The sequence below is a fragment of the Lampris incognitus genome, chromosome 6, assembly GCF_029633865.1.
Source record: "Lampris incognitus isolate fLamInc1 chromosome 6, fLamInc1.hap2, whole genome shotgun sequence".
NCBI lineage: Eukaryota > Metazoa > Chordata > Actinopteri > Lampriformes > Lampridae > Lampris > Lampris incognitus.
This window is the reverse complement of record NC_079216.1, coordinates 19,844,929-20,133,286: the sequence shown is the minus strand read 5'-3', so window position 1 is coordinate 20,133,286 and position 288,358 is coordinate 19,844,929. Positions and strand designations below refer to the sequence as shown.

General features: G+C 45.2%; 4 protein-coding genes and 1 long non-coding RNA gene across 7 annotated transcripts in view; 3 read left to right on the top strand and 2 right to left on the bottom strand.

Moving 5' to 3' along the window:
• The first annotated feature begins 45,106 nt into the window (after window positions 1-45,106).
• Window positions 45,107-96,127, top strand: bbs2 (Bardet-Biedl syndrome 2). 2 transcript variants are annotated; one of them, XM_056281947.1, is made up of 19 exons: window positions 45,107-45,185; window positions 45,738-45,867; window positions 46,662-46,889; window positions 52,402-52,527; window positions 53,022-53,084; window positions 53,187-53,264; window positions 53,578-53,682; window positions 64,157-64,243; window positions 65,108-65,243; window positions 65,384-65,523; window positions 68,120-68,249; window positions 68,351-68,522; window positions 85,737-85,866; window positions 86,877-86,996; window positions 88,032-88,169; window positions 89,908-90,020; window positions 93,428-93,576; window positions 95,574-95,704; window positions 95,789-96,127. In XM_056281947.1, the coding sequence occupies exons 2-18, from the start codon at window positions 45,751-45,753 to the stop codon at window positions 95,678-95,680; spliced, it is 2,139 nt and encodes a 712-aa protein (XP_056137922.1). In that variant the 5' UTR covers window positions 45,107-45,185; window positions 45,738-45,750; the 3' UTR covers window positions 95,681-95,704; window positions 95,789-96,127. The 2 variants fall into 2 exon arrangements, with proteins under 2 accessions (XP_056137922.1, XP_056137921.1); XM_056281946.1 differs by having other exon boundaries at window positions 95,574-96,127.
• Window positions 96,128-108,516: 12,389 nt separating this feature from the next.
• cetp (cholesteryl ester transfer protein, plasma) lies at window positions 108,517-162,228 on the bottom strand. Its single transcript, XM_056282363.1, has 19 exons — window positions 162,137-162,228; window positions 161,807-162,040; window positions 154,505-154,656; window positions 153,979-154,093; window positions 153,759-153,890; window positions 152,739-152,809; window positions 146,468-146,555; window positions 146,242-146,311; window positions 143,419-143,479; window positions 138,247-138,338; window positions 137,746-137,845; window positions 135,963-136,042; window positions 132,103-132,153; window positions 131,671-131,823; window positions 130,562-130,629; window positions 126,126-126,168; window positions 123,002-123,071; window positions 108,901-108,986; window positions 108,517-108,733 (listed from the first exon to the last, which is right to left on the bottom strand). Exons 1-19 carry the CDS (start codon window positions 162,226-162,228, stop codon window positions 108,656-108,658), a joined length of 1,836 nt encoding a protein of 611 aa, XP_056138338.1. The 3' UTR covers window positions 108,517-108,655.
• A 62,091-nt stretch (window positions 162,229-224,319) lies between these two features.
• On the top strand, window positions 224,320-227,507 carry LOC130113740 (uncharacterized). The gene is made up of 3 exons (XR_008810352.1): window positions 224,320-224,332; window positions 225,099-225,193; window positions 227,400-227,507. It is a non-coding gene; the product is annotated as an uncharacterized LOC130113740 (long non-coding RNA).
• Window positions 227,508-251,768: 24,261 nt separating this feature from the next.
• Window positions 251,769-269,167, top strand: LOC130114365 (cadherin-related family member 5-like). Of its 2 annotated transcripts, XM_056282223.1 has the most exons (15): window positions 251,769-251,926; window positions 252,794-252,963; window positions 255,370-255,426; window positions 255,667-255,756; window positions 255,879-255,968; window positions 256,058-256,159; window positions 258,098-258,274; window positions 259,617-259,707; window positions 260,033-260,130; window positions 261,346-261,543; window positions 261,712-261,822; window positions 261,915-261,981; window positions 263,758-264,054; window positions 264,243-264,412; window positions 267,875-269,167. In XM_056282223.1, the coding sequence occupies exons 1-15, from the start codon at window positions 251,836-251,838 to the stop codon at window positions 268,424-268,426; spliced, it is 2,361 nt and encodes a 786-aa protein (XP_056138198.1). In that variant the 5' UTR covers window positions 251,769-251,835; the 3' UTR covers window positions 268,427-269,167. The 2 variants fall into 2 exon arrangements, with proteins under 2 accessions (XP_056138198.1, XP_056138199.1); XM_056282224.1 differs by lacking the exon at window positions 263,758-264,054.
• Window positions 269,168-279,011: 9,844 nt separating this feature from the next.
• LOC130114223 (cytosolic 5'-nucleotidase 1A) overlaps window positions 279,012-288,358 on the bottom strand; it is a 10,606-nt gene continuing 1,259 nt past the window's right edge. Inside the window, exons 2-6 of the mRNA XM_056282034.1 lie at window positions 287,971-288,090; window positions 285,185-285,314; window positions 284,363-284,485; window positions 283,739-283,851; window positions 279,012-280,764 (exon numbers count right to left, since the gene is read on the bottom strand). Coding sequence (XP_056138009.1) covers window positions 280,489-280,764; window positions 283,739-283,851; window positions 284,363-284,485; window positions 285,185-285,314; window positions 287,971-288,090 — 762 coding nt within the window. The 3' untranslated portion in view covers window positions 279,012-280,488. The remainder of the gene's footprint in view (window positions 280,765-283,738; window positions 283,852-284,362; window positions 284,486-285,184; window positions 285,315-287,970; window positions 288,091-288,358) is intronic.

The window sequence follows — 288,358 nt, the reverse complement described above, 5'->3', positions numbered from 1 at the left end:
ACCGGGGCGGTGGCGAGTGCTGCTTTAAGGTCTTGGAATGCTGTGTTCTGTGCAGGTCCCCACAGCCACTCTGTCGTTGCTTTTAAGCAGTCCATAAAGCGGCTGACCTACAGTGGACAGCTCTGGGACATATTTTGCCAAATAGTTCACCATCCCGAGGAACCTCTTGAGTTCCGTCACGTTCTGGGGCTGAGGAAAGTTCTCTATTCCGGCCACTTTGTCCGGGTCAGGTCTGATGCCTGCCTCGTCGATGACATGACCAAGGAAGCGGACTTGTTTCTGTTTGAACTTGCATTTCGCTTGGTTCAGTTTGAGACCTGCTGTTTCAATGACCCCCCAGCGCCTCTGCTAGGCGCCGGTCATGGATTTCCTCAGTCTCTCCATGTATAAGGATGTCATCCATGTACACCTCTGTGCCCTCTAGCCCGGTCAGAGTTTCCGCCATCTTTCTCTGGAAAATCTCTGGAGCACTCGTTATACCAAATGGAAGGCGGCAGAAAGCATACCTCCCAAATGGGGTGATGAAAGTGGTGAGCCCCCTGCTGTCTTCATGCAAGGGGATCTGGTAAAACCCACTTGCTGCATCCAACGTTGTGAAGAACTTTGACCCTGCGAGCCTTGGCATTATTTCCTCCATAGTGGGCAGCACGTATTTCTCACGTTTCACCGCTCGATTCAGCCTCCTGAGGTCAGCGCAGCAGCGAACCTCTTTCTTGTTCGGTTTCAGCACCGGCACCATAGCGGCGCACCATTCTGTGGGCTGAGTCACTTTTTCAATAATGCCCTCATTTTCCATGCGCTGCAGTTCTTTCTTAACCAGTGGTACAAGTGGCAGTGGTATCCGTCTGGCTGTATGCACCGCGTATGGCTGGGCACCCTCCACCAGAGCTATTTTCACTGGGTCTGTTTTCAGCAGTCCACTTGAACCGAAAACTCCACTGACCTCATTCATCCGCTTCACTAGACCCATCTCCACTGCCTCTGGACGACTCAGCAGACAGCTGCCTCTCCCCTTGATCACATACACTGGAAAGGAGTATTGTTTCTCCTTGTAGTTGGTTGTGGCTTGAAACTGTCCTATGCAGCTGATGTTTCCACCTGGGCTTATGAAGCATGTGTCAGGAGGTCCCAGTTTTATGTTTGGCTTCAGCTTTTTAAATGTCCCTTGGTTGATAACAGTAGCGTCAGCCCCCGTGTCAATTTTAAAGGTTATTGGTACATCACTTATTGTTAAACTAACAGTCCAATCTTCCTGACTGCTCTCTTTGCCAACTTCTCCCAGAAAGTACAGCTGTTTAACCTCTTCAGTGACTTCTCTCACCGCTTTAGAGTGACATACACGCTCCCAATGTCCCTTTTTATGACACTTGTTGCACTTACTGTTCGTTGCAGGACACTTCCGCTCATCGGTGTGCTGCGTCTTGCCGCACCTCCCGCATTCATCTACTTTTTGTTGCCGGACTGCCGCCACCATGACGCTGTCCGCCCTTTTTGTTTTGGCGTTCGTCCCGCCATCGGACAACATTGACGTTAGCCAGCTGGGCCTCTGGTTGGTTAGCTTGGAGGCTGAGCTGCTTTGTTATTGCCTCCGCCTGGCGCACTTGTTCAATGACTTTCACCAGAGTAAGGTCCGCTGTGAGCTGGAACTGACGGGAGAGCGCCTTGTCTTTTATGCCCACTACCAGACGATCTCTGATATGTTCATCCCTCTTGTCCCCAAACTCAGTGTTCAGACAGCTCATACAATGTCCGGATGTACATCTCCGCTGTCTCTCCTGGCTGCTGGCTACGTTGATAGAAGCACGCCCTCTCATGTATGATGTTACGGCGGGGAATAAAGTAGTCGTCGAACTTTTTCAGTACGATATCATAGTCCACTTTATCACCCTCCGCCGCGAAGTCAAACGAGCTGAATATCTTTTCAGCCTCGCTGCCCATTGCATAAATCAGCGAACTCACTTGAATCTCCCCGTCGTCTTTATCCAGCTTTGTCGCGAGCCTGAAGCGCGAAAACCGTTGTCTCCACTCCGGCCATTCAACGGGGCAGTCAAACTTGAATTCACTCGGCGGATTAAACTTCGGCATGACCGCTCGTGTTCAGATACACAGACTATTCTGACACCATGTAATGTCCGTAGACGCCTTGTCTTACTGACATAAGAATAATTCAAGAACGAGCCGACTTCGTAGGTTCTTAACTGTGTAGCTTTTACTAGCGTTCATCCGACATACAACCTTCATCACATGCGCGTCTCACTTCCTGTATACGTCACACGCACTGCACGTACATCCGTGAGTAGGTCAAGTTAAACACGTGACCTTTCATTCATTACATACTGTCTGACCGTGGTCCCCAGTTCACTTCTGATGTCTGGAAGGCTTTCTGCTCTGTCATCGGGGTTCCATCCTCGGGCCAGGCCGAGAGGGCCAACCAGGTATTGGAGACTGGTGTCTGCCAACCCGTCCTCAACTTCCCGGGGTAGAATATGCCCATAAAACCTTGCCATCCTCATCTACTGGGTTGTCCCCTTTACGGCTATCAGCCGCCCCTTTTTCTTTCTCTGGAGGAGGACGGTCCGTCGGTGCCGTAGGACCTGGCGGCGAGCCCGTGCTGCACTGCTCAGGGCCTCCGGCCGTTACCAGCGCTTGGCTGATCGTCATCGCACCCCTGCTCCGGACTACTCCCCCGGTGACCAGGTATGGCTCTCTACCAAGGACCTACCTTTTGAAATCGGACGCTAAGAAACTGTCCCCCAGGTATATTGGTCCCTCTTCCATTGTCAGTCATTAACCCCTCTGTGGTCCGTCTGAAGCCGCCCCCGCACTCTCCGGGTTCATCCTTCCATGTGTCCTGTCTCTACCAACCCTCTAGTTCCTCCGCCCCCCACCTCATCGTATGATCGACGATCATCCTGCTTACACTGTTCATCGTCTCCTGGACTCTCGTCGCCGCGGCCTGCAGTATCTCGTTGACTGGGAGGGATATGGCCCGGAGGAAAGGTGTTAAGTCCCTCATCGCCTTGTCCTGGATGAGACCCTCGTCCGGGACTTCCACAGGACGCACCCTGACAGACCTGGTGGGTCGCCCTGTGGTGCCCCTCGGAGGGGGGGGGGGTACTGTCACAACCCCTCTCCCTTGGCACCTGCTCACTCCTCCCCCTCCTTCAGTGGCACACCTGTCCATGGTTTCAATCAACACCTGCTGGCAATCACCTTTAAGAAGCCTCCACTGTGGACCAGTCTTCGCTGGAACGTTGCTATTCATGGTTTGTTGCCTAAAGGTTATTGTACCCCCCAGTCCTAGCCTGCATTCTCTGTTCATAGTTTTTGCATTTATTTTTTTTTTTGGCTCTTCAGGATTTCTCCCTGCCACTGAGCCAACTCCTGGGATCTGCCATTTCAATAAAGATTTTTTTTTCCTTGTTGTCCCGTCTGCTTTTGGGTTTTTCCAGATACGTGACAATATTAAGAACTATTTCCAAAGTCTGTACATGCTGCCATGGGAAAAACTCCTTACCTCGTGTGAATTTCTAAGTCAATGTGGGGGAGGGGGCTCCTTACTTGTAGGTATGAGCAGTCCTTGGCCAGTGGGGTGTGGAGGAAGAGAGACAGTTAATTGTTGAATTTACTAACGACTTAACTGTCGAAATGCTTTGCAATGTCTGTAACCTACTGCATTGAGCCTTTATTATGTAGGTTGATGGTAATACATTGACAGTTTTAAGGCAGAACTTAATACTGATCCACCTGTTAGTTTGAATTGCTTCATCGGTATTTGATTGGGTGAATGTGAGGCACACATTGTAAAAAAAAAAAAAAGTGCTTTGAGTGGTAGGTAGACTAGAAAAGCACTACAGTGGCTTGCAAAAGTATTCATACCCCTTGAACTTTTCCACATTTTGTCACGTTACGACCATAAGCATTTATTGGAATTTTGCAAAAGACCAACACTAAGTGGCACACAATTGTGAAGTACAAAGAAAATTATACATGATTTTAATTTTTTTTTTTTTACAAATAAAACAAAAGTGGTGTGCAAAAGTATTCAGCCCCCTTTTCTCTGAGTACAACCAGTTGCCTGATGATTGCTGAATGATCGAATGTTGACCTAATGCCTAAATAGACTCAACCTGTGTGTAATCTAATCTCAGTACGAATACAGCGGTTCTGTGACGGCCTCAGAGGTTTGTTAAAAGAATATTGGGGAGCAAACAGCATCATAAAGTCCAAGGAACACACCAGACAGGTCAGGGATAAAGTTGTGGAGAAGTTTAAAGCAGGGTTAAGCTATAAAAAGACTTCCCAAGCTTTGAACATCTCACGGAGCACTGTTCAATCCATCATCCGGAAATGGAAAGAGTATGGCACAACTGCAAACCTACCAAGACATGGCCGTCCACCTAAACTTATAGGCCGAACAAGGAGAGCACTGATCAGAGATGCAGCCAAGAGGCCCATGGTGACTCTGGACGAACTGCAGAGATCCACAGCTCAGGTGGGGGAATCTGTCCACGGGACAACTATTGGTCGTGCGCTGCACAAATCTGGCCTTTATGGAAGAGTGGCAAGAAGAAAGCCATTAAAAGAAAACCATAAGAAGTCCTGTTTGCCAGAAGCCATGTGGGGGACACAGCAACCATGTGGAAGAAGGTGCTCTGGTCAGATGAGACCAAAATTGAACTTTTTGGCCTAAATGCCAAACTCTGTGTGGCGGAAAACTAACATTGCACATCACTCTGAACACACCATCCCCACTGTCAAACATGGTGGTGGCAGCATCATGCTCTGGGGGTGCCTCTCTTCAGCAGGGACAGGGAAGATGGTCAGAGTTGATGGGAAGATGGATGGAGCCAAATACAGGGCAATCTTGGAAGAAAACCTGTTGGAGTCTGCAAAAGACTTGAGACTGGGGCGGAGGTTCACCTTCCAGCAGGACAACGACCCTAAACATAAAGCCAGGGCTACAATGGAATGGTTTAAAACAAAACATATTCATGTGTTAGAATGGCCCAGTCAAAGTCCAGACCTAAATCCAATTGAGAATCTGTGGCAAGATCTGAAAACTGCCGTTCACAAACACTCTCCAATCTGACTGAGCTTGAGCTATTTTGCAAAGAAGAATGGGCAAAAACTTCAGACTCTAGATGTGCAAAGCTGGTAGAGACATACCCCAAAAGACTTGCAGCTGTAATTGCAGCAAAAGGCGGTTCCACAAATTATTGACTCAGGGGGGCTGAATACTTTTGCACATCGCACTTTTCAGCTTTTTATTTGTAAAATTTTTTTAAAATCATGTATAATTTTCTTTGTACTTCATAATTGTGTGCCACTTTGTGTTGGTCTTTCACATAAAATTCCAATAAAATATATTTATGTTTGTGGTTGAAACTTGACAAAATGTGGAAAGGTTCAAGGGGTATGAATACTTTTGCAAGCCACTGTATATTAAATGCAGTCCATTTACCATTTTGAGCTAAATGCATGTTTATTTGAAACATGTCATGGAATGGGAGGGCAGAGTAGAAATGCACTACAAATATGAACATTACTGAATGATGATTTTTGAGACCCCATTGCACTGAAATAATGGTATATAACTCAGGAATGTGGACGTTTTGTTCCTGTGTTAAGCTCATTAAATAGGAATATTGGTATAATAAACTTTGATTACCGGTATATATTTTATTCCTTTCATTCAATTAGTAGCTATAATTGGTTAATTGAAGGATGGAGTTACAGTATCCGACTGATGGAATTACACGGTCACAATCTGGCCCTCTGATAGTGAGGATACAATTTTTGTGGCCCTCTGTCATCAAAGTTGCCCATCCCTGTTGATGCTAAGTCAGGAAAGATGCAGGTCAAATTATCAGCCAGTTTTAATTCCAAGTTATATTTCATCATTTATGTGAAGCCTGCAGATTGAACAAAAGAAGATTCAACATCATTACATGCATAAAAGTATTATCTACCAATCAATGCAGAACAACATGCTATTTCCTACAGTTGCAACAAATAGGCAGCCGTAAATTCTTGCAAAATGTTTAGCTAAGCGCCTTGAAGGGGTTCTCCCAGCCCTTATTTCACCCGATCAATCAGGATTTATTCAGGGTAGGCACTCCTTCGATAATACTCGTAGGCTTTTTGATATAACGTACACCCAGTCGAAATCTGTTTCCCCTGAAGTTGTAGTTGCCTTAGACGTGGAGAAGGCTTTTGATTGGGTGGAATGGGGTTTCCTTTTCGACGCACTTTCAAAATTCGGCTTTGGACCCAACTTTATTTCTTGGGTTAAATTATTATATAACGACCCCGTAGCATCGGTTCGAACTAATGAGGTACAATCAAGGTATTTCCCTTTGTATAGGGGAACAAGGCGGGGTTGTCCACTCCCCCCGTTGCTTTTTGATTTCGTGATCGAGCCACTTGTGGCTTCCTTATGACAGTGTGGCTCCTTTGAAGGGATAATTCGAGGTAGTGAGGTACACAAGGTGTCATTATATGCTGATGACCTTCTCTTATATATCACCAACCCTGCAACATCTCTTCCCTCTATCCTAGCTAAGCTGGAACAATTTGGGAATCTCTCCGGATACAAGTTGAACCTGCAAAAAAGTGAAGTTTTCCCTTTGAACCCTACGGCCCTTGGTATCCCTGCTTGTATGTTCCCCTTCAGGAGAGTGACCTCAAATTTCAAATATTCGGGGATTACGGTTCCTCACTCCTTTTAGCTTTTACACAAACTAAGCTTCTCCCCTTTAACTGACAAATGCAAAAAAGATATGGAGCGCTGGTGCACATTACCATTATCAATGGCTGGGTGCATCAGCTTGCTTAAAATGAATATTGTCCCTAAGTTCCTGTATCTTTTTCAGAACATTTCTATATTCATTTTGAAAAAACAGTTTAGCTTTCTTGATAGGATGTTTTCTAACTTTATCTGGGATGGAAGACAGCCCCGGATACATAAGGACTTCCTACAAAGTCCCAGAGCACTGGGAGGAATGGCTATGCCCAATCTTCTTTACTACTATTGGACTAGTAATATCCAGAAGGTTGTCATGTTCAAAGCAGCTCGCTTACACACCTGAGTGTGTGCTCAAGCGAGCTATTCATTCCCATTCATTCCTTAGTCACTTCCCCATTACCAATGGTAATTGGAACACCACACATAAATCCGGTTACAGCTCATACAATCAAAATATGAACTCAAGTTAGGAAAACATTTGGTCTGCAAAAAGCCTCCTTAATGACATCCATTATGTCAAACCACCTCTTTACCCACGCCAAGTTATATATGGCTTTTCGAGCACGGCATGGGAAGGGAATTCGATTTATAAAGGATTATATTTTGATGGGATATTTGCTTCATTTAATCAATTGGTAGAAAATTGTAACCTACCCCATTCCCACTTCTACCGCTATTTACAGATTAGGCATTTTGTTCAGAAGGGTTTCAATCCTTTCCTTGAGATACCTCTGACAACATCAATCGATACACTTTTAGCCACAGAGGCTACTGTCAAGGGTGCCATCACAAGGATCTATAATAAACTAGCCACCATAAATCCTCAGCCAATGGCTAGTCTTAGAAACCTCTGGGAGCAGGATCTCGGTACCCCTTCTCCCTGATGATCTTTGGGATGCAGTTTTGGATCAGGTACATTCTTCCTCTTCATGCAGTAGATTTGGACTTATTCGGTTTAAGATTGTTCACTGTGTCCACCTTACCAAAGCTAAATTGGCCAAAATCTACCCCAACATCGACCCCACTTGTGACAGATGTAAACATGCACCAGCTACCTTGTTGCATATGTTCTGGACATGCCCTGATCTAGATACATTTTAGTCGGCAGTATTTAAATCCTTAAGCGAAATTTTTAGTACAACTATTGATCCGCTTGCTTTAATTGCTATACTTGTTGTGAGACCAGAAGACTGTGACTGGCCATCTAACATGTATAAATTGGTGGCCTTTACTACATTACTAGTTCAGCACCTAATACTCTTAAATTGGAAGAGCTCAAGACCCCCATCCCATGTCAGATGGATCAGGGATATTATGTTTCATCTCAAGTTGGGAAAGATAAAATTTTCCTTAAGGGGTAACAGGGACAAGTTCAAGAAAGTCTGGATGCCTTCTCTGACTTACTTTGACACTTTAACCAGTATAACAGACTGGGATGCTTCTTGACTCGAGTCAGGAACGGCCCAACTAATATAGACTGTAAACCTAGAGTTTGGGTTTTTTTTGTGTGTTTGTTTGTGTGTATGTGTGTATAGATGAACCATGCTGTTTATTTATTTTTCTTGATTTTTTTGTCTTCGATTTAGTTGTATGTAATTTCATTATTTCTTTAATCTGTATTTCTCCTTGAGGATCTGGGAATGTCGGGGGGGGGGGCTAGGGGAGGTGATGGGTTTATTGTGTTAAATTATTCAATATGTGACTTGTACTAAAATTGTAAATGCCAATAAACAGACTTTTAAAAAAAAAATAGGCAGCTGTAACCAAAACATGACAGATCAATGTCTTAGAAGAATAGAGTTTTGTATTTTATGTTTTGCAATTTTATGGCTTTTAAGTGGACTCATATTTTTCCACTATATTTATTAACTGTATAATAAAACTATAACCCATTTATTATTAAACTGTATCTCAAAGACAAAACCAAATAAAAATAATAATAATGATAAGTGAATGGGACTGTAATCAAAACACTTTACAGAAAACAAAAATGTCCTCCTCTTCACCTTAATATACTGTTTTACTCTCTAAGATGATTGATGTTGAATTCTTGCTTTACTTCACTTTCTTGCATTAGATCAAAGAAAAAGTTGCCGACATTGAATCAACTCCACCTTTTGAGGGCTTAATATGGTATTCCACCTCCTCCCTTTTAATGTTCCCTCTCTCTCTCACACACACACACACACACACACACACACACACACACACACACACACGCAAAACTCTGTCTCAGAAATGGAACAACTAACCCATCTTGTGGTAAAATCACAGGACTGCACCATCTGACCACCTAATAAATCTGCAGTATGGACATGAAAAGCTAAGATGATGCAAGATTTCCTGCCACACATATCACCAAAAACTCATACTTAAATACTGAGCTTCACACAAAGGGGCATCAGAAAGACCCCATACAGACACACACACAGATTAACTTTCATTCTGTATATCCTGCATTAATCCTTAACTAGACATTTATTTGATGACTTTCTCTCTCAGCCTGTTTCTATTTCTTCCTCTATCTCTCACCTTGCCTCCTTTCTTTACCTTCACTATCCTATCCACTCTTATATGGTCCATTTTCTTTCTCTCTCATCATTCCTCTCTCCTTTATCTCATCCTCTTTCAACCCTTAATTGCCCACTCCATCAAGGCGATAGAGGTCTTCAGTTACATCTCTAGGTACTACTGTTACATCTCCTGATACTATTGTTACATCTCTAGATACTGCTGTAACATCTCTAGGTACTACTGTTACATCTCCTGATACTACTGTTACATTTCTAGATACTGCTGTAACATCTCTAGGTACTACTGTTATATCTCCTGATACTACTGTTACATTTCTAGATACTACTGTTACATTTCTAGATACTGCTGTTAAATCTCTCTACTACTGTTGCAAAATCAGCACTGGTAGTGGTCAGACACCAGACTGTAGATAGATAGATAGATAGATAGATAGATAGATAGATAGATAGATAGATAGATAGATAGATAGATAGATAGATAGATAGATAGATAGATAGATAGATAGATAGAATAGACCCCCAAAATACTCCACTATTTTACTGTCCATGCCTGCCAAATACATGGTGTGTGAACTGACACACAAATCCACGCATCCAATCATATGCGTACACCAACAAGATATTTATAGTTATCTGGCACCCACCTTTCTGTTGCCAGGATACCAGCTTGCTCAGAATTCTCAGGGAAGCAGTTTCTGCATCTTTTACAAAGATGATGATGTTCTTGAAGTCTCTCTTTCTCTCTTTGACACACACTCCACTGTGTTGTTCAGAGATGTTTTTTTTTTTTACATATGACTATGCATGTGCCCTTGTTTGGGAATCCATATGTGTGTATGCAAATATATTTGTGTGTGTGTGTGTGTGTGTGTGTGTGTGTGTGTGTGTGTGTGTGTGTGTGTGTGTGTGTGTGTCAAGATGAGCCTTGCACAGAGTAATGAAAAGAGAGGTTACAGTGATATTATCCAGTGCAATATGGGAAGGATGTGAAACTTTACCTTTAAAGTGCATATCATACACTAATAATCAACATTTTTAAATTTACATTTGCCACTCATCTTAGCAGCAAAGATAAAAGCAGACATGCATTGACTCGCGGCTAGATGACTCTCGCAAGTGTCACGACTGTGGCGAACACCAGCCCAACTTCAGCTCTACCTCGACAATCACAATCACCAACTCCAGTTCCAGCTCATAGTCCTGCCCACATCTTGTTTTGCTCATGCCAGCTTTGCACACTGCCCTGTTCATCACCACCTGTCCCTTATTTCATTGATCACCTCCCTGCAGTATTTATATCAGCCCTTTTCCCCACCTCATCTGCCACATTGTTCTCGCACTGTTCTTGCCATTCTGCCTGCCTTTTTATTGGAGCTGCATGTTTTTTTTTAGTTCTACCTTACCTTGTTTTTAGACCCTGCCTGCTCCCGACCAATTTTTGGACCTTAGCAGAGAGGGCCCAAGATATTCTAAAAAAATAATATTTAAAAAGTTCTAATTTTAACAATTCATAATTTGACAATCAACAGGTAAACGACATATTTGTGAGGACATAAACCCTTCAAACTCGCCTTTTCAGTTTGTGTTCGAATGTGAAGGGTTACGAAGTCCCTTTACTGCCTCTGTAGTTGCTGGGACGAAAACGTTCCCAGTCACCGGACTCAGACCCTGAGGTCCCCAGCACCTCCCAACGGGCACGGCGCGCCCTACGGCGCCACTGATGCCATCTGCTGGCAGACTGGCAGCACGGCTCTGCCTTTCCCCGGTCACTCATTCCCTCAGCTGTGCCCCATCTACAATCACTTCTACCCCTACAAGAACCTGACTTTCTCTCAAACTAATTGCCAGATCTTCCCATAGGATACCTCTGACCTGTTGCGCATAGCCGGCTCGCCTGCCTGCCTGCCAACCAACCTCCTCGGACTACCACTTAGACTTTAAACTCGGACCGCTCCTCGATTCCCCTTTTGCCCTCGGACTTGGTACTTTGGCTGGTACACGCACACTTACACAACGGCCCATTCACATTTTACACACACTTAGGATCATTTACACGAACATATAGCTAGACACATTACCGCCTGTCACTACACATAGCATATTCACACACCCCACAAACTACCTGAGCACCATACACATCCCGCATTTCTCTCCCCCCTATTGTCAATTTTCATTAAACGTTACTAAGAGTCCCCCGCCTCCCGTGTGGTCGTCTGGGTCATCCTGCACAACCCGTAACAACTTCCCTTTAAACTATCTTAATGCATGCTCAATAATACAGGTAAGAAAATCACATAAAGTTGAATCAGTTTATCTGGACACTATGTTCATTGAGGGAAACGTTTCACCACTCATCTGACCTCTTCAGTCTCAACTCACTGCAGGTATCCCCACCCTTATAAACAATACAGTGGCATAATGACCGAAAACGATGATTGGTTTCATATGCAAATTGCCATGACCATTAACTAGAGTTTCAAGGGCAAAGTGTACTATTCACATAAGATCTGGGAATGGTTGCAATCACAACATTCTAAGATGGCGATAATTTTGGTGTCAGTCATTTTCTAACAGTCATACTAACATATCCATCCATCCATTACCCAAACCGCTTAACCTGCTCTCAGGGTCGCAGGATCCCAGCAGTCACTCAATACGTTTACATGCACAGTTAAGTCGAGCTACGGTTATAGCTCGATTAGGCCATGTAACTAGACTACTGTCGTTGTCCCAGTGTACAAGAAACGGGGGAGAATCCGATTTATTGACGGAGTTATGTCCGACCCGGGTGCACGGTGGCACAGTGGTTAGCGCGGTCGCCTCACAGCAAGAAGGTCCTGGATTCGAGCCCCGTGGTAGTCCACCCGAGGGGGTCGTCCCGGGTCGTCCTCTGTGTGGAGTTTGCATGTTCTCTCCGTGTCTGCGTGGGTTTCCTCCCACAGTCCAAAGACATGTAAGTCAGGTGAATTGGCCGTACTAGTAAATTGTCCCTAGGTGTGTGTGTGTGTGCCTCAGCCCTCATCACAGGTGGCCTGTCCTGTCCAGGGTGTCTCCCCGCCGCTTTTTCTCCCCGCCCCGTCTGCCGCCCAATGAATAGGCCCCAGCGACCCTGAGAGCAGGATAAGCGGTTCAGATAATGGATGGATGGTATGTCTGACCCTGTACGGTAGATGGCGATATGCCCCCTTTCAGCTGGTTGCTATTTTTTCCCTCCCCAATTGTACATAGCCAATTATCCCACTCTCACCCACACCGGCCTTCCTACCCGCATATACGACCAGTTGTGTCTGCAGGGACGCCCGACCAAGCCAGAGGTAACGCAGGGATTTGAACCGGAGATCCCGTGTTGGTAGACAACGGAACAGACCGCTACGCTACCCGGACGCCCCGGCTGGTTGCTATCGGACCTTCTTCCGGTTGACCTATTGCGTCACATACCAAACAAGCGACAAACAAGTTAGCGTCTTTGCGGCGTCCGGGTCTATTCCGTTGCCTACCAACACGGGATCAAAGGGATCGAATCCCCGTGTTTCCTCCGGCTTGGTCGGGCGTCCCTACAGACACAACTGGCCGTGTCTGCGGGTGGGAAGTCGGATGTGGGTATTTGTACTGGTCGCTGCACTAGCACCCCCCGGATCGGCAGAGAGGGGATGGAGCAGCGTCCGGGACGGCTCAAAAAGAGCGGGGTAATAGGCCAGATACGATCGGGGAGAAAAAGAGGGAAAATGTAAAAAAAAAAGTTAGCATCTTAGCATTGTAGTAGGCCTGTTTGAGGCGTTTCCACCGAACACGGATTTGCTCGGAGGTTCTTTTAAATCCCGCTTCGTCCAACTTTTCCGCCACTTTCTTAAATAGTTCGCCATTCTGCTTTCTCCTTCCAGCCATGTACTTTAGGATAGTCAACTCCTTCAGCTGATGTAATCGGGTGAAATACTATGTTCACACTGAAATCGATTAGTTAGGACTGAATCAGTTTTCAATTGCTTACGTCTGAGGAGATGTGACTAGAGGGCGCGCTGGGGGCTCTCGTCAATAATACAGTTGATGAAGAGCCAGTAGCTGTCCTGTATTCATTTCTTCCCCGGTTCCAGGTAAGGGTGAAAAGTTTATATGATTACAGTTCATTATCAGTGTATAAATGGTTATGGACCACTATGGATTCATTAGCTTACCGCAAATAAGGATGTTTAATTTGGAACGGAGTCGAGCGCGTGCAGGGCTGGCTCGTTAGTGTAGGCTCGCTAGCATAGGGGTTAGCTAGCTGGCATGGCCGCGAGCCAAGGCGAGTTGAGTGTGTGACCAATGTGAAGCGGCGGTGATTGTTTGTTGGCTTTGGTATATTCTCAGAAGACGGTGTGTAGTTATTACTATGTCGAGGTGTGTTTTGTTGAGCACAGTGTTTGGAAGTGTATATTACTGGCACCGAGTGCATGATGTGTGCATGACATGAGCACGTGACCGTGGCTGCTGCTCGTGCAGAATACATGCTGAGTGCATGAGGTTGGCGCGTGATCGAGACATGCGCAGTGTGCGCCTTCGCTCCCGCCGCTTGTGCGCACGCGTGTGAATGTATGCTTATGTGCATGTCTGAATGTATGTGTTATATTTGCAGGCGCGGTAACTGAATAGTATTGTTTTAGGTTGGAATTTGTATTTTGGGTCATTAATACAGTTGATGAAGAGCCAGCAGCTGTCCTGTATTCATTTCTTCCCCTGTTCCAGGGGTATTACACTGACACAACATAGTGTCTCCTCGTCTGTCCAGAAATGCGTGGTTCTCGCTCTAGCACTCGCCATGTTGATACTGTTGGTACTACGCGCCTTTTTTTTTTTTTCCGACCTGCATTCCGGGAACTCTGCCTCTGATTGGCTAGTACTCGTTGCCTCCGTTGATTAGGTTGGTTAGGGTTAGGGTGGGGTTAGGGATAGGGTCAGCCAATCAGAGATAGAGTAGGGGCGGGTCTTCCCAGAATCCAGGTGGGAAAAAATAATAACGCGTACTACGCTGTTCGACTTCCGGGTGAAAGACCGCCGTGGGAACTATGGATCATGCGCAGAACGCCTAGGCCAGTTCGGGACCGATGGAAGCGTATACATGCCAGAGTAAATGGTATGATTCGGAATTCGATCCAGTTTCATCCCACCCCAAATAAATGTGTCATTCTCTCAGCGATTGCATCTCTTCATCCATCGCATTAACCCATTCTTTTGAGTTGATAAGGTTACAGCTTCCCTGAATGTTTGGGGTACATTGCACATTAGTCTGTAACAATAATGTTAGTCAGTATCTGATCATCACTCATCTCCAGATACTTATTCTCTTAATTAACCTGGCTTCTTCCTCACTCTAGAGGGATATCTCTTATTCTCTTATGCGCATGGTTGGTGTCACCTGTCTGTGCTTGGCTGTTCACCTCAGCCATAGTTGCTGGCACCTGGTCCTGAGTATGTCCTGGACTCACATCAGTACTTTGCCTGGTCTTGATAGCCCTGTTCTGCACCTCAACGTCATCATCTGCAGGTGTCATGTCTGTCTGTGTCTGCTGCTCTACATTTGTTTTGGTCACAAACTTCACCAGTCTGTGCTTCTGAACTTTCCCACTGTCAGGACAGTAAACCATATAGACTGGGCTATTTTTGTCGTATCCAATGTAACGTCTGTAGAAGTGTCTTCTCGACACAAAGAATACTTTCAAAATAGAATGAACCGACTCCGTGAACAAGTGTAACTTTTCCCACTGCTCAGCATCTTTTTATCCAGCACATTCCATTTCCATCTACCTCAACAACCAACAGACATGCGCACTTCACGTCATGGTAATAGACAGTACAACAGTGACACCTACTGTTCATATTACTTTCACCTATCACATCTCTCCCCCCATTAAGATGATTTCTCCAAACTAGAATAATAAAATTGTCTTTCTTGTACTGACACTTTAACAAAAATAGCAGACACCAGATATCTTTGTATCGCTCAGTTCACTGTCAAATTCACTCTATTTAACAAATTAACCCTCAACTGAACATTCTAAATAAACAACTGAACCATTTTCAAATTATTTCTACATTATACCTGTCCTACCGGCCCACCTTTCAAAAAATATAATCCCACAGTCCATAAGTCTACACCTCACAAATCCAGCCTTATAGCTGATTTACTCACTCTCCTTGAGTGAGTCCCCCGTGCAAGATTAACTGGTGTCCTTGGAGCTGGGGTTTCTCCATCCTCTTCCGGATCGACCCAGTCAGGACCCTTGCTGATGGATGTGGGTGTTTTGGGTGTGGCCAACAGATGACGCCGGTTCCTTCTGTATTTCTCACCTTGAGCTGTCTCCACTATGTAAGACCTGGGAGTGGAGCTGGGACTGTGGACGACAGCTGGCGTTGTCCATTGTTTTTGTCCGTCCAATTTTGTGAGCAGTGTCCCCTGGGCTCAGTGGGGGCAGAATCCTCGCTCGAATCCTGCAGTTGTAGTAATATGCCTGCTTCTGTTAAGCTGTGGCATCAGCCTTTTTAATTTCATCTTTGTCAGGCCAGTTTGGTTTCAGATTGTCCTGCAGAGTGGGTAAAGTGGTCCTGAGTTTCCTACCCATAAGCAATTCGGCTGGACTGGCTACGGTAGAGGCTGAAGGTGTGGCTCTGTACGTTAACAGAGCAAGGAGGGAGTCTTCCTGTCTTAGTATCCCTTTCGCTATCTGGACAGCCCTCTCTGCATGTCCATTGCTCTGAGGGTAGTGTGGGCTTGATGTTACATGGACAAAATCATAGTCCTCACTAAACTTCCTCATCTCTGCTGAAGCTAGTTGGGGCCCAGTATCGCTCACTAACACTTCAGGGATGCCATATCTTGCAGATGTAGCTCCAGCTTAGCCACTCCTTGACTGCTAGTAGTTGTTGGCAGATTTGGGATCTCCAGGTATCTAAAGTAATAGTCAGACACTATCAAGTAGTTTTGCTTTTTAAACTCACATAGGTCTATGGCAATTTTCTGCCATGGCCGAGATGGGAGCTCACTTGACATTAAAGGCTCCTTTCTGTGTGTGTTCTTGTTTTCTCTACAGAATGCACACTGCTGTACTTTTGTTTTGATGTGTTCTGACATTTTGGGCCACCAAACGGATTGGTTAGCTCTTTCTCTGCACTTAACTAGAGCCTGGTGCCCGTCATTGATTCTCTCTAAGATCCTCTCTCTCATAACTGCAGGGATGACAATGCGGCTCCCTCTAATGACTAAGCCCTCTAGCTCAGATAACTCCCCTCTCACCTGGTAAAAGTCTCTGACTGTCTCAGGCACCTTCTCTGCATATTCAGGCCATCTGTGCCTGATGAAGCCCAATACTGTCTGGAGTTGCAGATCCTCGTCTGTGTTTTCTTTTATTTCCTTCATTCTCTGGGGTGTGGCTGGCATCTGGCACACGACAGCATCAATATGTACTGCCACATCATCGTGGAAAGCTGCATCTCCTAAGCACTGCACCGGGCCTCTGGAGAGAGCGTCAGCCACTGCTAGTGTTTTGCCTGGTGCATATACAGCTATGCCATTGAAGTGCATTAACCTCATTAACAGCCTCTGGCATTTGATGGGAACATTGTCCACGTCTTTGCTGTTCATAAGAGGCACTAGAGGTTTATGATCAGTGACCAGCCTGAAGCTATCATGTCCGAACAGGTACTTCTCAAATCTTTCACAGGCCCACACGCTGGCCAAGCATTCCTTTTCGATCTGGGTGTACCTTGTCTCCACGTCGCTTAGCCGCCTCGGGCAGTAAGCCACGGGCTTCCAGTGGTCTCCATGCAACTAGAGCTGGTCGCCTCCCAGCCCATAGCTGCTGGCGTCTGCTGACACTACTGTTGGCTTGGTGATGTCATAAAAGGTGAGTATGGGGGCGGTGGCTAGTGCAGCTTTAAGTTCGTGAAACGCTGTATGCTGTGCGGGCCCCCACACCCACTCCGTCTTTCCTTTCAGCAGCTCATAAAGTGGCTGAACAACAGTGGATAGCTCCGGCACATACTTTGCCAGGTAATACACCATCCCCAGAAATCTCTTGAGTTCCGTTACATTTTGGGGCTGAGGAAAGTTCTCTACAGACCGCCCACTTCCACCGAGTTGACTGATCACTGCCAGCTGTTTTCAGCTTCTGCCTTCGTGAGCGGCGGCTTCGTGAGATCGACAACTTTTATTTTTCTTTTATTAGTTCTTTATATTCTGCCCTAACCTCCTCATTTTGATCCGATTTAGCTATTTTCTGTGCTTCGCTCACTTATCGCTAGATTATCTAGTTTCTTTCTTATACGAATCTTGTGTTTAGTAGGTAGCGTCTTGTTCCCAGTTTGTTACTAACTTTGAGCTTAGTCTAGCTTACCAGTTAGCTCTATTACATTCGCAGTTGAAGCAGCCTCGTTAAAACGATGGTTTGTGGTGACTGCTCCATAGTTACAGGTAGGTTGTCTCTACTAGAGAGACGTGTCTGTGAGTTAGAGCAGCTGCTTTCGGCTAGGGTTACGTTAGATGTGACGGGCACTCCAGATAGCCTTAGCCCCGGGCCTGACAGCAGACCTGCTACTGTTAGCACTAACTCAGCTTCGTCGGCAGATGCGGCGGAGTTTGTCTCTGTTTACCGACGTGGGAAGGCTCGAAAGAGCAAGCCATCGGTCGTGTGGCCTGGTCTGCAGTCACCTCTCCCGACTGCAAACAGGTTTTCACCACTCACCAGCCCTGTTGGTAGTCCTACCGGCCATCGTGCTTCTCCCACTTCTGTCGACAGAGTAAAGCAACGCACGTTAGTGATAGGAAATTCCATTACCCGCAATGTTAGATTAGCTTCGCCAGCCTTGGTTCACTGTTTACCCGGGGCCAGGGTCTCCGACATAGAGGATAATCTTAGGTTGCTGGCATCACGGAGGGAGAGTCAGGGAACCCAGGCACACAGCACCACTACTTTCAGCAACATTGTTATTCATGTCGGCACCAATAATGCAAGGATGAAGCAATCAGAGATCACAAAAGCCAGCCTAGTCAGAATGCTTGAGTTTGCCAGAAAGATGTGTCGGCATCGATTAATTGTCTCTGGTCTCTTACCTGTGAGGGGTAATGATGAGATGTACAGTAGGCTCACCTCAATGAACCGCTGGCTGGCGTGTTACTGTAATGAGCAGGGATTCGGCTTCGTTGATAACTGGCCTTTCTGGGGCCGCCCTTACCTGCTGAAAGCAGACGGCATTCACCCTACTGGGGATGGCGCCGCTCTTTTGTCTAGCAATATAGATAGCTGTTTAAGTTTAGTTTGACACTAGGGACTTATCATTCAGCAGGTTGCAGGTGATTAGAGAGCCTGCTAGGTTTAAATCTAGTGCGGATGTGGAGTCAAGTAGTTTAATCAATATTAGTCAGGGAATTTCTCATGGTGTAGATTATCAGCCTGATAGCTTGGTCTATAACATTGAGACTGTCTCCCTACCCTGCTGTATTGCTCCCAAGCTCTCCTCTCCTAAATTTGTGAATCACAATAATCTATTCATTATTCCTACCACTGGTAGTGGTGAGGTGTGTGACAAAGTACCTAATAATCTACAAAACCAAACAGCTAATGTTATCAAGAATGTGACCACATATCGTCCAAAGCGTTGGTGGCCAAAACTCTCAACAAGGTGTCTAATTCCAATTAATCTTTCACCTATTGGTAGCGCTAAAGCTCTGCCTACTACTGATCACTTCCACAAAACGCTTAAATTTGGTTTCATAAATATCAGCTCACCGTGTACCAAAGCCTTACTAATAAATGATCTGATTCTTGAACATAGTTTTGATATGATTGGGTTATGTGAAACATGGCTGAAACCAAATGTTTTCCTTCCCTTAAATGAAGCTTCCCCACCTGACTATACTTATGCCCGTGTAGCTCGGGCAAATAAACAAGGTGGGGGTGTTGCCTTAATAGTATATAAATCTATTTTCAATCTGACTTCTAGACTTGAATCTAAATTCCAGTCTTTTGAGTCTCTCATTCTTGGCCCATCCCCTCAGCCATGAATAGACTCGGCTCAGTCCAAATTGTGATACTCTATCGGCTTCCTGGCTGTTACTCGTTATTTCTTGAAGAATTTGGAGAATTTGTCTCAGGCCTTGTTACTCACTCTGATGAGATTCTAATCCTAGGTGATTTCAATATTCATTTGAATAAGGCTGCTAATCCTCTAAGTACAGCCTTTCTGGCACTAGTTGATACTTTTGGGTTCACTCAGTTTGTTCAAGAGTCAACTCGCTGCTGTCGTAACACCCTTGATTTGGTTTTATCTAAAGGAATAGCTGTTTCTGATCCGAATGTCTTACCAACCACATCTGCTGTGTCAGATAATTTTCTCATCAAATTTGAAGCATTATTGGCCTGTCCAGCACAGATGTAATTGCCACTCGCCATATTGGTCCCTCCACTGTAGCTGCATTTGGCCAGCAGCTGCCTGAAGTCTTGGCTCCTTTCACTGTGGTAAATGACTCTGTTGAAAATTTCACTAGTGACTTAAATGTGGCCCTATCTAGTCTCCTCGATATAGTTGTACCTCTCACTACCAGAGCTAGGCGACTAAAGAGGCCTACACCCTGGTTTAATGATGAGACACGTGCTCTTAAACGGACCTGCAGGAGACTGGAATGTAAATGGCGAAAATCAAAATTGGAAGTTTTTTTTACCTATCGTGGCACGAGTGTTTATTGAAATACAAGCGTGCATTATCCACTGCAAAAACATTGTATCTCTCTCACTTAATAAATATTAATAAACATAACCCCAGATTTCTCTTTGACACTGTAGCTAAACTTACTAAAAAGCAGTCGTCTATTAGCTGCTCACCATTCACAGCCCATGAATTTCTAGATTTTTTCTGCAATAAGGTTGATGAGATCTTAAACAAAATTAGTTCTTCAACTCCATCTACTCCTGCAGATCCTGTCTTACTAAATTCATATCTACACAATGAGTCACTGACAGTTCCAGTTATTACAGCTTTTGAGACTCTCTCTCTTGATACTTGGACTAAGTTCATGTCAGCTTCTAAACCAACTGCTTGTCTACTTGATCCCTTACCAGCAAAACTTTTTAAAGACCTCTGGCCTTTTCTTGGACCTACAATGCTAGACATTGTTAATTTATCTCTTACTACTGGCATTGTTCCCAGCAGTTTTAAGACAGCTGTGGTTAAACCTCTACTTAAAAAACCGCACCTTGATCCAGGGTCTCTTAATAACTATCGACCAGTCTCTAATCTTCCATTCTTCTCTAAAGTACTAGAGAGAGTTGTGTATCAACAACTTTTGACCCATATAAAAGAAAACCATCTATATGAACCTTTTCAGTCGGCTTTCAGGCCCTGTCACTCCACTGAAACCCCTCTGACCAGAGTGGTAAATGATCTTTTACTGGCTATCGACTCTGATTCCACTTCTGTGCTTCTACTACTGGACCTCAGTGCAGCCTTTGACACCAATGATCACTGTATACTTTTAGATAGATTACATTGTAATTTTGGTGTCTCTGGCTTAGCTCTCTCTTGGCTGAAGTCCTACTTATCTAGAAGAACACATTGTGTCTGCTATAATAATATTATATCAAAATTTTCTGACGTTAAATATGGTGTGCCTCAGGGCTCAGTCTTTGGCCCTCTACTTTTCTCTCTTTACATTACACCTCTTGGCCAAATTATACGCAGTTATGGAATAAATTTCCATTGCTATGCTGATGATACTCAGTTGTATGTGCCTATAAGTGCTGATGATCATACTCAAATCACTAACTTAGAGGCCTGCTTGGCTACTGGGAAAAACTGCAGTCACTTAACTTTCTGCTTTTAAATTCAGATAAAACCGAGATGCTAGTCATTTGCCCTGCTAGACACAGACACCAATTTGATCAAGTAACAATAACAACTGACAACGCTGTGGTTTCACAAAGTGTGGCAGCCAAAAATCTTGGTGTTACGTTTGATCCCAGCCTTTCCTTTGATAAGCACATTAAAGAAATCCCCAAGACTGCATTTTTTCACTTACGTAACATAGCTAAAATTCGGTCTTTTCTCTCCATGGCTGACGTTGAGATTCTAACACATGCATTTGATTCATCCAGACTTGATTACTGTAATGCTCTGTTCTCAGGTCTGCCACATTCTAGTACTAAAAGTCTTCAGATGGTTCAGAATGCTGCTGCTAGAATCCTAACTAAAACTAGGAAATTTGACCATATTACACCAATTCTTGCCTCCCTTCATTGGCTACCTATCCATGTTAGATCAGAATACAAGGTGCTTCTGCTGACTTATAAAATCCTAAATGGGCTTGCCCCATCCTACCTGTCTGATCTCCTTAAACCTTACATGCCATCTTGAGCTCTTCGTTCTCAAAAAACAGGGCTCCTGTGTGTGCCCAAAGTTAAAAAGAAGTCAGCTGGTGGCAGGGCCTTTTCCTATCGGGCTCCATTGTTGTGGAATAACCTGCCTGCTGCCATCAGACAATCAGAGTCTGTTGAGTCCTTTAAATCCAAACTTAAAACTCATCTTTTTGGCTTAGCTTACAATTAGTTGCCTTTAAGTTGAGTGCTTCACAACCTGTACTGGATGGCGGGTTGGTTTTCTGTCTCAATGAATTTACCAACCACTGTTCTGCCGACGAGATTGAGTATAGATTATGACTAATTGATGACTTAATTGATTATGGCTAATGACTATTGCAAACTGTTCTCTTCTCTAACATGTCTTTTCTCTCTCTCTGAATGATGTCTTCTCCTTTCCCTTTTTCTGTGTTTGAACGGTGTCATGTGAGTCTCTCTTGCGTGCATGTGCAGTCGGTTCTCCTCCCAGGTCTCCGTGGTGATGGTGGTCGCCATTTGGATACTGCCTGCCCTTCCTCTCCTCACATAAGTTTTTCTTTTTTTACATGATGATGCTGGTCGCGTGGCTTGGGTCCTGGACTGTTCCATTGGCATCACGGACACTGCTTGGCATCCTGTGCATCATGTTCTTCATAAATTTTATGTCCATTATAATTCTGTTATCCTCTTTCAATGTTGTATTATGTAAATTGCGTGAACACAACATCCATTGCATGCTGTCCGTCTTGGGAGAGAGATCCCTCCTCTGTTGCTCTCCCTGAGGTTTCTTCCTATTTTTTCTCCCTGTTAAAGGGGTTTTTTAGGGAGTTGTTCCTTATCCGATGAGAGGGTCTAAGGACAGGATGTCGTGTTGCTGTTAAGCCCACTGAAGCAAATTTGTGATATTGGGCTATACAAATAAAATTGATTTGATTTGATTCGATTGATTCCTGTCACTTTGTCTGGGTCAGGTCTGGTTCCTGTCTCATCAATGGCGTGACCGAAAAAGTGGACTTGTGTCTGTTTGAACTTGCATTTAGCCTTGTTCCACTTAAGTCCTGCTGCTTCGATGACTTTCAGTGCCTTGGCTAGGCGCTGGTCATGGATTTCCTCAGTTTACCCATGAATGAAGATATCGTCCATATACACTTCTGTGCCCTCAAATCCTGTCAAAATCTCTGCCATTTTCCTTTGGAAAATCTCGGGAGCGCTCATTATCCCAAGTGGGAGCTGGGAAAAGGCATACCTCCCAAAATGGGTTATGAAAGCAGTGAGCCTCTTGCTGTCCTCGTGCCGGGGGATCTGGTAGAACCCGCTCGCTGCATCCAATGATGTGAACCACTTTGACCCGGCGAGCCATGGCATTATTTCCTCCATAGTGGGCAGTATGTACTTTTCATGTTTCACTGCCCGGTTCAGCCTCCTGAGGTCTGCACAGCAGCAACCTCCCTCTTATTGGGTTTTAACACAGGCACCATAGCAGCGCACCATTCTGTTGGCTGGGTAACCTTTTCAATAATGCCTTCATTTTCCATAAGCTGCTGTTCTTTCTTAACCATTGGCACTAGAGACAAAGGTATTCGCCTGGCTGTATGTACTGCATATGGCTGCATTCTCCTGTAGGGCTATTTTCACCGGCTCGGTCTTCAGCAGTCCACTTGTTCCGAAAACGCCGCTGACTTCCTCCACCCTCTTCACTAGGCCCATCGCTACAGCCTCAGGGCGGCCTAGTAGGGCGTTGCTTTCTCCTCTTATGACATACACAGGAAAGGAATAGTTTCCCCTTGTAGCTGGTAGTGGCCTGAAACAGTGCTATGCAGCTGAGGTTTCCCCCTGGGCTTATGAAGTGTGTGTCAGGAGGTTGCAATCTTATTTTATTTTTCAGCATTTTGGAAGTCCCTTGGCTGATAACTGTAGCATCGGCTCCCGTGTCAATTTTGAAAGTTACTGGCATGCCACATATAGTCAAACTAACAGTCCAGTCATCTTGACTTTTCTTACTGCCCACTTCTCCTAGGAAGTATAGTTGTTTGACTTCTTCTGTAATTTCTCTTACAGCTTTTGAGTGGCATGCCCACTCCCAATGTCCCTTTTTATGACATTTATTGCACTTACTTTTCAATGCAGAGCACTTTCTCTCATCAGGGTGCTGAGGCTTGCTGCATCTACCACATTCCTCCATTTTGTGGGTTGCAGGGCTGCTGCTTCCATAACGCTGCCCGCCCTTTTTTTGATGGCCTTTCCGCCGTCGAACTACATTAACGTTAGCCAGTTGGGCCTCTGATTGGTTGGAGACTTAACCTGTAACCTCCTCCATCTGACGCACCTGTTCAATGACTTGTGTCAGCGTTAAGTCTGCCATGAGTTGGAACCGCCGTGAGAGCTCTTTGTCCTTTATGCTCACCACCAGGCGATCTCCGATGTGTTCATCTCTCTTGTCCCTGAACTCGCAGTGTTCAGCCAGCTCCTACAATGATGTATATCTCCGCCGTTTCCCCTGGCTGCTGGCTTCGTTGGTAAAAACATGCTCTTTCATGTATAATGTTACCGCGAGGAACGAAGTAGTCGTCAAACTTTTTCATAACGACGTCATAATCCTTCTGTTTCTCCACTGTTAAGCCGAAGGAACTCAATATATTTTCAGCCTCGCTTCCTATTGAATAAATCAGGACTCTTATCCAGCTTCGCAGCGAGCCTGAAGCGCGAAAATCTTTGTCTCCACTCCGGCCATTCTGCGGGGCAGTCAAACTTGAAATCACTCGGCGAGTTAAACTTCGGCATGGCTTCATGTTGCACTAAAATGCAGACTACTCTGACACAGTGTAATGTCTGTAGACATGTCTTCTCGACATAAAGAATACTTTCAGAATAGAATGAGCAGACTCTGCGAGTTCTTTTTAACACGTGTAACTTTAACTGCTGCTCGCCATGTTTTTATCCAGCACGATCCATTTCCGTCTACCGCAACAACTAACAGACATGCGCACTTCACGTGATGGTAATAGACAGTACAATAGTGACACCTACTGGTCATATTACTTTCACCTATCACACCCAACAAATATTCCTTCTCATGCCTTGAGTCCAGTTTTCTTTTATCCTGTTTATAGGCGTAACACACTGACCCAAACTTTTGCATCCTGGAAAGGTTAGGCCGTCTCCCTGTCAGCATGTCTGTTTTGTGCGATTGTTTAAAGCATCTGTTCCTCACTACAGCTGCTGTCTACACTGCATAGGTCCATAACCCTTTTGGCAGGTCGCTCTTTTAGCATACACCTAACAATGTCAAAGAGAGTGCACCAGTTTTGTTCAGCTGTACCATTCTGGTGTGGTGAGTATGGCGCTGAGATTTCATGTCTAATCCAATTTTTGCTGAGTAGTGCCTGGTAATTTTCCCCATAGACTCTGCAACACCCTGCGGCCCTGAGAGCAGGATAAGCAGTTCAGATAATGGATGGATGGATGGATGGATGGACTTTGCAACATTGTCCAGGCACGCGGGAAGATGTTTTATGTATGGGGGCTGCCAACTAACACGAAAAGTATTGTGGCGAGCCAGCATGGAAGAGTGAGTCGAGAGGCAGAGATCTCTTTTTAATTCACAACTCCCGTGCGTCCATCACAGGGCCAACACATTCACACCTAGGGACAATTTAGCATGGCCTATTCGCCTGACATACATGTCATTGGACTGTGGGAGGAAACCTACGCAGACACGGAGTAAACATGCATACTCCACACAGAGGACGACCTGGGATGACCCCCAAGGTTGGACAACCCCGGGGTTTGAACCCAGGACCTTCTTGCTGTGAGGTGACCGCGCTAACCACTGTTGGCAGATAGATATTACACACATATATTGCTGCTTATGGATACGAATATTTTGCTGCTCTTTCCACATCTGGTTTGCACTGTAACAGTTGACCCTGGCCTGCATCATAGAGCAGAGTGTAATATTTAAAAGGGTTGTCTCCTAACGGTCACTCTACAGTGTCTCAAATGAAGCAATGTCCACACATTAAATAACGTTTGGTGTTCTGTGTTTACTGTGGTCTACCACGCATACACAATCCCATCCGTCTCCTGCATTTCCTGAATCTCCAGGATAGGTCAGTGATGTCATCACTTAGCGTCGTGCTGGACTAGACCATTACTGGATCATACCATTATATCCTGACCGATGGATATTACAACCCCCTTCTTTAAAAAAAAATACTTGGTGGTATGCAAGTGCAGTAAGCTATAATGTCAACATAAATCTATCAATAACGAAATAGACATTTTCAATTATTGCACCAATGAAATAAATCTGGAAATGAATCTTCAGTGGCCCTGAGTAGCTCAATTAACATTCCGGAACATCATGAACAATAATACACATATTTCAATGCAACATCAATTCATATTTTCAACATTTTTTTAAACACAATATCAACCTTTCTGCTTTTTTAGGTTGATTTCAAATAGTCACAGGTCAAAGATAATTTTTGGCTTAACCACACGTCCTGTCCTGGTAGTGACGTGTTGAGGTGACACCGTTGGGGAACCTGACACACTTTGCTGTACAGTCTTAGACTCAGTGGTCTGGGGCTCCACCTGTTGGTCGTGTGTGTTAACTTCCTGACCTGCATCACATTCGCTGGTCTGTAGAAGGTGTCGTCGATTGCGTCGAAGCGCTTGACCTTCACCTGTGATGATGTTGTAAGATCTTTGGGTCTCAGCTGGTCCGACAACTGTAGCGGGTTTCCACGTTCCAGTTGGCTGTTGGACTCGGAATGTGGCTCCTGTCGGCAGTGCAGGTAGCATTTTTTGTATTTCTGTCATAATACTGTTTTTGTCGTTTTTGGCAAAGTTCTCTCCTGCCATGGACTGCGCTGCAACAAGCGAGTTCTGGTTGTAGCTGTTTTGCAGTGGTTGGAAGGACTGTGCATAAGGCTCTGCTCATTAACAGCTGTGCTGGGGGGTTGAGTCCATCCACTGGTGTGTTCCTGTATTCCAATAAGCTGAGGTACGGGTCTGACCTCTGTGTGTGTGTGCTTTGTCCATGAGGGCTTTGGCTGTTTGCACTGTCTTCTCAGCCAACCCGTTGCTCTGTGGGTACAGGGGGCTGCTTGTGATATGCTCAAAGTCCCATGCCTGTGCAAAACTCTTGAAATCCTGTGAGCTGTAGCAAGGACCATTATCACTCACTACAGACTGGGGTATTCCAAATCTTGCAAACATGGCCTTCAGCTTTTGGATGACAGTTGGGGAAGTGAGGTTTGCGATTTTCTCTACCTCAAAGTACCTGCTATAATAGTCAACTACAACTATATAGTCAGTGTTGTTCCATTTGAACAGGTTGGTGGCTATGACCTGCCAAGGTGGTTCAGGAATGGGGTGTGGCAGCATTGGCTCTTTGGGGACGGAGTGGCGTCGCTCTAGGCAAATGCTACAAGATCCAGCTAGTGTCTGTATTTGTTTACCCATCCCTGGACAGAACAGAATCTCTCTCGCACGCTGCTTACACTTCTCCATGCCGAGATGGCCTGTGTGTATGCGCGCAAGCATGTGTGCTCAGTGATTTTGGCACAATAATTTTTTTTCTCCTTTTAACAGAATGCCATCTGTCTCGGATATTTCATCCCTGTGATTCCAATATTCAGCGACAGCAGAACATTGTTTGACTGTCTCAGGCCACCCTGATTGGATAACCTGTCTCAAGGCTGAGAGTTGCTCATCCTTGGCTGTGGCAGACCTGATTTCTGCCATTTTCCGGTCACTCACCGGAGCACTGCTGATCACTGTGTGTATTTGGGAATCCATGCCTTCACTCAGGGAGTTGTCGCTGTACTCAATTGGCTTCCTAGCAGCGTGTCCACGACTGGTATTTGCTTGCTGGGCTTGTGAACAATGTTGCCGCTGTATCTTTGCAACTGTAGTATCATGCGCTGGAGCCGCGGTGGTGCAAATGCCAAGGGCTTTCGCATGATTGACTCAAGCGGCTTGTGATCTGACTCCACGGTCACCTGACGTCCATACAGGTATTGGTGGAATCGTTTGCATCCAAAGAGCACGGCGTACAGCTCCTTTTCGATCTGAGCATAGTTGACTTCCGTCTTTGATGCATATGCAATTGGTTTCTCATCTTGCAGCAGGACTGCTCCTAAACCACGTTTGGAGGCATCCACCTGCAGCTTCACATCCTTAGTGGGGTCAAAGTAGGCTAGTACGGGACCGGGCTCTTGTGTTAAGAGGCTTTTCATTTGCTGGAATGCAGCATCCTGGTTCGAGTCCCATACAAACTCACTGCTCTCTTTCAACAGTTCTTGGAGTGGGGCTGTTGCCTCCGAGAGTCTGGAGGCAAACTTGGACAGGTAAGTGATCATGCCCAATATTGTGTCTAGCTCCGCCTTGCTCTGTGGTGGGGGCATGTCTTTGATTGCTTTGCTCATCATCAAATTCAAAAGTGAACAACAAAAACAAACAAAATATTGCGATGGATGAGTAGCTATTATAGTTTAAATTTAAGTGATGGCTACCAATAGTCAGAGTAATGTTGTGGAGTTGTCCTGTGAAGTGAGTCACCTTGTAGGACAGCACAACAAAGAGCGATATGTGGAGAAGCTAGCGATAGCAGGTTTAGCTACCGACCCATACCTTCTTCTTACCCATGTGTTCACGGATCTAGCAAAATCGTCCAGTCTGCCCGAGTTCAATCCACACGATCTGTACCACTATGTTACCAATGGAGTGTCCCCATACACAGGTGCTGACCTAAAAGCATACAAAAGTCTGGATGCTTACCAGTTCTTTGTAGCTGGTTGGGTTACAGAATCGCGGTGTTACGCTCACAGCAGGGGGATGTACCTCATAATGGCAAAGGTAAGACATAGTTAGCCAGCTGTGTATGTTTTTAACCTGTTTCCCCTAGGATGCCGTCAAAACTCAAATCGACTGTAACCAAAAGCAGCTCATATTTTCCTTGCCATTTCGTAGTAGGTTACACAGTCTTGCCATCTAGCTAGCATTTGGGTCATTCCATAGACAGTGTTAAGTTTGAGTCCACAACATTCAAAGGGGACAAGGAGGCATAATAAAACTGTCAGTAATGTTTTCAGTGTCTGAAGCCACTGATTCAAGTGTACTGGTTAGCATGAAGCAAAATACAATTAAATAAATATACGATTTGTATATTTTTAGCTGTTTTTGTTAAATTACAATCATTTTCTCATGTCCACTCTGACCATTTCTCACATTCATGTAAGGTAACACTTAAAAATATCACATAAATCTCAGACTTTTATTGTTCTTATGAGCAAAAATACTTCCCTCTTCATATGAAATGTGTAAATTAAATTAAAAATGCATAATTGTTGGTTAAAATTAGGGGTGCAACGGTCCAGTTAGCCCCCGGTTCGGTTCGTACCTCGGTTTTGGGGTCACGGTTTCGGTTCGGTTCGGTTTCGAATTACATGTTGGTGAAATAAGTTCGGGAGGGAATAGCGTAGCGCGGATCGAGCGTATGCATTAGCTGACGAAAGCCCACATCTCCAACCGCCGAAAAGGGCTGCATGTCTTTAGCAATGAACACCCCCGGGGGCTGCACGGGTTATTGTTTTGTGTTTCTCTGAGTTGGCGCTATAGGTTTGTTGGAAAGCATCTCCGATAGACGGTTGTTTTGTTCACTGGTGCGGTTACCTGTGCGTCCGTCCTGCTTCCAGAGAGCGAGACATCTGGGTGGTGACGGCGGAGATGCTGGCTCATATTGGAAGTGTTTCCACTTGCGTAGTACGGGACATGGGTCAAGCAATGCTTGCAGCACACAGTGTTATTTCTGTCCACTGTTTTGTCTCCTTCATCGCTGTATTCAACAGCAAACCCGAAATGTCCGCAGATTTGTATGAAGACGGTGCTTCTTCAAACTTTTCTCTCTCTACTCCTCCACTCGCCATGCTTTTTTTCTGCTTCTGCGAGCTACCGCCGTCTTTTCAACTCGACTGTCGGCGCCAGTTACAAGGGGGGTGGGGGTGGGGGGGCTAACAGTGATTGGATATTTACTCGTGGGGCGGGGTTTTCTGCAGCAGGCTGTCTCAGCATGCCTGCACACAAGCACACAGTGAAAAATCCATTCTCCGGCAGTAAGAAACGCCTGTCAACTATTCACGCACATTTTAACTGCAAAACCGAAAACCCACGGTCCATAAGGGCGGATTGAACCGTACAGGGCGGACCGTACGGTTCGGTTTTAAACCGAAAACCGTTGCAAGCCTAGTTAATATATATATAATATTTGGGTATGATTAAAAACCTCAAACTTCCAAAGTCCAATCTTAACACTTTCCATGGAATGACCCGCCTGCACTATCTGTAATTTCAGGTCCATCATAGTCAGGCTCTGTCTGCGACCCAGCTGAAACCATGGGTGTCTGTGAAGAAGGATGGAACCGTTGTGTGCGGCCACTGCACATGTAAAGCAGGCCTTGGAGAGGTCTGCTCCCACATCACGGCTCTGCTGCATGCACTAGACTCTGCCGTGAAACACCTGGAAGACAGAAGCTGCACTGATGGGCCACGACAGTGGGGACAGCCTCCCTTGAAACCAGGCAAAGCACATAAAGAGCCTCACTGCATCATGCTCACTCTACTGAATATGCATTTGCTGACCTGCAAATTAAAATGTTATCATGATTTTTTTCTCTGATTTTTACATTTTATTTTGATAGAATACTGAAATCTGAGACCACACTTAATATTTAAAAATAACAACTCTGTCACATAAAATGCTATAATGACATAAATGTATAGAAGCCTGTAGGTGATGTGCTGCTCTGTAACAGCTGCTGTGAGCTTTTTTATCCTCACCTGAGATTCTGTCTTTCAGTTTGTGTATTTCATGACACAGCCACAGTGATGCTGAAACTGTCTCAAAAACTTTGTATTATATTTCATTCAACTCCTGAACTCATGTCTAGATATTTCACTATGCCATCAGAGCTCACCTGAGAGGCTGCAGCTCACCTGTCTGTGTCTCTGTGCTGCTCAGGCTGCTGCTGACAGGATTTTCAGAATAAAATGATGCCTGACAGTCAAACAAATCAGTTGGACAAGCTGTGACTAGTTTAGCTTATAAATAATATTCATGTCTTACTATAATACAAGTCGCAGCACATTAATATCACTTATACTATAATAACTCTGCTCTTGAGCCACTAATGGAAAAGGAAGGGTTGGCAGTAAATAATTCTCACACTAATTTCAAAGATTAATGTTTGGATTAATTACAGAACATTCTCAGTTAATCATATGTAAACTGTTACTGACACTTTGGTTCTTCTTTTAAAAGGATCAGATGTCTTCATTTGCTTTTGGGAGGAATTTTCAGTAACATTAAAGTTAACACCCCCCCCCCCCGGACAGGACGTGAAAAGAGGACATGTCCGGGGGAAAGTGGACGTTTGGTCTCCCATAACTCAACGTTAACCAGTCTTGAGAAGGGCTAGCCCTTCTCAAGACTGGTTATGCATTAGCTAAACAAACTCAAGCAGGGTTCGTTTACTAGTGTGGTGGACACGTATTGGGGACAGAATTCAACCCAGGAACTAAGGGTTAAGTCATGGTTGCCCTGGCAGGTTAACGCAGGGTTAAGTTATGGTTGTCCAGCCAGTTTTCTGATTATTCTTGCCACCTCCGCTCAGTCGAGCTTTGGTTTGGTTGCTCTCTGATTTACCGTGGATTAAAGAAAGTTGCCTACACGGCTAAAGTGTGAACCTACGGTCTTCTCCGTTCCTTCGGCTCTACACTGGTGACCCCGACGTCGGTTTTCGGATAAGTTTTCTGAAACCACACACATTATGGCTACGAACGCCGTTGCAATTAAACTGCCGGAGTTTTGGGAGTCTTCCGCGGCTACATGGTTCGCGCAGGCTGAGGCACAGTTCGCGCTCAGAGACATAACAGCAGACGAGACCAGGTACTACTACGTATTGGCAGCGCTGGGGTGCGCTACGGCTTCCAGGATAAGCGGTTTCATAACCAACCCACCGGCCGATGGTAAAGACGCCGCACTTAAACATCTCCTCCTTGAAACTTTTGAACTGTCAACAACGGAGAGAGCACGTCGCCTCTTCGCAATTCAGGGCTTGGGAGATGGCAAACCATCGGAGCTAATGAGCAGGATGTTAAACCTACTGGGTCAAGAAAAGCCATGTTTCCTGTTTATGGAGCTGTTTCTGCGCAACATGCCGCCCCACGTCCAGACTGCGCTCGCTAACTCCACCATCACTGATCCCCGTGAGCTGGCAAAGGAGGCTGACCGATTCTTCGTCGCTACACAACGTTCCTCCCATGCCGGGGTGCTGGCTCCTACCTTCACTGGCCCCCCGCCGACATCGCGGGCGTGGCCCGACGGTGGCGCCACAGCATCAGACCGCTACAAGCCCTCTGGACTCTGTATGTACCACGCTCGATTTGGTGCGAAAGCTAAACGGTGCCGTTCCCCCTGCAACTACAGGCCGACGGGAAACGAGAGGGCCAACACTCAGTAGTGGCCATGAGTGTTGGCGATACGAGCAGGCTACTCTTCATCCTCGACACCATCTCCGGTCGGCGATTTCTTTGTGACACGGGCGCACAGAGAAGCGTGCTCCCTGCTACTGACGTCGACATCATGGGCGGGGAGCGGGGCCCCCAGTTGGCGACGGCTGACGGCAGCCCTATCCACACCTACGGCGTGCGGTCTGTAGAACTGTGTTTTGGTGGACAACGTTTCACGTGGGAGTTCGTCATGGCCAATGTAACGCTTCCCCTCCTCGGAGCTGATTTTTTGTGCGCTTACGGTTTGCTAGTGGACATTCAGAACAGCCGTCTGGTCGATGCCTTAACCTTCTCCTCCTTCGCATGTACGCGGAGGGAAGCGGCCTATGCAGGTCTAGCCAACTCTCTCTCAGAGGCAGACAAGTTCACCCGCCTCCTCGCTGAGTTCCCTGACCTCACCCAGCCTACCTTCTCTGCACCCACCGCTAAGCATGGGGTGGAGCATCACATTGCTACGAAGGGGCCCCCGGTCTACGCCAGAGCCAGGCGTCTCGACCCCGCCAAACTCGCCATTGCCAAGTCTGAGTTCGAGCACCTGGAACGCATGGGGATCATCCGCCGCTCTGACAGCCCGTGGGCGTCCCCACTCCACATCGTCGCTAAGCCTGATGGAGGTTGGCGCCCATGCGGGGACTACCGCCGACTAAATGACGCCACCACGCCCGACCGCTATCCTGTCCCGCATATCCAGGACTTTTCTGCAAACCTGTCTGGCAAATGCGTCTTCTCAAAAGTCGACCTGGTCCGTGGTTATCATCAAGTTCCCGTGCACCCCTCAGACATCCCCAAGACAGCGGTGACTACCCCATTCGGCCTATTTGAATTCCTACGAATGCCATTTGGACTCAAAAACGCGGCCCAGTCCTTTCAGCGGCTGATGGATTCAGTGCTCCGTGGCCTTCCTTTCCTCTTCGTCTATTTGGACGACATACTCATCGCCAGCGCCTCCAAGGAAGAACACCTGTCCCATCTTCATGCCCTCTTCACACGCCTCAGCCAGCATGGGCTGATCGTCAACCCGGCGAAGTGCCGGTTCGGGCTGACAGCCATTGATTTCCTCGGGCATCGCATCACTGGGGACGGGGCAGTCCCCCTGCCCTCAAAGGTGGAAGCGGTGGCGGCCTTTCCGCGCCCCCAAACAGCTCGTGCGCTCAGGGAGTTCATTGGGATGGTGACATTCTACCACCGCTTCATTCCCCGAGCCGCCTTTATCATCCGGCCACTGTACGAGGCGCTGAAAGGCATGTCCCCCAACCAGGCGGTCGACTGGACAGCAGAGCGGGACCGTGCGTTCACCGAGACTAAAGCTGCGCTCTCCCAGGCTACCCTGCTAGCGCATCCTTCACCTACAGCGCCTATTTCCATAACCACAGATGCATCGGACTATGCTGTTGGTGCGGTTCACGAACAGTGGGTGGGGGGGGCTTGGCAGCCTTTGGCCTTTTTCAGTCGCCAGCTTACACCCCGAGAGCGCAAGTATAGTACTTTTGACAGGGAACTCCTCGGTCTCTGGCTCGCTGTCCGGCATTTCCGTTTCCTGCTAGAGGGCCGCGAGTTTACTGCGTACGTGGACCACAAGCCCCTCACGTTTGCCATGTCCAAGACGGCCGAGCCATGGTCCGCTCGCCAGCAGCGACAACTCTCCTACATTTCGGAATTCACTACCGACATCCAGCACGTCGCTGGTAAGTCTAACCAGGTAGCTGACTGCCTCTCTAGGGCAGTGATTGGAGCGGTCCACCTAGGCCTTGACTATGCACAGATGGCCGTTGACCAGGCCACGGACCCGAGCATCCTCCGTCTCCGGGCCTCCGACACGGGGCTCCGCCTGCAGGACGTTCCTTTCAGCGACACAGGTGCCACCCTCCTGTGTGACGTCTCCACAGGACAGCCCAGGCCCATCGTCCCGCACAGCTGGAGACGCCCCGTATTTGAAGCTGTGCACGGCCTCTCTCATCCAGGCGGTAAGCCATCCGTGCGCCTGACCTCTGCTAAGTTTGTGTGGGAGGGACTTAAGAGAGACGTGAAAGCGTGGGCCGACTCGTGTGTTGCCTGTCAGCGGGCTAAGATACACCGCCACATTAAGGCGCCCCTGGAACGCTTCGCAGTGCCGGAGAGACGATTTGACCATGTCCACGTCGACCTGGTTGGTCCCCTACCCCCCTCCCATGGGTTCACCTACCTCTTCACTGTGGTGGACAGGACTACGCGCTGGCCTGAAGCTGTTCCCCTGGCATCCACGACGTCTGCTGATGTGGCCCGGGCTTTTATTGGGTCGTGGGTCTCACGTTTCGGTACGCCTTCCGACCTTTCATCTGACCGCGGGCCACAGTTTACCTCAGAGCTATGGAGTGCTGTGGGTGAGGCTCTGGGCGTCAAGCTTCATCGCACTACCGCCTACCACCCTCAGGCGAACGGCCTATGTGAGCGCTTCCACCGGTCCATGAAGGCTGCGCTTCGGGCTACTCTCAAGGACTGCAACTGGGTCGACAAGCTCCCATGGGTCATGCTGGGCCTGCGGACCGCCCCGAAGGAAGACCTACAAGCCTCCTCTGCGGAGCTGGTGTACGGCACGCCGCTGCGAGTCCCAGGCGATTTCATGCCCAATGCAACGCGTCCCTGGTCAGCTGTGGACCAACGAGCCTCCTTGCTGGACGGGGTCAGAGCTTTCACACCCGTCCCTACCGCCCAACACGGCGCGCCGGTGTCCCAGGTGCCCCCAGGTCTGCAGTCAGCGGACTACGTGTTCATCCGTCACGACGCACACCGCCCCCCTCTGCAACCCCCTTATGACGGCCCCTTCCGCGTCCTGGAACGGGGAACTAAGCACCTGGTGGTGGATTTTGGGGGCACGGCCGAGCATGTTTCAGTGGACCGAGTTAAACCCGCACACCTGGACTTGACGCAGCCGTTGGAGTTAGCCCAACCTCCTCGTCGCGGTCGTCCCCCGGCTCCGCCTCCTCCCCCCGTGGAGGCCCGAGCTGCCTCTTCTGCTCCTCAGGCCGACCTCCACAGGCCCGCGTCAATGCCTCCCGGAGACACTCCGGCCCCTGTTATCCGGAGCCGCCGCGGACGGCCTGTCGTCCCCCCGCGCCTGCCTGACTTCGATTACTAGGGCGAATTCTGGGGGGGCTCATGTGGTGGACACGTATTGGGGACAGAATTCAACCCAGGAACTAAGGGTTAAGTCATGGTTGCCCTGGCAGGTTAACGCAGGGTTAAGTTATGGTTGTCCAGCCAGTTTTCTGGGGATTCTTGCCACCTCCGCTCAGTCGAGGTGTGGTTTGGTTGTCTCTCTGATTTACCGTGGATTAAAGAAAGTTGCCTACACGGCTAAAGTGTGAACCTACGGTCTTCTCCGTTCCTTCGGCTCTACACTGGTGACCCCGACGTCGGTTTTCGGATAAGTTTTCTGAAACCACACACATTATGGCTACGAACGCCGTTGCAATTAAACTGCCGGAGTTTTGGGAGTCTTCCGCGGCTACATGGTTCGCGCAGGCTGAGGCACAGTTCGCGCTCAGAGACATAACAGCAGACGAGACCAGGTACTACTACGTATTGGCAGCGCTGGGGTGCGCTACGGCTTCCAGGATAAGCGGTTTCATAACCAACCCACCGGCCGATGGTAAAGACGCCGCACTTAAACATCTCCTCCTTGAAACTTTTGAACTGTCAACAACGGAGAGAGCACGTCGCCTCTTCGCAATTCAGGGCTTGGGAGATGGCAAACCATCGGAGCTAATGAGCAGGATGTTAAACCTACTGGGTCAAGAAAAGCCATGTTTCCTGTTTATGGAGCTGTTTCTGCGCAACATGCCGCCCCACGTCCAGACTGCGCTCGCTAACTCCACCATCACTGATCCCCGTGAGCTGGCAAAGGAGGCTGACCGATTCTTCGTCGCTACACAACGTTCCTCCCATGCCGGGGTGCTGGCTCCTACCTTCACTGGCCCCCCGCCGACATCGCGGGCGTGGCCCGACGGTGGCGCCACAGCATCAGACCGCTACAAGCCCTCTGGACTCTGTATGTACCACGCTCGATTTGGTGCGAAAGCTAAACGGTGCCGTTCCCCCTGCAACTACAGGCCGACGGGAAACGAGAGGGCCAACACTCAGTAGTGGCCATGAGTGTTGGCGATACGAGCAGGCTACTCTTCATCCTCGACACCATCTCCGGTCGGCGATTTCTTTGTGACACGGGCGCACAGAGAAGCGTGCTCCCTGCTACTGACGTCGACATCATGGGCGGGGAGCGGGGCCCCCAGTTGGCGACGGCTGACGGCAGCCCTATCCACACCTACGGCGTGCGGTCTGTAGAACTGTGTTTTGGTGGACAACGTTTCACGTGGGAGTTCGTCATGGCCAATGTAACGCTTCCCCTCCTCGGAGCTGATTTTTTGTGCGCTTACGGTTTGCTAGTGGACATTCAGAACAGCCGTCTGGTCGATGCCTTAACCTTCTCCTCCTTCGCATGTACGCGGAGGGAAGCGGCCTATGCAGGTCTAGCCAACTCTCTCTCAGAGGCAGACAAGTTCACCCGCCTCCTCGCTGAGTTCCCTGACCTCACCCAGCCTACCTTCTCTGCACCCACCGCTAAGCATGGGGTGGAGCATCACATTGCTACGAAGGGGCCCCCGGTCTACGCCAGAGCCAGGCGTCTCGACCCCGCCAAACTCGCCATTGCCAAGTCTGAGTTCGAGCACCTGGAACGCATGGGGATCATCCGCCGCTCTGACAGCCCGTGGGCGTCCCCACTCCACATCGTCGCTAAGCCTGATGGAGGTTGGCGCCCATGCGGGGACTACCGCCGACTAAATGACGCCACCACGCCCGACCGCTATCCTGTCCCGCATATCCAGGACTTTTCTGCAAACCTGTCTGGCAAATGCGTCTTCTCAAAAGTCGACCTGGTCCGTGGTTATCATCAAGTTCCCGTGCACCCCTCAGACATCCCCAAGACAGCGGTGACTACCCCATTCGGCCTATTTGAATTCCTACGAATGCCATTTGGACTCAAAAACGCGGCCCAGTCCTTTCAGCGGCTGATGGATTCAGTGCTCCGTGGCCTTCCTTTCCTCTTCGTCTATTTGGACGACATACTCATCGCCAGCGCCTCCAAGGAAGAACACCTGTCCCATCTTCATGCCCTCTTCACACGCCTCAGCCAGCATGGGCTGATCGTCAACCCGGCGAAGTGCCGGTTCGGGCTGACAGCCATTGATTTCCTCGGGCATCGCATCACTGGGGACGGGGCAGTCCCCCTGCCCTCAAAGGTGGAAGCGGTGGCGGCCTTTCCGCGCCCCCAAACAGCTCGTGCGCTCAGGGAGTTCATTGGGATGGTGACATTCTACCACCGCTTCATTCCCCGAGCCGCCTTTATCATCCGGCCACTGTACGAGGCGCTGAAAGGCATGTCCCCCAACCAGGCGGTCGACTGGACAGCAGAGCGGGACCGTGCGTTCACCGAGACTAAAGCTGCGCTCTCCCAGGCTACCCTGCTAGCGCATCCTTCACCTACAGCGCCTATTTCCATAACCACAGATGCATCGGACTATGCTGTTGGTGCGGTTCACGAACAGTGGGTGGGGGGGGCTTGGCAGCCTTTGGCCTTTTTCAGTCGCCAGCTTACACCCCGAGAGCGCAAGTATAGTACTTTTGACAGGGAACTCCTCGGTCTCTGGCTCGCTGTCCGGCATTTCCGTTTCCTGCTAGAGGGCCGCGAGTTTACTGCGTACGTGGACCACAAGCCCCTCACGTTTGCCATGTCCAAGACGGCCGAGCCATGGTCCGCTCGCCAGCAGCGACAACTCTCCTACATTTCGGAATTCACTACCGACATCCAGCACGTCGCTGGTAAGTCTAACCAGGTAGCTGACTGCCTCTCTAGGGCAGTGATTGGAGCGGTCCACCTAGGCCTTGACTATGCACAGATGGCCGTTGACCAGGCCACGGACCCGAGCATCCTCCGTCTCCGGGCCTCCGACACGGGGCTCCGCCTGCAGGACGTTCCTTTCAGCGACACAGGTGCCACCCTCCTGTGTGACGTCTCCACAGGACAGCCCAGGCCCATCGTCCCGCACAGCTGGAGACGCCCCGTATTTGAAGCTGTGCACGGCCTCTCTCATCCAGGCGGTAAGCCATCCGTGCGCCTGACCTCTGCTAAGTTTGTGTGGGAGGGACTTAAGAGAGACGTGAAAGCGTGGGCCGACTCGTGTGTTGCCTGTCAGCGGGCTAAGATACACCGCCACATTAAGGCGCCCCTGGAACGCTTCGCAGTGCCGGAGAGACGATTTGACCATGTCCACGTCGACCTGGTTGGTCCCCTACCCCCCTCCCATGGGTTCACCTACCTCTTCACTGTGGTGGACAGGACTACGCGCTGGCCTGAAGCTGTTCCCCTGGCATCCACGACGTCTGCTGATGTGGCCCGGGCTTTTATTGGGTCGTGGGTCTCACGTTTCGGTACGCCTTCCGACCTTTCATCTGACCGCGGGCCACAGTTTACCTCAGAGCTATGGAGTGCTGTGGGTGAGGCTCTGGGCGTCAAGCTTCATCGCACTACCGCCTACCACCCTCAGGCGAACGGCCTATGTGAGCGCTTCCACCGGTCCATGAAGGCTGCGCTTCGGGCTACTCTCAAGGACTGCAACTGGGTCGACAAGCTCCCATGGGTCATGCTGGGCCTGCGGACCGCCCCGAAGGAAGACCTACAAGCCTCCTCTGCGGAGCTGGTGTACGGCACGCCGCTGCGAGTCCCAGGCGATTTCATGCCCAATGCAACGCGTCCCTGGTCAGCTGTGGACCAACGAGCCTCCTTGCTGGACGGGGTCAGAGCTTTCACACCCGTCCCTACCGCCCAACACGGCGCGCCGGTGTCCCAGGTGCCCCCAGGTCTGCAGTCAGCGGACTACGTGTTCATCCGTCACGACGCACACCGCCCCCCTCTGCAACCCCCTTATGACGGCCCCTTCCGCGTCCTGGAACGGGGAACTAAGCACCTGGTGGTGGATTTTGGGGGCACGGCCGAGCATGTTTCAGTGGACCGAGTTAAACCCGCACACCTGGACTTGACGCAGCCGTTGGAGTTAGCCCAACCTCCTCGTCGCGGTCGTCCCCCGGCTCCGCCTCCTCCCCCCGTGGAGGCCCGAGCTGCCTCTTCTGCTCCTCAGGCCGACCTCCACAGGCCCGCGTCAATGCCTCCCGGAGACACTCCGGCCCCTGTTATCCGGAGCCGCCGCGGACGGCCTGTCGTCCCCCCGCGCCTGCCTGACTTCGATTACTAGGGCGAATTCTGGGGGGGCTCATGTGGTGGACACGTATTGGGGACAGAATTCAACCCAGGAACTAAGGGTTAAGTCATGGTTGCCCTGGCAGGTTAACGCAGGGTTAAGTTATGGTTGTCCAGCCAGTTTTCTGGGGATTCTTGCCACCTCCGCTCAGTCGAGGTGTGGTTTGGTTGTCTCTCTGATTTACCGTGGATTAAAGAAAGTTGCCTACACGGCTAAAGTGTGAACCTACGGTCTTCTCCGTTCCTTCGGCTCTACACTGGTGACCCCGACGTCGGTTTTCGGATAAGTTTTCTGAAACCACACACATTATGGCTACGAACGCCGTTGCAATTAAACTGCCGGAGTTTTGGGAGTCTTCCGCGGCTACATGGTTCGCGCAGGCTGAGGCACAGTTCGCGCTCAGAGACATAACAGCAGACGAGACCAGGTACTACTACGTATTGGCAGCGCTGGGGTGCGCTACGGCTTCCAGGATAAGCGGTTTCATAACCAACCCACCGGCCGATGGTAAAGACGCCGCACTTAAACATCTCCTCCTTGAAACTTTTGAACTGTCAACAACGGAGAGAGCACGTCGCCTCTTCGCAATTCAGGGCTTGGGAGATGGCAAACCATCGGAGCTAATGAGCAGGATGTTAAACCTACTGGGTCAAGAAAAGCCATGTTTCCTGTTTATGGAGCTGTTTCTGCGCAACATGCCGCCCCACGTCCAGACTGCGCTCGCTAACTCCACCATCACTGATCCCCGTGAGCTGGCAAAGGAGGCTGACCGATTCTTCGTCGCTACACAACGTTCCTCCCATGCCGGGGTGCTGGCTCCTACCTTCACTGGCCCCCCGCCGACATCGCGGGCGTGGCCCGACGGTGGCGCCACAGCATCAGACCGCTACAAGCCCTCTGGACTCTGTATGTACCACGCTCGATTTGGTGCGAAAGCTAAACGGTGCCGTTCCCCCTGCAACTACAGGCCGACGGGAAACGAGAGGGCCAACACTCAGTAGTGGCCATGAGTGTTGGCGATACGAGCAGGCTACTCTTCATCCTCGACACCATCTCCGGTCGGCGATTTCTTTGTGACACGGGCGCACAGAGAAGCGTGCTCCCTGCTACTGACGTCGACATCATGGGCGGGGAGCGGGGCCCCCAGTTGGCGACGGCTGACGGCAGCCCTATCCACACCTACGGCGTGCGGTCTGTAGAACTGTGTTTTGGTGGACAACGTTTCACGTGGGAGTTCGTCATGGCCAATGTAACGCTTCCCCTCCTCGGAGCTGATTTTTTGTGCGCTTACGGTTTGCTAGTGGACATTCAGAACAGCCGTCTGGTCGATGCCTTAACCTTCTCCTCCTTCGCATGTACGCGGAGGGAAGCGGCCTATGCAGGTCTAGCCAACTCTCTCTCAGAGGCAGACAAGTTCACCCGCCTCCTCGCTGAGTTCCCTGACCTCACCCAGCCTACCTTCTCTGCACCCACCGCTAAGCATGGGGTGGAGCATCACATTGCTACGAAGGGGCCCCCGGTCTACGCCAGAGCCAGGCGTCTCGACCCCGCCAAACTCGCCATTGCCAAGTCTGAGTTCGAGCACCTGGAACGCATGGGGATCATCCGCCGCTCTGACAGCCCGTGGGCGTCCCCACTCCACATCGTCGCTAAGCCTGATGGAGGTTGGCGCCCATGCGGGGACTACCGCCGACTAAATGACGCCACCACGCCCGACCGCTATCCTGTCCCGCATATCCAGGACTTTTCTGCAAACCTGTCTGGCAAATGCGTCTTCTCAAAAGTCGACCTGGTCCGTGGTTATCATCAAGTTCCCGTGCACCCCTCAGACATCCCCAAGACAGCGGTGACTACCCCATTCGGCCTATTTGAATTCCTACGAATGCCATTTGGACTCAAAAACGCGGCCCAGTCCTTTCAGCGGCTGATGGATTCAGTGCTCCGTGGCCTTCCTTTCCTCTTCGTCTATTTGGACGACATACTCATCGCCAGCGCCTCCAAGGAAGAACACCTGTCCCATCTTCATGCCCTCTTCACACGCCTCAGCCAGCATGGGCTGATCGTCAACCCGGCGAAGTGCCGGTTCGGGCTGACAGCCATTGATTTCCTCGGGCATCGCATCACTGGGGACGGGGCAGTCCCCCTGCCCTCAAAGGTGGAAGCGGTGGCGGCCTTTCCGCGCCCCCAAACAGCTCGTGCGCTCAGGGAGTTCATTGGGATGGTGACATTCTACCACCGCTTCATTCCCCGAGCCGCCTTTATCATCCGGCCACTGTACGAGGCGCTGAAAGGCATGTCCCCCAACCAGGCGGTCGACTGGACAGCAGAGCGGGACCGTGCGTTCACCGAGACTAAAGCTGCGCTCTCCCAGGCTACCCTGCTAGCGCATCCTTCACCTACAGCGCCTATTTCCATAACCACAGATGCATCGGACTATGCTGTTGGTGCGGTTCACGAACAGTGGGTGGGGGGGGCTTGGCAGCCTTTGGCCTTTTTCAGTCGCCAGCTTACACCCCGAGAGCGCAAGTATAGTACTTTTGACAGGGAACTCCTCGGTCTCTGGCTCGCTGTCCGGCATTTCCGTTTCCTGCTAGAGGGCCGCGAGTTTACTGCGTACGTGGACCACAAGCCCCTCACGTTTGCCATGTCCAAGACGGCCGAGCCATGGTCCGCTCGCCAGCAGCGACAACTCTCCTACATTTCGGAATTCACTACCGACATCCAGCACGTCGCTGGTAAGTCTAACCAGGTAGCTGACTGCCTCTCTAGGGCAGTGATTGGAGCGGTCCACCTAGGCCTTGACTATGCACAGATGGCCGTTGACCAGGCCACGGACCCGAGCATCCTCCGTCTCCGGGCCTCCGACACGGGGCTCCGCCTGCAGGACGTTCCTTTCAGCGACACAGGTGCCACCCTCCTGTGTGACGTCTCCACAGGACAGCCCAGGCCCATCGTCCCGCACAGCTGGAGACGCCCCGTATTTGAAGCTGTGCACGGCCTCTCTCATCCAGGCGGTAAGCCATCCGTGCGCCTGACCTCTGCTAAGTTTGTGTGGGAGGGACTTAAGAGAGACGTGAAAGCGTGGGCCGACTCGTGTGTTGCCTGTCAGCGGGCTAAGATACACCGCCACATTAAGGCGCCCCTGGAACGCTTCGCAGTGCCGGAGAGACGATTTGACCATGTCCACGTCGACCTGGTTGGTCCCCTACCCCCCTCCCATGGGTTCACCTACCTCTTCACTGTGGTGGACAGGACTACGCGCTGGCCTGAAGCTGTTCCCCTGGCATCCACGACGTCTGCTGATGTGGCCCGGGCTTTTATTGGGTCGTGGGTCTCACGTTTCGGTACGCCTTCCGACCTTTCATCTGACCGCGGGCCACAGTTTACCTCAGAGCTATGGAGTGCTGTGGGTGAGGCTCTGGGCGTCAAGCTTCATCGCACTACCGCCTACCACCCTCAGGCGAACGGCCTATGTGAGCGCTTCCACCGGTCCATGAAGGCTGCGCTTCGGGCTACTCTCAAGGACTGCAACTGGGTCGACAAGCTCCCATGGGTCATGCTGGGCCTGCGGACCGCCCCGAAGGAAGACCTACAAGCCTCCTCTGCGGAGCTGGTGTACGGCACGCCGCTGCGAGTCCCAGGCGATTTCATGCCCAATGCAACGCGTCCCTGGTCAGCTGTGGACCAACGAGCCTCCTTGCTGGACGGGGTCAGAGCTTTCACACCCGTCCCTACCGCCCAACACGGCGCGCCGGTGTCCCAGGTGCCCCCAGGTCTGCAGTCAGCGGACTACGTGTTCATCCGTCACGACGCACACCGCCCCCCTCTGCAACCCCCTTATGACGGCCCCTTCCGCGTCCTGGAACGGGGAACTAAGCACCTGGTGGTGGATTTTGGGGGCACGGCCGAGCATGTTTCAGTGGACCGAGTTAAACCCGCACACCTGGACTTGACGCAGCCGTTGGAGTTAGCCCAACCTCCTCGTCGCGGTCGTCCCCCGGCTCCGCCTCCTCCCCCCGTGGAGGCCCGAGCTGCCTCTTCTGCTCCTCAGGCCGACCTCCACAGGCCCGCGTCAATGCCTCCCAGAGACACTCCGGCCCCTGTTATCCGGAGCCGCCGCGGACGGCCTGTTGTCCCCCCGCGCCTGCCTGACTTCGATTACTAGGGCGAATTCTGGGGGGGCTCATGTGGTGGACACGTATTGGGGACAGAATTCAACCCAGGAACTAAGGGTTAAGTCATGGTTGCCCTGGCAGGTTAACGCAGGGTTAAGTTATGGTTGTCCAGCCAGTTTTCTGATTATTCTTGCCACCTCCGCTCAGTCGAGCTTTGGTTTGGTTGCTCTCTGATTTACCGTGGATTAAAGAAAGTTGCCTACACGGCTAAAGTGTGAACCTACGGTCTTCTCCGTTCCTTCGGCTCTACACTAGTAACGATGCTAGCTAGTAGCTAGCCCTTCTCACGACTGGTTATGCATTAGCGTTTCGAGTTTGTTTTGACGTGACTCTAACTAACGTAGCTTAGGTTACATAACTTAGAAAACGTTATATATGAAACTTACCTCGTAAAAAATGCTCACTGAAGATCCAGGAGTATTTGGACGGCTGCCAGTCCTTACGATTGATAGCAGCTATCCAGCGCCGTCTTCTGTCGGCATCAAAAGGTACTCTGTAAAAGGCGAGATTGGGTTTACAGCCTTGCCTGTTGGCACACTGCACGGCACAGCAGGAAATCACCATCGTACCATAAAAGTAAAATAAAAACAAGCTTCAAACAACGAAATGTCGAACTATAGCTAACGTGCCTGCTTGTCTTAAATTTGACGTCCAAGTCTTCTGCCGTCCGTCATGGCGTTCATATTCCCCACGGCGAATGGATATTACACAGAGTAGGAGAGAAAACGGCTCTCCGTGTGGTTAGGGGCATGAGGGAGAGCGCACAGTTAAAGCACCCCAAACAAGAATCACTGACAAAACACTCAATACAGAGTGAGTCTTAGAAAAATGAGACATCCACAGTTAGAAACAGTTGAAAGGGGAGGGAGAGTTAACAGATAATTTGAATAGTTACAATTAAGTTCTCTTTCAAATCAAACATCCCAAGATATCAGGGAAAAGTATTGTTCTTGCAAATGCATTTATCGTCTTTTTTATTATTTTATTTTTTTACTCGAACGTAGCTTACTTAACCATGCCATGTGATATGCTACTTCAGTACACTTTAACAACAAATATTACTGGGACCACTACAGAAAACTGCAGATGATATTTAATATCCAGGAATTCACATTATAGACACTACCACCTTCCACACTGCGAACGCGAGTGCACACAAAAACAAAAAACAAAACAAAACAAAAGAACTGGGAAGGCGAGAAACGAGCGCAGTTCTGTCTCTGTTTATTTAACAGTGTGTGTGTGCTGGTCATTGCTGATTTGCTCTGTTCAGCACTGTTTTTGCGCGCGTGTTAAAGACGGTCTAACGCGCCATACAATCCTTTATTTTGAAAACGGCGGATCGGAAGTGATGACACTCTCAAGCGGATTGGTCACCGCTTTCCTCTGCTTGGCCGCTCCTACTACGTAGCTGCTGCTGCTGCTGCTCTGCCAGTCAGCTAATTTGTCTGATATCCGACCCGGACAGATCGCGTTGGCCTGAGGTGAAAAGAGGAGATCTGGTGAGGGAATCAGTGTGTATCCATCTGCGGTTAAACGATTAACTGACGTGCATTGTGTCATTTATTTTAGGTGGTAATAGATCCACCCCGTTTTACAAGTTATCAACATCCTCTAACTCAGCTGTAAAGCTACGTTCCTGTCAAAAATATTTGACTTTATCTTATCAGCAAAACATAGTAACCGAGCACTACTTTGCAGGCATGTCATGTCTTTATCATAGCTGTTTTTTTTTTATGAAACTGCAACTTCTAACGTTGTTAAAACGTGTTGAGAATAAATCACGGAGATTAGCCAGATGGAAAGCTCTGGGTTGTTGCTATCTGTTGCTAGGTTACAGAAATGGCAGCGGGTGCCGTGGGTAAAGCCTTTAATTACATTAGTGTGACAGTATTATTCCCAAATCCAGGGTTCAACTGTGGGTACTTCGGTAATTAGTTTCGTTTTGTGCGGTTTTTTGATAGACTATTCCGTATTTTAACTGATCTTAGTGACATACTTCGTCTTATGGTCTGCCTCTTTCCTTCTACATGTCCTTCGCTTTGTCTAAATAGGGATATAGACACAATGTTGGTCCCCATATTTACTCTGAAGCTGAACCACAAGATAAATCCTCGCATGGTGACCATTGGGAGGTTTGACGGAGTCCACCCATGTCTCACTGCGGCCACGCAAGCAGGAAAGGTTAGAGAGGATCTTGAAAATTATATTATTCCAGTTTGATGTTGTTGAATTCAGGCTTCAAACTGCAAGTAGGTAATATGACTGCATGCTAGTCGATTGCTTGATCTTCCAATGTGTTTTTCTACAACTTATATGTCCGTTATTGTTGGCACTGTTTTTTGTCATAACAATTTGGCATGTCCCTTATATAAATCCTGATTCTTTATTCCTTACTTAACATCCCTACCATAGTTCCATCAGTATTTCTTGCCCCTCCAGATACTTATTAAAAAATCTGATAAATAAAATTATGAAGTAGATTTTTTAAGTTATCTCTTCAATGCCCTACTTCGTCCTTCGTACCATCTATTTCAGATCTCCCTTGCACATGTATCTCCCTACCTGCAATGACAGTTCCCTTCACCAAATTGTTTGTACACTTTAGTTTTATTGTCTCGTGCCAGCCATTGTCTTCTCCTCTCATCTGTCTCATTCTTTTCCCCAAATTTCATCCATAAACTCAATGCAAGGCAGCAGTTGGAAAAATATTTTGCCTTCCCTAAACTAAATTCTGATTTATCTCCATTTTTGCCACAATATATAAAATATGGCATTATTTTGTGTTTTATACCACTATAAAACAAAGACACAGACACATTTTTACACATTTATTAACAATAAACAGGCAAACAAAGACAAAGTATGTATTGATTCAACTATTTTAAACTGATATTCTTTCCTCCTCTCCTCAAAGTTTATTCTTACCCCCCCCCTCCCTTTTACCTTACCCATTATTTTTCTTTTTCTCTTCTAAGGTGTTTATCCACAACCCCCATATTCGTGGCCACAGATCTGTTGCCCACCGTCTGAGTCAAAGCACCCAGGACTCAGACATCTCTCTGCTCAACATCAACCAGACAGTTAGTTGTCTGACTGCAGGGACCCTGGGACCAAACACTACTGGGGACACATTGCTTGTGGGATCCCAAACCAACCTATTGGCCTATGATGTTTATGACAATACCGATATATTCTACAGAGAGGTGAGCTGAGTAGGCAAGAAAAGGGGTTGAGGTTGTGTTCGAGTGTGCTTTAATCCTAGGAGAAAACATTACCTGTGACACAATATGACATGAAAAGCTACTTCTGGCCTTTCTGTCATCCATATAGTAGATTTTAAAGTGCAACTTGAAGGTTAACTGCTGATATTCATAAATATATGGCAATTTGTGTTGGCATCTCATTCCACTTATATTTTTAATGTGATGCTCAAAAATACATACAGTCTAGAGTTAAATTGTTCACTAGGCCCATGCACCAAAAAAAAGAAGAGAGAAAATATTTCACAGTATATGTAATAACATATTGTAGCGGATTCGGGGGGACAATGCAACCACAGGACCTGCCGCAGCCGGGAAGCGAACCTGTATCGCCCGCACCGCAGGAGATATCGTTAACCGCTAGACTAAAGGGTCAGACCCGCCAGCCAGCGGCCAACGTGTCTACTTATCCATGCACGTTACACTACCCCCCCCTCCTTCGGGAAGCGCGTCCCCACGCTTAAGCATATCAGCTCCTTCACGCCTCAGGGCGCATACGCTTCCAATGGCCTTACGGTCGCTCCATCCCACTTCTGACACCAATGTAGCGAATTCGGGGGGACAACGCAACCCCAGGAACTGCCGTGGCCGGGAAGCGAACCTGTATCGCCCGCACCGCAGGAGACATCGCTAACCGCTAGACTAAAGGGTCAGACCCGCCAGCCAGCGGCCAATGTGTCTGCTTATCCATGCATGTTACAATATTTAATAACATGTATCAACACCACAAATACAGCACTAGAATATAGTGATGGACTGGCAGCCTTTCCAGGGTGTCTCCCCGCCTGCCACCCAGTGACTGCTGGGATAGGCTCCAGCATCCCCACAACCCTGAGAGCAGATTAAGCGGTTTGGATAATGGATGGATGGAGTATAGTGAGTGAGACAGTTCACTACCTTGAATTAGACGGTTACATTGTTTTTCAGCTGTAACGCTCAAACCTGTTAGAAATAATCAATAATAAACTGGAGTCACTGTGCCCATCACAACGAAAATATAGCCTGTTAACTTTATCTAGTTTATGGCACAGGTGCGAGGTACTGTGTGTATAGCACTGCTTGCCTTGATGGCCAGTTCCAACTGGCAAGTTTAGCAAACACAATAAATGGAAACTAAATAGCCTAATTTTGATTTACACACTAAACCAGGGCTCTTACTATAAAATGGAAATTTTACTACAATCTTCTTCTTTCGGCTTGTTGCCTGTTTCCCAGGGGTCGCCACAGCAGATTTGATAGTTTCTATCGGTACCCTGTGAGGACACAGCACCGATGGCGGTCTTTTTAATCCGCATAATGATTTGGCAAAATGTTATGTCGGATGCCCTTCCTGACACCACCACTAACCCTATGGACGGGGGCACAGGTAAAGCGCTGGATGCCATCCCAGTATTCATGAACTTGCGCCCATGCCTGTCGCCATAAAAACTTAAAAGGAAGCTTTACTAAAAAGGAAACTTTACTACAATATTAACATGGAAGTCCCACGTGCCTGTCAAGCTAACATCAGTTTACTAAATTATTAATTTATCATTCTTCAACTATTCAACATCCCCAAGCGAAGAAATAAAGTATAAATTTCCATCCATAAGTGGCACTAAATTGATGTACAAGATGGAAATCTAGTCTAGTCCAAATGACTTCTCCTGTGTATGTGAATGGTATGATTTGAGTCTGTTTTTGGTGTCCGCTCCCAATTCTGTCGTCGTTCCTCTTGAGTTGTAAATATCAAACATGTCTGATCGGGGCAGCCCCGACTGGCTTGTGAGGAAATTGGGAGGACAAAGACTGAATCTTAAATGCCTCACACCGCAGGATCATCTGGGAAGGTTCCAAGCAGCCTGGAATCCGAACCGGCCCTCTGATTCTCAAGAGGGGTAAATCCAACCTAGAATCGGGCCAGTTATCCCATAGTGTGCATCATGCTTTAACTGGTATTAAAGTCATGACTTTCCACAGCCTGTAGTTTAAAAAGACTGGATTTCCTTGACAATTGTAACTTTTTCTTTGGACACAGACACACTTTCGAAGTGGATGTTGTGTCCAAAACAAAACTGAAGTTATTTAAACACAATTTTCTTCACTGTATTCTTCGTCCATCTGCTCCCAGCTAGTACCTGATATAATAATAATAATATTAATAATACATTTCATTTATATGGCACCTTTCAAAACCATGTTACAAGATGCTTTACGATACAAGATGAAATAGTGCACACAATCAAGATAAAAATAACAATTAAAAAGCATAAGACCTGATCTGCTTTACAGAACAAGGTAAAATAGGATTAAACATCACAAGAACATAATTAAAATGAGAACAAGTGAAATAAAAGTGATAAAAGAGAAATATGAAATTGTCCAACAACAGATTTATTCTTTTAAATCTATGATTTAAAAGAAGGCACTTGAGTTTGCTAATCTAATTTCCTCTGGTAAAGCGTTCCACAGCTGTAGGACTGTAATGGAAAACCCCCTTTCCCTTCACACATGGTGCAACAGGAGATCCAGTGTTGTAGTCAGGCTATCTACCCTTCCCTCATCATCAAGATTAAAGACAGACTGAGATCACAGCTGAAGTGTTTGGATGACCTGCTACAGCATGTACCAGTCTACGTTCTTACTTTAATCTAAACCCCTAGTATCAGTTGGCCGAACAACTGGTCATGTCCACATCCACCCCTCTCGCTCTCCCTCGGTTCCCTTCACTTGGCATTCCTAGAGAGGATGAAGGATGTGGTGAATGCTGGAATCAAGCTCACCACCCAACCATTGATTTGGGCTCCACCGCCTCTCCCCAGGCTGCGTCATTTCTGGTGGATGACGTTTGCTGAGATGTTTTGGGCTCCTGCTCTATCAGAGATGACGCTGGTATTATCCCTATATCCCTAGTATTCTGTCATCAAGCTGGACCTCGCAGCCTATCTCAAGGCTATGCCTATTACTGTTTTGGCCAGGAACAGAAGAAGCACAATATGCTGTCCCTGCTAAGCTAATGTGTCATTTGGTATCGATCCCTTTGCTTAAACCAAAACATTTTGTCTCAGAACTACTCTATTTGGCTGTCCCCACTGTGTGTCAGTGATGTGTCGTGCCGGAATGATAATTTAATAGTGCTATTAGAATGGATTTATCATATGTATTTAACAGTTGTACACAGTATTTTTATTATGAATTTAAACATGTAATTTATAACTATTGATATTTTGATGATTAATTTAATCAGTCTCAAATACTTTTTCTTCTTCTAGTTTTCCCCCCTTTTCCCCCCAATTGCATCCGTCCAATTACCGCACTCTTCTGAGCCATCCCAGTCACTGCTCCACCCCCTCTGCCGAGCCATCCCAGTTGCTGCTCCACCCCTTCTGCCGATCTGGGGAGTGCTGCAGACTGCCACATGCCTCCACCGATACATGTGGAGTCGCCAGCCGCCTCTTTTCATCTGACAGTGAGGAGTTTCACCAGGGGGACGTAGTGTGTGGGAGGATCATCCTATTCCTCCCAGTTCCCCCTCACCCCCGAACAGGCACCCTGACCGACCAGAGGAGGCGCTAGTGCAGCAATCAGGACACATACCCACATCAGTCTCCCCACCCGCAGACACGGCCAATAGTGTCTGTAGGGATGCCCGACCAAGCTGGAGGTAACACGAGGATTCGAACTGGTGATCCTCGTGTTGGTAGGCAACAGAATAGACTGCTACGCTACCCGGACGCCCCCAAATATGTGTTTTTTAGCATGAGCACTCTGACCATTTTCAAATACTAAGGTTCTCAACAAGAACTTGAGTACCCACGTACTCGAGCGCATGCCTAATATACAACAGAAGTTGTCATGATGTACCTGTGGCCAGGTTCTTAAAACCTGTGCTGAACAGTTGTGTGGAATATTTCACACTATTTTCACACTATCCCTTCAGCAACAGAGGGTCCCTAAATTATGGAAACATTCCACAATTGTACCAGTTGCCAAGACTAAAACCCCTGTGACATTAAATGACTATAGGCCAGTAGCGTTAATATCTCTAATGAATATTTTTGAGAACCTCATTAAAAACAAGGATTTATCGCAGGTGGAGAAATCCCTCTATCCACTGCAATTTGCATACAGGCCTGATAGGGGTGTACAAGATACCATAATAACACTTGAATTTTCTGTACCACCATCTTGAGGGGACAAATGCTCATGCCAGGCTGTTGTTTATAGATTTCTCCTCAGCCTTTAACACAATCCAGCCACATCTGTTAGCAGAAAAGCTAATTCATCTCTTCAAACTGGATCTTAATCTAATTGGCTGGATACTGGACTTCTTGACTGATAGGTCCCGGTGTGTGAGGGTTAATGGCTGCTTTTCCAATCAGCTCTACTCTTCAACTGGTTCCCCTCAGGGCTGTTGCCTCTCGCTATTACTCTACATCCTGTACATTAATGACTGTCGCAGCAACCTTACCAATAGACACATATTCACATTTGCGTATGATTCAGTGATTGTAGGTCTTCTGTAAGGGGAGGAGGAACAACATGGACCTGTGGGCGATGATTTTGTATCTTGGTTTGATGAGTCCTTTCTCTACTTAAATGTGTCTAAAACTAAAGATGTGATGATCAGCTTTAGAAAGACTCCTCCTAGACCTGTACCAACCAGCATTAAAGGTGCTGACATTGAGCTTGTGGACAGCTACAAATATCTGGAGGTTGTTCTAGACAAAAAATTGTGCTTTGAAACTTATGTTGCTTCCACATCAAAGAAGGTCCAACAAAGACTTGTTTTCCTGAAGAAAATGTGGACATTTAATGTCTCCTCCCAGATGACGACTCTCCTTTATACAAGTTTCATTGAAACAGTTTTAATGTACTGTACTGTTGCTTGACTCTGGCCAATAAAAAAACAGCTTGACAGACTCCTCAAATGGGCTAGTAGGATTTCAGGGAGAAGTCAAGCCCAGCTTACTGACCTTTATAATAGGAGGGTGTTCAGAAAGGCTACTTCCCTTCTGGAGTGCCAAGGTCATCCCGTTCAGCCAGAGTTTGAGCTGTTACCTCCAGGTCGTCGGTTGAGGATGCCCTGTATTAGGACTAAGAGATACAGGGCTTCCTTTGTCCCCACTGCTTTCCAGTATTTAACTGCAGTTCACTAGTTTCCTTGGTCTGTATATTTTATATTTACATTTTTTATATTTTATATTTGACCTGCTTCGGTTCTCCTTGCCCACTATGTCCTGTTGTCAATTCCTAGGTGTTTGTATGTTTTGTCTTTGTGTGAGAGTTTTTATACTGGCTGCAAGCTAATTTCCCTGCAAGGGACAATAAAGATACTTGACTTTGACTTGACTTGATTGAAGAAAATGATATGCATATACGTATATACATAGCATATAAATAGTTGTAAAAAGTTAAATGGATTGTATTTCCTTTTCAATGTCTTTGTTTCTATGTTTTGTGTGCATGTGCATAGGTGACAGATGGGATTAATGCCATTGTGTTGGGAAAATTAGGGGACATCCAGTCTCCTCTTGCCATCATTGGAGGGAACTGTGCTTTACAAGGCTTTGACTATGAGGGCAATGACCAGTTCTGGACGGTATGAACTGCGATGAGATCATACTTTAATATCACAATGCACTTTTCCCTTCCTTCATATTCAAACTGCTTATTTAATAGAGTACGGATATCACACAGCCAATATATGACACCTGGTTAGAGTGCAGGGTTCCATACTAACATGTAGTTTAACAATCTTTGATGAACTTTTTTAACTTTTTTTTTCACAAACTTTTGATTTTGTTTTATATTCCGTTCTGATAAGTTCATTCGCTGTGTTGATGATTACATTCTTCTAACAAACCAATTTGAGGAATTCCAACAAGTAGTGATTAAATACAGATATTTTTGTTTTCCTGCAGCAGTTTGTTCTATTAATACATAAAGTACATTAAATCATACATAACATTTTATTTCAACCAAAACGTGGTTGTATTGGAGAGTGGGTTTGTCATCTTGCCTGATCCGTAAATGTAATTTCCCCCCAGCATTCTGTGTTTTCATTGAGTCTTGTTTTCTTTTCTTTTTTTGCAGGTAACTGGTGATAATGTTAGATCTCTAGTGCTGTGTGACTTCACTGGAGATGGAAAAAATGAGGTAACAATATACCACTTTTACCCATTTTCATTAATTTTGACATCTTTGTTCATTGTTATTTTATCAGTTATGATTGTCTTCTTTTGTGTGTGGTGTTTAAAGCTCCTGGTGGGATCTGAGGACTTTGACATCAGGGTTTTTAAAGAGGATGAGCTTGTCTCTGAGATGGCTGAAAATGAGGTAAATACATTTTTTAAAAAAAATCTTTTTGAATCAAGAAAAGATGATAAAAAGTATGCACAATAGTTTTGTATGCTTCATATATTTTACACATATGACAGTTATGCTATTGTTTTTGGTAATTTGCCAAGTTACAGTTAAGCAAAAACCAACTGTGGCACAAGTTATCTTTTTCTTTGTTTTGAAATAGAAATACGTAAAATCAGGCCATATGATGAAGCACAATTTAATTTAAGCATTGCATCTATTTATCACAATAAACCAGGTTTGACTCGGGTCAGTTTGATTTTGCATTGTTCCCATCTCCAACTAGATGGTGACCTCTTTGTGCTACATGCACAGCAGCAGATTTGGTTATGCCCTGGCCAATGGCACTGTTGGGGTCTATGACCGCACTGCCCGCTACTGGAGAATCAAGGTACTGCACTGAAGCCGTTAACTGTAATACAGCCTGTCAGGTAAACAAAGTAAATGGATGGGGCTAATATCATAGGGCAGCCAAAATTGACAATTTTTTTAGGGAAAGTGTGTGTGTGTGTGTGTGTGTGTGTGTGTGTGTGTGTGTGTGTGTGTGTGTGTGTGTGTGTGTGTGTGTGTGTGTGTGTGTGTGTGTGTTAGTGTGTAGAGGGAGGACAGTTCACAGCATTAGTTGTCAGGCAGATTAGATTGAAGATTTAAAACTTTGAGGATGTATCTTGGAAGTGCTTACTAAGGTTATTACTGAAGGTGGTTATTTTTTATAATGATATGTACTGTCATGGAAGATTTATCCATTGAGCAGTGTTTTGTGATTTCCTTGATAACGAGTTTAAGAGGATACTTTTCTTGGTGAAAGCCAAGGCACTAAGTATAGGTTGGGTGTATTGCATTGGAATATTGACTGACGAAAGGAAGAAGAATAAGGGGGAATGCTGCATCCCAAGATGAGTGACGGTCCACTGGTAATTGCATTTTATTTAGTGTTTTATTGGTTAATAGTAGCAGTTTATAGTCAAATCTATCATGAATAGGGAGCCAGTAAAGGGAGGCTAGAATTGGTGTGATATGGTGGAATTTTCTAGATTTAATTGATATACTAGTGGCAACATTTTAACTAATTGAAGGTTTTTAGTACTAGCATGTGGCAGGCCAGATAAAAGGACATTGCAGTAATCTAATCTGGATGAAACAAAAGTGTGGATCAGGGTCTTAGCATCAGCCATGGGCAGATTAGACCAATATTTAGCAATATTCAATAGGTGGAAAAAGCAGTTTTGGCGATTTCTCCAATGTGAAATTCAAAAGATAGGGTATGATCAAAAACAACACCAAGATTTTTCTGGAACTTTGCAACAGTTGTCATGAAATGCTGTTACTCGATCATATTGGTGAGTTTGTCAAGCAGGACCACTAACCAGGATCTCGTTCTTTTCAGAATTATGTAGTCAGAAGTTAGATGATATCCAATTTTTCACTGCAGACAGGCATGTCTCTAAATAGATTCCTTTGATAGATTCCTTTGGTTTTGTCAAATAGCAGCAGGTAGCAGTTTGATTAAAAAAAGCGAAAAGAGGAGGGTTAAATGGACATCCTTTCTTGTGTGTAATGTTAAGTTTTGTGAGTTTAGTTCACCATTGGTGACAGTGGTGCTTGGTGAGTTGTGTAGAACCATGATCCAGTCGATGAACGACTCTCCAAAGCCAAATTTTTATAATGTACCAAAAAAAATTTCCAGTTCACTTTCTCAAAGGCTTTCTCACCATCAAGTAAATAAAATTATTGTTTTACTGTTTCTTTATTGTACATAGTTCATAATGTTAAATAACATGCACATTTTATCTGTTGAGTGTCTACCCTTAATGAAACCGGTTCGGTCAGGATGATCGATGGAGGTTATTACTGTTTAAATTCGGTTAATTAATGCTTTACTAATAATTTTGATATCATTAGTAATCAGTTAGAGTGGGCGACAGCTTCTGGTTCATGGATCCTTGCCAGGTTTTAGCAGTACTGATATCTGATATAAGGGCTGTGTTCATGTGGGTAGGAATCTGGGATTTGGCTTTAATAGTTTTTGTCGTTCTGAAAGTCAGTGATGAAATTTTATGCCAGAATTTTTTGTAGAATTTTTCAGGAAAAGCATCTAGTCCGTAAGCTTTATTATTTGGCATTTGAGTAACTTCTAGAGTTTGTCAGTTGTGAATCCATTGTTTTAGCTTGTTTGAGTGTTGAGAGGTCCAGGTTGTCAAAAAAGAATTTCACCCGTTTGGTTGTATCATCAGTTGAGCAGTATAGATTGCTATAACATTAGGGCTTCACCAAATTTGGGAAATTCGGCAATTCTTATTATAAACATGAGGTCGGAAATTGTCCGTATTCCTCTTTACAGGCCAATAAAGAGAACAGAGCAATGATGCAAAACATGTGACCCAATTCTCTTCAGTAAGGACTGTTTCCTCAACGTGAGTTTGTCTGTCCTAAATTGTTGATGGTTTGGGAGTTTTTCAAATGCGTTAGGCAGATGCAACACGTGCCATTTACAATATATGTAAAACTAATGTACCTTGCAGGAGTACATTGGACATATATACTCTGGATCATGGCCTTCCAACTTGAACTCAGATGTGCTGAGCTTGTTAAGGAGACGATCAGCTTCAGATGCTGTCTTTGGTAAGGCGTGGTTGTGCTGTTTGGTCCTCTCCAGGGCTACGATTATGACAGGTAGGCTTTGTATGACAGCTTCTGTAGCCTGCTTCCAGGAGGCCCATCTTGTGTCCGACAGGTTTTTACATTACGTTACATTATATTACAGTCATTTAGGTGATGCTTTTATCCAAAGCGACTTACAATAAGTGCATTTAACATAGGAAATCAGGGGAACTACTAGTCATCAGAGGTCATAAGTGCATCTAAACAAACATCTAAGAGCAAAATCAGTGCTAAAGTAAAAGTGCAAGAAAGAGGGGTGTTTTTTTGTCTTTTTTCTAATGAGTGAATACAGTAAGTGCTAAGAACAAGTAACAGGGTAGTAGTTCTTAAAGAGGTGAGTTTTCAACCTGCACCGAAAGACGGGCAGTGACTCCGCTGTCCTGACATCTGTGGGGAGTTCATTCTACCACTGTGGGGCCAGGACAGAAAAGAGCCGTGACCAGGTCGATCGGCAGCAAGGGCCTCTGAGCGACGGGGCAACCAGGCGTCCCGAGGCAGCAGAGCGAAGTGGTCGGGTGGGGGTGTAGGGCTTGACCATGGCCTGGAGATAGGAAGGAGCTGTTCCTTTCACTGCCCTGTAGGCTAGCACCAGAGTCTTAAACTGGATGCGAGCAGCTACTGGGAGCCAGTGTAGGGACATGAGAAGGGGAGTTGTGTGGGAGAACTTATGGTGGTTGAACACCAGATGAGCTGCAGCTTTCTGAACATGTTTCAGAGGTCTGATGGCCGACACCGGGGCGCCAGCAAGGAGGGAGTTGCCGTAATCCAGCCAGGAGATGACCAGAGCCTGGATTAGCACCTGTGCCATCTCGTCAGTGAGGAATGGGCGAATCCTCCTGATGTTATAGAGGAGAAATCTGCAGGAGCAAGCAACCGATGCAACGTTTTCAGTAAACGACAGTTGGTCGTCCAGGATCACACCCAGATTCCTCACAGTCCAAGTTGGCGTCGCCACGGTGTTGTCAATGGTGATGGCCAGGTCTTGGTGTGGGCAACCTTTCCCCGGGAGGAACATCAGCTCTGTCTTGTCCAGATTGAGCTTCAGGTGGTGTGTCGCCATCCACTCTGAGATGTTTTTCAGCTTTAAAACGGTTTCCTCTAGCTGCATAATAGCCTGTTCCTGCCAAAGAATTTTAAACCTCAGGAGCCTGGAAGTCAGGAAGCAGTACAGTGTTTCAAGTGTGCCAAAAAAGAGTTTAGGCTACACAATGAGCAGGCAGCATCCAGGAGGATGGGGTTAAGGTTGTGTGTGCGACAGTGTATATACATATAATGCCTTGCAGGAGCACTGTTCTTTCCCTCTCGCCTGCAGCCCTGATAACCATAATAACCAGAAATTATTGCTCTATCATATGCCTGGTCCCTAATAAGGGTAACTCCCAGATCAAGTGCATTCAGCACATTTATAAGCACATGATAAAATGTCTTTGTGTCGCTGCATGGGAGTCCCTCAAACCTCACAAAGTGTTCAGTGTTGTTGCCAGTTTCTGTGACATATATCTAATTGAGAGACAGAACTGATCTATCCTGGTGATATCAATAGTGGAGATGACTATCTGAAAAAAAAAAGCTGCCTTAACCTCTTTTATAGTTGAGTTTACAGTTTCTCTAGCAAGTGCAGTAATTAGCTCATTGTGTGACCGGTGGCTCAAGTATGTTATGTGTCCAACTGGATTCCTTGGGCTGATCAAGAAGAGCATCATACTGTGACAGCAGCTTCAGAAGCTCTGGGAAGTGGCCCTCATTTGATTTGCAGTCAGCCTGCCCAGCATATTCCCCCGTGCACCCCAAAAAACAGCATTGTGTCAATTCGTTGATGCAGAATCTTCCTGTTTTGCTCTATCTGCTCCCTCTTGCCTCGGATGAGCTCTGCAACCACTGTACTATCCCGGCTGATGCAAAACTTGGTCATTTTAAACTTCCTCTTTGCCCCTCGATAAGTAACACATTTCCTGTTACTTGTTTTGCACCCCCCTTCCTAAAATTGGATATGTCAGTTTGAGGGATCTACCCACTCCCGCTCTGCCTTTTCATTTGTTTCACCAAACATCCAACAGTAAAAACAGAGAAGTCAGTCATTTTTGAGGAATAAATTAACCTTTGTCTAGCCACTGTGTATGACTGTCCTACTTGTACCATTTAGGACTGCTTGTACCATTTAGGACTGCTTGTACCATTTAGGACTGAAGTATCTTTTCTCTTCATCACAGGGGAAATGTGGCGTAATTTTCTTTCAACCCAGGGTGGCACGGACCGTATTCTGTCATAGTTCTGATTAGTTCAGGGTAACAGGCTGTCCTTTTGAAAAAGACAGATCGGTTGGATACTGCCCTTTAGTGCAAAGTATAAAAGAAGCTGAGGAAATTGTTCATCCAGTTGTGCAGTTGCTGTTGGGGCCATCACTTGTCAGTATCGGCTGTTCCTGCACTTTTGCTGCCCTATATATCAAATTGGCAGTCCGGGTCATTTGCTGAGACTGCCTGTGATGAAGAGGACAGTACCTTTTCTTCACTATCCTGGCTAGATGAGCTAGCAGGATCATCCCCCATCGCAGATTGGCATGTTGAAAAAGTTGCGTAGAGTAACACAATGCAGCAATTTTTTTTCCTTTTTTGTGCTCCTTAGGCTTCAGAGCTCCAGATTTGTTTGTTTTCCCCATTTTAGCATGCTAGCTTAAACTTTACAAAACAATGGTCAAAATGTCCAAAGCAGTCGGGTCAAAGGGCAACTGTATAACTCAAACGACGCCCATGCTCCTCAAACACACATGTATCGACAGACAGGACAAATGCCATGTCAATCATTGTCACATCACATCAAGATTTTAATAATGATTAAAACGTTTTGATATGCTGATTTTAATAATGCTGTTTTAATTTTGACACTTTATTGTTATGACGAACAAAAAATGGCTTAGTCAAGGGCGCCTAGGGGTGTCTGTCTTGTAATGTAATTTCTTCTCCCCACCAGAAAGTAGCCAGTAAGGTGTACTATGGAATAGCTTCAAAATAAGAAAATCCACCTTTTGGAGTGTCCCAGTCAGAGCCCAGACCTTTACCCAATATAGTGTAATCCATGTAATGTAAGCCATGTGATTTATTGCTGAAAAACTTGATGTCTTGTCAAACTTAATAGCCTTACCTAAATTGGCACAAATATGCTTAAAACAAGGCATTAGTAGTGTAGGGTAAGAATGTTGAAAGAAGGTTGAATCAGTTCATCTGGATACATTTATTGACAGATACGTTTCATCACTCATCTAAGTGACATCTTCAGTCTAAACTGACTGCAGGTATCCCCACCTTTATAAACAATACAGTACAATACAGTGCCCAACTACTGAAACCAGTGACCAGTTTCATATGCAAATAGTATGGGTGTGACCATTGATCATGTGTAGTATTCACAGAGGATTAGGGGTTGTTGCAATCACAGAATTGTAAGATGGCGACAGATGTATAACGATCGAAACCATCGACTAGTTTCATGGTCAAATATGGGTGTGCCCATTAACTAGAGTTTCAATGGCCATTTGTACTATTCACAGAGGGTTGGGGAATAGTTGCAATGACAGCATTGTAAAATGGCGACAGATGTACTCTTAGCGCCCCCCCCCCCCCCCGATTCAGGGGTGGTTGTTCCCTCTTAACATAGATGGCCTCTTTGACTCCCCATTCAAACCAGTGTTCTTCCCAATCAAGGATGTGCACATCCTCATCACTGAAAGAGTTGCCACTGGCCTGTAGATGGTGTAGATTGTGGAGTCCTGGCTTGACACGTTAGCTCTTCTATGTTGTGCCATCCTCTTGGCCAGCGTCTGTTTGGTTTCCCCAATATACAAGTCACTGCAATCCTCCTGGCACTTAACAACATACACTGTATTGCTCTGTTTATGCCAGGGGACCCGATCCTTGGGGTGGACCAACTTCTGGCGCAGTGTATTTTGGGGTTTGAAAGCAACTGAGACATGGTGTTTTGAAAATAGGTATCTCAGCTTTTCCGACACTCCCACCACATACGGAATTCTGTGTGTGGCGGGAGCTAATAACACCCAACCTAGCATTATTGCACAGTCCTAGGCACTAACATATTGCACAGCCCTTACTCACAATTGCAGTCCATATAGCCTCATGCTGTGCCCATTTTTAGGCTTTTCCTGTTTAAGGTGTTGATAGAGGTAGGAACAAATGAGTTTTTAAAACGGTTTGAGTCTACATTTCTGTACACATAGAAGCTCGTATTTGTAATAAAGGACATGAGATTGGTCAGCTATACTCCTATGAGCACAGACTGCTCATATAGAGACCGAAGGGAGTCGTGTTCTTTTATCCCTGTGACCTTCATGATGGTCTGCACAAGACAGGCAAGCTAAGATTTTAACTGAACCATACCATACCTTGCCTGTAACCCATACCTAATCAGACTTCCCAAAACTACCCAGTAGAACAAGAACAGTTTTTGTGTTTACCCCATACACTCTGGGCTTTCTCAAAATTACATTCTTTGCTATAGCTTGGAGCATAGGCTGTCAACATGGGCTTGCCAAGTTAGTGTGTCATCAATATGGCATCACTAGTAGATTAGAGTTTCACAGATAATTACCTGGCTTTGGTCACCTACGGCCTGAGGGTCAAAACACCATTTCTTCAGTTTTCTGTATATTCAAAATGAGATGGTTGTCATCACACCAATATACAAAGTTTTCTATCTCAGAATAGTAGGATGTCGTATCATCATTTCTATATGGTAGGCTGAGAATAGCAGTCTCATTGGAAAACTTAAATAATTATGTAGATATTTACTCATACAGTTGTTTGTATATTACATAAAGAGTACTGAAGAGCTCACACAGTCTTGGGGGGAAACTGTGCTGATGATTTTGGGTCAGAGTATTGTTAACCTTTACATATTTGATGCAGTTTGTTAGAAAAGAACAATACCATTTAAAAGTGAGAGGGTTAACATTTATCTGTTTCAGTTTCTGAATTAGTAGATAGGGCTGAACAGTATTGAAAGCTGAACTAAAATCCACGAAAAGAAGATGTGCATAGGCTTTGAGGTCTTCCAAATGTTTAAGAATCAGGTGTGTGATGCTATTGATGTCATTGTCAACTGCACAGTTTTTCTTAGGGACTGGTGTGATGCCAGTTTTTTTTTTTCCCCAGAGGATGACAGTTGGTAAATAGGGCACCAAACTGGAAATCTGCTAAAGACTTTTGCAGTCTTTAGCAGAAGAGCAGAAATTCCATCAGGGCCCGTGGATTTTTAAGTGCATACCTGGCAGGAGAGTGAGTCAACCTTGTCTGGGTCCACCACCAACCTGGTGCCAAAGTCACAGCAAATGGTGTCCAACACAGTGTCACATTCCTGAGTGAAATCTCGAGTCTCAAAATGGCAATAAAATTCATTCAGTTCATTTGAATGAATTTTCTGGAGAGCGATGCTTCTTACTTGGCTCAATTTTTTTTTGTATTCTCTACCTTTATTGGATAGCGACAGTGGAGGCAGACAGTACAAAAAAAATTTGAGGAGATTGAGGGGTATGACTTGGAATGAAGGTTACCAGCTGGATTCGAACCGGTGACATTATGACCATGTGACCATGTGGTGTGCGGTGTAAGTATTTGGCTACAGAGGCACCTTTTGGTTCCATATAAATCATGGCTTTCATCAAGTCCCACAGTTATTGTAGAGTTTGTTGTGGTGAAGGTTTGCTTTATCATGTTCTTTTTCCGCCTCCTGGCTTCCCTTAACAGCTAATTGATTTCTGTCTGTACTGTTTTCAGTTGCACCCGGTCCTGATTTCTGAAAGCTGCTTTTTTTTCCTGGAGATACAGGGTTTCAACTCTTTTGTTATAGGTGGTTTGTTGTTAGGGTATACAATTATGTCCTTCTTGGTGAGAGCATTCTCGACACAAAAGTTCATGTAACCAGTTAGTGCTTCTGTTGCCTCATCGACGTTGGTCTTGTGGAAATGTTCCAGTCTATGTACATAAAACATCCTTCTTTGCTATCCTCTGACCAGACAGTCAGGGTTCTAACCTGTGGCCTGCTGTGTTTAAGCACTCTTTGTATGTAGATATTAGATGGACTGTTTTATGGTCAGAGTCTACTAGAGGAGGTTTGGGATTAACTGTGTTAGCATTTTTAACATTACCATAACAGTTATCTAAGATCTTATTTTCTTGTGTTTCACATTTAACATATTGTTCAAATCCAGGGGGGGACAGCTCAAGTTTCCTGTGGTTAAGGTCACCTAGGATGAAAATAGGAGCGTCTGGTGTGTGCTGATGCTGAATGCAGTCTCTTACACAGGCAGCAGCTCTCGTGCATTCTTGCTAGGTGGGACATAAACCGAACAAATTATAATGTTCCTAATCTCCTCTGGGGTGGTTAAATGGTCTCAGAGAAGTTTGACATCAGGGTTACGGACAGTTATCCTCACCATACATTGTTTGCACCAGTTGTTACTCTCAAACACAGACTCCTCAACCTACAGAGGTTGAGGAGTCTTCCTTCCCCAAAGATTAATTTCTGTCTGCATGGACGAGGGAGAAACCCTCAACTACGCCCACCCAGGGAGTTGAGATTGTCCTTATGGAGCCATGTTTCCATGAACACCATGATATTTGTACTTGAAACACACTTGTACTCAATTTTGTTTCCAAGTGACCTCGCAATGCACAGTATCATAGAGGGCAATGGAGGTCTGCCTGTCGCCGAAGGCGTTGTCTTACCCGACCTCTTCTGCCTCTTCTCCGTTGACCCATGCATCGTTCAGACCCTGCTATCACAGCTTTTGGCAGGTTCTTGATATACATACGTTCCGCGTAGTGGGCTCGAAGTAACAGCAGTGCCCCTCTGGTGCAGGAGATGGATAGCTGCTTCTGCCCACCCGCTGGCATTATCTGGCATATTGGGAAAAGTCCTGTGTAAATGACAGCATGGATCAAGTTTTCATTCTGAAAACGAGTCATGAAAGCATTTTTGCCTGACGTCTAGCGACCCTAGTCAAAGAAGGAAGTAACTGTTGTCCCAGAGACAAAAACCCTGTGATAAGACAAAGCTAGCTGATTGATTCACTTGTTCACCTCTATGAGAATGTTCAGGAACCACAACCTAAACTTAATCCCAAATTCAATAACTGCACCAAACCGTTACCCTAACCTTAACAACTATGTAAGTTTAACCACTCTAACACTGCCATCCCTACTATTCAACGCCTTCCATGATAGTTTACGAGGGGAAAAGACTGCCCCATCATGACCTAGCCAATGAGCGTTGTGCTCATTTTTTGCTGATGGAAAATTGGTAATTTTCAAACTTAAATATTGGTCATAGTGAGCAGCCAACCGAAAGTAGTAGTAGTAGTAGTAGTAATAGTAGTAGTATGATGTTCCAACAATCGACCAATTTGATTGTTTCAGAGGTTTACCAGATAGGGAACACCAAAGGGTCAACAGCGCCATGACTTGGATTATTTTTATGACAACTGTGATATCAAAAATTTTTATGGTCCGGAGCAAACGTTCAAGGATTTTAATTTTATTTTCTTGGTGTGTGTTCATGTATTTCTCAATAAAAACTCTGGGTCCGCGGTGGTGTAGCGGTCTAAGCTTCGGCTTTGTGTTGATGCAGTTGCCCACTGAGGACCGGGGTTCGTGCCCCGGTCTTGTCAGATCCGACTATGGCCGGACTTGACGAAGCAGCAATAATTGACAATGCTGTCTTCGGGAGGGGGCGGAGTCGGCTTGTGTTCGTCACATGAATGCGTCTCTGTGTGTGTTGGAAAAAAGCAGTGGTTCGGCCTGGATTCGCCTTGTCACGAAAGTGGCGAGGCGTCTCCTTTGAGACTGCCAGCCAGAGAGATGCAGTTGGCGAACACATGCAGTATGAGGGTGGGTGGTTGAACTAAAATAGGGATCGATTGGCCACTAAATTGGGAGAAAAAGGGAAAAATCAGAAATAAATTTATTTAAAAAAACAAAAAAACCCTTAACACTCTCACTCTGATCTCCCATGAGAATGTATAATGTTATCAGTTCCCGAACCTCAGTCTTCTCACAAGCAGGCCATTAGGTTTGCCCTCTACTCTACCATATGAGATGTTTGGACCAATTTATAAGCATCCATGCCTTGAAAGAGTTGCATGATTGTCATGCAGGTCAAATATTTTAAATAGAATTTTTCTCTCTTCCATCCAGTCAAAGAATCACGCAATGAGTATCCACGCCTTTGACCTGAATGCTGATGGAGTTGTGGAGCTCATCACTGGTTGGTCCAATGGAAAGGTCAGCACAAAATATTGTGGTTTTTTTTTTCTTCTTTTTAAAGTGAGTAAGATCCCGCTTACCAGTTAGACCAATCCAACTCTTCATTGCTTCTCTGGGGCTCTGTAGACTGATCTGGCATCTAGTTTCTTTTTAATCGATAGCTTTGCTTCTTTTTTTTTATACACAGCATTTTTCAGTTCCAGTAAATCAGTTCAGCTCTACCACTCCAGCCTATAGCACCCTATCTTGCTTTACAATCTCATTTGATGAATTAATTTATTAAATTAAACTAAATTAATTGATCAAATAATAATAGGATGTGGCAGGAGATGAGTTTTTAGTCCCATTTCTTAAATTCAAACCGACTGCTCCGTAATTCAACCTCAACCTTTTTGTACAGGAGAGTTTGACCCTGTTGAGTCAGAAAAGTAATATAACCTTTAAAGAAACTGTCCAACTTTGAACTTTTATGTTGCCCAATAAAAAGCAATGTCACATGAAAATAATTCAAGGATGAAATCTGAAATCAAATCACTCAAATTTATGTAGTTTTTGAGTTTCATTGTGATTGTTGACTAAAAGTGATTGTCAGTGGACTTTCTTGTGATTTTTGTCATATTTTTTTACTGATGGGAGGTTTCTACTGTCCTGTTTGTAGAAATGAAGGTGCCCGGTGACTTATGGGCCACTCTTTTGTTCTTTTGTATGTTTGTTTGTTTTTTGATAGAGAGATGCTGGAAACGGTCTTGTATTTTATTTTTCAGAGAATTCATTTCTTTGGGTCTTTTTGGGTAGAACATTCCAGTTGTTCTTTTCTCTCTGGCTGTTTCCTGTCAAGTTCCTGTCAAATTATCCTTTGTTCACTTTCCTGATTTGTTTCAGATTGACGCTCGCAGCGATCGGACAGGTGAGGTTGTCTTTAAAGACAACTTCTCCTCCTCAGTGGCTGGAGTGGTGGAAGGAGATTACAGGATGGATGGACAGATACAACTCATCTGTACCTCTGTAGAGGGAGAGGGTAAGTTTGTTTTTCATGTGTGTGTGTTTGCACACACGTTTATGCATATTTGTCCTGTGTGTAGAATTCATGCATGTTGATGTATGCTTGAACAATGAACAGGCTCTTAAAGTTATGTTTGTTATGTATGTGTGTTGCAGTGCGTGGTTACCTGCCAGCCAGTACAGAACTAAAAGGTAATCTGATGGACTCTAGTGTGGAGCAGGATCTCATCAGAGAGCTCAGCCAGCGCAGACAGAATCTACTGCTTGAGCTACGCAACTATGAAGAGAAAACAAAGGTACTCACGTTTCACAGCATAAAAAAACATATCAAAAATATAGATTCAAAGGCCATCAATTATTAGCTGATATAATTTTGTGTTTTAAATCTAACTTCATCCAGCACCTGGTCTAAAATCGGATGTTTTCTCTTATAATTTTCTCTCCTTTTGGTATGTCTAATTCCCTTTACTTCTTTGGTCGCAAATTTTCAATCCATGTTTATCCCTGTTAGTGATGGGCAAAACTCATAAAATTGTAGAATATTAAAACAATGAAAAAATTCATTTAACCATTTAAACTACTGAGGAGGGGAGAGGGGGGTTAAAAAAATGATTACAGGGAGCTAATTGAGGAAAAGTGCCAGATCAGAATCAGAATCAGGAACACTTTGTCATTTCATGTACTTGCACACATGAAATGAAACGAAACATCGTTGCCCTCAGCAGTGCAACACAAAGACAAAAACACATACCCCAAAACTACAAGAACTACAAGAACACATATATCCAAACTAGCACATATATCTAAACTAACACACATATCTAAACTAACAAAAAAAAAAATCACTGTCCAGGAGAACGAACGCCAGCCAGGATGACTGTCGGAACAGCCGGTCTACATGGGCTAGCAGTTAGCTTAGCCTGCAGGCTTAATAAGGTTCTGGCTTTGCAGAATTTTTGTAAAATGAAACTACACACAAAAGTAGATAATATTGTAAGGCGGTTCACAATAGATAAGTTTGCCCGGCCCCCACCCCCAAAACTTTGTTGCTAAAGTTAGCATGTTGATTGGTCAGTGAGTGTGGCATGATCATGCATGGGAAGCATAAGAAGAGTCTACAGTAGTAGGTAGTTATGGTTTAAAGGTGCTCATGGCTCATCGCATGGACAGTGCTAGCTAGCTTGCTGTTCTGTGCGTGAGCTAGAGTCCGCAACCCAGCATAACTGGTATCACTGACATAAATGGCTGTATGTTCTGTACTCAACTGCTGAAGTTCAGTAGACTTCATAAACAGAAGATGCCATGTCGTGTGAAGTGATTTCTACCCACGCACATCCAGACGATGTAGCCTAGCTCACTTCTAAAGGTCCAAGCATGACAATAAAGCCGACACAAAGCACAGTATTTATATTGGCTAAATACTGTGCTTTGTGTTATGTTACCCCAGTAATGTAACACAAAGCACAGTATTTAGCCAATTTAGGCAAGAGGGAAAAACAAATTTTCTTCAATAGAAGGCTAAGACAAGATTTTGTACTTGAGTTGACAGCATGACTGCCATCATCTAGCTCCGACTGGATTGGTGCTAGCTGTCATCCGTCACAGTTACAGCCAGATGTCTCACTTTACCCAATTTCCCCTCGGGGATGAATAAAGTATTCTGATTCTGATTGACATGGTTTAGCATCACTTCAGTGCTGTGGCTGCACTGTAACCCCATGTCACAAAGTTAACACTTCATTGTGAGAAATCTGAAATGTGACCAGTTGGCTCTTGTTTTCTTGCATTCTTTGCAAGACACTTTGCAGATCCTGTACTAGGTAGAACCACTCAATGTGGGTATACACTTATAGAAAAGGTCAAATAGCACACAGCTATTCTAGTAATTAAACACTGCAAACTCCAACGTATTGAAGAACAACTGAATGGGCTAGTTACTACTATCAATCCCTGGCTGGGCAATATAGCTCCGATTATGTGCACAGTGAAATGGTCCAGGACTTGGGCCACAGGGGCCGAGTAATTATTCATCAAATGCGTTACGAGCTGGGGGAAGGGCAGGAGTTGCTGTTTGATGGTTAATGGCGGTGGCAAATAAAACATATAACACAAGAATAAAGAAAAATAATCCGTTTCGGCTGGGGGTCCGTGCCCAACATAAAAGATAACTGGAGAGCAACCGATCCACCCGAGTAGTTTTCCAGAATTGGCAGGCATAGCCACTCGTGGGAGATCGAGGCAAGCCGCTTCACAGCGGGGGAGGAAAGAGAGAGAAATTAACCACAGATTCGACTGCAGGGGGAGTCGCACTCACACAAAGTTGCAGTATGGGTCAACCGTCCCTTTACGGCAGCTGTGGCAGGTGTGAGCTCTCTCTCCCCTGAGCAGGGCAGGTCACCATCACATCTCCCACGCTAGTTTAGGCCGTTTCCAATCCAGGACCTCCTCCCTTGCTCCATCTCGCACCGGACCCAACACTTCGCAGTTCGGCCAGCCGCTGGGGGACACAAAACACTGTGTGAGTCTAATAGTCAACATACCAGGCAACCCACACAAGCCAGACATATTTCGGTTTAGGTTTGAACATCACTTATGCACACCGTAGCAAGCGTTGTGTCTCCTCTCTGGGCTGGTTGTGTAGTGCAGACTGATGTGGTGTCTCTCTTCCCCGATTGTTTGACATCCGCAAGCTCACGTCTCCTGGTATATATGTTCCGCAGCGCACCTGCTCTTTATAACCTAATTAATGGAGAGGAAGAAAACACAGACATACCCTCCCACCACCTGTCCATTGTGCAATCACAATCACAAATCCACAGGTGACATACACACATAGATACACACACGCACACACGCATGCACACACTCACAAATGCTGTCTCGTTGTTTCAGGGTGTGTCAGAGACTGATAGTGGGATGGGTATGATACCAGCCAACACTCAGCTTCAGACAGCCCTATCAGTCAGACCTGCTACAGAGTTTATGAAGGCTCATATAGAACTCAGCATCTCCACGCCAAACGGTAATGGTACCAAGCAACAGAGAATTTTGCCTAATGTCAAGCACTCGCTTCTAAATATTAAAAAATAACAACTCTCTTAACCTCTCATCTCTTTTCTCCAGAAACTATCATCCGTGTAGTTTTGATCTTCGCAGAGGGGATCTTTGAGGGCGAAAGTCATGTTGTCCACCCCAGTGCCCAAAACCTATCTGGCTGTGTACAAGTTCCCATTGTACCCCCCAAAGATATACCAGTAGACCTGCACATCAAGGCCTTTGTTGGAGGGAAAACTAGGTGAGGAGTGTGTGTATGTTTTATGAGCTTGTTATGCCATATCTGCCATTACCTGCTGTTGAAAAAAATTGTGATCAAAGAAATTCACATAAGTAGCACTTATAGTATAAAACCAAGCATGCTTTAATACTTGCAAGGAAATCACTAACCACACAGAATGTTGTCTGTGAGAGTGGCCTCCATAGACCAAGGACAAAGTGAGATTTCATACACGAACAGGAGATAATACAAGGAAAGGAAAACAAAACAAACTGGAGACATCTGGCAGCAAATCTTTTAGAGGCAGAGAGTTCACTCCTGTCTTCAATAGATATATGATCTTTGCACGAACATAGAGGAAGACAAGTCAGGGACATACCTTTAAAGAAGGTCACCATACCCAGGTGAGAGCTTAACAATGTGTCAAAGAGCAGAACATGCAGTCAAGTCGAGTCACTTTATTCATATAGCACTTATAAAAACAACCCGTGTTGACTAAAGTGCTTTCCAAACATTGCTTAGAAAAACTCATAAAAAGAATTCACAAAATTTATAAGATATAAACTGAATCAGTAAAAGAAAATAAGACAATACTAGACACCACTACAAACAAGTCAATTCAAAACCACCACTAGCAAGATAATAATGATAATAATAATAATAATAATGTTAATGATAATAACTTTATTTATATAGCACTTTTCTAAAAACAAAAAAGAAGTTACAAAGTGTTTCACAAATAAATAAAACCAGACAAGGCAAAAATAAGTAGACCAAATAAGAGTAAAAATAAAAACAGTATAATTAAATCAAATATTGAACATTTGTAAAAGCTTTCACAAAAAAATAAAAGTTTTAAGATGAGATTTAAAAGAAACTAGAGATTTGGTTAGTCTTAGTTCAACAGGAAGAGAGTTCCATAGTGTGGGGGCTCTAATGGCAAAAGCCCGATCACCCTTTGTGACAAACTGAGATCTAGGAATAACCAGCAAAGCTCCATCTGTGGATCTTAATGGTCGAGAGGGCTTATACCAGGTCAGTAAATCCTAAATGTATTTAGGAACAAGACTGTTTAAAGGCCTTAAAAGTGAGCAATACATAGGGAGGCAAGAACAAGAGTGATATGGTCATACCTCTTTGCCCCGGTATGAGTCAAGCAGCAGTGTTTTTTACCAACTACAGATGGTGGAGGGAGCCCTTGCTGATACCAGAGTAAAATGTGTAACAATAGTCAAGCCAAGAATAGATAAAAGCATGTACAACTTTTTGCAGATCAGCAATTGATAAGAATTACTTAATTTTGGAGATTAGCTTGAACTGGAGAAAGTATGACTGAACAACGTTTGATTTGATTATCAAAACCTAGGTTAGCATCAAAGATTCCTAGCAGCCTGCTTAAGACTACCTGACAGATCACCAAGATTAGTAACAAAAGGGCTGATGGAACTTTCAGGACCGAACAGAATGACCTGACTTATCATTAACTTTGGGAAAAAAATTCAGATATCAAGGATTTAATCTCAGATAGCCAAGTTGTGACATTTCTTAGGGTGCTAGGATCTATGGGTTTTAGTGTCATGTGTAACTGTCATCAGCATAAAAATGGTAAGACATCATGATTTTGAATGACCTGGCCAAGGGGCAATATGTATATAGAAAAGAGAAGGGGCCAAAAACTGAGCCTTGAGGGACACCACAACTCAACTGAGCCATTGAGGAAGTAGAGTTACCCAGAACAACAGAAAAAGTTCTGTTGGTGAGGTAAAAGCGTAATAAACTAAGAGCCAAGCCCTTGATGCCAACTCAAGTCTCTATACGATGTAAGAGGATGCTGTGACTGACTGTATCAAAAGCAGCACTTAAGTCTAAAAGAACTAAAATCGAGCCGTCACCTCTGTCTGCAGTCAGCAGTAGGTCATTAGTGACCCACTGCTAAGATAAGGTAAAAACAGATCTCAATTGCAAACAAAGCCAGGGAGAAAAGATCAGCTTTAAGCTGTGATTTACAAGACTCTATGGAAGGGGCAGACCTGATGTGGAGGGGTAGACTATTCCACAGCTTAAGGACAGCCACTGAGAAGACATAGTCACCGAATTTTAACCAAGCCTGTAGAATGTGCCAGGAGCATTCTTTCCTAGGACCTAAGTGACCTTGAGTGAGAATAGGCAGGTCTGAGATGTAGGAGCGTTCCAAATCCATTAAGTGCTTTAAAAACAATGAAACCTTAAAATCTATTTTAAAACTAACAGGAAGCCAGTAAAGGGAGGTAAGTATGGGGGAAATGTGATACAATTTGTATTTCAGTTAAAAGATTAGTAGCAGCATTCTGCACTTACTGCAAACGAGAGAGGGATAACTGACTGAGACGAATGTACAGAAAGTTACAGTAGTCAAGGCATGATGTTATAAAGGCATAGATTGCCTTTTCAAAATCTTGAAAAAAGAGGAAAGATTTTGCTGTTGATGCAATTGGGAAACAACCTTTGACCACCGAGTTTGTCTTTCAAACTTAAAAGCGAATCAAAAATCACCCCAAGATTTTTTGCTTAAGGTTGACAGCAGGCCAAGGTTGCCAGAGAATTTGCTGATTGAGTCGGGGCCAAATAAAACAACCCCTCTTTTGCTTTTATTTAGAACAAGGAAATTCTTTGACATCCAGCCATTAATGTCTGCAAGACATTCCAACATAGGCTGTAATGAATGTGTACCAGTACATTTAAGTGGAAGATAGAGCTGGGTATCATCAGCATAACAGTGGAAAGAGAATACCATACTTCACTAACCTTGGGAGTGAACCCAGGGGGTGCATGTACAGTGAGAAGAGAATAGGAGCAAGAATGGACACTTGGGGGTTCCCACATGTAAATGATACAGAGGAGGATGAGGCGTTACCAATCCTGACAGTGAAACTTCTATCCTCCAGGTATGATTTAAACAATTTCTCATTGTTCTAGTCTCACAATATGAATACTGTGATTAACTGTTAAATACAGCATTAACATCTTAATTCGTCTCAATTCCAAACGTGAACTGTTAATAACGGGTCATAAACCCTCTTAATGCGCAGGGTGGTCACCATATTACTTTTCATTTTGCAAGTATTTACAGCCTTAAAAAATGTTTCTACCAAACTGGTGCGGCATCATCTTGCTTAGCAGAAGCTGCTAAGCAAGATGCTCCTCAATTATAACCGGTGAATTACCCCACTTTTTCGAGCCATCCCAATCTCTGCTCCACCCCTTCTGCTGATCTGGAGAGGGCTGCAGACTACCACATGCTTCTCCAATACATGTGGAGTCGCCAGCCGCTTCTTTTCACCTGACAATTAGGAGTCTCACCAGGGGGATGTAGCACATGGGGGGATCACACTATTACCCCCAGCCCCCCCCCGAACAGGCACCCCGACTGACCAGAGGAGGCGCTAGTGCAGTGACCGGGACACCCACATCCGGATTCCCACCTGTAGACACGGCCAATTGTGTCTGTAGGGATGCCTGACCAAGCCGGAGGTAACATGGGGATTCAAACTGCAGATCCCTGTGTTGGCAGGCAACAAAATAGACTGCTATGCCACCCGGACACCCTTGGCCTTTTTTTTTGTCAATCTGAGAGACATGATGAGTCACTACCTTTACAAAGACAATGAAATGAAAAACATGATTTGAGAAAGTCACAACTTTTGGCTTTAGGAAACACTCGAGACTGTAACTGGACTGACTTATAGGCATAGGTTTAATCAAACACTCACACATAAACATCACAAATAAAAGACTGAAAAAGAAAAAAAAATTACTTTCCCTGATCATCACATTGAGAAAATGCCAGCATGTCCCCTTCAGTGGTTATTTACACTTTTCCAAATGGTAAAACAACCTCTTGAAGTCAGGATTTGTAAACAATGAGACACCCCTTATTGTTGAACCCCACCCCTAGGTGTCCCTAAGAGGCAAACAACACTCCCATCTCTGACCCAAATCAACCAAAGCACAAACACCTTTAAAACAACCAAATCCATGGGATTTATTAACATAAAGACATACAAACAACCAAGACGCTAAATCACGACTACCAAAAAGTCAAAACACAACAGCAACACAAATTCCCAGGCTGAGAGGCAGCAAGACAAGCAGTTCCCCAAATCAGAAGCCACTCTCTTCTGACGCTGGCACGGGAGCGCTTAAGCACTTCATTCCCAGGCCAGATGCACCTCATTGGACAATCAAATGTAGCACAACTGGGCAGAGCTAGAGAGGACAGGAGACGAAAAGGGACAAACAGCACAGGGAACACATACAATCGTAACACCCCCACCCACAAGACAATTAATAAATGGGTTGTCACACAGTCATACACACACACAAGTACAAAAAATTTAAAGTTGAATACGGCACGGCACTAATATAGCACACCAAAGTTCACGCGGCAGTAATATAGCACACCAGAGTTCCCTGTGACACATTACCACCATACTGTTGATTCATTGAATTGAATTGTGTGTAGCTCTTTAAATTAGGAAATGAGTGCTACTTACTAAGGCTGAATGTTAAAAATAAAGCACAACTAAATGCACAGACCAAAAGCACTCAGTCCACAAGAGTCATAGAAAAGCAACACCTTACTACCTCTGAGCATGTGGACTAATTCAGATTGCACTCGGTGTCTGGCACCTGGCAATGTTACTCAGAGGGCACGAGCTGAGAGAAGTGCATGTGTCTTCAGTGCTGTTTGTTTGTGTCTTGTTGTGTCCAGTGGTACTCACCACGCCTCGTGCTGGAGCTTTTCTTCTCTCCACACTTTCAACATTTTAGATAGAAAATGGTGAAAGAGGCCTTTCACCACTTGAAAAAGCCATATCTAATCAAAAATGGCATTCTTGGTAATGGAAGGGTGCAATTATTTTTGAAACTGGTGCATAATGACAGGAGAAATTTGAAAAAATAGGCTGTGGTGTTCCCTACAGCCCTTCAGTTGAAAATCCTACAAAAATCATCATATGTTACACTTCTCCCTTCTGAGGTCATCTTGGGAACAACAGCTGCTACAGGAAGAGTAGAGCGATTGAGTAAACACTGCCAATTCTTTTTGCAGCATGTTTGTTCATTGGTTTCATTCGAGCATTGGTGGAATAATATGGTTACCATGGTGTCCACTTGTGTTGTACTGGGGTGTAAGGACCAAAGAAGGAAAGGATACGTTGGTGTCAGCTGTTACCATTTTCCGATGAAAGATGTTGAGCGTTGCAAACGGTGGCACTGAGCCATAAACATCACAAAAAATGACGAAAACACATCGGTGGATGGTCTGAAAAATTCTTGGAGTGTGCAGCTTACATTTCAATAGAGAGGACTTTGAACATCATTTGGTTCCTTCATCAAAAGGAGATTCCTTCCCTCAATTTGGAAACAAGGGCTGATGAATGACCAGGGTCTTCTGTTCAACCCCCACATGCAACAAGTAAAAAGGTAAGAAACAAGTTAGATTTGTTGTTTTACTTCTCTGAATTGAGTCATTTACTATATAAAATTGGCTAAAATTGCAGTCAAAATTAGCCAAGTAGACATTTAGGAAATGCAAACCGGTGTGCTCCTTTTCATGCTAGGCTCCACATACAGTCATGGTGGCATCCACTGCTACAGTGGCCCCTGCTACTATTGCCATTGTAGTCACAGTGGGGACGAAGAGTGAAAAACAACCAGTGAGCTCTTCTGCTCAACCCCAGAGGTGGAACCTATGGACAGACAAGGCAGGCAATTTCTTGGGACCCCCAAGAATCTAGAGGGCCACCACAGGCTGACTGACTTGACTGCACAGCAATGACAGCAACGGCTCAAAATTGCAACAAACTCAGCCCTCAAACTTGCCAAAAGTGGCCCCATACTGGGGCCCCTGACTTGCGTAAATTTGTTTTGAAGCCTCTCTATATGTGCAAAAACAAAATGAAGAGGCGTTATCGATCTGGTAGTGAAAGAAGAAAAAGACTAGGTCAAAACCTAGTATATGGCTAGACCATGTATGGTCAATGTTCGAAATTGTGTCCAATTTGTTACAGGGCTAGTCAGTGGTAGTGTCTATAACAGGAATCCCTGGATATTAAATGTTCATCTGTAATTTTTTTTGTACTGGTCACAGTAATTTTTGTTGTTAAAGTGTACTGAAATAGCATATTACATGACATAGTTAAGCTATGTTTGAGTAAAAAAAAAGATGTTATAAATGCAGGTACAAGAACAATACTTTCCACTTTCCACTCATCTTGGGATGTTTGATTTGAAAGAGAACTTAATTTAACTTAAAGTATACCTATTCTAATTATTTAACTCCCCCTCCTCTTTCATCTGTTGCTATCTGCGAACGTCTCTTGTTTTTCTAAGACTCACTCTGTATTGACAGGCGAATTCACAAAGAATGAGCTGCAGCCACTGATGGCACTATGAATTGCGCATCACTTGCAAGCACTATCTGCCCCATCTCAAGGTCCGATTTACTAAAGATATTGCGTGAATGACATTACAGCGCAAACATGCCCCTAAAGTTTTGCAGCCGAGCGTAATTTGTGTTTGTTTTCCATCTGATTGCAATTATCCATGTGGCAAAGTGAAAAAATGGTGGCTTTGCGCTAAGAACACAGTAGGTAGATTCAATGTCATCCTTGATGTCATCAAATATAGCAAGAATTGTTTAACCTGGCAGCATGTACCTGCAAATTATTTCACAAGTGATATAGTCCTTCGAAATATCCACTCAAGAGCACGCCTCGCATGACGATGCCTTCACCTGGCTATAATCACTGCTGCCATGATCACTGGAAAGTCTGGCATCAGTTACCACCAACTCTCTGAAGACACTGATAATTTTCACTCTAACTGTGCATGACTATTAGCGCGTGTGTTTGGGAACTGGACTTTTTTTGCAGTGAGCCTAATTTGTATAGAGAGGGGCCAATTTTGTGTCAAGTCTATGCATATTACCTCATTTAAATACGTGCATATAGCACCAGAGGATCGAAATTCTATTTGCTTGGTAGCACAGTTAGGGGTGCAGTTCACCGTTTGCGGGTGCTTTGAGATTTACTTCATGGTTCTTTTTGTCTCATTTGTGCAGGTTTAGCAGCGGCAAAAGCTGCACAATCCTTTTGTGAATTCGCCAGTGATTGTTTTGTCAGAGTGATTATTATTTGGGTGGTTTAACTGTGCGCTGTTCCCTCATGCCTCTCGGTGGTCAGCCGAGCAATCGTGTAAGTTCAGTGACGTTGGTCACCTGATCCAGCGGCCCAATCATGTAACTTGATCACTCAGTCAGTTACTCGAAACATGGTCACTCAGTCAGTCATTTTAATGTGGTTGCTTCGTCAGTCAGTCAGTTAGTCAGTCAGTCAGTCAGGGACATTCGTATTTTTAGGGCTGGCCCACTAGCTGGTTTAGCCAAAAAAGAGTACTGAGAAAAACGAGAACATGACAGTGGTAAGTGTGCACCAGAGAATGAAGATTAATGTGAAGGATGCTGACAGCAAGCCCCAAAGATAGTTAGTAGGACCTTTGTGAAGTCGGCACTTCATGTAATCAGAACATGAATACAAATATTATCATTCATTAGTGCAGCATTTCTGCTGATTTGTGCCGCAAAAACTATTGTTGTGCTGTAATGGTTTTTGTGATATTAAGCATATTTTATAGGCTGTGACATCACCTTGCACCCCATTATCGTCCAAATTGTTCAAAATGGGTCTCGTTTGTTTGTGCTTGGTTTGTGCCTGTTTGTGCCATTAAAAGAAACTTTTGTGCTCTTTTAGTATTTCAGAAATAAAACATTTTTGTGGCAAGCCGGTGTGGAAGAATGAGTGGAGAGGCAGAGATCTGCCCCTTCACTCCCTCAGCACGGGGCCGCCTACAGTCGGAGTGACCACCTCCCCCGGTCGCTACAGACTCGTAACTTATTAGGCGTTACTGCCCCAACTCTCTCAGCCAGGACTCAGGAATAACAACATGTAGAAATTATATGAAATCACTGAACAGCAGTTTGGTGTTACATTTTGGGCATCAGGAAGCCGTTTTGTCAAGGCCAATGTGCTGCCAACAGAAATAAAGATTAAAAGGTATATCTAGACTTTCTGTGTTCAGGTCTCCAGTAGATCCTGGGGAACAAAAGCTTACCTATATTCCAAACTTAAAATAATAAAGAAATCAGGCACTATTCACGTGATTAGCAAGACTGATTGCAATGAAAATGAAATTGTCACAAAGTCCGCGGTGGTGTAGCGGTCTAAGCATCAGCTTTGTGTTGATGCAGTTGCCCACTGGGGACCAGGGTTCGCGCCTCGGTCTTGTCAGATCCGACTATGGCCGGACTTGATGAAGCAGCAATAATTGGCAACACTGTCTTCGGGAGGGGGCGGAGTCGGCTTGTGTTTGTCGCATGAATGCGTCTCTGTGTGTGTCGAAAAAAGCAGTGGTTCGGCCTGAATTCGCCTTGTCACGAAAGTGGCGAGGCGTCTCCTTCGAGACTGCTGGCCGGAGAGATGCAGCTGGCGAACGCATGCAGTATGAGGGTGGGTGTTTGAACTAAAATAGGGAGCGATTGGCCACTAAATTGGGAGAAATCAGAAATAAATTTAAAAAGAAAATGAAATTGTCACTTGCTTTTGTGTGTCTATGCTGAATGGCTAATGAATTAATCAGAATGGCTTTATTAAAGAGAATGACTGCATCGGCTCTAGAAATTGAATCAAAGAATTTTGCCTGTCTGCACAGGACAACACAGGACATACAACGTACATTTAAGCTTACACATAGCTTTGTGGTTAGAGCATGCTCTGTTAGCAGGGGGTTCAGGCTCATTACATTAAATAATTTTTAATTTATTGAGTAATTAACACATTTTTCTTATTTTGATCAGATGCCAAGAAAGCCAGCTTGTTATAAAGATGATATCGTGAAAATCATCTTATTTGCTAGGGAAGATGTTAATGGCCAGTGTATAGCACCTCCCTCAGAAAAAAACGTGGACACACCCAAATCAGCTACTCCATGATGATTGAACTGGTTCACTTGGTTAAAAAAAAAAAACATTGTCACAAAGGGAGTGCAACAGGATGTTTATGCACAGAGGGCAAAAATACTGTCTGATACGTTTGAATCCGTACAGCTGAAGTCAGGTGTTAATCAAGTGAATGCAGAACGTAACATAGCTCACATCATCACTACAACTATGAAGCAAGTTGCTAGTGTGACGAGTAAGAGGCAGTGCTCCTCCCCACACTGTTGCCAAAGCATATGACAGTCAAGGGAAATCCCTCTGCTCCCTGTCAATGTTAACAATTTACAAGCAGGAGGAATGGGTCAGCTGCAAGCTGCACTGGAAGATGGACTACTACTCAATCCATCCACATGTTTGAGGCCATTGAAGTTACCTGATGAGGGCCCAGATAGCTTGAAATGGGACCCTTCATCAGTGAAATTGCTCTGCCATGGCTCAGTCACACACAGCTACACTACTGGACAACTATTGTGCATAGAAGCAAGTGTGGACATTAATCTGGGCAGGACACTGTCTGAATTTCCAGTCAACATGCAACTAAACAAAGAATCATTCACACTTCGAGGTATTATTGCATTCATATCAGGGCCATCGAGGGATGCCCTTGGTCACTATGTGGGCTACTGCAGAAGAGCCTCCTTGATCTGGCAGAAATATGAGGACCTTTCTTGTCAGGTCACAACAGCCTCTGATAAAACAAAAATAAAACCCCATGCTGTGTTTTTCACAAAGGAAGGTTAAAGGCCCTAATCATAATCTGACTTGCACAACAGGAAACTTTTGTAGATAGTTTTGAACAAACAGGCTATATTCTATTCCTGATGAACACGTTGAAGGGTCCTGAAACAAGGACACTGCATAATTTTTTCTGAAGCCTTTTGTTGGGGGACGATTTTCTAGCTATTTTTCTACATTGATTTTTTTAAAAATTTTTTATTTTTACTGCTGTTGCTGTGAGGTTACCACATCATTAACCCTCAGTTTTCTGTTTCCCTGAGGAAATGTTATATTTGCTGTTATCACTTAAAATAAACATGACATGGAAAAAAAACCAATATACCATTTCAAATGATTATTTAATAATTTAAGTGGATTATGTTAATTGTGGTCAGCCGAAAAAAAACTTCATATTTCTTCAGAGAGCACATGTAATTGCACAAATGGGCACAAATTCAATGCAAACAAACAACACCAGTTCGGGATGATTTTGACTATGGGGTTCAGAACTGTGTCATTCCTTTAGCAAAATACTGTAGCAACCGGGGGAAGCAGTCGCTCCGACTGTCGGTGGCTCTTTGCTGGGGGAGCGCAGAGGCAGATCTCAGCTTTTTGACTCAACCACAATATTACCATTATTACTGTAGCAGGGTATAAATTGCTAGCTGGGAAAGCGTACACTGAAAGGCATAACCAAGTGGCTGTGATAGTGCACAGGAACATCTGTACTGAATACAGACTGGAAGTCCCCAAGTACAAATGGGAGACACCGCCAAAGGTGGTTGAGAATGGCAGAGCTAAGATCCTGTGGGATTCAAGTTCCAGACTGACAAGCAGTTGCTGTTTAACCAACCAGACATTGGTGGACAACAAGGAACAGAAGACAGCAGTAGTGATCGATGTAGCAATCCCAAGCAATAGCAACATCAGGGAGAAAGACCATGAGAAGCTAGAGAAATACCAAGGGCTGAAGGAAGAACTAGATTGGATGTGGAAGGTGAAATCCACAGTAGTCCCAGTGGTAATAGGAGCACTAGGGCCTGTGATGCACAAACTGAGAGAGTGGCTCCAGCAGATTCCAGGAACAACATCTGAGGTCTCTGTCCAGAAGAGTGCAGTCCTAGGAACAGCTAAGATACTGCGCAGAACCCTCAAACTCCCAGGCCTCTGGTAGAGGTCCTGACCTTGAGGAAGACGCACACCACCCGAAAACGGGTGAGAGAGAGATTTTATATAGAATATCCCTAGTTAAACTATCTATGTTTAGAGAATGTTGACTTAACCATTTAAAAATAACATTAATTGATGGTTCTCCATTTGGCAATTCAAATAATAGTTTAAAAAAAGACAGTTTTTGTTTTTTGTTTTTTTGACCGCAGCATGTCCAAGTTCGCATGGTGAACTTGAAAATAGTTTTAGTAGTATTGAGCCCCTTGATCTACTTTGTGGGAGTTATCAACCAGAATCAACACTGACCTCAACATCATCATCATATGAAGAGGAGGATGGGAATAATGCATACACCCGAAAGACTGGCATGGGAAAAAGGCTTTAGTGTATGAATCCAGTCTGATGTCCCTGTTCAAGATGTTCCAAACATGTGGCAAGCCAATCAATACCAAGACTGTTCATTATGTTGAGGCCCAGATGAAGGTCAGGTGGGACTTCCTCAAAGGGCACACAGCTATGTGGTGCTCACCACCTAAAAGTAGAGTAATGCTAGAGGTCAACCTCCTTTTTACCTTGTCTTTTTTTTTTCAGGGGGACACCAACTCAGAGCTACAGGACTGGTGCAAGACCATGAACTTTTAGATGCTTAGTGGCACCACCTTTCATGAGATTCAGAAGGCCTACCTGTATCCTGCAATCAAGGACCTATATAATCAACAGAGGTCTGAACTTTTAGCACAAGTATTTCTGGAACAGGAAGATGGTAAGCGGCCATTTCCTCTGAGCAGTGGCAGATATGACACACTGGGATTCAATGCCAAATTCTGCTGTTACACATTCATGTTGGAAGACACAAAGGAAATGCAGAAGCTTAGTTTTCTTATTTATTAAAGATGGGGTTGTACTTTCAGAACATGGGCAGGAAATCATCTCTACATCTGTTTGAATGCTGTATACTTATTGTATTGTGTTGTGCAATTACAAAGTGTTGCATATAAGTGAGTTGTTTGTGGTGAAAAACAGGTTGAGGAGAGCCTGGAGAGGTGGAGGTATGCACTGGAGGGAAGAGGAATGAAAATCAGTAGGAGCAAGATGGAATACATATGTGTGAATGAGAGGGAGGACAGTGGAATGGTGAGGATGCAAGGAGTGGAGGTGACAAAGGCATATGAGTTTAAATACTTGGGTTCAATTGTCCAAAGTAATGGGGAGTGCAGAAAAGAGGTGAAGAAAAGAGTGCAGGCAGGGTGGAGTGGGTGGAGAAGTGTGTCAGGAGTGATTTGTGACAGAAGGGTACCAGCAAGAGTTAAAGGGAAGGTTTACAAGATGGTAGTGAGACCAGCTATGTTATATGGTTTGGAGACAGTGACGCTGACGAATGGAAAGAAGGTGGAGCTGGAGGTGGCAGAGCTGAAGATGCTAAGATTTTCACTGGAAGTGATGAAGAAGGACAGGATTAGGAACAATTAGAAGGACAACTCAAGTTGGACCATTTGGAGACAAAGCAAGAGAGGCAAGATTGAGATGGCTTGGACATGTGTGGAGGAGAGATGCTGGGTATATTGGGAGAAGGATGCTGAATATGGAGCTGCCAGGGAAGAGGAAAAGAAGAAGGCCAAAGAGGAGGTTTATGGATGTGGTGAGGGAGGACATGCAGGTGGCTGGTGTGACCGAGGAAGATGCAGAAGACAGGAGGAAATGGAAAAGGATGATCTGCTGTGGCGACCCCTGACGGGAGCAGCCAAAAGTAGGAGTAGTAGTTTGTGGTGAAAAACATTGCACCATGTTCTTTGAAGGAATTTTTGTGTTCATCACATGTTTCCAGAAGTTTCTGGCCAAAGGGGGGGGTGCAAGACATTGATGAGTGGTAGTGGTCGAGGTTAGTGAGGATGTTTTGTCAATCAGACAAGTATTTATAACACTATAGTTGTTGAATATGTTTTATAAAATGTTTTCCTTATAGGTCCATGGTGACCCACATGTGGTTCACCTGTAGAATCTGCGAGGGCAACACAAAGGTAAAAATAATCAGTAATATCTCAATTCTATATATTTAGCTTGAACAGTCTGGGCTTAAAAAACAGAAAATTTCTTTCTGCTGTTCAACACAAATTCAATAACCCAGATTTCAAACATGAACTGAAGCATGCACTTGATAAACAAACGTGGGCAGAGGATGGGCAAATGTTCAAATGTCTCCATCCTCAGCTGACTACTGAGGAACGCAAGTAATTGTGGCTCGAAAAAGATTCTGTGGCATTTAAAGTGGCGGGTAACTCAAATCTGTGTTTTAGGATACCCATACCCCAGGAAAACCCATCAGTAACCACCCAGCCAATTCTGTATGATTAAAAATGTTGTAAAGTATATAAAACAACGCTTCAAAAACGCATAAAAATCTGCAGCGTCCACTGGTTTCAGACTTTGGGGGCGTGGCACCGAAAGGAAGACGGCGACGTCACCAAGGAAGCCGGCCAAAAAAATCAAGAAAGGAAAACGGGAAAAATACCATAAAAAAACCTCCGCAAATCAGTTCTATACATGGTTCAACACATTTTAACATGTCAACAGCAATACGTCTCCCACATTTATAAAGCATTTTGAAGCAAATCTGTCAATTTGGTTACCCTGCTCTTTAAGGAGTTCCCCTCTTCGGTCCCGGACAAATGGCTTTAGAGGGACTTTGAACAGATGGGCTTGTTCAAGCATATTGGCTATTTTCCTGAGACAGACTTTTAACCAGACTTTTAACCTTTTAAAACAATTTCACAATGCCCTTTTCTTACATGGTAATAAAGGAGCAAACTCATCTTGCCATGTTTGAGCACAACAAGACATAGTGAAGAGGGAACAAGCCATTACTTATTCAGATGTGTTTTGTATTATATACATTGAGTCTTTTTTTGGGGGGGGGGTTGCCCCCTTTTTCTTCCAATTGCACTTGGCCAATTACCCCACTCTCCCGAGCCGTCCTGGTCTCTGCTCCACCCCCTCTGCCGATCCGGGGAGGGCTGCAGACTACCACATGCCCCCCCGATACCAGTGGCGTCGCCAGCCACTTCTTTTCAACTGACAGTGAGGAGTTTCACCAGGGGTATGTGGCACGTGGGAGGATCATGCTATTCCCCCCAGTTCCCCCTCCCCACCAAACAGGCGCCCTGACTGACCAGAGGAGGGGCTAGTGCAGTGACCAGGACACATACCCACATCTGGCTTCCCACCTGCAGACATGGCAAATTGTGACGGTAGGGACGCCCGACTAAGCCAGAGGTAACATGGGGATTTGAACCGGTGATCCCCATGTTGGTGGGCAATGGAATAGACCACCACGCCACCCAGATGCCCCATTAAGAGTCTTTTAAACATATCTAGTGTAGTTATTGTGGCCTCATGTCTAAAGTAAGTCATTTCTTGGATTTACATACATGACCATATCTCTTGCCCTTACAGTGATTGTTCGGTGTAGTTGACTGTCACTCGATACAGTGATGGGTATAATTTTCCCTTCATTTTGAAGTCAAAATCATCTGTCAATTGACATTTCTCTACAGGTGACAATTTCCATGGAAATGTTTAGAGGGTTAATTTGAAAACAATTGCCATGTCATGATCATTTTTCTACCGTAGTTGCCACAGTCAGCTAGTAAGGCAATTTCAAGCTTTCTAAGTTGTCTGTTCCTGCAACTAAACATTTCTTTTCCCATTTCAGGTGAGCCACAGTCCAAACAGGCCTCACACAACTCAGTTCATTGAGAAACGTGTCAAACTTGAGCTGGAGCACTGAAGAAACCCAAAAGTGCAATTGAAAGCATCAGTTGCCTCAGCCTGCTCTTCCGACAAACGTTGCACCAGTACCTAAACCTCCAACGCAAGAGGGAACGGCCAAGTTCAAAAGCCACTTTTGAATAATGACCATGTGAATGCCGAAACTACAGCATATATTTTCACAAGTTTGATTGATTTTTGTTGTCATTTCAAAATATGCCCTTTTTAAAGGTTAAGCCATATTTGGTTCTTTGTAATTTTCCTTTCATAACATGGCAACTAGAAGTGGCTGAATTATGTTTACTATGTAGGATGGTCAGAGGCAATTATATCAGTATCTCTTAATATTACTAGTAGTATCTCGGAGGTAAACCATCAAAACCACAGTCATTGTCAGTCAGCCAGTAAGACCGTGATGATACTGAAACTGATGATATGCTGAGGATACTCTGATATATTATGGATATCTTTACACTGTAATCGGCCTTTGTTTGCCCATTACCCTCTTGTGCTGTGATTGCAGTGTGTGAGTATCGTTCCATCTGACCTAACGGATGTTTGCTCCACCAGTGCGCAGAAACAAACATTTGTAGTCAAAGGTGTTAATATGGTTGCCATATCAGTATCCAGGATGTTACCTTATTCTTTCTGAAGTCACATTACTACCAATAACGGTACATAATCACTGTATTTTAGGACTTCCTGCATATTTCCCTTATTTCTGGGATACTAAAGTGCCTTACAATCTGATACAAGACACATACAAAAATACTTGATCAGCACATGCAATATAAATATACCCAGGTGGAAATGTTTAAAACTTAGTTGGTATTCCTGAAAACTTAAGAGCCAATGTATTTTTCCCTATATAGAAAATGTTGATTTATGTAAGTATATTTCATGATGAGAACTGACCTCGTGATAAAAACTTGAGTATATAAGCCTGATTATACGATGTTAAGCTTTACTACATGGTAAATGACTTGATGTAATCAAGACTTTTGTCAAAACAGTTTTATTCACAAAAATCTAAAATGAGTAAATAAAACATCTTGTTGAATCCCAAGCAAAACAAATTTAGTCTGTACTAATTCAAACCCCAACTGCACACACTAGCCTGCGTGTCGACATCTTGACAGTCCTTTACACTTCATCTTGAGCATCAGATATGTCTCTGAATCCCCAGTAGCACCCATCTGGTGAGGCAAATCCAGCTCTGATTGACTGGACAACATATGCTGGTAAAACTAAACAATTTTCTCTCCCCAGTCTCTCCTTGTAGAGCCTTCCAGAAAGTGTCGGTATACTGCCAGATGATACTGTCTGAAAAGAACACAAACACATTAGCTGGCTAACCTTTGTTCCAATAAAAATGATTAATGACTGGAGTTAAAAAGGACTCAAGGTCTATGACAGATTTTGGATTTTTTTGAGCGATCATGTCAACTTTTTTTTTTCCCTTTTCCCCCCCAATTATATCTGGCCAATTACTCCACTCATCCGAGCTGTCCCGGTCACTGCCCCACCCCCATTGCCGATCCGGCTAGGGCTGCAGACTACCACATGCCTCCTCCGATACATGTGGAGACACCAGCCGCTTCTTTTCACCAGACAGTGAGGAGTTTCACCAGGGGGATGTAGAGCATGGGAGGATCACGCTATTCCCCCCAGTTCCCCCTCTCCCCTGAACAGGCGCCCCGACCGAACAGAGGAGGCAGTAGTGCAGCGACCAGGACACATACCCATATCTGGATTCCCACCTGCAGACACGGCCAATTGTGTGTGTAGAGACGCCTGACGAAGCTGGAGGTAACACGGGGATTCGAATCGGCGATCTCCGTGTTGGCAGGCAACAGAATAGACCGCTACACTACCCGGATGCCCAGAGATCATGTCAACTCTTAACAGTTCCCTGATATTTAGCACAGCAGTTTCTTAGCATCTTGACAAGATCAGCGAGCAGCAGTATGGTTTCATGCCCTGAAAGAGCACTGCAGATGCCATGTTTGCTTTGAAAATGTTGATGGAGAAGTATAGAGAAGGCTAGAAGGAGTTACATTGTTTCTGTGGATTTAGAGGAAGCATATGACAGGGTACCAAGGGAGGAGGTGTAGTATCATATGAGGAAGTCGGGAGTGACAGAGAAGTATGTAGGAGTGGTGCAGGATATGTATGAGGGCAGTGTGATAGTGGTGAGGTGTGTATTTGGAATGACAGATGGGTTCAAGGTGGAGGTGAGATTACATCAAGGTTCTTTAACCGAAGGCTTATCAGGACAGCACACATGAATATTACAATCACCAAGGATAACATTTTGTCCCATTTTGGCACAACTGCGGTCAGTAAACCAGAAAACTAAAACCCATGTTCATTCTGGTTGGTCTGTACACCATGGCACAAATTGTAGCTTGAAACTAGAACTATTAGCGGCAGTTGTGTTGGGGCTAATAAAATTATAGTCGGGGGGGGAGTTCTTGCATCATTTGTTCTCTTTCCTGATTCTTCTCCCCTCAACTAAATCTCACTCTCTCTTTTTTCCCCATCTGCAGTACCCAGTTCCATGTGTTTGAAATTACTCGCCAGCTCCCACGTTTCGCCATGTATGACAACGCAGTTGACCCCACAGCTGCTCCACCCACCGGGAGAGTCTCCTTCATCGTTAATGACAGACCTCAGCGGGTATGCCTTTGGTGTGTCTTTTTCTTGGGAGGCAGAAGGATGGTTAGAATAAAAATAAACAAACGGGCTATGTTTCCATAAAAGTGTCAAAAGTAAACATTAAATTTGTCATTGCAAAAAATGAATAGTGAGTGACTTTCCCCTTGCATTGGAGACAATAACATTGGTTAGTGTCGGCGCAGTGGTTAGCACGATCACCTCACAGCAAGAAGGTCCTGGGTTTGAGACCCAGGGTAGTCCAACCTTGGGGGTTGTCCCGGGTCATCCTCTGTGTGGAGTTTGTATGTTCTCCCCGTGTCTAAATGGGTTTCCTCCGGGGGCTCCGGGTTCCTCCCACAGTCCAAAGACGTGTAGGTCAGGTGAATTGGCTGTACTAAATTGTCCGTAGGTATGAATGGGTGTGTGTGTGTGTGTGTTGGCCCTGTGATGGCCTGGTGGCCTGTCCAGGGTGTCTCCCCGCCTGCTGCCCAGTGATTGCTGGGATAGGCTCCAGTGTCCCGTGACCCTGAGAGCAGGATAAGCGGTTTGGATAATGGATTGATGGATGGATGGATATTGGTTAGTGATCAGAAAACAAAGCATCACAGAACGTGTCCATATCCAAACACTGAAAGAATACTTACGTTACATCTTTATTAATCCAACAGATTCATATCTATTGGTATTTATTGAGTAATATCTATATCAACAGCAAAGTTAGACAAAAATTATCTTCCATATTCAATATTTTGCCTAAAAATACTTTGTTGGACCCAGGGAAAAATATATGTGTTGTTTGGCTGAATCACTGAGCTGCCACAGCAAGTAGTACAAATCACCTAAGTCTTGTTTTGCTGGTGAGAATTTTATTTTTATTTAGCATGTGCGTCAGTCATATTGAGTATAGGCAAATGTATGTTTGCATTTGTGTGCGTGCATGTGTGTGTGTGTGTGTGTGTGTGTGTGTGTGTGTGTGTGTGTGTGTGTGTGTGTGTGTGTGTGTGTGTGTGTGTGTGTGTGTGTCTGTACAGGTGGTGATGTGGCTGAATCAGAATTTCCTGCTTCCAGCGGGGATAGAGAGTCCTGATGTCACTTTTACTTCACTAAGGGGAGGAGGACTTTTGTCCATCAGTATGGCTAGCAATGGACAGGTACACACACACAAACCGCCATTGTTCTAGGGTACAGGCTGCAAGCTAGTTTTATTTTCACCACCATTCACATACTGCAACTCAGTGCAACCCCAATGTAAATCCAGTTGTCTCGTGGTTCATACAACCAGTCCCAAAGGAAAAAACAAAAACATGTCAGTGGTACTTGGGTCTTTTGCTAGATTTACCAGCTAAGTTGTACTTTGACAATGGAGCTAACATTCTAAACATTTGTTGTAAGACTTCCTACTAGGGGCATCTGGGTAGCGTAGCGGTTTATTCTGTTGCCTGCCAACACGGGGATCACCAGTTCGGATCCCCATGTTACCTCCAACAGACACAATTGGCCGTGTCTGAGGGTGGGAAGCCGGATATGGGTATGTGTCCTGGTCGCCGCACTAGCGCCTCCTCTGATCGGTCGGGGCACCTGTTCAGGGGGAAGGGGGAACTGGGAGGAATAGCGTGATCCTCCCACGCGCTACGTCCCCCTGGTGAAACTCCTCACTGTCAGGTGAAAAGAAGCGGCTGGCGACTCCACATGTATCGGAGGAGACACGTGGTAGTCTGCAGCCCTCCCCGGATCAACAGAAGGGGTGGAGCAGTGACCAGGATCATCAAAAATAATAATAATAATAATAATAAAAATATCCAAGAATGAAATAGAAAAGGTGATCCTGTTTTGTCATTGCACAGTAATATATTGTCCACGGCAGACAAATCTAACTAGCATAGATATTCCTAAAGACATCATCTTACAGATGACAGTACTAAGACATTTGGCTTCTTGTGAGTATTTTGCATGTTTCAAAATATCTAGTTTTGTTGGGTTAGTTGTTTCTTTAATACATTTGAATAATTGCAAATGTTTGTGGGATTAAATCTGACCAGCTGAAATAGGTATGAGAACTTATATTTGTTATCTAGCCTTTGGTAAGGTGGTGTTAATTATAACAAACTTAAAACAGTCTCTTGGCAGTTGCAATGTGAAAAGACCTGAAATCAGACAATACTTTGACTACTGCTTTGTCCAAGCAGATCACTCTGAGCACTGATGACATTGACCTAGCAGGGGACTTGGTGCAATCGTTGGCCTCCTTCCTCGCCATAGAAGACCTATCAGTAGAGGCAAACTTTCCAGGCTACTTTGAAGAACTACGCAATACCCTAACAGAGGTAATTCAATTCAATTCAATTCAATTTTATTGTTGTTAAAAATGAAATGAGGACTGTGGCTTCACCAAACAGTGCAAGACAGACACAGACAAACACAGCAAACACCGTATAAGATATACACACATGAAGACCAAAAGCTAAAAATAAGTTAAAAAAGAGCTGGAGTACAAAATATTTAAAAAATATCTACAGACATTCAGTGGGTAGCAAGGTTCAGGTGGGCAACAGCTTGTGGAAAGAAGCTGTTTTTGAGCCTGGTAGTGCGGGCTCTGAGGCTCCTGTAGCACCTCCCAGAGCGCAGGGGGGAGAACAGTCCATGGTTGGGGTGGGTGGGATCTCTGCTGATGCTCAGACCCCTTCGAAGGGGTCTGCCTGCCTTTCTTATAGTGGGCCTGCCTTTCTTATAGTGTGGTGACGGGGTAAATAAGACAGATATCACATTTATATTATGCACTATAGCAGTCTTAGATACAAAGGTACCCTTATATTTCTCTCTTTGTCAACTCCATCATCACAGTGTATAACCAGGGGATGTATTACTAGCTTTACTCGTAGCTTAAATAGTAACTTTACTTACTCCTCCATTACCAGGTACTTCCTTCGCCCACCCACAAGGCATCTATGATATAATATGATGTGATATTATAACATGCATGGATAAGTAGACACGGTAGCCCTTGGCTAACGGGTCGGACCCTTTAGTCGACTGGTTAACGTTGTCGCCCACGGTGCAGGAGATACGGGTTCGCGTCTCGGCTGCGGCGGTTCCTGCGGTTGCCCCCCAAATTCGCTACATTGGTGTCGGATGTGGGATGCGTGCGGATGCACTTCCCAAAGGAGGGGGGTAGTGTAACGTGCATGGAGAAGTAGACACGTTACTACCCCCCTCTTTCGGGAAGCGTGGCCCCACACTTCAGCATATCAGCTCTCTCACGCCTCTGGGCGCACGCGCTTCCGATGACCTCATGGTCTCACCATCCCACTTCTGACACCAATGGAGCGAATTCGGGGGGGCAACCGCAGGAACCGCCGCAGCCGAGACGTGAACCTGTATCTCCCGCACCGCGGGAGACATGACTAACCGCTCAACTAAAGGGTCCGACCCGTTAGCCCTTGGCTAATGGGTCTGACCCTTTAGTTGAGACCCTTTCCACAATGAGCCTATCAAGCTCCTTGATCTCCTTGGTTCAATAACTACATCTTCCTTTCCTCATAAACTCCAAACTAAGGATGAACAATATTGACATTTTTGCTGACAACCAACTTCAGTGGTCATTTCAGCCGATATCGATAACAACATTTTTCATTTCATTGCATTGTATGATGTATATTGATGTACAGTGCAGAGTCACTTGGCACCTTCTCTCAGGGACCTTTTCCCCTGGTATATTCTGAGGTCCCTCATAGTGTTCACCTTTTTTACAGCTACAGGAGAAAACCTAAAGCCTCTTTATCTGTACTGTTGGCTTCCTACTCATTATAAATGTGTTTCCAAGTCTGTAAATATGGATTTTGCTTGTGAGTTGTCTTCCACCCCTGCTCTTGCAGACTCTTGGGGTGTTCTTATTTCTTATCTGTTCATAGAAAAATGCACTGTACCGCAGAAAAACCTGTAAATGAGGTATATGACAGGAAGAGGCTTACATTTAAGCTGAGCCTCAGGGCATTGGTTGCTTTGCTGCAATTGTACCATGTCCATTATTTATCACAATCTCATGTTGTGCTATTTCTGTGCTAGGTGGATGAGTTCCACTCTGTCCATCAGAAGTTAACTGCAGCCATGGCCGACCACTCAAACTACATCCGAAACATGCTGGTGCAAGCAGAGGACGCTCGCCTTATGGGGGATATGTGAGTTAAAACTGTGTAGTATCTTCTTCACAGCACTTTAAATTGGCTTTATCTATTTGTATGTATATATGCTTAGACATTACATGTCCAAAGAGTTTGACCAATAAAAACCTAAAAGTGTGTATTTACGTACAAACTATATTCACAGCACTAACCTGCACTTTAGAAAAATAATGAGGGATATGAGGCTTACGAACAATGATTAATGTGGCACAGTGGTGCAGTGGTTAGCGCGGTCGCCTCACAGTAAGAAGGGCCTGGGTTCGAGCCCCGGGGTAGTCCAACCTTGGTGGGTCATCCGGGGTCGTCCTCTGTGTGGAGTTTGCATGTTCTCCCCGTGTCTGCGGGGGTTTCCTCCGGGTGCTCTGGTTTCCTCCCACAGTCCAAAGACATGTAGGTCAGGTGAATTGGCCATACTAAACTGTCCTTAAGTGTGAATGTGTGTGTGTTGGCCTTGTGATGGCCTGGCGGTCTGTCCAGGGTGTCACCCCACCTGCTGCCCAATGACTGCTGGGATAGGCTCCAGCGACCCTGAGAGCAGGATAAGTGGTTTGGATAATGGATGGATGGATTAAAGCCCTCGTATGAGTGTACGTATAGAACCGCAGTACTTGACTCGCATATGTACCAGGGTACTGCAGAGAAAAAGAAGACCCAATAGGAATTGAATGTAAACCAAAAGACATTGGTACATGTGCTACTTTTTGTCACATGTTTCACCAATGTCTATAACGCCCAAATGTGACACGTCACACCATGTTTGAACCCCTGGTAAATGTTCTATGTGTTATCACTGATATTAAAAAGAACTGTTGGTTAGTTGCCGTCCTGCTGAACAAACAGAATACATTCCGTTTATAACTTGATAAACTTTTATAGTTTTTTCTATGAAAGCATAATGCTTGCTTGCTATCTTACTAGCTGCTGACTAATGCCAAAGTGGACACCATAAAAACAGGATATTTTGCCCGGGATATGTCGAGACAGTTATGTTTAGGTGTAAGATTATAATATAAGAGATGGTTAAATTTAGGTTACTTTGAGTTTGATGCAGTTAAAGTCATAGTAAGATCTGGAGTAGAGTTTTGCAATGCAAAATGCATTGAAATTCATCATTACTGAGTCCCGACCGGAGCAGCCTGTGTCAGAATTATTCATGAGCCGACTAACCACACAACGTCGTGTGCCTCATGCTGTTGCAAATGTTCTGAAAGTCAGATCATATCATAACCATCAATTGCACATCATCTTATGATAATGTAGTCACTATAAATATTAGGCAGTATAAAGAGTTATAGTCCATCCATCCATCCATTATCCGAACCGATTATCCTGCTGTCAGGGTCACGGGGATGCTGGAGCCTATCCCAGCAGTCATTGGGCGGCAGGCGGGGAGACACCCTGGACAGGCCGCCAGGCCATCACACAGGGCCGACATACACACACACACACACACACACACACATGCACATGCACACACGCACATTCATACCTAGGGACAATTTAGTATGGCCAATTCACTTGACCGACATGCCTTTCGACTGTGGGAGGAAACTGGAGCCCTCGGAGGAAACCCACGCAGACACGGGGAGAACATGCAAACTCCACACAGACGACAACCCGGGATGACCCCCAACGTTGGATTACCCCAGGGCTCGAACCCAGGACCTTCTTGCTGTGAGGAGACCACACTAACCACTGCGCCACTGTGCCGCCTAGTTATAGTCCAGTTGTTCATAAATATTTTAAATAGACTGTGATGATCACTTTGTAACATTTAGCTCCATTCACCGTCATGTATTCTACTCTGTTTTTTTGGGGGGGTTTTGGGATCCCCCCCCCTTTCTCCCCAGTTGAATTTGGCCAATTACCCCACTCTTCTGACCCGTTCCAGTCGCTGCTCCACCCCCTCTGCCGATCCAGTGAGGGCTGCAGACTACCACATGCCTCCTCCGATACATGTGGAGTCACCAGCCGCTTCTTTTCACCTGATAGTGAGGAGTTTCACCAGGGGTACGTCGCGCATGGGAGGATCACACAATTCCCCCCAGTTCCCTGTCCTCCCCGAACAGGTGCCCCGACCAATCAGAGCAAACGCAGCGACCAGGACACATACCCACATCCGGATTCCCACCCGCAGACACAGCCAATTGTGTCTGTAGGGACGCCCGACCAAGCCGGATGTAACACGGGGATTCGAACCGGCGATTGCCATGTTGGTGGGCAACGGAATAGACCACCACGCCACCTGGACGCCCTGTATTCTACTCTGTTTTATAAATGCTCAGCACTGCCCCTGATGTTCAAAGAGTGGTTCTGCATTGTTTCTTTTGCTGTCTCATTGCTGTCAGTGGCACTGGTTTGGCGTTCTCCCTCTGTAGGCTTTGCAGTTACCCTGTCTGACACTGTCTGTCTCTAGCAAGGTTATGCTAGAGACAATAGCTAACATCCTCAGATGTCCAAATAATGAACACTTTTGTAGCCGTTCATTTTAATATTAGCTGTTGCGTAGGATTTTTCCTGCAAGAATTATATGGCACATAGTGTTTATGTCTCCCATTGCAGGCAGATGGGTCAGAATAAGGCAGGAAGTGGCAGGTTTGAAGAAGGCAAGTTGTTATGGCTAACAAGTACATACAACTGAGCAACCTGGAAGAAGACTTTTACTTTACTGCCAACCTTTAGGGCAGCATCAGCCCAAGAGGTAGAACAGGTTATTTGGTAACTGGAGGGCTGCTGGTGCTGGTTCATTCCTTGGCTGCTCCCAGCAAAAGTTGTTGAGATGTCCCTGAGCAAGACACCTAACCCCCTACCTGCTTCCAATGAGCTGGTTGTTACCTTAAACGGTTGACACCATGCAAGCGAAATGCAGTCCATTTATCAACACATACCATTTCATACCCAGGTTCAACCACTTTTTTTTTTTTGGGGTGATGAGAAAGATGCTGACACTAAAGCAGTGGCACCTCGTTTTTTTTTGTTTTTTTTTTAACTCTCTGGGATCTGGATTCCTTGGATTCGGAGTGCTCAAAGAGTAACACAGTCCCCAATATCACTGTAGGTATCAGTCCATCCATCCATTATCCATACCACTTATCCTGCTGTCAGGGTGACGGGGATGCTGGAGCCTATCCCAGCAGACACTGGGCGGCAGGCGGGGAGACACCCTGGACAGACTAACTTCATGACTGTAGCTTTAAGTAACTTAAATTTTAAGCCAGGAATGTAAACTGGCTAGTAAGTTAGTTTAGGCCCCAACACTGGTAAAACTTAAGTGAAACTGAGACAGGCTAACAACCAATTCTATGTCCCGAAATCACTGTCTGTCTGTCTGTCTCTGTCTTACTCTTTCCTCATGCTGCTTTTCCCTTCATCGCTCTCATTTTTTGTCTCTCCTCTGTCTCCAGGACAACTATGAAGAAGCGCTACAGAGAGCTGTATGATTTGAACAGGGATCTCATTAACGAGTATAAGATCCGCTCCAACAACCACAACGCCCTGCTGGCCTGTCTCAAGTCTGTCAACCAGGCCATACAAAGGGCTGGGAGGCTGCGAGGTAAGCCGGGGAGCGAGAGCGTGTGGCCGTGTGGCTTTGTGACAGTGTACTGTGCCCAGGAAAGTGAGAGAATGTGTGTTTCAAAGCATTAGATGCATATTCTGCAGTAATGTGGCTGTACTCCTGTTCTGTGTAATACTTACTACATAAGCAGACCATGTCACATCCCATAATACACAGTTCTACTTTTACACTCACAGGGCAACCAAACTACTTACTCTTCCAGGTCTTTTGGGTCACTGTAAACCTTGCTTGTCTCTCAGCCACTCAACTGATAATTTGACAAAAGTCATTCAAGTTGAGTCGAGTCAATTTTATTTGTGTAGCCCAGTATCACACATTACAAATTTGCCTCAGGGGGCTTTACAGCAACACAACATCCTGTCCTTAAACCCTCACATCGGATAAGGAACAACTCCCTAAAAAAACTTTAACAGGCAGAAAAGATAGGAAGAAACCTCAGGGAGAGCAACAGAGGAGGGATCTCTCTCCCAAGATGGACAACGTGCAACGGATGTTGTGTTTACACAGTTTACACAATACAACACTGAAAGAGGACAACACAATTATAATGGATTTATAAAATGTAAGAAGAATATGATGAGGAGGATGCCAAGCAGTGTCCAGACGCCACCGGAACAGCCCAGGACCCGAGCCACGCGACCACCATCACCATGGAGACCTGGGAAGAGGACAGACTACATGTGCACATAGGGGAGACTCACATCACACCACTCACACACACAGGAGAAGAGACAAGAAACAACATTAGTCACACATCAGACTATAAAACTGAAACAGAATAACGAGAGTATATGGATTTATAAGATACATAAAAAAATGTGATGAGGGGGATGCCAAGCAGTGCCCAAGTGGTGATCACCATCACCATGGAGACCTGGGAAGAGGACAGACTGCACGTGCACACAGGGGAGACTCACATCACACTATTCACACACACAAGAGAAAGGAGAAGACATCATTCAGAGAGTGAAAAAACGTGATCGAAGAGAACAGTTTGCAGTAGTCATAATCTTTTTTTCTTCTCCTTTTTTCTCCCCAATTGTATCCGGCAAATTACCCCACTTTTCCGAGCCGTCCCAGTCACTGCTCCACCCCCTCTGCCGATCCGGGGAGGGCTGCAGACTACCACATGCCTCCTCCAATACATGTGGAGTCACCGGCCGCTTCTTTTCACCTGACAGTGAGGAGTTTCACCAGGGGGATGTAGAGCGTGGGAGGATCACGCTATTCCCCCCAGTTCCCCCTCCCCCCCAAACAGGCACCCCAACCGATCAAAGGAGGCGCTAGTGCAGCGACCGGGACACACACCCACATCCGGCTTCCCACCCGCAAACACAGCCAACTGTGTCTGTAGGGACGCCCGACCAAGCTGGAGGTAACACAGGGATTCGAACTGGTGACCCCCGTGTTGGTAGGCAACGGAATAGACTGCTACACTACCCGGATGCCCAATAGTCAATAATCTTTATATTCTCGTTGGCAGAACAGTGGCTGGTAAATTCATTGAGACGGAAACTGACCCACTGTGCAGTACAGGTTGTGAAGCACTCAACTTAAAGGCATCTAACTGAAGGTTGAGGCAGAAAGATGAGTTTTACATCTGGATTTAAAGGACTCAACAGACTTGGATTGTCTGACGGCAGCAGGCAGGTTATTCCACAAGAACGGGGGCTTGTTGTTGTTTCATATATATCATGTAGTGACATTTACTTTGTTACTTGATTCTGTTACAAAACAACTGAACAACACAAAGAGTATTCAAAACACTGACTACTTCTGTAAATAAAAGAACAAAGCCCTTGGTTTGGCGTTTTGACTCGGTTCAATGTGAGACGACCTCGACTCTTCAGGAACAACCTCAAGATGAGACTAGTTGCCCTGTATACAACTAGAAATGTAGACATTTTCCTTGAAATCGACCCTCATGTATCTCTCTCTTTCTTTCCCTGTCTTCAATTCGTTGTCCTCCTCAGTGGGAAAGCCAAAGAACCAGGTGATCTCTGCCTGTCGAGATGCCATCAAGAGCAACAATATCAACACGCTGTTCAAGATCATGAGGGCCGGCACCGCTTCCTGCTGAGTCACGTCTGCAGAGAAAAACACGGTGAAAGAAAAAGGGAAACGCACTTGAGAACATCTGATTCGTAACATTTTTGTAGCGTCTCATCATTTCACCACCCGTTTCCAGCACAGCACCAGTATGGACCAAGTCACCAGGACAGCGGACCCAGAAGGACGTCTACAGGAAGACACCGGGGTAGTGAAATGAGCACAGTAGCATCAGTTTCTTTATCAAATGTTTTGTTGCTGTCATCCATCTTTGTGCAGTGACTTTATGAAAGGAAACATGTTGTAAAACCCGAGTTAGAACCTGCAGAAGTATGTGGTCACTAACTCCAAAGCATTTCCGTTAGACTTGATTCAGCGTACGGATACCGAGAATAGTTTTGCACTATGAGAAATTAAACACCGCTGGCGTATTGGCCTGGTGAGGTACTGAGGTTAACACTTTGTTAATAAAGATCGTAGCCAATCTCTGGCCATTGTGCAAAGTGATGAATTATTCCTGCAGACATCAGAAGAAGTCAACACACAGCCAGGAGCCCACAGAGCCCAACACGGTGACTTTTACTCCCGCTCCATCCCGTCCCTGTGAGAGTGCTCCCATCCCAATCCTGTAACTCAGTATAAGAAAAAAAAATGGCTGCCATCTCGTCCCGGTCCAGGAAAAATTACCTTCGACCCCCCCCCCCTTTTTTTTTTTTGTTTGTTTGAGGGGTAGGCTACTTATTACGCATTGCAACAGTGTTGATTTGAGGTTCTGGTCAGTGGCTGTTCATTCTTACAGGTACTTGTTCTTAACTCTGGACAGTATTTTCATTATTATTATTATTTTCTTGCTTGTTATGTTGCACAGATTAAGCTGTTTGGTATCTGTCAGACTGCCAGAGAGCGACGTTGTGAGATAAATTCATAAAACAGTGACGACGCACATTGTTAGGATGTAAGTTGTTAACCGGTTTTGCGTTGCAGTGCAGTTTTATTCTCTGAGTCCGACTCAGTTGTGGGTGATTTTTGTCGTCACACGGCTTAACGTATCAACCCATATACATCATACACTGCTCTGGTTGGTGGAACCAGCAGACAAAAAATGACAGGACAGAATTGGAAACAGAGAATGGCTAGAATTTATTTCATAATCAAAAAATACTGCACATTTATGAGGGAAAAAATAGAAATTGACTTTTTAATTTAATTTTTTTTTCTGATCAGTCCCAATCTCATTAAACTTTTTCTGGTCCCACCCTACCCATGGGATTGATCATGAAATTGACTCCCATCCCACTGGAATCCCATATCCTATGGGATTCCCCAACAGATGTCCTGCTCTAACAGCTGAATGTATTTTTCTGTCTCTCAAAGGAAAATTTCACCGCTCACATACGTCCAGGTAGTGCTGATGGTCTATATTGTCTGTTAAAACTTGAACTGCTTTTGTGTAACTTTTTTTTCTGATTTTGAGATACTTTATTGATCCCCATGGAGAAATGCTTCCTCTGGATTTGACCCTCCTAGCTATGTGGCTAGGAGCAGAGGGCAGCCACTGTGCAGCACCCGGGGACCAACTCCAGTTCATCTTGCCATGCCTCGGTCAGGGTCACAAACAGGAGTATTAACCCTAACGTCTACTACTACTACTACTACTACTACTACTACTACTACTACTTCCGGCTGTTCCCGTTAGGGGGCGCCACAGCTGATCATCCATTTTCCATCTCTTCCTGTCCTCTGCATCCTCCTCTGTCACACCAACCACCTGCATGTCCTCCCTCACCACATCCGTAAACCTCCTCTTTGGCCTTTTTCTTTTCCTCTTCCCTGGCAGCTCCATATTCAGCATCCTTCTCCCAATATACCCAGCATCTCTCCTCCACACACGTCCAAGCCATCTCAATCTTGCCTCTCTTGCTTTGTCTCCAAACTGTCCAACCTGAGCTCTCCCTCTAATATAATAATTCCTAATCCTGTCCTCCCTTCATCACTCCCAGTGTTAGGGCTCGGTCTGTTGACCAACCTGGCAACCAGCAATGAGAGCGGGGGAAGGGCGCGTCTGAAACACCTGCAGCCTACCTACTCGTTAACCACTCTAGTATAAGTTTGTTTGCTTTCCAGAACTCGTCGCGAGTTCGTCCTGAACAGTCCCGTGAGTATATTCTTCGTCTCGAGTTTTGTGACATTTCTGTGTCTCCCGGTGGAGTACAGATTGTAGTATTCTCCGTGTTTTTGCTTGTTTGATTATTCCCTTGTGTCAGTTCTCCTTGAGAGCTTGTTCGGAGAAGAACTCTCTTTGTGTTTTCCCCATTGGATTTTCCCATCGTGATTTTCTAGTTGAGATCAAGTTTTTGATATTCTAATTTCTCCTCTCTCACTGTGGATCTTATTACTCGGTTGGACTTCTACATTAAAGGAGCAGTTTGTGTTTTTTCCCCTTTCGGACTTTAAAGGAGCAGTTTGTGTTTTTTTTCCCTTTCGGACTTTAAAGGAGCAGTTTGTGTTTTTTTCCCTTTCGGACTTTAAAGGAGCAGTTTGTGTTTTTTTCCCTTTCGGACTTTAAAGGAGCAGTTTACGTTTTTTCCCTTTCGGACTTTAAAGGAGCAGTTTACGTTTTCCCATTTTTAAGAAGCTATTCTCAAGTTCCGCCTGAAGCGCCTCCCCCTTCTGTCCAGGCCCGGCCGGCTCTCCTCTACGAGTCCTGCCAGGTTGGTGCTTTACTTTGTCTTGTGTTGTCGCTATTGGGTTCGTTCTACAAACCATAACAGTACGAACTCGCCTTCACTATGAACCCAGACAACCCAGACGCCAATCCTGTCCAGGCTGCTCTCTATAAGCAGATTCAGCTTACAGCCTCCCACGGCCAGCAACTACAAGAGGCCGCTGTTGCCATGCAGGGCCTCCGGGCTCAGGTGCAACCCCTCCAGGCTTCGGTGGATTCTCTTTCGGCCCAGCAAGCGGCGCTCGCGAGCCAACAAGAGGAGGTTCTTAAGCAGTTGCAAACTCTCACAGCGGCTATCACCATCCAGCCAGCTGTCCCACCAGTTCCGGCCGCCCCTCCTCCAGCAGTGCCCGCAGCCGTTGCCTTAGACAATCCTACCGTTTATGTTTCGGATTTCCGGGAGCCCAGTATCTCCAATCCCAAGCCTTTTGATGGCAACTTTGAGACCTGTGCCACGTTCATCATGCAGTGTGAGCTTGTCTTCGCCCACCATTCCAGGGGGTTCACCACAGATGCTGCAAGAGTTGCTTACGTGACTAACCTGCTGACTGGCCGCGCTGCTCAGTGGGCCACTGCTTCCTGGTCCATGGGGGCCAGTTTCTGCTCTTCCTACGATGACTTTGTGGCTGAGCTTCGGAAGGTATTCCATCATCCAGTGTACGGTCAGGATCCGGGTGTCCGATTGAGCAGGATCCAGCAGGGCAGTGGCAGTGTCACTGACTACTCAGTCGAGTTCAGGCTGGCTGCGGCTGAGAGTGGCTGGAACGACCAGTCACTTCGGGTAACCTTCCGTAGGGGCCTCAGCGATGCCGTCAAGGATCAGCTAGCCACCCGGGAGGATCCTACCTCTCTCGACGACCTTATCAGCCTTGCCATCCGCATCGATGGACGTCTCCGCGAGAGAGGGCGCGAGCGAGGTCTACGGGGAACCGTTTCTACCTCTCAGCCATCCAGAGCTTCCGAAGGGGGCTCTTCTTCGTCGCACTCCACTTCCCCTGTGGCAAGCCTCTCCTGACAGAGGAGGAACCTATGCAGCTTGGGCGTACACGACTGACTCCCGCTGAACGTGAGGCCCGGTTCAAGGCAGGTCTCTGTCTTTACTGCGGTCTTAAGGGACACCGGATCAGCGAGTGTCCTACGCGGCCAAAAGATTAGGCTCACTGGGACCCCGGGAGATCCTAGTGAGCCGTCTTTCCTGTTCCCGCCATCCTGCTCCGGCTAACCATCTTGTGAGCGTTACCCTGGCTTGGGCAGACCAGCGGCTCACTGTAGGCGCACTCATCGATTCGGGAGCTGATGGGTGTTTCTTGGACTCTACGTTTGCTGCTCAAGCTAACATTCCATGTGAGGAATTGGATAGGCCAATAGAGGCCTTTGCTCTGGATGAGCGCCGCCTGGCCAGTGTTACCCGACAGTCCTGTCCCGTGTCTCTCACTATTGCTGGAAACCATGTGGAGAGCCTTCAGTTCTTCGTCATCCAGTCTCCCTTAGTTCCTGTGATCTTGGGGCGTCCCTGGTTGGCTCAGCATGAGCCACACATTGCTTGGTCGTCTGGTAACATTTTGGAGTGGAGCTCCTCCTGTCACGCCCGGTGTCTTCAGGCTGCACCTGGTCCAGCAGTCCAGACTGTTCCGATTGCCCCTCCTCCCGATCTTTCCTCTGTTCCTCCCGAGTATCATGATCTCGGGGAGGTCTTCAGCAAGACGCGGGCTCAGTCTCTCCCTCCGCATCGGCCATATGATTGTGCTATCAACCTCCGTCCTGGGGCCTCTCTCCCTAGCAGTCGTCTTTACAGCCTTTCCATTCCCGAGAAGGCTGCTATGGACGATTACATTTCAGAATCGTTGGCGGCAGGGCTCATCCGACCCTCATCCTCCCAGGTGGCAGCTGGTTTCTTTTTCGTTAAGAAGAAGGATGGTGGTCTCCGACCCTGCATTGATTATCGCCAACTCAACGACATCACCATCAAAAATAAATACCCCCTGCCTCTGATGAGCTCCACCCTCGAACCCCTGACCCAGGCGACTGTCTTCACTAAGCTGGATCTCCGGAACGCCTACCATCTCGTTCGGATCCGGAAAGGGGACGAGTGGAAGACAGCCTTTAAGACTCCCCGTGGTCATTATGAGTACCTGGTAATGCCGTTCGGCCTCACCAACGCCCCGGCGGTGTTCCAGGCACTCATGAATGACATCCTTCGCGACATGCTCGACCAATTCGTTGTCGTCTACCTTGATGACATCCTCATCTTCTCCAGGTCCCTCGAGGAGCATGTCCAGCACGTGCGGCAGGTTCTCGAACGCCTCCTTCGTAACCGGCTGTTCGTCAAGGCTGAGAAATGCCTGTTCCATTCTGAGTCAGTGGACTACTTAGGTTTTATCGTGGAGGGAGGCAAGACTCGAGCTGATCCTCGCAAGATCAAAGCGGTGGTGGAATGGCCGGATCCTAAGTCACGTAAGGAACTGCAGAGCTTCCTCGGGTTCGCGAACTTTTACAGGAGGTTCGTCCGAAACTACAGCTCTGTAGCAGAACCCCTCACCCGTCCAACCTCCCCCTCTCAGCCGTTCGTCTGGTCCCCAGCTGCTCGCTCTGCATTTCTGTCGCTCAAGGAGAGGTTCACCAGTGCCCCCGTCCCACTCCATCCCGATCCCAAGAGGCAGTTCATAGTTGAGGTGGACGCTTCGGACACCGGATTGGGGGCTGTGCTCTCCCAACGATCAGAGACCGACCAGAAGGTTCATCCTTGCGCGTTCTTCTCCCGCCGGTTCCTTCCCGCCGAGGAGAACTACGATGTTGGTAATCGGGAGCTTCTCGCTGTAGTGGCTGCACTTGAGGAATGGCGCCATTGGCTGGAGGGGGCAGAGCATCCATTTACCATCTGGACTGATCATAAGAACCTGACGTTCATCCGGGCAACCAAACGTCTCAATGGTCGGCAGGCACGGTGGGCCAGTTTCCTCAGTCGGTTCGACTTCACACTGACTTATCGTCCTGGCTCCCGCAACACCAAGGCAGATGCTCTGTCTCGTCAACACCTTAAGGAACCTGTAACGGTGGAGCCAAGTCCCATCCTCCCTGAGACCAAGGTCGTTGGCGTGGTGACCTGGGGCCTTGAAACGGTGGTCAAGCGCGCCTTGCGCTCCAGTCCAGCCCCGAGCAACGTGCCGCCTCGCCGACTGTTTGTTCCGGACTCAGTGAGGTCTCGGGTCCTCAAATGGGGCCACACCAGTCAGCTCGCTTGCCACCCTGGAGTCCACCGCACTTTCACTTTCATAGCTCGACGGTTCTGGTGGCCCACTATGAGGAGGGACGTCAAGGAGTTCGTCATGGCCTGCACCATCTGTGCCCGCAGCAAGGCCTCTCACCAGGCACCGGCTGGTCTGCTGCAGCCCCTTCCTATTCCCAGTCGGCCCTGGTCCCATGTGGCGTTGGATTTTGTCTCTGGACTTCCTCCGTCTCAGGGCAACACAGTGATCCTTACGGTGGTGGATCGCTTCAGCAAGGGTGTTCACCTGGTGGCTTTGCCTAAGCTTCCTTCTGCTTCAGAAACCGCTGACCTCCTGATGAGCCACGTCTTCCGTTTGCATGGACTTCCCAAGGACATTGTGTCAGACAGAGGGCCCCAGTTTGTTTCCCGTGTGTGGCGTGCTTTCTGCAAGGGGTTGGGCGCCTCGGTCAGCCTTTCGTCGGGATATCATCCGCAGACTAACGGACAGACTGAGAGGATGAACCAGAGTGTGGAATCTGCTCTCCGTTGCGTCGCTGCCAAGAAGCCAACCTCCTGGAGTCAGTTTCTCCCCTGGGTCGAGTATGCGGTCAACTCCCTGGTCAGCTCCGCCACCGGCCTCTCGCCCTTTGAGGCATCCCTGGGTTACCAGCCGCCCGTCTTCTCTGCACAGGAGTCCGAAGTGGAGGTTCCCTCGTGCAGACTCATCTGGACCGCTGTCGTCGTGTCTGGGAGATCACCAGGGCTGCGCTGCTCCGTGCTACGGAACGTGCCAGACGAGGAGCTAACCGTCGCCGATCCACAGCACCAGCTTACCAACCCGGACAGAGAGTCTGGCTGTCCACCAAGGATCTCCCCCTTCAGTCCTCTGCCAAGAAGCTGAATCCCCAGTTCGTTGGACCCTTCGAGATCCAGGAAGTACCCAGTCCTGCAGTTGTGCGTCTTAAGCTCCCGGCCTCCATGAAGATCCATCCGGTTTTTCATGTGTCCCGAGTAAAGCCTGTCTCCGAGAGCCCCCTTATGCCTCCGGCCCCAGCTCCGCCTCCCCCTGAGATTGTGGATGGGCATCCACAGTGGAAGGTCCGTCGGCTGATGGACGTCCGACGCAGGGGACGGGGGTTCCAGTATTTGGTTGACTGGGAGGGCTATGGGGTGGAGGAACGAAGCTGGGTATCCCGCCAGCTCATCATGGACCCTGGTCTGCTCGCTGAGTTCTATCGCCGTCACCCTGACAAGCCTGGCAGGTCGCCTGGTGGCTCCCGTAGAGGGGGGGGGTACTGTTAGGGCTCGGTCTGTTGACCAACCTGGCAACCAGCAATGAGAGCGGGGGAAGGGCGCGTCTGAAACACCTGCAGCCTACCTACTCGTTAACCACTCTAGTATAAGTTTGTTTGCTTTCCAGAACTCGTCGCGAGTTCGTCCTGAACAGTCCCGTGAGTAAATTCTTCGTCTCGAGTTTTGTGACATTTCTGTGTCTCCCGGTGGAGTACAGATTGTAGTATTCTCCGTGTTTTTGCTTGTTTGATTATTCCCTTGTGTCAGTTCTCCTTGAGAGCTTGTTCGGAGAAGAACTCTCTTTGTGTTTTCCCCATTGGATTTTCCCATCGTGATTTTCTAGTTGAGATCAAGTTTTTGATATTCTAATTTCTCCTCTCTCACTGTGGATCTTATTACTCGGTTGGACTTCTACATTAAAGGAGCAGTTTGTGTTTTTTCCCCTTTCGGACTTTAAAGGAGCAGTTTGTGTTTTTTTTCCCTTTCGGACTTTAAAGGAGCAGTTTGTGTTTTTTTCCCTTTCGGACTTTAAAGGAGCAGTTTGTGTTTTTTTCCCTTTCGGACTTTAAAGGAGCAGTTTACGTTTTTTCCCTTTCGGACTTTAAAGGAGCAGTTTACGTTTTCCCATTTTTAAGAAGCTATTCTCAAGTTCCGCCTGAAGCGCCTCCCCCTTCTGTCCAGGCCCGGCCGGCTCTCCTCTACGAGTCCTGCCAGGTTGGTGCTTTACTTTGTCTTGTGTTGTCGCTATTGGGTTCGTTCTACAAACCTTAACACCCAGTGAAAAACTTAGCATGTTCAACTCTGCCACCTCCAGCTCCGCCTCCTGTCTTTTCGCCAGTGCCACTGTCTCCAAACCGTACAACATAGCTGTGTATTAACCCTAACATGCTTGTCTTTTTTTGATGGTGGGGGAAACCGAAGCACCCAGAGAAAACCCACCGCAGACACATGGAGAACATGCAAACTCCACACAGAAGACGACCTGGGACGACCCCCAAGGTTGGACTACCCCGGGGTTCGAACCCAGGACCTTCCTGCTGTGAGGCGACAGCGCTAACCGCTGCACCACCGTGCCACCCAAATTTGCAGAGAAGACAGCCTTTCCCTGTTCAGGGAGCCTGCACCACAGTTATTACATGTGCCATTAAGCGGTGTGAGGACGCAGCCCTCTAGACATGCCAGCTACAGTGTTAATGCTTTAAATACTCCTGCACACTCTCAAAATACAACGTAGCGTATGAGTTAAATAAACAAAATATTGCTAACCCATGGCTCGCTCCTGTTCGTTGTCATGGTTTCTTTATTTAACAATGGAACTCATGGAAACCGGGATTCAGTTTCTGTTGGCATGGTAGGATAGTTTGTACACGAACACCACCAGTCACTGAAGGCTCTCTGTGTTGCCGGCTACTCCCACTCGCTGTAGGTGTGCATGCCACCACCGCAGCAGCAGCCTCTGCCCCTCTGTTGGATTTCTTTGGCACTGTATTCTGGTTCATGTAAGCATGGCTGGGTGCTAGATTCTTCCTAAACATCATCAGTCACCGTGTCTTCAGTGGAGACACGCTAACATCACTTTGCCGTCCAAACAATTCTAGGCACAACAGCCGAGTGTGTTGCTGTAAATATGGCTGCTTTGCTTTTCCAGGAGACACAGGAGCCACTCTGCACTGGTGGAGATTCAGAGTCGAAACTTAACTCTCTGTGTGGCTCTAGTGCCCCACAGTGACAGCAAAACCTCATTGGAAGTAATTGAGGCTTCTCCAGCTGGCTATAGCAACACAGAAAACATTGGAAAGTCTGCTGGACATTACAGACATAGAAACCCTATGACTAATAAATACAGTTATGTCTTTATGCATACTTAATAATCCAGGTAAGGAAATCACAGGAAGTTGAATCAGTTCAGCTGGACACAACGTTTAAGGAGAGAAACGTTTCATCACTCATCCAAGTGACCTCCAGTCTCAACTGACTGCAGCTATCCTCACCCTTATAAACAATACAGTGGTATAACGACTGAAACCAACAATCGGTTTCATTTCAAACTACCATGCTCATTAACTAGAGTTACAGTAGTCATGTGTACTATTCACAGAGGATTGTGGAATATTTGCAATCACAGCATTATAAGATGGCGACATAGTATGTACTCTTGGGCTCCCTTCCTTGGTTCAGGGATGGTCGTTCCCTCTTCACATAGATGGCCTTTTTGACTCCCCGTTCAAAATAGCTTTCCTCCCTATCAAGGGTGTGCACATCTTCGTCCTTGAAAGAGTGGCCACTGGCCTGTAGATGGTGTAGACCAGCGGTGGCTAACCATGTGCCATGGAGAGCCATATGTATGCAGGTTTTTCATTCCAACCTGACACCACACGAGGTGATTTCACTGATACATTCTTCCTCTTTGACTGAAGGATTGCTAATCAGGGAAATCACCTGGTGTGGAGTCCGGCTGGAATGAAAACCTGCATATATACATGGCTCTCCAAGGCACATGGTTAGCCACCCCTGATGTAGACTGTGAAGTCCTAGCCTGATGTGTTTTAGCTCTCCTGTGTTGTGCCATCCTCTTGGCCAGCGTCTGTTTGGTTTCCCTGATTTACAAGTCACGGCAACCCTCCTGGCACTTAACAGTGTGCACTATATTGCTCTGTTTGTGTTGGGGGACCCAATCCTTGGGGTCGACCAATTCACAGAGGATTGGGGGATAGTTGCAGTCACAGCATTGTAAGATGGCAACAGATATACTCTTGGGCCCCTCCTGTATGTGAATAGTACACATGGCCATTGTCTGTGAATGTTCTCATTCATCCAGGTCATGGTTATCCAAAGGAGTCGAATCAAGTGCAACTGGACTTGGTATATACACATGGCCATTGTAACTCTAGTTAATGATCATGGTCATTTGCATATGAGACTGATCGTTGTTTTTGGTTGTTACGCCACTGTATTGTTTATAAGGGTGGGAATACCTGCAGTCAGTTGAGAAGGAGAGAGATGGAAATGTGCTGACAAGCGAGGAGAGTGTGTTGAGAAGGTGGAAGGAGTAGTTTAAGGGGCTGATGAATGAATAAAATGAGAGAGAGAGAAGATTGGATGATGTGGGGATAGTGAATCAGGAAGTGCGGTGGATTAGCAAGGAGGAAGTGAGTGCAGCTATGAAGAGAATGACAAAATGGAAAGGCGGTTGGTCCAGATGACATGCCAGGAGTAACAAAGGAGGACAGGATTACGAACGAGTATATTAGAGAACAGCTCAAGTTGGATGGTTTGGAGACAAAGCAAGAGAGGCAAGATTGAGATGGTTTGGACATGTGTGGAGGAGAGATGCTGGGTATATTGGGGGAAGGACGCTGAAGATGGAGCTGCCAGACAAGAGGAAGGCCAAAGAGGAGGTTCATGGATGCGGTGAAGGAGGAAATGCAGGTGGCTGGTGTGACAAAGGAAGATGCAGAGGAAAGGACGAAATGACAATAAATGATACGCTGTGGCGACCCCTTGTGGGAGTAGTGGAAAGTAGTAGTAGATTAACTGCATATTCACATCAAGTTCGCCAGGAAGGATATGAAAAATGACAGGTTAGCCTTCCTTGACTGTGAACTTGCAATTGGTCATGAGGGACGTTTGATTGTTGATGTTTACCATAAACCAACACATACTGATCAGTACTTGGATTAGATTAGATTAGATTAGATTGTTTTATTAGCCACACGACCAAGGCCGGTGGAATTTGTTTTTGGTACACATTAAACTCTGCAGCACAATACATACATGGACAACAAAAGACACTCCACATATTATTATGAACTATACAGTTACACAATAACAGAAATAAACACATCACGCACAACAATTAGGGGAATAGTGGTATTTATGCCAATGGTGTGTGAGGAGGGGACTATAGGGAGGATTTCAGAGTCCTGACGGCTAGGGGTAAAAAACTGTTTGTGAAGCATTTAGTCTTAGTGGACAGTGACCTGTAGCGCTTCCCTGAAGGAAGGAGCTGGAAGAGGTGATGAGCAGGATGTGAGGGATCCGAGATGATCTTCTAAGGTTTGACTCTCATCATCCACTGGAGCACAAACTAGGAGTCATCAGGACACTGTACCACTGAGCTGACAACGCCCCCACCGACACAGCAGCCGGGGAAGGGAATAAATCTCACATTAAACAGGCCCTGGTTAAGTGTGGTTATCCTAACTGGGCGTTTGTCAAAGCCAGGAAGATGCCCAAACAGTGCACCAGCCGATCGAACAGAGGAGAAGGACAACAGCTGTCTAAGCATATACCTAATGTGATTCTGTATGTGGTGGCTTTGTTGGAATAGTTGAGATGCATAACCATGGTGGTCCAGTGGTTAGCACTGTTCCCTCACAGCAAGAAGGTCCGGGGTTCGAACCCCAGGCCATCCCAGGTCCTTTCTGTGTGGAGTTTGCATGTTCTCCCCATGTCCATGGGGGTTTCCCGTGGGTGCTCCAGTTTCTTCCCTTCATCAAAAAGACATTCATGTTAGGGTTAATATTCCCGCCGGTGTCCCTAAGCAAGGCAACGGAACGAAGACATGCAGATGGTCCCTGGACGCTGCAGCTGCCCACTGCTCCTATACAATAGGATGGGTTAAATGCAGAGAACACATTCATTGTAAGAATACAATTCCTTGTAAGGACACAATGTCAAACAACGTGGCTTTCTTTCATTTTCCAAATGCCATGTCTCAGTAGTTTTCAAACCCCAAATTATGCTGCGCCAAAAATTAGCCCACCCCAAGGATCAGACCCGCTGGCACAAACAGAGCAATATAGTGTATGCTGTTAAATGACAGGAGGGTTGCCGTGACTTGTATATTGGGGAAACCAAACAGACGCTGGCCAAGAGGATGGCACAGCGCAGAAGAGCTAACACGTCAGGCCGGGACCCCACAGTCTACACCATCTACAGGCCAGTGGCCACTCTTCCAAGCATGAGGATGTGCACATCCTTGATAGGGAGGAACACTGGTTTGAACGGAGAGTCAAAGAGGCAATCTATGTGAAGAGGGAACGACCATCCCTGAACTGAGGAAGGGAGCCCAAGAGTACGTCTGTTGCCATTTTACAATGCTGTGATTACAATACATGGTAACCACCAGTAACTGCCAATTAACCAGCTAATTTGGGGTTCCATTACATCCCCATGTGTCCTCTGATACACCTCCTCAGATTTGCTGTGAACTTATGTTAACATGGTGTGGGGGTGGCAAGAGTACATCTGTCACCATCTTACAATGCTGTGATTGCGAACATTCCCAAATACTCTGTGAATGGTACACATGACCAGATTAACTCTAATTTGCATATGAAACTGGCCGTTGGTTTGGGTCGTTATGCCACCATATTGTTTATAAGGATGGGGATACCTGCAGTGAGCTGAGACTGAGAGGTCACTTAGATGAGTGATGGAACATTTCTCAATAAACGTTGTCCATATGAACTGATTCAACTTCTGAGAGCCCATATTTGGATCAGAAAAGTTATTAAACATTTACTTTTTTCATTGAGCTGAATATAATACACTTAAAATTGCCAATTAAAATGACCAATTTTCTAAATGCAGTTTGAAATCACATGACAATTAACACACCCACACCTTTGTCAAGATACATGCATCACAAGCCTTTATAATTACAATGAAGAACATTGTTACAGATATTTTTTCCTGAAACACTAAGAGAATCAAATTTCTTTATAATCTGTTTTTATATCAATTTGATTCAAAACACTCGGGGGAGTTATGCCAGATTAGTCCAGCGTCTTCCTAAGGAACTCAACCAGGAGATGATGAGGGAAACCAAAGTCCATCTTGATCACCACAAAGCCCTACAACAGGTGGATAGAAAAGGAGGAGAGAGGGAACCTGAATATACAAACATGGACAGAGAAGACTGTGGGCATAATGAAAAACAGACAAAAACACAATAGGGGAAATTCAGAGAAAAAGAAAAAGAAAACAACAGGACGAGAGAAAGAGTAAACAGCTTACTTACATCCTGAGGAAGCACCTCTGGGTTAAAGATGTCAAACAAATTGGTCCCTTGTTTGTCCAATAATTTCGTTAGCTCTGATGCCAGAACTAGAAAACAGATTATAAAAACCATTATAAAACAGGACCATGGGGAAACTATTGTATTTAGAAATCACGTCAGGACACAGCGCTGTCGCTCGACACAACCTCTACGTTGCATTCTTTATTTAGACTAACACAGCATCACAGGCAGACCCGATCAAACAACCCAGAGCCCACAGGCATCACCAATCGATCCCAGCACAATAGAACAGCACCAAATCAAATGCAGCACTGCCGATGTGTGCAGACATAAAACCCCCCCCCCCCCGGCAGGATTTCAAACATGAAAGGTTGACACAAAGTCCTCTAGGTGGCCAGGGCGTAAATGTGTGCGAACAGGTTGCGGGGCGGCCTGAGGCTGGGCAGGCCGAGGTGGGGAGGGAGAAGGCAGGGGAAGCTGAGGCCCAGGAATGTCTGGGGCCCATGTAGGAGCTGCATGAAGCCCCGGGGCGTCTCGCCATGCTGAGGGAATGGCTAAGGTGTCACCAGCTGTGTGTGGCGGAGCTGACACCTTCCGTAGACGACTGGAGTGCCACCGAGTGCCATCGCTGAGGAGGTAAGTGGCTGGGCCCAGCTGACGGGTGACTTGGAGAGGAGAGGACCAGTATGAAGCCATTTTATTGTCCCTGTGGGGCCTGCGGACCCTGACCCAGTCTGACACATTGATGTCTGGCACCCTGGTTCGTTTTGACTGGTCAAACCGTTGCTTCATCCGCGTCTGCTGACGAGTGACTGAGGCTCTGACCCCAGAGAGAGGTGCCTGGGGTGTGGAGGGGCGGAGCCTGTCAAGGGGCATGCACGGTTCCCGGCCTAGCATGAGAGAGGCTGGGGAGACGCCTGTGGTCGAGTGCTGTGTGGCCCGATAGTGCAGCAGAGTGTGACGGATGGCCTGCGTGAAAGAGCACCCTTGGGCCATGTGTGCTCTGAGGCTGTTCTTCAGTGACTGGTGAAAATGTTCAACACCGCCATTGGCCTGGGGGTGGTAGTATGCAGTGCGTATATGACGGATACCCTTGCTGTTGAGATAAGCAGTGAACTCAGCAGAGACCAGCTGAGGGCCGTTGTCAGTGGTAATGGTCTTTGGGAGGCCCCAGCGAGAGAAGAGAGAGTCCAGGAAGTCGATGATGATCTGTGAGGTCACAGTGCCGGAAGTGGTGAGTTCAGGCCATTTTGAGTGTAGATCGTAGGCGACCACCATGAAGCGTTGGTGGTGGGGAACGCCATGGATCTCACCACAAATCTCCAACTGCAGGTGTTCCCAGGGCTGAGAGGGCCAGGCGAGAGGTTGCAGGGGTGGGGGAGCCTGGTGGCCAGTCTTGCCACTCACAAGGTAGGCAGAACAGTCCTTCACCAGAGCCTCAATATCGCTGTCTATCCCCGGCCACCACACCAGGTCTCAGCAGCGCTGTTTCAGTTTCACAATGCCCAGGTGGCCTTCATGCGCCATATTCAAACCACGCGCACGGAGAGCAGCTGGGACCACTGTGCAAAACCCACGTGCCACGCAGGTGTCGTTCCAGCAGGAGAGCTCCTGTCTGACTCGGGCGAACGCAGCCAGCTCCACTGGGACCTTGTGAGGCCAGCAGTGCTGGATGTAGGTGCGGAGCTGGGAGAGGACAGGGTCGTGTTCGGAGGTTACCCTCAGCTTCTGCAGAGAGACAGTGGCCTGAATGGGTGTGTGTAGCATTTGGACAATGTCCTTTTCCACACAGTCAGTGTCCGTCTGTGGAGCTGGGGTGGAGACAGAGCGAGAGAGCAGGTCGGCGACAAAATTGTCTCTGCCTGAGGTGAACTGCAGGCTGAAGTTGTACTGGCGGAGGCGGTCCGACCAGCGGTGCAACCTCAGGGGTTTGTGGCCTGTCCCAGATGTGGACAGCAGTGCTGTCAGGGCCTGGTGATCTGTCCTGAGGGTGAAGGAGCAGCCATAGAGGTAGAGGTGCCACCTTTCACAAGCCCAGATACAGGCTAACGCCTCACGCTCACCCACGGAGTACCGCTGCTCGGTCAGGTTGAGGGCACGGGAGGCGAAGGCGATGGGCTTCTCCACACCGTTCTGGGTTTGAGACAGCACAGCCCCTATCGCTGTGGCTGACGCATCACAGGTCACAAAGGTGGAGCTGGAGATGTCGAAGTGGGCCAACACTGGTGGTGAAGTCAGTTGAGTCTTGAGATCACGCACAGCGTCACTGCATGCCTTTGACCACACCCATGGCTCGTCCTTACGCAGCAGCTGGCGCAGGGGGGCTGTGGTCGCAGAGTACTGGGGAAGAAACCTCAGGTAGTAACTTGTCATACCCAGGAAGGAGGCGACCTGGGCGGCTGAGCTGGGCTCAGGGATGGCCTGAATGGCGTCCACGTTGGATTGTAGTGGAGTTACACCACTCGCTGACAGCCGGAACCCCACGAACTCGATGGCTGGCACAGAGAGGACACGTTTCTCAGCATTGAGAGTTACCTTGTGCTTGGACAGGGCTGCGAAGACCATGTTGAGGCACTTGTCGTGGATTTCACTGGTGGGCCTGTGTACCACTATATCGTCCAGATAAATGGCCACGCCCAGTATGCCAGCCAGCACGGAGACCATGATTTTCTGGAAGCAGCTAGGGGCGGAGCTGACACCGAAAGGAATCCTGGTGTAGCGAAACACTCCTGCATGTGTCACAAAGGCTGTGAGGTTTCGGCTGCTGGGGTGGAGGGGCACCTGTAAGTACCCCTGTCTGAGGTCGAGCTTGGAGAATACCTCAGAGCCATAGAACTGAGCAGTGAGTTCTTCTGAGGTGGGCAGTGGATACTTATCAGGGACCACTGCCTTATTTACTGCACGTAGATCGATGCAGACACGCAGGCCCCCCGACTTCTTCTTAGCCACCACGAGGTTTGAGACCCAAGGTGACGCATCCACTGGTTCAATGACGCCAGCTTCCAGCAGTTGTTGCAGCTTGGCGGAGACCCCATCATGGAGAGCCAACGGGATGCGGCGCAGTGGTTGGATGACAGATTTCACAGCAGGGTTGAGGAGAGGTTGATGGGCGAAGGCGGAGAGGCAGCCCAGCCCCATAAACAGCGATGGCCACTTCTGCTGCCAAGGCGTGGCAACAGTCAGGATTGCTGCCCCCCTTGTGTCTAAGAGGGAGAACCCCAGAGCGGAGAACAGGTCCAGGCCTATCAGGTTGGCCCCACGGTGTGCCACATGAAAAACTGCATTGGGCACCAGCTTGGTTCCATAGCAGACAGTCACTTGGAGAGAGCCAGCCAGATCGATTTTGGAGTCACCATACCCACAGAGGACAGCTGAGGGCAGTGAACCGAAAATTTGACTGTAGGTATCAACATTCAGGAGACACACCTGCACCGCTGTCCACCAGCAGGGGGATGCACACGACACTGGCCCAGAGCTCACCTTGTGAATGACGGCGGTTGAAGACTGGGGGGTGTGGCCCTCTGACCCAGCCGGGGAAGATCGACAGACGTTGGCAAAGTGATTTTGCTTACCGCAGCTACAGCATGTCTGGCCACGGGCAGGGCAGTTCTGAGCCCTTGAAACATGAGACCGAGATCCACAGTTACCACAGGACTGTTGAGGGCGGGCCGAGAACGCTGTCGTTGCAGTTGCAAGACGTCCTCAGTGGAGTCGGCATCCGCCTCGCTCTGGCTGGGTTGCGTCCCGAGGGGCAGCCGTGAGTAGAGGGAGAAGTCGTTGGCAGCTTGACTGGAGGTGGCCACTTGCTGTGTATTTAGCACAGCAGCACACTCAGCTGCTCCCTCAACCTGTAGTGCGATGGTAATTGCTCTGGACAGCAACAGATCGTCTTTTTCCAGCAGGAGAGTCTCACGCACCTTTGCGTTGTTGGTGTGTTCGATTAGCTGGTCGCGAACCATCTCGTCCTGAAGCGCGCCAAACTTGCATGAGCTAGCTAGCCCTCGCAAATTAGCTACATACTGCTGCACAGACTCACCAGGCAGTTGGTGTCGCTGACGGAATATAAATCGCCGAAGGAGGGCACTCTGTGGAGCAGCGAAATGGGTGCTCATAAGTCCCACAGCTTCGTCAAATTTGTGACGTTCCCCAGAGTCCCGAGCACACGATGACCCTCTGCTCCCAAGCAGTGTAGCAACAGAGCCGTCTTCCTAGCCTGGCTCACGTCGTCGAGCCCCGAGGCGATGATGTAATTTTCAAAACTATGTAGCCAGCGAGTCCATGGTACCGGAGGCTCGCCAGGTAATGCCAGGAAGGGGGCAGGTGGTGGGAGAGAGATATCAGCCATCCTCGTCGCCAATATTGTATTTAGAAATCACGTCAGGACACAGCGCTGTCACTCGACACAACCTCTACGTTGCATTCTTTATTTAGACTGACACAGCATCACAGGCAGACCTGATCAAACAACCCAGAGCCCGCAGGCATCACCAATCGATCCCAGCACAATAGAACAGCACCAAATCAAATGCAGCACTGCCGATGTGTGCATACATAACAGAAACTTCGGTGTTACAGGGGCAAAATCAGAGCAATAGACTCACTTAAATCCTTCAACTAAAACCTTGAAACTTTCCTTTTCCATGCCTAACTTAATCCTTAATGACAGGAGTCGATTTTAAGGAAAATTCCTTGTTGTACTTGAGGCAACCAAGGGCTCATCCCTCAAGAGTTAAGGTCGTCCCAAACCACTACAGCGAGGGCTTCACTCTGTTATTTACAGTGTATTGAATAATCTTTCTGTTGCTCGGGTGTTTTGTAATGGAAACAATAAACAAAGTAAAGGTCAAACTATGGAATATATGAGAAGAGGTGTACAACTATAAGCACCAGTTGAATGGCAATAGTCAAATGAGCAGCTGAACAACTGGAACACAACGCTTGATGTTTTCAGAAATCACCTCAATTAAAAAACAATGCACATATCATCAAGTTGATTTCACGTGTAGAACTCAAATGTATTTTTATATATTTTACAGGCAAACCAGCATGTTTTATTCAGAACAATTACATAATGTGGTTGGTAAATTTATCTAGCTTCTCATTTGTCTCACAGCACCAGACAAATTTTATATCTAAAGACAACCATGAGGGAATTTTGCTTAAATATGGAAGGGAACATTTAGACTATTAACTGAGTTTCCGCTTCCGGTGTGGGAAGATGGCGGCGCAAATTCATGTTTGTTTGTTTTTTTCGCAAATTCATGTTTGCAGCGGCTCACCCAGTACCGTCCATGCAATGTCTTTGTCCACGTCGGCGTCTAAGTTTGTCTTCGTTTGATGGCTGGGAGAGCTTGATCTGCTGCCTCCTGTGGGCCCAGGGACCACGGCCCTGACTGGAGCTGTGCCCGAAGAGATAACACTGAGGGCGGTCTGACAGGACGCAGAAGTGCGGCAGGCTAAGCTAACTGCTAGCCCATGCAGACCGGCAGTTCCGATAACAGCGAGGGCGGTCTGACAGCAGCCTCGCCTAGCCTTCGCTGTGTTTTAGTGTCGTCGTGTGGAGTGCGGAGAGGTGTGTCGAAGGTGTCTGGCTAAGAGAGCTAGCATTGGATCGATGAGGGAGCTTGGTTGGCTGCATTCTATGGGCCCAAGGACCACGGCCCTGACCGGAGCTGCGCCCGAAGAGGAAACCCCGAGGGTGGACTGACAGGTAATTGCTAGCCCATGCAGTCAGGCAGTTCCGACAGTTATCTTGAATGGCGTTCGTTCTCCTGGACAGTGATTTTTTTTTGTTTAAATATGTGTTAGTTTTGATATGTGTGTTCTTATAGTTCTTGTTTTTGGATATGTTTTTGTCTTTGCGTTGCACTGCTGTGGGCTGGGGAAAACGCTGTTTGTTTCATTTCATGTGCGCAAATGCATGAAATTAAATGACAAAGTGTTTCTATTCTGATTCAGAGTTTGAAATGTCTGAAACCAGTCCACCGCCTTGTGAAGACAGCTCAAAGTAGGGGTGGTGCTTCAAACAGGAAAGTGCAATGGGGCTCTTGTTAATACTGTCCGACTGATAACGAGCTTGCGGTTACCCTTAATTAAAGCAAATAAAACTCACCAAAAAAAGACTCCAATTAAATCTATACGTTTAGTGGCGTGTCCCAGGTGCCACCCCTATGATTGGCTATTTGCCCAGCCAGAGGTGGGGCTTAGTTTGAACACTGAGGAGTAAACCGAACTTTCTCTATAGGCGCAATTCAGTCTTAAACCTGAGAGACAGTAATGAGACAGAGAAGTGTCTAGGCTGCCAAAAAACCCAGAGAAGAAGAATACGTTTTGATTTGGAGCGGTCAGTAAATATTTGCTTCCTTGCTGCGCGCGAGACATAGTTGCTCTACAACGTCCTCGCGGGTAAGGAAGGGGTTAAGCCGCCGCGCGCACGGCTCCTCGCGGAGAAGTTGAAAACCGTTGTCCACACGTCAAGAAGTCTTCGGAGGCTACACGTGTTCGCTGGTCTTGTCGCTGCTGAAGAAATGTGAGTAGACGTTTTGATACACATACTGTGCCAGTGGTTAAAAAGGTTTTTAGCTGTAGTAAGATAAAAAGTTTCCCCCGTCTTTTTTTGATTTTCGTGATAATGTGGCGCAGGTCTGTCATCATCTCAGCTTGGTAGCAAACTTGTCATCAACGATGCTAAACGCTAGCTCGCTAGTGCTATGTAGCTAAGTTAAATTCGTCTTGTGAAATGTTAATTTTGTAGAATATAGAATATTCTTTGTTAGTCATTTTGTACATGCATACACATGACATTTACTTTGCATTTAACCCATCCTAGCTGTGTAGCCAGGAGCAGTGGGCAGCCGCCGTGCAGCGCCCGGGGACCAACTCCATTTATTTCTTCCCATTGCCTTGGTCAGGGGCACATGATGATGTGAGGCTGCACCCTAGATGACGACACTATTTGGTGCTCTATAGTGTCCCTTGGCAAGATTTTCTGTTGTTCGGTGGCACAGCGTAGCTGAGACGGCCGCAGAAGAACCCATGTTGCTTTTTACCAGAACCGCTGCCGAGTTGACAAACAGCTGCCGGTTGCCGGAACCGCTGCCGAGTTGACTGAACGGAGCCGCCATGGTTTACCCTTTCCGGGTACTGACAGCTGGGTAGACTATGCCTGGGGATTTGAATTCAGAGTTACCTTCTCCTAGCCTTTGCCTAAAGAGGCATCAACCCACAAGGCAGCAGGTTGATCTGAAATCAGAGTTCCCTTCTCCTATCCCAATGTGTTGACTGGACTGGGCACCATAGGAAGTACCATACAGGCATGCAGGAGGACCAGATCTACCAGTAGGGACGTCGTCCTTAGCCCAAGGGCTCTTGCTGAGGTAAGGTGCTACCCCTCTACAGCCTGCAGTTGCCGTTTAGCGTCTTACCCAGGCCTGAGTTTTGCATGTCACATTCATTCATGCATACGTACTTAAATGTACTGTGCAAGATATAAAGTGACATGCATCATGTGACTATTACAGTATGAAAGAAATCAGAACATTCAGGATTTCTTCAAAAGAAGAAAGAAATCCAAAACAGCAGAGTAGGACAGAGCAGCCACCAATGCTAGTCAGCCAGGATGAGAGCCAGCTTGACAGTGGCAATGTTTACAGCAGGAGCCTCCAGTTTCAGCTGTAGACATGGGTATGTGAAATCCTAATAGTTCCAGATTTCTCTTTAGTAAGCACTTATTTGACTGCCTTGATAATATCAATGACATTGTGGTTAATTGCCAGACATTGAAACTAAAGTTGAAACTTGTCAATTATTTATATACACAATTTAGTATATGACATTTCACCAACATCTCCTGAGTGATCTAAAAAATGTTTGTAGCTCAAACTTTTTGATTATGGTGGTATAAACACACACTGTGACCTATGTGTAGGAATTGTTGTTTTTCCATTAGCTGTACACAGTATTGTGTTTATAAGCTGGTGACAGTTTTTTTTCCTCCTAACTGTACAGTCTGAGGTTACGTTTAGATCACTGACCTCGAACCTGAATTAAGTTTTTAAACAACTGAAGTGCCTGCACGTTACAGTGTTGAAGCAAGATTTGCTGGTTAGGTGGGGTGTGAGTTTCTTTTTTTCCCTTTTTTTTTTGTCAAGTAAGCTAGTGTGAGTTCAGGTCTCTGTTGGTAAGATTACTACAGTGTCTGTTCTTCTAACCAACTGCACTGTAGCACATTTGAAGTTTTGCACAATTTTCTCAAGTAAATACTTTGTCCACGCAGGCTTATTTATTTTAATTTTGTTGGCACTTTATACTGTACACTGAGTCTATATTTTTTTAATGTGCATTGTTTTCATTTGTATGTATCCTACTTTTAGAGGTACAATTTCTTTAAAGAATAAAGTATAAAAGCTTTACATTACATTTGTATGGTGCCACTCTGTTGTGTTGTCATTGGTAGGTCTATTTATCTTTAAACACGGGAATTGTAATGTTAGTAATTAAAGTAGATATGGGTAGTGGAGACAAAAATAGTCATAAATTGATGCGGAAAAGGCACAAATTGGTGCATAAAAATTCACCAGAATGCAGGAAATGAAGTGTTTGATGCTTAAAATTTTCTGGGGGAGGACCCCCAGACCCCCCACGTAAGGACACCTCTGCATAAGTCAGTGCCCCACTTGGGCGACCCCACTCAAAAAAGTCTGGACACGCCACTGGTATAGATGTGTGTCACATGTGCAGAGGAACACATTACATGTGTTAAAAATAAACAATACCTTCTCCAAGGAAAAAACTGTTCATCAAAGAAAGTTAAAACAGTTCATCTTGACACATTTATTGACAAAAACATTTCATCACTCATCTAAGTGACCTCTTCAGTCTAAACCAACGAGAGGTATCAGAATCATGTTTATTGGCCATGTATAGGTTGAATGAATGAATGAATGATTTATTTCGGTCATACATTTCTGTTCATATGCGACAGACAGAAAAAAAAAGAAACATCATTGTACATATTTACATCAGTCCATTTCACACAACAAAATCAAACAACCAATGACTGAAAAAGGAAAAGGCTGAAGCCCTAGGCTTATTGTTGCCTATGCTATAAGTTAACCTAGAAGATCAGAGTCACAAAAGGAAGAAAAAAGAAAAATTTATACTAAGTTGTAATCCTTAGTTATTTTACATTTTAAAGATTTTCTGAAACTCAGCAGTGAGCTACACAATTTCAACTCATCACTAATACCATTCCATAGCTTGACTTCCAAAACTGAAACACATCTGTATTTTACACTGGTTCTCACTTTACATGTTTCAAAAATACACAACCCTCTTAGATTATAGTATCCTTCTCTTAATTTAAAAAGTTGTTGGATACAAACAGGAAGGCTTTTACTTCTAGCTCGATAAAGTATTTCCTATGTTCTTAAATACATGATATCTAAGAATTTTAAGGTGCAGGACCGTATAAATAATAGATTAGTAGATTCACGGTAACAAGCTTTATGTATTATTCTAATAGCTCTTTTTTGATGTTTAATTATAGGGTCTATATTTATTTTATAAACATTTCCCCAAACCTCAACACAGTATGATAGATATGGCATTATCAGTGAACAATACAATATATGCAAACATTTCCTTTTTAGCAGATCCCTTGTTTTGTAAAGAATAGCAATAGATTTAGATCATTTCCTTTTATTCTATATGTGGTTTCCAACAGAGTTTATGATCTGTAATCAATCCCAAGAATTTTGTTTCAAATACTCTTTCAATTTCAACTCCATTTAACTTCAGTTTTATTTCACAATTAACCCTATTACCACCGAACACCATACATTTTGTTTTATTTTCATTTAGTGATAACTTATTGACCATTTTTTTAACATTCTCAATTCCCTTTCTACTGTTTTCAGCAATTCTTTCATATCCTCCCCAGAACAAAATAAATTTGTATCAGCAAACATAACAAATTTCAACAAAGTAGATATGATGGAAATATCATTTAAATAAAGTATAAACAACTTAGGTCCCAATACTGAACCTTGCGGAACATCACAAGTTACTCTTCTTAGGTTATGTTTGCACATACATGGAATTTGACTCATTTTGTGGCTCTCTCAGTATAATTAACATAGAATAACAACACTACAAGACAACAATCTTCAGATATATATGGGGGCTCCGGTTTCCTCCCACAGTCCAAAGACATGTAGATCAGGTGAATCGGCCGTACTAAATTGTCCCGAGGTATGAATGTGTGTGGGCCCTGTGATGGCCTGGTGGCCTGACCAGGGTGTCTCCCCGCTGCTGCCCAATTACTGCTGGAAAAGGCTCCAACATCCCCACAACCCTGAGAGCAGGATAAGCGGTTTAGATAATGGATGGATGGATGACTTAACCAAGTTTCTCACCCGTTGACCCACCGCTTGCGGGGATGAGCATTGAAGTAGGGTGCAGTGCAGGCCGGGCAGCAGGCAAAGGTAGGGACTGGGGCGTGCCGACTCCCGGCATCGCAGACTGGGCCTTGGGACATGGAATGTCACCTCTCTGGCAGGGAAGGAACCTGAGCTGGTGCGGGAGGTGAGCGGTACCAACTAGTTATAGGTTGGGCTCACCTCCACACATAGCATGGACTCTGGTCCTGGAGAGGGGCTGGACTCTTTACTTTTCCGGAGTTGGCCAAGGTGACAGGCGCCGGGCAGGTGTGGGGATATTCACAAGTCTCCAGTTGAGTGCTGCCATGTTGGAGTTCTCCCGAGGGAATGAGAGGGTCACCTCTATATGACTGCGAGTTGCTGGGGGGAAGGCTCTGACTGTTGTGTGTGCTTATACACTGAATAGCAGTTTGGAGTAATCGGCCTTCTTGGAGTCTCTGGGTGGTGTCCTGGATAGGGTTCCGCCTGGGGACTCTATCTGCTCGGGGACTTAAATGCTGACGTGGGCAACGATGGAGAAACCCGGAGGAGCGTAATTGGGAGGAGCGGCCTCCCCGATCAGAACCCGAGCGGTCCCTTGTTATTGGACTTCTGTGTGAGTCATGGACTGGCCATAACAAACACCATGTTTGAACATAAGGTAGTTCATAAGTGTACTTGGTACCAGAACACCTTAGGCCGAAGACTGATGATAGACTTTGTGGTCATATCATCAGATCTGCGGCTGTATGTTTTGGACACTTGGGTGAAGAGAGGAGCAGGGCTGTTAACTGATCACCACCTGGTGGTGAGTTGGAGCAGATGGTGAGGAAGCCTGCCGGACAGACCTGACGAACCCAAATGTGTAGTGAGGGTGAACTGGGAATGTCTGGTGGAGGCCCCTGTCCATGAGGTCTTCAACTCCCACCTCCGGAAGAAGTTCTCATGTATCCCGAGGGATGCTGGGGACATGGAGTCCGAGTGGGCCATGTTCAAAGCCTCTATTGTAGATGCGGCAGGCAGGAGCTGTGGTCAAAAAGTCATTGGTGCCTGTCGAGGCGGCAACCCAAGAACCCGATGGTGGACACCGGTGGTGAGGGAAGCTGTCAGGCTGAAGAAGGAGGCCTTTCAGACTTGGTTGGCCTAGGAGTCTCCTGAAGCAGCAGACAGGTATTGGGAGGCCAGAAGGGCTGCTGCTTCAGCGGTCGCGAAAGCAAAAACTCGGGTGTGGGAGGAGTTCAGCGAGGCTATGGAGGAGGACTTTCAGTTGGCCTCAAGGAAGTTCTGGCAAACCACCCGGCGACTCAGGAACGGGAGGAGGGGAGGCTGTGTTCAGCCGGGGAGGAGAACTGTTGACCTGCACTGGGGATGTTGTTGATCGGTGGAAAGAACACTTTGAGGAGCTTCTGAACCCGACTAACATGTCCTCAGTGGAGGAGGTAGAGTCTGAAGACTCAGGGGAAGCCCCACCCATATCCCTGGCAGAGGTCTCTGAGGTACTTAAAAAGCTCCTCGGTGGCAAGGCGCCGGGTGTGGATGAGATTCGCCCTGAGATGCTGAAGGCTCTGGACATTGTTGGGCTGTCGTGGTTGACACGCCTCTTCAGTGTCGCGTGGAGGTCGGGGACAGTACCTGTGGTGTGGCAGACTGGGGTGGTAGTTCCCATATTCAAAAAGGGGTTCCGGAGGGTGTGCTCCAATTATCGGGGCATCAGGAACAGTGCGGATTTCGTCCTGGCCATGACCAACAGACCAACTCTTTACCCATGCGGAAATGCTGAGGGAGGCATGAGAGTTTGACCAGCCAGTCTACATGTGTTATGTGGACTTGGAGAAGGCTTATGACCATGTACCCCGGGGCACTCTGTGGGGGGTACTGCAGGAGTATGGGGTAACGGGGCAGTTGCTACAAGCCATCCAGTCCTTGTATTTCCAAAGTGAGAGCTGTGTCCGTATTCTCGGTACAAAGTCAAACACGTTTTCGGTGGGTGTTGGACTCCACCAAGGTTGTCCCTTGTCTCCGGATCTATTTGTGATATTCATGGGCATGACCTCAAGGTGAAGAGTGTCCATTTTGGGAACCTCAGAATTGCATCTCCGCTCTTCGCAGATGATGTGATTTGTTGGCTTCATCAGAACGCGACCACCTGTTTATTTATCTTAGATAAACCATACGGACTAGGTGTAGCTTCCTCTGGGTGTAATCTATGGTACAAAATTCTGTCAATAGCATTGTCCCGTTCTAACAGCTTCGGACAATCTATCACCTTTTTCTTGTAACCACTGCCTGGATCTCATTTCAGGAGCTGATAAGTATACATGTTGCCGAGTAATGTCATAACTTTTTCACAATAGTCTGTCTGGTTTAATAGAACAGTGCATCTGCCTTTGTCTGCCGGAAGGATGAAGATGTTCTTGTCCTTACTGAGGGTCGTGACAGCATTCCTCTCATCTCTACTGATTTTGGATGGCTGCGCCTTTGCATTGCTGAGGCAGGCTGAAACTTTCGTCCGCAGTTGCTGCACTTCCAGATCTGCGATGTTTTGTGGGTCGCAGATTCCGTTGCTCCGATTAGTTCCATCCCTGAACCGAGGGGGTACTAACAGTACCTCTGTCACAATCTTACAATGTTGTGATTGCAACCATTCCCAAATCCTCTGTGAATAGTACACATTGCCACTGAATCTCTTGTTAATGCTCACGGCGATTTGATATGAAACTGATCGTTGGTGTCGGTCATTATGCCACTGTACTGTTTATAAGGGTGGGGATACCTGCAGTCACTTGAGACTGAAGAGGTCACTTAGATGAGTGATGAAATGTATCTCTCTCAGTAAACTTTGTGTCCAGATGAACTGTTTCAACTTTCTTTGATTTTCTTACCCGGATTATTGAGCATGCATAAACACATTATAAATGAAAAGTGAATTTTTAATATTTCACAAAGCTGGTGATGAACATAGTTTTGCTAATACTACCATGTGTCAACAGCTTGTTTTTAGTCATCTAAAGGAAGCTTCTCTTGATTGCCCCATGGAAATTCCAGTTGTCAGAGACGACTAAACGCCTGTGAAAATCTATCCATGAATGGTCTCTTGAAATAATTTGCAGTATTTTCTAGCTAACATGAATCAACCATTTAGTATCCTTATTGGTATCTGCTATTACTATTGTGTCCATACTTACTCAGACACCAATATTACTTGTGTCTACTGTGTGCACTCAACATGATATGTGCTCTGATGGCTATGATTGCTAAAATTTGATACTAAAACTGATTCTAAAATTGATAGTAAAATTGACTTGATTCTCTTATCATGCCCTCTTCAAGATCTAGGGAGCTCTTATTATTACTACACTTATGACATGCATTCTTGGCTATGCGGTTTTTACTATTTAGTGTGCCGTGATGCCCTGTTAGTAATATTCAAATCTATCTGCTAATTGCTCACTCTTGTAAGATGCTCCGGATAACTGTCTGCCAAGAAAATGTCAAATGTAAATGCAAGGTAAAAACAAATGTGTCATATGTAGTAAAGTTGTAGACATGGTTATAAAAAAAAAGAAAAAAGGATGATATTCAATTCTAACAATGAAAACGCAGAGTAACTTTCTAAGAAAGCCCTTTAAGGGTTGGTGGTGTTTCATTTTACATGTGTATGTTTATGCATGTTTAAGTCTTACCAAATAGGACCTTAGGGATGCCTATCTTCTCCACAGCCTCTCTTACGTATTCAAGATGCACCTCGTCCATCTGCTGGAAACCGAAGGGAATAAGAAGGAATTTAATAGTCCTAATAAAAAAATTAGGAATAATGGACTTCCGATGGGGTAACGGCTGAAATGGCCGCATAAAAATTAAGCTCCTGACTGAACTGCCATAAATTCCCCCTAGAATTAAGAAAATTCAAATCAATAGTTGTAAATAAGGAGAATTTATCAAGGAACACATGGGACATAGGCCAAAGTGGCAATTATGCTATATTAGGTGAATCTGCTTCTCTGTCCTCTCGTCATGATATGATTAGTTATTAGGTAAGTAATTAAGTCATGGCCAAGGAAATGTCCGACCCTGAAAAAAAAATCTCTTAAAAGCTATCTTACTTCTAAAGCAAATTTCAGAAGATTAAAAGGCAACTTATCGCAATCTAAGAATGGACATTAACCACAGGATGGAGGAGACGGCAGGGAAAATAGATGACATGAAGACAAGAAGAGGCTGCGCAGTGCTTTGGAGAGGTTGAAATCTTGACTGTGAATGTGAGAGAGAGATCCTTCTATATGCAGAAAACCCAACATGCACTGGAATCTAAGGTTACTGAGCTGGAGGGACATTTGCTTTATTGTATTAGAGAAGGCACAGAAGGGACCTCCATGACAAAGCTTGTGGAAAATCTCATCGAATCAAATCAAAACTTGACGAGAGTGTCAGACTCCGTGACCTGGGTTTTGAATGTGCACATAGAGCGCTTGGGCCCAAACCCCTGGTGTAGCTGCCCTCGATATTTTTAAACTGCTGAATGCTGATCAATGTTTTGTATCAATTGTTGTTCAGTAATCATAAACATTTAGGCTAATTCTCGAGTTATGCAGTGAAAACTACCATCCTTTTCATATTGTGATCTCACATGCATATGCCTTCGCCTGCTTTATCGTTGAGCCAACATGAACTTCCACTAGTCGGACGGCAAGGGAAACATTCTTCCAAATAAAAGTCCACCTGTGCAGGTTTGTTGGTGTTAGAAGAGTGTTGTACACTGATCAGAGCAGGAAAGAGATGCGAAAGGAATCCAGTCTCCAAAGTTCAGACCACGTCATCTTCCACCTTTTTTGGGGGGGGGCATTTTGTCCAGGCTCCTTGTGATACAATTTCCACAGCCCTTGATCTTCACCCTTCTTCCTCCAGAAGTCCAATCTTGGCTTGGATCATGTCTCTCCTCTACCTTGGGTCTGATTTTCCCCCCATTGCTGGAAGTCGGTGGTTCCGAGTTCTTGTCTCCCCATGTACGGGTTCCCGATGATGTCCTTCAACTTCAGCATGTTTCTGTCTGTGCCACAGCAAGAAGGATGTTTTTATCTTCGACTTACGCCCCCACTTTCGGCCATGGCGGTTGTTGTTTTAGTAGACTTTTGCAGCTTCACACCTGGCTTCAGTCGCAATGCTGCTGAATTTGCTCTGGGAACGCTCTCCTGTTTTTAAATGCGATAGACTCCCTCCAAATCGAGCCTACTCGCGAATGTTTGCAAATGTGTTTTATTCCATTGTCTCCAACTGCTGTGTCTGTGTTATCAAAAACATTCGACACCGGACAGTTCCGTCACCAATTGACTTCTACAAGGGCCGAGTGCTTTCAATTTTTGTTCCACGCTAAACTACACTTATTCAAATGTGCTTCGCCTATCCAGTTTTAGCACTATTGAAACTATTATTATGGCCCACAGACCTAAACCTCAGCATGACTTAGTAGCTTAACTTAGGATGTTTTTTGAAGCACCCACTTTTTATATACCTGTTTTATGTAGTAGCAGGTTTCATGCCCCCTGTGCTGTAAATAGCCATGTTTCTAATACCCGTGTTTCAAATATTCCTTACAAAAATGTTGTAGCCCATGCAAATCATTGAAACACATCTAACTTAATTATCTTAAATCCAGTTTTGGCAACTTTGTTAACGTTGGTCTGCTCAATATTAAGGACCCTCTCCAACAAATATTTTATTTGCCAGGATCTTATCATCTCTAACAAAATTGACTTTTTCATGATATCAGAAACTTGGCTTAATATTGGTGACTCTGTCCCCCTGATAGAATCCCCCCCCCCAATTTATCCTTTTTCAACACCCTTATGGTTTAAGTCGTACATACAGCTTGGTCTCAGATTAGTTAACTTGTAAATATGGCCTAATAATCAGAACATGAGATTAAATTAGATGACTACATAGTTAACCCAGTATTTGGGGATTCCTTTGCACAGCACATTTCATAATACAAAATACACTATATATTACTGAGATTAAAGCTAGGATGTGGGAATTTTACATATGTATGTGAATTTCAAACCCTTGCCAAATGAGTTCACACAGTGATGGTGATTAAACCTATCACCGCCAGATAAATCTCTCCATTTCACAGTATACTGCGGTTTTAAATCTGGTGTCTGGGGCGGCATTCCCATGCTGGTTCACCAGAAGTGATGCGTTTCACATGACCCAGCAATGATTGCTCTGCCAGAGCTGAACTTCCGTTTGATGAAAGCATTCACGGGCCTCTTGTTGGCATGCCTTCAGGACTTTCTAAGAGGCACGCGAAAGCTTTCGTTACACGAAAGTTCAGCTCTGGCAAAGCGATCATTACTGGTTGATGTAAAACGCGCCAGTACGCATCACTTCTGGTGTGCTAGCACAGGAATGTCGCCCCACACACCAGATTTAAAACTCCGGTATACTGTAAAATACAGAGAGATTTACCTGGTCGTGATAGTTTTAAATCCTCATTGTGTGAACTCGTTCGGCAAGGGCTTGAATGTCACAGACATTCATTTATATGTAAAAGTCCCACATTCCAGTTTTAATCTCAGTAATATATACTGTATTTTGTATCAGGAACTATACTATGCAAAGGAAGCCCTAAACATTGTCTAATTTCATCTCATGTTTTTATTATTAAGTCAGAGAGAGATTTATCTGGCGGTGATAGGCTTAGTCATCATTGTGTGAACTCGTTTAGCAAGAGCTTTAATGTCAAGAACATTCATTTATATGTAAAAGCCCAGTTTTAGATGAAAAAATAAATGGAAGCAAAAACCTCACCTGTTGATTGTCTGATAATAGCTCTGCCCGGAGTATAGAGATTCTAGAGAAGGGACAAATCATAAGAATTATCTTCAAACACATAATACAATACTACAATATTAATACAACATATTTTAGCCTTGATAATGAAAATGACTGCAATGATCAAGAATAATGATAAATAGAAAGGATTCATATATCGTTCATTTATGTCTTTTAGTTCTTTGAACATGGCTGCCATAGAATTTTTAACTGTTTGGCTAGTTTTTATGAGGAGGTAAGCATCATTCCTCAATCATGGCTATTGGAGAATAGTACACAATATTTCTAAATTAATAAGGCTTTAATTTGGTGACCCAGCCAATGGGGATATACAAGCCAATGCATTCTTAGTGCCGGTCCCAGGCCCAGATAAATCGGGGGGGGGGGGGGTGTTGCCTCAGGAAGGGCGTCCAGCATAAAGCATCTGCCAAATTAACTATGCGGCGCATAAATCAGATTTCCATACTGGATCGGTCGAGACCTGGGTTACCAATGACCACCAGTTGTACTGTTGGCCAGCAATGTGCCGGTGGAAACTATGCTACTATTGGGAGAAGGAGAGGGGGAAGGCATGTCCATGTCCATGGGAGACGAGGAAGGGTAGGAGTGTGGAGGTGAGAAGCAGAACTTTGAATGTTGGCACTATGACTGGTAAAAGGAGAGAACAGGCTGATAAGATGGAGCGATATACTGTGTGTGAAAGAGACCAGGTGGAAGAGGAGTAAGGCCAGGAGCATCAGAGGTGGGTTCAAACTCTTCTACCATGGTGTGGATGGGAGGAGAAATGGGGTAGGGGTATTCCTGAAGTAAGAGTATGTCAAGAATGTGTTGGAGGTGAAGTGTCGGACACAGTGATGAGAATGAAGCTGGAAATCGAAGGTGTGATGATGATTGCTGTCAGTGCATATGCCCCGCAAGTTGGGTGTGAGATGGAAGAGAAAGAAGAATTCTGGAGTGAGTTAGATGAAGTGGTGGAGAGTGTCCCCAACGAGAAGAGAATGGTGATTGGAGAAGACTTCAGTGGGCATGTTGGTGAAGGGAATGAAGGTGATGAGGAGGTGATGGGTAGGTTTGGTGTCAAGGAGAGGAATGTAGAAGGGCAGATGATGGTGGATTTTGCAAAAAGGATGGAAATGGCTGTGGTGAATACATATTTCAAGAAGACGGCAGAACACAGGGTGACGTATAAGAGTGGAGGAAGGTGGACACTAAGGAAGGAGAAAAGGATTTGTACCGATTGGTTAGAGCTAGACAGAAGGAGCGAGCTGGGAAGGATGTGTGTAGCCCAGGCCTAGTGAACACTCCTCTGATATTTTGTTTCTTTTGAAGGAATCCCTCCTCTGCCATATTTGTTTTTGGGAAGTCAAATTCTTTTTGAGCAGATTACAGTAGTGGTTCGTGTAGTGCAGGTGTAGTTTTACATTTTAAAAAGTTATGAGATAATACTGACATTTTATTGTGAAAGATATCAGGATTTTTCTCGACTGTTTCTGTGATTAACACTGAAGTGAGCCAATCAGGTGGTCTACTCTGGTGCAGGGTAGCCAGTCAGCAGAGGTTCTCTACAGCAGCCCGACATCTTGTCGTTTTTTGCCAGAGAGAGTGAGCAGCTTGTTTAAACCTTTTGTTGGCTGCAAGTGTGCAAAAGACGCTGAAATTCGACTGTGCTGCACCAGCAGGATTATGGTGGGATTTAGTCTGCTCAGCAGTGAGTGTGATAAGGTTGGTAGATGCTCATGGAAGTGAAAATTGTCAAGAAACACGGAGCGAAAAAGATGGCCGTTAGCTGCGAGGCTAATAACATGTAAATTCCCATGGGCTGACGCTAGCTAGGTCAGCATGTGGCTATGGGAAAAACGTGGTTAGCCAATCTCGGTTATTTGCCTGTGAACCATGGAAATTTATTTTAATTTGTGCATCCTGTGTTTTTATGCAGCCTCAGAGGTTCAGGGTATAAAATGTATGTGCCTTATGTGGTGTGTGTAAATTTGAAGCCTTAAATCAAGGTTAGTTTGAAGTAGTTGGATTAATGTCACTCTGAAGTTTTGAAGCGTAAACTTGTTACACTTAGCTTGTTAACTAATATCTACTACTACTACTACTACTACTTTCAGCTGTTCCTGTTAGGGGTTGCCACAGCAGATCATCCGTTTCCATTTCTTCCTGTCTTCTGCATCTTCCTCTGTCACACCAGCCACCAGCATGTCTTCCCTCACCACGTCCATAAACCTCTTCTTTGGCCTGCTTCTTTTCCTCTTGCCTGGCAGCTCCATATTCAGTATCCTTCTCTCAATATACCCAGCATCTCTCCTCCACACATGTCCAAGCCATCTCAATCTTGCCTCTCTTGCTTTGTCTCAAAACTGTCCACCCTGAGCAGTCCCTCTAATATAATCATTCCTAATCCTGTCCTTCTTCATCACCCCTAATGAAAATCTAGCTCTGCCTCCTGTCTTTTCATCAGTGCCACTGTCTCAAACCATATAACATAGCTGGTCTCACAACCATCTTGTAAACCTTCCCTTTAACTCTTGCTGGTACCCTTCTGTCGCAAACCACTCCTGACACTCCACTCCACCCTGCCTGCACTCTCTTCTTCACCTCTCTTCTGCACTCCCCGTTACTTTGGACAGCTGACCCCAAGTATTTAAACTCATAGGCCTTCATCACCTCTACTCCTTGCATCCTCATCATTCCACTGTCCTCCCTCTCATTCATGCATAGGTATTCCATCTTGCTCCAATTGGCTTTCATTCCTCTTTTCTCCAGTGCATACCTCCACCTCTCCAGGCTCTCCTCAACCTGCACCCTACTCTCGCTACAGATCACAATGTCATCCGCAAACATCATAGTCCATGGAGACTCCTGCCTGATCTCATCCGTCACCTGCCCATCATCATTGCAAACAAGAAAGGGCTCAGAGCCGATCCTTGATGAAATGCCACCTCCACCTTGAACCCATCTGTCATTCCAACCACACACCTCATCATTGTCACACCTCACCATTGTCACGCACTCTATTGTAATAGCTCTATAGCTATTACAATAGAGCTGGTGCTGAGAGTAATTACTTTTCTTCTGTCAGTGCTCTACGTGTAAAAGCTACATCAGTGGTTATTCATGTTTGTCCTTCCTGTCGATCGCTTTCTGTTATTTTGCTTAATCTTTCCACTGAACTCCAAGTTTCTTTTTGGCTGGACCGCAACAGCAGGGCCAGTCCTACACATGCGGTTGTCTGTGAGTGAGTGCCTGAGTGAGTGATGGAGTTTCACCATTGGTCAGACGGCCGAGTTGGAGTTTCCAACATTGGCTGTTGCTCTTTCAAAATGAATCTGCGTGAAGTTTTCTATTATGTCATCAGCTGTTCATGGAACCGTTGTCAAAACAGCTGCTTTATAAATGTAGTCGTGGTCCAGTTATATACCAGGATTTAACCTAATCTTGTTTCTCTGGAGCATCAGAAACTCTTCTTGGATGCTTCTTAGGGTTTTCTGCCAGAGCATCCAAGCCCAGAAGCTTTCTAGCAGAAAGCTCTGAAGGGAAGCCAATCGGAGGCATACAAACGCTTTCGTCACATGAAAGTTTAGCTCTGGCAAGACAATCATTGCTGGTCTACATAAAATGCATCACTACACATCACTTCCAGTGTGCCAGCGCAGGAATGCAGTGTGAGACTGTTGCTGTTAGACGTGACAGGGGTTATAGCTGCCTTTTTCCCTCTTCCTTTTATTACTTACTTGGACTGATTTTCATTGAGAAATGATTGGAGGCGTGGTTAAGCAGCGTTTATAAGAGGACGTCACTGTGAGGTGCCGGTGTATCCCCTGGAATTAGTTAATGGTGGCAGTTTGCAAACTAAACTAAACAAACTAAAATACCAAGATGGAGTCCGCCGCTTATGGGAGCCGAGACCCACGCGGCCGAAGCCTTGTCGGAGGGACCTGCTAACTGCTAGCCTGTTACCTTGGTAAGCTAGCCCACCTCCCGGCTATTTTTCTCGTCTTGGAAATCAGTCCATCTTCCTGTTTCTTCCCTCGTTTCCATCTTTTCTACACACTCAGGTTAGGACTAGTATTGTATTGCGTGTTTAACCCTTAACCCCTAGACCCCGACTAGTCCATAGCAGTTGCCCCAGACACCAGATTTGAATGTCTGGTATTCTGTGAAATACAGAGAGATTTATCTGGTGGTGATTGGCTTAATCCTCATTGTGTGAACTCGTTTGGCAAGGGCTTCAATTTCACGGATATTCAAGTCCCACATTCGAGCTTTAAGCTTAAGATTTCTCAATTTTTGTGGCAGATTGCTTCTTCAGTTGGGTGTCTTTGGAGTGCTATACTACTGTTACACCCTCGCAATAACATGCATTCCTATAACTGTGAAGGGTAAAGTGTATTAATGAGAGATCTTACTCTGAGGCGTTGCCATTGAGAAAGAGTCTCTTGTCAGCATAGGAAGCTGTGACCAGCACTTCCACTTCCTACATCACAAAGAAGAAAGAGTCATATCATAGACAAGCACATAAACAAACTTCATAATGAGTGTTACCACCTCCTGCTCCTTCTCAGACAATGCAGAATAACATGCACACAGGGTTATAGGTTAAACTATTGTAGACCTGCAGCATTATCAATCCCAACCAGTCTACCCCACCATCTTTAACAACTTTTACCACACCTTTTTGCACTGGAGCACCATTTTTATTTATTTTTGTTACAATGATGAGACAATAAAAAAAACATGTTTTCCCATCTAAGCCATATGATCCTGTTTTTATTGGATGGGTAAGGCAAGGCAAAGCAAGGCAAGTTTATTCATATAGCACATTTCATATACAAAGTGGTTTAGATAAAGGCATGAAAAGACATTAAAAAGAGATACAGAACAAGATAAAATGATAAATGGCAAGAAGAACATTAAAATAATATTTATAAGAAGAATAAGATAAAGAATAAAAATATTAAAGGATAAAAATATGATAATTAAACAGAGTTAAAGTGATTATTTAGTGAAATGCAGTGTGGTGACAGAGGGGGACCCTCTGTGCCTTCAAGGTATTCAGTGAAGGCCTAAGAAAAAATATGGAAAGAATTTTGGTACTAATAATAATTTTTTTAAAACTTTTTTATTTACGGGAATAATAGTAATAATTTCTAAGTCATCATTATAAACTTGGACTACTATGTCTTTGCAAAAAGTGGGTTCATATAGTAATGGAACTGGAAATGGGCTAATCAGAATTTTTCTGCTGATGGTATCTGGGTCAATCAGCAGCACCCCCCCCCCCCGCCAAGACCTTCAGTAGCTGTAACTGGATGTCAAGTCAATTTTATTTGTGTAGCCAATTATCACAAATTAATACATTTGCCTCAGTGGCCTTTAAATGCCTGTGTAATTCAAATAAGTGAAGGCATGATGAAGCAGTAAAGGTAGTCTACATGAAATTACAAAATGACCCCACCCTTTAGCAACAGGACAAACCTAATGTACTATGAAAAAAATATGTACAACTGTGTCTGACCGTTTGAAAGGAGAATGTAGGTGAGCGTGGACTTCCACAGTGGAGCTCCCCGGAGGCTTGTGCCCTGACCCTGGCACCCAGGCCAGAGGTTTTGAAGTGGGGGACAGAAGAACTCCACACCCTAAGCTCTGGAGAACCTGACACTATTAGACACTGGCACACACAGAGGGTTAAAAGCAAATGCAAGTGTTAAAAACAGATGCAAATACCAAAAGAAATAAAAGAATAAATGTATATTTATGTGTTCTTATAAGCAATTTAAGATAAATGCCTTTTCCAGATGAGAAACAGATTCGTGGCATTAATCTAGCATATTTTTTGAACATATGTTTGATTTATATTTCCAATTTTGGACTGTACCATATGGTTGCACATGCAGATAGAGATTGTCTGTATGTGTGTGTTCAGGACAGAGCAAGTTTTTCTTATTACCTGGCTTATGAATTCAGGCATGGGAGTGGACAGCTCTGTCTTGAATAGTTCCTGAAAATATATTTGTCAACATAATGTCAAGACAAAGCAAACGAGACACAAAGTGGACCTCAAGGCATATGAGTTTGCAAGACTCTTTCCTTCCACTAAATGTTAAACAGATGTAAGATGATCTCTTATTTGCAGACCAAAATTTCTATCTTCTATTCTTTTTTCCATCCTATTCCATACATATATCTTGGTGTGTCATCTGGACAGAGGAAGGAAGACAAGGAGACTTGGTGGTGGAATGAGGAAGTACAGCAAAGTATATGGAAGAAGAGACTGGCGAAGAAGTGGGATAGTCAGAGAGATGAAGAAAGTGGACAGGGGTACAAGGAGATGTGATATAAGGTGAACACAGAGGTGGTGAAGACAAAGGAAAAGGCGTATGGTGAGTTGTATGAGAGGTTACATTACATTACAGTCATTTAGCCAATGCTTTTATCCAAAGCGACTTACAATAAGTGCATTTAACGTAGGAAATCAGGAGAACTACTAGTCATCAGAGGTCACAAGTGCATCTAAACAAGCATCTAAGAGCAAAACCAGTGCTAAAGTAAAAGCGCAAGAAAGAGTTTTTTTTTTTATGAGTGATACAGTAAGTGCTAAGAACAAGTAACAGGGTAGTAGTTCTTGAAGAGGTGAGTTTTCAACCTGCGCCGAAAGATGGGCAGCGACTCTGCTATCCTGACATCAGTGGGGAGTTCATTCCACCACTGTTAGGTTAGCGCTATGAAAGGAGAAAAGGACTCATACTGATTGGCTAGACAGGGAGCGAGCTGGGAAGGATGTGTAGCAGGTTAGGATGATGAAGGATAGAGATGGAAATGGCTGACAAGGGAGGAGAGTGTGTTGAGAAGGTGGAAGGAGTACTTTGAGGGACTGATGAATGAAGAAAATGAGAGCGAGAGAGAGTTGGATGATGTGGGGATAGTGAACCAGGAAGTGCGGCAGATTAGCAAGGAGGAAGTGATGGCAGCTATGAAGAGGATGAAGATTGGAAAGGTGGTTGGTTCAGATGACAGACCTGTGGAGGCATGGAGATATTTAGGAGAGATAGCAGTGGGGTTTTTAACTAGATTGTTTAACACAATCTTGGAAAGTGAGAGGATGCCTGAGGAGTGGAGAAGAAGTATACTGGTACCTATTTTCAAGAATAAGGGTGATGTGCAGAACTGTAGCAATTACAGAGGTATAAAGTTGATCAGCCACAGCATGAAGATATGGGAAGGAGTAATAGAAGCTAGGTTAAGAGGAAAGGTGACGATTAGCGAGCAGCAGTATGGTTTCATACCATGAAAGAGCACTACAGATGCAATGTTTGCTTTGAGAATGTTGATGGAGAAGTATAGAGAAGGCCAGACGGAGTTACATTGTGTCTTCGTGGATTTAGAGAAAGCATATGACAGGGCGCCGAGAGAGGAGGTGTGGTATTGTATGAAGAAGTCGGGAGTGGCAGAGAAGTATGTAGGAGTGGTGCAGGATACAGTGCATCCGAAAAGTATTCACACCCCTTCACTTTCCCCACATTTTGTTATGTTACAGCCTTATTCCAAAATGGATTAAATTCCTTTTTTTTCTCATCAATCTACACACAATACCCCATAATGACAAAGTGATAAAGGTTTTGTAGAAACTTTTGCAAATTTATTAAAAATAAAAAACTAATATTGCATGTACATAAGTATTCACACCCTTTGCTATGACACTCAAAATTGAGCTCAGGTTCATCCTGTTTCCACTGATCATGCTTGAGATGTTTCTACATCTTGATTGGAGTCCACCTGTAGTAAATTCAACTGATTGGACCTGATTTGGAAAGGCACACACCTGTCTATATAAAGTCCCACTGTTGACAGTGCGTGTCAGAGCAGAAACCAAGCCATGAAGTAAAAGGAATTGTCTGTGGACTTCCGAGACAGGATTGTATCGAGGCACAGATCTGGGGAAAGGTACAAAAACATTTCTACAGCTTTGAAGGTCCCAAAGAGCACAGTGGTCTCCATCGTTCATAAATGGAAGAAGTTTGGATCCACCAGGACTCTTCCTAGAGCTGGCCGCCCAGCCAAACTGAGCAATCGGGGGAGAAGGGCCTTGCTCAGGGAGGTGACCAAGAACCCGATGGTCACTCTGACAGAGCTCCAGCGTTCCTCTCTGGAGATGGGAGAATCTTCCAGAAGGACAACCATCTCTGCAGCACTCCACCAATCAGGCCTTTATGGTAGAGTGGCCAGACGGAAGCCTCTGCTCAGTAAAAGGCTCACGACAGCCCGCTTGGAGTTTGCCAGAAAGCACCTAAAGGACTCTCAGATCATGAGAAAGAAGATTCTCTGGTCTGATGAAACCAAGATTGAACTCTTTGGCCTGAATGCCAAACGTCAGGTCTGGAGGAAACCAGGCACCTCTCATCACCTTGCTAATACCATCCCTACAGTGAAGCATGGTGGTGGCAGCATCATGCTGTGGGGATGTTTTTCAGCGGCAGGAACTGGGAGACTAGTCAGGATCGAGGGAAAGTTGAATGGAGCAAAGTACAGAGAGATCCTTGATGAAAACCTGCTCCAGAGTGCTCAGGACCTCAGACTGGGGCGAAGGTTTACCTTTCAACACGACAACAACCCTAAGCACACAGCCAAGACAACGAAGGAGTGGCTTCGGGACAAGTCTGTGAATGTCCTTGAGTGGCCCAGCCAGAGCCCAGACTTGAACCCCATTGAACATCTCTGGAAAGACCTGAAAATAGCTGTGCAGCGACGCTCCCCATCTAACCTTACAGAGTTCGAGAGGATCTGCAGAGAAGAATGGAAGAAATACCCCAAATATAGGTGTGCCAAGCTTGTAGCTTCATACCCAAGAAGACTTGAGGCTGTAATCGCTGCCAAGGGTGCCTCAACCAAGTACTGAGTAAAGGGTGTGAATACTTATGTACATGCAATATTTCAGATTTTTATTTTTAATAAATTTCTACAAAACCTTTTTCGCTTTGTCATTATGGGGTATTGTATGTAGATTGATGAGAAAAAAAAGGAATTTAATTAATTTTGGAATAAGGCTGTAACATAACGAAATGTGGGGAAAGTGAAGGGTTGTGAATACTTTCCGGATGCACTGTATGTATAAGGGAAGTGGGACAGTGGTGAGGTGTGCAGTAGGGATGACAGATGGGTTCAAAGTGGAGGTGGGATAACATCAAGGATCAGCTCTGAGCCCTTTCTTGTTTGCAACGGTGATGGACAGGTTGACGGACGAGATCAGGCAGGAGTCTCCATGGACTATGACGTTCACGGATGACATTTCTGAAGCGAGACTAGGGAGTAGGTTGAGGAGAGCCTGGATGAAGCCATCAGGCAAGTGGAAAAGAGAAAGGCGAAAGAGGAGGTTTATGGATGTGGTGAGGGAGGATATGCAGGTGGTTGGTGTGACAGAAGAAGACGCAGAGGACAGGAAGAGATGGAAATGGATGATCCGCTGTGGCGACCCCTAATGGTAGTAGCCAAAACAAAAGAAATAAGATCCTATTCCTTGTTTCTCAAATAAAAGGTTGTTTCACTATAAACAAAAAGTTTTGTCTTTGCAAACTGCAAGGCCCCCGTGGTCCCAGATGTTAAAAACAAAAAGAAGCATTTAATTAGCAATAAATTATCAACAGCTTTTACTGTATGGAAGTAAGACTAATCAAGTCAAGGGTGAAAATAATCTGTTCTTAATATCAAGTTCAAGAGTTATGATGCTTCATGAATGTTTTTAAAACCTGTGTTTAATTTAAAAATAATGCTGTCTGAATGCTCTTACAGTGCACTTGGAGACACTTTACTTACAATTATCTCTGCTCCCGAAATGTTGAGTTGGAAGCGTCCATCTTGCTGGGCAGCAGTAATCACTGGGTTAAAGACCTGGTCTGAGTTTAAAATTAAAAGTCAGATGAGAATTTTTAGAGTGAGAGGAGAAATCCTCATTATTGTACATTTGCACATTAATTTCCTGTATCAGATTTAGATTTTAAAGAAAATTTGTGAAAGTCCAACAACTGACAAGCATCATATGCTTTGTTAAACTGATTAAAAAAGGCCATAGTTTAGAGCAGGGAGTCTCAATCCAGTCCTGATATATACAGTACTAGTCTTATTTTCTGCCAGGTAATATTAGCAACAATAGTAATAATGACAATAATAGCTTTTATTTATATACTACTTTTCTAAAACAAATTTACTAAGTGTTTTACAAAGAAATAAACCAGACAAGGCAAAAATAAGAAAAAAGTAAAGACCAAATAAGAGTAAGAGTATAAATAAAAAAAAGTATAAATAAATATCAAACATTTGTAAAGGCTTTCATAGAAAGAAACGTTTTAAGATAAGATTTAAAAGAAGCTAGATACTTGGTTTGTCTTAGTTCAACAGGAAGAGCGTTCCATAGTGTGGGGGCTCTAACAGCAAAAGCCCAATCAGCCTTTGTAACAAACCGAGATCTGGGAATAACCAGCAGGGCTCCATCTGCGGATCTTAATGGCCAAGGAGGCATATACCAGGTCAATAAATCCGAAATGTATGTAGGAGCAAGACTGTTTAAGGCCTTAAAATTGAGCAATAAAATTTCGAAATTAATTCAAAGTCTAACAGGTAGCCAGTGTAGGGAGGCAAGCACATGATTGATTTGATCATGTCTCTTTGTCCTGGTAATGAGGCAAGCAGCGGCATTTTGTACCAACTGTAGAGGGAGCCCTGGCTGATACTCAAGTAAAGTGTTTTACAGTAATCATGCTGAGAAAAGATAAAAGCATGTACAACTTTTGTCGTAGCCTGCTTAATGCTATTTGATAGACCACCAAGATTAGTACCAAAATGGCTGATGGAACTTGGGGGACCGAAGAAAATGACCTCAAACTCATCATTAAATTTAAGAAAATGTTGTGACATCCAGGATTTAATATCAGAGGAGCAAGTTGTGAGATTTGCTAGGCTGCTAGTATGTGTGGGTTTTAGTGGCATGTACAACTGAGTGTCGTCAGCACAAAAAATGTAAAACACATTAATTTTGAATAACCTGGCCAAGAGACAGCGTGTATATAGAAAACAGAAGGGGCTAAGAACTGAGCCTTGAGGGATGCCACAACTCAACTGGGCCATCAAGGATTTCGAGTTACCCAGAACAACAGAAAAAGTTCTATTGGAGCGGTATGAGCATAATAAACTAAGAACTAAACAAAATGGTGAAACACATCATGTTTTTGAATAACCTGGCCAAGAGGCAGCATGTATGTAATTAATTATGTATTAAAATGTATTAATTAATTATGTAATTAATTACATTAATTTTGTGCTAGTTGATTCACCCTCCAGTCGGAGGTTATACACCTGGTATAATATAAAACCAGCTGTAACAGATTGAGAACCACTGGTTTTGGGTGTACAGTCGTATTTATGGTCTATGGTGTACATATATAAGTATAGAGTTGTAACATATAGTCAGTCTGCTCTTTCTTCTCCCTCAATTGTCACTATTCACTGAAATAAGTTACACTTGTACTTCCACAAAAAAAAAAGAAAGAAAAGAAAAGGAAAAAAGAAAAACAAAACTCCAGGAAATGACTTGACTGTCAACCTGATATCCAGAAGTAGAGCATTCTCTCTTCGGTTAGCTGGCTGGGATGGAAAACTGAGTCATTGATGACAGCAGAAATGTTGTTGTAGTTGGTCAGACCCTGGAAGATCACAGGTAGATATTAGGCAATAAGTATGCAAAGCAAAAATATTACTCAAAACACTGGGATTAATGTTTTGATCAAAAAAGTCACTCTCAGGCATGTGAGCAGTTAAACATTTTGCTTACTCTCTAAACCCCACTGGGTTTGCAAATACAACGAGTAATTAATTATAATAATATATAATAATCTGAATCTCTTCTGATCAAGTCAGTTGAAAACGTTATTTTTTTCGGCAAAAACAAGGTTAAATCTTACAAAATGAGTGTATGCAAAAGCAGGCAAGAGTCTTAAGTCATGAGCAAAATGGCGTCCCCGCTTTCAAAAAATTGAAACCCACTGCAGTGTAGAAATTAATCATATTTTGTAATTAGTGACATGACATAACAGTTGTTTACAACCTTGTGGTATGATTCTAGATAACTGGTAGTGATGACAGGGGCAGCAGTAACACCGATATCCATACTGATGTCTCCATCACTCAGGAACTGCTCTGTGCACACACACATAAACACACAATGTTGACATAATTCTATATCACTGACTGTATATAAGAGTGGCACTATTCAATGCAATTTTGAAGCCAAAATATCACAAATTTGCTCACAGCCATCTTACTTGCTGATGCGTGGTAGGTGAAAGTTGGAACCAACGTTACGTGCAGTACAGGAAGTGGAGCAATAACCCCCCCCCCCCCGTTGCGGAGCATGTGCTCAGTGACTGAGCTGTGTGCTGCTGGGAGCATAGCTGTCAACCAACTCATCCCTAGGCCCAACTACAACCTTTTGAATATCGTCAAATAACTTCTATAAATACAATTTTCTGATAGAAAAATGCTGGGGCAGATTTTAACATAAATGGAAATAGTTTAAACGACAGATAATGTCTGAGAGAAAAAAAAATCATTTGACATGTAATTTAATTTTTTAGTTTTGCCCGTGATCTTTTCACTTGCATTGATATGGGCAGAGTTAAATGTTGTACTGAAAACAGCCACTAGAGTGCACTAGAGATATTCTGGCTTCGCTTTCAACAGCACTCATATTGTGGACTTCCCATACAGTCTACAGTGTAAATAGTGAAGAACCACACCATCACTCTTATCTCACTTATAAAGTATGAAGACACAAACGGCTGAATGCATATAAACCACACAAACGGACACACAGATACACATGCAGGTGCACAGAAATACCCACACAAATAATCACAGAAATATGCATAGTCTAATGTCAACTATGTGAGATATGACCCCTCTGTTTATCCTCTCTATCTTGCTCGCTCGCACACACACAGACACACACACACACACACACACACACACACACACACACACACGTTCTTTTTGTGAGGACCTTTCATTGATCACAGAAAGTTGAATCAGTTCATCTGAACACAACATTTATTGAGAGAAATGTTTCATCACTCAGCTAATGCTCCTTTTCCACTGACTCGACTCGACTCAACTCACTTCTGTGTCGTTTTCCATTACCGCAACAGTACCTCCTCAGTGTAGCTTTTTTAGAACCTCGACAAAAGTGGTATCAGTTACCAAAATGCCGGTCCTTTCCAGTGATAGAAAATGAAAAACAAAGGTGAGTTGAGTCGGTGCCATGTAGTGGAAAAGGGGCATAAGTGACCTCTTCAGTCTTAACTGACTACAGGTATCCCCACCCTTATAAACAATACAGTGGCCTAACCACCCAAACCAACGATCAGTTTCATATGCAAATGGTCACGCCATATTTGCATATGAAACTGAATCCGCAATCCACACTTTCTGCCACAGACAGAACAGGTGAGAGCACTGACTGGGGGTGTAGGTGTGGCACTGGCTTCATGTCTGTTTAGACGTCTCGTGGTCCGTCGATCACCTCGGTCCTCCTCGAGCTTTTGCACCCTTTGTTGACAGAACTGCTGCCGGATGGAGCGTTGGGTGACAATGTCCTCCAGCTGGGTCGGGTTCAGGCCGCACTTTTTCATGATGGTCTTCAGTTGGTCTTTGTACCATTTTTCTGGTCCCCTGCCAAGCGATGGCCCAGATGTAGCTGGCCATACAGCATGTTACATGGTAAGCGCTCCTTCGGCATCCTGATGACGTGACTGACCCAGCGAAGTTGGGGCTGGGTGACGGTAGCCTCCATACTGATGCAGTTGGTCTTGCGGAGTATTTCAGTATAGGGCACTCGGTCACATGAGGTTATCCTCAGGATGCACTGTAGGCATCTGATGTGGAAGGCCTCAAGCATCCTGAGGTGGCAGTTGTGCAGGGTCCACACCTCACAGCTGTAGAAGAGAGTCGTGATGATAACTGCCAAGTAGACAGGTATTTTGCTGTGGAGGTTGAGGTCTTCGTTTTGAAAGACTCTTCTCCTAAGTCTGCCAAAAGAGGATGACGCTTGTTTAATCTGGTTTTGTATCTCCCTGTCGATGCTGCAGTCGTCAGAGAGGAAGCTGCCCAGGTATTTGAAGGATTCCACTGTTGCAAGTGGTTTGTCGGAGATGATGAATGTTGGTGAATGAAAAGGAGGAGTAGAATGCCCACTGGCATACTAAGTCTTTGCCACGTTTATAGAGAGACCCAGCCTACTTTACGCGCTTGCACTAGCTGCAAGGGTAAGTTGCAGTGCCTCCGATGTGTGGGCCACAACTGCACAGTCATCTGCGTACTTTAGCTCGATGATGTGCTCAGGTGTTATTTTTGTGACCGCTTGGAGCTTACAGATGTTAAACAGATTTCCATCAAGTCTGAAGTCCACAGTAACCCCACTGTCCTTCTTGATTTCCTCATGGATCAGCAGCAATGTCACACACAGGAGGAAGATGTTAAAAAGAACTGGAGCAAGGATGTACCTCTAACGTACCCTGGTGCACATCCTGAAGGGCTCAGATTCCTGGCCTCCAATGGTCACACGTGCCATCATCCCCACATGAAATTGTTGGAGGATGTTGATAAACCTCCGTGGGCAGCCAAACTTCAGGAGGATGTTCCGTAGGATGTCCCTGCTGACTGTGTCGAAAGCCTATGACAGGTCGATGAAGGCTATGAAGAGGTCCTGGTGTTGCTCCCTATACTTCTCCTGGAGTTGCCGTGATGTGAACACCATGCCCACAGTCCATTCCTCCTAAACCCACACTGTGACTCAGGCAGCAGCTCCTCTGAGATGTTTTTTTACCAGCCTGTGTAACATAACTTTGGCCAGGACTTTTCCAGCAACAGCCAGTAGTGAAATGCCATGGCTGTTGCCACAGAGGGACTTGTCTCCTTTGCCTTTATATATGGAGATGATGTTAGCATCCCTCCACTGCTGAGGGATGGTTTCGTTCTTCCATACGTGTGGGATGATCAGGAAATGTGCACGGGTGCAGAGGTAGCCTCTCTGTTGAAAAAATCTCTGCAGGGATACTATCAGGGCCAGAGGTCTTGTTGTTTTTCAGCGACTTAACTGCACAATGAACCTCTTCGAAGGTTGGTGGAAGGTCAAGGTCTTGGATGGTGGGGCGGACAGGTAGTTTATCCAAGACTGAGGGAAATGTTGGGGAGGGCTGGTTCAAAAGGGTTTCAAAATTCAATTCGATTTTATTGTCATTAAAAACAATGTGCAGGCACATGTTAAAAATGAAATGAGGGCTGTGGCTTCACCAAACAGTGTAAGACAGACACAGACAAACACAGCAAACACAGTATAAGATATACACACATGAAGACCAGAAGCTAAAAATAAGTTAAAAAAGAGCTGGAGTACAAAATATTTAAAAAATATCTACAGATATTCAGTGGGTAGCCAGGTTCAGGTGAGCAACAGCTTGTGGAAAGAAGCTGTTTTTGAGCCTGGTAGTGCGGGCTCTGAGGCTCCTGTAGTGCCTCCCAGAGCGCAGGGGGGAGAACAGTCCATGGTTGGGGTGGGTGGGATCTCTGCTGATGCTCAGACCCCTTCGAAGGCAGTGTTTTTGATAAATTTCTTTTATGGCTGGGAGCTGGGTACCGGTGATATGCTGGGCCGCTTTGACGATCCGCTGCAGAGCTTTCTGGTCTACTGAGGTGCAGTTGCCGTACCACACTGAGATGCAGATGGTCAGGATGCTCTCTATGTTGCAGTGGTAGAAGTTGGTGAGAATTTTGGGGGGTAGATGGGCGCTCTTCAACCTCCTCAGGAAATGCAGGCATTGTTGGGCCTTTTTCACAAGGGCCTGGGTGTTTAATGTCCACAAAAGGTCCTCGCTGATGTGGACTCCAAGGAATTTAAAGCTGGAAACACGCTCCACTTCCACCCTATTGATGTGTATGGGGGAGCGGCTGCAGCTTCTAGACCTCCTGAAGTCCACAATCAGCTCCTTTGTCTTCTGCACATTAAGGACAAGATTGTTGGTAGTACACGATGATGTGAGGTGCTCAATCTCGTCTCTGTAGGCCATCTCGTCATTGTTGGTGATACGGCCAATGACTGTGGTGTCATCTGCAAACTTAACTATAACATTTGAGGGGTGAGTTGGCAGGCAGTCGTGGGTCACAATGATGTAGTCCAACAAGTGCCAATTTTTGGAGCATGGGTGCATCTAGGATGTAATGTGTTTATTTTTTAATTGGAAGAGGGTGTTTGCGATGGTCAAGCCATGCTCAGCACAGATGCTTAGCAGTTGCAGACCGTTGGCATTGACTTGCCCAATGCCATGCCCGCCAATGACACCGCTCCACACCTTACTGTCTTTCCCCACTCTGGCATTGAAATCGCTCAGCAAAAAGATCTTGTCCTCCTCGGGTATACGACGGAGAGCCTCATCTAGTGACTGATAGAAGTAGTCCTTTACGTCATCCTCTGATGGTAGAGTTGGTGCATAGGCACTTAGGAGGGTGGCATAGCGTTTCTTTCTGAACTGATTCAATCTTCTTGGATTTTCTTACCTAGAATATCGAGCACGCATCAAGACATTTTGACTCCTAATTGACTTTATTCATTCCCCTGCCCTTAACCCTAACCTCAAACTAATCCTAATTCTTAATCTTAAAGGTCAACAAAACATCAAAATTTAGATAGACTGCGGCCCCATCTGAGATCTAAAAAAATGTCAGAATCTGGGAAAAATGTTGGGATGGGCTACAGATATCAAACCCCGCCCCGCAGTTTTTGTTAGCCTTTAAGAAAAGCTCATTCTACTCTGGACAACGCTGCCATGAACAGCGAGCAAGAAAACTAATTCCACAGAGCACTAATAGCGTGATCCTCCCACGCGCTACGTCCCCCTGGTGAAACTCCTCAATGTCACATGAAAAGAAGCGGCTGGCGACTCCACAAGTATCGGAGGAGGCATGTGGTAGTCTGCAGCCCTCCCCGGATCGGCAGAGGGGGTGGAGCAATGACCAGGACAGCTCAGAAGAGTTGGGTAATTTGCCAAGTGCAATTGGGGAGAAAAAAGAGGGGGGGGGGTGAGGACCCACCAAAATGTCCTCGCTTTGTAAAAAAAAAGAAAAGAAAAAAAGTCCTCACTTTGATGGTCAAATCGGGCCTCCTAAAGATAGAAGTACAAGAAAACATGCACGTTTTGACTTACTATACACACACACACACACACACCTGCTGTTTTTTGTATGAATTCAGCCAGTATGTTTGCCACCTTGTTGATTTCTTGACAAATCTGCATTGGAGAATAAACACATTAGTGACGTCAGACCTACAGTGCTGTGACATTTAAGAAAACATCCACGTAAGACAAAATAAACAGATAATCAGATTTTGTCTTGATATTGTCGATTTTAATTCAGTTCAAACCTGGATATAAATGCTGCAACCATGCATGCGTGCAAAATTATTAGTTATTACAAACAAGTAGTGGTTTGTTGAGATACAGTGTAGCAGCAGCATCATTATTTACCTACTGCCCACTTCACAACTCTGCAGAATTACTGAGAAACCATGAATTCAATCAGTCACTTCTTCAAGTGACTGATTGAATTTGCTGGGGGTTTTTGCTGGGGTTTGTTTGATTGGCGTTTAAACAGGCGTTGCAAATTGTAGTTTCCTTATGAAGATTTAATTATTTTGGCCTGTTATAAAAATAACCTTTTGCAGGGGGCATTGTTAATTTGAAGGTTTTGCTTTGCATGCAAAGTAGGTTTTGGACAACCAGGCTGGTTATGTTGTGCCTGAAAAGATCATTATTATTATTCATAAATATTTACACTACCGTTCAAAAGTTTGGCATCACCCAAACAATTTTGTGTTTTCCATGAAAAGTCACACTTATTCACCACCATATGTTGTGAAATGAATAGAAAATAGAGTCAAGACATTGACAAGGTTAGAAATAATGATTTGTATTTGAAATAAGATTTTTTTTACATCAAACTTTGCTTTCGTCAAAGAATCCTCCATTTGCAGCAATTACAGCATTGCAGACCTTTGGCATTCTAGCTGTTAATTTGTTGAGGTAATCTGGAGAAATTGCACCCCACGCTTCCAGAAGCAGCTCCCACAAGTTGGATTGGTTGGATGGGCACTTCTTGCGTACCATACGGTCAAGCTGCTCCCACAACAGCTCAATGGGGTTCAGATCTGGTGACTGCGCTGGCCACTCCATTACCGAGAGAATACCAGCTGCCTGCTTCTGCTCTAAATAGTTCTTGCACAATTTGGAGGTGTGTTTAGGGTCATTGTCCTGTTGTAGGATGAAATTGGCTCCAATCAAGCGCTGTCCACTGGGTATGGCATGGCGTTGCAAAATGGAGTGATAGCCTTCCTTATTCAGAATCCCTTTTACCCTGTACAAATCTCCCACCTTACCAGCACCAAAGCAACCCCAGACCATCACATTACCTCCACCATGCTTAACAGATGGCGTCAGGCATTCTTCCAGCATCTTTTCATTTGTTCTGCGTCTCACAAACGTTCTTCTTTGTGATCCAAACACCTCAAACTTGGATTCATCCGTCCACAACACTTTTTTCCAGTCTTCCTCTGTCCAATGTCTGTGTTCTTTTGCCCATCTTAATCTTTTTCTTTTATTGGTCAGTCTCAGATATGGCTTTTTCTTTGCCACTCTGCCCTGAAGCCCAGAATCCCGCAGCCGCCTCTTCACTGTAGATGTTGACACTGGTGTTTTGCGGGTACTATTTAATGAAGATGCCAGTTGGGGACCTGTGAGGCGTCTGTTTCTCAAACTAGAGACTCTAATGTACTTATCTTCTTGCTCAGTTGTGCAACGCGGCCTCCCACTTCTTTTTCTACTCTGGTTAGAGCCTGTTTGTGCTGTCCTCTGAAGGGAGTAGTACACACCGGTGTAGGAAATCTTCAATTTCTTAGCAATTTCTCACATGGAATAGCCTTCATTTCTAAGAACAAGAATAGACTGTCGAGTTTCAGATGAAAGTTCTCTTTTTCTGGCCATTTTGAGCGTTTAATTGACCCCACAAATGTGATGCTCCAGAAACTCAATCTGCTCAAAGGAAGGTCAGTTTTGTAGCTTCTGTAACGAGCTAAACTCTTTTCAGATGTGTGAACATGATTGCACAAGGGTTTTCTAATCATCAATTAGCCTTCTGAGCCAATGAGCAAACACATTGTACCATTAGAACACTGGAGTGATAGTTGCTTGAAATGGGCCTCTATACACCTATGTAGATATTGCACCAAAAACCAGACATTTGCAGCTAGAATAGTCATTTACCACATTAGCAATGTATAGAGTGTATTTCTTTAAAGTTAAGACTAGTTTAAAGTTATCTTCATTGAACAGTACAGTGCTTTTCCTTCAAAAATATGGACATTTCAATGTGATCCCAAACTTTTGAACGGTAGTGTATATCATCGTAAATATGAAGGGTTTGTTTGCAAAGTAGTCTCATCATGTGTGCAGTAGGGTCAGCATTGATTCACCATAGCCTCCATTTAGGATGGCGTTCAATCAGGACTGCTCAACCTAATATTATTTAACCCATCCATTAGTCCATTAGCTGAACTGCTTATCCTGGTCGCGGGGATGCTGGAGCCTATTCCAGCAGTCATTGGGCAGCAGGCGGGGAGACACCCTGGACAGGCCGGCAGGCCATCACAGGGCCCACACACACACACACACACACACACAAACATTCATACCTAGGGACAATTTATTATGGCCAATTCAGCTGACCTACATGTCTTTAGACTGTGGGAGGAAACCGGAGCCCCCGGAGAAACCGACACAGACACTGGGAGAACATGCAAACTCCACACAGAGGACGACCCGGGATGACCCACCAAGGTTGGACTACCCAGGGCTGAACCCAGGACTTTCTTGCTGTGAGGCAACCGCGCTAATATTATTTAACACCCCCCCCCCTCAAATGCTACCCCTGACCACTTATAAACACTCTCACTCTCTCCCTGTCTTTCTCTTGCTTCCTCACGCTCATTTGTCCTGACCTGTCCTTTGATGACCAGTTTGACAGTGAAACTGATGAAGTCGGTGAACAGCCGCTTTAGCCAGTGTGGTCTGAACAACAAAAATACATTGGAAATGTTAGGGTCTCTGTGAAGTAGAAGAAACTAAAGCAGTTTTCGACCTCATTTCAAATGCACATCTGCAAGTCCTAACGTCTTAATTCGATGAATACACTGCTTTTTTGTGTACTGCGTACTCATAACTCACTCTCTGTCCCCCTGCAGCAGCAGACGAAGCTTGTGAAAGTTCAGAAAACAGTCCGAAACGGTTGCTGCCACCATTCCTTTACCACAGTCTGAGCGAGAGAGAAAGGGGGGGAGGCAGTTAAATGATTGCAACTCAGTTAATTTAGGTAGGATTCAGTACCTCTCTAAATTACATGCCCTAAAAAAGAAATACCATCACCATTTAGAGTTCAATCCTGGAATAGACAGTGCAGTTCAGTCTGTGCTTGAAGTGGAAAAAGATAAGTGTGGCTATTATCCTTGTTGGCATTTTGGTGTGCATATTGTCAAACCCTTAGTTGTTGCATTTGTATATTCTATGGTGAATAATAGATACAAAGAGATATTGCTGATGTACACAACATGCATTTCTGAAATAATAATATCCATTTCATCCATCCATTATCCAAGCCGCTTATCCCAGTTGGGGTCGCGGGATGCTGGAGCCTATCTCAGCAGTCATTGGGCGGCAGGTGGGGAGACACCCTGGACAGGCTGCTAGGCCATCACAGGGCCGACACATTCACACCTAGGGACAATTTAGTATGGCCGATTCACCTGACCTACATGTCTTTATTATAATAATAATAATAATAATAATAATAATAATAATAATAATAATAATTAATAAATAAGAAAGTATACTAAATAAAATATAGAAATATGAAATAATAAAATAAATAATAATGAAATAATAAATAACATTATATAATATATAATAATATTATATAATACATAATAATAATATAATAATGGTAAAAATAATATAATATAATAACAACAATAATAATGGACTTGATCTGTATAGCACCTTTCATAAAAAACATGTAGCAAAAAGTGCTTATACATTTAAAAAGGAATAAAAACAGGAAACAAATTACATTAAGAAGAAAGCAGATAAAGGTGAAGTGCTTAGTGTTGCAGAGAAAGCAAGCCATTTGAAAGATCAACTAGTAAGAAAGACATTTAAACTTTGAAAGGCATGAAAGGTCATTTAAAAACAGCACGTGGAACTCCATGTGATGCACACACATCGTAAGAGGTGGAACTAGTGGCGTCTGGGTGGCATGGCAGGCTATTCCATGGCCTACCAACATGGGGATCGGTGGTTTGAATCCCCATGTTACCTCCGGCTTGGTCGGCTGTACGCTATGGAGGTGGAATTTCTGACGATTGTGTTGTGTGAGACACTACTACTATTACTCCTACTACTACTACTTTCGGCTGCTCCCATTAGGGGTTGCTATAGCTGATCATCCATTTCCATTTCTTCCTGTCCTCTGCATCTTCCTTTTTCGCACCAGCTACCTGCATGTCCTCTCTCACCACATCCATAAACCTTCCTTTTAGCCTTCCTCTTTTCTCTTTCCTGGCAGCTCCATATTCAGCATCCTTCTCCCAATATACCCAGCATCTCTCCTCCACACATGTCCAAGCCATCTCAATCTTGCCTCTCTTGCTTTGTCGCCAAACCGTCAAACCTGAGCTGCCCCTCTAATATATCTCATCTCATCTCATCTTCAGCCGCTTTTCCGGGGTCGGGTTGCAGTGGCAGCAGGCTAAGTAGGGCACTCCAGTTGTCCCTCTCCCCAGCAATGCCCTCCAGCTCCTCCTGGGGGATCCCAAGGCGTACCCAGGCCAGATTGGACATGTAGTCCCTCCAGCGCATTCTGGGTCTACCCCAGGGTCTCCTCCCAGTTGGCCGTGCCCGGTAAACCTCCAAAGGAAGGCGCCCAGGAGGCATTCTAATCAGATGCCCGAACCATCTCAACTGGCTCCTTTCGATGCGAAGGAGCAGCGGCTCTACTCCAAGCTCCTTCTGGATGTCCGAGCTCCTCACCCTATCTCTAAGGCTGAGCCCAGACACCCCACGCAGGAAACTCATTTCAGCCGCTTGTAGCCACAACCCCCCCCTTTCAGTCACTACCTAAAGCTCATGACCATAGGTGAGGATCGGAACGAAGATTGACTGGTAAATTGAGAGCTTTGCCTCCCGGCTTAGCTCCTTCTTCGCAAATTCAAAAAAGGGGACCGAAGGGTGTGCTCCAATTATCGGGGCATCACATTGCTCAGCCTCCCTGGGAAAGTCCACTCTAGGGTGCTCGAAAGGAGGCTCTGACCAATTGTCGAACCTCAGATCCAGGAGGAAAAATGCAGATTCCGTCCTGGCCATGGAACAACAGACCAACTCTTTACCCTTGCAGAAGCGCTGAGGGGGGCATGGGAGTTTGACCAGCCAGTCTACATGTGTTTAGTGGACTTGGAGAAGGCTTACGACTGTGTACCCCGGGGCACTCTTTGGGGGGTACTGCGGGAGTATGGGGTACCGGGGCAGTTGCTACAAGCCATCCAGTCCTTGTATATTCAAAGTGAGAGCTGTGTCCATATTCTCGGTACAAAGTCAAACACGTTTTTGGTGGGTGTTGGACTCCGCCAAGGTTGTCCCTTGTCTCCGATTCTGTTTGTGATATTCATGGACAGAATCTCAAGGCACAGCCAAGGTGAGGAGTGAGTCCGCTCAGAATTGCATCTCTGCTCTTCGACGATGATGTGGTTTTGTTGGCTTCATCAGAACGCGACCTCCAGCATGCACTGTGGCGGTTTGCAACTGAGTGTGAAGTGGCCAGGATGAGAGTCAGCACCTCCAAGTCTGAGGCCATGGTCCTCTTCTGGAAAATGATGGATTGCTCCCTCCGGGTTGGGGATGAGTTGCTGCCCCAAGTGAAGGAGTACAAGTATCCCTCTATATAACCATTCCTAATCCTGTCCTTCTTTGTCACTCCCAAAGAAAATCTTAGCATCTTCAACTCTGCAACCTCCAGCTTCGCCTCCTGTCTTTTCATCAATGCCACTGTCTCCAAATTATACAACATAGCTGGTCTCACTACCATTTTGTAAATCTTCGCTTTAACTCTTGGTGGTACCCTTCTGTCGCAAATCACTCCTGGTATTCTTCTCCACCCACTCCGCCCTGTCTGCACGCTCTTCTTCACCTCTCTTCTGTACTCCCCGTTACTTTGGACAATTGACCACAAGTATTTAAACTCATACGCCTTTGTCACCTCTACTCCTTGCATCCTCACCATTCTGCTGTCCTCCCTCCCATTCACGCATATGTATTCTATCTTGCTCCTACTGACTTTCATTCATTTTCTCTCCCGTGCATATATGCTTCTTCTCCACTCCTCAGGCATCCTCTCACTTTCCAAGATTGTGTTAAACAATCTAGTTAAAAATTCCACTGCCATCTCTCCTAAAAACCTCAATTTTTCCCCAGGTATTTCATCAGGACCAACCGCCTTTCCACTCTTCATCCTCTTCATAGCTGCCCTCACTTCCTCCTTACTAATCCACCACACTTTCTGATTCGCTATCCTCACATCATCCAACCTTCTCTTTATCTAATTTTCTTCATTCATCAGCCCCTCAAAGTACTCCTTCCACCTTCTCAGCACACTCTCCTCACTTGTCAGCACAGTTCCATCTCTATCCTTGATAACCCTAACCTGCTGTATATCCTTCCCAGCTCAGAACTTTCTCCTTCCTTAGTGTCTAACCTCTCATACAACTCACCATATGCCTTTTCCTTTGCCTTCGCCACCTCTCCCTTTGCTTTACACCACATCTCCTTGTACTCATGTCTACTTTCTTCATCTCCCTGAATATCCCACTTCTTTTCTGGCAACCTCTTTCTCTGTATACTTTGCTGTACTTCCTCATTCCACCACAAAGTCTCCTTGTCTTTCTTCCTCTGCCCAGATGACGTGTGTGAGACAATCAATTTGCCCCAGCATTAACGCCAGTATATTAACTTTTTGCTGTCTGGTACTTCTCAAAGCACCTGGAACTTCATCACTGTCATCTGTGAAACCTCTGAATGGAGACACTTTAGATGTTTTCCTCCCAGTGCACGCCCTCAACAAAAAAAGGAGCAAACTCGTTATCTAGTGACAGTGTGAAGATAAGCTTCTGATGCCAGTTTTCAAATGAATTCATAGTCTCTATTTTCATTAGGCACCGCTGCTTTGGTGTTCTGTGCATGTTAGCCATGTTAGTGATAGCTTCCTAGTTCATGCTTAGCAGTAGAAATAATCTACAGTGTGACTCACAAGAGTAGGGTTAGGGTTAGTGCACCGGACTCCCAGAGTGTAAGTTCATTAGACGCTGCCACCATGCCAGTATTTAAGTGAAGATACTCACAAAGCCACAGATACAATCCGGTAAGTGCACATGATTTACTGAACAAAACGTCAAGGTAACAGAGAGGAAAAAATCTGCGTTGCCCCAGAAGTACACAATACACTCCTGGTGATGCTTTCCTGCGCATGCTCTGTAAGTGACAGTGAATTCAGTTTTATTTAAACATAAAATGACTTAACAGTGCCTCCTGGCACTTAACAGTGCCAGGAGGATTGCCGTGACTTGTACATTGGGGAAACCAAACAAACGCTGGCCAAGAGGATGGCACGATACAGAAGAGCTAACACATCAGGCCAGGACTCTGCAGTCTACACCCATCTACAGGCCAGTGGCCACTCTTTCAAGGATTAGGATGTGCACATCCTTCACAGAGAGGAACGCTTGTTTGAACGGGTAGTCAAAGAGGCCATCTACACTACCGTTCAAAAGTTTGGGATCACCCAAACAATTTTGTGTTTTCCATGAAAAGTCACACTTATTCACCACCATATGTTGTGAAATGAATAGAAAATAGAGTCAAGACATTGACAAGGTTAGAAATAATGATTTGTATTTGAAATAAGATTTTTTTTACATCAAACTTTGCTTTCGTCAAAGAATCCTCCATTTGCAGCAATTACAGCATTGCAGACCTTTGGCATTCTAGCTGTTAATTTGTTGAGGTAATCTGGAGAAATTGCACCCCACGCTTCCAGAAGCAGCTCCCACAAGTTGGATTGGTTGGATGGGCACTTCTTTGAGCAGATTGAGTTTCTGGAGCATCACATTTGTGGGGTCAATTAAACGCTCAAAATGGCCAGAAAAAGAGAACTTTCATCTGAAACTCGACAGTCTATTCTTGTTCTTAGAAATGAAGGCTATTCCATGCGAGAAATTGCTAAGAAATTGAAGATTTCCTACACCGGTGTTTACTACTCCCTTCAGAGGACAGCACAAACAGGCTCTAACCAGAGTAGAAAAAGAAGTGGGAAGCCGCGTTGCACAACTGAGCAAGAAGATAAGTACATTAGAGTCTCTAGTTTGAGAAACAGACGCCTCACAGGTCCCCAACTGGCATCTTCATTAAATAGTACCTGTTAGAGCCTGTTTGTGCTGTCCTCTGAAGGGAGTAGTACACACCGGTGTAGGAAATCTTCAATTTCTTAGCAATTTCTCGCATGGAATAGCCTTCATTTCTAAGAACAAGAATAGACTGTCGAGTTTCAGATGAAAGTTATCTTTTTCTGGCCATTTTGAGCGTTTAATTGACCCCACAAATGTGATGCTCCAGAAACTCAATCTGCTCAAAGAAGTGCCCATCCAACCAATCCAACTTGTGGGAGCTGCTTCTGGAAGCGTGGGGTGCAATTTCTCCAGATTACCTCAACAAATTAACAGCTAGAATGCCAAAGGTCTGCAATGCTGTAATTGCTGCAAATGGAGGATTCTTTAACGAAAGCAAAGTTTGATGTAAAAAAAATCTTATTTCAAATAAAAATCATTATTTCTAACCTTGTCAATGTCTTGACTCTATTTTCTATTCATTTCACAACATATGGTGGTGAATAAGTGTGACTTTTCATGGAAAACACGAAATTGTTTGGGTGATCCCAAACTTTTGAACGGTAGTGTACGTGAAGAGGAAATGACCATCCCTGAACCAAGGATGGGAGCCCAAGAGTACATATGTCACCATCTTACTATGCTGTGATTGCAATATGTGGTAACCACCAGTAACTGCCAGTAGACCAGATAATTTGGGGTTCCATTACATCCCCATGTGCCCTCTGATGAACCTCGTCAGATTTGCTGTGAACTTACCTTAACATGGTGAGGTCTGGGTAATGAAACCCTTTGATTTGACATAAGTTATTGCTCTGGACTACAACAGAACAGTGACTGTTTAGGGAGCAAGCGAGTCAGCGAGTTAAGCTGGCAGAGGTATAAACACTGCATATCCAGAGCTTATGAGAGGTGACAGAGAAAAAGTCCCATCAATCTTAACAGCCAGTGCCAACACGTTTACCAATGAATACCAGCCCACTTAAAGCACTGAGTGTAGCAGGGGTACTCACAAAGTCTGGGATTAAGTCCAAGATCAATCTGGGACTCAATTTCAAAGTCTATTGAATGGGCAACGTTGACCCTAGATGAGAGAGTAAAAAGACAAGAGCAGCTGGTTAACTGATAAGATAACTAGTCTGATTATCATACAGTGGTAATAGCTATGGTAGTACAATTTGGTAGAAAAATACAAACTAACTGACACACCTGCTTTCATCCAGCCTCTATTTTCTTTTATAACCTAACTAGTTTTCTTGGTGCATACTTGAGCTCAGTAGCACGAGGGCTAACTTCATCACACCCTGAGAAATGGACAGATGTTGAAGAATATTATTTCAGTCAGGCTAATTACATCATTACTGAGTTTTAGGCTGGATTTAAAAAAAATATGAGGTAGACTGGGGGTCCTTGAAAAATCTTAACCAACATGGTTCCAGTGATTTTGATTTCATTGCCAGTATATCATGGTAGCATATGTGTGCTGTCTGGGTATCTGACAGAAAGACAGGTGCATATACCAACAAAAATACCCACAGACACTCATGTCTGTCTCAAATGTTCCAAGACATTCAATCATCTCTCTGTCATTTGCTAGCCCTTCATCTGAACCATCACTAGCACACCCTCACAATAACATTAAACTATGCTATTCAAAATGAGATCATAAAACATGAGAGAGAGAGAGAGAGAGAGAGAGAGAGAGAGAGAGAGAGAGAGAGAGAGAGAGAGAGAGAGAGATAAAAGTCGGTGAGAGAGAAAGTCGGGGAGAGAGGGGGAGAGGGAAGTGAGGGAGAGAGAGACTGAGAGAAAAAGAGAGGGAAGTGAGGGAGACAGAGAGAGAGGGGGGAGTGAGGGATGATGGAGAGAGAGACAGACAGAGAGCAAGAGAGAGAGAGAGGAGGGGAGGGAAGGAGATAGAAGTGAGGAATGGAGAGGGAGGTCAGGGATAGAGAGGAATCACTGCAGCAAATTTCCCTTTTTTTTGTCTTTGAGAGGATTTCTCCAAAAAAAGGGAGAAGACACAGACTCACAGCCAGCTGCCGTATCCATACTGGATGGTCCCTCTGAACACCGCCGATACGTTGCTTATCGTCAATGCAATGCCCTCACCTGGGTGGAGCTCAAATTCACTTCGACCAATGGACAGGTTGTGGATCTCCAAACTGGATGGATATGTTGGCAGATTACACAGCAGTTACAGGTAGAAGTCGGTTCTGTTTGTGTTTGTTTACACATGTTGTGTTCACTCACTTCTCCAGGCCGTATATGACTCTGCCTATAAACAGCAGCGACTTCTCTCCTTTCACATTCGGATACCTGGCATGCTGGAACGCCGCCTCGATGACCTTGGTGGCCTTCTCATTCACTAGCAACCATACCCAAGTGCATACATGTAATCACACACAGTTACATAGATACACACACACACACATATGTAAACAGTCATGACAGAAGAGTCATGTGTACGCACACATACAAAATAATTCAAGTCAAATCACTTCCGTCATACACAAGAGCTACAGCTACTATTAGAGCAGTGTGGTGGCTGACCGGCACATGGCCCTTCAGAAACAAAGAGGCAGAAAGGAAGCAAGAAAGTAAGCAGAGAAGAAAGAAAGGGTTGAAAGAGGAAAGGAGGGAAATCTATGTCATGGCAGCATAAGGAAGACACTATGAACTGTGAGCCCTGCATGACTGAGGAGATGGACAGATTAAGCAGAGGACAAGATAGCAAACAAATAAAGGAAAGAAAAGAATCATCCGAGGCCCCACTCACGGACAACAGCGGCTGGATAGGTGAGCCTGCAGACAGCTCCGGTGTAGCGGTAGGCCGCGGCAGGATCCTCCAGACAGCTTTGCACCATCCCATACAGAGACAGGCCCAGCAGGGGGACCAGGAGCGAGGCCGTATGACAAGGCATCGCACAGCTGAAAAATCCCAACTCACCAAGCAGTCTGAACCAGTTTAAAATCTCACCCTGACTGAGATAAAAATCATGCACCTTTTGAAAACAGCCACAGCTGTCCAGAAAGTCCAACCTGACACTTAATATAGGCAAGATTCCTGATAACCAAAACACGACTCAGCGAGATATGGCACCGGCACCCAGACCTCCCTCTGGACTAGTCCGTCTCACAATGAATGAGGTGAAGTGCAGCGTCACAGAGCCAACAAAAGCTACTTGTTCCAGTGTTTGAGTTCCTGAGCATTACGCTACGCTCTACAGTTCACATGGAGTTAACCCGTGGACTCTGGAGTTTGTATTTGCTCTGCAACTTGATCAATAACATGAATTACTATCACCGCCCCAGAGACTCTGACACTTGTTCAGTGAAGCGCTTGTTTGTCCCGTTCAGACTCTGCCGTTAATGACGGAGCTGCAATACCACGACCTCTTCACAAAGCTGCTCTGCAGACAGAACTGTACAATCTCAGCAAGGCAACGTGCAAACAGCTTACACACTGGAGTTGTATGCTACCGCACTACACACTATCAGTCTCTCCAGCATAGAAAAGTCAGAGTGACACTAAATGTCTGTGAATGTTCTCATTCATCCAGGTCATGGTTATCCAAAGGAGTTGAATCAAGTACAACTGGACTTGGTATTTATTCGTGAAGACATTTCGCCTCTCATCCAAGAGGCTTCCTCAGTTCGTGCCTTTCTGACTAGACCAAGCTAGTCTGACTGGCTGCTGATGAGACTCAGAATTTATCCTTAAGAGTCATTGTCAGAGCTATTGATATGCTTGGCTCTTTGTGATCCGATGTTTACCAACGCCCGTCGCTAACAGAGCCATAGATATGAGTGGCTCTTTTGTGTACCAATGTCAGTGACACTAAAGATGCTGAATCATGCGACACTATGACACAGTGACACTAAAGATGCTGAATCATGTGATTGATTAGGCAGTATCATGCATTACAATGGTCTGTTATCCAAACCCACCCTCAGTCCACTCAAAGATAGACAACTAAGTCAACAGTCCGATCAAAGCAAGAACAAACAGATCTTTCACATGGTGGTCCCTTAAAGTAAACTGGTCTTAGTGCGTAATACTACGTTGACAACTTTCCAATTTAAGATGGACTAGATGTGAGATTCACCATTAAATTACAAAATATGCTATTGTGAATCATTACAATAGCCTACATAAGTAAGCTAGTCAAAGTACACTATGCAAATCACATGGTAGGTGATATAAATTGGCAAGCTGAATTACAGTTAGATACTGTATACCACTACAACTCAACAAAACATTGTAATACTTGATTTCAGTAAGTAAACTGATCAAGTGTAAATGTAAGGTGATAAAAATGTGGACAGACAGTTCCTAAGAAGACCCTCAAATATATATTACATACTGTAGGCATATCTTTCAAGTGAACTGGTCTCTCCACATTCTTGCTTCCAGTCTTTGCTCTTATTTTTTTCTTTACTTTAATCATTGTACTGCTCCATCCTGTATTTTTATGTACAGTAAATAAACTGAGCTGGCACTTTCAGAGTACAGAAAACACTGTGTGAATGTGCTGAAATGTAAACACATACGAAGACCAGTGACAGATTGTGGTGTGAAATGAGGAGCAGAGTCAGTGGCAGAGTGCCGTCGTCTCCTACAGACAGACCACATGCCCCCTTCTGCACCATGATAGTCTTTAATCTTCTCTTTTGAGTTGAGGGTTTTATGTTTTATTCAACTCCAATCTTCCCTATTCTAATACAGAAGGGCGAAGTTCACTGCATGTTTCAGAGTGATGTGGGTTCAGCTGCTCTGTTAAGTTCACTGCATGTTGCAGAGTGACGTGGGTTCAGCTGCTCTGCTAAGTTCACTGCATGTTGCAGAGTGATGTGGGTTCAGCTGCTCTGCTAACGTGGGGCCAGGATTCTCTGTACTCACCTGAACCAGTGCTCTGGCATCTCTACGCTTGTGATGACCTCTTATCTCAAGGATTAAACACGTGAAACAAAGTCCTCTGAAGGGAGAACATTCTGCCAACTGTAACTTAGTGGCAAGATGGTTAGCATGAAGGTATAGGCGTTTAAGCTATCAGGAAGCAGGAACAATTTATTGTCATCTCATTCATGTACTTGTGTACACGAATGAGTTGAGGTATGAGTTGGCATTTTGTTTTGCTATTAATCTCTATTACGAGATCAGATTTTGTACAGTGCTGCTTGAAAGTTTGTGAACCCTCCAGACATGGTCACTGTTTTTGTAAAAAACATTAAAATAAGCTTATTACACATACATCCAAATCCCAATTTGTAAAGCACACCTTCCAAATAATGGACACACACACAAAAAGAAATATATTTTCATTATTTAATTCAACAAAGGTGGTTTATTTCACAAAAACTGAAAATTTAACATGTGCAAAAGTATGTGAACCCTTGTATTAGTAGCTTGTGGCTCCTCCTTTTGCAGCCATTACTTCAACCAAACGTCTTCTGTAACCACTAACCAGTCCCTCGCATCTGCTTATGGGGATTTTTGCCCACTCTTCCTTGCAGAACTCAGCCAGTTGAGAGAGGTTGGAGGGACATCTGGTATGTACCAACTTCTTCAGGTCTCGCCACAGCATTTCAATTGGATTAAGATCCGGACTTTGACTGGGCCTATCCAGAGTACGAATCCTCTTTCTCTGAAGCCATTCTTTTGTAGTTTTGCTGGAATGCTTTGGGTAATTGTCTTGTTGCATAATCCATTTTCGTCCCAGCTTCAACTCCCTGACTGATGGCAGGAGATTCTGGTCAAGAATTTGTTGATATGCCGGAGAATTCATGGTTCCTTGGATAATATGGAGTCGTCCAGGTCCAGAAGCAGAAAAGCAGCCCCAGACCTTCACATTTCCACCACCATGCTTCACTGTTGGGAGGAGGTTCTTTTCTTCATATGCAGTGTTGGCTTTTCTCCAAACATGTTGGTTTTGATTGTGACCAAATAATTCTATTTTGGACCCGTCTGTCCAGAGAATGGACTTCCAGAAGGCCTCTGGTTTGTCCAAGTGCTCTCTGGCAAAGTTGAAATGGGCAGCTTTGTTCTTTTTTGAGAGCAGAGGCTTCCTTCTAGCAACCCTCCCATGAATGTCATGGCTATTCAATTTTCGTCTGATTGTAGACGCATGCACATTTGTCCCAGATGCTACCAGAGAGGTCTGCAACTCTCTAGAGGTGATGTGTGGGTTGGCCTTTACCTGATTTATTATTTTTCTGGTGCTTCTGGGTGATAGTTTTGATGGGCGTCCACTTCTAGGCAGAGTTGCTGTCATGTTGAAGGCCCTCCATTTGTAAATTAATTGTCTTACAGTGGATGGATGGAGCTGGAATCTTTTGGAGATGGTCTTATATCCCTCCCCAGACTGATGGGCTATCACTACCCTCTTCTTCCTGTCCTCGGATATCTCCTTTGCTCTCGGCATTGTTGATTTGTATGGGACCACAGTGGTTTGGTTGGTTTCCTCTCTCTTTTAATTAGTGCAGGCCAAACCCTTTCCCAAGGATGTCTCATTTCATTGGTCTGCTTAAATGATTAATTAAGCACCCAAATGTGTTTCACCCGAGTCTGTTACCTGCTTGACTTAACCAATGCAGCTGGGGGTTCACTTACTTTTGCACATACACTAATTCCATGTTTCATGTAGTTTTTGGGCTACTTAAACAAGTCCCACTAAAGAAGTACATGCAACTGACATTTCATACATAAAAACTGGTGATGATAGAATAAGAAAATCATGGTAAAACAACAGAAAAATCTAAACTGCTCAAGGGGTTCACATACTTTGAAGCAGCACTATATATATATATATATATGTGTGTGTGTACTATACACACACACACACACACACATATATACATATAATCTGTAACCCAGCCACTGAGAATGCACAAGCCAGTGCATTTTTAGCGCCGGTCCCAAGCCCGGATAAATGGGGAGGGTTGCATCAGGAAGGGCATCCAGCGTAAAACTTTGCCAAATCAAATATGAGGCTCACAAATCAGATTTCCATACCAGATCAGTGGAGGCCCGGATTACCAACGACTCCCACCAGTACTGTTGGCCAGCAGGGTGCCGGTGGAAACTACTATGCTACTGTTGGGTCGAGGAGAAGGAGAGGGGGAAGATATGTCCAGAGGCAGCAGGAGAGGAGGAAGGGTAGGCGTGTGGAGGGGAGAGTTGGAACTTTGAATGTTGGCAGTATGACTGGTAAAGGGAGAGAGCTGGCTGATATGATGGAGAGAAGAAAGGTAGATAAACTGTGTGTGCAAGAAACCAGGTGGAAGTGGAGTAAGTCAAGGAGCATCGGAGATGGGTTCAAACTCTTCTACCATAGTGTGGATGGAAGGAGAAATGGAGTAGGGGTAATTCTGAAGGAAGAGTATGTCAAGAGTGTGCTGGAGGTGAAGAGAGTGTCAGACAGAGTGATGGGTATGAAGCTGGAAATAGAAAGGGTGATGTTATCAGTGCATATGTCCCACAAGTTGGGTGTGAAATGGAAGAGAAAGAAGAATCCTGGAGTGAGTTGGATGAAGTGGTGGAGAGTGAACCCAAGAAGGAGAGAGTGGTGATTACAGTGGATTTCAGTGGGCATGTTAGTGAAGGGAACAGAGGTGATGAGGAGGTGATGGGTTGGTATGATGTCAAGGAGAGGAATGTGGAAAGACAGATGGTTGTGGATTTTGCAAAAAGGATGGAAATGGCTGTGGTGAAGACATACGTATTTCTAGAAGAGGGAGGAACACAGGGTGACGTATAAGAGTGGAGGAAGCCGGTGCACAGAATATGTAGGCATGGGACATAGGAAGCGTTCTAATTTCTGTTTTAATCCGAGTAGTATTGACCAATCACGTGTGAGTAGGCAGTGATTTCTACAGGAACATGCTTTGGTTGCATGTTTGTGACAATCCGTGTGGGGAGCAAAAGAGGCGCACCCAACCATCCATCCATCCATCCGTCCAATATCCAAACCTCTTATCCTGCTCTCAGGGTCGCGGGGATGCTGGAGCCTATCCCAGCGGTCATTGGGCGGCAGGCGGGGAGACTCCCTGGACAGGCCGCCAGGCCATCAGTGAAATGTCGTCTGGGCATAAAACACCTACAACACATGATCTCTCAGCTCCATTCTTGTGTCTCGCGTTGCTAATCAACTGTAAACAGTGACGGTGCATGGAGGATGTAATCTTCATAGGAGACAGAAGACAGCTGCCAGCAGCTACACCGTAAGCCCCAAAATACTGGCCGATTTAACCCCTGGTTTCCAAGATTGTTTTGCTATAGTTATGAAATGAGCTTCATTTGAATAACCAGTTTTATGTGCAGCTCATTAGCCTGTTAAAGGAATTTAAGAGGTACAGGAGTGTGTCTCCTGGGGTGAGGTGTTATCAGTGTCTCCATGCTCCATGCTGATATATGTCCTACATGTTTTCCCTTAAGTCACCTGTCCTACAGTAACATCATGTGTTTGAACATGGGGTCGACAAACTTTTGAAATTTTTCTGATTGCACCTTCGACTGGAATGGGCAAATGTGATTTTCTCTCCACCCACATCTACAGAGAACCAGCAAAACGATAAGCACACAAAGTTAAACCCCTTTAAGATTACGTATAACAAATCTACAATAAACATCACGAACAAAAATTAAGCACTCAAGAAGTAATTTAACAGAATAAAAACAGCTAAATAACAGTAAAGTCAAAGACAAACTTGATATTCTAAACAGAACACAGTCTCACCTAAATGGACCCACAATTGGAACTTCACTGAAGGGGTTCATGTAAAACAACAATTTCACTACTGTCAGGACGCAGGTTGAAAGAGTAAAAGGAGGAAGGTGACAACAGTTAATTCCCCAAACAATGTACACCCACTTTTGTCTGTATGTTTTGCAAGAGCAGGGAAAATGTTTATCCTTAACGGAACATACCATGACATAACTTCACACCTAGGGGGCAATCTAGTACGGCCGAGTCACCTGACCTACACGTCTCTGGACTGTCGGGAGGAAACCGGAGCACCCGGAGGAAACCCACGCAGACACGGGGAGAACATGCAAACTCCACACAGAGGACGACCCGGGCCAACCCCCAAGGTTGGACAACCCCGTGACTCGAACCCAGCACCTTCTTGCTGTGAGGCGACCGCGTGTGCCGCTGGTGTGGGGGGGGGGGGGGGACTGATGGATTGGCGGCCTGTACAGGGTGTCTCCCCGCCTGCCGCCCAATGACTGCTGGGCTAGGCTCCAGCATCCCGCGACCCCAGTTGGATGAATGAAATAACTTCTTTTTTTTGTGGACCCCCCCCCTTTTCCCCACAATTGTATCCGGCCAATTACCCCACTCTTCCGAGCCGTGCCGGTCGCTGCTCCACCCCCTCTGCCAATCCAGGGAGGGCTGTAGACTACCACATGCCTCCTCCGATACATGTGGAGTCACCAGCCCTTTCTTTTCACCTGACAGTGACGAGTTTCTCCAGGGGGATGTAGTGCGTGGGAGGATCACGCTATTCCCCCAGTCCCCTCTTCCCCCAAACAGGCGTGCCGACCGACCAGAGGAGGCGCTAGTGCAGCAACCAGGACACATACCCACATCCGGCTTCCCACCTGCAAACACAGCCAATTGTGTCTGTTCAGACACCCGACCAAACCGGAGGTAACACGGGGATTCGAACCGCCAATCCCCATGTTGGTAGGCAACTGAATAGACCACTATGCTACCCAGACCCCCCCCCCCATGAAATAACTCTTAATATCTCAGACACCACAGGACAAAGATGGAGACCCTCGTCACGTAACTCTAAAATCATTACTCATCATGGTCATGGGTGATGATGGTGCACAGGAAGGGGATTCCACAGTACCAACTGGGATGCTACACAAGGTGATGGGGGCCGGTGGGGGGGGGGGGTTCTTTCTGAAGTTCACAACCATCGCCACTGTCTTTACAGCATTGAGCTTCAAGTTGTTTTGGTCACACAGGATACCAGATGGTCAATCTCCCACCTGTAGGCAGACTCATCCCCACCAGAGACGAGTCTAATGAGGATGGTGTTATCAGCAAACTTCAGGAGTTTGACTGACTGGTGACTGTAGGTGAAGCTGTTTGTATACAAGGGGAAGAGTAGAGGGGACAGGATACAGCCTTGAGGGGTACCAGTGCTGATGAACTGAGAGTCAGAGATGCGTTTCCCCAGCTTCATGTGCTGCTTCCTGTCCAATAGGAAGTTGGTGATCCACCTGCAGGTGGAGTCAGGCAAATGCAGTTGGGACAGCTTGTCCTGCAGCAGATCCGGGATGATGGTGCTTAAGGTGGAGCTGAAATTCACAAACAGGATCCTTGCATAGGTTCCTGCAGAGTCCAGGTGCTGGAGGATGAAGTGGTGTGCCATGTTTACTGCTCCATCCACAGACCTGTTGGCTCTGTAAGTGAACTGCAGGGGGTCCAGGGGTGGGTTGCTGATGGTTTTAAGGTGGAACAGTACATGGTGCTCAAAAGACTTCATTATCACAGGGGTCAGAGCAATGGGTCTGTAGTCACTGAGTCCTGTGGGCCTTGTTTTTTTTGGGGGGGGGCAGGGATGATGGTGGAAGTCTTTGAAGCAGGCTGGTACATGGCATGTCTCCAGTGAGGTGTTAAAATATCTGGACACCGGAGACAGCTGATCAGCGCAGTGCTTCAGGATGTAGGGAGAGACAGAATCTGGTCCAGCTGCTTTACAGGGCTTCTGTATCTTGTTAACATCTCTTTCCAGGATGGAGAGAATTGTTATTGGGGAAGGGGATTAGGGGGCCATCAGTTTGGGCAGCTGTGGAGAAGCGCAGGCCCCTGCTGAGTTGGAGGAGAAGTGCTGGTGGTCTGGAGCTGGTGGATGGAGTCACAACGGATGGTGTCAGGACTGTCTTTCAGGTCGACAATAGTACTCATTCAGATCGTTGGCCAGTCACAAGTCATTAGAGGAGTAGGGGGCTTTCAGTTTGTAGGTTTGTAGGTGGGGATCTGTCTGTGGCCCTTCCAGACAGAGGCCGAGTTGTTTTCTGAGAACTGTTGTCGAAGTTTCTCAGAGTACAGTCGTAGCATCTCTCACCGCCTTGCTAAACCTGTATTTAGACTCTTTAAACCAGACCTTGTCCCCCACTCCTAAACTCTTCTCCTTTTCTAACCTTAGCTGTCTTGAGTTTAACTGTAAACCAGGGTCTGTTGTTGTTATAGCTAACCCTGGTGCGTGATGGTACACAGCTTCCTCACAGAAGCTGATGTAAGACATCACAGCCTCGGTGTACTCATCTAGACTGTTGGTGGCAGTCCTGAAAACATCCCATTCAGTACAGTCCATGCATGTGCAAAGATCGTCTATAGCTTCACTGGTCCACTTCTTCAATGTCCTCACAAAAGGTTTTGAGAATTTTAATCTCTGCCTGTATGCAGGAATCAGGTGGACCATGACATGGTCAGTGTCCCAGGGCAGTGTGGGGGACTGCGTGTTAGGCATTATTGATTGTAGTGTAACAGTGATCTAAAGTGTTCTCCCCCCTGGTCGGCCATTTAATCTGCTGACGGTATTTAGGTAGTTCATGGCTGAGTTCCCCTTTGTTAAAGTTACCGAGGACTATCACAAAAGAGTCCAGGTTTATCCATTCCACTCACAGCATCCGGTCCGGTCGGCAGGCATGCTCTGTGCCCCCTGCATGCCGGCCTGCGGTGGAACGTAAACGCCAGTCAGAATGAATGAAACGAATTCGTGGGGGGAACAGAAGGGTTTAGAGTTGATGAAAGAAGTTTCCAGAACAGTGCTGCAGATTCAATGTCACGTCTTTACACCAGCCACTGTTAATATGAAAACAAACATCTCCACCTTTCATTTTGCTGGAGCGCTCGGTGTCGTGATCTGCTTTGAACAGCTGGAAGCCTGCCAGCTGCAGTGCAGAGTCCGGTATTGATCCACACAGCCAAGTCTCATGCTATGTATGTATGTATGTGTGTATGTATACGTGGATATATATGTGTTGTGTCTATGCCATGGATGCTATTTCTATGTCACATTAGAGACTGTTCACATAACTGTATCATGTGACTAGTATCGTGTGTATATATAAGATGATGTCGCTTATTGTCATTTGAGTGTGATGAAGAGCGGTGGTGCTGGAAACATCACTTTGGTGCAATAAATAAGTGGACACTGGAGCCCTGCAGTGTGCGAGCTGTTTGTCTATTTCATTAACCTGGAGAATAACCCACTATGTTGGTGTTCAGCTAGATTAGAGTATTTTTCACTTAGGGAGGGCTGATTAGGACATAAATACCTAATTAATGGAATGTTGTAAGTACAGGTTACCCAAACGTCTCCGGGGAAGTTTGTAAAGTAATTGAAGTACTTGTATGTTTTGGTAAAGAAGTACGTCAACTACATATTGCAAAGACTATGGAAACTACTCAGTGTTGAACTAATGTTGTGGTGGTACAGTACCTTTAAGTAGTCTGATCTTGTGTTTAATTCACAGAATATCCTGTAATGCAGTGATGTACAGTAGGGGTCAGACTTGTTGAAAGCATGCTAGTATAGCTAGATTACATTCATTTAATTGTTTGTCACTTTCAAGGGAAGTAGTAGTCTCGATTCAGTAGAGAGTGTTTACTGTTGTTTATTGTTTTATTGATTTAATACATGTACTGTTATAGTGTTCGGATTTCATTAGTCAACTAATACGTTTATGTTGAGGACAACATTTATTTTGCAGGGAGGAATGTAGGACCTGTAAGGAGAATACGTCTTGTTTTATGCTTACCTAACCTTTAAGGAGATTGTTTAGGACTTAGCTAATTTTACTTACCGTATTTTACTTACCTGAACATACTTCAGATGTCACCTGTGAAAGGGGAAATATGTTATACTTACCTTTTGTTACAGAGTACCTGTTAACAGAGACAATATTGTGTTCGTACTTGCGTATTGGTAAAATAACTTTTAATCTGTTGTTATTCGCTGCAACCGCCACTAAGCGACAGCAGAGACACTCTTGTACGTCACCCTGTGTTCCTCCCTCTTTTAGAAATATGTCTTCACCACAGCCATTTCCATCCTTTTCGCAAAATCCGCCCTCATCTGTCCTTCCACATTTCTCTCCTTGACACCATACCTACCCATCACCTCCTCATCACCTCTGTTCCCTTCAACAGCATGTCCATTGAAGTCTGCTCCAATCACCACTCTCTCCGCCTTGAGTACCCTCTCCACCACTTCATCCAACTCACTCCAGAATTTTTTCTCTTCCATCTCACACCCAACTTGCGGGGCATATGCGCTGATAACATCACCCCTTCTATATCCAGCTTCATACTCATCACTCTGTCCAACACTCTCTTCACCTCCAGCCCACTCTTGACTAGGGGTCGACTGATATGTTTTTTTCCCAGGGCCGATACCGATTATTGGTAAGTTATGGAGGCCGATAGCTGATATTTGGGGCCGATATTCTGTTGCAGTAAATGTAAAAATTGTTGTGCCAAAATTTACAGCAACACAAACCCTAGCACAAGGCTGCCTTTAAATGAGCTATATGCCTGTCTGACACTCTTGATATACTCTTCCTTCTGAATTGCCCCTACCCCGTTTCTCCCCCCAATTGCACCATGGTAGAAGAATTTGAACACACCTCCGATGCTCCTGGCCTTACTGCCCTTCCACCTGGTCTCTTGCACACACAGTACTATATCTACCTTTCTTCTCTCCATCATATCAGCCAGCTCTCTCCCTTTACCAGTCATAGTACCAACATTCAAAGTTCAGACTCTCACCTCCACACACCTACCCTTCCTCCTCTCCTGCTGCCTCTGGACATACCTTCTCCCTCTCCTTCTCCTTCGCCCAACAGTAGCATAATTTTCCCGGGCACCCTGCTGGCCAACAGTACCGGTGGCGGTCGTTGATAAACCAGGCCTCGACCGATCCGGTATGAAAATCTTATTTATGATTTGCATATTTGATGTGGCAAAGATTTTACGCCAGATGCCCTCCCTGACGCAACCCTCCCCATTTATCCGGGCTTGGGATCGGCACTAAGAATGCACTGGCTTGTTCATCCTCAGTGGCTGGGTTCCAACTAGAAAGAGTAAATGAAAATAAATTCCTAGGTGTGATACTAGACCACAAAATCTCCTGGAAACCTCACATAACTTATTTGCAAGCAAAGCTGGCAAGGAGCATTGCAGTCATGGGAAAAGCAAGACTCATTCCAGATCATAAATCGTTGTACATTCTGTAGTCTTCATTATTTTACCTTAACTGATCTTCTGTGGGGTGAAGGTGGTGCAGTAGTTAGCGTGGTCACTTCACAGCAAGAAGGCCCTGGGTTCGAGCCCCGGGGTAGTCCAACCTTGGTGGTTCATCTCGGGTTGTCCTCTGTGTGGAGTTTGTATGTTCTCCCCGTGTCTGCGTGGGTTTCCTCCCACAGTCCAGAGACATGTAAGTCAGGTGAATTGGCCGTACTAAATTATCCCTAGGTATGAATGTGTGTGTGTGTGTGTGTGTGTGTGTGTGTGTGTGTGTGTGTGTGGGCCCTGTGATGGATCATTACTTCAGTTGGGTCCAGACTTATTTGCTCCATAGCCTTGTGTAGTTGCTGGAGGTGTGTCAAACTGCACTAAGGCTGTTACATCATGTACCATAGCTGTCTGACCCAGAGTGGTATGCCTGTCGGTACAGGTGCAGGGCACAGCAGGTAGTATAGTATGGTGTATAGCTGGCTCTGGGTCGAGGGGCTGACCATAGACCTGCTGGTCCTGAATATGTTGTTGCGATTGCTTTGGCCTCACTGTTGGATGCTGACTAGGAGTGCCGGCACTCGCTCCCTCTGTATCCCCAGCGGGCTGCCCTGGAAGCTTACTTTCAGAAGATATGGTGTGGTTGTGGCTTACTGTAAGCTCAGTGGGGGGATGGAAACTTGCCCTTGCCCTCTGCTTTAAGTGGAGTGTCTGCATAAGTGTTCCACATGTTCTTTCAACGAAGCGTTGGAGAAATGAGTGTGAACTGCAGGTAAGTATGTGTGAACAGACATAACTGATAAATGATGTCCCGAGTTCACACATGTTAAACTTAGTGGCAGGGATGTTTGCATGAATGTGCTGCAGGCCTATGAACCTTTCCCCAAAACATGCAATAAACTTCAGTTAAACTTGCAATGTCAGTTAGACCTAGTTTAAACTCACATGACTCCCAGCCGCTCTGTGATAATACTGATAATTAGGAAGAAAAAAAAACAAGAAAACAAAACCCTGGTTTAAAGTATTGCACTAAAAAACCCCTCAGATGATCATACAATTCCATTAGCATACATTTCTAGGACACAAAGGAAAAAAAATTGCCTTTTACCACTCAACTTAGCTTTTGACTTTCTTAACATTTTTTTTTCTAGAGAGCACGGAAGAAGAAAAAACATCTAACAGGATTTTTAAAGGATCCTCAGATGAAGTGGGTGAATCTTAGGGGTGCAGTCCCATAGTGAATACCTGTAACTCAGTGAACAAACAGTTGGGCAGGTCTTCCCTCCAGTCTAAAGTCTTTCAGATATTCGGGAATATAACTGTTCCCAGGGTCTGGATGGTGCTTATACTGTTATGAAAGTACACAGTCCAATTGGTGACGCTGTAATCACACTTGGACACCGGGGGTTCCTGCTGATGACTCTTCCAAAGTCTCAGAAAACCGCATCCGGGTCACGGCACCAAATGTAACCCAGAATTCTTTCTCTCTCGGCCCTCCTAGTCTATAGGGATCTGTCCTGCACGCCCTGGTTAAGGTTAGTGTCTGCGTTGTGTTAAGGGTGGGTGTGTCTGGTGAGAGAGAAGCGGAGCCGGGTTCTCTTGCTGCGGTAGAGACTTTTATTTCCAGCCACACAGGTATCTTTTCTCTTTTTTTTAGCCACACAGGTATCACAGGTACGAAACCTTGCAAGATAATGCAATACGTCTGAAAGTATGGTGTCCTGCACAGAACTGGGCCTAATTGTGGAGCCTGATTGCTGTTGGCACAAAAGACTGGCTGGGGCATTTCATGGTTTGCCGGGGGGCAATGAGTCTGTGACTGAATGTGCTCCTCCTACCCACTATCTCATCATGGAGGGGATGGGAGGAATTCCTCAAGATGGTGGCCATCTAGCTCCTCATCCTCCCCTCTGCAACTGCCTCCAGGTCATCCAGGTCAATCCTCACTACTGGGCTAGCCTTCTTCACCAGCTTGTTCAGTTTGCTGGTATCTCTCACGTTGGTGCCCCCCCCCCCAACAAACCATGGCAAAGAATAGGACACTGGCAACTGCAGACTGGTAGACCATCTGCAGCAGCAGCCTGCTGCACACATTGAAGGACCTGAGCCTCCTTGGGAGATCACATGCACGCTTTCCAGCCAAACGGATCAGGAAAGATCGGCGGAATTAAAGACCCCGCATTTCATTGTGTGTCCTGTGTTGTTTTCCTGGGCTGCAGTTTAACAATATTATTCATAAGCATAAAATTGTTCAAATGCTTTTCAGCCCGAACTGGGAAATGTGCGATTGACACTTCCAGCGTTCGTCTCGCTGACGTCACGATGGACGCGTTCTAGAATTAGTGTTACATTCGAGAAGCCTGTCACTTCTTTTCATTTCTCAAGAGACTGTGAAGAGAGTAGGAGCTTATGTTTAGAGGAGCTATTGTTGGATGAACTTTGAGCAACCAAATACAAAGTGAACAAAGATGTTTTGTTATCCTTGCAGGTTCAAAAAGGTAAGTTTCACAGAATCTGCTGTTTACATCCATGACTGAATCACAAATGTAACACATTAGCCTGTAGATTGTCAGCGAGCTCGTAAATGAAGACGGAGGCACCACAGCGAAGTGCATGTCTAAATACTTTGTCAAATGTTATCCGCTATGAAAACTGTCGCTGTTTACGTGTGACAAAGAAAAGCAAAGTACTGTTTCCCCCCCCCCCCCCCCCGACAGAAAAAGAAAAGCTTCGCTGAGCCAGATGAAGCGAGACAGCACTCCAGTCAACAGAAGAGGTGATTTCATTCTTTCTTCATGAATTATTTTTATTTGGCGAAAGCTTACATCCAACGTTGCCTCACAGGGCCACGAGTACCAACAGTTTCATTATGGGGGGGGGGGTGGAGGGTATACGCAGGTATACGGCGTGCACCTTCCTCTTCTTCTGCCAATTTACAGTATAAACATCTGTCAGTCAAAAAGCCATTGAAATGTAAAGGACAGTAGACGATCCACCCATCTAGGGGGCAGTATGCCTACCTCCTCCACCACCCCCACCACTACACCACTGTGTGGATGGAGGCCAATAGGACATAAGATAAAACTGTAACCTTAGCAGTGTTAGTGTCGTGCTCTTAAACACCAACCTGCACAGAAGCACGTGGTGGATTTGCGCCTTGCCAGTGTCAGTGTGTAACAATTTGAATTTCCCTCTGGGATTAATAAAGAACAAAATATTAAGGCGTCCGGGTGGCGTAGCGGTATATTACGTTGCCTACCAACACGCGGGTCGTCGGTTCGACTCCCGTGTTACCTCCAGCTTGGTCGCGTCCCTACAGACACAATTGGCCGTGTCTGCGGCTGGGAAGCCGGATGTGGGTATGTGTCCTGGTCGCTGCAGTAGCGTCTCCTGTGGTCGGTCGGGGCGCCTGCCCGGGGGGGGGGGACTGGAGGCAATACCGTGATCCTCCCACGTGCTACGTCCGCCTGGTGAAACTCCTCACTGTCAGGTGAAAAGAAGCGGCTGACGACGCCACGTGTATCGGAGGAGGCATGCGGTAGTCTGCAGCCCTCCCCCACCCTCACCCCCCCCCGGATCGGCAGAGGGAGTGGAGCAGAGACCGGGACGGCTCAGAGAGCGGGGTGATTGGCAAGGTGCAATTGGGGAGCAACAGGGGGGGAAAAATCCAAAAAAACAATATTTCACATTTGTTCAACCCAGATTTTCATTAAAGCATTTATGGGTCTAATTTATATTTGTCAATGACTCTCTCTCTCTCTCTCTCTCTCTCTCTCTCTCTCTCTCTCTCTCTCTCTCTCTCTCTCTCTCTCTATATATATATATATATATATATATATTTCTATTATTATTATGTAATTATATATATATATATAATATTATGATATAACAAATTGTATTATATATTATTATATTGTATTACAATGACTGCTGGGATAGGCCCCAGCATCTCCGTGACCCTGAGTAGGATAATGGATAATGGATGAATGAATGATTAATAAAGTGCTTCTTATCTTATCATATCTTTAACACATATTTGTCACTTCAACTCCAACCACACCTACTGTAACATTGCTTAATTGAAACATGGGTTCTATTATATGGTCAGATTACATAGGCGTTGTCTTAAATCACTTTTTACTGAACTGGTTTTTGAGGGAAATGAGACTTTCATGTGTATTATTTTAACTTTACATATGAATAAATAGCAAGTAGATGTGGAATAAACATCCGTTTCTCTTTACCCCAGTGTCAACACGTCCAGTGAAAACGAAGGGGTAAAAGACCCTCCGGCCACCCCTACCACCCCAGTCGCAGTCCTGATTGAGAGGGACCGGAAGAAGAAAACCACAAATCCCTTCCAGTGGCTCTGCATGCTGTTCCGGCGCCACAAGGTTAGATGAGGGAAAAATGCTCACTGTTGATACAACTTCCATTTATATGTACGTTCTGAACAACAACTCATAGTGTGAAGATACCACCTTGTTAAGAAGGCTTCTTTAAACTACAGTTTATCCTCTTTATGTGTTCGGTGCTACGTGTAACCACATGTATTTCTCTGCTCCCCACAGGACCATTCAGCGCAGATTAAATCAGGCATAGACGATGTGGGAGGGCAGGAAAGCCCTCGTTGTTCCACCCCACAGAAAAGGTACCGACATTCCTCATGAGATTTAACATTTACACATTTAGTTGATCAGTTACTGTAAAATGAATACGACTCTAAACAGTAAGATTCAAGGCCTGAGTCGTCAACATTGCCATAAGCTTCTACTGAAGAAGGCCAAAGCTCGGAGCCAAAGCAGCCTGACATTATGTACGAGTGACAAACATTCACTGGAGTGATCGTGCAGTAGAAAAGTGCGACGTTACCCCCGGCTTGGTCGCGTCCCTACAGACACAATTGGCCGTGTCTGCGGTTGGGAAGCCAGATGTGTGTATGTGTCCTGGTCGCTGCACTAGCGCCTCCTCTGGTCGGTTGGAGCACCTGTTCGGGGGGGGGGGCCCGGGGGAATAGTGTGATCCTCCCACGTGCTACGTCCCCCTGGTGAAACTCCTCACTGTCAGGTGAAAAGAAGCGGCTGGTGAATCCACATGTATCGGAGGAGGCACTGGTAGTAGCAGAGAGGGTGGAGCAGCGACCGGGATGGCTTGGAAGAGTGGGGTGATTGGCCAGGAACAATTGGGGAGAAAAAGGGGAAAAAGAAAAAAGAAAAGTGTGAGGAAAGGAGATGACAGAAATCAGAGCTAAAGAGAGGAGTGGGGGGGGGGTTATTTCATGAGATACAGAGCAGCTCCACTTCCTAAAGTTGCCCCCTCGATGTTAGGGTGCTCTGCTACAGTCAACACCTTGTGTCAAAAAACCCAAACAAGTTTAAATAGCAGCAACCGATCCAAATAAGCAAGTAAAAAAAAAATCAAGATGTTTTATAAATACAACACAATACACACGTAAGGAATCTGTGAATACACACGTCATAGTCAACAGTCAAGAAACCGAGTATGGGCGACAAGCAACATCACTCCAGAGAGCATCAAGTACAAACATCTTATCCACATAAGATGTGATATGGATTATATGTTTTTACTTGATGCCACAGCCTACTGAAGCTGTATTTGTACCTCGGCATAGTTACCTTACTGTCTCAACACTTGATATATAACATCTAATATGTTACACGTGTGTTATATATTAAAATTAAAATTCTAAAATTACCAAAAAGAAAAATCCTATCCTTACTTTCCCTTTCTCATTTCCCTTTTGTTCTCCAGGGAATGTGGGGCCACTGAGGAATCTCAGCTCTCCAGCGACACTGGCTGCAAAACGGCCACCCCGAGGTCCTTCAAAAGGAACATCTCTGACCAGACCTCTGAGTTTGGGGACAATGGGCAAAAAGTGAGACAGCATCATATATGTCCAGTACATGACCTCACAGAAGAAGTACTCCACACTGCTTCTGGAAATGTAGTATTTCCAAATGTTTTCTTGTTTGAGCTACTTGATCAGTTGATTGTTGATGTGTTTCTCTTTCCCTCTGTGTGTGTGTGTGTGTGTGTGTGTGTGTGTGTGTGTGTGTGTGTGTGTGTGTGTGTGTGTGTGTGTGTGTGTGTGATCAGAACTCAGTCCGTGTTCTGAATAGTTTCTTTACTGTCCTTTCAACTGGAAACCATTACACACCGCCTCACATTATGGTTTTAGTCGTTACTTTACTTTGCCTTCGTTTGACTCAAGAGAAGAAATGTTGAATGTACATCAAGCTTCTTGTTTCAGGATGAAGGCGGTGCTGGACACAACCACCAGGACTCAAACTTTGCCTCTGCTAGCCCTCCTTTGGCCACAGGTACTGTAGTGAAATTAAGATTTTGACACAAGTAGGCAACATCTCTACTTTTTAAGAAATGTAGGTATATAATATATATAATATAATAGGACTCAACAGAAACAAGCTCATGCTCTTTTTACTGATTTGTCTTTGTTTTACATTCAAGTAAGGAGAGAGGAGGCAGAAGCAGAGGCAGAGATCAATAACTTCATGGTGAGGATGGAGATAGAGAGACAAGATAGAAAAAGTATTAATGAGCAATGATCTTGGGACCAAGGGTGCATCTGAATCCTCTATAGACCAAGGACGTTTCCTTGAGAATGAATATAACCAAAGTATTTGTCTGGTAGCCATGACAAGGAATATTGGAATTGTCTGTTACGTGAAGGAAAAAAGCCTCATATCCCCTTTGTTGCTTACTTCTGTGAGGAGACACAGGGCCAGCCTTTGGCAGTTTTTTCCCCCAATGCACTGTGCTGATTACGATGCAGTGCCACCACATCGGTGTAATGCCGCAGTTGCAGTTACAAATGACAGAAATCCACTGAGTGTTAGAAAATAGTGTTTCCCATGAAACACCATTTTCCATCACCGACAGAAGGAGGCATCACCTTAAATGGAACATGGGTTTGTCAGGGCCGTCAAGGTTTATTGTGTCATTAATCGTTGACGAGGTAACGATGCCACAGAGACGCAATGCATTAAGCAGATATAACGACTTTATGAATAAATTCACCAAATTAAGATTGCATTGTTGCTTGGCATCAAGACTTGCCCTGTGTTTGTATCAGCTATGTGTTTGAGGTAAGCGTACACACCGCTTGAATTGAGCAGGGCATCCGGTGTATGTGCCGCCTGAGACATCTTTAAATGGTGTGCAAACTCTACCTACTTGGTGCACCACAGGCTTATGCCAATGTGGTAATGGTGTGGACCCACTGATAAATCAAATGGGGCCATCATTAATGTTATTAGCTGTAGCTGTGTTTATCCTGCTATGGTTACATCACTTGGTCCTAAGATCAACCCAGCACTTACAGATGTTTTTCACCCTAGGTGATAGCAAACTTATAAAAGTGGTATAGGGTTTAGTTGCTCTTTAATGACAAGGCTAAAATAAAATAAAAACGGCAAAGAAAAGACATTTATTAATATTTTCAACAAGTTTATTCTAGTATAAATTCCTTATGTATATCATCATAGATATAGCAATCAAAAATATTAGGAGGAAATTGATAAAATGGAGAAAATAGCAAGTCAACCAGATAGCTTTTTGTGAAGTGACAATGGATGTTTATCGTCAGCCAGTATGTGTAGCTAACTTTTTGTATGTGTTCCTTCATAGGGCATTACAAGTTACTCCTTGGTCAGTTTTCTAAACCATATAGTCGCTAATATTGAGTCAGGTAAGTTATGGATGGTGTTGAACAAGGGTCAAATGTAAGCTAGGGATAAAAACTGTGCTGTATGGTGTCTAAAACAGTTGCAATAGATTCCAACAAGTTTCACTGATTAATTTCACACATAGAGGTAGGAAAAGGAGAGCTCAAGGGAAGGGTATGTGGTTGTGGTCATGGCCATACAAACCATTCAGGTCCCCAAGGTCAGGATCTTAGTATTTTTTCCAATGTGTATTTTAACAAAAGTCGCAAAAAAACTGCTTAACTTTGGTGCAGCAAAGATTTTATACTGTGAGAAAATCACCCAAGTTCCTTACCTGGGCGGTGCTTTTGTGTGTGCGTGCGTGCATGGGGTACGTGGATAATATTGTCATTACTACAGTAATATTACTCAACATGGCGGCTCTTTGATTCTACCTTTTTACAGGCAGTTGCTGAATAGAAGCATACTTTGTCTTTGGGTAACCAGACAAACTACTGATTTTTTTAACATTTTTTTTTTTTACTTAAAGCTGGGGTAGACAGTTTTTTTATGGCGTTATTGGACAAAAAATTAATAATAACCTTTCAGCATATTGTAATTCAAGTGGTCTGAGAGAAAACTAGACTTCTGCACCTCCTCTTGGCTTTATAAAAAAATCTGTTATGGGACGGAAGACTTTAGCCTATCGTGGGTCATTTCAGAGAGAGGGCATTCCCATTGGCTAATCTACAAATGCAGCTACACGTGTATGCAATCAATTCGCGTCTGCCCTGCCCCGCCGGTTGCTTTTGGTTGTAACCATTACCCTAAAAATCAAGAAGACCAACTGGAAATGGCTGCTTCACATGAACAATATTAGTGTAACTAAGAGATTCTCTAAACAATAATGTTTTACAAGGATAGATTATCAACTATGATCAAGTTTTACAAGTTTAGCTTTGACATTTACTGGTTGTACACGAGTGTAAGGAGCTGAAGAGCGATGCGGAGGTCATTTGTTGGGGGGGACTTAGCGAAGTGATATGACGCAGAAGAGCAAGGCGGGAGGATTTGCATTGGAATGTTCAATGTTACCTACTGTAGCTTTGATTTTGGTAGTGGACTGTTCAGTGTCATTATTTTTGTCACACTAGCAGGAATCACAAGTGAGGAGTCACAAAGAAAGGGACAGGCAGTGAACACAGAGGGTGAGAGAGATGGAGAGGAGAGAGAACAAAGAGTTGAGGATGGACACTGCAGCTATAGTGCTGCTGAGACCAGTAATAACGACGGAACAGTAAGGGAAGAGTCCATCTTAGACTTTACCAGTGTCATGGTCCCTGAATTCCCATCTGCTGGAAGTCACACAAAGAACCTCACCCCAGCCGACACCTCAACCCTCACAAAAAAAGAGTTCAAATGCCTTGGGTAATAACTGAGGAGAGGATTCATGTACTAACATGCATGAATATTCATATGTATACTTATCATTGAGAATCCAGCAACAGAAATTGGTTTGCTCTAGTTTGTGGTTTGTGAAGGAAGAAGACCTGTCATTGTTTTGTGCTATGGCTTGTTTTCTATCTAAGACTTCCTAACTTGGGCCAGACATGTTACATGAACTCCACCCTGCAAAGTCTCCTGTCACTGAGAAGCTTCAGGCAGGAGATTATTCAGCAGCATGGTATCTGGAGTTCTGTCCCAGAAGCCCAACTTATCAGGTACACACAAATGGACATATATACACATATGTGCATGCACACATGCAGGCAGACATGCACATATGTACACACACACACACACACACACACACACACACACACACACACACACACACACACACACACACGTATTCACACATGCACACAATTAGTTGGACACACAACCATTCCGTTGTAATAGTCCATAGTCTGCAGTCCACTGAAGATATTTTATATATTCAGCTCCTCCATAGACCTTGTACACAGAACAAACATGAGATTCTAAAATTAACAAAAATAAAAGTCCTTTCCTCCCTTACTTTTCCTTTCTCATTTTCCATTCTTTTCTCCAGCGACTTTGTGGCCATTGGAGTATCGCAGCACGTAAGCAACACTAGACACAAAAGGAAAATCCTGAAGTCTTTCAAGAGGACTGTGACTAGCCAAAACTTTGTGTTTTGCCGCAACAAACAAAAAGTGAGACAGCGTCATTTTGTCAAGTACATCAGTACATGACCTCACAGATGAAGTATTTCCAAATTGTTTCTGAAAATGTAATATTTCCTAATGTTTTATATATATATATGTATATACACACACACACACACACACACACACACACACACTTGCTTGCTGGTTGTCCATCGTGTCCGATGATGACCATCTTCTCCTATTTGTGGGTCCTTTGGTGGCTGAATAGTCCGATCGTGGATGCACAGTTGCGGTTGCAGACCGGGCATGTAAAAGTGGTACTGGAGGGGGTAGGGGTAGCTTTGCGAGCATGCCCCTTCACACGCTTTGCTACACGGTGTTGTCTGTGCTGGTTTTCCATATACTTCACTCCCTCTGAGATGTGAGAGTGCCAGGTTGTGCGGCAGAAAGCAAGTTCCTCCAAATATGAGGGGTTTATCTGACATCTTTTCAGTGTGGTCTTCATTTGGTCTTTGAACCGCTTCTTCTGCCCACCAGCAGTGCGTTGACCAAGGCGTAGTTGGCCGTAGAGGACTTTACATGGGAGTCGTTTGCTGGGCATGCGAATAACATGCCCAAGCCACCTGAGTTGATGGTGGTTTAGGGTAGACGCCACGCTGCAGCTGCCTGCCCACTCCAACACCTCTGTGTGTGGCACTTTGTCCTCCCAAGTAATGCCGAGGATCCTCTGGAGACATTTCACATGGAAGGCCTCCAGGCTTCTGAGATGGTGGCTGTAGGTGGTCCATGCCTCACATCCATAGAGTAGTGTGGAGATGCACACTGCTCTGTAAACAAGCACTTTGGTATGGAGATTGAGGTTGCTGTTTTGGAAAACCCTTCTCCTTAGATGGCCAAAAGATGTTGAGGCTTGTTTGAGGCGGTGCTGAATCTCATCGTCCATTGTGCAGGTGTCGGATAGCATACTTCCCAGATATTTGAAGACAGGAACAGCGGCCAGTTGTTGCCCTTCTGCTGTGAAGGTTGTTGGGTGGTTTGGGAGGCCGGCAGTCAACTGACGGATTAACTGTCTTTTTGGTGTTGATAATCAGTCCCATTCTCCTGTATGCAGTTACAACTGCCAACAGAGTGTTTTGTAGGGCTTCTTGTGTGTGAGCTACCAGGGCACAATCGTCAGCATACTGTAGCTCAATAATGTTCTCAGAGGTCAACTTGGTGGTTGCCTGAAACCTCCTGATGTTGAATAGGTTTCCATCGAGCCTGAAGTCAATGGTAACTCCAGCCTGCTTCTTCAACCTCCTTCGTAACAGTGTTGTAACAGAGACTAAGAAGATATTGAACAGGACTGGGGCTAGCCCACAGCCTTGTCTGACTCCAGCCTGCACACCAAAGGGCTCAGAACTGTGGTTCCCCACTATCACTCGGGCCATCATTCCTGAGTGAAACTGCCCAAGAATGGTGAGAAACTAGGGTGGACATCCAAATTTCTTCAGGACTTGCCACAGCAGGGCCGGGTAACTGTATCAAATGCCTTTGAGAGGTCTATGAATGCTATGTATAGATCCTTGTGCTGTTCTCTGCATTTCTCCTGGAGCTGGCGTGTGACAAAGATCATGTCAACAGTCCCTCTATCCTTTCGGAAGCCGCATTGTGACTCTGGTATGACCCGTTCGGCTATTGCGAGTGTTAGTCTGCGGAGCATGATCTTGGCTTGAACCTTTCCGGCAATGGCCAGTAGTGAAATACCCCTACTGTTGGAGCAGATGGATCTGTCTCCTTTGTTTTTATAAATGGCCACAGTGTTGGCATCTTTCCACTGTTGGGGGACACACTCGCGACTCCACACCTCAAGGATATAGAGATACAGTGTCCTCGTACAGAGATAGCCTCCTTCCTTGAGGATTTCAGCTGGAATATTATCACATCCAGGGGTTTTGTTGTTTTTCAGGGTCTTGACTGCATGTAGGATTTCTTTAAAAGATGGTGGGAGGTCTAGGTCTTGCAAGGTAGGCTGTTCAGGGAGTTCTGCCAGTACAGTTGAGTCCACTGGGGTGGGCTGGTTGAGCAGGGTGTTAAAATGCTCGGCCCACCACTCCACTAACAGGGCCTGATCCTTGATGAGAGTTGTTCCATCAGCAGACCTAACGGGTGTCAGGGAGCAGTTTCTGGGGCCATAGATGGCCGTAACTGCATCATAGAAACCATGCATGTCGTTCCTGTCTGCATGAGCCTGGATTTCGTTGGCTTTCAAAATCCACCACTCATTTTGCAGATTCCGCAGAGTTGCTTGGATCTCAGAGCGGAGGTCTTGCCATTTTTTCTTGAGAGGTTGGGATGGTGGGTTGCTGAGGGCGGCTCTGTGTGCCTTATGCATGTTGTCCAGGAGGGTGGAGATCGTTCCGGCATTGTCATCAAACCAGTCCTGATGTTTCTTGGTTTTGAAGCCAGTGGATTGGGCTGCATTGTGAAAGAGGGTGGTGCTCAGAGAGGTCCACTTTTCATCCATCCCAGACTCTGAGTTGATCAGCTGTTCAATGTCAACTAAGTTGTCGGCTAGAGAACAACGGAAGGTGTTTCGGGTGTCACTTTTGGATAGTCTGGCGCAGTGGAGTGGTTTCTTTTTTGGCCCAGATTGGCATCTCAAGGGTCGGACATGCACTCTGACTTTTGTCAGGATCATACGGTGGTCTGTCCAGCAGTCTGCTCCTCGCATAGCTCTTGTAAGGAGCACATCTTTAAGATCAGCCCGCCTCACGATAGCATAATCGAGCAGGTGCCAGTGTTTGGATCTGGGATGCATCCAGGATGCCTTGTATTTATTCTTTTGAAAATGGTGTTTGTGATGGTGAGGTCATGTTCCAAGCACAGACTAAGAAGTCTTATGCCATTGGGGTTGACTTTTCCAATGCCGTAGGCGCCAATCACTCCATTCCAATTTTGCATGTTCTTCCCAACTCGGGCATTAAAATCACCAATCAAAATGACTTTGTCGCTCCTTGGGATGTTGATGAGTATATCATTGAGTGCCTGGTAGAAGCGATCTTTCTCTTCGTCATGGGATGGTAAAGTTGGAGCGTAGGCACTTATCAAGGTGATGTATCGACATTTTGCGAGGGGTATGCGGAGAGTCATCAGCCGCTCATTAATGCCCACTGGTGTTTCTTCGAGTTTGGGTAAGAGACTGTTCCTAATTGCAAAACCAACTCCATGGATGTGTTGACCGCCTAGCGGGTATCCTTTCCAAAAGAAGGTATAGCCCTCTCCTACTTTGTTGAGCGAGCCCTCTTCAAGGAGCCTGGTCTCACTGAGTGCCGCCACATCCACACAATAGCGCTTCAGCTCGCTGGCAATAAGTGCTGTTCTGTGTTGAGGTCTGTCCGTACCGTGGCTGACGTCCAGGAGTGTTCTTATGTTGCATGCTGCAAATCTTAGTGGTATAGTGTGTGTTTTTCGACCGCATGGTGGAATGGCCCGGCAGGTGCGGTTTCCTGCCCAGGTGCAGTGTTGAGTGGTCAATCTTTGGGCCATCTTTTCTAGGCTGTTCCCCAAAAGGGGTGAGCAGTGTGGTCCCTGAACAGGGCTGCTCAGACGCAAAGGGGTCTGCCGGAAACAGCTGCCACTCAATCCCAGCTGCTAACGACCATTTCCCTGTGCCGCTGGCATGCAGAGTTCCAACTAAGAGCTCCTAGCTCATTCAGACCTGCTCCCGTAACTGGATACTCCATCGCCGCCAGACTTTGTAAGGTCGGGGGCTCAGATAGCAGAAGCAGATACCTGCGCAGAGATGGTTTTTAAAGTGGCATGGGGGGTGCGCTTCTCCCAACGCCACGTGACTTGATTGTAGAGGAGATGGTTCCGATGGCAAGGGGGATCCCTAGACGACCGGCACCTCCACACAACTGCAGGGGTCTGCCGGAAATCCAGTTTTTTGGAAACCACCTCGAAGCGTGCTGCCACAGCTTGCTTTCTGTTGGGGTAAGCTCCCTTAGCCTTATGTCTCCCCAGACTCACCCACAAGGCAGCGGGGCAGTGGTTGATAGGTGCCAGGGCATATCCACCAGGGTGGGCCTGCACACCATATCTCTGGGGCCCACTGCTGCTCCGAGATCCCCTGCCAAGTTAGCCTGGGGCCGCAAGACCCCAGTTACCATGTGTGGCCATGGGGAGGCCTGGCAGGAGTCTTGGTGAAGGAGAGGCTATGTACTGGCAAGGGAAGGCTTACACGCCCTATTCGCCACAAAGGCTAGCCAGCGGCAGCAAGCTAAGGCCAGGAGGGACACAAGTGGGTTGGAAGAACACATGCACCTTCCCTCCAACTACACGCTGCTGCACTAGATGCATCACAACACCCTGTGGGCATGTCCACAACTTGTGTATGCACACAATATACACACACACACACACACACACACACACACACACACACACACACACATATATATATATATATATATATATATATATATATATATATATATAATCCAGTGAGTCAAGTAAATTCTTTGAGACAGTACAAGCCTGTTTGTACTGTTTATGGCATGAAACAGGCTTGTACTGTCTCATAAAGAATTTACTTGACTCACTGGATTATTTGTCGAGCACTTTCCCTACCTTTGAGTGTTTCTTTTAACAAAGTTATATATATTTGAAATGTGTGTGTCTGTATCCATGCAGGACGCTCATGAGTTCCTTACCTGTGTGTTGGAGCAACTGAGGTCTCTGTCCTCGGTGCTGGAGGGAAAGGCAGTGGGGATGGGCAGGACCTATATTTGCCCTGTTCAGTGTCACCTGGCTTTTCAGATGATGAGCACCAGGACGTGCAAGGGGTAAGATATAATTGCAAAATGCATCACCAAACACGTATATAATAATAATAATAACTTTATTTATATAGCACTTTTCTGAAACAATGTTAAAAAGTGCTTTACAAGGTAGTAAAACCAGACAAGGCAAAAATAAGAGTAAGACCAAATAAATAAGAGTAAAATTAAAAACAGTATAAATAAATAAAAACAAAGATCAAACATTTGTAAAAGCTTTCATAAAAAGAAAAGTTTTAGGATGAGATTTAAAAGAAGCTAGAGACTTGGTTTGTGTTAGTTCAACAGGAAGAGAGTTCCATAGTGTGGGGGCTCTAACAGCAAAAGCCCAATCACCCTTTGTAACAAACCGAGACCTGGGAATAACCAGCAGGACTCCATCTGCATATTTTAATGGTCGAGGGGGGATATACCAGCTCAATAAATCACAAATGTATGTATGTAGGAGCAAGACCATTTAAAGCCTTAAAAGTGAGCAGTAAAATGTTAAAATCAATTCGAAACATAACAGGGAGCCAAGGCAGGCAAGTACAGGAGTGATAAGGTCATGCCTGTTTGCGCCGTAATGAGCCGAGCAACAGCGTTCTGTACCAACTGCAGATGGTGGAGGGAGCCGTTGATGATACCAGAGTAAAATTCGTTACAATAGTCAATCTGAGAATAGATAAAAGAATGTAAAACGTTTTGCAGATCGGCAATTGATAAAAATGACCTAATTTTGGAGATTAGTTTGAGCTGGAGAAAGCATGATTGAACAACATGTTTGATTTGATTATCAAAATTGAGGTTAGCATTGAATATTACCCCAGGATTCCTAGCAGCCTGCTTAAGACTACCTGACAGACAACCAAAATTAGTAACAAAAGGTCTGATGGAATTTTCGGGACTGAACAGACTTACCATCATTAAATTTGAGAAAATTTTGGGACAGCCAGGATTTAATGTCAGGGAGGCATGTTGTGAGATTTGCTAGGGTGCTAGGATCTGTGGGTTTTAGTGGCATGTATTGCTGAGTGTCGTCAGCATAAACATGGTAGAGCACATTGTGATTTTGAATGACCTGGCCAAGGGACAGAATATATAGAAAAGAAAAGGGGACCAAGAGCTGAGCCTTGAGGGACACCAAAACTCAACTGAACCACTTACCCAGTTACCCAGAACAACAGAAAAAGTTCTATTGGTGAGGTAAGAGCGAACTACGCTCTGCGTTGTGTAGTTCGCAGTAGCGGATAAGCAAGAATGTGGCAGACCATCTTCTCATGCTCATGGTTCTCTGCATTGTGTAATAAGCTAAGAGCCGAGCCCTTGATGCCAACCCATCTCCAAGTGATGTAAGAGGATGTTGTGATCGACTGTATCAAAGGCAGCACTTAAGTCTAAAAGAACTAAAATTTATAGACCTCTAAAGTGTTACCATTGTTTCCAGGCTCTCAGACTGTGTACAGTTTCATTATTTTTTTACCTGTCGCACAAATTAAGAGTTTTTGGATTCCATTTGCCAGTCATTCTTTTTTAAAATATATTTAGTAATATATGGGTGGCATGGTGGCGCAGTGGTTATTTAGCACAGTTGCCTCACAGCAAGAAGGTTCTGGGTTTGAGCCGCAGGGTAGTCCAACCTTGGGGGTCGTCCCGGGTCACCCTCTGTGTGGAGTTTGCATGTTCTCCCCGTGTCTGTGTGGGTTTCCTTCAGGTGCTCCGGTTTCTCTCACAGTCCAAAGACATTTAGGTGAGGTGAATCGGCTATACTAAATTGCCCCTAGGTTTGAATGTGTGTGTGTGTGTGTGTGTGTGTGTGTGTGTGTGTGTGTGTGTGTGTGTGTGTGTGTGTGTGTGTGTGTGTGTGTGTGTGTGTGTGTGTGTGATGGCCTGGCGGCCTGTCCAGGGTGTCTCCCTGCCTGCCGCCCAATGACTGCTGGGACAGGCTCCCGCGTCCCCGTGACCCTGAGAGCAGGACAAGCGGTTCAGATAATGGATGGATGGATGGATGGAGTAATATATGTGGTAATGGCATATATTTTATAAGATAATATGTATTTTATTATTCCCTGTGGGGAAATCCATCCTCTGTATTTAACCCATCCTGAACACATACAGTAGGAGCAGTGGGCAGCTGCGGTGCAGCTCTCTGGGACCAACTCCATCCAGCCCTGTCAGGGGCACAGACAGGAGTATTAACCCTAACATACATGTCTTTGATGTGTGCTATATATTTTCCATCCATCCATCCATTATCTGAACCGCTTATCCTGCTCTCAGAGTCGCAGGGATGCTGGAGCTTATTCCAGCAGTCATTGGGCGGCAGGCGGGGAGACACCCTGGACAGGCCGCCAGGCCAGCACAGGGCCCACACACACACACACACACATTCATACCTAGGGACAATTTAGTACGGCCGATTCACCTGACCTACATGTCTTTGGACTGTGGGAGGAAACTGGAGCCCCTGGAGGAAACCCACGCAGACACGGGTAGAACATGCAAACTCCACACCGAGGATGACCCGGATGACCCACCAAGATTGGACTACCCCAGGGCTTGAACCCAAGACCTTCTTGCTGTGAGGCGACCGCGCTAACCACTGCGCCAGTGTGCTGCCATGTTATATATTTTATATACATATATTTTAAGAAATTAGTTATTCTTTTTAAAATTATTTTGCCAACAACCATGTTGTGGAAGTTGCGTCACCAGGCTGTGAGAGGGATCACGATTAGTGTTATGCAAGCACCACCAGTAGACGTCAACATATGCTAAGCTGTTTTTATTGGTTTCTTAATGCACCTTCAAAACTGATCAAAATCTACCCCAACCAATCTAAAAACACATAAGAGAGCAATCCTCAAAGGCAAACAGTCAATATAAGCACTTAACATAGTCAAAGGCAATTATTTTAAACCCTTATGCATTTTTACAGTGGAGTGAAACAGCGTGTGATCCAGAATCCCTTATTTGGGCATACAATTTACATCACGCTTTAGAGGTCTCCACTCACTCAAATGCATACGGTGACCATTTTTGTTTTTCGGTCTCAATCAGGGGTTGGGAACAAAGTGCCACAGAGAGCATTGTGTATGCAGGTTTTGGTTCTGACAGGGCCTCCACTCCAGGTGGTTTCACTGATTAGCACTCCTTCACCCAGAGAGGAAGGACTTCAAGTGAAATCAGCTGGTATGTAGTCTGGTTGGAATGCTGTATATATGTGGCTCTCCATAGCCCATGTTTGTAGTTTTCGCCTCTCTGGAGTCACATTGGTTTGAAGTTAAAATATTAAAGTTGTTCAAATTCTCTTTTCTTCTGTTTTCACCTCACACCATTTTTCGAAACATTATGTGAATGTAAAGTTCATTCAAAGACATAAATATAGAACTCTGATGACATCAGCCAGCCAATCAAAACGCTCTTTTGTCTAATACTAGGCAGAAATTGTTGGTTGGTAATATCCAATATTGTGTTTGGTTAGATAAATTGGGAAAAAAATAGACAATAGTGTAGTCTATAAAGAAGAGTATTTGAAACTTTAACGTTAATATAAACAGTGGCCAAATGTCAGTCAACTAGACCTATTCAGGCTAGACATTTACATTATCCGCCTGACCCCATGAACCAGACCTGTACTAATACCTTGAAAGCATTGAAACATTTTGGCCCAAAACCAGGCATCTGGTAACCGTATTCACAATCGGTGAAACAGCAGAATAAACGGTGCCATTTATTGATGCAGGATCCTCATCCTGTCTAGATGTGAGCCAGATGACTTTACCTCTGTGGATGTATTTCGATGAGCATTATGTCTTTATCTCATAGATGTGGAATGCAGTCCTCAAGGCAGGAGGACTTTACCAACCTGTCCCTGGACCTGCTGCCTGGTGGATCAGTGAGCCAGTGTCTGCATGAATTCTTCATGGTTGGTGGCTCCTCTGCTTATTGACTCTGATTATTTTTATCTTATTTGATGTAACGTCTTGCAAGCGCTTCAGCTTGTAATTTCTAGTGGGATACCAACCCCAGTTACACCCACACACAAAGTCCCCTACGTGTCAAGAATATTTTTTTTTTTATGTGTGTATTGAATTCATTCTCACCTTAGTCAGGAAGTGAGATTTATGGTAAGGTCAAACATTAGACATCTTTTGCCATTAAAATGCTCCAATATCTAGTCAATAGGAGAGTAGAAAAGATTAAATCCTGTGTCATAAGGACATTTATAACTTCTAATGTGTCAAGCTGGAAGTAATGTGATCCTGGTTGAGTTCTAAGGGGTTAATTTGTCAGTTAAATCTCTATGATAATAATTGAAGTATAGCATGCTGACCACTTTCTTCTCTTTCATGCTGTACTGTAGGAGTCCGAGTTGGAGTATAACTGCCACTGTGGAGCCCAGAGATCTAGCCAGCAGTGGTCCTTCCTGACCTTGCCTAGGTGAGTCCAACTACCCTAAACACTAATGGTGGGACTTAAGTTCAAGGATCACATTAACTTGACTTTCCTCAGCAGTGGGGTTAAGTCTATAAAGTATTTTCTCATTGTTGTCTCAGCAACTCCCCTCCCTTTCCATCCCTAACTCTCCCTATTTCCACTCCATGTTCCCCTCTATATCTTCCTCTCTAACTATGCTCATTCTTCCCACTCCCCACCCTTCTGTCTTCTCTCTACAGTGTTCTCATCCTCCACCTGAAGCGCTTCAGGTTCACTCCAGATTGTAAATTTCAGAAGGTGCAGGATAAAGTAATCCTGTCCAGAGAGCTGAAGGTGGTCTCTGGACCGTCAAGGGACGCTGCTGGCCTTCAAAACCACAAACAGGTAAGTACAAATGAATTGGATAATGAGTCTACAGAACTGTGCTCTGAATAGTTTCTTTACCATCCTTTCAACTGGAAAGCATTACACGCTGCCTCACATTATAGTTTTACTCATTAATTTACTTTGCCTTTGTTTGGCTCAAGTGAAGAAATGTTGAATTTACATCAAGCTTCTTGTTTCAGAATAGAGGTATTGCTGGGGACCACAACTGCCAGGACTCAAGTCTTGCCTCTGCCAACTCTCCTTCGGCCACAGGTACTGTGGTGAAATTAGATTTTGACACAAGTAGGCAGTAACATCTTTACTTTTTTAAAAATATAGGTGTACAGAAACAGGCTCGTGCTCCTTTTACTGATTGTTCTTTGTTTTTACATTCAAGTCACTGTAAGGAGAGAGCAGACAGAGGCAGAGAAAGATGGCAACAACTTGATGGTGAGCATAAAGATAGAGACAAGATAGAAAAAGCATTAATGAACAATGATCTTGGGACCAAGGGTGCATCTGAATTCTCTATACGCCAAGGAAGTTTCCTTGAGAACGAATGTAACTCAAAGTGTTTACATGGCAGCCATGACAAGGAGTATTGGAATTGTCTATATCATGAAGGAAAGCAGCCTCATTGCTCCTGTGTTGCTTCCTTCCTGCGAGGAAACACAGGACCAGCCTTGGCAGAAGGAAACATCACACTCTGACAAACAATCCTTTGCTGTTTCAGTGTTTGCATACATCATTTATGCCTTGAAGCTTTCCGATAGTTGCGAAGGTTAGTCTTTAGGATAGGGAAGTTCATACAGGGATACAGCGAAAAGATGCAAGTGTTGACCCTGATACACAGCCGGAGGGGGGGGGGGGGCTATAGATAAAGACAAAATGTATTATTTATAATGCTGTTGTAGAATTTATAGTGAGAATCACAACAACAACATTCGGTAGTTTTTTCAACGCTTGCTCATTGCCACACAAAAATCAAATGGGCCATCATTAATATTATTAGCTGCAGCTTTTTTTTAGCCTGCTATACTTACATCACTTGGTCGCAAGATCAACCCAGCACTTATAGATGTTTTTCACCTTACGTGATAGAAAACTTACAAAAGTGATATAGGGTTTAGTTGCGCTTTAATGACAGGGCTAAAATAAAAATGCACTTATTCATATGTTTAAGCACATTTTCAATATAAATCCCTTATGTATATTATCATAGACATGGCAATCAAATTATGAGGAAATTGATGGAAGAAAAAAGCAAGTCAAACAAATAAACTTTTTGTGAAGGTACAATGGATGTACTTTTTTTAATCGTCAGCTGGTATGTGTAGCTAAATTTTTGTATTTGTTCCTTCATAGGAGATGACAAAGTACACATTGGTCAGTGTACTTAGCCATATAGGCTCCAAAGTTAACTCAGGTAAGTTATGAACAAGTTGAACAAGGGTCAGGTATGTAAGCTAGGGTTGCTGTTGTCAGATTAAAAACTGTGCTGTATGGTATGTATATCTAAAACAGTTGCAATCGCAATAGATTCCAACAAGTTTCACGGGTTAATTTCACACCTGGGGTAGGAAGAGCTCAAGGGAAGGGTTTGTGGTGGTGGTGTTGGGGGGGGGGGTTGTTATTAGTAGTAGACTGAGTCAGATGTGCCATGCTAGGGGTCCATTGCCACATCTTTTCAGAGTTCGTGGTTGTACCTCTGCCCTTTCTGGGAATCCATGTGATATGAAGACAGAGAATGAGTAGGCTACTAAACATCTGCAGCTTTTTTAGATCTCCCATGTTAATGACTCCTCTCTCCATAGGCCATTATATCAGCGATGGCGCTTATCCTGAGCGGGGAACAGGTGAACAGAGTGACCGCTGGCTCTCTTACAACGACCGTTTTGTAACTAAGATCAGCGGTGCGTCTGTCTGTGACCGACGGCAGCATACTGCCTACATCCTGTTCTACGAATGTCAGGTAAAAACTCACATCTATTATAAACAATAGCTCTGAATCTTTGGTTTCTTATTTAAAAGTGACACTGCACTGATGACCTCTTAGTATAGTGACCCCTTTGCCTGTCAAAAGAGGCCACAACAAATGCTGATTGATTTGTTTAGACACGTGCATAATGAGGAACTGTGCAGTTTCCAATAGCAAAAGTGATTTATTAATTACAGTCCGTAAAGGTTTTCCAAAACAAAACAAAACAAAACAGGGCACATCCACTTTCTCTGTAATAAGTTTATTTCCAATCATTAGCGAAACATAATCTCTACTCACAAAACCAATACCGCACGGTCAAAATTTGTTTGCTTCTGGGCGTCCGGGTAGCATAGCGGTCTACTCCATCGCCTACCAACACGGGGATTGCCGGATGAAATGTCCATGTTACCTCCGGCTTGGTCGGGCGTCCCTACAAACACAATTGGCAGTGTCTGTGGGTGGAAGCCGGATGTGGGTATGTATCCTGGTCGCTGCACTAGTGCCTCCTCTGGTCGGTCGGGGCGCTTGTTCAGGGGGGAGGGGGAACTGGGGGGAATAGCGTGATCCTCCCATGCGCTACGTCTCCCTGGTGAAACTCCTCACTGTCAGGTGAAAAGAAGCGGCTGGCGACTCCACATGTATCGGAGGAGACAAGTAGTATTCTGCAGCCCTCCCCGGATCGGCAGAGGGGGTGGAGCAGCGACCGGGATGGCTCGGAAGAGTGGGATAATTGGCCGGCTACAATTGGGGAGAAAACGGGGGGGGGGGGCTGTTTGCTTCTACCTGTTTTATACCTGGACGTACCTGGGCGCTTCCGTAGTGGTGACTGGCAGAAGTAGTTGCGTCTATTTTTGTCAGTTTATGTTTGTCGGTTTATGTGCTGTTCATTGTCGATTCTTGACTGCTTTTCAGTGAATGAATGGTGATCTGCTGGATCTCACTGTCATCTCAAAATCATGGATGTGGCACATTGTACCCTAGTGTTTCTGACACCTTTTTCGACTGGCCAAGGTTTCTTCCCCTCACCAGGAGTTTTTCCTTGCCACAGTCACCCCCGGCGTAACATGTGTGTTTGGAGCCACTGCTGTACCCTGTGCTTGCTGTCTGGAGACATTTATGGAAGAATTTCTTCTCGACATGCTATTCAATAAAGTCAATCAATCAAAGCCCAATACTCAGTCATCTATCCATCCATTATCCGAACCGTTTATCCTGCTCTCAGGGTCGTGGGAATGCTGGAGCATATCCCAGCAGTCTTTTTTTCCCCTCTTTTATTCTATAGGAAAAACATTCAAAATACAACACACATATACCGAACCAATAGGGAAGTAAAACATTTCACAAACCCATCGCATTCTACAGAATCAAAGAGGACAAGAATCAAAAAATACAACACAGGTAGAGGCAAAACAGAAAATAATGAGGTAACCTGTAGGCCTTGGCATGGCTTCAGCCTACAGACCCCCACCAAATCAAAGAAATCAAACCAAAAATACACATATACCACACACAGTATACTGTTTAACAAAATCAAACATTACTGTCCCTCCTTCCCCATTCACAACAAAAGTGCTCCCCTCTACAAATCCACCAACAAACTCTTCTTCTCTAACATAACCATACAACATATTAACATCTCTTTCCATTATACTCCTAAAAATATTCCACACCTCAGCTTTCCTCTTTTCATAATGGGCTATATTCCTCCTTAGCTTGACAGCAAACCTTGCATGGCTTAAAACATAATTGAATAAATTAACATTACATCCATTCCCTTTGCCAGTCACCCCAAACAACCACAATTCTCTCCATTCCATTCTGTCAACAAACCACCTCTCCAACATCTACTTATTAATGCCTTCATTTTCAACATGTATCCCTCCAGCTCACAACACTCAATACACTCAAGCACAAATTTTTCCACTCCCACACACATCACATTCTTTCTTCCCATTCATATCTATTGTGTCTTAATAAAAAGTCAAAATTGGGGGGGCGCTGGTGAGCAGTAACATGTGAGGACGTCTTTAGATTGAGCTCCTGATCAGGGCGAATTTCTACTCCTGTATTTTCACAATGTGGGTCTGGTGTGTGTCTGTGTGAGAGTCTACAAACGGCCAAACTAAAGCACTTGGGGCCTTGATTCTTTTTGGAGGTTATTGGGGATGATCAGGGGCACCTATAAAAAGTAGCAGAAAATTAAAATATAATTATAATTATGCGTAATTATGCAAAATATGCATTTTTCTAAAAATGGCTAAAAAATCACTTTTCGGCATTTCAGATGATTATGAGCATTTTTGAATTTTTTCACCTATATAAAAAAAACTTCTGGGACTTAGAAATGTTTTGGCATTATGCAAAATATATGCATTTTTGCAAAAATGCACTTATGACCCTAATTTTTTTGGGAGGTGGTAGGTATTGTTCCAGAGAGGACCAGAAAAATAGCAGAACATTAAAATATAATTATAATAATTATGCATAATTATGGAAAATATGCATTTTCTAAAAATGGCTAAAAACCACTTTTCTCGGCATTTCAGATGATTCTGAGCATTTGGGGGGAGGGAGTTGGAGTGGGGGGGGGTTAGGGGCAGGGGGAAGGCGGTTAGCTGGCAGGATGAAGAGGAGGGAGATTTAGACGGGTGGATAACCAAACCGCTACATTGTAGCGGGGTTCTTCTAGTTTCATTAATATTTTAACTTTTCAGATCAAACACAGATAAATTAGGTTTAACACACACGATACTTAACCGCTTGCACACCGGACTCACAACCCTGTACTTGCATATCGATCATCTAGAAGACGCGACGGGCAAAAACAAATCCAGCAGTGACCAGGCCGCTAAACCCTCGGGCTCTGTGAAAGCACCCGGCCGAGGAGTCTACAGACCTATCTGGGGTGATGGCTGCCATCGCGAGCAGTGAGAGCAAGATCTTGGCACGGATAGATTCATTCACAGAGGATCTGAATGCAAAAATAGACGCTATAAAGGCCGGCATGGCGAAACAAGAGACCCGTCTGAAAGATGTGGAGGACGGCCTGAACACATACTCAGACAAGACCACGAAAATGGAGGAGGACATCGGCCAGCTAACATCTGAAGTCGCTATGCTACGCCAGAAGGTAGACGGTCTGGAGGGACGACAACGCCGGTGTAATGCACGCATCGTCGGGATAAAGGAGGGATTCGAGACCAGCGGAGGCCAGCAGCCTACTGTTACCATCGCTACACTACTGCAGGAGTTACTGGGCCTCAGCTTCACCCCGACCCTAGACTGGGCTCACCGCGGCCTGCGGCACTCGACCAACGAAGTAGAACCCCCCCTCCCCAGGATCATCGTGGTGAAGTTTCACTATTTCTCAGAGAGGGAGGAGGTTTTCCGCAAAGCTGCCCGTTCAGCTCCGTTGAGCCTGCACGGCAAGAGAGTGAGCATCTTCCCGGATTACACCGCGGCGGTGGCGAAGAAGAGAGCGGCCTTCTCCGAAGCTAAGCGGCTCCTCCGGAGCTGCCAGGGCGTCAAGTTCGGGATCCGGTTCCCGGCGGTGCTTCGTATCACTTCATCGTCCGGCCAAGAAAAGCGGTTCGAAGACCCATCTAAGGCGATGGGTTATATCAGGGAGAATCTAAAGCCTCAGGACAATGTACAGTAAGATGTTGATAAACTCCAATATATTTGTGGCTAACTGGTATTGGCGGCTAATTGATATTAGCTGCTAAGTGCCAACAGCTAGCGGAAGTAACTAGCTAAGACACCAAGACAACAGGGTAACGTTACAGTTTAACTTTATCTATTTACTTTAACTTTTGTAATTTGAGACTCACAGATAATGTTACATTTTTCATTTAATACGAATTTTTCATACCTGCTGCCCATTTACAAAGCCATTTTTCTGTTTTATTATTATCGTGTGTGTGCATGTATATGTGTGTACGGATGCTAATTATTATGAGACCCGTAACAGTGCTTTGGTGACTTGCCAGAGACTGCAAGGGCGACACCCAGGTCAATGTCCCTTACCTACAAAGGAACTGTATTATAACTGGTGTTATATGGGTGTTGATATATTTTTCTTCCTTTTTTACATTTTTTTTTGAATTTTAATATGGGTGTTGATATATAGGTCGTAGGTATATAAATACTTTTTGGATTTAATATAATCTTAACAAGACCACTGTTCGCCCTGGTTGGGGCTTGTTAGAGGGTTTTTATATGGTTATTTGCCATGTTATACTAGAAATGGGGGATGTGATCTCTAGGGAATTAGTAGATCAGCATGGGTTCTCAAGGCTCTGTTTTTGTTTTGTAGCTAGTAGGCAGGGACTTTTTGTTTTCTTTTCTCTTTTCATTTTTAGAAAAAATGTTTGACGCTCAGAATACAGGTTATCTTCGTTTTTTGAGCTGGAATATAAAGGGAATTCACAATCCAGTAAAGCGTAGTAGGGTTTTTGTACATTTAAAATCTTTGAGAGCTGATGTCATGTTCTTACAGGAAACCCACCTTCGGTCAAGTGAACACACAAAACTAAAGAAAGCTTGGATAGGACACATTTTCTGTACCAGGAATGAGAATAGAACACGGGGCACGGCCATCTTGATCAGGAAGGGTATCCCATTCGTTCCACTACTGACTATTTCTGACCCCAGGGGAAGGTATGTGATAGTGACGGGTAACCTGTATGGTACACGTGTGGCACTGGCAAATGTATATGGACCAAACTGGGATGACCCACTTTTTTTCTCTAGTTTCATAGCAGCCCTCCCAGACTTAAATAATTACCGATTAATATTGGGGGGAGATTTTAATTGTGTATTACATCCATATTTGGACAGATCAAACCCAAGACCTAATAGTAAAGTTTCGAAGGCAGGTGCTGTTATCCATTCATTTATGGAATCCTACTCTCTTTTTGATCCCTGGAGAAGAAACAACCCAACTACTAAACAATACTCCTTTTTTTCCCCAGTGCACCATTCTTACTCAAGGATTGATTTTTTTTCTCCTGGATAGTAGGGTCCTTCCTATAGTTAGGGGGAGCCAATATAATAGTATTGTTATTTCGGATCATAGTCCTGTACATCTAGATAAAGGTTTCATAGACTGCCCTAAATCCCAACGCACCTGGCGATTTAATCCTCTATTACTGTCCAGGGACTCCTTTAAAAAAATTCTCTCCCAGCAGATAGATATCTTTGTGGAATTCAACCATACTCCGGATATGCCACTAACTATTGTTTGGGAGGCTCTCAAAGCCTACCTTAGAGGCCAAATAATCTCATACACAGCACATGAGAGAAAGAAACATAAACAACATCTAACAGAACTGTCCCATAGTATAGCGGAAGTGGACCGTTCATATGCTGATTCCCCAACACCTGCACTTTATAAGAAAAAATTATTATTAAAAACAGAATTCGACAATCTCTCCATTAAACAAACAGAACAATTGTTCTTTAAATCAAAACAGATATTTTATGAGCATGGAGAGAAAGCTGGAAAACTATTAGCCCATCAGGTTAGACAGTCCACAGCCGCTAACACTATTTCTGAAATTTGCACAGCAGCTGGGGTAAAGACTACCGATCCTGACACTATCAATAACCAGTTTAAACAATTTTATATTACCCTTTATAGTTCAAAACCGCCCAGTGACTTGTTGCATATTTTCACTTTTTTAGACGGTCTGACCATACCAAAAACTGCCCTTGAAGACAGAGCACAGATAGACAGAGATATCAACAGAGGAAGTGATACAAGCAATTAAATCCGTGCAGAGCAACAAAGCACCAGGTCCGGATGGTTTCACAATTGAAATGTATAAAGAATTTGCTACCAAGCTGGCACCAATACTTAACCTGATGTATCAGGACATTTTTAACCAACAGAAATTGCCCCAAACTATGATGCAGGCAATCATATCAGTGTTACTTAAAAAAGAAAAAGATCCCCTAATGTGTGGCTCCTACCGCCCTGTAAGCTTGTTGAATTGCGACTACAAAATCCTTACAAAAATCTTGGCCACCCGTATTGAAACTGTTGTCCCAACGGATGTTAACCCTGATCAAACTGGTTTTATACCAGGCAGGCAGTCATTCTATAACATGCGCCGCCTATTTAATGTACTGTACACACCACATTCCGTAGAACAGACAGAAGTAGTGATTTCTTTAGATGCTGAGAAGGCATTTGACCGATCGAATGGCAATATCTATTTGCTGTTCTAGAAAGGTTTGGCTTTGGTTTCTCATTCCTAGCATGGGTTAAAATATTGTATTGCTCACCGACAGCTGCAGTGCGGACGGATAATATTATTTCTGATTATTTTTCACTCCATAGGGGCTGCAGACAGGGCTGCAGCCTCTCTCCTTACCTGTTCGATTTTGCAATTGAGCCACTCGCTATAGCTCTTAGGGCAGAGGATGGCATTAAAGGTATCTCACGAGGTGGTAAATTGCATAAGGTATCACTTTATGCAGATGACCTGTTGTTATATATATCCAACCCAATAGAATCTATACCAAGACTATTACTTACCCTGGATAACTTTAGTCGCCTGTCAGGTTATAAGATAAACTATTCAAAGAGCTTGCTTTTTCTGATTAACCACAGAGACTAGCTTTCCATTCAAACTTGAACATAATGTATTTACATATTTAGGAATCAAAGTCACTCATACAATGGGGAGGTTATATAACCATAACTTTAAAACACTAATAGAACGAACAAAACAAGATTTTAAAAAGTGGTCAACGCTACCAATTTCATTAGCGGGCCGCATTAATATAGTTAAAATGACAGTCTTACCCAGATCTCTCTATCTTTTTCAAATGATTCCCATATTCATACCTAAGACAACTTTTCAAAAATTAGATAGATTAATTTCATCATTCATCTGGAACAATTCAAACCCTAGGTTGAAGAAAATATACTTGGAGGTCCCTAAGGAGACAAGGAGATTAGGCTTGCCTAACTTTATTTGTTACTACTGGGCTGCGAACATTGTAAAACTTTTACATTGGGCATTTACATATAAGAATCAACAGGGTACAGATTGGGTTCACATGGAACTCTTATCCAATCCTTTATCGATATTCACCTCTCCACTACCACATAATCATAACATACAAATAACAAACCCAGTGGTTAAAGCTTCACTTTGGATATGGCTCCAGTTTAGGAGGCGTTTTGGATTAAAGCATGCTAGCGGTCTTTTTCTAGTAGCAAATAATCAATTCTTCTTGTCATCTGTGTTAGATAACGCATTTCAACTTTGGCATAGAAATGGACTGGTGTTTTTCTGTGATCTATTTAAAGATGGAACATTCACCTCATTTGAAACACTTACCAAAGACCTAACATACCCAGATCCCATTTTTTTAGATACCTTCAAATCCGTAGTTTTGCCAAGAAAGTGTTTCCCTCATTTCCGTGTCTGCCACCCAGGAGCCAATTAGATGTTATTCTAGAGAAGGATCCCTTTGGGAAAAAACGGGTCTCTATAATTTACACACTGATACAGGGATTGAAACAGATATCCTGGGACAAAACAAAAACTGCATGGGAGAGAGATTTGGGTGTAGAGCTTTCTGAAGAGGCATGGCGGGACAGCTTAACTCATATACATACACTCACTGGCCACTTTATTAGGTACACCTTGCTAGTACCGGGTTGGACCCCCTTTTGCCTTCAGAACTGCCTTAATCCTTCGTGGCATAGATTCAACAAGGTACTGGAAACATTCCTCAGAGAGTTTGGTCCATATTGACATGATAGCATCACGCAGTTGCTGCAGATTTGTCGGCTGCACATCCATGATGCGAATCTCCCGGTCCACCACATCCATAAAGGGGCTCTAGTGGATTGAGATCTGGTGACTGTGGAGGCCATTTGAGTACAGTGAACTTATTGTCATGTTCAAGAAACCAGTCTGAGATGATTCAAGCTTTATGACATGGTGCGTTATCCTGCTGGAAGTAGCCATCAGAAGATGGGAACACTGTGGTCATAAAGGGATGGACATGGTCAGCAACAATACTCAGGTAGGCTGTGGCGTTGACACGATGCTCAGTTGGTACTAAGGGGCCCAAAGTGTGCCAAGAAAATATCCCCCACACCATTACACCACCACCACCAGCCTGAACCGTTGATACAAGGCAGGATGGGTCCATGCTTTTTATATTGTTGACGCCAAATTCTGACCCTACCATCCGAATGTCGCAGCAGAAATCGAGACTCATCAGACCAGGCAACGTTTTTCCAATCTTCTATTGTCCAATTTTGGTGAGCCTGTGCGAATTGTAGCCTCAGTTTCCTGTTCTTAGCTGACAGGAGTGGCACCCGGTGTGGTCTTCTGCTGCTGTAGCCCATCTGCCTCAAGGTTCGACGTGTTGTGCGTTCAGAGATGCTCTTCTGCATACCTCGGTTGTAATGAGTGGTTATTTGAGTTACTGTTGCCTTTCTATCAGCTCGAACCAGTCTGGCCATTCTCCTCTCACCTCTGGCATCAACAAGGCATTTTCGCCCACTGAACTGCCGCTCACTGGATATTTTCTCTTTTTTGGACCATTCTCTGTAAACCCTAGAGATGGTTGTGCATGAAAATCCCAGTAGATCAGCAGTTTCTGAAATACTCAGACCAGCCCGTCTGGCACCAACAACCATGCCACGTTCAAAGTCACTTAAATCACCTTTCTTCCCCATTCTGATGCTCGGTTTGAACTGCAGCAGATCGTCTTGACCATGTCTACATGCCTAAATGCATTGAGTTGCTGCCATGTGATTGGCTGATTAGAAATTTGCGCTAACGAGCAGTTGGACAGGTGTGCCTAATAAAGTGGCCGGTGAGTGTACGTCCTCATTGTGTATACGACATGGGTTAATTCACTTTAAGGTGCTTCACCGTCTTCACTACTCGAGGGACAAGCTTGCCAGAATCTTTCCCACCACAGACCCTGGGTGTCCGAGGTGCAGTCATAGTCCAGCCTCGGTGAGACACATGTTCTGGGCATGCTCCTCCCTCAGCAGTTATTGGGGACAGATATTTAATGTATTCTCACATATCTGTAAACAGACCATAAACCCTGATTTTCACACAGCCATCTTTGGCATACCACCCCCTAACTGTAAGGTCACAACTTTGCAGGCTAGCATTTGCCTCATTACTAGCACGCAGACTTATCCTATTTAACTGGAAGTCGAATAAAGCGGCATCATTTTTGCAGTGGTTGAGGGAGGTGCTGTCCTTTCTACCTTTAGAAAGGCTCCGATATAAAATATGTAAAACCCACAAAAACGTTATTTTGACCTGGAGTCCTTTCATAGACTTTATTGAAGGTTTTCCCTTTTATTGAATGTACTTTTTATTTACCTGGTTGTAACGACAATACTTATAGATATATGTGTACAACTTTATATCGTCTTCAAAAATATGGTTATTATGTGGAATTGAAATAAGAAGTCCCTGCATAGTCCTTTTTTTTTCTTTCTTTTTTTTCTTTTTTGAGCCTTGGGGAGGGGGGATTCCTACATGTTTATTTTTGTTGTTGTTGTTGTTGTTGTTCGTGTGCTTTGTATACCTGTTCCAAAAAACTTGAAAATTGGAAAATAAAGTTTTCAACAAAAAAAAGAGTCAAAATTCTCACATTCAACACTGTTCCACTTCACTGTCAGATTCCGCCATATCCTCCCTACATCCATCTCTTCATAACCCTCTCCCACACTTTCTCCGCAGCCGGTCTTCTCACTTCTTCCCCTCTTAAACATCTATACATCATGTTCGTTTTCACACCCATCAGACTCACTCGCCTTCTCCCACATACATTTCTAGCTGTCCTTCCTCATCCAACACAGCCTCTCTCTCAGTCGTACCGACCCATTCTCTCGGCATCTCTCCCCCCCCCCTTTTATCTTTCCAAATATCCTCTCCGCCATTCCCAACCACATTTCATCACCCCTTCCCCTCACTTCATCTAGCAGTACTTGTGCCCTCGTAAACCCTGGTACATACTCATACACTAGATCCCTTATCTTTCTAAACCCCGCTCTCCAAATCACCCTGTTGTAGATTGTGTTCCCCTCATATGTGATTTTTGGATTTAAAAACACTGGTTGTTCCCACACCTGCTTCACATTCTTGCATTCATACAGCACACATTTCACAAACTCTCCCCACGCTTCCAACACCTCCTTGTAAAACTCAGACACTCCACTCAACATGCCTTTCTGCATTTGCTATATACTCCACTCTCCCCACACCCTCCACATTTATAAATTGCCTCCCTTAAAAACACCTTCCATATATGATCTCTCGTTTCTGAAGTATCTAACCATCATTTTCACCCTAAGTGCTTTCTTTTTCACCTCTAAATTGATTAACTTCAACCCACCATCGTCATAGTCATTTTCCATCCCCTCCTTTGCTATCCTACCTCCCTTCCCATCCCACAGAAAATCACTCACAGTTCTTTCCACCTCCTTCAACACCCTCTCAGGCACATCCAACACATTCATTACATACACAATCGTACTCACAACCACCACCTTCCCTTTCAGCTTCAACTAAGTTTCCAAAACCCCAATGTCTTCCTAATCTTATTCAATATCTCTTCATACTGTATATCTCTCCCTTCCTTATCCTCAATCCCTAAATTCACACCTAACACCCTGAAATAATCCTCCTCTTTTAATGCTATTCCTAAATCTTCTCTACTTGCCCATATATATATAACTTATGACTTATCTATGTTTTCCTTACCCCCTGATGCCCTACCATACAGCTCTAAACTTTCTAATACCTCAACTACACTTTCCTTGTCCTTTACTGTAACTGTTGTGTCATCTGGATACTGATAAACTAAACTCACCTGCCCTCCTGGTAACTCTATAACCCTAATTCTATCATTTCCCTTCAGTGGTGCCGCTATTGGTTCTGCCGACAAGGAGTACAGCAGAGCCGATAGGGGACACCCTTGCTTGACTGACCTCTCTTATCTTAAATGTGTCTGTGACTATCCCATTGATTTTACAAACCCCAATTCCAATGAAGTTGGGACGTTGTGTAAAACGTGAATAAAAACAGAATACAATGATTTGCAAATCCTTTTTTGACCTATATTCAATTGAATACAATACAAAGACAAGATATTTAATGTTCAAACTGATAAACTTTGTTTTTTGCAAATATTCACTCATTTTGAATTTGATGCCTGCAACACGCTCCAAAGAAGCCGGGACAGGGGCAACAAAAGACTGGGAAAGTTGAGGAATGTTTAAAAACCACCTGTTTGGAACATTCCACAGGTGAACAGGTTAATTGGAAACAGGTGAGTGTCATGATTGGGTATAAAAGGAGCATCCCCGAAAGGCTCAGCCATTCACAAGCAAGGATGGGGCGAGGTTCACCACTTTGTGAACAACTGCGTGAGCGAATAGTCCAACAGTTTAAGAACAACGTTTCTCAACGTACAATTGCAAGGAATTTAGGGATTTCATCATCTACAGTCCATAATATCATCAAAAGATTCAGAGAATCCAGAGAAATATCTGCACGTAAGCGGCAAGGCCGAAAACTAACATTGAATGCCCGTACCCTTCGACCCCTCAGGCAGCACTGCATTAAAAACCCACATCATTCTGTAAAGGATATTACCATGTGGGCTCAGGAACACTTGGGAAAACCATTGTCAGTTAACACAGTTCGTCGCTACATCTACAAGTGCAAGTTAAAACCCTACCATGCAAAGCGAAAGCCATATATCAACAACACCCAGAAACACCGCCGGCTTCTCTGGGCCTTAGCTCATCTGAGATGGACTGACGCAAAGTGGAAAAGTGTGCTGTGGTCTGACGAGTCCACATTTCAAATTGTTTTTGGAAATCATGGATGTCGTGTCCTCCGGGCTAAAGAGGAAAAGGACCATCCAGATTGTTATCAGCACAAAGTTCAAAAGCCAGCATCTGTGATGGTATGGGGGTGTGTTAGTGCCCATGGCATCATGGGTAGCTTGCACATCTGTGAAGGCACCATTAATGCTGAAAGGTACATACAGGTTTTGGAGCAACATATGCTGCCATCCAAGCGACGTCTTTTTCAGGGACGTCCCTGCTTATTTCAGCAAGACGATGCCAAGCCACATCCTGCACGTGTTACAACAGCGTGGCTTCGTAGTAAAAGAGTGCGGGTACTAGACTGGCCTGCCTACAGTCCAGACCTGTCTCCCATTGAAAATGTGTGGCGCATCATGAAGCGCAAAATACGACAACGGAGACCCCGGACTGTTGAGCAACTGAAGTCGTACATCAAGCAAGAATGGGAAAGAATTCCACCTACAAAGCTTCAACAATTGGTGTCCTCAGTTCCCAAACGCTTATTGAGTGTTGTTAAAAGGAAAGGTGATGTAACACAGGGGTAAACATGCCCCTGTCCCAGCTTTTTTGGAACGTGTTGCAGGCATCAAATTCAAGATGAGTGAATATTTGCAAAAAAACAATAACATTTATCAGTTTGAACATTAAATATCTTGTCTTTGTAGTGTATTCAATTGAATATAGGTCGAAAAGGATTTGCAAATAATTGCATTCTGTTTTTATTTACGTTTTACACAACGTCCCATCCTACCAGCCTATGCCCAAAACCAAATTTCTCTAAGACCTTGTATAAATATCCGTGATCTACTGTATGAAATGCTTTATTCAAATCTAAACTAATAACTATCCCCCTTTGTCTCTCTTCATAAAGTAAAAAAGTCAATAGTGTCTCTGATGCTACTTATTGTGTCTGCTATGTCCCACTACTGTATGCTTCCCACCACTGTTCCAACTCTTTTGATTGTGTTGGCTAACACGCTTGCTAATATTTTACAGTCATTATTTAACATGCTATGTGGCCTATAGTTTTCTAAGCTATTCCCATTCCCTTTCTTGTAAATAATGCTGACTAACCCTGTTGACATGCTACCTGGCATCTCATTCTTTTCTTCTATCTACCTAAATAATCTATGTAACACTGGCACTAATTCCTCTCTAAACTCTATATGAAATTCACGAATTAAACCATCTTTCCCTGGACTCTTGTTCCTACCTAACCCTGATATTGCTGCCTCTATTTCTCCTGTCCTTATGTCCCCCTCACACATCTATCATCATCACTCACTCTGGCCTTCACCTTATCTAACATTTGCCCTATGCTGTCTTCATCAATCTGTTCTTTCCTAAATAAATCTCTATTATAGTCTTCTAATCTTTCAGCTATCCTTACAAAGTCTGTAATCTCCCTCCCATCCTTTCCTTCCACCTTTTCTAAATAATTGTTTGGTTTCGTCTGTTCTAACTCTAAAAAATACTTCGTACAGTTCTCTCCTTCAACTACATATCTAGTCCTGCTTCTAACTATTGCTCCCATACACCTATTTTGTTCTATCTCCTTCAGTTGATCTTTTATTCTAATATATTCCCCTAAATCATAACCTACCTCTCTATCTGCCCTCTCTGGTTAACTATCCCTTTAACCTCCTCTTGTGGAGGATGAAAGAAAGGAGACGAGACCACTTCTCGTTTTGACCACACAGCCGTGGGGTCGTTTATTTCCCCCAACAAACTCTTAAGTCCACAGTTCATTATACTCAAAACCTCAGCCTCGTGTCTACCCACAATACCCCTTGCTAACCCCCGCCCACAGTCTTAAAGGGACCGTCTCTGGCCCGCACGGTGAATACGTAACCTGCGAGTAGGTCACTAGACACACACCCCCAGAATTCACCATGACAAAAAGAAAAAAAATCAACGTGGCAGGGGACAAATAATGCAGTCAAAATGGCTCCTCTTGATGGGTGTAGGGGCAGGGGGGTGTCCACGCCGGCGGGGCTGGGCCAGTTGAACCGGCCTGTCCAAGTCCAGGTGAGCCGGCTTGACGCAGTCCACCAAAACCTGCTCCTGCTTACCACCGGCATCCACAACAAAGTTCTTAGCCCCTGCCACCAGGAAACGGAGGGGCCATCATAGGGGGGCCACAGGGGGGTACGGTGGGCGTGATGCCGGATGAAGACGTACCCGGCCGACTGCAGGTCCTTGTGTGGGGTACTTGGGATTTAGTAGCCCCCCATCTATTTTTTATTTTATATACTTACCTTCATTGACCACTCACTACTAGTAAAGAGGAGAATTGTCTGCTGTGTTGTTGTGATAGCCGGTTCTCGCCACAGGAGGGCACTGCAGGTTAATTGCTTCTAGCCTGTGTGACGTAGTGCTGGCTCCCGCGGTGCACTCTGGGGCATTCGGGTAGAGTCGTCAGATGAGTGTTGCCGTTCGTATAGTGAGCCGTGCTCTGAAAACGTGTCCTCTGTAATGTCTATTTGACAGATGGAGTAAAACAACAAAAACACCAGCCCTTGTAAGTGTCATTCTTATCAAGTGTGCTACAAATATTGGTGCCGAAACCCGGGATCAGCGCCATTGCCACCATTGTCAGGAGAAGAAGTGGGGAGCGGAGTGAGAACACGTGACCAACAATGGAACTGGAGCTTGAGCAACTGCAAGACAGGCTGAGTGAGACCCTCCTGCAGTTAGGGCTGGACCAGTTAAAAGAGGTGTGTGTTATTGCTAAAGTCCCCACTGAAAACCAGACAAAGAGGCATGCGCTGATCAGACTTATTAGTGAAACTGTGGATGAAGCAATTGAGAAGGAGGATGAAGAGGTAGCACGTCAGTTTCTGTCCAGACTAGTGGACCTCTCTAGTGAAATGAAGCAGAGAGGGGCGGAGTCACATACTGGTGCAGGTGCAGACAGTACTAAGAAGGATGCTGCTGAATTGGCAAGCTTACATGAACAATATCAGGCCTTACAGTCCAGCTTTACCGCATCCACAAAAGCGCTTGAGGAAGAGATATCACGCCTCAGTGAAAAACTAAGTCTTAAAGAACCCAGTAGACCTAGTCAACCTTCAAACCCAATCCCGTCAGTAATCCAACCCCCTGAAGTGACCATACGCAGAGACTTTAAGATAAATGGCCAAATAGGAGAACGGGGGCAGATAGACAAGTTGTCTTATATAAATCTTACGCATCAGATTGATATGGGGGTGAGAAAAGGCCACAGCGAGTTGGAGATAATAGAGGCTGTAATCCGAGCCATCAGCCCTGGGCTGACTCTCCGTGACTTGTTAGAGATCAAAACTGAACTCACACTCCCTCAGCTGAGGACCATTCTGAAAGGCCATTTCAAAGAGGATAGCTCTGTGGACCTATATCACCGACTAATCAACATCACACAGGACAGTCAGGAGTCACCACAGAACTTCCTGTTCCGAGCCATAGCATGTAAAGAGAGACTCTTAGCAGCAGCGAGAGAGCCTGGCTCTGATGAACAATACAGCCCTGAACTGATACAGAAGAAGTTCCTAAGAGCTGTGGGAACTGGGCTAGTGAATGACCAGGTAAAATATCAGCTCAAGAGCTATCTCGATGATCAAGCAACTACTGATGATGTTCTCATTGTTAAGATGATAGAGGCCGCAAGTTTCGAGTCAGAGAGACAGCGGAAATTCAAGAAGAGCTCCCACAGTAAGGAAACCAGAGTGCGGGAAGTGCGAGCTGAGGCACATCAGTATCTAGGAGCGGAAGCTGCAGTGGTCGGGGGTCAGGAGTCGTCGCCATCAACATCCGCGAGTGTGAAAGCCCTTAAGACACAGGCAGGGAACCAAAAGGAGTCTGCGTTCTACGAGATAATCCAACAGCTGAAAGGAGAAATGGAACAGATGAGAAAAGCCATGAACCACTCCTCTGGCCAAAGACCTTCTCGTCAGCAGCCTGTGAGGAAGTGCGGATGCAAAGCCTGTCAAGACAGTGAAAGGGGCGACCAGTGCAACCACTGTTTCAAATGCGGACAGCGTGGCCATCTTTCAAGAGGGTGTAGAGCTCAGAGGCCTGAAAAATCGGAGCAGGTAGACACATCTAGCTGTACTGTCACCAGCAAGCTCATCGACGACAGTATTCAGCTACTAGAAGCCAGAGTGTCTGCCCGACAGCGAGACGAGGCAGGGCGGGAACAGCAAGCACCCACAGTGAGTCATATCTCCTCAAAACGCCAGTCACAGCTGCTGAACCTAATTGGAAAGAAATACATGATAAACTGTTACATTGATGGTGTAGCCACACAGGCATTGTGGGATACCGGGTCGCAGGTCTGCCTAATCAGTGAAGAATGGAGGAGAAAACATCTCCCACACACCAAGGTGAGAAGCACAGAAGAGATACTTGGCCCTGGCACCCTTACTGGTAAAGCAGCAAACCAGACAACCATTCCTTTCTCTGGATGGGTGGAAGTGACTGTCCAGTTAGCACCGAATAGCACCACTCAGACCCCACCAATGGAACTCACTGTGCCAATACTAGTAACCACACACCAGGGCACCGCAGAAGAACCGATCATCGGTTACAATGTAATTGAACACCTGTTAGAGTCTGGAGCTGGACAGCCATCAAGTGTAATCACAAAGGCACTAAGCATTGCGTTCGCGGTTGACTACAAGAAGGCTGAAGTCCTCGTGAAGCTGATAAAGAGCCGAGATGATATGGAAGGTGAGGGGATGGTTAAAGTGGGCCGAGAAAGCGTGACTATTCCGGCGGGCCAGACAAAGACTGTTAAGTGTGGTGTTAGAGCAGGGCCCCTCCAAGCAGACCAGAACGTCCTCTTTGAGCCTAATGTGAACCCAAAGTGGCCAGAGGGCCTGAAGGTGGATGAAAACATTGTATGTTTACAGAAGGGAACCTGGTCACGCATCGCTGTCCCAGTGACTAACGTCACAGCTCATGACATCACACTGCCGCCACGGACTCCCCTGGGGCAGACCCAAAGAACTAGAGCCATCTACCCTGCCGCCGTGAAGCCGTTGGATGTGGATGGGACTAGTACAGTGAACCCAGTCATCCCAGGGACCTCCACAACAGGTACAGAACGAAGACCTGTGATTAGAGACACAACAAAGCTGAAAGGGCCAGGTGATGTCAAGACGGAACACCAGGAGGAAGATCTATGGGACCCGCCTGTCCCTCTGAACCACCTGACACCTGAACAACAACTGCAGGTGAGAGAGCTACTGCGGGAGGAGAGTAGTGTGTTCGCACGCGATGACCATGATGTGGGGACTATTCCATCACTCCAGCTCAAGATCCGCCTGAGTGACACCACACCGGTGAAGCGGACATACACATCAGTCCCAAAGCCTCTTCATAAAGAAGTGAAGGAATACCTCGAGGATTTACTGAACAGAGGCTGGATAACTAAGTCAAAATCACCCTACTCAAGCCCAATCGTGTGTGTGCGGAAAAAGGATGGGAGCCTCCGCCTCTGCTGTGACTACCGTGAGTTGAACAAGAGGTCCATCCCAGACCGCCATCCAATACCACGCATCCAGGATATGCTCGACAGCCTGAAGGGGAGTGCCTGGTTTTCTGTCTTGGATCAGGGGAAGGCATATCACCAGGGGTTTCTTGAGGAGTCCAGCCGCCCACTGACTGCATTCATCACCCCGTGGGGATTATATGAATGGGTGAGAATTCCCTTCGGACTGTCCTCAGCACCAGCAGAGTTCCAGAGGTCCATGGAGGAATGTTTGATTGGGCTGAGGGACGACATTTGTCAGCCGTATTTAGATGACAACCTGGTCCACTCAACCACATTCGACGAACACCTCCAGCACCTGAGAAGAGTACTGCACCGCTACAGAAGCCATGGAATCAAGCTGACGGCAAGAAAATGTGAACTCTTCAAAAACCAAGTAAGGTTCCTGGGAAGGCTTGTGACCAAGGATGGATACACAATGGACCCCGCTGATGTGGCCCCGGTCCAGGCACTGAAGGAGAGAGAACCTACGACCATCGGAGAGCTCAGGAAGATGCTGGGATTCATCTCGTATTACCGGCCCTACATACCTAACTTCTCCCGAATCGCAAGGCCTCTCTATGACCTCCTCACCCCAGAGAAGACAGCAGCGGGGAAGCTCAAACAAAAGAGAAAGGACAAGGGGAGGAAGGGCTCCCGAGACCATCTGCCCTCCTCCCACCCAGTTAAGTGGACAGCTGAACACCAACAGGTCCTCTGTCAGTTGATTGAATTCCTCATCCAGCCACCAGTGTTGGGCTACCCAGACTTTGAACAGCCCTTTATCCTTCACTGCGACGCGTCACGAGAGGGCCTCGGGGCAGTATTGTATCAAAGACAGTCACAGGGTGGGCTGGCAGTCATCGCGTACAGGTCTAGGACACTGACAACTCCTGAGAAGAACTACCATCTCCACTCAGGGAAGTTGGAGTTCCTCGCGATGAAATGGGCCATATGTGAGAGATTTAGAGATTACCTCTACCACGCTCCATCATTCACTGTCTACACAGACAATAATCCCCTCACCTATGTGCTCACGACAGCCAAACTGAATGCGACCACCCACAGGTGGGTAGCAGAGTTAGCCGATTTCCAGTTCTCTATCAAGTACCGGCCTGGACGAGCCAATGGGGACGCAGATGGCCTCTCACGCATGCCGATGGAGCAGTACATGCAGACCTGTTCACAAGAAGTACACCCCGAGGTCATGAACAGTGTGACCCAGGCGCTGTCAGTACAGCTGGAGAGAGCTGAGCCTTGGATGTGTCCGGTAACCATAGCCACAGCACTAGCCGAGTTTGAGAAGGAACATACATCACCTGTGGCAGAGATACCCAATCAGACGGTGAGAGACGCCCAGAGGGAGGACGCTGTCATTGGTGAGGTGCTGAAGTACATAACCTCCAATCAGTGGCCTCGGGGAAAAACACAGTGTGCGAGCAGGGGTGTTGCGACACTCATGAGAGAGAAGCATCGGCTGTGCCTTGATGATGATGGCATCCTGCGCCGGAAAACAGCTACCCGAACTCAGCTAGTCCTGCCGAAAAAGTTCCATGAGCTGGTGTATAAAGAACTGCACAGAGACCTGGGCCATCTAGGCGTGGAGAGGGTGTTGCACCTGTTGAGGGACCGTTTCTATTGGCCTCACATGCAGAAAGATGTGGAACATTACATCACACAGGTGTGTAGCTGCCTGAAGACCAAGCGCCCCAACAAACCAACCAGAGCCCCTCTCACCAACATCGTGACCACACACCCATTTGAGATGGTCTCCATTGACTTCTTACACTTAGAGAAGTGTAAGGGAGGGTACGAGTATATACTGGTGGTTATGGACCACTTTACCCGTTTTGTTCAAGCCTATGCATGCAGAAACAAAGCTGCCAAGACCGCCGCAGAGAAGGTATTCGGGGACTTTGTGCTGAGATTTGGTTTCCCGGCGACGCTGCACCATGACCAAGGGAAGGAGTTTGACAATAAGCTCTTCGCCAAGCTGCAGGAGTACAGTGGAGTCAGGGGTTCTCACACAACACCGTATCACCCGCAAGGAAATGGTCAGGTCGAGCGTTTCAACAGAACGGTTCTGGCGATGCTGAGAAACCTGCCAGCGGTTGCGAAAACGGATTGGAAAGCGTCACTCCCAAAGGTGATACATGCATACAACTGCACCCGAAATGAAGCGACCGGATTTGCACCTTACTATCTGTTGTTCGGCAGAAATCCAAGACTTCCCATTGACCTGATGTTTGGCCTTAGAGCAAAGGACCAGGCACTATCCCATCAAGAATATGCAGAGAAGTGGAAGGCCCGCATGAATGACGCCTATCGCCTAGCATCAGAGACAGCACGGAAGGAGGGGGCCAGAAACAAAACACTATACGACAAAAAGGCCCACGGGACAGAGCTGTATCCCAGATGCAGGGTTCTCATCCGCAACCTGAACGAGAAAGGAGGACCGGGGAAATTAAGACCATTCTGGGAGGACCAGGTGCATGTAGTAACACAGAGGAAGCACGCCGACAGCCCTGTGTATGAGCTGAAGCCGGAGAATGGAAAAGGACGAACCAGAATCATGCATAGGAACCTTCTTCTGCCATGCGACTTCCTGCCGGTGGAACCAAGAGAAGAGGACTTACCTGTGAAACCTAGACGGGAGAGAAAGAAGACAGACAGACAAATGCAGTGGAACCAGGAACAGGACAGTGACTCAGATGATGAGGATAACTGGAGATGCATCGTGGGACGACCAACAGTCAGAGCCAGTGAGCGGATCCAGAGTCAGCTGAGCCCAGACGCCTTGGAGTTCTATCCGGAGGAAAGAGACGGTCAAGATGAAGAGGATTTTGCGGAGCAGCCTGCAACAATAGAGGACAATGGGACAGTGTCAGAGAATGGCGAGACATCTGGAGCTGAAGAAGAGGATGAGCCCGATGACGACAAGAGCCCGGAAGATGCCTTGCAGCCTCCACCAGAAGATGCCTTGCAGCCTCCTCCAGGGGAAGCTGTGCAGCCTGCCAGAGAAAAAGCATATCCTTTGAGAAATAGAAAACCTACACCAGTGTTTACTTATCACAGACTAGGGCAGCCTAGTGTGTCTGGTAGATAAGCAAATCAGACAAGTCAGTATAGATAAATAAATGAAAAAAAATTTATTTTTTTTTTTAAAAACCAAAAAAAAAACTTTTGACATGTTACAATTGTTATAACTATGTGATTTTAGTTGTCCTGTGATCACCAGACATAGAGTTACTGTAGCATTGGTGTTTTAGAACACACCTGTTACCACCAGGGATATTACTATTACAAAGTTATTTGCTTTTAGTCAGATACTATAGCTCCCCGGCCTCAAGACGGACGAAGCAGTGGATTCAAGTGCACATTATTTACTGCAAACATATACCATTAATAGGAGATGTGTGTTATATGTTATGACTGATTACAGTACAGTATCCAGATTGACTCCTGCTTAGTAATAACCTATCTTTTCAATGAAAAGTTATGCAATGTGGACTGGTAGATTTGTTATGTCGGGACGCCATTATCTTTTTGAGGGGAGAGTGTGGGGTACTTGGGATTTAGTAGCCCCCCATCTATTTTTTATTTTATATACTTACCTTCATTGACCACTCACTACTAGTAAAGAGGAGAATTGTCTGCTGTGTTGTTGTGATAGCCGGTTCTCGCCACAGGAGGGCACTGCAGGTTAATTGCTTCTAGCCTGTGTGACGTAGTGCTGGCTCCCGCGGTGCACTCTGGGGCATTCGGGTAGAGTCGTCAGATGAGTGTTGCCGTTCGTATAGTGAGCCGTGCTCTGAAAACGTGTCCTCTGTAATGTCTATTTGACAGATGGAGTAAAACAACAAAAACACCAGCCCTTGTAAGTGTCATTCTTATCAAGTGTGCTACACTTGGGGATGTAAGACTGAGGGAGGCCTTGCTGCGAAGTTGGGACTGGAGTGAAAACGCCGGCAGCATCCTGGAACACAGCCCGTTGGCGGGCAGCAGACCAGCGTGCCGCACCATCTGGGAGAAATTCCCCTGGGACCCGCAGTGGCTGGCTGTAAACCAGCTCAGCTGATGAGGACTGGCGGTCTTCTTTACGGGCGGTCTGCAGGCCAAGCATGACCCATGGGAGCCGGTCGACCCAGCCACTGTCTGTGAGGCTGGCCCGAAGAGCGGCCTTCATAGAACGATGAAACCGCTCACATAAACTGTTGCCCTGCAGGTTGTACGCCGTGGTGCAGTGCAGCTTCACCCCTAGGCTTTCAGCGACTGCAGTCCAGAGCTCGAATGTGAACTGCGGGCCCTGGTCAGAAGTGAGGTCAGATGGTGTGCCAAACCGGGCTACCCAGGACCTGATGAACGCCCGGGCCACCTCAGCAGACGTGGTGGTTGACAACGGAATAGCCTCTGGTCACCTAGTGGTCCTGTCCACCATGGTAAGCAGATGAGTGAAACCACAGGAGGAGGGAAGGGGTCCTACTAGGCCCACACTGAAATGGTCAAAACGCCTCCCAGGCACTGGGAACAGCGCCAGGGGTGCCTTGGTGTGGCAGTGAACCTTGGAGCACTGACACGCCATGCAGTACTTGACGTCCTTCCTGAGGGCCATGCCACATGAACTTGGCCCCCACCAACTTTGTTGACGCCTTCACGCCTGGGTATGAAAGGCAATGGATGGCGTCGAAAACCTGTCACTGCCAGCCCATGGGCACCATGGGCCAGGGCTGACCCGTGGAGATGTCACAGAGAAGTGTGGCCCCGGCGTTATTGAACACCACATCCTTCAACTGCAGCCCGGTGTCAGCAGTCTGGTAGGCCTGCACTTCTGTGTCAGCAGCCTGGTCTGCAGCCATGGCTGTTGAGTCCCAAGTGGACGGCCCCCAACATCGCCCAGGAGAGGCAGTCAGTGACGAAGTTGTCCTTGCCGGCAACGTGCCGGATGTCAGTGGTGAACTCTGAGATGTAAGGGAGTTGACGCTGCTGGCGCCCAGACCACGGCTCTGTTGCTTTGGCCATGGCAAATGTCAGCAGCTTGTGGTCCACAAACACAGAGAACCGGCGGCCTTCCAGCAGAAACCGGAAGCAGCGGATGGCGAGAAACAGGCCAAGAAGCTCCCGGTCGAAAGTACAGTATTTCCTCTCACTGCTGGACAGCTGGCGGCTCAAAAAAGCAAGCGGCTGCCAGACTCCGCCCACCCACTGCTCATACACTGACCTCACAGCGTAATCTGAGGCATCCGTGGTGAGTGCTACTGGGGCAGTTGGTGATGGGTGCACCAACAAGGCGGCATCAGCCAGCGCAACCTTAGCGTCCTCAAATGCCTGGTTCCTCTCTTCCGACCAGTCCACTGGGCCCTTGGGGTCCTTACCCTTCAGAGCCTCATACAGGGGGCGCATGAGATGAGCCGCCCAGGGAATGAACCGGTTGTAAAAGTTCACCATGCCCAGGAACTCCTGCAGGGACTTCACCGTGTTCGGGCGTGGGAACCTGGCGACGGCGTCCACCTTGTCATGGAGGGGGGTTGCTCCGTCCTTTGTAACCCGGTGCCCAAGGAAATCAATTGCTGGCAGGCCCAACTGGCACTTTGCCGGGTTGACGATGAGCCAATGCTGGCTCAGCCGTTCAAACAGCTGCCACAGGTGGACCAGGTGCTCCGCTGCGGACGTACTGGCCACGAGACTGTCGTCCAGGTAAACAAGCAGGAACGGCATATCTCGCAGCACAGAGTCCATGAGCCTCTGAAAGGTCTGTGCAGCCCCCTTGAGCCTAAACAGCATCCTCAGGAACTCGAACAGCCGAACGGCGTGATTACTGCCGTCTTCGGCACATTCTGCGGGCAGACTGGCACCTGGTGTTATCCGCCCACGAGGTCTACCTTGAAGAAGATGACCGCCCCCGCCAACTGCATGGAGAAGTCCTGGATGTGCGGGACGGGGTAGCGGTCTGGCGTCGTGGCATTGTTGAGGCGGCGGTAATCACCGCATGGGCGCCAACCACCGTTAGCCTTCGTGACCATATGCTGGGGGGGGGGGCGCATGGACTGTCGGAGCGGCGCACGATGGCGAGCTTGGCTGGTCGAGGTGCCGTACACGGGCGTAGACTGGGGGACCCGTGGTGGTGATGTAGTGTTCAACTCCATGCTTGGTGACTGCTGCTGAGAAGATGGGCGTTGTGAGGTCCGGAAATTCAGCGAGCAGATGCTGAAATTCATCCCCAGTGGCAATCATGTTGGACAAGCCGATGGGACCCGCCTCCCCCACCGTACATGGGTAGGAGCAGAAGGAGACGGCATCAATCAAGCGGCGGTTTTTAGCGTCTACCAACAGCCCATAAGCGCGCTGGAAATCCGCACCCAGGAGGGCAATGAACACCTTCGCCGTTACAAAGTCCCAGCCGTCCCGCTGACCTCCAAAAACCACCCCCACATACCTCGTGCCATAGGTGCGTACGGGGGTGCCGTTAGCAGCATCCATAGGGGAGCCGAATCCGCCGGCCATCGCGTCCACTGGTGTCACAGGCAGGGGTCCTCCCTATAGTCCCCGGGTCCTATAGTCCCCGGGTCCTATGTTCCCCGCTTTGTATGAGACCGGGGAATATTGGACCTTTTTGGATACAGAGGGCCCTATATTCCCCACTTTTCCCCAAAAGGGTCCTATGTTCCCCGTTTTGTATGTGCAGGGGAACATAGGACCCTATTTATAAAGAAAGGTCCTATGTTCCCCGGTCAGCAGGTTTGACGCTGTTTGGCGCAAAAAGTGCATTTTCAATAATGCATTATTTAGGGCAGATTATTAAGAAGACAATGAATCATACGATTTCTATTTTTATATCACAAAAACGAATTCACAAAGTCCAGGTTGGCTAAAGTATGTGGAAACTTTCGACACTACACCAATTTCAATTTATTAGGCTATAGCTTACATTTGGGCCCATAACCCACCCCGGTAGTTCTCTGATATTTATGCGTGAAATGTGTCACTTATCGAGGAAAATGCGCCTCACCGAGTAGGTGAGCTGGCTCGTCTGTGTCTGAATGTAATATAGTAAGCCTATGTTCCTTGAGCAATTGTACCCGGGCATAGCTCAGTCGGTAGAGCTCTCGCCTATGGATCGCAAGGTCGTGAGTTCGATCCCGGGTGCCGCCAACTCAGCGTATGAGTAGCACATTGTGCGAGAAGTGCTGGGAGCTGAGTATGGGTGTTGTGTTCCGTCCTCAGCAGTCCATCTCCCAGAGGCCTAGCGCATTGTACCAGGGATAGACTCCTGCGAAAGCTGGCTGATACCGACAATAGGCCAATTCCGTCCCACTTCTTCTATGTTCCCTAGAAAGCCGTCGTTCCCATTATAACCACACCAGCTCATTGGGAAAAGCATCTGACAGATATCAGATAGAAACCATCTGCTCAGTAGGGCCCTTTAAGCATCATAATTGTAATGATAATAACATAATAATGATAATAATAATAGCCTAATAATAATAATAATAATAATGATGATAATAATAATAATAATAATAATAATAATAACAATATAGCCTTATATTAGAAATGCTAAAAATTGGATAATTGAAATATTTATAATTATAAAGTAAGCTGATATAGCATGGTAATAACAATAAAATAATAACAATATCTGCCTGGTCTCTTAAGATTCTAAGATGCTGTATGCTACAGAAATAACGGGACATAGGCCTAGGCTAATGAATACGCCTTTTTGACAAAATATGAATGAAAGGCTAATCAACAACGCTAAAGCTGAATCACAAAACACATATTGCTCGAAAAATAATTTATAAATAGCCAAATGCACACATGATTTCGAGTTTGGAAATATTTAAAACTTGTCGTGGATGTGTGGTCATCTGCACGCAAGTTTCCTGGCGTTCTAAACCACATGATCAAAATTCACCAATGGCTAAACCGCCCGCCAACTTGCAACAGTTTGCAACAATCGGTTGTTATCGGCGATAACTCGTGGACTCACTGTCATGTGCTTACTAGCCTACAAGAAGACAAACAATGGCGATAGTTATGGATGGTGATCGAGGGGGCAAAGTGTTGGTACATGAGAACTTCAGATATCAGAAGCACCGCACCAATCAAGACACCATTAGATGGAGGTGCTGGAGGTGGAACTGTAGAGTGCCACTGATCACAAATAGATTTGAAGTGGAGGACGTGGATGCTAACATTATTGTGCACGATGTTGGGGAACACGTGCATCCCCCTGACGGAGAAATGGTGCACCGTGCAGAATTCCGACAGGGGGTGATTGCAGAAGTTGCGAGGGAGCCAACAGTCCCAATCAGAAGGATCTATAATGCGCAAAGGTTTTAGCCCCTCTTTGTTGAGTAGCCTAATGGACTAGGACTACTCATTTTGCTTTTTTGAAGAAGAAAAACGCCTTAACGTTAGGCTAGTTAGGCCTTGGAGATTTTTGTTTTAGACCATGCCTTTTCTGGGGGGCTTCTGCCATAGACCAACCCTTTTTCAGCCAAGCTTTTACTAGAAGCATTTTGTTATTAATAGCCTATTATCAGCGTTACTATTGATAGTATTATACCTGTAATTGTTATTTGTTATTAGGCCTCTTTTATAATTAGGCTATTATTATTATTATCATTATTATTATTATTAGGCTGTTATTATTATTATTTATTATTATTGATATTATTACTATTATTATTATTATTATTATTAAAGAAGAACATCAAAGGATGTAAGGTAGCACTCATCAAATGAAAAAAAAAGACACAATTCTCTATTTTACCATTTCATTGTTTGGCATCAGTCATTAACTTGGCCGGGTGGTCTTCTTCAGAAACCTTAATGACTGATGCCAAACAATAAAATGGTGAAATAGAGGACTGCCTCTGTTATTTTTTTACCATTTGGTGAGTGTTACCTTACATCCTTTGATGTTCGTCTTTGATTCATGTTTTTGGTTTAGCACCTCCACAAGCCTTTAGTTTTTTGAGAAGCACATATTATTATCATTAGGCAATTAGCCTATTGTGTAAGGTAGGCGGCCCCCGTTGATGGATACTTTGTGCTGGTCCTAAATTCCCAAGTCCTGGTCTAAGTTCTCTGCCTAAAAAGTTCATCATTAAAGTCTTTTTGAAAGAAAGTCTGCCAAGTGATTTAATATGGAAAACGAACTGCAAAGTAACAAGAAAGTGGCTGAAGTGTCCAGTGCTGTGCAAATTGAACTTTGAGCGAAGGTGGAAATGGCTAGGTTATACTGGTAGGCGGGCCTACTGCAAGACAAACTTGCGTTGATTGCCGACTGTCCATACTGAGCCGGAGAGCCAACTAACTAGGCCTACTGCAGTAAATATTGGTAAGAAATAACAATAAAGCAAATTACAGCCTCCTCTATAGGCCGAATTTGGATACGCACCCAAGGTGGCCTGCGATATACAACAGCCAACAATGGTAATACGGCCTAATTTAATCAGCGGAGGAATAGATTGTCGTAGCCTACAGCTCAGCCATGACCCCAGTTTTTATTATTTTGGACCCGTTAAGGAAATAATTTGCAAAAAGGGTTCTAAGTTCCCCGGTTTGTTCCTCGATTGGCAATAGCGGGGAATATAGGACCCTTTATTTGGAAAAAGGTCCTATGTTCCCCTGGAAACAGCGGGGAATATAGGACCCTTTTTCCAAAAGAGGGTTCTATGTTCCCCGGTGTCTATTGCAACCGGGATTATAGGACCTTTTTAGGGGAAAACGGGGAATATGGGACCCTTTTTTTTTTCGAAAGGGTCCTATAGGCACGGCCCCACAGGCAGGATGCTCCGCTGTGCGCCCGATCAACTAGCAACCGCCGGCCAGAGACAGTGTCCTGAATAAACAGCAGCCTGCCTTCCTGGCCAACGCTCAGGGCTACTACTGAGCGCCGGCCCTGGCTTTTCCCGCCCTGCCGAAAGCCCATGGTGCAGGGCATTGCTTGGCTTCTGTTCCAAACCCAGCATGGTAGAAGCACAGTCCCCCTGAGTCCTGCTGCCGACGAGAAACTGCTGCCGCGGTGACGCCCGCGGTGGTGGACAACTTGGAGCTGGCCAAGGCAGCACGGACGTGCGAGGGGAGCTGACGGAGGAACAGCTGGCCGAAAAGGAAGGCGGGGTCGCACGAACGCAGCGTACTCAGCATCTTGTCCATTAGCTCCGATGGCTCGCCGTCTCCCCAGCCTTGCAGCGAAAACAACCAGTCCGCCCGCTCCACCTCTGCTAGCTCCAAAGCCTGCAGCAAGCGTCTCTTAATCGTGCCGTACTTATCGAACCACGCTGCCGCAGCCGTCTCCCGGAAGTCGGGCAGTTTGAGCGAGAAGGCGTTAGCCACTGCCGCTGCACTGGTAGCTGCGTTCTCCATGGCTCACGTCGTGGTCACCAACGTGGAGGATGAAAGAAAGGAGACGAGACCACTTCTCCTTTTGACCACACAGCCATGGGGTCGTTTATTTCCTGCAACAAACTCTCAGTCCACAGTTCATTATACTCAAAACCTCAGCCGCGTGTCTACCCACAATACCGCTTGCTAACCCCCGCCCACTGTCTTAAAGGGACCGTCTCTGGCCTGCATGGTGAATACGTAACCTGCAAGTAGGTCACTATACGCTCTTTTTCTCTCTTATTTCTGCCTCCGCTATCTATACTCAGTATCTTTCCTGTTCTTTCACACTCTCCCACCACCTCCCAATGTTCTCCTCATGCATACTCAAATTCTTTCTTCTCATTATACACTCTCTCACTATCTTCTTATATTTCTCATCTATCTAATCTACTATGCCCTTCGTGCTCAAAACGAAATCTACCCTACTCTGTTTTAACACCCCCTTCACCACTTGTCTCCTGGAAAAAGCCCTCCCCTCTGGAAACCTCTCTCCACACATCTATCAGCCCGTTTACTCTCATCATTTCTTTCACCACATCTCTCGACGAGTCACTCTTAAATCTCGCACTCGCAGTTGCGTCCAACCTTCCACACCATACATTAAAGTCACCCACTACCATACATGCAGTTCTCACCAACCATCCCCCCCAATTTCGCAAAAAAAACCCCCAAAAAAACCCCCAAAAACCCTCCTCTCCTTCTCATCATTCGGTGCATATACATTCAACAACTGAATTTTTTTTTTACCTAAATGCTCAAAGGAAATCGCTATTGCTCTCCCATTACTATTATCCACACATTTTCTAACATTCTCAACTACACATCTTTTCCCTAATATTGCAACCCCTCTTATTCTGACTCGACAATTGTTCACATACATTTCTCCTATCTCTCAACCTCTCTCACACACACCTGGTCCCAATGTGTCTCTTGTAAACATAAAATATCAGACTTGCATACCATGGAGGTTTGCTGTCTCTGAATGTTATCCCGTTATGCTGTCTTCGGGAGGGGGGCGGAGTCGGCTTGTGTTCGTCACATGAATGCGTCTCTGGGTGTGTCAGAAAAAGCAGTGGTCCGGCCTTGATTCGCCGCGAGGCGTCTCCTTCGAGACTGCAGACTGAGAGATGCAGTTGGCCAACGCATGCGGTACGAGGGTGGGTGTCTGAACTAAAATAGGGATCGATTGACCACTAAATTAGGAGGGGGAAAAGGGAAAAATCAGAAATAAAAATGTTTAAAAAAAAACCTCAACTCAGTCACACTCTACTGATGGTGCAGCTGTCATCTCCCGAGATCAGGGAGTATGACTCAACCAGTGCTGTTGATCTGTGGCACCAGATGGAGCAGGAGGCCAGACTTCATGGACGGTGCAAAGAGAGTGGCTGCTGTAGAGTGAGAAGTAGTCTGGGACTAGAGACGGGCATGTGGAGCATTCGAGTAGTTACAATAATGCTGCAAATAAAACATGAAATTATACTTTGTAACATTTTATCATTTAACCATTGACTAATTTTACATAAAAACATTTTTGCTTCAAATCTGCACATTTTTAAAAGCTCTTATTCAACACAATACCTTATTCTCTCATTGATATGCACTGAAAACGTTTGTATGGCACAAAACAGGCTACTAATTATTTTGGCCGGTAAAAAATATGCTTGGCCGGTAGATTTTTTCATCTACCAGTCCCCTTGGCCGGTAAGCCAAAAAAATAATTTCGGACGCTGCTTCCGGATCCCACCGCTGCCACCAGTGTAACCGAGCATATTTCCGCCCGCTACGAGACTCGATCCGAAGTTGTACTGCACCCCGAGGCGACATCTCCGACCCCCTGGCGATCTGCCAGAGTCTTTTTGTAGATAACGCTTTCATTGAGGAGGGTTGATCAAAAGATCTGGGCAACGTAGTCATAATAAGGATAATCAGAAAATGGCGGATACACGACTGTATCTAAAATCGAAGTAATGTCTTTATTGGTTTATGGGCGGATTATTAGTCAGCGTGGAAACATACCCGGTGACTGGATGGGTGAAAGGGGAGGGTGAATGGATGTGAACGCCTGAGAGGAGAAATTGATCAGTGGAATATGAAATCGCCTCCTCATCATTCAGCGTCTAATAAACCAAGAATGCTATTTCTTCGATGTTGTTGGGCTTGATAATGTTTTTTTCTTCCTAGTTTGATAGTTGGGGGTTTGTTTTGCGCAAGCAGCGTGTGAAGTGATAATAAAAATAAAGGCAGCACTGGTATTTGAAACCATATTCTGATTTGGATTCACGCGTCATTCACGGCCAAGTTACTGCCCTATTATCTCAAAAGGGTGACTCACTCACGGTAAAAAAAACTGTTGGCTCCTATGTGTTGAACTGTGAAGTTGGAGAGCGTTAGAAGTCATACAGCTGGTTAAACACATATGCTTCCTATGTCTCCTTCTACTTAAGTTGAAATCAAGCTCCTCTGTCTTTGTCTCATCTTTGCTGACCTTGTCTCATCTTTGCGGTCTTTCTTTCATCGCTGTGTCGGTCAAGTGTTGCTTCATCATTTAATAAAAAAAATTGTTTCCCTATGAAACAGTGTCTAATCCAATAGATTTTATCACAAGGTTATTTCTAGAGGAGTTGGATGGAGGTACCTCTCATCACTTTATCCACCAGCTCATAGAATACTCAGTTGTCTGCATAAACTGACTCTTTGATCCAGTGTGTGTGTGTGTGTACGTGTGTACGTCTATCTTTGTGAGGACCAATTTGAGTTTTTAACCATCAGAGTCAAGACATTTTTCCTTGAAGAAGTGAGGATATTTTGGCCGGTCCTCACGTCTTTAAGGGTCTGTTTTAGGATTAGGACTCTGGTTTATGGATTAGGTTAAGGTTAGGGTAAGCGTTAGGGTTAGGCATGTAGTTCTGATGGTTAGGGTTAAGGGCTAGGTAGGGTCCTCACAAAAGTAAAAGTACAAACGTGTGTGTCATCCCAATGACCACCACTAAAATGCACATACACACACACACACACACACACACACACACACACACACACACACACACACACACACACACACACACACACACACACACACACATCATCATCATCATCGGCAGTCACTTAGGGTCGAGTATGACTCCTCCTTCTAGGTTCTTGTGGGTCAGGTGGGCATAGGGCCGATCCTGGAGCCGCATATTTTGGGGCAATATGGGCAAGGGTGTGAAGAAGTGGCTGAAGATGTGGTTTGGGCCTTTCTGGTAACTCACCCCTTTTTGAGCCTGTGCTTGTTTTCAGCAGCATGATGGAGGTCATTGTTGTAGTGCCCAACACCCTCACGGACAGCCAGTCTCCAGGCCTCCCTGTTCTTTGCTGCTTGTTCCCAGGTGTTAAGGTTGTTGCCAAACCTTTGGATTTGGGCCTTGATGTTGTCTTTATATCACTTCGTTTGTCCTCCTGGGGCATGCCTTCCTGTCATGAGCTGAGAATAAAGGACTTGTTTTGGGAGGTGAGAGTAAGACATGCAGAGGACATGGACAGTCTATCTCAGCCGATGTCTTGTGATGGTGGCAGTTAAAGTAGGCATGTTCGCCTCTTCGAGGACACTGAAGTTGGTGCACTTATCCTCCCAGCTGATCTTAAGGATCTTTCTGAGACATCGCTGTTGGTATGCCTCGAGTGCCTGCAGATGCCTGCTATATGTGGTTCAGATTTCTGACCCATACAGTAGGGTGGACAGCACTACTGCTTTGTACACCAGAATTTTTGTTCTGGCCTGAAGGTTGCGGTTTTCAAAACCACGACCTTTTTCTCAAGCTTTCACAAAGAGAAAGGTTTTAAGGTGAGATTTAAAAGGAGTTCGAGCCCTAGTGTGTCTTAGTTCAGTGGGAAGAGCGTTGCATAGTGTGGGGCTCTAACAGCAAAGCCCCATCACCCTTTGTGACAACCAAACTGAAAATGTGTTTATTCAGTGAGCTAAGGCACTAATTTCAGTATGCTAACTAGCTAGCTAACAGTGTTACAAACAAAGTAGCAATGTGTGACGTGTGTAAATGTAGTGTTGTGGTGAGACACAAATGAGGGTAAATTCACCAGGGGCTGCTGCTCCTTTAAGGCGGACATTCGGAGCGCTGACGTAGGCCCTGCTTAGGGTTTCCGGGAGGGGCCATGTTTGCAGCAGCCTGGCGGTTAGCAGGTTGCCACGAGATATTGAGCTGTATTGGTGTTGTTTTGTGTGGCGAGTAAACGGAATTGACTCGACTCGATCTCTCCGTCTCCTCATTCCTGCACTCCAACAGTGTCAGCGTGCGTATGACGTCATGACGTAGAGTTGGAAAATGGAAGACTGTTGAATAAAAATCAGGTTGTTCAGTCTTCAGCGGTGTCCGAGTCACATCAATATAGTATGGTGTCAGAATAGATCGCGATGGAAAAGAGGCAAAACACGTGGAAGATGTCACAGTTGCAGCCACCGTCAAGTTTAAACCTACAAGGTAATCTTGCTGAGAACTGGAAAATATGGGTCCAGATATCTGAGCCGTTTTGCACTGCCAGCGGCGTAGCTGAAAAGGCGGAGAAAGTGCAGCGTGCTACGTTCCTGCACGTGACTGGGGAACAGGCAATAAAGGTTTGCAACACGTTTGTCTCCCTGGATGATGAGAAGGATAAAATTGAAGTGTTAAAGAAAAAGTTTCAAGACTACCGCGAACCAAGAAAAAAACCTACCGTATATCCGACACATGTTTTTTTTACAAGGGCTCAAGGAACAACAGAGACCACAGACGCCTACGTGAAAGATTTGAAGAACAAGGCAAACGACTCTGAGTTCGAACAACTGCATAACTTTAATAAGGAACAGGATTGTATGCGGCATAAAAGATTATCAAGTGAGAGGCAGGCTATTGAGAGAGGTGGATCTTACCTTGGAAAAGGCAATTGATGTCTGCCGTGCCAGTGAGATTCCGGTTAAAATGCTCAATAAAGAAATTGAAGTGCACAAAATAAAAACTGTTAAAACTCCCAAGAGAGACAGAGGCGACAAGAATAGAACAAAGCCAGCCCCACAGGATGACCAAAAGGAAGTTAACTGCAACAGATGTTGTTACACGCATGCATACAGAAAATGTCCAGCCTTTGGTCAAACATGCAAGTCATGCCAAAAAATAAATCATTTTGCAAAGATGTGCAAATCACAGGGCCACACAAGGAAATTGCATGCTGTGGAACAGTGTGAGAGCAACAGTGACATGTTCATTGGCACAGTTGACGTGGAACAGGACTTATGCATCGAAAATGTTGACAGTGCAGAGATGGAGGATGACGATGACTGGACTCAAGATCTGATGATAAACAGGAGGAATGTGATATTTAAGCTTGACACTGGGACAAGGTGCAACGTAATGTCGTCAGAAACATCCAACTCACTGGACTCCAGAGAAAAACTGAAAAAAATCCACCTGCAAGCTTGTTGCATATTTCAGCCACAAGACAGCACCACTTGGCAAAAAACCACTCACCTGTCTGTACAAAGGACAAAAACACAAGATAAGAATTTGAGATAGTACAGCAACATGTTCCAGCAGTACTGGGCAAATCAACATGCATAAAGCTAGGCCTGGTGAAGCGAAAGACTTTGATGACTTGTTTTCTGGATTAGGATGTTTACCAGGAAAACACCATATCCAGATTGATCCAAATATTGCACCAGTTGTGCATGCCCCGTGAAAGATTCTAGTAGCTCTCAAGGATCAAACAGTGGAGGAGCTACACAAAATGGAACAGATGGGAGTCATAACAAGGCAAATAGAACCAACCGGCTGGGTGAATAGTATGGTGACAGTGGTTACACCAAAAAAAGACAAGGATATGCATGGATCCATAAGATTTAAATCAAGCCATCAAGCAAGACCACTACCCACTGCTCACAGTTGAAGAGGTTGTCTCCTGCATGCCTACTGCCAAGTACTTTTCAGTACTAGATGCCAATCAAGGTTTCTGGAAGATCAAGCTGGATGAAGAAAGTTCCAAATTATGCACTTTCAACACACCTATAGGGAGACATCGTTTCCTGTGTCTACCCTTTGGGATTTCTTCTGCATCTGAAGTATTCCAGAGGTCCGTGGCACAGATGATTGAAGACCTGGATGGGGTAGTCAACATCATCGATGATCTGCTGGTATGGGGTGACACCATTGAGGAACACAATCTAAGACTGAGGAAGCTCCTGGAGAGAGCATGTGAGTACAACCTAAAACTGAACAAAAGTAAATGCAATATCAGAACTACAGAGATCAAGTACATAGGTAATGTAATTATCACGGATGAGCTAAAACCAGATGATGAAAAGGTCAGAGCCTTTGTACAGCTACCACCACCAAAAGACAAGCAGGAGCTATTGAGGTTTATGGGCATGATTCAATATCTGGCCAAATTCATTCCCAACTTGTCAGAGGTCAGCGCTCCATTCCGAAAGCTATTAGAGAGCAGCATTGAATGGCACTGGTAAAATTAACAAATGAAAAGTTTTGACAAATTGAAGCAGTTGGTTACCAATGCCCAATGCTTAAATTCTATGATGTCAATAGACCTGTGACATTGTCTGTGCATGCCAGTTTGGAAGGAATAGGAGCTGTTATACTACAGGATGGGAGGCCTGTGGCGTATGGATCATGAGCACTTACGGACTGTCAACGCCGATATGCTCAAATTGAGAAAGAGTTACTTGCCATAGTTTACAGGTGTGAGAAGTCTACCAATATGTATATGGCAGAGAAATTCAGGTTGAGAGTAATCATAAACCACTTGAGAGTATCTTCAAAAAGCCACTCCACCGAGCTCCCATGAGGCTACAAAGGATGCTTCTCAGGCTGCAGAGGTATGCTCTCACAGTCACCTTTAAGCCAGGAAAAGAACAGCACATCACTGATGCTTTGAGCCATGCTTACCTCAAAGAACCAAAGGAACAGTTGCTAGGAGAAGAGCTGGAGGTCAACTGGGTCACACCTCAGCTACCCATCTCCGAAGAGAAGTTGAACATGTTCAGGGAAGCAAGAGCAGATGATCCGGAAATGCAAATGGTAAGAGACATTGCAATGAAGGGATGGACAGCAGAAAAGAAGGATATTCCAAAGGAAATGCAGAAATACTGGACATTTAAATTTGGTGTTAAGTACCTCTCGTTGATCCCTTTGATGGACGATGATGTAGTCAATGAGGTGCCAAATTGTTAGAACGAGGGTGCCTCCAGGTTGTTTTAAATTTGTTCTTCTGACGAAGAGTGTGTGTTGGCAATGGTTAGGCTGTGTTCTGAGCATGTTAACAACGGGATGCCATTGGAGTTTTTGTTTCCAACTCCTTCCTTGCCAATTATGCCTCTCCACAAGTTGTAACTTTGTCCTACTCTGGCATTGAAATCTCCAAGCAGGATTAACTTATCCTTCTTGGGGACTTTGGTGAGAACATTGTCCAGGTCGGTATAGGATGGAAGAAAAAAAGAAAGCCTTTACTCCATCTTGTTAGTCAAGTGTTGGAGCATATGCGCTGATGATAGTGGTGCCCAGTTATTTATCATTTATCACCAGGCATTGATTGATGCCAAGAGGAAGCTCAACAAGGTGGCAAAGGAGGCTTTTTTTGATGTCAAAGCCAAGACCATGAGTCCTCAACTCCTCAACTGCTTTTCCTTTCCAGAAGAAAATGTAACCACCCTGCTCCTCTTTCAGCTGCCTTTGGTCAGCCAGTCGGGTTTCAAAGAGTGCAGCAATATCAATGTGGGATCTCCTCAGCTCTTGGGCGATGATGGCAGTACACCGCTCAGGTTTGTCGCTGTTGTTCATGAGGTTTTGTATGTTGCAGGCTCCAAAATATATGAGTTTCTGTTTCTGACTGCATAGTGATGATCCATCTCAATGCGGTGGTCCAGACGGTATGAGGCAGACTATGTTTAGATCACCTTTTCTAACCCCCTCCCCTACTGGGGTGAGCAGTGCAGATCCTAAATAGGGCTGCTCAGTCGTGGGTGCAGCAGCCGAGAAGCCCCTCTGCCTCAGTCCCAGGGCTTAGCAACTGATCATACACCCACCGCCTGTGTGCCATGTTGTGGCTAAGGGCTGCCGGACTTCACTGTCCTGTCCCCATCACCTCTTCCTGATCACCACAGGACTTTGACCCAGGATGTTTATGGGTTGACACGTGACAGCTTTTTACGTGGAGTGGCTGATGTGCCTGCAGTTGCCACAAGGTCCTTGGCAGGGGGTGGCCAGAGTCCAATGGCATGGAGAACCAAGACAATTGGGGACCACCCTCTGTTGCAGCCTTCATCCACCTTCACTGCCGTTGTGACCCGGAGACATCTTCCACCAGTTCCGCCGTTTGAGGTCTTTGTTGGATCGTCTGGAACCTCCCCCTTGACCTATCGGCCTTGGTTGACCCTACCAAGAGCCAAGCTCCGGATGACATAGCTCTTGGGCTCAGTAGTACAAGCAAACTTCTCCACAATGGCAAGGCTATCCAGGAGAAGTTGCTGACACACACACATGCTCTCTCTCTCTCTCTCTCTCTATCTCTATCTCTCTCTCTCTCTCTCTCTCTCTCTCTCTCTCTCTCTCTCTCTCTCTCTCTCTCTCTCTCTCTCTCTCTCTCTCTCTCTCTCTCCCTCACACACACACACAAACATCCACACATGCTCTCACTCTCTCTCTCTCTTACACATAAACAAATCAATCTAATATCATGACAAACAATATATTTACAGTGGCACATAAAAAGATATAAATAAAAAATGTACGCACTCTGTGTTTGTCTCTGAGTCAATATTCTGCTATTGATTGTGGGCTTGATTTCATTTCCACATACGCCATGCTGATATTTAAGGTAACCAGAGCAATTAAAGTTAATTGGAGGTGAAAATCGATCATCTCATTGAGCTTTATTGGACTGAACAAACAGATTGGGGCGTTGAGCATCGACTGAATTCTAATACAAATCCATCAAACGGGCCTGTGCAAATAAGTATGCCAATAAAATTACGCTTGGTGGGCCGGAAACAGGCTTGAAAAAAAAAGGGCATCACCTCACAGGGCGTTAATCAATATTACAGTGCTACCTACATAAGGAGACCATTGAGATGGGAAAGATACATTCTCCCTGCAAGGCTCTTTGTCTTTCTCTGAGACTTGTTTTAGGCCTGGGTGAGTAACATTCTCTTCTATGAGGCTCCTCTATGAGTCTGTGTGTCTATGGTTGGGACTCACCTCTCTTAGTAATGAGGACCATCGGATGGTTAACATCAGTCAGATATGAACTGTGCAGGTAAATTTGTTGCTATTCGTTTTGGGATAGTTGGCTGTGATGTCTGCAGGAGCTCCAGCCTCTCTCTCTCTCTCTCTCTCTCTCTCTCTCTCTCTCTCTCTCTCTCTCTCTCTCTCTCTCTCTCTCTCTCTCTCTCTCTCTCTCTCTCTCTCTCTCTCTCTCTCTCTCTCTCTCTCTCTCTCTGGTGTTTTTAGGTTCTTCTGTGAACAAGAAACTGACTTTTTGCAAGCTTAAGACAGGCTTATCAAGATATCTTTGTTTTAAGTCTCATAATGCTCATTTCAAGATATTGTTGGGAACATTTGTTGTAGATATTAAATTTCTTATGGCAGATATTATAACTTGTATTAAGGAAGTGCATTCATTCCCTGATTCTGAGACTTATCACTTAACAGGAAAAGAAATGTTACAAGAAACTTGATTTGATGTGAATCCTTCTTATTTAGAGTGAACGTCTTGAAACAAGTCCTATTAGCATGAAACAAGTACATTTTCTTTAAACAAGCAATACTATTTGCAAGTGGGGTAGGAACATTTCTCCAGCAATATCTTGAAACAAGGGTTATGACATATAAAACAAGATACAAATCCCTTGTCTTGTTTTCGTTTGCACTTTTTATTTTCACAACTCTCTTGTCTCCTCAGGTTGCAGTCATGGTGGTTTTGAATCACATGGGACAAGTGGTCCTGCTGTCAACCATCCTCTTCAGCCTCACAGCCTCACTACCTCCATGGGAAAGGTATGAGTTGCCCTGGTAACAATTTCTCTACTCGCCAGGTGTGTCAACGAGTCATTTAAAGGGGCTGTCAACAATTTCATTTGAGAACTCTTAATATTTAGTCAAACCTTTTCTACATCCCAACATCAAGTAAGTGGATGCACTGAAAGAGAAAAAAATCTAGTTTCTGTGGCCACCTTAGGCACCACAAACAGAGACAGAAATGTTTCTCTGTATCATGCTCCTTATCAGCCAATCAGGAGCATCCTTGTGAGCCATTGGTCTTCATTGGTTGCTGTCAATCAGTTTGCACATTCACAAGGCTCTAAGGCAGAAGTGAGGGGATGATATTTTCAAAGTATAGCTAGCTCTTTCTAACGTCCACCCTGGATCTCCTACCCCCACTTATTTTCAACTCATATTCCAAACTTAAGCACCCCTGGAGCTTGTAGAGATTGTGTCTGGCTCAGGGATATTTAGGTGCTTAACAAATGCATTGAGTAGTTGTGGAAAAAAGCCTAAAAAATGTACAGTTATTTGAAGGCATCTTTGGGGCTTAGGCCCAGACGATATCCTTGAGCCTGTCTAGAAAACTGAAAGTAATAAAAATATCAATATGTTCCACCATGACCTCATGGAAGAAATACATGCCTTTTAGCTTACAGACAAGTGAGCCAGACCTGTTCCATCTCCTCTGCCAGGAAATGTCCCTGTTCCCAGCTGAGACAGAGAAGTTCAGACCCTTTCTTCTTCAAGGCTTCCTCGTTAGCGTGTGTTGCCAGCACCATCAGGATGACATGCTTGCCAAACAAGTCTCCTCCAGTTCTTTCTGTCCTGAGCTGATCTTGTTGCCTCCAATAATTTCAGACTAAGCCATTCTTTGATGTCATCATGATACTGCCTTTTTGGTCAGCCTCTCTTGCGCTTTGCTGGTGTAGTTCCCAAAACTGCTGTCTTCGTTAATTTACTTCCACCTGGACGACAGGTATGCCCAAAGAATGATAGCTTTCTTTTCATTATATGTGTCATTAGTCCTCTTTTTGTTCCTAATTCATTAAGGATGCTCGCAATTCGTTCGTTTCTCTGCCCAACTTATTTGAAGCATCCTAGGATAAAGCCACATCTCTGCAGCCTCAGTCCTGTTTACCATCGCCTTCTTCAATGTCCAACTTTCAGCTCCACATGAAAACACTGGCCAGACGAGTGCTTTAAGTAGACTGACTTTCACTTCTTTTCTTATTCTCCTGTCTCTCCATATTGGTACCATCTCCATCATTTTTTTCTTTGCTAGGGTAATTCTGATTTTTATGTCATCTGTACAATCACTGTCATTTTTCTTAACTGAACCCAAGTATTTGAAGCTCTCCAGGTGTTCTACATCTTGTCCATCTACTGAGATTGCAATATCCGACTCCCCCACTTTCACGCACTTTGTCTTTTTCACATTCAAACTGAGCAACCTCTTTTTCCCTGCCTCATTGACTTGACTCAACATTTCGTTTGGATCTTGCTGTCCATCAGCTGCTAGTGCCATGTCATCTGCAAATCTAAGATTGTTTATCTTATAACCACCTATGCTCACGCCATATTCATCTATATCTGCCTCACGCATCACTTGTTCTGTGTATAGTGTGAATAAGCATGGGGATGCAATGCAACCTTGACGTACACCCGTCTCTATTGGAAAAGCTTTTATGTTCTCACCATCCCATCTCACCACTGCTGTCTGGCCAATATATAGACCTTGAAGTAGCGCAACGAGGTGTCTAGGGAAACCCATTTCCAGCATGATGTTAAAGAGCTGTGTGTGGCTAACTGTATCAAATGCCGTTGAATAATCAATTCCCTTATTATCTGTGTTGGATACCTTTACCCATAATTATTATTGAAAACCTTGGTGTATGTGCATTCTTGCATTAGATGATTTTATAATTAGTACGTTCATCTTGATGCAATTAATGTATGTCTATTTTTATTTGCACACACACTATAGATAGATATATAGATAGATATATAGATAGATAGATAGATAGATAGATAGATAGATAGATAGATAGATAGATAGATAGATAGATAGATAGATAGATAGATAGATAGATAGATAGATAGATAGATAGATAGATAGATAGATAGATGAAATGGAGAGTTACACAAAACAGCTTTTAAACAGGGTTGTTTTTCTAATTCATACAGTTCTGAGCATCTTGTGACTTTGTTTTTACCACAGGGATGAAGATGATGTCAAGGGGCTTTTAAGAAGCAAGTTTGGCCGTCTAAACACACAATCACTATTGGCCAGGAATGACTTGGATGCTGTCATTGAAGCAACGTTAAGGTTGGTTATGATCTTATATATTTAAATATATATATATATATATATATATATAAACTTTTTTTTCTCCGGAAACCTTCAATGGTGTTGATAAAAGTGCTTAACAATGAGGAGCGGAATATTAAGATATTCCACTATAAGATATATATATATATATATATATATATATATATATATATATATATATATATATATATATATATATATATAGTGGCGGTGGCATGGTGGCATAGTGGTTCTGGGTTCGAGCCCTGTGGTAGTCCAACCTTGGGGGTTGTCCCGAGTCATCCTCTGTGTGGAGTTTGCATGTTCTCCCCGTGTCTGCGTGGGTTTCCTCTGGGTGCTCTGGTTTCCTCCCACAGTCCAAAGACATGTAGGTCAGGTGAATCGGCCATACTAAATTGCCCCTAGGTATGAATGTGTGTGTGTGTGTGTGTGTGTGTGTGTGTGTGTGTGTGTGTGTGTGTGTGTGTGTGTGTGTCAGCCCTGTGTGATGGTCTGGCAGCCTGTCCAGGGTGTCTCCCCGCCTGCCATCCAATGACTGCTGGGATAGGCTCCAGTATCCCCGCAACCCTGAGAGCAGGATAAGCGGTTCGGATAATGGGTGGATGGATGGATGCATACATAGTGGCTAGTCTGCAAAGTTGTTGTTTATGCTTTTGCTCCTCTTATTTTACAACAACTTGTGACTTTATGTGAAACACTACCTGTGGTTTATACTCTTCGAGTTTTTCCTTTCATTTACGCCCTCATATTCCAGCCAGATACAGGGACGATTGGGCCTGGAGCGGAGGAGGCAGTTGGGGGACATTGAGTTTTCCAACAGATACGCTGAGTACCTGAGGTCAAAGGCCAAGCACAACTCCATCTGTGCCTTCCTCAGACGCATGCAGGGCGTCAACAGAAGGTACAGTTTCAGTTTCTTCGGTTTTGTTTGGCTTTGGTTGAAATTATCTGGTTAAACACACAAGTGATGAAAAATACAGAGAAAATTATGGAGCTATATCCCAAATATCATCACAAGTAAACAACAGAAATTATGACTCGGCCCAATGGAAACAATAACTACACCTATTCCTCTTCTACCAAAGCTAGAGCTCTACATAGGTGTCCTAGACATCTTGTGTTATGCTATGACTTAGCGTGTTACCTCCGGCTTGGTCGGGTGTCCCTACAAACACAATTGGCCGTGTCTGCGGGTGGAAAGGCGGATGTGGGTATGTGTCCTGGTCGTTGCACTAGTGCCTCCTCTGGTCAGTCGGGGCGCCTGTTCGGGGGGGAGGAGGAACTGGGGGGAATAGCGTGATCCTCCCACGCGCTACGCCCTCCTGGCGGAACTCCTCACTTTCAGGTGAAAAGCGGCTGGGGACTCCACATGTATCGGAGGAGGCATGTGGTAGTCTGCAGCCCTCCCCGGATTGGCAGAGGGGGTGGAGCAGCGACCGGGACAGCTCGAAAGAGTGGGGTACAGCAACTAACTATCTCTCTGTTTATTGGCAGTGGGTTAGGAGGGGACACAGAGAAGGTGAATGTGCTGTTGAGGCAGTACCTGTGCCCTGCCGTGCACCCCTGGACATCTGACCTGTAGCTGGGCTGAGTTTCTGCTGGATCATCACCGCAGCCGTCACACAGTCATAAAACAACGGTGGTCAATTTTGAATGGTTAAGAAGTTGCCCTGACACAAAGTTTACACAAGCACTTCAAGATTACGTCAATCCTCAGGGTGTAAAATGGTGCTCTGTTTAATTGTTGTATGTAATCATGGTGTCTTGGTGATATTTTTTGTCAAGACAGACATGGTTCACTTTCACTTCATACCCAGTGCTGTTGTAGAGGAAGTACTTGTACTAGTGTTTAGTATGTTTTGTACGTATTATTTATGTGTATATAAATAATACTGTATATATTGTCGACTTGCACACTTTGTTATGAATAAAGCTTATTCAGAAAATGGAAGTTTCAGCGGTCTGATTTGTCAGAGATGCATTTCAGGAGTAATTCTCATACATTTGGGACCCCCGTTTTCCCATCCATCCATCCATTATCTGTTTGGATAATGGATGGATGGATGGATGGATGCTGCAGCCTATCCCAGCAGTCATTGGGCGGCAGGCCCAATGACTGCTTGGATAGGCTGATTAGATATTAGATTTTTCTTGCCGACAGCAGACATCTGTTATTAATCTGACACAGAATCTGACATGACACTATATCTTACACCATATAAAATGAGCTTTAAATGTCACCTGGAGCCACAAGTATGAGTGCTTTGAGTTATGGTGAATTCAGACAATTTAAAATGGATTTTTCTTTATTTCCCTATTTGCAATTCATTCTGTTTTTCCATCTGCAGTTCATACAGTATTGATACCCATCAATATTGTTCAAATTCAAATCTTGTACAGGGTTTGAACATTAAAACAACCCAAAGTTTGAGTTGAAAGTAATTAAACCATCTCATGTGTGAATGAAAGGGAAATCTGTCAGAAGGAGGTTTCCACGGGTGAGGTGTCAACGTGTACGCTGCTGCACAGAACAACACAAAGTTCTCTATCAGGCTGTGCAAAGGCTGTAAATCAGGACGACTCCCATTCAAAGGTTTGCAGGTGGTCTGTGATCTCACTGTGATGGAGTCTCATATCCCTGACAGAGCTGCCCAACTGATAGGTGACGGGGTGTGTTTATTTATTCATCAGACTTTGAGGCTGATGAATAAATAAACACTCTCTTCTTTCCACTTCCTCCTCCTCCCTTTCTGCTGCTAAAGCTGCCTTCTATCGCTCTAAAATCCTATCATCTGCCTCTAATCCTAAGAAAGAAGCTCTTTGAAACCTTCTCTACACTTCCTCAACCCCCACCTCCTCCTCATACTTCCTCTCTTCTCTCTGATGACTTCGCTAACTTCTTTGACAAGAAGGTAAATGACATCAGATCCTCCTTTTCTCACCACCCGGTTAGCGCTGCTTGCACTAGCCCACCCTCTGCACCCTCCCTCGCCTCTCCATGTCCCACCCTATCCCACCTCGCCTCTCCCCCAACGAGGTCCTCTACCTCATCACATCCAGTCGCCCCACCACATGCTCCCTTGACCCCGATCCCCTCCCCTCTTCTTCAGTCTATAGCATCTGAACTCCTTCCCTTTCTAACCCACCTCATCAACACCTCCCTCCAGGCAGGATGCTTTCCATCTGCCTTCAAGACTGCTAGAGTCACCCCCTTCTCAAGAAACCATCACTTAACCCCTCTGAAGTCAAAAACTACAGACCAGTTTCCCTTCTACCCTTTCTATGCAAAACTCTCGAACATGCTGTGTTTAACCAACTTTCTTTATACCTCCACCAGAACAGCCTTCCGGATCCCAACCAGTCTGGGTTCAAGGTGGATCACTCGACAGAGACAGCCCTCCTTGCAGTGACAGAATCGCTGCATGCTGCGAGAGCAAACTCTCTCTCCTCTGTCCTGATACTCCTGGACCGGTCAGCTGCGTTCGACACAGTGAACCACCAGATCCTCCTCTCTACCCTCCAGGGTCTGGGTGTCACAGGCTCTGCACTCTCAATGTTTGCATCCTATCTGACGGGTCGCTCCTACCAGGTGACATGGAGGGGATCTGTATCAGAGCCTCACAGACTGACTACAGGCTTTCCACAAGGTTCGGTTCTGGGTCCTCTCATTTTCTCCCTGTACATGACATCCCTGGGTTCTGTTATTCGTCGCATGACTTCTCTTGCCATTGTTATGCCGATGACACCCAGCTGATCTTGTCCTTTCCTCCCTCTGACACACAAGTAGAGACACGCATTGCTGCGTGCTTGACTGACATCTCGGAGTGGATGGCGACACACCACCTGAAGCTCAATCTGGACAAGACAGAGCTGATGTTCCTCCCGAGGAAAGGTTGCCCGCACCGAGACCTGGCCATCACCATTGACAACATCGTGGTGATGCCAACTCGGACTGTGAGGAATCTGGGTGTGATCCTGGACGACCAGCTGTCATTTGCTGCAAACATTGCATCGGTTGCCCGCTCCTGCAGACTTCTCCTTTATAACATCAGGAGGATTTGCCCATTCCTCACCGACGAGATGGCACAGGTGCTCATCCAGGCTCTGGTCATCTCCCGGCTGGACTATGGCAACTCCCTCCTTGCTGGTGCCCCAGCATCAGCCATCAGACCTCTGGAGCTCGTTCAGAAAGCTGCAGCTTGTCTGGTGTTCAACCGTCCTAAGTTCTCCCACACAACTACCCTTCTCATGTCCCTACACTGGCTCCCAGTAGCTGCTCGCATCCAGTTTAAGACTCTGGTGCTAGCCCACAGGGCAGTGAAAGGAACAGCTCCTTCCTATCTCCAGGCCATGTTAAAGCCCTACACCCCCGCCCGACCACTTTGCTCTGTTGCCTCGGGACGCCTGGTTGCCCCATCGCTCAGAGGCCCCTGTTGCCGATCGACCCGGCCGTGGCTCTTTTCTGTCCTGGCCCCACAGTGGTGGAATGAACTCCCCACCGATGTCAGGACAGTGGAGTCGCTGCCCATCTTTCAGAGCAGGTTGAAAACTCACCTCTTCAAGAACTACTACCCTGTTACTTGCGCTTAATACTTATTGTATGCACTCATTTAAAAATAAAATCTTTCTTGCACTTTTACTTTAACACTGGTTTTGCTCTTAGATGCTTGTTTAGAGAGAAGATGCACTTACGACTTGTAGTTCTCCTGATTTCCTACGTTAAATGCACTTAATGTAAGTTGCTTTGGATAAAAGCGTCAGCTAAATAACTGTAATGTAATGTAATGTAATGTAAAGTGTTTGGCAAATAAACATTTAATATCGCCATTTTATTTGCCGTTAAATTCTTATGGATCACAGTGTTTTTCTTTCATCTTCTAGCTATTCGGGGATTATAATCTTGATCATTGCCAACATCTTCTACATCCAAAGGCACCGTGGACCTTCTCAGTAGGGGCCCCATTAGAGCAACTTGGTTATAAGCTCCTTATTCAAGGGTACAGGACAGGAAAGTATTATCTAAACACTTCCAAAGACCAGGGATTTGAACTGGCATCCTCCGGCCTTAATATGACATTACAAAACAGATGACACACAAAACAGATGATAACCCCCACTGAGGATGCACAAGCCAGTGCATTCTTAATGCCGGTTCCAAGCCGGACAAATGGGGAGGGTTGCGTCAGGAAGGGCATCCAGCGTAAAATCTTTGCCAAATCAAATATGCGGATCATAAATAAGATTTCCATACCAGATCGGTCGAGGCCCGGGTTACCAATGACCGCCACTGGTTCAGTTAACCAGCAGGGTGCCGGTGGAAACTATGCTACTGTTGGGCGAAGGAGAAGGAGAGGGGGAAGGCATGTCCAGAGGCAGCTAGACAGGAGGAAGGGTAGGCGTGTGGAGGTGAGAGTCAGAACTTTGAATGTTGGCACTATGACTGGTAAAGGGAGCGAGCTGGCTGATATGATGGAAAGAAGAAAGGTAGGCATACTGTGTGCAAGGGACCAAGTGGAAGGGGAGTAAGGCCAGGAGTATCGGAGGTGGGTTCAAACTCTTCTACCATGGTGCAAATGGGAGGAGAAATGGGGTAGGGGTAATTCTGAAGGAAGAGTATGTCAAGAGTGTGCTGGAGGTGAAGAGAGTGTCAGACAGAGTGATGAGTATGAAGCTGGAAATTGAAGGTGTATTGCTGAATGTTATCAGTGCATATGCCCCGCAAGTTGGGTGTGACAGGGATGAGAAAGAAGAATTCTTGAGTGAGTTGGACGACGTATTGGAGAGGGTACCCAAGGAGAGAGTGGTGATTGGAGTGGACTTCAATGGACATGTTGGTGAAGGGAACAGGGGTGATGAGGAGGTGATGGGATGGTATGTGTTAAGGAGAGAAATGTGGAAGGACAGATGGTGGTCGATTTTGCGAAAAGTATGGAAATGGCTGTGGTGAATACATATTTCAAGAAGAGGGAGGAACGCAGGGTGACGTACAAAAGTGGAGGAAAGTGCACACGGGTGGAATCTATCTTATGTTGAAGGTGCGATCTAAAAGGGATTGGAGACTGCAAGGTGGTGACAGGGAAGGACATAGCTAGGCAGCATCGGATGGTGGTCTGTAGGATGACTTTGGAGACCAAGAAGAGAAAGCGAGTGAAGACACAGCCGAAGATCAAATGGTGGAAGTTGAAGAAGGAAGACTGTTGTGTGGAGTTCGGGCAGGAGTTAAGACAGGCACTGGATGGTAGTGAAGAGTTGCCAGATGGCTGGGCAACCATTGCAGAAATAGTGAGGGAAACAGCTGGGAAGGTACTTGGTGTGTCATCAGGACAGAGGAAGGAAGACAAGGAGACTTGGTGGTGGAATGAGGAAGTATAGTAAAGTATACAGAGGAAGAGGAAATGGGATAGTCAGAGAGATGAAGAAAGTAGACAGGAGTACAAGGAGATGCAGTGTAAAGCAAAGAGAGAGGTGGCAAAGGCAAAAGAAAAGGCATATGGTGAGCTGTATGAAAGGTTAGACACTAGGGAAGGAGAAAAGGACTTGTACTGATTGGTTAGACAGAGGGACCGAGCTGCAAAGGATGTGCAGCAGGTTAGGGCAATCAAGGATAGAGATGGAAATGTGCTGACAAGCGGGGAGAGTGTGCTGAGAAGGTGGAAGGAGTACTTTGAGGCGCTGATGAATGAAGAAAATGAGAGAGAGAGAGAAGGTTGGATGATGTAAGGATAGTGAATCAGGAAGTTCAGCAAGGAGGAAATGAGGGCGGCTATGAAGAGGATGAAGAGTGGAAAGGCAGTTGGTCCTGATGACATACCTGTGGAGGCATGGAGATGTTTAGGAGAGATGGCAGTGGGGTTTTTAACTAGATTGTTTAACACAATCTTGGAAAGTGAGAGGATGCCTGAGGAGTGGAGAAGAAACATACTGGTACCGATTTTCAAGAACAAGGGCGATGTGCAGAACTGTAGCAACTACAGAGGTATAAAGTTGATTAGCCACAGCATGAAGATTTGGGAAAGAGTAATAGAAGCTAGGTTAAGAGGAGAGGTGATGATTAGCGAGCAGCAGTATGGTTTCATGCCATGAAAGAACACCACAGATGCGATGTTTGCTTTGAGGATGTTGATTGAGAAGTATAGAGAAGGCCAGAAAGACTTGCATTGTGTCTTTGTAGATTTAGAGAAAGCATACAACAGGGTGCCAAGAGAGGAGGTGTGGTATTGTATGAGGAAGTCGGGAGTTGCAGGGAAGTATGTAGGAGTGGTGCAGGATATGTATGAGGGAAGTGTGACAATGGTGATGTGTGCGGTTGGAATGACAGATGGGTTCAAGGTGGAGAAGGGATTACATCAAGCATCGGCTCTGAGCCCTTTCTTGTTTGCAATGGTGATGGACAGGTTGACGGACAAGATCACACAGGAGTCTCCATGGACGACGATGTTCGCGGATGACATTGTGATCTGTAGCGAGAGTAGGGTGCAGGTTGAGGAGAACCTGGAGAGGTGGAGGTATGCACTGGAGAGAAGAAGAATGAAAGTCAGTAGGAGCAAGACGGAATACCTATGTGTGAATGAGAGGGAGGACAGTGGAATGGTCAGGATGCAAGGAGTGGAGGTGACGAAGGCATTTTAGTTTAAATACTTGGGCTCAACTGTCCAAAGTAACGGGGAGTGCAGTCTAGAGGTGAAGACGAGAGTGCAGGCAGGTTGGAGTGGGTGGAGAAGAGTGTCAGGAGTGATTTGCGACAGGAGGGTACCAGCAAGAGTTAAAGGGAAGGTTTACAGGATGGTTGTGAGACCAGCTATGTTATATGTTTTGGAGACAGTGGCACTGACGAAAAGACAGGAGGCGGAGCTGGAGGTGGCAGAGTTGAAGATGCTAAGATTTTCAGTGGGAGTAACGAAGAAGGACAGGATTAGGAACGATTATATTAGAGGGACCGCTCAAGTTGGACGGTTTGGAGACAAGGCAAGAGAGGCAAGATTGAGATGGTTTGGACATGTGTGGAAGAGAGATGCTGGGTATATTGGGAGAAGGATGCTGAATATGGAGCTGCCAGGAAAGAGGAAAAGAGGAAGGCCAAAGAGGAGGTTTATGGATGTGGTAAGGGAGTGTGGTGGCCAGTGATACAGAGAACTTGCAAAAAAAACTCAATGAGATGAGGATCCTTCAAAATAAGACTTTTATTGACGAATCAACAATGTCTGAGTCAGGTCTGCAGTGACTGAAAATCAGACAAAAGCCTCCCTGTCTTTATACCATTTACAAATCTAGTGAACAATCTACTTGCGTCAGTCAATTTCCTGCTGTTAATCAGGGTTCTTGTTGATCAGGACATGTTGGTGGAGCAGGAGCCTCTCTATCGATGTAAGGATGACGTTATGATGTCTTCAGTCATTGCCCTTTGACAGTCTAATGGTTGTCTTGATATGCTGCTACTACTGCTACTACTGTTTTCTGCATAATAATGGTTACACTTACATAATGGAATGTCACTTATCACACTTTTGGGCATAAACAAGTTTATCTTCTACTGACGTTATGTCCTAGTTATATGGCCCTGTGCTACTTGCCACACTTGTTTGTCACTCTAGTCACATGAAATGACGGATATCCACATGTGCCCTTACGTACTACCATAGGAGGACATTCAGGTGGCTGGTGTGACAGAGAAAGACGCAGAAGACAGGAAGAAATGGAAGCGGATGATCCGCTGTGGTGACTATTGTATTTAGAAATCACGTCAGGACACAGCGCTGTCGCTCGACACAACCTCTCCGTGGCATTCTTTATTTAGACTGACACAGCATCAAAGGCAGACCCGATCAAACAACCCAGAGCCCGCAGGCATCACCAATCGATCCCAGCACAATAGAACAGCACCAAATCAAATGCAGCACTGTCGATGTGTGCATACATAACATTCCCCCCCCCCCCCGGCAGGATTTCAAACATGAAAGGTTGACACAAAGTCCTCTAGGTGGCCAGGGCGTAATCGTGTGCGAACAGGTCGCGGGGCGGCCTGAGGCTGGGCAGGCCGAGGTGGGGAGGGAGATGGCAGGGGGAGCTGAGGCCCAGGAATGTCTGGGGCCCGTGTAGGAGCTGCATGAAGCCCCGGGGCGTCTCGCCATGCTGAGGGAATGGCTATGGTTGTGTCACCAGCTGTGTGTGGCGGAGCTGACACCTTCCGTAGACGACTGGAGTGCCACCGAGTGCCATCGCTGAGGAGGTAAGTGGCTGGGCCCAGCTGACGGGTGACTTGGAGAGGAGAGGACCAGTATGAAGCCATTTTATTGTCCCTGTGGGGCCTGCGGACCCTGACCCAGTTTGACACATTGATGTCTGGCACCCTGGTTCGTTTTGACTGGTCAAACCGTTGCTTCATCCGTGTCTGCTGACGAGTGACTGAGGCTCTGACCCCAGAGGGAGGTGCCTGAGGTGTGGAGGGGCGGAGCCTGTCAAGGGGCATGCACAGTTCCCGGCCTAGCATGAGAGAGGCTGGGGAGACGCCTGTGGTCGAGTGCTGTGTGGCCCGATAGTGTAGCAGAGTGTGACGGATGGCCTGCGTGAAAGAGCACCCTTGGGCCATGTGTGCTCTGAGGCCGTTCTTCAGTGACTGGTGAAAACGTTCAACGCCGCCATTGGCCTGGGGGTGGTAGTACGCAGTGCGTATATGACGGATGCCCTTGCTTTCGAGATAAGCAGTGAACTCAGCAGAGACCAGCTGAGGGCCGTTGTCAGTGGTGATGGCCTTTGGGAGGCCCCAGCGAGAGAAAAGAGAGTCCAGGAAGTCGATGATGATCTGTGAGGTCACAGTGCCGGAAGTGGTGAGTTCAGGCCATTTTGAGTGTAGATCGTAGGCGACCACCATGAAGCGTTGGTGGTGGGGAACTCCATGGATCTCACCACAAATGTCCAACTGCAGGTGTTCCCAGGGCTGAGAGGGCCAGGCGAGAGGTTGCAGGGGTGGGGGAGCCTGGTGGCCAGTCTTGCCACTCACAAGGCAGGCAGAACAGTCCTTCACCAGAGCCTCAATATCTCTGTCTATCCCCGGCCACCACACCAGGTCTCGGCAGCGCTGTTTCAGTTTCACAATGCCCAGGTGGCCTTCATGCGCCGTATTCAAAACACGTGCACGGAGAGCAGCTGGGACCACTGTGCAAAACCCACGTGCCACGCAGGTGTCGTTCCAGCAGGAGAGCTCCTGTCTGACTCGGGCGAACGCAGCCAGCTCCTCTGGGACCTTGTGAGGCCAGCCGTTCTGGATGTAGGTGCGGAGCTGGGAGAGGACAGGGTCCTGTTCGGAGGCTGCCCTCAGCTCCTGCAGAGAGACAGTGGCCTGGAGGGGTGTGTGTAGCATTTGGACAATGTCCTTTTCCACACAGTCAGTGTCCGTCTGTGGAGCTGGGGTGGAGACAGAGCGAGAGAGCAGGTCGGCGACAACATTGTCTCTGCCTGGGGTGAACTGCAGGCTGAAGTTGTACTGGCGGAGGCGGTCAGACCAGCGGTGCAGCCTCAGGGGTTTGTGGCCTGTCCCAGATGTGGACAGCAGCGCTGTCAGGGCCTGGTGATCTGTCCTGAGGGTGAAGGAGTGGCCATAGAGGTAGAGGTGCCACCTTTCACAAGCCCAGATACAGGCTAACGCCTCACGCTCACCCACGGAGTACCGCTGCTCGGTCAGGTTGAGGGCACGGGAGGCGAAGGCAATGGGCTTCTCCACACCGTTCTGGGTTTGAGACAGCACGGCCCCTATCGCTGTGGCTGATGTGTCACAGGTCACAAAGGTGGAGCTGGAGATGTTGAAGTGAGCCAACACTGGTGGTGAAGTCAGTTGAGTCTTGAGATCACGCACAGCGTCACTGCATGCCTTTGACCACACCCATGGCTCGTCCTTACGCAGCAGCTGGCGCAGGGGGGCTGTGGTCGCAGAGTACTGGGGAAGAAACCTCAGGTAGTAACTTGCCATACCCAGGAAGGAGGCGACCTGGGCGGCCGAGCTGGGCTCAGGGATGGCCTGAATGGCGTCCACGTTGGATTGTAGTGGAGTTACACCGCTCGCTGACAGCCGGAACCCCACGAAGTCGATGGCTGGCACAGAGAGGACACATTTCTCAGCATTGAGAGTTAGCTTGTGTTTGGACAGGGCTGCGAAGACCATGTTAAGGCGCTTGTCGTGGATTTCACTGGTGGGCCCGTGTACCACTATATCGTCCAGATAAATGGCCACGCCCAGTATGCCAGCCAGCACGGAGACCATGATTTTCTGGAAGCAGCTAGGGGCGGAGCTGAGACCGAAAGGCATCCTGGTGTAGCGAAACACTCCTGCATATGTCACAAAGGCTGTGAGGTTTCGGCTGCTGGGGTGGAGGGGCACCTGTAAGTACCCCTGTCTGAGGTCGAGCTTGGAGAACACCTCAGAGCCATAGAACTGAGCAGTGAGTTCTTCTGAGGTGGGCAGTGGATACTTATCAGGGACCACTGCCTTATTTACTGCACGTAGATCGACGCAGACACGCAGGCCCCCCGACTTCTTCTTAGCCACCACGAGGTTTGAGACCCAAGGTGACGCGTCCACCGGTTCAATGATGCCAGCTTCCAGCAGTTGTTGCAGCTCGGCGGAGACCCCATCACGGAGAGCCAACGGGATGCGGCGCAGTGGTTGGATGACAGATTTCACAGCAGGGTTGAGGAGAGGTTGATGGGTGAAGGCGGAGAGGCAGCCCAGCCCCATAAACAGCGATGGCCACTTCTGCTGCCAAGGTGTGGCGACAGTCAGGATTGCTGCCCCCCTTGTGTCTAAGAGGGAGAACCCCAGAGCGGAGAACAGGTCCAGGCCCATCAGGTTGGCCCCACGGCGTGCCACATGAAAAACTGCATTGGGCACCAGCTTGGTTCCATAGCGGACAGTCAGTTGGAGAGAGCCAACCAGATCGATTTTGGAGTCACCATACCCACAGAGGACAGCTGAGGGTGCGGACAGTGGCAGTGAACCGAAAAATTGACTGTAGGTATCAACATTCAGGAGAGACACACTTGCACCGGTGTCCAACAGCAGGGGAATGCACACATCATTAATGTTGACTGTGCATGATTTGAATGACACTGGCGCAGAGCTCACCTTGTGAATGACGGCGGTTGAAGACTGGGGGGTGTGGCCCTCTGACCCAGCCGGGGAAGATCGACAGACGTTGGCAAAGTGATTGTGCTTACCGCAGCTACGGCATGTCTGGCCACGGGCAGGGCAGTTCTGAGCCCTTGAAACATGAGACCGAGATCCACAGTTACCACAGGACTGTTGAGGGCGGGGCCGAGAACGCCGTCGTTGCAGTTGCAAGACGTCCCCAGTGGAGTCGGCGCCCGCCTCGCTCTGGCTGGGTTGCGTCCCGAGGGGCAGCCGTGAGTAGAGGGAGGAGTCATTGGCAGCTTGACTGGAGGTGGCTACTTGCTGTGTATTTAGCATAGCAGCACACTCAGCTGCTCCCTCAACCTGTAGTGCGATGGTAATTGCTGTGGACAGCAGCAGACCGTCTTTTTCCAGCAGGAGAGTCTCACGCACCTTTGCGTTGTTGGTGTGTTCGATTAGCTGGTCGCGAACCATCTCGTCCTGAAGCGCGCCAAACTTGCATGAGCTAGCTAGCCCTCGCAAATTAGCTACGTACTGCTGCACAGACTCACCAGGCAGTTGGTGTCGCTGACGGAATATAAATCGCCGAAGGAGGGCACTCTGTGGAGCAGCGAAATGGGTGCTCATAAGTCCCACAGCTTCGGCAAAGCTTGTGACGTTCCCCAGAGACCCGAGCACACGATGACCCTCTGCTCCCAAGCAGTGTATCAACAGAGCCGTCTTCCTAGCCTGGCTCACGTCGTCGAGCCCTGAGGCGATGATGTAATTTTCAAAACTATGTAGCCAGCGAGTCCATGGTACCGGAGGCTCGCCAGGTAATGCCAGGAAGGGGCAGGTGGTGGGAGGGAGATATCAGCCATCCTCGTCGCCAATATTGTATTTAGAAATCACGTCAGGACACAGCGCTGTCGCTCGACACAACCTCTCCGTGGCATTCTTTATTTAGACTGACACAGCATCAAAGGCAGACCCGATCAAACAACCCAGAGCCCGCAGGCATCACCAATCGATCCCAGCACAATAGAACAGCACCAAATCAAATGCAGCACTGTCGATGTGTGCATACATAACAGTGACCCCTAACGGGAGCAGTAGTAGTAGTAGTAGATGACACACTGTCCCTTGTGTCTTCACATTAAGGATACACACATTTACCAACACGGGGATCGCCAGTTCGAATCCCCCTGTTACCCCCCAGCTTGGTCGGGGGTCCCTACAGACACAATTGGCCGTGTCTGCAGGTGAGAAGCCGGGTGTGGGACTGTCTTGGTTGCTACACTAGCGCCTACTCTAATCGGTTGTCTGTTCAAGGGGGAGGGGGAACTGGGGGGACTGGCGTGATCCTCCCACGCGCTAAATCCCCTGGCGAAACTCCTCACTCTCAGGTGAAAAAAAAGTGGCTGGCGACTCCACACGTATGGAGGAGGCATGGGGTAGTCTGCAGCCCTTCCCCTACGCCGGATCTACCATATGGGCAACCTGGGCATGTGCCCAAGGGCCCTCCGCGATGGGAGGGGGAAAAACATGTATGCTTTTTTTTTTTGGTCGGGCTCCACAGATATATGACATAAAGCTTGACCCATTCTCTTGATAATTATCCAATCAGAATAAAATAAAAGTTGTTTCCAAAAAAATTAAGTCTCATGATTGGTTATTATATTGGTAAGATGGCTGGGCAAGTGGTGACTGGTGAGCAAGCGGCAATACACTGTATAGATTGGCTAACGGTCAAGGTGGGTGGGCATAGAGAGCAGGTGGCTTACGTTGCACAGATTCAAGATCAGTTTTTCTTAAACCAAGTCAAGGTCAAAAACAGTGGAATTAATTTTTACTTGACCCACTATCACTTAGATTGAGAAGTGTGCGGGAAAAATTTCCAAGCAGCAGAAAATGGACAGCGTTAACCAAAAGCCCGGAAGAACGGAAAATGAAGTGCAAGAAGCGGCCACGTAAAAAATGTCCTGCAAATAAGTCGTTTTTTTTTATTATTATTTATTTTAAAAAAAGCTAAACAAAGTGAAGAAGAGGGCATTTCGATGGAGGATGTCGAGCTAGCAAGCTGTAACGATAGCCTGGAAGCGTCTACCATCGGTTGCAGCAATACACAGCCTCAGCTAGCTAGCAACGAAAACGTTAGCCTGGAAGTGTTTAGCTCCAGCAACGACGCCTCTGCTAGGGGTACAACAGGGAAAACGACAAAAAAAAACGGGAGAAGAAACGGACAAAGACGGGGATGGCCAAACAGTGGAAAGTAACGTTACTTCAAGTTCATTTGCAGATTTTGAGGACTTGGTCACAGAATTTGCAAAGAAAAAGTCAAGAAAGAAGAACATATTGTAGCGAATTCGGGGGGCAGTCCGGGACCGCCTCAGCCGGGATGCGAATATGTATCTCCTTTTCCGCAAGCGACAACGTTAACCAGTCGACTGAAGGGTCCGACCCGTTAGTTAAGGACCAACGTGTCTACTTATCCATGTACCTTACACTACCCCCCGCGCTTCAGCATATCAGCTCCCTCACGCCTCTGGGCGCACGCGCTTCCGATGACCTCACGGTCGCACCATCCCACTTGTGACACCAATGTAGCGAACTCGGGGGGCAGTCCGGGACCGCCACAGCTGCTCAGACTTACACCGAAGGACTCAGTCAGCAAGAAAGAGCGCGATATTCTGACAAAATAAGGTTAATCGGGGGCGAAGACCCATATCAACTGGATCCTTCTTCTTGGATCAATGATGACCCGTCACTTCTGCCTTCTGTTTCCTATCCTGATATAGTCAACTACCTAGTTTTCTCACCAAGCCCATACACAGCCGAAGACCGTAAAGCTTTTAAAGGTTTGGAAGCCTACAACCACATGGTGTGTGGATGGGCGAGAGAAGCACAGTGTCAGCTCAGCCAAGGTACGTGACGCTAACATTAACTTACTAACGTGACCTAGATCAAATGGTCTTTACATTCTGGGAATTTAAATATCTAATATTTTTTAGGATTTCGAGTCTAATAGCCTTATTTAATTATTTAGGTACTCCACTCCCAACGGATATGAGAAAAACCCCTGGAACCCTGGATAATTGCTGAGAGGTCGGGTAGGATCCGTGGAGCCCACTGTACCTGTATGGCTGGCCTGGGGGAGACGTGCACACACGTTGCTGCCTTGTTGTTCCTAATTGAAGCAACAGTGAAGTTGCGGGACTCAAAGACGGTGACGCAGGAAAAGGCGTATTGGCTGTTACCTACTGCAATGTCAAAGGTGGAGTACAAGGAATGTCGAAAGATCGACTTGTAAAATAGCTGCTAAGAGTGATTGTGCTGGTCATGTAGAGCCACTTGAAAAAGAAAGCGCTACTTCTACCCCTAAAGTAAGCCAAACACCACCTCCATCCAGTGACAAATTGGCATCGTTATTCAACGCTCTTAGCACAACTGGCTCAAAGTCTGCTATTTTGTCCCTGGTTGAGCCTTATTCAGATTGTTTTGTTCCCAAACTGATTGGTGAAAACTCTCTTCCGGTGTTGAGTGAATTGCGAAACGAGAAAGCAGTTCACATGGTGGACTATAGTGATGTATTGTCTACTTGCAATAATGTTGAAATTTCAGTATCAGAGGAGCAAGCAAAGGCAGTTGAGGAAGCTACACAGGATTAAGCTTCTTCCAAACTGTGGTTTCAATTTCGTGCTGGTCGAATTACAGCGTCTAAAATGAAAACCGCATGATCCAAATAAACCAGCCCAGAGCTTGATAAAAAGTGTATGCTATCCCAAATCATACAAATTTACATCAAAAGCCACTACCTGGGGTCGTACTCATGAGAAATTTGCCCGTGATATGTTTACAGACGAACATAAGAAATCTCATGAAAATGTGATAGTGCACAACACAGGTTTCTTTATAAATCCAATTGTGCATTCTTGGGTGCTTCCCTGGATGGCCTAGTTTCTTGATTGCTGTGGTGCCAGTGTACTTGAAATTAAATGTCCATTCTGTGCTAAAAGTGAGAAGTTGGATAGTGTTTCAGGATTTTCCTTGGAGAAGGATGGTGAAGGAAAACTGAAGCTAAATAGAAACCACCAGTATTTCTACCAGGTGCAAACTCAGCTTGGTGTGCGTAAACTGGAATCTGCCTATTTTGTTGTTTGGACAGAGAAAGATCTGCATGTTGAGCACATTTTATTTGAAGAAGAGTTCTGGGGCATGATATGTCAGAAAAGCAAGCACATTTTTGACACAGCCATTATGCCAGAGCTAGTTGGCAAGTTCTACACTAGGCTTTCATCTACCATGGCAAATGTGTCCCCACAACCTGGCGTCTCTGTCCCTGCTGTTTCAGATGGTTCTAATGTTACAAGTGCCAGTGAGCACAAAAAAACCTGGTGTTCCTGTGCCCAGTTGAGTTTGGTCAGATGATTTTGTGTGACAATGCAAAATGTCATGTTCAGTGGTTTCACTATTCATGCGTTAATGTTGAAGTTGCGCCAAAAGGAAAATGGTATTAGTGGGGCAGCTTAGCTCCAATATTTATAAGGATTGTGCATTTTGTGATAAAAGCACCAAACTTGGTACATATGTAGCTTAATATACTTGGAAGAAATTTGGATATGGAGCCACTGAAAATTAACCCCTTAGTGGCCATGGCAGGCATCGACGTTATTAGATCGCTTTTAGCGGGGCTGTGGCCTCCCTAAATTTCATATCAGCCATTGTGACAAGACAGAGGAGAATGTTACCTTTCCAGAGATACCAATACTATTGTTCTAGTCCAAATAGAACCAGAGATATGCCATTTTACATATCAGATGTCACCAATGCATGTTGAAAAAACTAAGTTCCCAGTCACTTTTGAGACATTATTCACATTTCATAACATTATTCATGTGATAAAAGTACCAAATTTGGTACATACAGTATGTTGATAAATATATTGGGGAACATAACTGGGTATTGGGCCACTCCAAATTTGCCCATTTCTACTAATCATCACCACTAGATGCCGCTGTACCGCAGCTACATGACAAGTGACATTGACAGTTCTGACAGAGTGTTTGGCAGGTAGGTAAAGAGGTGATAAAGAATAAAAGAAAATGGGTCATTTTAGAAATAGTTTCTGGTAGATGACTCAGACAAAACCCTAGCTACCATTCCATGAAACTAGCTATCGTTAGCTAGCTAGCTAACATTCTAGTAAGCTAGCTAGTTACCGTTCTAGCAAGCTAGCTATTGTTAGCTAGCTACGTACTATTCTAGTAAGCTAGCTAGCTAGCTACCTTTATATAGCTACCGTTACCTTGCTCCCATTCTAGTAAGCTAGCTAGCTACACGATATCTTTAGTGCTATCCCCTTTCGGTACTAAAGAAATGAGATTGACAATGAAAGGAAATTAAATAGAAATGGAAAATGAAATGAATCAATGATTTTACTGTAATAAACAACCTGATCTCTTAGAAATCCGTGAAATGGCCACGCAATGCGGTGTTAAGAGGTCATGGTCATTTCACAGATTTCTAAGAGATCATGTTGGTGTCAATTGTCTAAGTGACTCTTTGTTTTTATGTCGGTTATCATTGCAGGATGTGCCCTGATGAGCTGTGAAGATGCAACATGACTGTTTGTAGTGGTGGTGGTTGCAGTGAACAGCCGAATACGTCCTCAGTACCGCTGTCTTTTATTATGTCAGAGCTTCACATTGGTAGACCCTGCACTTCCTTTACCATCCAGGTCTGGTCATGCAGTTGAGACTGACTTGAAATTGTGTGTAATTTGCCAAGAGGACACAACAGAACCGCTGACATGCCCCTTGCAGACTAAGCGAAAAAATGTAGGATATGGGTACAATTCACTTGTGGAAAATGTGGTCAGGTTCAATGACCTGGGTCAACTTCCAAGGACCCTCCAACTGGAGACACTTGATGGCAACTGCAGCTATCCCAAGAAACTGGCAGAATTTCCTCCGTGTTGACAGCAACAAGACAGAGCTGTTCACATACCTGTCAGAAGCTCTGCTTAATTGGTTTGACCAGGGGGACAAGCAGCTCATAATCACTGATGGAGAGGGAGTCCGCAGCAAGCCCCTACTACTAGACTTGTCATCAATTACACCATACACCCATGAGGAAGCGGACACTCGCATGCTTCTACATGCATCCCATGCCGCCCAACATGGCCACTCCAGGATACTGATCAGAACTGTTGACACCGATGTCGTGGTTTTGGCTGTGTCACTCGCCCAAAAGCTGCAACCAGAAAAACAACTGTGGCTGGCTTTTGGAACTGGCAAGAGCTTCCGCTACCTAGCCGCCCATGAACTGGCTGTGGGATTAGGACCTGAAAAGTCACATGCCCTACCAATGTTTCATGCTCTCACTGGGTGTGACACTGTATCCTTTTTGCCGGACACGGTAAGAAAACTGCTTGGGCAGTATGGATCGTTTTGCCAGACCTGACAGATGCTCTCCTGACGCTGTCCTCTGTACCAGGTGACATACCAGAAGAGGTCATGAGGAGCATAGAAAGATCTGTCATACTCCTTTATGACAGGATGAGCAAGTGCATGGACATCAATAAAGCACGAAAGAAGATGTGTGCAAAGAAGAACAACGTTCAGCTGATACCACCAACAAAGGCAGCCCTGGAGCAACATGTGAAGAGGGCAGACTATCAGGGAGGATATGTGTGGGGCCAGATGCTGTTACCTGCACTAGAGTTTCCTTCACCAGACAAGTGGGACTGGACCAGGAACCAGGAAGGAATATTGGAGCCATATTGGACAGAACTACCCGAGGCCTCCCACACCCGCCATGAACTGGTATCATGCAGGTGCAAGAATGGCTGTGTGAAGCGCTGCAAGTGCAAAAAAGCAGCGCTTGAATGCACTGCCCTGTGTGCTTGTGAAGGGGAGTGTTAACACAGTTAACTTTTCAAGTGAGATTGCGACGTTTGAGATTGAGAGCCAGTTGATAAGCAGTTACTTTTGTAAATAAAAAAACAATAAACACAGTTGAAGTACTGAATTGTGTATTGTTTCCTGCAATCGCTGGTTTTAAACCTTGACCAGCAGAAGAGGAGTACTTAGGTATAGATGTGTATACATAGTGTATAGATGAATAATGTCTCAAAATTGACTGGGAACTTTGTTTTTTTCAACATGCATTGGTGACATCCGATATGTAAAATGGCATATCTCTGGTTCTATTTGGACTAGAACAATAATATTGATATATCTGGAAAGGTAACATTCTCCTCTGTCTTGTCATAATGGCTGATATGAAATTTAGGGAGGCCACAGCCCCGCTAAAAGCGATCTAATAACGTCCATGCCTGCCATGGCCACTAAGGGGTTAATTTTCAGTGGCTCCATATCCATATTTCTTCTAAATATATTAAGCTACATATGTACCAAGTTTGGTGCTTTTATCACAAAATGCACAATTTTTATGCTAAGCTGCCCCACTATATTGTCCCAACTGTCACAGGCTACCTCAGTTTCTGCCAAAAAGGGCCAAGAGAGGTATTGCGTAAAATACCTGTTTTTTTTTTTTTTTTTTTTAGTAAACCGTTGTGTAGCTTCATACATTCTTATTGAGATGTGACATTTCTAAATGTACATCTGTGATGTACAGGCTAATTGCAGCCAGTCCAGAAACGTATTCTTAAGCACTTCAGTCGCTTTGTTTGGATAAGGCTGAAAGATGTATTGAAATATTTTATTTTATTTCCTTACTTGTATTTTTTGAAGATGCAACAACTAATAAAGTTTGTATTCTCTTAATACATTTGTGTTGTTCTGATGATTTCCTTCCCCAGCTATTGGAGCTTGCACAAAATATTTACACATTAGGCCTAGATTTTTGATAAACAATCATCAGTAATGTGGATATAATGACTAAGTGAGAAAAGCCAAATAATCGAACAGTGGTAAGTTCAGAAAAGTACAACTTTATCGTAAGACAGCCTTTAAAACCATTATAAGACAACACTTGGCCTATGCCATATTACAGTAGCCTCATTTCACATTATCTACTCATATATTTTCGGAGTGTGTGTGTGTGGTGTTAGTGTGTGTGTGTGTGTGTGTTAGTGTAGATAGCGGGACCGAAAACTAAAGCATTTATGATCCTAATTCTTTTTGGAGGTGGTAGGTATTGTCTCAGAGAGTAAGGGAAAAATCCCAGAAAATTTAAATTATGCATAATTATGCATAAATATGCAAAATGTGATTTTTTCTAAAAATGGCTAAAACCCACTTTTCTCGGCATTTCAGATGATTCTGAGCATCTTTGATTTTGTCACCTATATAAAAAGATGTTTCTGGGACTTAGAAATGTTTTGGCATCATGCAAAATATATGCATTTTTGCAAAAATGCACTTATGATCCTAATTTTTTTGGAGGTGGTAGGTATTGTTCCAGAGAGGACCAGAAAAATAGCAGAAAATTAAAATAATTATGCATAATTATGCATAATTATGCAAAATATGCATTTTCTGAAAATGGCTAAAAACCACTTTTCTCGGCATTTTAGATGATTCTGAGCATTTGGGGGGAGGGAGTTGGAGTGGGGGGGGGTTTAGGGGCAGGGGGAAGGCAGTTAGCTGGCAGGATGAAGAGGAGGGAGATTTAGACAGGTGGATAACCAAACCGCTACATTGTAGCGGGGTTCTTCTAGTCAATATTATATTGATATACTGCCCAGCCCAGGCACTTCAGTTGAAATCAACCGATGGGCAAAGGTTCACCAGAGCACAACAGACAAGGCCAATCTTGTCCACGGTACTAAAACTGTCATTATCCTTACACATCAAGAAATCAATTGGCAATGCCCCCCCCCCCCAAAATACAATATTTCTGGTGCACACTACCGATCACATGCTCAACATGAATTCTAACATGAGCAATTTTCCTTGTGGTTTCTAAGTCAACTGGAGCTAACTGGGACTTCCCACGAGTAAAGGCTGGGATTTTGACTTGAGCCATCATGCAACCTACAGTATCCTGAATATCAAAGCCATGGTCAGCGAGAACTAAATCACCAGGAATGATGTTGTCTAAAATGCCACAGTTTTCAGTTATGAACTTATCACTAGCTCTTCCTCCCCATGCATTTGATATGTATGAGACTGTGCCCTGTGGTGTAATACCAATCAAAAATTTAACTGTATTATGGTGCTTGTAGGAAGACCATGTTTCTACTCTGGCTATAAGATTAGATGGAAAATCTATAAACACCTCAAAGTAGTCAAGAATAACAACACATTTTTCCCCAAATGTTTTCTGAATTGCACTGGCATGGTTTTTTGCAACTGGTCTCTTTCTGGCCATATAACAAGTGGTTTCATGCGAATGAACATGAACTCAATGACATCAGTGAATACCCTAGAAGCAGTGGATATTGACACTTTGAATGCATAAGACAGGAAGGTTGTAGAAACATTAAGCCTTAGTCTCATAAATGTAAACATCAGCACCTTGAATGGATTAAGTTACTTTTTTCACAGGGAGGTGGGGACTCAGGTATGTAAAGAGAGCTAAAAAAAATCTGGAATGTAGGTAGATCAGTGAAAAATAAAACCTTTTCATCTTTACCCAAAAATGCACTTTGGTCATAGGTAGAGGACAAATGTTCCACATCAGAATGCACCTGAATGTTTTCTGTTCACCAGTTATTTCAGTTTGAGTCCCTGTACTGCACCGATTATCACTGACATAATCACTTGTGGTAGAATCATCAGCAACTGGTATGTCCATAAGAAGCAAGGAATTGGCAGCATCAGCCTTCAGTTTCTCTTGGGTTCTAGCCATACGACGCTTGTAGCGTGATGTCACTCTCTCTTTAGGTGATTGTGGATCTTGCTTTCCTGTCATATCAACAGATGGCACCCAATCTGGGTCATCCTTCTTGTACAGGTCAGACTTTTTACCTGGAATACAATAATGAGAAATATAGCACACTTTGAGGCTACATTTTAGGTACAATTTTACAGTAACTATAACTTTAGAAGTCTTGTACTACTACAGTGCCAGTAGGCTATGAAATGAGATCAGAATTAGATATTCAACCAAGAATGCAAGAAACAGCATTAAGTTACACTATAAAATTAGTTGCTGTTATTAATATTTCACCTACCTGACAAGAAATGTGCAGAACAAGCTCGAATGTTGTCAAGATTCTTGCCCTTGAAGTCCTGGTTCAGCTTTGCTAGCCACAAACATCTCCTTTCCTCCGACAGTTTTTTTTTGCACTCCTCTCCCTGATTTAGGATGACTTTTGGCAATCTGAAATACTCCAGATGCTTTTCCCGGTCCGAGCAATTTGTGCAGCCAAAAACACGACAATGATTAACCATTTTGAGCAAGAAAAGTAACGTAAAGAAGCAAGAAGTAAAGAAAAGTTGGTCCGCTTGAGTTGTTTACATTGAGTGCCTCCAATATGGCCAAATCTGGATTGGTAATGTAACGTGAAAACCCTGTATTATCATTGTGTGTTGCTGTATATTTTGCAGACGAGTTTATTTGATGTGCTGTTTGCATAACATGTGTATTGCATCACCTCATATGTGGTGTGATGCTGCTATATTGTATTGGATTAAGTTTGTCAAGTTCATTATATGTTGGTTTTTGCAGTTCTATGGGCCTTATTTTCAAACCTGCATTCACCTGTGCTGTGTGATTACCTTAGGATGGCATTGTGGTAAGCCTATTCCTAGTCAGTCACATTATTTATCAGTAATAACCGGTGTGCTCTCTGCTTGGGTGGTTTTCCACAAATATTGCCATAATCTAGAGTCAAACACTGCTTTGGGATGATTTAATCAATTGTTTCCTTGTCTTGTGATTTGTGAGTGAAATGGCAGTACTTGGTCAGCTTGACTGGTTATTCAGCCTTTGACCAATAGCTGTGTGATTATGGTCTGGTGGATTTGACATGCCAGCTTGACTGGAAGCTCACAATAATTAAGGTGGGGTTTAATGGCTGGGGTGCGGAGTGGGCGTGGTGTGTGAGTGTGTGTGTGTGGGGTGGGGGGTGGGGGGTATGAGCTTCACTGCACAAGGGCGCCTGGGGGTACTAATCCAGCCTTGCCCTCCCCGGATCGGCAGAGGGAGTGGACCAGCGACCGGGACGGCTTTGAAGAGTGGGGTAATTGGCCGGGTACAGTTGGGCAGAATAAAAAAAAAAGGGGGGGGGTACACACATTTGTTGTCTTATGGAGGAATAAATCTAAAAATGACTTTAGTCTGTTAGTCAGTGTTTTTGTCAAATATCTACTGACCAAAATGTATTGACTTCTCCTTGTACAGCCATGTTTTTGATCAGAAGTAAGACTGACATTAAAACAAGTTGTTTTCATTCTAAAATATAAGTACAGCTCTTTGTTGGATTTTTTGATAAATGATAACCTGGTTTATAAAATGATTGGCATTTTTAGAGACTTAACCAGCAACCCTATCTATAAAATACATCTGAATTACATTTTTTTTAATTCAAATCTGATTTATTTTAATCATTCATGTAAAGTGCTGCACAACAGAATTATTAGATTCTAAAGTTGCTGGCCTGGTTTTCCGGCACGTCATTGCAGATATGTAGACACATGTAGTTTAGTACGGATGTTTAAAGCATCAGTTCATCTAACACTTGCTGTATACCTGATCCTAATCTTTGAAACAAGAAATGGAAATGTTTTGTTAGCCAGCTCTGATCCATATTATGAATTAATCTGACACTCTTATCTGCAGCCATATAAACCGCGGTGAGACAGTAGAATAAGCCTCAGCGTGTATAACACCAACTTTACAATGGGCCAGCAGGAAGGGGGCAAATGTCCAAGTTGTGGCGTCCAAACAAAAGATGCAGGAAATATTTCACTGTCTCTGGATCAGGATGTGAGATCATGTTTGGTGGAGAAGTTCTCATCTTAAAAACACTACAGGACGGGGAGATTAGTTTCCCCCGTCTGTCATTCTCTTGACTTTCTAATGAACACAAGTGATATATCACCAACACACTCCTCAGCAACAGATGGATGTTGTGTTTATGGGGGGGGGAAAGTCCACAGAGGAAATAACTCCTGCAGTCATAAAGCGATAGATAAACCTCCGTCACAAAGGTTGGTCCTGTCGACTAATCCCTCTCTTTTGCTTTCCGCAGTAGCTGGTGCGTAGGGCTGGTCTCTCTTCATTTAGCATCGATCGGACAAACTGGGCAGAGCCATGGAGAGGATTTGCTGTAAAGTTGCTGTGAGGATTTGGCAAATCTTTTCCCTCATTTTACTCCTGCAAACATCCACCCAGGCCCAGCAAAGTAAGTACCGCCCTCCATATTTAGAGTCACAGAGCTGATATTGCAGACTTGAGCTATGACAGGTGTTGTTTACTACATTTGTGTTGTCACTAGATGTGCATGTATTTCTTTTCATATGTTTCTTACCAGTGCAAGACCCTGTCTAGTGTGGATACCGTGTAGTAAAGACCCCAACATTGTCAATATTCTCCTGTTTGTATATTTGCTAGACACATTTTTGCCCTTTGTCCAGGAGAGACCTATCATTTCCTAATTTTTTACAGCCGTCGCTTGCCTAACTTGGGATTACTACTTTATATGTCTTGCCCTGTCCTGTGTTTGTCGTGTCTTTGACCCACCAAGTCAAATTCTTTGTATGTTTAAACTTATTTGGCTAACACAAGAGATTCTGCAGGTGAGGCAACACTGACATGAACATGTTTTCGCAGCGTAATGTAGTAAATGTCGGTATGACGGTACTAATCCAATAGATGGGATGTAGGTATTCCCTGTGTTATTTGACTCGAGAGCCTACGCAGAAGCAAAGCCTGGGAATGACAGTAAACATGGAGGCTGGTGGCAGGGAGGACCTCATCATGGCTATCCATTTTACTCACGAGGAATCATCCGTTGATATGAAAATCAATTTATCACCAGAAATGAGGCATTTCTTTCTTTTTCTTTTTCTTTTTCCGAAACAAATGACCTGTCCTTTGTCAATATCTCAGAGGGTGTTCCAGGGTACTCATGTTGTCACACGACATGTTTCAAATCTCTCAAATGGTGGACAGCTCATTTCAGAGCAACAGTATGCTCCCTTCCAATTAAGCCTTATTATCCCTTCCGGAAAACTCTGAAACATATGGCATCCTCTTTTCTCCACCACAGTATGCAGCAGTCCTGCATCTGTGGCCATACCAGAGAACAACACAATAGGTGATGTCATTTTAACCATCCAAACTTCAGAAGGCGTTACTCTGAGTTTAAAAGAGAATCCCAACAACCTGTTCATGATCAGCAGAAACCAGCTGAAAGCAAATGCGACGCTTGACTACGAGGTATGAAAGGAAAATATAACTTGTGTTATCTTACATTTCTGTGTCTTATCAGTGCAACAAGAAATAATAAGTGAGTTATAAGTAAAATAAGAATCATATAGGCCAAACGTTTAAAAAAGAAAAAAGGATAATCTGCACACCAAAAGTGTTGAAAATCTCTCTAAATCACAATGGAAGCTCCATGCAACACCGCTGTGCAAAACACCAGTTTATTTATCGAGCTTTCAGTGCAAGCCCATCATCCGAACATGTGAGACATAAAATAACACGTTTACAGACTCCAAAAAAGTGGGAATAGGTGTAGGGAGGTGCACTGAATCGGCAAACAAGTTGATCAGACATCATCAATCAGAGTCATGAAGACTGACCAAAAATATTAGACTTAAAACAGTAGTCATAAATAAAGGTATCTGTACAGTGAGTACATCAGCTACACTCATGGAGATTCTCAGTAAATGACTCCAGTACAAAACTCTGCAAGAGACATGTGAATATTAAGGCTGCAGGGCAGAATATTGGACATAAAAGACGACACAGGATAATAACCAAAGGGTATTTCAAATGCCACACTTATTATGCAGTTACAACAAATTACAACCAATCCCTAGGCACTAAAGCATCGTGGGACAACAGCATTGCATTTTCCCCTCTTTTTCTCTCCAATTGTATCCGGCCAATTACCCCGCTCTTCCAAGCCGTCCCGGTCGCTGCTCCATCCCCTGTGCCAATCCGGGGAGGGCTGCAGACTACCACGTCTCCTCCGATACTACATGTGGAGTCACCAGCCACTTCTTTTCACCTGACAGTGAGGAGTTTCACCTGGCGGACGTAGCGCGTGGGAGGATCACGCTATTTCCCCCTAGTTGCCCCTCCCTCCCAAACAGGTGCCCCGACCAACCAGAGGAGGCGCTAGTGCAGCGACCAGGACACATACCCGCATCTGGCTTCCCACCCGCAGACACGGCCAATTGTGTCTGTAGGAACCAAGCCGGAGGTAAAACGGGGACTCGTTAAATGACATACTCGAACGGATTACACCGCTACGCTACCCAGACGCCCCCTATAGCATTGCATTTAAACGTATTTCACCATTAAATCACATTAGTTGCAAAGTTTGTGGGGTAAAAATCAAGGTCCATTGGACAATTTTTTCAGTACCACAGAAACGAAAGGTAGAGGTATCATGTTTTCTATCAATGAAGTAGATGGCCACTGGGTATTCTGTCATTTTGTTGAACAGAACGCCTATGCTCGCTTATCTGTTGTCTTTAAGGCTCGTGATGTTTTGCCGATATAGGCCATGGCATAGGACAAGTGTACATGTAGATAACGTGGGTATCCGGCATGTGAGCACAATCCTAATGAGGGACTGTTGCTTAGTTACAGGATGGGCGAAAGTGGAAGATTAGCATGAAGCACAAAATCCTGTATAATCCTTCTGTGTTTAAAAGCAAATGGGGGAAGGGGTGGGGATTCCTTGAAAGCACCTTTAACATCTTTTCAAGGGATCAGAGGAGAGAATATGGACTTTTCACTGGGCTGTTCACTTCATCTCTGATTTAATGTTTTTGGAATGTAAGTTGTAATAAAAGTCAAACTGGGATCCATTTCACATTTTTTCCTTAATGATGGATTACTTTTAAATGCAATAAATGCAATGCTTATAGTCCTATGATACCTTTCTAGTGCCCAGTGATTGGTTGTATTTGGTTTTCATTGCCCTGTAAGTGGTTGTGACCTTTGAAATACCTTTTAATTATTATCCTGTGTCGTGTTTGGAATCCAATATTCTGTCCTGCGGCCTTATTCACGTCTCCTGTGAGGTTTTGTATTGCAGTCATTTAATGATTATCAGTTCCCATGACTCATCTCATCAGACAATGTCTGATATACTCATTGTGCAGACACCTTCACTTATGACTAGTGTTTTATATCTGACATTCTAGTAAGTCCAATATCACTGGTTACTCTTCTTGACTCTAACTAATGATGATGCCTGCTTGACTCCTTTGCTGATTCAGTGCACCTGCACCTGATTCATTCACTCCTTTCTGCAGTCTGTTTATGTTGTGTTATTTTATGCCTCGCACGTTCTGATGAAGGTCTTGTGCCGAAAGCTCAACCAATAAACTGGTGTTTTGCACTGCGTTGTTGCATGGTTTTACTGAACGATCTGGCCCCAAATCATGGCATAGGATCACTAGACCACACACACATACACGTCTGTGAATGTTCTCATTCTCACACACACACACACACACACACACACAAACACGCACACACACACACAATGGTTTAATTTTTATGTGTCCTTTGTTTCCCTACAAGACACTTTGAAACTAACCTGTCATTAAAATTACATAAGAGTCATTATGGATTCATTTGACTGAATTTTTTTTTTTGTAGACTGCAAAGACACATGTAGTTGAAATTACATGTAACCAGATGTCTACGGGCACACTGGTGAGAAAGCTTTGACATATAATCATTTTCGAATATTTACTTCATGATAAAGATATGCATTTTGATATATGTTTTACAACATGTGTTTTTTTTGTTTTTTTGTTTTAAATCTGTGGTCTCTTCTTCAATCATGTGTTATATTCCAAACACTTCACCGGCTTAAGATCACCACTAAGGTTCCCAGCCTTTCCTCCTTATTCAATAACATATTGAGTGAGATATTTGTTCTCTTTTCTTCAGCTCAATATTGTGGCGGTCATAGTTGTGACTAACATAAATGATAACCCTCCGGTGTTTTCAAGAAGCCAGTACCATCTCAATGTACTTGAGGTGAGTATCTGTCCTCCAGTCATTGGGTCATTAGATTATTCTAATACAATTTGTCTATCTAGCTAGCTAGCTAGATAAATCCAAGATCTACTAGAAAATAAGTTGCCATCCTTTTTTGAAAGATGTTACCTGTAGACACACCTTTGGAAACTTACAAGGCCATTGACTTGGATGCAGACACCATACTCTACTACACCCTGTTGCCTGAACAAGTAAGACCTCGTTCTTATCTTTATCTCCATCATATATCTATAAGACACTAATGAGATCTCAACATGTTTGTGCTCTTCAATTTCTGCAGGGATGGTTTAAACTGAAAACGCCAAATATCCCGACCATTTTGGTGCAAAAACCTATTGACTACGACACCATTAAAAATGTGAAGCTGACCTTGTTTGCTCGGGTGAGTTTCTTTTTACAGTGTGTTCTCTCATTTAGACTCCTTAGATGTGTATCTCAAAGCAGCAGAGATGACAGGCTCGGAGACTGTTCAGAAACAGTTCAGAAGTTGACTCATTATATGATGATTATTAATACTGTCTTGTTTTTTAAATTAGTATTATTCCAAGATAGACTTTAAACAGTAAAGCAGCAGCTAGCTGAGGTTTTACGTATTAAGCCTACATATGCCTTGCTTTCATCAATTCTGCTGCTCTTTTTGTCTCCTTCATGCATTCAGCAACCAGTGTTGCCAGACGGGGCTACTTTTTATTTGATTGGGCGGGTAAAATGGCTCTGATAAACATAATTATTATTACATACATACACCGGACGGACAGAGAAACCTTCAACTAAACGGCAGTAAAAAAAAAAGAAAGAAAAAAGGGGGGGGCTATTTTTGGGCACATTCAGGGCTCTGATTGGGCTATTCAAATCTGGCAATACTGTCAGCAACTCTTTCCAGTTTTCCAGGCAAGTCGTAAAAATCGTTTGAAGCCATGCTTACGTTTCCTGTTGATGAAATTAAAAAAATATTCATTTTCTTTTTTTAAATATTATCTCCAATAGTATTTTTTGGTCACTGACATGCATCACATGCACTATCTCATGTTCACAAATAACAGTGTTGGGAATGTTACTTTAGAAATGTAATAGATTACAAATTACTAGTTACCCTGTTCAAAATGTAATGCATAATGTAAATACTTTAATTACATCAAAGTAATGTAACTATTGCAATTAATTACTGTTTGATTACTTTTCTAACAAATGTCTTAAACTGGGCAATAAAGGTGAAAGTCCTGAAAATATAAATTTAAACCAGGCAGTGCAAACCTCACAACAGTACACAACACTGATTATTGTCAAATTTTTATTAAAGGTTCTTCAATACAACTTGAATTAAGATTTGAATGTTTTGATTTTAAAGCACAACCACCAAAACAAATAAGCTTTTTACTGAAAAGAATATATTCTGATGTAACCCCTTTGTAATCACCAGCATTTTGACTAGTAACTAATTTAATTACATATTTTTTCTCAATAACTGTAATGGAATACAATTACATTTACTTTGTAATTTAATTACATGACAACGTGACATGTAACTAGTTACTCCCCAATACTGCACATACAGCTACCTAGTAAAAACATCTTACTGTTTTTACTAGGTAGCCCACTGAGGCAAATTTGTGATTTGTTATATTGGGCTATACAAATAAAATTGGCTTGACTTGACTTGACTTGAGTAGTTGGGGGTTAAATACCATGTTCAAAGGCTGCATGGGGCGTCCGGGTAGCGTAGTGGTCTATTCTGCTGCCTACCAACATGGGGATCGCGGGTTCGAATCCCCATGTTACCCCCACCTTGGTCAGGCATCCCTACAGAAACAATTGGCCCTGTATGCGGGTGGGAAGCCAGATGTGTCCTGGTCGCTGCACTGGTGCCTCCTCTGGTCGGTCGGGGCACCTGTTCAGGGGGGAGCATGATCCTCCCCCGTGCTATGTCCCCCTGGTGAAAATCCTCACTGTCAGGTGAAAAGAAGCGGCTGGTGACTCCACATGTATCGAAGGAGGCATGTGGTAGTCTGCAGCCCTCGCCAGATCAGCAGAGGGGATGGAGCAGAGACCAGGATGGCTTGGAAGAGTCGGGTAATTGGCCGGATATAAAAATGGGGGGGGGTAAAAAATAAGTAAATAAATAAAATAAAATAAAGGCTACATGAAGAAGAGGAAACCATGCATTCTCACCCACCTTTTCACTTTTTTTGGAGTTTGAAACCAGCAATCTGTAAATCATAATGGTATTTTTCTTACTTTTAGGCAACCATCAGATTGCAGCAATCAGATTGTTTGTGTGTGTGTGTGTGTGTGTATGTGTGTATTTTCCTCATCTTTTCAGGACACGCCAACTCCAACACCAACCTCATTTACTGCTACCACCACCATCCTGGTCACAATTATGGATGCCGATAACAGACCGCCATGGTTCCAGCCATGCACTCTGTACACCAATGGTGGGGCCAAAATATGCCAGGGGGCAGGTTACACGGGCAGCGTCGTCTTAACAGAGCAGACGGTGATTTCCCTTCTCAACCAAAACAATGTTCTTTATACATGTCTAACGTTTGATTATCTGCCCAGTTCATCCCTCGAAATCTGTCTGGGTGGGGTGGAAAGATTTGGGTATCAGCAGACAGCATTAATGCAGTTTAACACCAAATCTCCATCATTATGAAATTCTTTAAATCAGCATTTAGACCCCTGGTACAAAACTCCCAATTGAATCCAAGTGAAATGCACCAGAATGCCGTATGTAGCCATGCGAGTCCTGAAAACAATATTTCAGGAATCAAGAACATTTATTTGTCATTTAATTCCATGCACCTGCGCACATGAAATTAAATGAAATATCATTTCCCCCAGCCCACAGTAGTACAACACAAAGACAAAATTATATCCAAACTACAAGAACACATATCCAAACTACAAAAAAAAAACAACTACAAAATACATATATCCAACATATCAGGGGAAAAAAATCACTCTCCAAGACAGCAAATGTCAGGATGACTGTTGTACCTGCCGGTCTGCATGGGCTAGCAGTTAGCTTAGCCTGCCCCGCTTCCACGTCCTGTCAGACCACCCTCAGTGTTTCCTCGGGTGCAGCTCCAGGCAGGGCCCTGGCCCCTGGGCCCACCGGACGTAGCATACCAAGCTCTCCCAGTCGATCCAACGCCAGCTCTCCCAACCGGACATCTTCGACACACCTCCCCACACTCCACATGACGACACCAAAAACACAGTCAACGCTAGGTGAGGCCACTGCCAGACTGGTCTGCATGGGCTAGCAGTTAGCCTGGCCTGCCCCACTTCTGCATCCTGTCAGACCGGCCTCGGTGTTTCCTCTTCGGGCGCAGCTCCAGGCAGGGCCCTGGTGCCTGGGCCCACAGGATGCAGCAGACCAGGCACCATCAGCCAATCCAGCGCCAGCTCTCCCAGCCATCAAACAAAGACAACTTTTGAATTTTAGAATTTTTGAAGTTGGTCTGACAAACAGTAGAATTATGAGCCCAGATATTTTGCTTAGGAGAAATTCTCGCACAGCTTTCAGGAAGCCCTGTCAAATGATCCGAGTCGCACACCTTCAACAAATTAACATCTTGTTTCCTTAGCCACAGCGGCTGGTTGTTTACCAGTTGATTTCCATATTTTTACTGCACAGACCGAGTCACAGCGTCAAACAGTTGTTAGTTTTCAGATATAGCGGTTGGTAGGGTAGTCAAGATCTCCAGTCATAGCCAGACATTGAGCTGGTGGCCTGTGGTACACTCCCCTGCTCATTATACTCATGGAGAAAAATGTCATTGTGAACAATCTATTTAAGAAAAAGCGAGTCACAGTCTCTTTCTCCTTTTAAGGTTGGTGTCTTACCACTTGAACCAGGTCCAATTTATGCCATTGATGGTGACTCTGGGATAAATGAGAGGATAACATACTCATTTTTGAGAGGTAAGACCATTGGATAAATTGCAGTTTTGTTGCTGCTTTGTTTTGCTCATGTCATTAAATCTTGATTGACCCTTGCATGTAAAACCCACTAAAGCCCAATTGCCTGTAAAAAGAAACAAAGGAACCCCAAGGTGGAAATTTTCATTCTTTTCTTCATTGCTGTAAAAATTACATTTTAAAGTGTTTTTTTCTCCTGATAGCAGTGATATGTTTTTTTTTTTTAATTAAGGTATGAAAAGTACATGAATGCAGTGTTGACAGATAGCTACTAGCATCATTCTGGCTCTTCTAACAGCTGATATTCTGATGAAACTCTCTTTCTTAGGGAATGAAGCAGGGCTGTTTGACATCAACGCTAATACAGGAAACATTACGATGCGAAAACCAGCAGACATCAGTGGACCCATTAACCTGACAGTACTGGTAAAGACTTGGCCCATACACAGTATACAGTTGCCAGCTTCACTGACCCCTACCAATGTTTCTTTAACTAAAGTTGAAACTGTTAGTGTTCAGGCCTAACACCTAGTAATGCAAAGCTAATATTGGAAGTATTGGAAACCAGTGAGTTATCACCTCAGCTGTTATTTTCAAATATATATTTGATACTTTGGTTCATTGATTATGCTTGATTAAGTTTCAAATAATGTGTTGGTCCATATTTGGGCTTCAGCCCATGCTTCACTTCTACATGATCATTGTGGACCTGAACAGTTGACCACCAACTGACCTTTATATTGATCAGAGGCTTTGCATTAGTGTTACTTTACTTCTGATTGATGATGGACCTGACTTCATATGGCAGTGTTAAATTACTTCTGATTGATATGTAAACTGCAGGTTTGATGTTAACGTTACTACTTTATCTCTGTCTGGAAGAAGCACAGGTTTAATGCTGGTGTTACATTACTAGTGACTTGAAGCATTCACTGGGGTTTAGGCTAATTTTATATTACTTCTGCCTGGTGGGGCCAACTACAGGTTTTTTGACCCATATACCTGAAATGCCAATGGTGTAGCAGGAACAGGCCAAAATAAGTTGGTTAGGCATCCAGGTAGCGTAGTGGTCTATTCCGTTGCATACCAACATGGGGATTGCCGGTTTGAATCCCCGTGTTACCCCCAGCTTGGTCGGGCATCCCTACAGACACAATTGGCCGTGTTCGCGGGTGGGAAGCCGGATATGGGTATGTGTCCTGGTCACTGCACTACCACCTCCTCTGGTCGGTTAGGGTGCCTGTTCAGGGGGGAGGGGGAACTGGGGGGAATAGCGTGATCCTCCAACGTGCTACGTCCCCCTAGTGAAATTATTCACTGTCAGGTGAAAAGAAGCAGCTGGTGACTCCACATGTATCAACGGAAGCATGTGGTAGTCTGCAGCTCTTCCGGGCTCGGCAGAGGGGGTGGAGCAGCAACTGGGACAGCTCAGAAGAGTGGGGTAATTGGCCGGATACTAATGGGGAGAAAAAGGGGTAAAAAATTAATAAATAAAATAAAAAGATTTTTTTTTAAAAATTGGTTATATAAGTACATGAAAGTAATACAGAACCAGTCTGCAGTTTAGAAACTGTCACTGTGGTATCAATTTATTGTTTCTCAGTGCTCAAAACAACCTACATATGTGTTTTCTCTTTCCAGGCTTCACAAATGATGAACAGTTTTCAGTTCGCCACCACAATGGTCACGATCAAGGTCCTGCCTAAGAGCTTGCATCCTCCACAGTTTGAGAGGAAGCAGTATGATGGTTTTGTCTCTGGAGTGGGCATCATGGTTCTGGATCTAAACAACAAGACTCAGCCACTGTGGATCAAGGCGAAGGATGAAGACTTTGCCGAGGTAACACATAAGACTCACATTGTGTCGTAAACACCTTTGTAACCTTTGAATCTATCCCATGATCCTATGCTTTTGGGCTGAGTTACTCGGTGCAGAACACTTTTGGACATTGAACCTGTTCGCTTCACTTGACTGACAGCACTGACCTTCCTGTTTCTTTTCAAACAGGGAGAAAATCCTGCAATCAGGTATAACATTCTCGGGAGCAGTGCTTTCTCTCTCATAGGAGGCTACTTATTCATGACTCAGGACACTTCACCGGGTATGGTGTCCTTACAAGTGAGTTAACGGTCCACTCCAGACCATAAAGCATTGTGACACGTTGCTTGTTTTATTCCTTCAATCACCCAACTTCATGCCCACTCTTTTAGGTGGAGGCAGTGGACACGTCTAATAAAGAATCTGCTAAAGTTGACTTGGCAGTTGAGGTTTCATCAGGTAGGCCAGCAAAAATGCATGTCATTTGAATAAACTTACACTGGGTCAACCCAATGTTTTTCATTTGATATTAATCATTAGAGAAGAGGAATGAAAGTCAGTAGGAGCAAGACGGAATACCTTTGCATGAATGAGAGGGAGGACAGTAGAATGGTGAGGATGCAAGGAGTAGAGGTGATGAAGGCATATGAGTTTAAATACTTGGGGTCAACTGTCCAAAGTAACGGGGAGTGAAGAAGAGAGGTGAAGAAGAGAGTGCAGGCAGGGTGGAGAAGAGTGTCAGGAGTGATTTGCGACAGAAGGGTACGAGCAAGAGTTTTAGGGAAGGTTTACAAAATGGTAGGTAGTGAGACCAGCTATGTTATATGGTTTGGAGACAGTGGCGCTGACGAAAAGACAGCAGGTGGAGCTGGAGGTGGCAGAGTTGAAGATGCTAAGATTTTCGTTGGGAGTGACGAAGAAGGACAGGATTAGGAACGATTATATTAGAGGGACAGCTCAGGTTGGATGGTTTGGAGACAAAGCAAGAGAGGCAAGATTGAGATGGTTTGGACATGTGTGGAGTCTACTTCTGTATTGGGAGAAGGATGCTGAATATGGAGCAGCCACGGAATAGGAAAAGAAGAAGGCCAAAGAGGAGATTTATGGATGTGGTGAGGGAGAACATGCAGGTGGCTGGTGTGACAGAGGAATATGCAGAGGATAGGAAGGGATGGAAATGGATGATCTACTGTGGCAACCCCTAATGGGAGCAGCCGAAGGTAGTAGTAGTAGTAGTAGTAGTAGATTAATCATTAGCACATCTTTAAACCTAGGTGTTTATACTGAGAACACAACTGGCAACTCAACAGTAACCAAACCTCCCAACCACAGTGATTCTGAAACCTGTGAATTAAACCTAAGGGAATCGGCAAACAGCTGAGACAGACAGAACTTTAATAATCAGTCAATCTGCAAATTTGTGTTCAAAGGTGTAGAGTGAGTGCAATCCCGCTTTCATGCGGTCACAGCACATGGAATACATCTGTTTCTCCAGTTTTATTATATGACTAAATAGCTCCATTTAAGTTAAACATTTCAAAAATAGCCATTTTTTGTGAGGCCACTCATGTCAAGAGCAAAGTAGCCTCTGGTTGTATCAGTCAAGGGAGGTGGCAGGCCAGCAGTACTGGCAGCCAATCAGAAGACTGACTCAGGAATAATGCCATTGTTATGTTACTAATAACACCCCAAAAAGCCTGTTTCATTAGAGGCTGATATCAAGGATGTGATCAAGGGAGGAACGCTGGTTTGAACGGGGTGTCAAAGAGGCCATCTATGTGAAGAGGGAATGACCATCCCTGAACCGGGGGACTAAGAGTACATCTGTCGCTATCTTACAATGCTGTGATTGCAACCATTCCCAAATCTTCTGTGAATAGTGCACATTGCCATTGTAACTCTAGTAAATGGTCACGGCAATTTGCATATGAAACTGATTGTTGGTTTCGGACATTATGCCACTTTATTGTTTATAAGGGTAGGGATACCTGCAGTCAGTTTAGACTGAAGAGGTCATTTAGATGAGTGATGAAACGTTTCTGTCAATAAACATTGTTTCCAGATGAACTGATTCAACTTTCTGCAATATCACAGGTGTGTTTCATATATGTACAGCATTTATACCAATTTGTCAAAAATATGTCCCCCCCTTTAAGATTTAGACATCAGGAAGAGAGGGAACAAGAAAGCAAGGAAATAAGGCATGACAATTGAAATGGTTGTCTCTCCTCATAGGGCTTCCGACCACCACTGTGGCACCGAGTACCACAGACATGGCGTCCACAACTCCTATAGAAATGACAACTGGCCGTACCACTGAAACCAGTGAAACTGTTCCGACCACAACCCCCAATCTCACTACAACAAACTCAGGCCTCACTACTAACACAGGCCTCTCTACCACTAACCCAATCCAATCGACCACAGATCCCATCCTGACCCGTACTTATTCCAGTCCGAGTACTACATCAAACCCCAGCATGACCACTCAAGGCAGCTTCTCCACTGCCAGTACGGCACACCCTTACACAGGTAGCCATGTCTTTCTCTGAGGAGACTCCTTATCCTTTGTTTCCTTGGCTTTCTTTGTGATCTCTCCATACATTATTCAGATATAACGATAGGTCTCATGCAGAGTTTTTCTTTTCAACCATGCAAGAAATGTTTTTAAGTTTCTTTTCTTTGGTGAATTATATATTTTGTGAACTTTGACCCTGCAGAGGGTGGCCGATTAGGAGGCTATGGGGCAGAGGACATGGCAGCACTCGGAGCCACCCTGGGTGTCCTGCTGTTTATTGCGTTGGTGGTCATCGGGCTTCTCGTCTATTGCATTCAAAAGGGCAAAGCAGACTGGCAGAAAATCACTGAGGCCAGCACCTTCCAAAGTTCTGTGAGTTTTAAGATTATTTATCCAGTGTACTTCATACCTCTCTCTCTCTCTATATATATATATATATATACAGTGGTGTGAAAAAGTGTTTGCCCCCTTCCTGATTTCTTATTTTTTTGCATGTTTGTCACACTTAAATGTTTCAGATCATCAAACAAATTTAAATGTTAGACAAAGATAACACAAGTAAACACAAAATGCAGTTTCTTCATGAAGGTTTTTATTATTAAGGGAAAAGAAAAATCCAAACCTACATGGCCCTGTGTGAAAAAGTGATTGCCCCCCCTTGTTAAAACATAAATTAAGTGTGGTTTATCACATCTTTGGAAAGCTGAGTTCAATTTCTCTAGCCATACCCAGGCCTGATTACTGCCACACCTCTTCTCAATCAAGAAATCACTTAAATAGGACCTGCCTGACAAAGTGAAGTAGACCAAAAGATCCTCAAAAGCTAGACATCATGCTGCGATCCAAAGACATTCAGGAACAAATGAGAAACAAAGTAATTGAAATCTATCAGTCTGGAAAAGGTTATAAAGCCATTTCTAAAGCTTTGGGACTCCAGCGAACCACAGTAAGAGCCATTATCCACAAATGGCGAAAACATGGAACAGTGGTGAACCTTCCCAGGAGTGGCCGGCCGACCAATTTACCCCAAGAGCGCAGCAACGACTCATCCAAGAGGTCACAAAAGACCCCACAACAACATCCAAAGAACTGCAGGCCTCACTTGCCTTAGTTAAGGTCAGTGTTCATGACTCCACCATAAGAAAGAGACTGGGCAAAAATGGCCTGCATGGCAGAGTTCCAAGACGAAAACCACTGCTGAGCAAAAAGAACATAAAGGCTCATCTCAGTTTTGCCAGAAAACATCTTGATGATCCCCAAGACTTTTGGGAAAATACTCTGTGGACTGACGAGACAAAAGTTGAACTTTTTGGAAGGTGTGTGTCCCATTACATCTGGCGTAAAAGTAACACAACATTTCAGAAAAGGAACATCATACCAACAGTAAAATATGGTGGTGGTAGTGTGATGGTCTGGGGCTGTTTTGCTGCTTCAGGACCTGGAAGACTTGCTGTGGTAAATGGAACCATGAATTCTGCTATCTACCAAAAAATCCTGAAGGAGAATGTCCGGCCATCTGTTCGTGACCTCAAGCTGAAGCACACTTGGGTTCTGCAGCAGGACAATGATCCAAAACACACCAGCAAGTCCACCTCTGAATGGCTTAAGAAAAACAAAATGAAGACTTTGGAGTGGCCTAGTCAAAGTCCTGACCTGAATCCGATTGAGATGCTGTGGCATGACCTTAAAAAGGCAGTTCATGCTCGAAAACCCTCCAATGTGGCTGAATTACAACAATTCTGCAAAGATGAGTGGGCCAAAATTCCTCCACAGCGCTGTGAAAGACTCATTGCCAGTTATCACAAATGCTTGATTGCAGTTGTTGCTAAGGGTGGCCCAACCAGTTATTAGGTTTAGGGGGCAATCACTTTTTCACACAGGACCATGTAGCTTTGGATCTTTTTTCCCCTTAATAATAAAAACCTTCATTTAAAAACTGCATTTAGTGTTTACTTGTGTTATCTTTGTCTAATATTTAAATTTGTTTGATGATCTGAAACATTTAAGTGTGACAAACATGCAAAAAAATAAGAAATCAGGAAGGGGGCAAACACTTTTTCACACCACTGTATATATATATATATATATATATATATATATATATACACCTTTGACAAAGTATGTTAAGTATAACCTTTATAATCACACCTTCAACCTGCATAAAAAGTGCAAAAATGAAATATTATTGTCTGTGAAATGACAGCACTTAAAAATTAAACATTAAAATTTAGAAAAATTAGAAATAAAAATAAGAAACAACTTAAAAATTAATTTTACTTGCCCCAGGCAATCGGGTAACCTTATTGTTGAACCCTGCTATTGATTACAACGCGTTCAGTTTGTAAGGTAAATCTAGTATACTATACTCGGTCAAACGGCAGAAATGACGGCAAGTGGCTTGCACAACCTATGTCTCCATGGTAACCTAGCAAAATCACCATTTCCTTCTGGAACAGTGTCCAGGTGATTCATAATAGATTTAATGGAGAAAATAGTCTACATCATGGCATTTTTAGTATTGTAGTGAATTCAGGGGGCAGCCAGGAACCACTGCAGCTGGGATGCGAACCCGGGTCTCCTGCAACACGGGCTACTATGTTAACCAGTCAACTAAAGGGTCTGACCCGGCTGCAGTGGTTCCCGGCTGTCCCCCAAATTCACTACATTGGTGTCAGAATTGGGACGGTGAGACCGTGAGGCCATCAGAAGCATGTGCACCCAGAGGCATGAGGGAGCTGGTATGCTGAAGCATGGGGACGTACTTCCCAAAGGAAGAGGGGTAGTGTAACGACCACGGATGAGTAGACTCGCTAGCCCTTGGCGAATGGGTCGGACCCTTCAGTCAACTGGTTAACGTAGTCGCCCGTGGTACGGAAGACCCAGGTTTGTGTCCCGGCTGCAGCGGTTCCCGACTGCCCTCTGAATTCACTGCAGTATGCTGTATTTTTCCATACTATAAACATTTTAATGTACTATACTAAAAATGGGTACTACATAGCATGTACCATGGACATAATATCAGTATTGGAACACAGCCTCCGATTACATGCCTACAAATACCAGAAAACAACAGGTGAGCGTAATGAACTACCTGGTACAATAGAAAGCCAAACAGTACTGGTGCCATCCGAGGACCAGTTTGCAAACCACGGGACTACATCATAGGGGTCTCGCTCTATTTGATGCCCCCGTTTTACTTGATAGAAAGTGACAGCACAGATTTTCTCTCTCAAAACAGCCGTGTGATGTGTGTCATTTTTGATAATAACACGGACAACCATTTTTACCATCCTATGGTCATCCCAACATGTTTTCAGTTAAATAGAAAAAAAAATCTAAAAAATGTTTTACTGTCTCTTTAAGAGCTCAACTGAAAATATGGTTCAATCTGCCATGTAACATAATGGTTCTCAACCAGGTCCTCAGGCACTGGCGGCACTACTCTAGCAGATAGTTAATTACATTCACTTGTTGTGTTAGTGACTCCAGCCATTTAATCACAACAGATGTAATGGACTTTCTAGAATAAAACAAAAAACAAAAAACAGCAGTGCTGGCGGTACCCAAGGACCTGATTGAGAACCACTGATGTAACAAATGGGACCCAATTAATTGAAGCTGGCATAAGAGCAAACTGAAAAAAAAATCACTCATAAAAGATCCTATGAAACATAAATAGGGAAATTTGAAAATTTTAGAAACTCTAGCATTGTTTTAATACCATATATAAATATTAACATGGTATATACAGTATTTTGGAAGCAAACCATTTGATCATACTTGACAGTAAAACTGCCGTTTTTTTAAACTGCTGTTGTGCTTATCCCTGTCTAGCTGGGCCAAGGTTCAGGTGGTTGGAAGGAGGGTGTACAGTACACCAATGAAGGCTTCCACAATGATGAGGACTCAGGCAGCATGAGTTCAGGGGAGCTGAAGACCAAGCTGGGCATTGGGCTAGCGCCAAGAGCCGTGGGGGTCCCCAATGAGGGGGCCATTCTCAGATCTACCGCCCCGCTGCACATGCTTCTGCCTGACGACACGAGCCTGGCAGGCTCAGACAAAGCCGAAAGCGAGAAGGAGGTCAAACCCATCCTGACTAAAGAGAGACGCGTGGATGAGGGCTACAAATCTGTTTGGTTCAAAGAAGACATTGACCCTGAAGCTAAGGAGGAAGTGGTCATCATTCAAGACAATGGACAGCGAGACAGGGAGGATGAAGAGGAAGGATTATCTAGTGGCAGAGATGAAGAGGATGATGACAACTCACCAGGCAAGACCCAAAACATTTTCTTCGCTGATAGTGATATGGACAGTGGTCTGGGTGTCCAAATTCGAGATCCAAGTGCAGATTCTGAAGATGATGAAATGTCGACAGCTGATCTCTGAGAAAAGACATTCTATGGCAACTTCAACTCCCAAACATTCCATCCATTCCATTATCCAAACCGCTTATCCTGCTCTCAGGGTCGCAGGGATTCTGGACTCTATCCCAGCAGTCATTGGGCAGCAGGCAGGGAGACACCCTGGACAGGCCGCCAGTACTCCCAAAAATTTCCATCCAATTTTCAAATATAAAACTGCAATAAAAATAAAACCACTGATTATTAGAAAGAATTATGTAGCTCTCCAGCCAGGATTGGTCATTATGTGAATTGAAACTATTTAAACGGAGTAATCAGTAACTCCTCACAAAAGTGAGTACAAAAGTAACACAAATTCGTGAATTATCAAATTCAATGCAAAAGGAAAAAGTGCAATATTGAGATATATTGTTTGCTATCGAGTACTCTGTACGTTAAGTGGCACTGCTTTTCAAGACATTTTATTTGTAAAGGCAAGGTTCTCTTGTTTTTTCTAATGACCAGTAAATAGATACAATTTCTTATATCAGTAAATAATGTATGCTTGCTGTTGACAAATAAATACTGTAAAATTACCTGATGCAACTAGGGATGGGCAAAGACGAGCAGTATCTCAATTAAATTTATTTAAAATACGTATTTAATTACTTTTGAGTATTGAGTAATTTGTATTTTGTTGGACAGAAAAAACAAGATGTAATTTGTAACAAAATACTTTGAGCTTGTATTTGTAAGTATCTGAAATACTTAAAATACATTATTTGAAATGTCATTCTATTCTCAAATAAGACTCATTTTTATCCCCAAGTTTGAACTGCAGAAAGAAAGAAAAAACTACAATTAGCTCAATCACTTGCTAAATGCAAGTGAATCACGTGACATGTCCTGTCAGGTCAAGCAATGCACTCTACCGTACTTCATTTATGTTCCTTGCGACCAGTAGCTTGAGGAAAGAAGCTGCTTCAGTGTTTGGTGCAAATTTCCCCTAAGATAAAGTTATGTAATTAAAATATGATTAGATATTGCATGCTAAGGCAAGCTTTCTGAATGACTCTAAAATACAACAGAAGAAAAGAGCAATTAGCAAACACATGTGCTCTAGAACTGGCAAATATACTTACTAGCTAATAATGTTAGCATACCAGCTAACGTCAACGACATTCTCAGGTAGCCTGGGATAGTGGCATCTCGTGGTTAGTCATCATATTAGCAACTTAGCCAAGTCTGTAACTCAGGACAAAATTAATTTCTAGCATAGCTACATTTAGGCGTTTTATAGTGGCCATTCTTATTAGTTGTCAGGGAAATAGCTTGCGCAGGCCTCTTGAAGATAAGGATAACATTTTACTGTGTTTGCTATGCCAGGGGATGATCATGTTAATAGTCAGATTAAAAAAAAAGTCATAGATTTTAAGAAAGCAAGTCCTGTATCAATTAAAAAGCTTTCATTCTGATCTTTAAAGCTAAATGTTGTTCATCCTTTCTGTACAAAACGTTTTAAAATATGGATTATAGAGTTAATACAATCAAAGTGAATTGACTCCGTTCCTGGATAATGCTTAAGTAACACATAAATGACTGTGTTTTAGTGTCTATTATGTGAGTTGTTAGTGTTTTTTGAATGCTCTTGGTTTTAAGTTGCAACTGGTAGGCCTAATCGTTGACTCTGAGAAAAGGTTCAGTAGCCTCTTACAGCTGAAGACTGACATCAATGAAGCCATCCTGGCTACAGCAACCCACTCGTTTTTCAAGATGAGGTGGTTGCCTCCCAAACTAGCTGCAGAGAAGAAGAGAATACATCCTGTACTCAGCTGAAGAGCTTGGCCTTGTGTCAAGAAGTGAGACTGCCTCATCAAACACCGCTGAAGAGAATGAAGACGCTTTATCTTCTCTGACCAGGGTATGGGTAAACTACTCTCACTTCAGTATCTTAAAGTTAAACTGCAATTTCATGAATTAATCATCAAAATTATTCATCGATTAAAGAATAGAGTAGTTAGTTTCATGTCACGTTTTTAAATATTTTGTGATATTAAAGATAATTGAATGTAAGTACTAATGCTGCACACATACACGATGTGCTACTGCTGCTGTGGCTATCACTGTATTGTAAATAATGCAAAACTGGGGAGTTCAGATATGAAATAGCTGGCAATGAAGAGATTGTTTGTGATAAACCCCTCCCTGTCATACAATGGAACAGCTGTAAAAAGTACAGTGTACTTTGTACTTTGATTAGATAATACCCATGTCATTAACCAGAAATAGTTGGAAGTAGATAGGAGAGGCTCTATATGCCTCTGAACTCATTTTACACCCTTGCACATACACTGATGAGCCAAAACATTATGACCACTAATGAGTGAACTGAATAACGTTCATCTCCAAAGGTCTGGGTAGATTAGATATTAAGAGAAATATCAGTTCTCGTAGTCAACGTGTTGGATGGATTTAGATTCCCTAACGCGCTCTTATGTGCTGAACTGGGTCCAGTACTACACTAACCCGACGGAACCACGCAAGCCCAGTACTAACCACTCTGGGGTTTCTGGCAACCAGCTGTTACCAATGGGAATTAGCTGACAGGTATGTGTTTGGTATGATTAACAATATGTAATGTTTACCTTTCTGCCTAAAGCCCCTTTTGGGAATAATATAATTCTGCCAAATTCCATCCTTAGGTCTGGGATATCGCAGCCGTCCCTGAGTGCAATAATGCCTGCCGTCTTGGATGGCATCATTAATGTGAGTAGTCGATCCCTCAGGTTTCCTTACACCAGTGTTTCCCAACCCAATCCTCAAGGACCCCCTATCCTAAGGCTTTTCATTGTAACCCTGCATAGGTAGCCCTGCTTGTACTTACTCAACGAATTATCTCACAGCACTTAATTATGCAAGGTGTGCAACAGCTGACATAATTCATTGCTGATTGGTTGAATAACTACAAACAGGTACCTATTCAGGGTTGCCAAGAAAATCTGCAGGATAGGTGTTCCTTGAGGACTGGGTTGGGAAACACTGCCTTACACTGTGGGAGAACAGGCCAACATTAAAAGGCAGTTTGCAGCAATGTCCAGTTTCCCAAATGTAATCGGTGCAATTGACTGCGCTCATATTGCTATAAGGGCTCCATATGAAAATGAAATTTTCTACGTTAATCTGAAGCATGTGCATTCAATTAATGTCCAAGTCAAATGTGACTCCAACATGGTCCTGATGCTATAGTGGCCCGATGGCCTGGCTCAACACGACTTCTTTATCCTGACGCATAGCAGTGTAGGGAACAGACTACAGGCAGGTGCTGTGCGTGACGGCTGGCTTCTTGGTATGTTAATAAAAAACGTATAGTAGAAATTCTAACCATTCAAACCTGATGTATAATTACTCTTCCAATATAACCTGCAGGTGACAGTGGCCACCCCCTCAGGCGCTGGGTCCTCACCCCATTTCCAAATCCACAGAGCGCAGAGGAAATGCGCTATAATGCTGCTCATGCTCGTGCGTGCTCAGTTGTGGCGTGTGCTATCGGCCTCCTCAAACACTGATGGTGATGCCTCAGGTGGCAGACTTTTACCACCCGACACAAGTCTGCAAGATCATCAGGGCGTGTGGCGTTCTGCACAACATGGCACTGGGGATTGACATTCTTCTCCCTCCTGGCCTCCCCCTCAGCATGAGGACCCTGACCCACAGCCCCCTGCCTGACAAATAGGCTATCAACAGGGAGCAAGGATCCACGAGGACGTAATGCAGCATTTGTAAAAAGACAGCGATTAAGGTTCATTTTTTTGAAAAGATCTTTTAAAGTAGATATTTCACACATCACGGTTGATATGTTACACATCACGGTTGACATGTTACACATCACAGCTCTTATTTGTTTCGGCTCGTCTGCTATGACATTAATTGCACTGATGGTGTCTCTTTGTGTCTGTAGGACAGCGTCAGTCAGAACCCAGCCACTTCCAGATGCGCCATGTGCACAGGACGCACTGGTGCTGGGGACAGCCCCTTCGCCGGGACTCTTACCGTCGGGAACCTACTCGCCACCGACCGCTCCCAACTCTGGAAGAACTAAAGGACACAACACATTAGCCCACTGTGCTTTTTCATGTCTCTAAATTGTTTACACAGCCATGTAATAAAAGATGAAACAGTGCTTTACTGGGGTCATCTGTGGTCAGCCATGTCAATGTCTCCCTCCTTCTTCGACACTGTGCCACACACACTTGCTTCCCCGAGATTGATGCTATTTGGTTTTCCAGCGGCGTGAGCTCAGGTGTGCGCTTGCCCCCACCAGTAGCTGATGTGCTCTGACGGTGGGATGCAATTCTTTTTGCCTCCACCTTCAGATCTGACCACTTTTTTTTTTAAATTTCTGGTACTGTCCTCTGTCGCAGTCACTGCAGCAGCATCACGTTGTCACTCGCTGCATTTTCTTTTGTTTGTGACCCCACTGCTGAGGCCACCAAACAATATCTGCTTTCTGACCGCCACCTCACCCACAAGCACCTCGATTTCTATGTCAGAAAAATTCCTTTTCTTCGTCCTCCTCTCAGTTGTTGCAATTATTCACTGTAACATACGTTTGCTCAGCAGGCTCATTTGTATGCACCAGCATTCATGTGGTGCTTTACACTGACCATATATGGTTGAATTTGGGTGTAGAGAGCGAGATATGAGGCTGATAGAGGTGCGCACATTTCCAGGTGGACTGTGATTTATAAAGGGAAGGTTGCCTGCAGGTGTGCGTATGCATGGTTTTATAAGTCCGATTTTTTTATTTTGGCACACGCCATTTTCGGCTTTTGTGCGCACGTATACTTTTAGTAAGGATCCTACACACTGTTTTATAAATGAGACCCCAGATCATTAAGAGAAGGTGAAGCCCTGTCTGTCTTGCGTTTACAGTGCCGTGGCATTATGGTTTTTGTCTGCAAGGTTGACAACGTCCCACCTTAGTTCATTTGTATGATAAAATGTGAGAATAAAATGTAGAATTACAGTAAAATGATACATTAAAATAATCATATGTGGGAGGCTTTGTGGCTAATTTTTCCCAACCCTCACCATTTTAACAAACTTTTTAGAGCTAACAATTTAGAGCTAATGTCATGCTAACAGTTTAACCTCATTGTAGCCTCTTAAAGCACTAACCCATGCGCAATATTTTTTCAAAGTTGTCTATTATTGTTCAGATGTGGGAGAATTTCTTTTCGACACACTGTTGTTCAAAGTCAATCAATTGAGGTCCAAGAGTCAATTAATCAATATCCAATACTTAAAAGTCTGATGTGAGTAGGTTTATTATTAATAAACCTACTCCCATCAGACTTTTAAGTTTATTGTAAAGCGACTTTACAATAAATGTAAAACTTTACTGCCGTTTATTGTAAAGCACCTTTGAGTGTTAGAAAAGCGCTATATAAGTTTGATTTATCATTATTATTTTTATTAATAATCCTCAAAAGGGTACAACAATATACCAAGCTGGTCCATGGAGCAACTGAAGCAACCTGTCCAAAGCACACTCTTTTATACTGTAGCTTAACCCCACCTACTGCGAAGCTTAACCTTAGACCACACCTTTGGCTCTAGATCAAACCCCACTATACACTATTATTTTCTTATCAAGACATAGTTTTTGTTTCGAGAATCTAATGGTGTGTCAATCTTTTTAGGCAATGTGGCATAATGTGGCCTGTTACACAGACTGCCATTTAGTGGTACTAACAGTATACAACAATATTTATCCTGCTATGTTTTACACCATTATTTCCACGGTTCTTCCATATCTAATAAAAATAATTGATTGTCAGTTACCATTATAGTTCAGCATTTGATTCTTGGTTAATAAATAAATTATACATTGTATAACCTACTGATTGTGAATCAATTGATTGATTAATTTCGCATCTACCCCGGGGTAGAACCAGAACTTGCTGGAGGGACTACATGTCCAATCTGGCCTGGGAACATTTTGGGATCCCCCAGGAAGACCTGGAGGGCGTTGCTGGGGAGAGGGACGTCTGGAGTGCCCTAATTAGCTTGCTGCCACCGTGACCTGACCCCAGAGAACCAGATGATGATAATTCATGGCCGGATTAACCCACCAGTGGGCCCCGGAGCACGCAAGTCCACTGGGGCCCCCCACCCGCCCCATCAGATAGGCTATGCAAACAATACAAAAATTGTTAAATGTAAAACTAATGCAAAATACCCAACATGGTAGTTGACGCTGTGCTACTCTGCATGGGATTTGGATGGCGACTACAAAGTACAACACATAAAACAAACAGATGAGAATAGCAGCTCACAGCATCGCAAACATATTGCAAAGCCTTCTTCCCACTTACAATGGCTTACCAACAGGAAATAAATGTTTGTTTCAGATGCTTGGGGCCCTGCATCAATAGAGACTGTAGCTTGGGGCCCTGCATCAGTAGAGACTGTAGCTTGGATGCCCCGCATCAATAGAGACTAGCTTGGGCCCTGCATCGCAACGCAGGGTTGGAACAAACATCCCTTGTAGGGTATGATTGAGGATCCCCACTATACGCGAACACAACACCCCTGACCTTTTGGGGTCCCTCGTGGTCTGGGGCCTCGGGGCACTCATCCAGCATGCCTGGTCCGTAATCCAGCCTTGATGATGATGATGATTGTGAATGCTTAAACAAATTATTTCCCACAGACACTTAAACTGACTCCTTAAACATGAGGAATTCACTTCTTGTGGAAAAAAAAGTTGGGGTTACATGACGCTTTGTATAGGTAGCCCAGAGCCTTATATAATAATAATAATAATAATAATAATAATAATAATAACATTAATACTACTACTACTAATAATAGAAATAATAGTAATAGTTATTATTATTATAGTTATTATTATTATTGTTGTCTGCGGCATACGAACTGACACACTGTATTAAGTTGATATTTTCCCAAACAATCCATTATAGCTCGGTGGATGCCTCTGGCCGTTTCATCACTGTTTTCATAAAAATCAAGTCGTTTACACTGCACTGCCCTAGATTGCATTTTGGCGACATTTTTGCTTTAACTTACTTAGCTGCTATGTCTAGATCTCTTACAACTTATCTAGCAACAACTGGATGCCTAAAGGAGTTTTGGAAAGACACCCACTCAACCATGCCTTTGTGCAGCTCACTTAAAACTAGGTTGTCTCGTAGTTGTTTAAATAAGCAGACTGGGAGACAGGCTAATGCCTAACTACATAACAATAGCACTACTCGGTCGCTGTCATAACCACCCAAAAAATGAATTGGCTGCCTGGAACTTAGCTAGCGCTAACTGCTAGCCCATTACTAAGTAAACTCTGTCCTGCACGGATACGTTTAAAAGTAGTACATGCCAACATGAACTGAATGCTCACCACTGCCAGCTATTTGAACAGACTGACTGCATTTAAGCTAACCTTGGCTTAAAATAGTTAGCTAAAATCTACCATTGCAATCTTTTTACAGTTAGCTAGCTAGCTGAGGTGTCCGTTCAGCAAAGAAAATCCCTAGCAGTTAGTGTTGGCTATATTTCAAAGCATATGTCATTTAAAAAAAAACATTTTGATTGGATGAAACTGTTGGGGGCGGGGAGTGCGTTAAATGCAATGCTGCCTGGAAGAGTACGTTGGGGGCTTAAAACACCATCGAGCCCACTTACAATGCCGTCCTTTCATCTCTACCCAGGAGACTCAAGAAGCTTAGCCTCCAAGAACAACAGTCGGTCACTAACGGCTCCAACGACTCATGACCACTGAAAGGAGCACTAACGAAGTCGAAACTAACACCTCCAACGACCGTCGCTGCTAAACATCGGATCACAGAGAGCCACGCATATCAATAGCTCTGATAACGACTCCAAAGAGGATAAATATCTGAGTTTCATCATCAGCCAGTCAGACTAGCTTGGTCTAGTCAGAAAGGCACGAACTGAGGAAGCCTCTTGGATGAGAGGCGAAACGTCTTCACGGATATATACCAAGTCCAGTTGCACTTGATTCAACTCCTTTGGATTCTCTTCCCACTGTACACAATCTTTTGTTTTTTCGGAGGGCCCGAATCGCCATCTACACTTGCGCTCATTTTTCCCAACAGGATCGAGAGGAAGTGACGAGTAAGATACACATACGGGCCAGTTAGTTTAAAATTATGCTGGGCGCCCGGGTAGCGTAGCGGTCTATTCCGTTGCCTACCAACGCAGGATCGCTGGGTCGAATCCCGGCGTTACCTCCGGCTTGGTCGGGCGTCCCTACAGACACAATTGGCCGTGTCTGCGGGTGGGAAGTCGGATGTGGGTATGTGTCCTGGTCGCTGCACTGGTTCCTCCCCTGGTCGGTCGGGGCGCCCCCGGATCGGCGGAGAGGAGGTGGAGCAGCAAACGGGACGGCTCAAGAGGAGCTGGGTAATTGGCCCGATACAAATTGGGGAGAAAATTGGAAAGGGAAAAAAAAGTTTAAAATTATGCTTCTTTGCAATGAGCGCCACCCATCGATATTCCCACACAGCACACATAGGCCAGATTTAAAGGCAGTATACGTGTATATATAAAATATAACAGGTTATTTTCTTGCCCGGTGCGGTATTCGATATGGGGCGTACTGCACCACAAGGCGACGCCACTAACCGCTCGGCTAAAGGGTCAGACCCGAAGCACTTTTAATCTAAATACAGGGCGTCCCGGCTAATACGGAACAGCTGGCAACCTCACAGACGCACCAAGTATATTTACGAAAGAATCGATGAGAATCAATGAAGGCATACAAGTCTTTACGATTACTTTGCTGGTGGACATGTCCAAGACTGCTTTTACCATCCGAAGTTTTGCCTTGTAGTTTGTTTGTACGGTTGAGATCGAGGCTGGAGTCAAATTATGACCTCAAACATCATGACACCAAAAAAAAAAAATAAGCTGAAGGAATCGTTAAACTTGAGGAAGGCTAGGCATTAACAACTCAAACTTTGGTTGGGCAGTTGCTCCACTAGGACAGTATCACATTTAGAGCTGTAAGCTACTAATAAGACACGTTAGTCCCCAGCTAACGGGTCTGATCCTTTAGTCGAGCGGTTAGTGATGACGCTTTGTGGTGCAGTACACCCCGTATCGAATCTCGCACCGGGCGAGAAAATAACCGGTTACATTGGTGGCAGCGGTGGGATCCGGAAGTGTGCAGATCCTCAGAAATCTCTTCGGAGCGCGGGAACAACAAAGCGCGAGGGCGCGCTTCCGGGAGAAGGTGACGACTGTAAACTACTAATAACACACGTTAGCCCCTAGCTAACGGGTCTGACCCTTTAGTCGAGCGGTTAGTGATGTCGCCTTGTGCTGCAGTACACCCCGTATCGAATCCCGCACCGGGCAAGAAAATAACCGGTTACAGAGCTGTTACTTACGTATTGTGGCGAATTCGGGGGACAACGCAACCACAGGAAGTGCCGCGGCCGGGACGCGAAAACGTATCGCCCGTACCGCAGGAGACATCGCTAACCGCTCGACTAAAGGGTCAGACCCGCGAGCCAGCGGCCAGCGTGTCTTCTTATCCATGCACGTTACAGTATGATCAATCACAATACTTACTTGTGTAAGAAACGGATACACAGCAGATATGAAATCTTCGCGTTTGATATTGGCTCTTCTAATCACGTCTTCAGCCCTCCCGACGGGTCACATGAGTCCATTCCTGTCTTCTTCGTTTTTCGATTGGAGTTCTCCCTTTCGGCATGCGATAAAAATGCAGATGCTTGTTTTTACCATCTTTACGATTTGTACAACCGACAGCGCAACAACTGTGAGGCTGTGGAAACTGCAGAAAAGTTGAAACGCACATTTCTCTCACTGACTACACGAACGCGTGTGCCATTTATTCTTCCGTACAAATCGCGCTGCTCCAACCAGCCTACTCCTCGCTCCGCCCTCTCAACCCGGAAATCCTTTCTTAAAGGGCCCGTTGTCGACCAACGAGGCATTTCGTTGCGTTTTAATTCAATTTCTCCGTGAGGATCTCTTCGGAATGAACGTAGTGCAGACAAACAAGACTCGCGACCCCTTTTTGCCTCACAATCTGCGCACGCACATTTGGCGTATGTAAATAAGGGAACACGTCTATGGCAGAGGCGCAACAAATACTGATAACCCTGCTTGCTCACAGTCATTGTGTGCCCTCATGACCATCTGATTTTTTTTAAATGCCATATCTTGAGTTAATTCATCTCAAAATATGAAAGGTCAGGGCCTCCGTTTTAGACACCACAGTGGGGGGGGGGCGATTCAACCCCCACAGGCATGAAATATACGTATATCATTAAGCTAACGTGTTTATTTTGTTTTTCTGCAACATAACGACAGCACAACTAAGACATGAGGGAAATAAAATAACCAAGAGAGCAGAGAATGGGATCAGAGACCATACCGAGGCAACTTCTGAGCAGAAAATGTTCTTTATTATGGTGAAGATCTACTTAACATCTGTTGAATGGCATCTGTTGCTTTTTGTTGTAGGGCAATTCAATATTGAATACAAGAAAAAAATCAAATTTTAAAAAAATATTTAAAAGCAAAGATTTCTCTAGTTCTCTTTTTGTTGTCTATGAAATGTTTTTTTTTTTTACCAAATAAAGCTTAAGAGCACTGAAACCTACAATGACACCACAATCTCCACCGCCTCATTCATCCACCAGTTAACTTAAATCACATCTTTCTCAACCTGACAAAGCTGCACACAAGGGCCGTCTCTATCACAGAGGTCACCATTCAAAAAGAAACACAACTTCAACGTTTTTGTGCGTAGCAGTTATAAACCACTTTACATCACTGGAAATATAAGACAATGGTAGTAACATGATTTTATTTACTGCTCTTAGTGCTGCTTACTGTTTCTAGTGTGCGTATAGAGATGGGTTGAATGCAGAGAATGAATTTCAGTGACTAACCACAGAGCATCTTTTTTTTTTAGGTGTAATGTGAGTTGGCCATTAATAACACAACGTTTCTCTTTAAAAGATCAATTCCACACAACACGCAGAAGGCCATGATTTCTATGATATGATTAATAAATCATCTATTACATCTACCACTGTCATTAACTGATGAAGGTTGGAGGGAAGTTGAAAAGACCTGGCAAGGAGCATGGGGGAGCGCTGAAAGTTACAGTAACACCACAATCTCCACCATTTCAGTCCTCCTCCAGATGACTGAAATCAAACCAGTGTTCACCTGACAAAGCTGGAAACAAGAGATGCCTCGATTATAGATGTCACCATCTAAAATGGATTACAGTTCATTAAGATCATTGTGCATAGATGTTATAAATCACTTTACATCTTTACAGGTATGCAACATGGGCAAAACTAACCTATTAAGAAAAGTTATGGTAGGTAGCTACGTTTAACCTTTTTATGAGGTAATGTGAGTAGGCTATTAATAACGCAACAATGATTTCTGTAAATGAAAAGGCACACAATAACACAAAAAAGCATTGATCTCCATGATATGGTTACAAAATCATCTGTTAGCCTCCACAGTCATGAAAGTGTTGGAGATGGAAGGGTGGAGGAAAGCTAAAAAGGTCGTGTTAAACATTGAAAGGCACTGGCTTTACAAAAACCACTCAGAGCACGCGCTCATGCGATCACATGTTCACATGCTGCCTCCTGCTGGACACACTGCGTACTGCCTCCGAGCCGGAGCCTGCCACAAGGCATACATGCCGTTTACGTGTTACATTTCTCCAGCTTCACGTCAACAAAATCAACAAAAACTCAGCACCAACACCGCCGTGGGAAACTTGTGCCACAAAAGCGACTGCATCTAAATAGAAAACTAAAGAAAATTAGGAGAAAGAAGCACGGTTGTGAATAATGACTGATATCACAGATTACCTGGGTTAAAAAAAAAATAAGGTAGGCAGTATGTTGAACAGATATAAAAACCTCACCATTTATTTACATTGTTTTGGATTTCTGTCTAATATTTGGCTTTTTGACCCAGCAACAGACTACTTGTGTGCGCATGCAGGCAATTCAAGTAACAGAAAACCAGACAAATTAAAAAACAAAACAAAACATGACATCACTCCTCTTGGATGGAAGCTGGGCTGCTTGCATACAGGTCATCAGTGAATATGACATGAGGTTTGAGCAGGGAGATGATGGGGCCCCGGGGGGCTCCAGCTAGGGAGTAGGCCTCGTCCACGGCAAGGCCCCAGGCCCGCAGTGTCTTCAGGGCCCCAGCGCATGTATCCCTGGATCCCCACACCGTTAACAAGCCGGTGTTGAGAGGGCTGTTATACACGCCAAACTTGCTCCTCATCTCACCCAGTAGATGGACAAACTCCCGAACTGAGTCCTATAAGAGAGAGCAGTCAATATATATGTGTGTGTATATACGTATATAGTATATGTGTACATCAATCCATTCCATTATCCAAAGTCGGGTCGCGGGATGCCGGAGCCTATCCCAGCAGTCACTGGGCGGCAGGCAGGGAGACACCCTGGACAGGCCTCCAGGCCATCAGGGCTGACACATATCAATTATACCAATACGAATTATATCAATGGTATATCTTTTTTTTAAAATTTATTTCTGATTTTTCCCTTTTTCTCCCAATGTAGTGGCCAATCGATCCCTATTTTAATTCAAACACCCACCCTCATACTGTATGCGTTCGCCAACTGCATCTCTCCGGCCGGCAGTCTCGAAGGAGACGCCTCGCCACTTCCGTGACAAGGCGAATCCAGGCCGAGCCACTACTTTTTCCCACACACAGAGACGCATTCATGTGACGAACACAAGCCGACTCCACCCCCCTCCCGAAGACGGCGTTGCCAATTATTGCTGCTTCACCGAGTCCGGCCATAGTCGGCTCTGATGAGATTGGAGCGCGAACCCCAGTCCTCAGTGGGCAACTGCATCGACACAAAGCCGATGCTTAGACCGCTACACCACCGCGGACCCTGGTATATCATATTTCTGATCTACTTCCTGGTTCAACCTGCAGGAATGAGCAGGCTATACTTACTTTGGGTAGTAGTAACCATCCATAAACTACCCAGCCAGCACAATAGAGAAGTCATAGCTATGTAAAATTATGTACATACTGTGTACATAATTTTACATATCTATGACTTCTCTATTGTGAAGCATTTGGGGTAAAGTATGACATCAGACCAAAACTAGTTTTCGAATAACACTCCCTAAAATATTTTGGACCTCATATTGTGTAATATTTTAGGTAATATTGTTACTGTTAATTAAAACAATACTTTGTATCACAATATGACAATATGTGAATTGTAGCCTGATACAGTACCATTGAAAGACAATAAATGATAATAATGACTTATTGCCCAGTCCTACAATGCCTGAAATGAAATAAATATATGTAAATGTACAGAGATAACGTTGAAAGTCAGAGAATTTTCCCTTTAAGAACATGTTGCCTGTTTGTACACCGACTTTGTAAGTCACTGTCCATTTTATTATGATAAGATCTTTTCTTTTTTTTGAGGAATACATTACATATGGTTTAAACAGGGATGGAGATAGTACAAAGAATGGAAATCCTGGGCAAGACCTATATGCAAATTTAAATAGCAACAACTAGACAAAAACTTCATTTGGTAGTAATATACATATGTGGCCAGCGGCATAATATTTTATCATTTATGTGACAATTTTCATGACAAAAGCAACAAACAGCATGTAAAATAAAATCAACAACACAGACAGATGAACAAACAATTCCCTCAAAAAAGGCAAAACAAATATTACTGGCACCATTAAAAACCATGTTAAATACCCAGTACAGAAAGTCATAATGCAGATGTTTAGGTGGCTACTGTGTGGCTCCCATTTTGCCATAAAAACCAGGTATTTCTACCGTACAGGCCTGCCACAACAGTATGGTAGGTCTGCATGCTAGTGTGTAGCCTGAATGTCACTGGGGACAGTTGCAGTGCAATAATACCCGATCATAAAGCATATTACACACTATATTGTTCACTTGTATTGCCATGTCTGAATTACTGCGTGGCGGTATGGGGTACCTACAAAAGCAACCTACATCAATTGTGTATACTGCAAAAAAGAAAAATATTCTTCGAGAAAGAGAGGGGTTATAATTTTAATTTAAAGAAACTGTTGGCACAACTTCTGAAGAGTGTGTGTATTTGGATGTGTGGGGTGAATTTTACAGAATGGTTTGGCTGTGGCACCCAAGCAAAGTACACACATTATTCAGTTCAAATGATGTACAAATTTTTTTTTTTAAGAGGTATAGGGGTGATGAAGTGTTGTGATAACTTTTAAGTTTAATATTATTGACACTGGATGATATTTGGGTTATACATCGAATTGGGATAATTGTTTATAAATTGTATACAAGATAAAGATTATGAGTTAACTGATGAGTAGTGGAGAAGGGGGAGGAATAAATAAGTGTATAATCCCTCTTACTCCTTTTTGAACATCCATCCATCCAAACCACTTATCCTGCTCTCAGGATCGCAGGGATGCTGGAGCCTATCCCAGCAGTCATTGGGCGGCAGGCGGGGAGACACCCTGGACAGGCCACCAGTCCATCACAGAGCTCACACACACACACACACACACACACACACACACACACACACACACACACACACACACACACACATTCACACCTAGGGACAATTTAGTGCGGCAGATTCACCTGACCTACATGTCTTTGGATTGTGGGGGGAAACCGGAGCCCCCGGAGGAAACCCACACAGACACAGGGAGAACATGCCAACTCCACACAGAGGGAGACCCGGGACGACCCCCAAGGTTGGACTACCCCGGGGCTCGAACCCAGGACCTTCTTGCTGTGAGGCGACTGTGCTAACCACTGCGCCACCATGCCCTTTTTGAACATGTAATATTTAATTTGTGTTGTTTATGAGTTTGCTGTATAGGTTATTGTTTATTTCATTGTTTTATTGTTTTTTTTCATCTGTTCTTGTTTTTTTTGTTTTTTTTACATACTCAAAATAAAAAGTCAAATCAAATCAAATCAAATACATTTGGATCCGGACTTCTTAAATAGAAACTAGTTAGTATGATGTATTCCATGGTAAAACTGAGGTTTACTAAGTACGACTACCCAGTTGAAAAAGTTTATTTATATTGGAAATGACTCCTTTACCTAGGTAAATAGATTCACTGATAACTCAACAAGAACAGGATCATTAGTTGTAGCCCAAGTAACAACAGCAGAATATCTCTTGCACTCAGCGTACTGTACAGTACCTCGGCTGCAGCGTGCCTAAAGTCGTGGAGCGAAAGGTCCACTAAAACTCACCTGGCTGGGATTGGAGTCAGAAGGAGGGCCGATTATGTCTCCTGAGAACAGCAGCTTGAGTTGCTCTGAGGACTGTTGCTCTGTCTGCTGGTACAGCATCGCAGCTGCCACGCCTGTTCGAGGTTACAAGACATGAAGAAGTATTTATAATGTTACCTTATTTAGTTTTGTGTTTGTTGAATATGCATTTATCCAGGGCAGCATTGTGGTCAACACTGTCGCCTCATAGTTAAGAGTGTGTGAGGTTCAGCCCATACGTGTGGAGTTTGTATGTTCACTGTGTGTTTGCGTGGGTTTCCTCACACAGCACAAAAAGATGCATGTTAGCTGAACTGGAGTCTCCGAATTCCCCTAAGTGTGACTGTACGTCCTGTGGATGAACTGCTGACCTGTGCATTGTGTCTCCCTGCCTTCAACCCCTCTGCCTGATGAGACAGACTCCAGCCCGACCCTAAACTGGATTACTTAGGTACGGAATATTTATCCGAGTTAGCCCTGACTATTCCTAACAACTGATTTAAGAGCGGATTCCTCACGTTAAGTGTTCAGTAACAAGGAAAATAAATAAAGAAATAAAGAAAACAGAAACTCCAAGTCATGAATACACTGATGACACAGTCGTACCTCTTTCTAAGGCCTTCGAGACCTCAGTTTTGTCTGTCGACAGGAAAAGCTGGACCTTATTTGACAGTAAAATCTCCATGGAGTCCTCCTCACTACAGAAACAGAACCTGCTGATTTCCAGACCTGTGATGAGCGTCCCAGAAACAAGACATCAGACAGATATGGATCAGACTGGATTAAACTTCATGAACCTGGACTGGGTGAATCTTTAATGATCCCTGTGTAGAAACAAAGCCACTGCAGTACCAAATGAAAAAAAAATTATAAAAAATCAGGAGAAACAACAGGGTAAGAAAAGAACTGTGAATAAAAAGAAACAAGACATAAAACACCACCTACTAAATAAATCTGTAGTGATGGCAGGAACCAACCCATATTCACCAGTTATATTATTAATTTCTATCAATCAACTAGAAAAGAAAATGCAATAAATGGTAATAACCAGCAACAAAACAAAACAACAACAACAATCAGACAAAGTGGGTGGTGGCGTAGACCAACTTACTAGCCACAGCCAAAGCTTGCCAGCAAGCAGCTGGTGACCAGCCAATCTGCAATTCATTGCTTTGCCCATTATTAAAATAATAGTGGAGGTGCATTTAATTAATTTTTCACTTAGTCATCAGAAAGACCTATGTGGATACATATTTCAGGTGTCAGATGTAACACACACTGGCAAATGGAGATAGAGTTTTACTCTGGAATAATACAATGGTGCTGGAACAGGTTTCAAAAGGCCAGAGGACCCAAAGCTCATTCAGATGTAGTGTCAAGTTTCTATTCAGTATTTGAAAAGTATTTGTCTGCAAAAGGCTGAGGGACCGTAATGTTTGGTGCTGGCTATGACGCGGGCGCGACGCTCTTCGCTGTCTTTACAAAGCAGGATGACATCAAACAGCAACGTTTCCTCTGGATCTCTCTCCAACAGCCTCTCGTTGACTCTCTGTAATGCCTGAGGAGAGATGAGAGACAAAAAGACACACATCTCAGTCAGTATAACAACAGCTGCAGAACAATGACGTACAGCCTGTCTGTTATTGTGCAATACCATCTGATCGAAGCACATTTGCAGCAAAAACTCCCATTATCATCATTATTACTCCATCAACTGCTACAACTACTCTATTAACAACTACATCCATTTTGCAAATATACAAACTCCAATTCCAATGAAGTTGGGACGTTGTGTAAAACGTGAATAAAAACAGAAAACAATGATTTGCAAATCCTTTCCGACCTATATTCAATTGAATACACTACAAAGACAAGATGAAGAACGCAGCCAGCTGCGAGTACTAATGTGAATTGCAGGACATATTAATCATCGACACTTCGAACGCACTTTGCGGCCCCGGTAGAGGCCACTCCTGTCTGAGCGTCGCTTTGCCATCAATCGGGAAGGAGAGGGTAACCTCTTCCACCCGCGGCTGGGGTGTCGCAAGCTTCCGCGCTTTCGTCTCCCACAAGTGAAGACTGTTCCGGTTTCAGCGCAGCCTTCCCTCTATGCTCGGTTCTCCCACACACACTACAGGTGCGTGCACCTTCGCCATGTCCCGCATGAGTCGGGCACGGCAGCCGGTGGATGCGATGGTCTTGGACTGTCCTTCACCGCTGACCGCGTTACGCGTGTGGGTCGGGGTATCCGTGAGCGCTGAGAGAGCTGCTGTCGATGTCTCCGAGGCACGCAAAGAGCAAAGGCAGCTGCCGTGAGCTGTGCGTCAGCCTGCCAGCCTCGCACGCACGCCATCCATGATTGGACTATGACCTCAGATCAGACGAGACAACCCGCTGAATTTAAGCCCATTACTAAGCGGAGGTCCATGAATACTGGGATGGCATCCAGCGTTATACCTGTGCCCCTGTCCATAGGGTTAGTGGTTGTGTCAGGTAGGGCATCCGACGTAAAATTTTGCCAGATCATTATGCAGATTGACAAGACCGCCATCAGTGTTGTGCCCTCACAGGTTACCGATGGAAACTGTCGATTCCGCTGTGGCGACCCCTGGGAAACAGGGAACAAGCCGAAAGGAGAAGAAGACACTACAAAGACAAGAGATATTTAATGTTCAAACTGATAAACTTTATTTTTTTTGCAAATATTCACACATTTTGAATTTGATGCCTGCAACACGTTCCAAAGAAGCTGGGACAGGTTCAACAAAAGACTGGGAAAGTTGAGGAATGCTCAAAAACCACCTGTTTGGAACATTCCACAGGTGAACAGCTTAATTGGAAACAGGCGAGTGTCATGATTGGGTATAAAAGGAGCATCCCCGAAAGGCTCAGTCGTTCACAAGCAAGGATGGGGCGAGGTTCACCACTTTGTGAACAACCGTGTGAGCAAATAGTCCAACAGTTTAAGAACAATGTTTCTCAACGTACAACTGCAAGGAATTTAGGGATTTCATCATCTGCAGTCCATAATATCATCAAAAGATTCAGAGAAATCTCTGCACGTAAGCGGCAAGGCCGAAAACCAACATTGAATGCCCGTGACCTTCGACCCCTCAGGTGGCACTGCATTAAAAACCGACATCATTCTGTAAAGGATATTACCACGTGGGCTCAGGAACACTTGGGAAAACCACTGTCAGTTAACACAGTTCGTCGCTACATCTACAAGTGCAAGTTAAAACTCTCCCATGCAAAGCGGAAGCCATATATCAACCACACCCAGAAACACCGCCGGCTTCTCTGGGCCCGAGCTCATCTGAGATGGACTGACGCAAAGTGGAAAAGTGTGCTGTGGTCTGACGAGTCCACATTTCAAATTGTTTTTGGAAATCATGGACGTCGTGTCCTCCGGGCTAAAGAGGAAAAGGACCATCCAGATTGTTATCAGTGCAAAGTTCAAAAGCCAGCATCTGTGATGGTATGGGGGTGTGTTAGTGCCCATGGCATCATGGGTAACGTGCACATCTGTGAAGGCACCATTAATGCTGAAAGGTACATACAGGTTTTGGAGCAACATATGCTGCCATCCAAGCGACGTCTTTTTCAGGGACATCCCTGCTTATTTCAGCAAGACAATGCCAAGCCACATTCTGCACGTGTTGCAACAGCGTGGCTTCGTAGTAAAAGAGTGCGGGTACTAGACTGGCCTGCCCGCAGTCCAGACCTGTCTCCCATTGAAAATGTGTGGCGCATTATGAAGCGCAAAATACGACAACGGAGACCCCGGACTGTTGAGCAACTGAAGTTGTACATCAAGCAAGAATGGGAAAGAATTCCACCCACAAAGCTTCAACAATTAGTGTCCTCAGTTCCCAAACGCTTATTGAGTGTTGTTAAAAGGAAAGGTGATGTAACACAGTGGTAAACATGCCCCTGTCCCAGCTTCATTGGAACGTGTTGCAGGCATCAAATTCAAAATGAGTGAATATTTGCAAAAAAACAAAGTTTATCAGTTTGAACATTAAATATCTTGTCTTTTTAGTGTATTATATTGAATATAGGTCGAAAAGGATTTGCCAATCATTGTATTCTGTTTTTATTTACATTTTACACAACGTCCCAACTTCATTGGAATTGGGGTTTGTACATTTTGGTGTCGTGTGCCCAATTTGGAGTCATTATTTTTAAAAATACACAAACGCACAGTGGCTCACCTGCATAAATGGGAAGCAAACTCCTTCTCCATAAACGTCTTCAGTCGGTTCATCCACAGTGACTGACTCAAAGATGGCGTGCGAACTTACAGCAACAACCACGGAGCGGTCTGCGTCGCGCTGCAGTGGAAATACAAAGATACCAACAAAACTACTACTACTACTACTACTACTATTACTATTGGCTGCTCCCGTTAGGGGTCGCCACAGCGGATCATCCATTTCCGTTTCTTCCTGTCCTCTGCATCTTCCTCTGTCACACCAGCCACCTCCGTGTCCTCCCTCACCACATCCATAAACCTCCTCTTTGGCCTTCTTCTTTTCCTCTTGCCTGGCAGCTCCATATTCAGCATCCTTCTCCCAATATACCCAGCAACTCTCCTCCACA

Excerpts from the sequence above, each read along its gene's own strand:
- bbs2 (XM_056281947.1), top strand. The coding sequence starts at position 45,751 with ATGTTGGTCCCCATATTTACTCTGAAGCTGAACCACAAGATAAATCCT. Across the intron at positions 53,683-64,156 it reads CCCGCTACTGGAGAATCAAG|TCAAAGAATCACGCAATGAG; the intron begins GTACTGCACTGA and ends TCTTCCATCCAG. Across the intron at positions 88,170-89,907 it reads TACGCAATACCCTAACAGAG|GTGGATGAGTTCCACTCTGT; the intron begins GTAATTCAATTC and ends TTTCTGTGCTAG.
- cetp (XM_056282363.1), bottom strand. The coding sequence starts at position 162,228 with ATGAAGTCTTTTGAGCACCATGTACTGTTCCACCTTAAAACCATCAGC. Across the intron at positions 152,810-153,758 it reads TATGGATACGGCAGCTGGCT|GGTCAACGTTGCCCATTCAA; the intron begins GTGAGTCTGTGT and ends TCTCTCATCTAG. Across the intron at positions 146,312-146,467 it reads CTGCTGCAGGGGGACAGAGA|ACCACACTGGCTAAAGCGGC; the intron begins GTGAGTTATGAG and ends TTTGTTGTTCAG.
- LOC130114365 (XM_056282223.1), top strand. The coding sequence starts at position 251,836 with ATGGAGAGGATTTGCTGTAAAGTTGCTGTGAGGATTTGGCAAATCTTT. Across the intron at positions 251,927-252,793 it reads ATCCACCCAGGCCCAGCAAA|TATGCAGCAGTCCTGCATCT; the intron begins GTAAGTACCGCC and ends TCTCCACCACAG. Across the intron at positions 252,964-255,369 it reads ATGCGACGCTTGACTACGAG|ACTGCAAAGACACATGTAGT; the intron begins GTATGAAAGGAA and ends TTTTTTTTGTAG.